This window comes from Rhipicephalus sanguineus, chromosome 10 (genome assembly GCF_013339695.2).
Source record: "Rhipicephalus sanguineus isolate Rsan-2018 chromosome 10, BIME_Rsan_1.4, whole genome shotgun sequence".
NCBI lineage: Eukaryota > Metazoa > Arthropoda > Arachnida > Ixodida > Ixodidae > Rhipicephalus > Rhipicephalus sanguineus.
In genome coordinates this window covers 103287843-103576200 of record NC_051185.1, presented here as the reverse complement: position 1 = coordinate 103576200, position 288358 = coordinate 103287843, and positions in this window count along the sequence as shown.

Genomic DNA, 288358 nt, shown 5'->3' with positions numbered 1-288358 from the left:
AAGAATGGCTGCTAATGGGAATGAGAGACAGAAGAAGTCGGCTTTTAGCTACCGCTGCGAATTTTTTATTGTTCAACAACGCACAGGAAAAATCTCCCACCGGCACCACCTTGGAGGTCAAAGCGTAAGACTGGTTACGGACTACGACTACGACTACGAGGGACGAACGGGTGCCGCCTTAAGGAGCTTCGCCCCTAAAAAAATTGCTGGAGTGGCGACTATTGCGCAAGAGTGAAGCCGTGCCCACCAAAACGTGGCGGCTGCGCCCGCCATCTTAGTAGGGGCACGATAAATCATCGACATTTGGCGAAGGAAAGCGAGCGTTTCCCTCACTCGCCAGGCGAGTTTGATTGGGCATCATTTACGGGTCAGATACTGCTGAAAGCGTGTCTTTCAGATTTCGTAAATAAGCCTCAAAGTCATGGCAAATTTTAATGGAGATCAATCGCCGATACTCCTCTCGACGGGTTACTTTTGTCGGCAACAACGACCTTTTATTTTATAGCTAACGCGGTATTTAGAGGAACAGATCAAAGCCATTAATTCTCTAAGTAGGCATCACGAGAAAAGAGCATGTTTTCGAGCTCTTTGGTGGCCAAAAGCTGGCTTCACTTTTGCTGGCCAGGCGTTGCGAGAGCTTCCACTCCAGAATTTTTTTAAACCTCCTTGGTCGAACTCTTTAGAGAAGTACGGTACTCTGCTATGGTAGACTGTAGATGGATGAAGATGTATATTAATATCTACTCTACTGAACATAGTCACACGGCTGCGGACTACTGCTGGAGCCGAAACGTAAATGTCATCTCTTACATCTCATAAAACGCACCCGCAGTAATGGCTCTAACCTAACTTGCGCGTTTTGCTCAGGCATATCGTTAAAGTCGGACCTACAAAAGCGCCGCGTCAGCATGAATGAGTCATTCTCTGCCTAAAAGTACTCTTTAATTTAAATTGTATTACAAGTGCATCTTCACGGGGAAACAGCGTACTATCATGGGTAAATTTTTGCACTAACGCACTTTTGAACGTTATATTGGTGTGCATATTTCCGACATTTTTAAGCATGCTTAAAGGACCTGTAAACTACTCTGAGCTGAAGTTGAAGGAGTAGTTTGTTTCCCGTCTTAACGACCCTTCCGGAGGGCCATGTCTCCTCCTCGCCGCTCTTAACGCGAAAGTGTTTTTGGTCGGGGTCTACTAAGACTTTGCTGACCTATTACGTCACGGAAATACTTCAGTAAAATGCAGACGACAAAGAAAAGCAGAAGAAAAAGTTTTGATGGTTTGGATGAACTCCTGTGGCAGTCGAACCCACTACGTCTCGGTCCGCGAGAATGATGACGGGCGCTTTAACCCCTAGCTTCTGACCCTATTGCTGAGACTTGACAAACGTGCCTTCTGTCTCACACCTTCTCCCTTTCACAATGACCTTGGGTGGCGTGGGGTGGTTTCGCCGCTTGGGGTCCGAGTGCAGTTCATCACGACACTAACGAGCGCCGACAATGAGCGCTTCGTCAGTTTCAGGTTGCGGTGCAGCTAGAGACATGCCAGGGTACGGCGACTCGATGCCAGCGTTCCTTCGCACGATGAAATACTGGCATCAAGGCACCCTACACACGATCGTGAAGCAGAACGCCCGCCCACGTTTGCCGCGCAAGCTGCGAATTCTGCCTCTCACGTTCCCGAAGCGCTGTGTGGTATATGCATGAGCAAAAGCCTAGGTTACCCTGTTACTTGGAAGCGCACACCTTGGCGTTTCTCCCCTCAAATGACGACGCTTTGAGGGAGTGCACATCGACTACCAGTGTTTATTATGTGTTTGATGCCGCCATTTGTGCGCGTGATTCTCGATATGCTGTATCCACGAACATGGTAACAACTTCAGCTACCAGAAGGGTGAAATAATGATCATGGGCGTTAGTGTTTTGGACGGAGATGTGCCACTAGGCGTAAACGTGGGTGCATCCTCGTGAAACGCTGCTATAGCTGCAAAACACCAACGAACATTGTGTAAACTCTCATATATTGATCAACAATAAACATTCTGTAAAGACGTTTATTGACTTCCCTGAGGACGCTTTTCACGTTCGTGTTATACCGACACGTATGACAGAGCAATCAGCTGTGTTTCTTTCCTCGAAAATCAATTGGGCAATGTTAGCATCTAGTGCTGAGCCCAAAAGGAACAAGCGCTATTCGGCGGCACGCTGTTAACTCGAAGACGCACGAAAAGAAGTGAAATTATTTGTTCGCGCACGACTGTCATGCGAGAGAAGGCACAACTGGTGTGTGACTGACTGGAAAAGGGCAGGAGACAATTCTCAACTGATATCCCTCACAAATGAAGTAATAGAGTTTACAGCCTCATGACGTCACGGGAACAGAATACTGGCGTCACGAATTCTGCCAAAAAGGCGGGAAACGCCAGGAGAGAATTATGTGCTCATTCTTTGTATTTTCAGAGTCTGTTTCGGGGCCCAATGAATAATTCCATGGCTATTTATAAAGCATGTTATAGGTTGTTCAGTGTTCTTTACCATGACTTGCATTTTTCCTCCCAATTCACTGCCGTTGTTGACTAAGTAGGCCTATATACACTGGACAACTTGTATGTATCTTATTTCTTTTTGTTTTGGCCATCCAGATATAACGATTGCCAGTTAGAACGACGGAATTTTTCTTAGAATACACTGTAAACGTGAGAGCGCTCCACTATCCCTAAAAGCAGTGTGCGGACAAATGGCCGTAACTATGGTGACAGTCGCGAAGGGGTCTTGTTCGAATCAGATTTCGCATGTGAAAGCCTCTCTGACATTTAACAAACCCACAGCAATCACTGTAGCAAAGCTGGCGACTTCCTCCAATCGACTTCGTTAACGTCTGATAGAGAAAAAAGTGTTACGATACTATATTGGTGTTTTCCGCCATTAAGAAAACGCTTACATTCCTTTTATCAGAAGGGCGTGTAAGGATATGAATAACGCAATATAAAGGGTCACGTTCTTCCGTAACGCCATTTAATACATTTCATTTTCCTTTAGATTTATGCGGTGACCATTGAAGCAATGGGTCCCTTCGTGGACAACAACAGACTGCATATAGTTGGCCACAACCAAGCAGGTTCAAAAACAAATTAGAAGTTTTTATCCTCTTCGTTCTTCGTTTAAAGCTTAAGATATATCTAAGCTGCGCCCACAGCCATCACTGTCCCTCAGGGAGAAATAAATTCCACATAATCCCAATCCAATTACATTACGAGATTCTTGAACACGAAAGTGTTTTATGACGGGGTGAGCCAAGACCTTCATGGCGTATCTCCGTCACCTAGTGGCGACACAAAATACTGTCCCCAGAAAAGCTTTATATGAATATTTTGTTGCAGATATTTCGTGATTTCCGAAATAAATGAGCTCTCTAGTACTAAACTCAGAGCCGACGCGGAGGGTTGTACACACCAGCAAAATTTTGACTTTGCGCAAAACGTAATGCAAAACACGCGTATAGATGTTTGCGGGAAGGGACATTCGTTGCGCAGTAGTAGACGGCGACGATATCAAGCAACAAGTAAAATTTGCTGAGTGTCCTAATCCGTCACCTAGGAGTCTAGTAGTTGTACTTGCATGTCGGCGTTCGTCTATCCCAGTCTATTCCTTTGGTTAAGTTTCAGTGGGGTTGGTTGATCAAACAGCAGAACGTGCAACAGAGAGGCGGGCCGACGTTTCGATAGTAGGACCTATCTTTGTCAAACGCCTTTGTCAAAGGTAGGTCCTTCTATCAAAATGTTGGCCAGCCTGTCTGAGGCAATTTCTCCTCTTTGTTCAACCGATCCCAACCCATGCTTCCATTTGTCGGCTCACATGTTGACTTTGGGTTCACTTTTTGTTTCTTCGCACTGCCTGGGCGAATTTTTGAGGCCACGCAGAAAAAGCGCGTGGCTGAGATATGCTTCGCCATGCGCCGCAACGCTGCTCGCAATATTTCAATGAACGCAATAAAATAATTTTCAACATTTTATTGTCCCTTATCTTAAGTGAATGTATTCTACAGTATCATATGTATCCAATTTAGCTCTCGAAAGAGAACCACCGATTTTTGTTTGCTGAAAAGCATTTTTACAAATATTCGCACACCCGTAAGTGTTAGACCGATTATGCTCTTGCCACTAAGGATGAAGCCGTGAGTGGGCCAATTTCGTGGACTGTGAAATGCCGGGTGGACCTGGGTGGGGCTGGAACTGTGTTGCAAGCACTACCCTCCTACCAATATTATGTATTCATTATTTAATTTATTTTGATATACCACAACCCTTATTATGGACTGTAGAATATCTGTATTCAACTAGGGAACTGCCGTTGTCATAGGAGCGATGGAGCGCAGTTAGTCATGAGTGGGTACAATATCTAGATTGAGGAAAACACTGAAATGATTTAGCTTAACTCGTACCTGACGATGGAACCGCTGTAGGCGGGACTCTGTCACGCTCTCGCAGTTGAATGGACGCATATTCTATTTAGCAAGACAAGTCAATTACTTTCAGCACCCTACGAGATGAGAGACATATGCAGCTGCGCCTATACACCATTGTCAAAGAAAAGGTAGTCGTATAAAACGATTCCGAGAACTATAAAGTCATACGATGAGATACAGTGAACGCTTGTAGACTGTAATTACAATGTACTCTGAGCTTAGAAACAAGGTTTGAAGATGTATAGTACTATACTTTGTTTAGAAAAAGTTTATTTTATCGTAGGACGCTACGAACACTTGGAAACAGTGTTTCTAGAGAAGAACAATAAAATACACGCAATGACAAAGCACAATATACATGAAACGTTGTAACAGAAATGTCCAAGTCCACAAGATGTCCCTAACACATGCTGCTAAGGACTAACATACACACATTTATCACATCATACAAAATGTACATGACGATGTATATACACGAAATACATGACTTGGTGAACTCTACTCGTCACTTTATACACAATGTGCATAACTCTGTGAACTCCACTGAACATGGCCTCGTGCCGAGAGGCACTGCTGTTGAACCAAAGAATGCATGCTATCCACTACCTCAGGTCAAACTCGACCCCAGTTATCGCTCAAATATTCCTCGTGAGTTTTACTCAAACTCTTCCTTTATGTCCAACCAATCGAAATGCTGGCATATCAATGTAAAGTCACGCTCCGTTGAAATCACTTCTCTTTAATTTAATGTTTATTAGAAATGCGTCTTAAGAAAACAACAACGTCTTATCATGGGCTATATTTTGCTTTAACGTACGTTTGAACCATATATTTACGTGCAGACTTCCGACTTCGTCAAACTGCGCCCCTTAAGAATTCCGATTTAAGAGACGAGAGAGTGCTTTCGTTCACGCCTGAACTAAAGTTTCGTTCTATTTGATTTCTTTCTCGCCTTCACTACCCTTCCTACATTTGGTTTCTTCTCCTCGCCACTTATTTCCTAAAAAAACACGTTGACATTGTCAGCACTGAGCATTGAGCCTATCAGAATATCGTGATTTCCGGCTGCGCGCTGTGGTCTCTGCTTGTGCATTCGAAAGAGCACAAAACGAAGTGAAACCATTTGATCACTATCCACTGTCATGCCATGAGAGACGAGGCAGAACGGGAAGGTGACAAAATGACAAAGCAGGCAGGAGACAATTCCCAACTGATATCCCTCGTACATGGACCAATAGAAAACGCTGCTGGATATCTATTTTGTTCCATTTGTACTTATTGAACCTCACGTGCGCAGTCCAGACGCTTTTCCAGGAAAGCATCACAACTCCTCGTCTGCTGGCATCTAGGGTCTGAAACCGTGAGACCGCTCCTCATCGCCGCCATCATTGCCTCGGCGGTGCAACCCTTCACCGCGGAGTTGACGGAAGAAGAGCATTGCGTTGTTCCGTGTGTTTCGTGCTTGTGAGAGTGGTGTGCGCTTACGTCGACAGGAGGGGACGGACTGCGTGCCTGCGTGTTTAGGGGAGACGCTCACAAGATTTCATTTTTTTCCTTTTTATGTCCTTAAAGACCACCCAAAGCGTATTATATAAGGGGTGGGTTAATATAGAATCACGTGCGTTGTCACAATGATCAATGTGAAGTTACATTTGAAATGCTATGCATGAAGCTTGATGGGCAGGTGATTGTGGCGACATCGTGAGACAGGCCGTTCTAGTCTTTAGCTGCTCTGAGAAAGAAGAAGCAGAAAATGTTTTAGTACGGGAACGTGGGCGAAAAACTTGCATATTTCGTGCATATTTCATGACAGATTTCCAGAGAGCGGACGTGTGTCATAACGCTTAGTTGTTTCGTGCTCTTTCTTTGTTTTCTCTCCAAGAATATGTCTTCCATTTCTAACCAAATCGGATTTTTTTTTCTTTCTTCAGTCGTTCACATGGTGACGAAACCCGGGATACAGGGACAGAAACATGGAAGCCGACAGCGGAATTGAACTTTCCGACCACTTGGACTCAGTGAGTTGGTCACTCACCGGTGCATCACTGGATCGACGCTTAGAAAAGCTGCTAGCAAAAAGACGTGTACGGCGCTGCCACAACTCTTGCATCATCGACGAGGCCGAGCCAGCGCTGCGAGACGGGACATCCGGCCAGGTGTCCACTTAAATACTGCGCCTGAAAACCAGCAATAAGGAGCTCCGCAATATCAACGACAAGCTGGAGCCGCTGATGCTCGAGAAAAAAGTTCGCGGCAGAGTAGAACGAGGCTGTAAGTTGCGGTAACGCAGCCACAGCCATGATCGGTCGCCTTCAAGCAAGGCTCAGCGCCCTGAATGTCAACAACGGAGCACCCGAAGCCGCACCACCATTGAGTAATGATAAAGAGAAGCTGTATTCGAAGTCGACGGCGTGAAGGTACCCAAGCTACGGTCGGAGACTTTTGACGGTGAGTTGGCCAACTGGATGCCTTTTGGGAACAGTTTCAGCAATCCGTTCATAAACCCACGCCTTCCAACTATTCAGAAATTTCAATACCTCCGCTCGTTGTTGCATTGGTCAGCCTTAGTGGCGAGAAAGGGCCTTAACGCACAGAAGCTTGCTTCGAAGACGCCCTTGAAATATTACAACGACTTTCAGTTACAAAAGCGAAATTGAACAAACTCATCTCTCTAAGCTTCGAGCCTTAGCCGCCGTTTTATCATCGAGTTATCTCCGTGGACTTCGGAAGGTTTATGACCACGTTCAGGGGCATATACGTGGGCTCCGCAGTCTGGGAGTGAATGCGTCTGCGTACTCGACTATGATGAGCAACACCATAATAATATCGCTGCCGCCCGATCTTGTTGTCCACTACAACCGACAAGCTTGCCCTTCTAAAGGACCTTCACAGAGTGCTAGCGATGAAGTAGACGGCGCAGCCGACATGCCCAGACGGGCAGACAGCGCAAGGCTGATGACCAGCTGACAAATGTGCTTTAGTTCCTTCGCACTGAGGTAGATAGCAGGGAGAGGAGTGTTAATGCCGACCCGGCGGCGAAAAGGGCACTGCCAGTGCACGAAAAGCAAGACAGAAGTCCGAGGAGGCTCACCGCTCCGGCTCTCCACACTAAAACAGCAACAAAGGTGATGACTAAGTGTTGTTTCTGTGGCTCGTCAGAGCACAGCACGGAACTCTGTCCTGATCCTCTTCACATCAAAGAAAGAAGGAACATATTAATGACTGACATGAGATACTTACGCTGCACTGTACGAGGTCATCGCGTTCAAGACGGTCGAAAAAGAGTGAGCTGCACTATCTGCTGAGGGCGGCGTATGTTTTTTAATGTGCAGCGCCAGATCGGCAAGAGCTCAGACACAACAACCTTCACCTATCGCTACGACCAATGTTTACGCCTCTGCCCAGATTCCAAGGATTCCGAGGTTATCTTGCAGACCTTTCGAGCATGGGCCACTGGCGAAAACAAAGGCGGTTATATAAGGGGAGGGATAGACAGGGGCATCCAGAGAACGTTCATCAGATGTCTTAAAACGTTCCAGCTCTGTGAGTCGGGATTCACCACTTTGAATATCTCAACATTCCGCGAGCACCAGAGCACTGAACAGATATGTCGCGCTGTACAAGTTCGAGCGTGCGCAGTACAGTGTGCAAGAATTCGTCGTCGAAGCAGTCGAGGTACCCTTTATCTACAAAGCTTTTCTGCATACACAAACGGAGAATTATTTCATGAAAGCAATCGAGGCAGAAAGAGGACCCATCGCTGATAAGATGCTGCTTGCCAGCATGTCAGTCATTCCAGGTGTAAGCCTTCAGATTGGATAAGGCCAGATGTTGATAATTATGAAGAATGATCCTGTGCACTGCAAAGACTCCACAGGTCTATTCTCATTCAACACTGCATTTAGGTGGACCTTCCAAGGCCCGGTAAGCCCAACCAGTTCATTATTTGTTGCAGTGAAAACATGCGTTTTAAGGCTAGAGACACGCACGCCTGACCACTTAGACTCTCTCCTGCGAAACTTCTCGAAACTTCATGCTTTAGGCATAAAAGTAGAGCGCAACTCAAGCCTGCATGGCCAAGCTGTACAAGAAAAATGTGAACGTGCAACTGCATTTTCTGCTGGCCGCTATCAGGTAGCACTGCCGTGGAAAGAATCTGCTGGTGGCGCTCGCAATAATATAGATTTAGCTAAGAAGCGGCTCCAGAGCTTGACAGCACTGCTCATACGCGACGGAGTACTGCTAAATAAATACGACTCCGTTATACTAGAGTACCTGAGGGAAGGACATGCCCAGCGAGTGCAACCTCTCCAGTCAGAGGACACTTCACACGTTTACTACATACAGATCAAGCATTAATACGCGAGGAATCCACTACCACGAATCTAAGAGTTGTTTTTACTGCCCATCGCATTTACCAGGGCAGCTTTCGCTCAACCACCAGCTAGAGAAGGGTCCACAACTTATTTCACATTTGGTTCGAATCTTGCTTTGCTTTTCTCTTCTAGTTGGGGCGCTAACCTCTGACACAGACAAGGCATTTTTTGCATATTATTGTGCATCCAAGAAACATGGACGCACTCAGGTTTCTCTGGTGCGAAGAACCACCGAATTGTCCTCATTCATTTCCCATGGTGGAAGAGTGGCGAATGACAAGAGTTCCTTCGGAACATCTGCAAGCCCATCGCGCCTTCAGAGGCTCAAGTTACGAACTCTGCTCCTGACGTTCCTGAAGCGCTGTGTAATATGAGCACGGGCGTAGGTTACCCCGTTACTCGGGATTGCTCACGTTAGCGCTTCTCACCTCAAATGACGACGCTTTGAATTAGTTCCCAGGCGTCGTTTATAGAATACCGTGTGCAGTCTGCGACTAGAGAGAGAGAGAGAGAGGTTTATTTGTAGAAAGGCAGAGAGGTCGGCCTGAGCGATATTATGCTCTAGCCTGCTACTCTACACCGGGGGTGGGGAAAGGGGAGAAAAAAGAATGATGGATGACGATGGTAAGTAAGAGAGGTGAATATGTACAGTCCCGTCTAGGTGGTGCAGTGCTATAGCCGCGCATCCAGTCCAGTGGCTTGTAGGAAAGCTGCAACCGCTCTTATGACCACAGTTGTGCTGTTGGCGTCAGGCCATGGGCCCAACACAACCTCATCAGTTAATGGCCTATTGTGCACTCCTTCAGTCGAGGAAATCAGTTTTTGTCGTTCGCGTGCGTATGCTGGGCAGGTACAAAATATGTGCTCAAGTGTTTCTGGCACTTGACAGTGATCACAGTTGGGACCGGTGTCACTGCGGCCGATGGTATGTGCATAACGTCTTGTGAAGGCCACACCAAGACGAATTCGGTGAATCATACTTGTGTTGTGTCGTTTTAATTTAGGAGGCATACAGAACCTCATTTCGGGGTCCCATTTGTGTAATCGCCGGTGTCGTCGCTCCGGTTTCGTCCAGTGCTCAAGTGTGAGGTCACGCATTACGTACCAAAGCAGGGCGTTCGTGTCTGGTCGTGAAAACGCAGTGCGCACTTCAGGGCCACTGGTCAAGGCTCCTTTAGCTTCTGCGTCTGCGTCTTCGTTTCCCATTATGCCGCAGTGGGCAGGAATCCATTGGAAGGTGACGAGGTGGCCATTTGTTGAAGCAACGTGAAGAAGCTCCATAATTTCTATGGCTAAAATATAGTATGGACCTTGTCTCATGACGCAATTAATGGTTTGCAAAGCGGGTTTCGCATCGCAGAATATTGTCCATGTACGAGGTTGCTCTCCAGAAATGAATCTTATTGCCTCCCGGATAGCAACAAGCTCTGCGGCAGTTGATGTGGTCTTGTGGTCTATTTTGTACCGTCGAGCTATAACCATTTGTGGGATGACAAAGGCTGCAGCAGAGGTACATAGCGTGGTCGATCCATCGGTGTACACGTGCATGGTGCCGCCGTACGCTGTATAAATGTGATGTAGGGTCAGTTGTTTGAGGCCAATTGGTGAAACTAGGGACTTCTTCGTAATCCCAGGAATCACAAGGCTATTAGGCGGTTTAGGCAGGACCCACGGCGGTGTTCCAGGAAATCTCGGGGGAGAAAACCTTGATGGTAGAACGTTTTCGTGCCGTGATATTGCTCTTGAAAAGCTGCAGTTTGGGTGGGTGGCACGGAGTGCTGATAGCGGGTGCTGCCTGTGTCGGGTCAAGAGGTGAAGATGCACTCGAAGTGGCTCGCAGCGCATGTATACACTGATGGGACAAGCCCGAGCTTCCGCGATGGTTCCATTCGTTGACGTGCAGCGGGGTAGGCCCAAGCATGTTCGCAATCCTTGAGCTTGAATACTCTCTAGCGTGTTCACACAGCTCGGTCTCATGTTTGAGAGCACCGGCATGCTATACCGTGTATATCCTACAAACAGCGCATTGTACTCGTCCGCAATTGCGTGCTCGACTTCAACGTGCAGTGACGTTAACAGCTAAATATCTACGGCGCCGGGGTCTCACTCTTTCCATTGACAAATGCGCAGTGCTTGCATTCACGCGCAAAGATATGTCAAGATACCCTATAACTATTAATGGAACGGCGATACCTACTGTAACGCACCACAATTTCCTTGGGGTAATCATAGACAGGGATCTATCGTGGTCGAGACACGTCGCAGCACTGAAATCAAAATTGAAAAGTTTTGTTCTCGTTCTTCGGACTGTGGCAGGAGCAAGATGGGGCCCATCAGAATCGTCACTTCTTCAGTCTGCGACTATGTTTATATCGGGGAGAGTGGTAACTTTGAGAGACGTCTGAAGAACCACGTGAATGACGTCAGAAAGAAGAATGTGGTGTCTAACGCACTTGCGGAACACGTGGCTACATGTAATCGCGACATTGACTGGGCCAAGGCAACCGTAATAGCAAAGGAAAGAAACTGCTGTTCACATCAGTATCTGGAATCGCTTCTTATCCAGACTACGAAAAAAAACGCTGAACAGAAATGATGGAAATCTGCCTTCAGCGTACGCCAGATGTCTCGGCAGCGTTCTAATATGGACATAAGCCCGCTTCGCTGGGCCACTTTACTGTGAACAAGACTACCTTACGATAGCCGAAACGGCTTTTTTATTGTTTATAAAACCTTTCATTTGGTCGGCGTTATTTCATTTCGTTTGTTCATATTACTCTAGATGCTCTAAATCTTCAAACAAACAAGCTTTGTAGTGGATACAAACATGAAAATGAAGCGATCAATTGCTTCCCACAACGACCAGCCTTTGGTCCTCGGCACGCCGGGGGTAAAGATGGTCAGTAAACAGCTCTTGGAATGCAACATCAGTGCTCCTCGTCCGCCATTATCGTGCAAAAAACTGTATGGCCTTAATAACCCAAACCCTTCACTTTAAAGAATGACGGGACATCCCGAATAAGAAAACGTATAGGGCTGATTTGGCACCTCCTCGGACGATTAAGGGGGGCATCCCCTCCCCCACCTCCATGTCCTCCTCATAGGCACGCCTATGTCTACGAGCCAACACCGTGTATTTAAAGATCACTCAACGAATGCATTGCGGCATGGAAATACAAAGGTAGCGTTGCAGGCTGTTCAACTCTTCATCTAGAGATTTAAACTGTTTACCAAGAGGCTGTAATTGGTGAACATATTTAAACCGTCCTCCTCAGAGAAAGAAATTCCCGAGGCGACACTAATCGTTGACTTAAATGACAAACGCCGTGCGTCGGCGTTTGTGCGCCCAGGTGTATTCCTTGGGTGAACTTAGTGCTTTGCTCTCTGCCGAAAGGGATCTCAAAGGCCACGTTGAAATAACTGCGTGGTTGAGATATCCTTTGCAAGGTCCCGCAACAATCCCACAGCTGACACTATTTAATCGCAGTAATTTAATTTTCATGAATTATCCCGACAGTCCATTGTCCTTTCTTTAAAGTTTTTATTTAAAGTTTTTTAAGTAAAACTTTTCTGCGTGGTCAGAAAAACGATGCCGATCGGTAGTCGACACTTCTAAGAAAACACAAGCCAAACATTAGAGCGCAGCACGCGGCCTGGAATTTACAACTAATTTTCAGTCAGCTAGAATTAGTTCCCTCTTCTTTCTACAACTAATGCCACATACCCAAATGACCCTCCCCCCTCCCATATACCCAAATTCACGGTCATTGGTTTATCTGATCATAGTGTGCTGTATAGTTACCGAAGACACCGCGGGAGTCCGCCACGTGCCCGGGCGCGAAGCTGCGATCAGACTAAGTAAGCCGCACGTTCGAAGAAAAAAAAAGTGCTCAAGTTCATGACGCGCGCTTGACGCACCTTTTTTCCACCGTGCCATCCCTCCCTGCTAAGCTTCGAGTGCACTTATCGGGACGAGAGAAGAGAAAAATCAATTACAGCGTCGATGAATCTCTGTAACTCCACTCGTAATTGAACGACTCTAAAAATTTTCGCACCGGTCGAATCGTGAGGGAATTAACTCCTCTAATGAAAGATACGATGGCTATATAGAAAAGCGCTGCAGGGCCCCTTTAAATAAATATATGCTCCGGTGTAATATGTACCCAATATAATGCTTAGCAAGAACCAGAAATATATATTTCAGTTCTTGGAAGACGATTTACGATTATTCGCAAAACCGGCAGCAAATGCTCGACCGGATGTGCTTCGAAGACAAACAAAGGTGTCACTATGTGCTTGTGCCCCTAATAACGAAGGCGAGCGTGGGCCAATTTCGCGGTGGTGCGGAGCGAGGTACAAGCACTCGATCCTGTACTTTTATATTATTTCTTTTACTTATTTATTTTCATATGCCACAGCCCTAATTGGGGGCTGTGGCAGCTGCAAATATGTACTCACCTATGGAACTACTTTCTTTCATGGGAGCGATCGAGCGCTATTTGTCATCAGTAATGAAATTGTGTGGTTTGAGGAAAAGAGTTAAATTATTTAGCTTACGTTGCACCTCACCATGGAAAAGCTTTAGGGGGGTGTCTTTAACCCTAATATGCCCAAATTCAGGAAAAATGAATAACAATTTTTTTTTTCAGAAAAAGTGTACTTCTACTCTCAAAAGATACCACAAGTTCTTTATTTACTGCCAGGGAAACGCAACACTGTTTTCCAAGCCTTCCTATGCATATAAGACAGCAGGGGCGTAGCCAAGGGGGGGGGTGTGGTTGGGGGGGTTCAAACCCCCCCCCGAAATTTTTCAATTTTGCTTGCGTAAATAGGCACGCACACATACAAACGCACGCACGAACATACATAATATATGGTTGAACCCCCCCCCCCGAAAAAAATTTCTGGCTACGCCCCTGTAAGACAGTGGGCATTAGGGGTGCTATGTGCGGATGCGGTAAGCCTTGAAACATTTCAAGTGCACACCGACATTGCACTTCTTCCTCTCCATGACGTATTCCATACAAAGCCCGCGTTTTCCCGGAGAAAGCGGCCGGCATTTCACGTGCACTTCTTCCCATCCATGATGTTTTTCACGCAAAGCACGCGTTTGCCTGGAGAAAGCGATCAGCACGTGGCAGCATGAAAAGCAAGCAACGTCTAGGTTTGCGCACGTTGAGAACGAGGCCTGCTGGATGTGCTGTAGGTGGCGCTAGTCATCAGCTAAAAAATAGCGATGTTAGAGGGCATCAAAGAAGCGTCCTATATGTAGGACACTGGGCATATATGGGTTAAAGCTACTGCAGTTGAATGGAAGCACAATCTATTCAGCACGACAAGTCAATCATTTAGACTACCTCACCGTAGCAGAGATGTATGCAACTGTACCTATAAAGAATTATCAAGGAGACGCTTGTCTTGCAAGCAATTTTAACGACTATCGGTACTCTACCATGATCGAATGTAGACTAGTGAACATATAACGCACTTTACTGTGAGTGAATAATCATTGTGGACGATTTATAGTGCTATATGTACTCTACTATGGGAGAGCAGTGAGCAGTCCCGAAAATAAAAGTGAGTGTATTCCGCGAAATTCGTGCACTGTACTGTTTAGAAAACGTTTATTTACACTATGTACAGAACAAACACATGAAAACCGTTCGTGTGTTCATGGGTACATTAACGTTTGCGCAGTGATGTGTTATGGCAAACATGACTATGTGATAGTAAACAGAAAGTTATTTCGAAAAGCTTGACCAAGGTGTCACAAAATGCACAAATTACACAAATAGTCGTTATGCTTGCGCATATACATATATATCACGCACATGAATCTTGTGGTAGAAGTGACATCTAAATGAGTTACCTATGATGCTTTTACATACAGGACTCAAGGGTAACCACACAAATGCTCCAACAATGACCCGAGTGTGGGACTCAGCACCACGTTGGGTAACATAGAAGCTGCACCCTTTGGTTTTCTGTTTTTACAAAGGGGCATAACCAGTGGCGCAGGAATTCGCATTCTCCCAAGAAGAAGAGCTCCTCTGAGTCGATAGCAAGCACCTCACGCCTCCTGCGCCCCCACTATTGGCCACGATGCACGCCGGCGGCAATTGCCAGCCATGGCTTCGCAGCCGTTTCTCCACAGGCTGAAAAGCCCTGCCACTGTCAAAAGTGCCGCGAAGCGTCTTCGTATGAATATTCCGCCCGACACGAAATCTCAGATGCCCTATCCCCGAAATCCGGCATGGACAGCGCGCCAAAAGAGACGCGCGACCAGGCACTCGACAGTAACGTGGCGGTTGTTTTCCACCAGGGAACAGTACGGACACGCAGAGACGTGCACTATTTGCCAGCGCTCGAGATGATAACGTGTGGGGAGCAATCCCCAGCCCACCCTCCAAGCAATTTCGCAAAGGTGTCCCGGGAATGTTGTCGCAGCTATGAGTTTCCACTCTGTATGTCGCACTGTGCGTCGGCGGTGCTGATGCACCAAGGGTCGCAGAAGTGCGGCCATTCTGTCGACCACCTTATCTGCGCTAACGTCGGCCTCTGCACACGCAGCTCTAAGACGCCTTTGAAATGCCAGATTCGCTCCATATATCAACGGCAATTCCTACAAATGCGGCCCTCGGTTTGTGCAGCTCGCCGGCATGAGGTCACGCAGTGATGGTGCGCGATAGTAACGCGCCAGAGCCTGTGCGGGGGTACCGTCGTTGCTAATAATCCGCATTAAAGCATGAAGCGATATGATTGATGCGGTGATGGAGACGTTGGGCAAAGCGAAGCCGCCACGGTCTCGCCTTCCATTCAGCTAAGGTTGCCCTAACGACAGGCGCGACAGGCGTTCAGTGCCGCCTCAGCAGAAGAGTGAGTTGATATATCTCTGTATTTTTCTGGAAACGGCGGGAGGAGGCTTGATGGTGTCGCAAACACACTAAAATTTCTCTAGAGAAACTGACTGGGTGAAGTAAAGGCGTTCCAAGGACGGGAACTCAGAGTGTGCAGCAGCTTTTATGATCACTTCATAAGCTTTGTACAAGTGATATCCAGATATTGTCGTCTATATCGAGCATGTTAGTGGCGACTTCTATTATTGTAATTGTAGGAGACCACTGCAATGGTGACGTGATGTTTATACGATAGCTTGGGTTGCCAATAAATAAATTCTTGCTTTTTGAAAAGTTGTGGGAATCCAGGCGTCCGTACCAGTTTTTCGACGCCATTTTTCCTTCAAGAATTATGCATCTTTCTCCTCCCTACTGGACGGGTGGAAGCTGGTGATAAATCGCCGCCACTTCGCTGCCACCCCGCCCATCAAAGGTTTAACACGGTGTACCATTGGCCTAATTTTGGCAGGATTCGGGCCTTGCTCTCTCTCGCCTGAGAAGGGGGGCCGCGAAACGGGGTTCGAAGAGACCACTTCGGGACATCCGAGGGTGCGTATGCGTTTTGGCCTCTCCGGCTGGCGGCGATCCTTTGTTCTTTGTTCTTCGTCGCCGGCCGGTGGTTACGTCGTCTCGTCGGGGCCCCGGCCTCGACGGGCGCGCGCTACCTTCCGCGGTCTCGAAGTCCCGTGGCAGCGCCTCGCAATCGTGCACCGTATGTTTCTCTCTGGAGTGCGAGATCGCGGCAGCCCTGGCTAAGGGTAGGTTAGCCCTCGAAACATGGTCGTTTTATTGTTGATATTATAAGCGTGCCATCCTCGGCCACTAACTGATTTATTTTGTGATATGGATTGGCCAATTGGTGCCCTGTATAATTATGTTACGTACGATTCGCTGTATCGAATTATGGATCTCTTTGTACTGAAATACCGGTACTAAAGCACTAATTTGGAGAGTGTCGCTTAGGGTCTCCTTCGCTCCGTGCGCTGGCTCGCAGTCCCTTCGCAGTTACTCGCACCCCGGCAAGGACCGAGTAACGTTCAAACAACAAAACAGCAAACGGCAAAGAAAGCAAGTAAGCCCATGCTCCAAAGCCACACCACCGCAAAGTTTAACTTTACACCTGATATTGTACAGAATTGATGAACCGCATTGAATGCATGTTGCAGTGACTGCTCGTTAGACATAGAGGATAATAGAGAGTTTGAGAATTGAGGCCCCAAGGAGCTTGGGGACCCAAGAAGCTTGCGAGCCGCCAGGGCGCATGCGCAGAACCCAAGCCACTCTTGGGGTTTGCGCTGGCGTTGACTCGAGACGCGAAAATTGAAAACTAGCGTGGGGCCCCAAGGCGTCTTGGGTCACCAGCGAGAAGACACAGACGCTCCGCGGGCCACGGCGCAGTATGGCCCGCGTCCATGGCCTCCGAGATTAGCCGGCGGCGCGCCGCCGGCTAATCTCGGAGGCCACGCCGCGTCTCGCATGATTTTAAATTCCGTCACGCGTGGCGCTCCGTGCGCTTGACCCAACGCAGCCTGAGTTGGCCCAATTCTCAAACTGCTGATCATCCAAACGCAAGAGCAGGCTGCCCAACGCAGCTTGCGGGCCCAGCGTCTTGGGTCCCCAATTCTCAAACTCTCTAATATCATCCGCGTACGCAGTGGCATTAACCTGAATGTTATCTGGTAGTGGCAAACAGCGGATCTCGCGTTCGCTTTCTATTGTTCATAAATCAGACTCAGTGGCTAAGATAAATGTAACTGAAGGAGCTGCGTACGACGACAGTTTGCTGCTGGAGCCACAAAGTGCCCGACATCTTTTATGTATCATAAAACGCGCCCGCAATATTTGTTCTAACAAACCTTGCGAGTTTTACTTAAGTGTTTCGTTAACGCCTGACCAACAAAACTGCCGGGAGAGCGTTATGACGCGAAGCTCCGTGGAAAAGCATTCATTTATTTATTTTTACAAGGAATACGTCTTTAGGTGGCAACAACGCATTATGATGTGTCAATTTCTACTCCAATCTAGTTTGGAATATTTTATTTCCCTGCAGATTTCCGGCTTTTGTAAGCAGGATGAAAACGTTTGTCGCTTATTATAAGGCCTATAATACAGTGTTCAGTGTCCTTTAGCATGACTAGCAGTGATCGACCTGGTTCGCCTACAGTTTGTGAATAAGTAGGCCTACATGCACCGGGCAGCATGTGGGTATGCAATTTAATACTGCGAAAGCCTTGTATGCCTCGTAAAACGCAGAAATTGACCGTCGGCGTCTCGCTTCCTAAGGCGTCGGGGATGAGTGCTACCAAAAATCATCATCACGTGATGACATCACCATATGACGTCAATATAACGCCACAGATAGCAAGATATATGACGTCATGTAACCTAACGTGATGTCGTTGTAGCGTCCTCCTTTGGGCGGCGAAAGAAAGAGGGAGCGCGCGACCTCAAGAGAAGAAAATAAAGGCGGCGCTTCACAGTGGCACGTGCAGCCACGGCTCGTGTTCCCAGCTGGCGTCAGTTCCGGTTCAGCCGTCTCGTTCCTTCGCTCCTGTGGCATAAGGCTACACCGCCATCACATGACATCGTAGCCAGGGCAAAGGTGGCCTTGTCACGGAGGCAGTGCAAAAGCCAGGTGAGCTGTCTCAGATCCTGGAGGCAGTGCGAAACCACGCTAGTTGCACAAAGCTTTCGGATGGTGACGGGGTAGGATCAATGCATCTAGGGAGCCTACGTGAGCGGCCGGTCATGCCGCCTTGCTAATACATCGACCGAGAAGAAAAAGATGACCTTCCCCTTCGAGTCGTCTTAGGTGAATGCACACGGGACCTTGTGAGTCTCCTTTTTTTTTACTTGTGCGGGTAACGGTACTCTGTTATAACGATTGAATTTTGTGTTTGTGACACTATCGTGATAGGTAATTACATTTCATACGGGAGAGGGCTACGCTGTCCCTAAAGCAGTGTGAGGATAAGTCGGCTGTAACTGTGATGACAGTGCCGCAGCCGTCTTGCTGTGTCCAATTACGCATGCCGAAGCCTCGTTCACATTTTACACACCCGCAGCAACCACTGCAGCAAAGCTCGCGTGTTCTTCTCATAAACTTCATCAAGGGGTTAGTGAACAAAAATAGGGAAAAAAGACGAAAACATCGAACTTACACTACAAAAACGCGACTCTTTCGATTACCAGAGTTTGTTTCACCCATTTTCGAACAGCTGACTCTGTTTCTGGAGGATTCTCAGCGCGTGATGGCTGCACGCCAGCCCACGCGGGGCGGCGTATCGGCCGGTGGTAACATAATAGACAGTTATAGTTTAGCGGGTTTAACGGAATAGCGGGCTTACCGGAATAGCGGGATTGAAGTGCGCATGCGCAGTACCGTAAACGACCGGTAGCGTTTACCGTACGCACGCTATTTTCAGATTTAGCGTTAGCGTGTTTGCGTGGTTAGCGTAGTGTACGTAAAACATGGCGGCGGTTTTCGACGCCCGCTTCGAACTGAATTTAGCGTTTATGTGGACGGATCTACTTCTTTCGTAGAAAACGACTGTGCAAAATAGCTTCGCTTGCCTTCAGGTAGCTTCGACGACACGGTATTACGGATAACTTAGTGCAGTTTTTGAGATCGCTTCCCATTTCGAACGTCCCTAGGCCTATCTAAAAGATCGGTGTAAACAAGTCTGCAAAATGGAAATTTTCGCTTTTGGTGCTTAGTTCATATTTATTTACTTTTATTTTCACTAAAAAAGGAGTATTATTGTTGCGTGCGAGGATTCTCGGTCTTGTTCTTTTCACTTTTTTTAACGCATTCACCCTTCGCTAGGTAGCGCCACCGTACCGGCTTGGGCACGTAAATGCTATCCCGCTAAACTAAAACACGCTTTCCGCAACCAACGTTTGCGGCACGGTAACGCTATTCCCTTAACCCCCGCTATCACGCTAACGCTAAACTATGACTGTCTAATTTGTCCCCGTGGCGGATGCAGGGCGCACGTTTAATGTCCCCAGAAACGGGCGTACCAACCTAGCCACTACTTACCTTCTTCCTCCTCTCCTTTACATCCCACTCTCCCCCTTTACAAAGTCGCTGAGGCGAACTTCACCCATTCAAAATAAAAGAAAACATAAAGTTTTTTCCATGAGTTATCTCATCTTGCTAGAAACACTCATTCATATGGCACCCGTCCGTTACATAGAACATTGGCAGGTGGTCACTGCGCCGGCAAATTATTATATTCAGATAATATCATACACGCACCAACCCGTTTAAATTCATTTCATCAATTACACATTGAATTGCAGATAACTTCTGCACGAACACTGCGCGAACATTTTATCAATCCATTCTCGCATAGTAAATAAGAGTAAAATATTGCTTCCTTCATTCTTTCTTAATGATGTGGCTGTTTTTTGTATGAAATTGTGTAAATTGTCTGGATATATTTGTATAATGAATATGTGTTCTGTATGGTTTTATTTTCTTTTGTGAATGTGTGCTATCGCTGCCTGCACTGTAGAGGTGGCTGCGGGCCTCTGTCAAGTTGCTTGTTTTCAAGTAACTTTTACCCGCAGTCTCCTCCATCGATGATGGAAATAAAGAAGTTATTATTATTATTATTATTATTATTATTATTATTATTATTATTATTATTATTATTATTATTATTATTATTATTATTATTATTATTATTATTTCTCGCTGGGCGATCAACTGTCACTAATCTTGCCAGTTACATGATGCAAGTCTCCACGCCTATTTCGCAGAGAGGACAGGTTGACCCTATTTACTCTGACCTAAGCAAAGCTTTTAACGTTGTCAGCCATTCGCTGCTTGTGGATAAACTTGCACACTTTGATGTTGATTCTTCAATTGTGAATCTCCTCCATAGCTATCTTCTTGATAGATCATGTTATGTTGCTGTTAATGGCCAAACGTCCTCTTTGTATAAAGCTACTAGTGGGGTTACTCAAGGGTCGGCACTGGGCCCACTCCTCTTTTTTAATTTATGTTAATGATGTTTCTTCATTCATTCGGAATTCTTCTTTCCTTTTGTATGCCGTTGACTTAAAGATATTTAAGGCAATTCATTCAGTTATCGATTGTCGCCTGCTGCAATCTGATTTGTGTCCTTTTTCTGAATGGTGCAGGAGCAATAACCTCTCCCTAAATATTTCAAAAACCAAGGTAATGAGTTTCACTCGAAAAGCATCTAGTGTGCCATTTTTATATTCTGTCAATTCTGTGTCGTTGTGTAAGGTATGTGAGATCAATTATCTAGGTGTTCTTTTTGATAGCACCTTACACGTTGCTGCTCACGCTAAGCGTGTTGCTTTGCGGGGTCTTCGCACCCTAGGCTGTGTTTGCAGAATGTCTAGAGAATTCCGTTCTCCTATGCCCTTGCGAAAATTGTACACCGCGCTATGTCTTCCTCAACTTGAGTATGCATCTGTGATCTGGAATGGCATTCCTAATTCCAGCAGCAACGCCATTTAGCGAGTCCCGAAAAAAATCCTAAGCATTTACAACCATCGTTTCGCTAGAAATGACTCTCGATCTCGTTCTACCGCTGCTGGATTATTATCATTGCCATCACTTTACTGCCGACGAAATCGCGCTGATCTGTTACTTCTTCACAAGCTTGTGCATGGTATCATATCCTGTAACTGTCTTACTTTCAGAATTCCAAGTAAGCTGACCAGAGAGAATAGACCTCTTCATGTAACCGCCTGCCTCTGTGAACATTCGACCATTGGCAGGATACAACGTCTTCACAATGCTTACTTCTTGGAGCTCGATGTTTTTCACAGCTCCCAGTCGTTGTTCTGCTCCGAGCTTTGCACTGTACTTACATAGCCTCGTACACTGTTGTCTTTTTTTTCCTGCGCATAGTTGTATATGTGCAATTTTATAACGTTTTTTATCCCTGATGTTTTATTATGAACGTTGGCCTTTGTTTTTTTTTTTTTCGTGCGCCAGTACAAAGACCTTACGGTTGTTCCTGGCCACGTTAAATAAACGTTTGATTGATTATTAATATTATTATTATTATTATTATTATTATTATTATTATTATTATTATTATTATTATTATTATTATTACTAAGGGCTTTAAACCTACCGGGTCCATTGTTCGCTGGTGGTGCCGATCGCACTGGGTCTAGGCACCGCACTGGGAGCAGAGCTGGTTGACAGACGCAGGCAACGGCTGGCAGAGTTGGCACACCCGTTTCAAGGAACATTAAACGACTCTAATCGTCACCACCTCTAGTTCACGGCGTGGCCGCTAGACGCGGTAGCTTGTGAGAAACAGATTAAATTTATTATTTTCCGCCACTTTCTGTCTGAAATGAAGGTTCCGTATACCCATTCCGGCACCCCGTCTTTCAATTTAGCTGAAAATCTCGGCGGCGAAACTTTCGCACAATAACTTTCAAGCGTGATCAACCAAGACCACCAGAAAGCTATACATTCGTGTCTTACAACCACGACGACAATCATAATATTTGATTTATAACAAGCGTGTTTTTGGAAAGGAATATTGTACTATGACTGGTAACGTACTGCTGCAACCTAATCTTGAAATTTTTATTCACCTCTAGCTTGATGCGGTTTCCACAGAGTGAATGGGTCCTTTGCAGGAAAACGCCGCCAGACTGCGTAGTAAGCTACACGCGTCACGATGTAAACTCTTAGAAAGAAAGTTGGTAAAGAGAGAGTACATGCATGCATTTACCAGTTTTAAGCGTATTTTACACCTTCGTGGCGTCGCTTTACTAGTCAACAGCTAGTAAAGCTGGTAAGTTTTGCCGTAACTAACCAGGGAGCCTGTCTTGGTGTGTTTAACGAGGTAACTACTAGATACCTATGTTACCAGATGCTTTGTAGATTACGTGGTATGTCATGCCGTAATTTGGACAGTGTTATGCAAAATTTAGAGAAAACTTTAACGTTCTAGATGATGTTCGGATAACAGTGTCGTCCTACACTGTAAAAAATAGTAAATTTACAGATAAAAAAACATAAAATTTCTGTACCGCGAAAGACACTTTCTGTGGATGTGCCATGAAAGAAATCTGTTAAAAAGAGAAACTGAAATTTCCTGTTATTCGTGACCTTCAGCAAAACAAACGACTCAAAATTGAACCTCCACAGTTTTAAATACTTCAAAGGTTACAAAGGTCCATGAAATAACATTTCATGTTTTTCTGGTTATTGCCACAATGCTATTTTGATTTATTATTATTCAGAGCCTTTTCTGCGGTTCCACGTTCATGCCTCGCGGGCCCCTACATTTACAAGATAGCTACCGCTCACGTCGAAGCGCGGCTATGCGTGGCTGTAGTGTAAAGCGCGGCTACGGCACCGTCCTGCTCCTGCTTTTCGTGCGTCTGTCATTGAAAGGTGAGTGGTTTGCTTCTAACTAGAGTTCCTTACAACAAGAACTCGTTGATATGCCTGCCCGCTTTCGAAATTCGCTCTCGCGTAGTTTCTAATTCTGCTTTGCGTCGGCAGCGCGCGAGACCACAACGTTGTGCGAGAGCGGGAATTCCTTCCATGCTTTGGTAGAAATACTGAAGAGGCCTTGTAAGTGGGTGCTTGAGGGAACGCCTGCTGTTGTACCCCATTTATTAGATGCGAAGTATCTTAAGGCGGAGCTCAATCCGGTGGTGGTGGTGGTGGTGGTGTGCGGCGTGACCAGCCTTACTGCACATGCGCATACCCTCTTCACTACCCCTCTCAACATCCCCTCTCCACTCACCCTCTCCCCTTCCCCTCTCCCCCCTCTCCACTCTTCCTCTGAAACGCGGGCTAGATATACCCGCGTCTCCTCCGCTTCTCTCTCCACTCCTACGCTGGCCCCCTCTCGCCCGCCTGTCGACCGCGTTCCCCGCTCGCCCTGTGAAAATTACCGGCCAGGCTAGATGGAAGATACAACGCGCGTAGCGTCCCTCTCCGCGTTCCACGACGCCAGCTCTGTAGCATGCCCAACGAACGCCAACGGAACGCGATCGTGCAAGTGCTCCGGCTTCGCATCGCCTCATGGTCCCCTTTAGCGGGAGATGGTGTAATTTTTTGTTTGCTGTTAGCGGCAGCGTGCGTCAAGGTATGCGAGTTTGTACTTGGACGGTTGCAGAGCGCATACCAGAGCGTTCGCAGCGCACTTCATGTGCGTTCTCTGCGGGTAGCCATTAACGAGGTTTCGCTGTACAGAATAATGAGAGGTATTTGTTCACCTTACCCGCTTTGTTTCTTTATTACATCAAACCTGTGTATTCTGTGTTTCTGCACCTATTTTTTTCTTGATGCTTCGACCGCCTTCCTTTAAAAACTAATGAAGTGCGTATAACTCAACTCAGCTAACCGAGCGACGTTACAGAGCATATAATACTCTCTTTTTTTATGAAAGTGCAAACGTTTCCTTTTTTTGTGTGTGTTTATCTACGTGTAATAGGTAGCTTTCTCCTGCATAGTGAACATGGCCCTGAGCAATGATGCTGTGGCTTGGTGTATGGCGTTTAGTGTTTTGTAGTGGTCATTGCATGATAAGTTCTGCTTGCTTGTATAACGCTGTGTATCTTGAACATTGCTGGCGGGAATGTGCGAACGCATAGCTTCTTGGCGTAGTATCATTGGATGACCTTCCTTACGAAGCTTTAATTTCCTGGCGGAAGATAGATAATCTAGGTAAACCTAGCATACGGAATGGACGTGTGGGGCACATCCACTCGGTAAACTGATACCTCGATTGACTAGCCAATGGGGCACGGGCTTGACGTGTACACGGGCTACCTTGCGACATCGCATTCCGCCTGCGTTGCGGTGGAGCACGTCTTCTCCTCGGTAGGAGAAACTCGGCGCGTTTCGGATTGGCGTGTTCCCTGCTGAAGCTCATGTTAGATACGCGGTTGTTATCCGTGGGCTACGCACAACGGCGTGAAGCCGTGAACACCTCTGGAACGTGGCCTCAAGTGCGCTCGTAGTACAGGCGGTGAATCGTGGCACATGTCACATGTGATCTCTCAGTGAGCACCAACGCCGACGCCGCTGTTCTAGCCGTGCGTGAAGGCTTATTGTGGACATCGATCGTGACTACCTTTAAAGAATCCCGGTTTTCGGAGAGGCGGACTTTGTTTTTAGTGGCGTATTGAAGGGCGAATGAATCTTTCGTTGGCTCTCGCCCGTTTTGTTCACCAGTGCTTGGCGGCAGTAGTTATTAGACTTCCATCGTCGAACAAAAGTACCGACACAAAGTTTGAATGACGCAACCAAGTGTGTTCGAGATGTGTGTACGAGATGTGTTTGCCGCTGAATGCAAATTTTTTAGCTCTTTGAGGCGCACGTTCTGTCGCGCGTGACGTTTAGGGCGTTTGAAAAAAAAAAAACATGCGCTCGTTTTGGTCGACAGCTTTAGAAGGACATCCGTTCTATACCTCCGCCTTATCGACATGTAGGCCACAAAAAGAGCAGCTTGGCAGATAACAGCGGCTCCCGAACTGCTCAGACGAGTGGCATATCACGGAATGGTCTGTGTGTTTTGCGAGCCATGCTACCGCGACAGATGGGCTTTGTTTATTTGACGGTGTTGTTTCTTGCCAAATGACGCCATGCGAAACAAACTGTAATTATGCTAATATTACCACTGAAAAAATAACATCTACTTCTTTAAGCGCATCACTCCTTTAATGAAGCGAATTGCTAATTAGAAATGTTCTCCGATTTGTAGACATTCACAATATTCTATAGATTTTGAACATATATATTGTGTTGCTCTTTTGCGGAGAAGCAAATTTCATGCTATGTATAGTTTACAACACGTAATAGGCAGGAATTGGCGTACCAGGGTGGGGGTTCAACCCCCCCTCAATTAATTGTTAGATTTAGCATGTGTAAATATGCACGCACGAACACACACATAAAGAGCGGTTGAACCCCTCCCCGAAAAGAATTTCTGGCTGCGGCCCTGCAGGCAGTGCAACTCGTCTTCTGGCCCAATGGCTTAGCCCAACTCGAAGGAGTTTTTCAGTAAAAATATAAACCAATTGACCCTCTGCTTTTCATAAAACGAAGGCCAGTTTGCTCCATCTCAGGTTGCAAGTTTTCCCAGATTGATACAGATCATTGGACAAATTTCCCCACCACGTACCCTCCATAAATGGATTCCTGGTAACGAAAAATGTGTGACAGCAATCGCAACTTGGTGGCTCGCTAGCCCAAATAATGAAATAGTCGATGCGAAGCAACCGTCATTGCGAACGTCATTGCGCATGCATTGTTAATTCCTTGCGTAAACACTTTCTGCAATGGAGGTTCACTGAATCGCGCCCACGTGCTGTGGTGTTATTCATCTGCATGCTTAGCCTCACGTCCGTGCAAATGCGCATGCCTTTAATGGCTTTTTGAAAGCATTAGGTATAGCATTTAATGTTAAAGATTCATTCTCTCTGAATTGGCAAAAATGTTTGTTACAGTCAGGCATTAGCCTCCTTTCCTGTCTCTTTAGAGCTTTACAGAAGTGCTTACTGTTATAACAGACTTTTCTATTTCTTTCGGTAATTGCAGTTTTTTATTAAATGCGAAGCATTTCTTAGCGAACCTCAGCCACTTTGGCCGTTTCTATCTGCGTATCTATCTATCTATCTATCTATCTAGCCGCCTACGTCTGAGCGCTCTCCTGGTCGTCTCCATAACTTGTAATATACCAAAATTGGCATAGCAGGAGATCAGGGTATGACGAACACGATCCGCTGGTCATGACATGAATAACGTAAAATACCTGTCGCGTACGTCAATAAACCCTCTCTCAGTCAGGTGTGGCACATACCCGCATACCAGAGTTCATGTTATGCGGGTATGTGCCACAGGTGATACAGTCTCAACCAACACAGTAACCGCGAACACAAACACTGACACGCAAGGAAAGTGATAATATTAATTGTTCGGGTTTTATGTCCCAAAACCACGATATGATTATGACAGACGCCGTAGCGAAGGGCCCCGGAAAGTTTGACCACCTGGTGTTCTTTAGCGTGTACCGAGATCGCACAGTACACGGGCATCTAGCATTTTGCCTCCATCGAATTTCGACCGCCGCGGCCGGGATCGAACCGGCGACCTTCGGGTCAGCAGCTGAGCACTGTAACCACTACACCACCGCGGCGGACGCAAGGAAAGTGAGGAAGCTGAAGGCAAAACACCCTTGGAAGACGCTCAGCTACCATCCACTCGTGAACATGGTCCGCAACGTGGACCACGTGGATTACGCAAAAACCGGGGCCAATAATTCCTACAATAAATATGCCGAGAGTTTCAGGCCTCTCATCATTACCGGTGACTCAACATTGATTTATAAAGACCCAACAACGCTCGGTCCTTATGCTGTATGAAAGACGGCTTGGAAGTGCACAGGGCGTCAATAGACCTCGCTGCCACGTCCAGAACAGGACACATCACAGATAATTTCATCGTAAGAGGCATCTAAGATTTAAACCAGCTGTACTGTACCTCGCACTTCACTGAACTAAGACCCCTCGTAACCGCGATCACGAACGGATCCGATTAACAAATCCGGTCCAGCTGTAGGTGCTCACTGAACACGGTGACGGTGACCTTGTTCAAGAACTGCCAAGAACCCCTTCCACACATGCACACGGGTTCGTAAAACGTGCGTGCGTTCTCCGTCATAACAGACAAGTGCAAGCATAACAACTGTAACAAGTGCAACTGTGACTGTACCGTATGTGCAGTGCACCGCCACGATGGTCTAGTGGTTATGGCACTCGACTGCTGACCCGAAGTTCGCTGGATCGAATCCCGGCCACGGCGGCTGCATTTTCCATGGAGGCCAAAATGTTTGAGGCCCCTGTACTTAGATTTAGGTGTACGTTAAAGAACCCTAGGTGGTCGAAACTTCCGGAGCCCTCCATTACAGCGTCTCTCATAATCATATCGTGGTTTTGGGACGTTAAACCCCAGATATTATTAATAATATTAACGTATATGCAGTGCACCTGTGCGTGCCACTCGGCTGTGTATATATATATAGGGAAGCTTTCATGAATAAGCTTAGTTGTGAGTAACGCCTGTCCTATGCATCTGTGTTGCTTCTTTGTCCTGCTCAGTTTCGCGCTATCCAGTATTGAAGAATATAAGCACTACATATCAGCTTACCGCGTCTGGTGTCGGTAACACCCATGTTGCTGTTGGCATCGTTACACAAATGTAAACAAGTGGTTATATAATACATTTGCGACTCTTCAACATATCGGCGTGCGTATACCACTTCCACATTTCTCTAGCGTCATTCCGTAACGTTTCGCTCAATGTGAAATAGTACGCCACAGTCACTATCCCGCACATGCTTCGCATAACATCGATTCCCACGGTACGTGGGATCTGCCGAACTTTTTTATTTCAGCGATGTATGTCTGCAGTCTCTCTGGCACCACCAAGACGACTGTGCCACGTTTCATGATGTATGCCGCACTGCACAAAAACATGAATCTATTCTGCATGAAGTGCCCATTGGAACAGCACAGAAAAGTGTTCCGAGAGTTCCTTCTCTGAGCTAGTGCTACGAGATACCAATGACGAAATTAGGACTGTGGAGAAGGCGAAGAGTCCAAAAGGATTTATATGGTTTTGTGTCATGGAAGCCCTAAGGTGTCATAGTGCCCTAAGGTGGTGCTGCATCTCGAGCTACCAGAAGGTAAGAGAATAATTTGACAGTGGCCTGCTCCCCAAATTGTTCGCTGCTTTAATTTACCTTCTATTATTGAGAGAATTTATTTATTTACTTTTATTTTATATCACATCTACAATCTCTGTAGTTCAATAAAAATATTGTCTAACTTTTTAATTGTCTTCGTATGCTTGTTTGAACTCCAGGGTACAGGAGTTTTAATGACTACTTATCGCATAATTAACTTCATAACTTTTATTATTGCAGGCAAGTACAAGTGAGCACAACGTCGGAGACGTGCCGTGCTCCCCTTTCATCATTGCCAAAGGTATTGTTATGGATATTTGCAATATATTGCTGAATATTTCTAAACAGGAAATATTTTGTTCCAGGAGAGAACTTTCTGACTGCCGGGGTATTTACCCTCTGTATTGATACCCATGCTGTGGTCGAATCCACCACACGGTGCCAGGCATTCAAGTTGACGCTCTTTACACACTTCGCCTTTACTATTGAATACCGCAAGGAGGTGAGCCTAACCCTGGTGTTCACACAAAGGTAAAACTTAATATGATTTTTCTGACTTTTTCAACAAGATTCATGCACCTAACTTAGAAAAAGCCACATTAGATAGTACAAAAGTAGAGAAGTACTGGGGAATTTCCAATATCTGATACTACACTCCCATTTGGCTAACTCAATGAGGGTTCTGATGGAGGGTATGACTAAATGGAAATGTTCAGCTTAAGTGTAAAACTGTCTACGGGAATCCTGAGTGGTCATGAAAGATTTTAAGTAATAACGTTAGTATATGGAATGGTTGACGTCTGAAGTAATTTTAAACACTGTTTAATGAGGATTTCGAAGGGGCACCAAGTAACACGACAATTTTCGTTATATTAAATAAGAGCTAGCACTTTTTTATGCAGTTCTGCTGCCGGAGAAAGGTGTGTGTCCGGGCTAGTTGGTATACCATAATTGTGAGCACAACGCAGAAAGAGAGACACAATAAACAAAGGGCCGACGAGGATTGGTGCAATCAAGCGAGAATTCCCTGTAAGCAAAATGGGCACAGATTGCATCAGAAACACGTCTACAAGTTTATTTGGCATCTATAGCTACACACGACTTTTTCATACCTCTTATTGTTTGCAATGGAGAACATGTGCACGCATGCGCTTCAGGATGAGTATGTTCTTTTCCTGATTGTCTGGGGCAATACCATAAAATCTGGGGTGAAAACTGTGCCCGTGGTGTCCCATCGTCCACTTTGTCCGGGTCTATCGCGCTACAATGGTTTCAGTGCAATGTTTAGCAGATCTAAATTGTGAAACCCATAGTGCCTACCATGCAATCATGCGCGTGCACTTAAAATATCGGATAGTTCGGCGGTGTTCTTTGGTCCCAGGAAGCACATGCATTGTTTAATAACACTTTTGTTTTGTATAGCATGGTAGCTTTGTTTCGACTTTGGGCTATGCGCGCACAATGCCACAAAGCTCATACATGGTGGAAGCTTTTGAAGGTGAGGACCTTCAGCGGCACTCCGCAAGTTTACATAAAACTCGCTTCTTACATTCCCACGGGCAAACCATCAGTTGCCGACCAATTTTTTGGCGACAAAATGATCATCACGTGGGCGTGGTGATGTTGCTCGCGGAGGTACGTAATAAGGGATGGGTTCAGAAAACGTTTCGGCTTAATACACGGGGTCTTGGGCCGCGGTCTCATTGTGAACGATGAACCTAATGACAGAAATTGTGGCTTTTACTCTTGTGCACAATAGGTACTGGATTTGCGCATTCATGAAGAAAAAGAAAATGCATTGATATAATAGTCATTTGTTCATTTTTTTTTTATACTCTCGATAATTGGGCATTCGGTTAATTCAGACGTTTTTTCCGGACCCGTGAAATGCGAATTATTGAGCTTTTATTGTATCTGGGTGAGTGTTTAAAAGCACGTGAACCTTGCTCTGTGAGGAGCATTCTTTCCTTTAAAGTCCTTAAACTGCAATAAATGACATTGTATGAGCCATAATTCAATTTTATAGAAATGAATCTCCATCTGGATCATGAGGTTTTTTTAACTGATTCCACACACACCTTAAGTGGCAATGCGAGGGTTTCTTGAGCGCTCTACCAACATAATCAATGTTGTGCTCAGTGTGGTCCATTATGTTCAGCATAGTCATACAGCCTGGTGCACCTAAAAATATCATTATTCGTTTTTAGGGCAGCCGCAGCACTCAACCCTGACAGAGGGAGCAAGGTCGAGAAGTCAAGGAAGCAGCGCCACCTCACACCACAAATGACCAACTTAATCAAAGCTCTGCGAGTCTATGAATGCTAAGTGTTACAACGAAAAATTTGCAGTGTCATTATGAATATACCGTATTTACTCGAATCTAAGGCGACGTTTTTTTTTCAAAAAAACGATGTGCGAAAGTGTGTGTGTGGGGGGGGGGGGGGGGCTTAGATTCGAGTACAATGATTAAGTTTTTGTTTTCTGGCCTTGCGAATTTCGCGGGTCGGCTTATAATCAGGTACGGCCTAGATTCGAGTAAATACGGTATATGTACACAATTTCCAAACCAGTTTGAATCTACGGTTACAACATGTACGCAGGTTTCATTATTTTGAAGCTGTTTACATGCAGCATTTCCTGTGCTTGAATAAAGATTCGTTTCTTTTATTATGAAAGGAGAATCTACTGAAACGTGCCTGTTTTTATTGCGTTATTTACTAGAGTGCTGGAGGCAACACCTCGCTGGTGTAGCTCCAAGAAGTTCACAATGTCCGCTCGGTGCTCGGCTGCTTACCCGAAAGTCGCGGGTGCGACCCCGGCCGCGGCGGTCGCATTTCGACGGAGGCGAAATGGTAGAGGCCCATGTACTGTGCGATGTCAGTGCACGTTAGAAACACCAGATTGTCGAAATTTCCGAAGCTCTCCAATACGATGTGCCTCATAATCATATCGTGCTTTTGGCTTGTAAAACCCCAGGTATTATTTTAAAAAAATTGGAATATATTTGGATTATGCAACCGCAATATATTAGTATTTTTGCCATTGCATTTGTCTAAACAAAATATTTTTGCGTATCGCTTGTACAAGTGACATAACTAATTTTTAGTACTGAGGAATGCTTTTCTAAGAAAGTATATATAAGTTCCTCTTTATGCATAAAAAATTTGTTCCAGAATTAAAATGCAGTAATGAAATAGCGTGAGGGCAGTAACAGAAAACACAACCTTTGTGACTCGATATCCGAACTTGTACTTATTGATAACGTTTCTGTAAACGATAACAGACACTATAGCGAAATAACAGATAAATGAGAACAGAAAACAGTTTTTTTCAGTGTCTGAAAACTGAAACGCGTTTTTAAACATAAAATTTCTGTACTGTAAAAGTGAAAGTAACAGTGAAATAACAGAAAGAAGACAAACAGAAAACCAAGTTTTTTCTGTAACACAAAACTGAACATTGTGTTTCTGCAGTAAAAGTGTGTAAAGTAAAACGGAAAAAATCTGTTAAAACACAGAAAACTTCAAAATAGAAAACATAGCTTTATAGAAATTTCGTGGCATGAGAGCTGCCAGACAATTTCTGTTTTTTTTTCACAAAATATTTTTTACAGTGTACGGAATGGCGTACATATATGCAAACAGTAGAATACAAAATGCTGGGTAAAAAATCTTCGATTATTTCTTTAAATGTTATGGCTGCTAACCATTACAGTGCGTGGAGTTCCAAAGTGGGTTCATAAAGAGCCGTAAAACTGCTTTTAGAGTAGAGATGGCGCGTGCGTACAAAGCTTGATATTTTGAGTGTGATTGTGCGTGTGTGCAGACGCTAACGGTCCGTTCATGCCTCAACGTGCGTTGCTGTGATGCTTCCTTACCATGAAAATTAATTTCATAAAGAAATCAGCGGTCATTTGGCGTAAGATGCCATTTCGTTTTTTTTAATTCACGTAATATATGCTTTTGCAGTACAATCAACATTTTGAAATACGAACGCACATATAAACAGAGTAGGCGTAAACCTCTGGCTAACTGTAGTCCACTAGAGTTTGTACGGTTACTAAATTGGTCGTGCGGCTACCAGTAATTTAATGAGCACTTTGTCTGTTAGTGCTCATTAATATTGTGTATAACAAAGAAAAACGAGCATTAAAATTTCCACTTCTTACCAGTAATATAGTAACGGAACAACCATTGGAGTTAGCACTGTTCACTTACTAACCAGGCAGCGAATTTAACAAACATTCATTATACTACCTTCCGTAAATAAGACATTAGCGCTTGCTGTGACAAGTAGGTGATTGGTATTTAGTTAGTTAATGTCATCCTTTAATTTCTAAGAGTGTAGTTCTTCGATAAGAAAAATTCGAACGTGCGCACCACCACGCGCATGGCTGCTGAATATTACAGTTTGAGTTGGCGATACGTACACATCCTTCATTTATTTAGCGTATTTCATTAGCGACAGGCTCACAAGCTACATAGAATACACACGACGCTCCACAGAAAGGCAAGGCGCGTCTTCTCCGACCCCACCCGAGTCTAGAGAGGAAACACACGGCGCAACACCGGCAAATAAAAACAGACCCCTCCCCAAATCCTGGCCAGCTTCACGTGAGCTATCCAACAAACATGCCCGGACAACAAATGCAAACTAGGCAAAACAGATACGGCTTCGTGTAAACATACGCTGTGGGGATGTCCCAACGTATCAACAAGTTCTCCTGAGGCCCTCCGAGAGCATTCGCGGATAGCGCTTCTCAGCTAAAGAAGATCGAAGACCGAAAACTGTTTATCCAGCTGGCTAGGGAGGCTATGGGGAGACAAAGTCTCCTGGCTGTCTGTACCTGCGCTGTCTGGCCCGGACCGCATACCAGCGGGACCTTGTAATAAATTTTATTTGCTCACGCTAATTATTTATTTATTTATTTATTTATTTATTTATTTATTTATTTATTTATTTATTTATTTATTTGTTTGTTTGTTTGTTTGTTTGTTTGTTTTACTTTCACATGCGCAGCCCTTACTATGAGCTGTAGCATGCGAATATATCTACGTAACGATGGAACCGCTTTTGTCGTTGGAGCGATTGCGCGCAATTAGTCACGAGGAACTATACCGTGTGGCTTGTGAAAAGAGTTAAATGATTGAGCTTACGTTGTATATTACCATGGAAGAGCTCTATGCGGGTGTCTGTAAAGCTATCGCAGTTGAATGTACAATGATATTGAGCACCCTTCCATAGGACAGATGTATGCAGCCCTACGTAGATATAAATATCAGATAAACGAGTGTCCCAGAAACATGTTTAGAACTAAATGTTAATGATTTTAAGAACTATGTATACTGTACCACGGGAGACTGTGCAAAGCAAAAGATATTCCCGTGGTCAAACGTGGCTAAACCAAATTTGTCGAGCGGTAGCTCGCTTTTTCTTGCTTATGAAAAAGGACGGGACCATCGCTTTGCAGAGATTTAAGTTTATTGCATGCATTGCTGTTTAGGCAAAGATGTTTACAGGTGTACGCAATTCGACTACACGCCGCGAGCAGGAAACCAATTGCTTGAACCACAACAGAACACAACACACACACGCTGCAAGGCACCGTTGGCGCTCTGGGCGTGAGCGCCTAGGTAACACGGATCCAGTCACGGAATCTGGCGTTGGCGGCACAGAAGGCGCTATCTGAGCGGCTGTTCACTTTTTGCGAACGCGCAGCAGTAGTGTCGCACTGAAGCTCTTTCGCCAGCATCGACCTTGGCTGAGCATGAAGGTCAGGTTCACGGAAGAAGGCGTTTTGTTGGTTCGTACCCGGGGAAGAGAACTGTCGGTTTCAATACGATTCCAGTTTTGAGTAAGATATTTTTAGAAAAAAGTTTGTTCTATCATAGAACGCTACGAACACTTGGAAACAGTGTCTATACAACAACGACATTAACATACACAAATGACTAAGCACAATAAACATTAACCGTTTTAACAGAAATGTCCATGTCCACAGGGTGTTCCTAACACATGCTAGTAAGGACTAACATACACACACTTATCACAATATACACAATGTAGATGGCGCGGTATATACACAATATAAATGTCTTAGTGAGCGTGCCAGCAAATATGCACAGCACATGTTATGGTACATGCGATTCACATAAATGTACAGTGTTAGCATGAAATGTCTGTATGCAAGAACCCACACGCCTACGGGGACATGCACACAGAAATATTCAATAGAAACATATGATATGCAATAATAAATATCTGTCTAATAACGTTAAAGCTTGGAGCGCAACAGTACTACTCGAGCAAAAGTGGGCATGTCTTGTTCTACCTCTCATCAAAAAGATCCGTGACAATCTGTCTAACAAACCTTGCGAGTTTTGCTCAAGTACTTCATTACCGTCTGCTCAGCGAAAAAAATGTCGGACAGCACTGTGACGTGTTTTTTCGTGAAAAACTTTTTCTTATTTTATTTTTACTCAATGGCGTCCTGAGAGCGCAACAGCGTACTGTCATGGGTTAATTTTCGCTCTAACGTCATTTCGCACATTTCATTTTCGTTACTTATACATTCCATGCGCAGGTATTGAGTTGGCCTGCTTTATCAGGACGTCAACAGAGGCCATTGCATGCCTTACGTGTTCCCAGTGTGTGTGCCCTTTGGGTGCTATTCTGAACACTGTCAAGTTCCGCCATCTTGCCAAATTACGTAATTACGGCACTTTGAGCCAATCGGAGAGGCCGTAGTAGCCCTTCGGGCCAATCAGGCTTGACCAATGGTGAAATTCAGCAACTTGGTGGACTCTGATCATGTCCAGGATATGGGCGTTTGAGAATGAACATGCGTGTGAGAATGATTATGGCTGGAAACAGTAGTTTCCCTTCGCAGTGAGCATATATGTTTCTTATAATTAATCGTTCTATCACCGACGCTTGGTGGCTGAGTTGAACTGTACGGGAGTTGTACGGGATACGTAACTGCTATAATTATCACTTCCCTTTCTCACCCTCTTGCTATACAATACTACGCATGCCTATACTATGCTAGGCGCTGATTGACACATAGATGGTTTCAGGGGCGCACATTCGCCTAGTTTTCTTTCTACGACACCGGCCTTGCTCCGAGCTTGAACAGTTCCGTTGTGAAAAGAAGCACGGTAGGAGCCGAATCGAAGCCAGGCATTCTCGGTGGTATCCAAATGTTTCACAACAGGGACAGGCCAGTGCTTCAAACTGCTTGTGAAAGAGGCTCTGTAGAGGTGGCATTTTATCAGTGAAGCTGTATACGGTTATAGTCGGTTACAACCTAAAAATAAACGTAAGCTTTAGAGAAATTTGCATATATGCCCCATCAAATTACAGTGTGTCATTTCCCTGACGTCAAGAAGCTTTGCGCAATTCAGGTTGGTGATCCCTCAACAGGGTCATTGTGTCCTTAGCTTTCGGTAGAAAAATTTCGGCAGATCCCACTTATTTTGGGACTCGATGTCATGCGAAGCAGTAGTCGATTAGCGGCTTACGCCGATTTGTTTATTGCTTTGAGTCAAGCGGTGCGAGTTGGACCGACTTCTTTGTGCATTTTGAATATTTATGAGTATATCGTGGGCAGGCCAGTAGGGAGGAATTATTCCGGGGCGGTGAGGGGGCGGGGGGAGCACATGCTGAAGGCCTTCACTATTTGAGGAAAGCACATATTTTGAGGAAAGTACCTATTTCTTTAAGAAAACAAGAACTTTATTTTGGCGGGGAGGCGGTTTCTTCTTAGCCTAACCCCGCCCCCTACCCCTCGCCTTCCTCCTTTCCGACTACGGGATTGATCATGCGCTTACCAGGCGCGTCGACTACGCTGACGCATAAAGAATATCCTCTGGTCCGACGTGGGATCAGTACTCACCACGGATGTCAGTTTTATCGAAATCAACTGCATGCTACGGTGCGGTAGTGTGCGCACCATAAAAGCTGATTTTGCCGTATTCCTCCAGATTCAGCAATGCTTAATCATAGTTTGGCGAGTCATAGGAGTTAATACGTAATCTTCATTACCTCGTTACAAACGCCGATAGCGAACACTGCAGCGACAGTTGACGTTGGTGTGATATGGTGCCCTTATATGGTATTTCTGGTAAGCTGTTTCAAGCACTTGCGTAGCTGTGTGGACAAATACTATACTGCCACGCAGAATACCTGGGTCCGATTTGGGCTTTAACCGTGATTCTCAATCTTTGCTCCCCTCTGATCTTTTTCTCCCCGAAAATGCTGCCGAAAGCAGTCCCGCATTTGCTGCGACGCAAGCTTTACAACGCGATCGCGTAAAGATTTTGGAAGTCTGTTATCGCCATTGCTGGGTTGCTACAAACTGTGAATCACCTGTGGCTCATACCCACATACTAGGGGCCGTGGTATACGGGTGTGTGCCACACGTGACTGGAGCACAGGGTTTGACGTCCGCGATAAGTATCTCACTCTATTCACGTAAAGACCTGTTCGTCGTGTTCGACATACGTTAATTCCCTCCCATGCAAATCTTGGTCCACCAAGACCATGAGCGCCCAGGCGTAGGCGGCTAGCTGGATAGATAGATAGATAGATAGATAGATAGATAGATAGATAGATAGATAGATAGATAGATAGATAGATAGATAGATAGATAGATAGAAGCAAAAGAGAGAGTTGGGCTACTTGGTTTGCGTTCATATTAAAACAGCGCAAAAGACGTAGACAAAAGCTACGTTCCAGGAAAGGTCGCAATTATACGATTTCATTCCGTAAAAACATGCTCTTGTGCGTCACCTGGGACACTGTAAATGGGGATGAAGCGTCGTTTTCGAAAAAACTGGGAAGGCCTAATCTATAAACATTCTGCAGATCCCACGTACCGTGGGAATCGGTGTTATGCGAAGCATGCGCGGGATGGTGACGGTGGCGTAATTTTTCACATTCAGCCAAACGTTACGGAATGACGCTAGATAAATGTTGCAGTGGTATACGCACTCTCATTTGTTGAAGAGTTACATGCATTATGTAACCAGTTGTTTACAGGTGCGCAACGCTGCCAACAGCAACATGGGTTTGCCAACACCAGCCGCGGTAAGCTGATATGTAGTGCTTATATTCTTCAATACTGGATAGCGCGAATCAAGGAACACAGATGGGCAGGACAGGCGTTACTCGCAACTAAGCTTCATTCAGGAAAGTTTCCCTAGATATATACACAGCCGAGCGGTACGCGCAGGCGCACTGCACGTACGTTACAGTCACAGTTGCAGTTGTTACAGTTGTTATGCTTATACGTGTCCTTATGACGGAGAACGTACGCACGCACGAACCCGTGTGCATGTGTGCAAGGGGTTCTTGACAGTTCTTGAACAATGTCATCGTCACCGTGATCAGTAAGCCCCAGTAGCTAGACTGGACTTGTTATTCGGATCTGTTCATGATCGCGGCTACGAGGGGTCTAATTGCAGTGAAGTTCGAGGTATATAGTACAGCTGGTGGAAATCCTTGCTGCCTATTACGATAAAATTATCTTGATGCCTCCTGTCCTGGACGTGGCAGCGAGGTCTTTCGATGCCCTGTCCACATACAAGCCGTCTTTCACCCACTATAATTAGGACCAGGCGTTGTCGGGTCTTGATAAATCAATGTTGTAGTCACCAGTAATGATGAGAGGCCTGGTTCTCTCGGCTGAATTGTTGTAAGAAGCATTGACGGAGGTTGTTGCGTAATCCATGTGGTACACGTTGCGGACCACGTGGACGAGTGCATGGTATAGTTGAGTGTATTCCAGGGGTGGTCTGTCTTCAGCTTCCTCACTTTCCCTGCGCCCGCCGCGGTGGTGCAGCGGTTACTGTGCTCGGCTGCTGACCCGAAGGTCGCGGTTTCGATCCCCGCCGCGGCGTTCGAATTTCAATGGAGGCAAAGTGCTAGATGCCCGTGTACTGTGTACACGGGCATCTAGCACTTTGTAACGTGTACACGGCTAGATGCCGTGTACACGTTAAAGAACACCAGATCGCCAAAATCTCCGGAGCCCTTCGCTACAGCGTCTCTTAGTCATATTGTGGCTCTGGGACATAAAACCCCAGCAATTATTATTATCACATTCCTTGCGTGTCAATTGTGTGTGTGTTCGCGGTCACTGTATAGGTTGAGACTCTGTATCACCTGTGGCACATGGTACATAGTGGAGATGAAGGAGCAGGCAGAAGGGCAAAAACGAACGTTGACATATTTGTATTGTTGTGTTGAGTAAGGGGACACGAGACATGTGCCGAACGGGGGAATGTGGCGATGGTGTGCGGGGCATGGAAAATTCTCCGATGATGTGCACGCCTGCCACGTCCGCGCACGCGATTGGCCAAGGAAGAGCTCGTGGCCGTGGTGAAAGCCGTGGTAAAAAACCAGAGGAAGAGAAGCGGAAAAATATCAAGAACTAAGTTTCTTAATTGTAAGGTGTAAGAGGTTGCTTTTGGATGTGAATTTATTGATGAACATATTCCGGCATCTTCACTCCAGAAATAATGTATATCTGTCACCAAAAATTCCTCATAAATTAAGCGAAGCTGACTGTGGGCTATCGCAAATATTTTGGCAATATGGCTGGCGTCATTGTTCATCATTATTCACACCACTATCGATAGTATTGTCACGTGGTTTTGAGGGTGAAGAATGCTGCAGCAAGCCTGGGAAATAAGGAGCTCTTTATTTGGGTCAACTTGTGCCCAGAAGATCAAAACTCAATATACAAGCGTTACAGGCTGCGCACTGATAACGGCGAGAACAGTCGTCGGCCATCGAGTAATCTGATCGTCGGGGGATCGCGTCGCCTCTTATACATTAGCCATCGAACCTTCCAGCGTTGTCGCTGGTGCTCCCGTAAGCAATAGAATAAGCGTGGCTATTTGATCGCGTCCGGCGCGTAATCTTAACAGAAGGATCTCTGTTCGCTGATCTCTGTTGTTAACAGAATGATCTCTGAGCAGTAATCAGCATTGTTTCCTTCGTGTTCGTTCTTGTGAAACACCACTATTTGAATTGATGACTGATCTGCACGAAGCCTTTCATGACAGATTATAAATTGATTAATTGATTGATATTTCTTGTTTTTCTAAAAGCATCATTTTTAAGAGTGAAGGTGCTGTCAGTCGAGGCTTTGATGTCCGGGTTCGGCGTAGAAGTGATGACGTGGTCTGTCGCCTTGCATTCTGGCGAGAGTCAGGCTCGCTAGGAAAGGGAGGGCTGCGCCGCGCAGCGAGAGGCGGGGGCATGCTGCGATAGGCGAGGGCGTGCTGTGAGATGCGATGGCAACGGTGGAGGATGTCGAGGGGTGAACCTTCGAGAAACGCGCCAAGATGGGGTGACGGTGAGGCGCAATGTAGTGTAAAATTGCTTGTCGGTGTCAGTACTCAGGAATTTGCGCTTTCAGAATGGATAGCGTTTCTTGTTCTCCCGATGAAGAAGCCACCAGAGTTGAGCGTCACCGACAGCTGACGCGAGAAAGGGCATGTCGTCGCCTAGCCAACCGCGATGTTCGTGCAAGGGAGGCCGAAGCTAACCGCCGGCGCAGGGAAGACTTGAAAAACAGATAAGTACAATACAGCCTCATGAATGACGGGCACTGGCTTCGCTGTTTCGACAGTGTTCGCGAAGTGGAGCTGGCTGGATTTTTTTTATTGCGATAGCAATTATATGGACAGTCTCGGCTGAATTTTGCCGTCGCCGTTGCCCGTCATGTACCGTATATGTATAAGTATGTATATATATATAAAAGCCCCAAAGAAAAATAATTCAGAAAAAAAATCACAGCATATCCACGGAGTGAATGATGATGAGTGGGCGAAGCTGCGGAGGTTCATCGGTAAACCGTGAATCTTCCGTGAATTCTGCCCAGTACATCATCACCGACGTGAGATCGGGCGCGTTTATACTTAAGGTTCGATGAGAGTTATGACGACTTGCTGCTCACTTTAATTTTACATGTACGCTGTGAATTTTCCCTGTTTATTCACGCACAGGAGAAATCGCACGCACGCACTACCTTGGAGGTCAAAATCCAGTGCCTATATATACGGGGTGGTCAGTGAACGGTTGTGCAGCGCGAGCGGTCGGTTTTTTCAATCAAGACGCTGCCGCGACGCTGGCTCGCGACGCTGCCTGCGTCGGCGCCGCTGCGCCGCGAGGCAAGATAGGGAGGGGGGGAGGCGTAGGAGAGGAGAAAGAGGGGGAAGCGTAGGAGAGGAGAGGGCGATACATATCACGTAGTGTCGCAGCGCATTGTCTTTAGGGAGCCTTCATGTGTGCACGCCCCCTCCGTTTTTAAGACTGGTTATGGGAGAGGGGAAGTGGAGAGGGGAAGGGGAGAGGGTGAGTGAAGAGGGGTAGAGGACATGGGGAATAGTGAGGGGGAGTGGAGGTGTGTGGAGAGGGTATGCGCATGCGCAGTAAGGGTGGTCACGCCGCACACCACCACCACCGGACAGATACTGCCGCTTACTGCCGGCTGCCGGGGAGATACGCCGGACAACGGAGACGTGACAAGGTTAGACTAAGAGGAGCTACGCCCCTAAAATATTAGCATATCCACGCAGTGAATGATGATGAGTGGGCGAAGCTGCGGAGGTTCATCGGTAAACCGTGAATCTTCCGTGAATTCTGCCCAGTACATCATCACCGACGTGAGATCGGGCGCGTTTATACTAAAGGTTCGATGAGAGTTATGACGACTTGCAGCTCACTTTAATTTTACATGTACGCTGTGAATTTTCATTGCTTAGAAAACCATTGCTTTAGAAAACTTCTGGCGTCTTTCGTTTTGCTTTTAGAAAACATCTGGCGTCTTTCGTTGGTTTATTTCATCAATCAACGGCGTTTTGAACAAAATTTTTATTGTTTAATCACGCACAGGAGAAATCTGACCAGGCATTACCTTGGAGGTAAACAATGGCTGCTAATGGGAATGAGAGACAGAAGAAGTAGGCTTTTAGCTAATACTTACACTTCTACTAACGTTTCCTACTGGAACATGCCAATGGCTGCTAATGGGGAATGAGAGACAGAAGAATTCGGCTTTTAGTTAACGCGCACGCTGCGAATTTTTTATTGTTCAACAACGCACAGGAAAAATCTCCCACCGGCACCACCTTGGAGGTCAAGATCTGGTACTAGCGTTACGACTGGTTACGCACTACGACTACTACGACTACGAGGGACGAACGGGTGCCGCCTTAAGGAGCTTCGCCCCTAAAATGCTTCCGAAGCGCGGAATCGAACCAGGGACCTCTTGCTCCGCAGCGAGTGGCGGTATCCACTACGCCACAAAACGCAGATCCTCCACGTAGCTAACGGCGAGCATTATATACACACAATTTACCGCTGGACGGACTCAGAGACGCTAGGCGCTTATAAGCGTTTCTTCATTACCAGCGAGATGGCGTTAGGAGCGCGACGGGTGGATTTAAAAGTCGTCGGCGAGCTCGCTCGCTTATTCTTATATTTGCGCAGGGAGAACCTTGCCCTTCCGCTGTCTGCTCGCGCGGTTTTCTCGTGCTGAGGGGAAGAGGGATGTTTCACGCTTTCACCGTGATGTCCGCGCTCATGGTACGGAGCGTACGAAAGTCACTCGAGCTCAAGGGACGCCGCTAAATGAACAAACAGAAGATGAGCGCGAACTATCAAGTGTCACAGCTCGACACTTGAAGCACTCTAGTTTCCTTCGCTGCTTTAGCCGCCTTTGCAACAGGAGCGCTGTTCAAACTGAGAGTATCCATTGGCAAGCCTCACTTCGTATAGCATTAGTTTCTTGCTATCGCATTCATTGCTTCACCCGTGCGGCGAAGCTGTGACTTTTTTTTACTCAGAGTAGGAAGACGCAGAGGCCCATTTTGCGATGGCGTTCGTCAAATAAACGCGCGCGTCCCTCCGACCACGCGTCAACCGCGCCTGAAATCGCGCCGTGCGGTCCCACCTTAGAACAAAGCTGTAAGCGCGCGAGTGTATGCGACTGAGCGAGCAGGATTATCATCATTTTTCCTATCATTGTCACCAGTTAGCAACATCATCCTTCCGATATTAATCATCACCATTTAGCATCATCATCACTATTTCTAGCATTATTATTGTTTTATTAACTGATCTACTCGTACTCCCCCCCGCTCTGGTCACGCGACCTGCGGGACGCCTATTACTGCTACTACTACGCCGCCGACGACGACGGTACATGGTAGAATTAGTTTAGCTGTAGAAATACGTGGCAACAATACAACGAGAATGACACATACATCAACAAGCCACATCAAAACATACAAATAAAGTAAACGCAGTCATTAAGATGACATGCCACCGTGGCAGGAGCTGAGGCCCATCTCCTGAAAGCCGTCGAAATAGCGAAGCTGATGCCCCTCTTCGTGAGGCTATTGACTTTCTATGTTTTTAAAGCTTTTTCTAAGCATTTCTTTATTCTGAAAGTTCTATAAAAGCATTTATATGTTCTATAAGTCTTTTCCAAGTATTTGTATATTTTAACATTATTGAAACGAAGCACGCGATTCCAGCATTAGTTGCTAGTACCATACATGGGCGCGTGTTCGCAGACAGAGATACCGACATAGCTGCTTGAGGAAACGTAATACTTCAAGTAGAGATGACGAACTGCTTATAAATAACCAGCCACAATGGTCAAACTGGTTATGGCGATTGACTGCTGACTAACAACCACAATGGTCAAACTGGTTATGGCGATTGACTGCTGACTAACAACCACAATGAAGCGCATGGTACTGCTGGTGGAGCCAAACTGTACATGGCATCTCCTACCTCTGAAAAAGCACAGCCACAGTAATCGTTCTAACAAACCTTGCGAGTTTTACGCAAGTATATCGCTAAGTTCTGATCTACAAAAATGCTGAGGCGACATTGTTAAGTCATCATCCGCGAAAAAGTTCTCTTTAATCTAATGTGTGTTTGAAATGCGTCTTAAAAGGGCAACAACGTAGTAATATGGGTTATATTTTGCGTTAAGGGCCTTTTGAAGACGATATTCCAGTGCAGACTTCCGCCTTTCTTAAGCATGCTCAAGGACTCACGGTAGGCGAAAACTAAAAATAAAATCGAAAAATATTTTTTGTTGTTTGCTCGAAATGACAGGACATTTCATAACAATACAGCTTACCCCACACATTTTCTCGCATTTCGATTGAGTGAACACTACCAGGTTCGCGAGACCAATTGGCGAGCAACGGCACCCCTTTTTTCAGGCCGTGCACAACCTAAGCTTTCGGCCTTAAGTGAACGTCTTATAAGCGAAATCTCCTCACGAAAAAAAAGAATGTCGAGGCGACTCTAATCCTTGTCCAAGGTGTCTGGTTCTGGCACTCTCACGTCGGAATTCGTGTGCCTTGGTGCATTAGAGTGGCCAGTTGGGTTTTCTTGGTGCATAATGTTGAAAACATTACAGCGCAAAACACACACACACACACACACACACACACACACACACACACACACACACACACACACACACACAGAGAGAGAGACAGACAGACGCAGACACAGAAACGCACATGCACGCACACGACACGAAGACTTTTCAGAAGTCATAGCTGCTTCACACTGAAAGACTGCTCAACGTTGGGTATACCCAGCCCCTGCTCATTTCGATCGCAGAGAGTCTTCTCGAGAAAATGCGCAGTCAACCTTAAACGTGTGAAGCCAGCGCACCGTTCAGGCAGAAGGTAGCTGTGGCAACTTATTCTGGTTGACGTCCTTGCCGTTTTTTTCTAATTTTATTACCTCCTTCACTCTCTCTCTCTTTCTATGTGTGTGCACAATCTTTCACGGAACCAGGAAATGGTGGTCCACCGGTATAACGCGAGTCATACTCAGTGCACTGCACAGGCTGTCTAATCTCTGCAGAATGGCTGACCCGGAGGCAAGGATGTAGCAGGTTTGCGGCATAAAGCACCGGCGGCCATTTGTTGGCTGTGCAGATGGAGTGATGTAACTGAAAGATGCGTGAACTGAAACCAAACTTAAGATGCGTGAACGATGGTTTGAGGGAGCATGCCAACAACGTGAAAAATGCTCGCAAGGCAAAAGATTTTGATGGTTTTCTGGGTGGCCATTGTATATAAACTGCCAAGATTGGTCATCCCACCTAAAGCACTCTTGTGCTTACGAGCAAAAACCCGCATTACTCGAGAAATCGTAAAAGGAGAACCTATTTTCTATCTCAGGGAGGGATGTGTAAGCCTGCCATCCATACACCTATCAGATAACGACACAGCGTGCTTACGCATGTGTAGTTGATGATGTCCGTTTCGGACAGCAAGTATGAATGTCTGCATAATTTTTTACAATAAAAGTTGTTGCAAGTTCAGCCCACGTCCTTGTCGTTTTCGTTGCGTCCGTGTGTTTTTTGCGCTGCAATTTCTCAGAACCCTGGTGTATTCCTTCGTTTAACATTGTGTTTCACGCGCTGCCAAAACGGATCTCAGAGGCCACGTACAAAAAAGCGGCCGGTAGAGATCTCATGTGCCAAGTGCTGCAATAATTCCAGCTGCTCACAATGTTTCAATGAGCTCAATAAATTAATTCCCATTAACTCTCAGGAGAGTTATTCGGCCCTCATAATAAGTTAAGTTTTGCCACCATGTCAAATGTATCTAATATAACTCTTAACTCAAACCAGAACCGTAATTTCTTTTTAGAAGACATGTTCGGTATATTCATAAAACAGAAAGAAAGTGCTCGACCGGATATGCTTGGCAGGGGAACAAGAGTAGCACTCTGTGTTGGTGCCACTGTGAAGGCCACAGGAAGCCGATTGCGCAGAGAGTGCATTGTCTGGCGGAGCTTCAACCGGGTGACAGCACAGTGCTGCTAATAATATTGTTCATTTGTTTGTTTGTTTACATAATTATTTGCATACGCCGCAGCCCGATTTGTGGACTGCAGTATATAAATATATGTACTTAACTATGGAACTGCTTTTGTCAAGGGAGCGATTGAGATCACTGTCTAGAATGTGTGATTTGCTAGAAAAAGTGAAATGCGCTAGCTTAATTTGTGCCTTACTATGGAAGATGTCTTTGCGGGTGTCTGTAAAGTTGTCGCAGTTGAATGCCGCTTTACCTATACACAATTATCAAAGAGGCACTTGACGTACATACGATTCAGAGAAATATGAGTACTCTACCATAGGACGCTGTAAATAATGGACGATTGAAAGTACGGTGTGCTGTAACAGCAGTAGCACTGAACACGGTATACTACTGCTGGAGCCAAAGACGTGCCATCTCTTACATCGCATCAAACGCACCCGTAGCAATCACTACAACAAACCATGCTAGTTCCACTGAAGTATTTTACGTCTGATCAACAAAAATGCCAGGACAGCATTATTAAGTAAATCTTCGTTAAAAAATCCCTTTATTTAATTTTGCCTAGAAGTGCGTCTTGAGAGGCATAGCCGTGCGCACATGGGGGTGGAGAGCAGGAGGCCGGCCGCCCCGCCCATGCCACCTAAGAGGGGGGTGCAAAATGTGCCCAATATATTGAGCCCCCAAGTTATCTAAGAGGGGGGAGGCGCAAAATCTGCCTCGTAGATTGACTTAGTAGGGGTGGCGGGCGTTGCGATGAACTTTCACCGCCCCTTATGGGGAACCCCGCCCACCCCTATATTTAAAGGGCAACAACTTAATATCATTGGTCAAGTTTTGCTGTAAAGCACTTTTGAACATTTTATTTCCGCGCCCATTTCAAACTTTTTAAAGCATGCTTATATACTCTGATGTTTTTTCATGAAGCCTATAATGTAGCGTTCATTGTTCTTTGCAATGACTTGCATCGTTCCACCCGGATCACTTGTCGTTGTTGGCTAAGTAGGCCTACCTGAAATAAAAAAAAACGTGTGGATTTTGCTCTATATTTCTGTTTTGCCAGCCCAGACACAACGATAAATTAATATAACCGTTTAGAAAAACTTCATTTACACTATGCGCAAAAACAAAACTTGATAACGCCATGGTATCCAGGGATGCACACACATCGGTACAGCTATGTGCCACGTCTAGCATCACTATCTTGTAGCGAACACATCATTACTCTAACATACATGACTATGATATGACATGGAGTACAAAAGAACTCAGTGGGATACCATGAAACAATAGATACGATGATACAACAGATGCAATGAAACACAGTGGGTTACAGACGAAAGTGATCAACACGGATCGTGAGGGTTGGCAGACAAGAGCATTAACAACGACTCCATGGGCGCAGTCTAGCACCACGTCGGCCGAAAAGTAAGTTGGACCCTTTCGTGTTCGACGTCGACAAAGGGGCACGACCAATGCTGCAGAAACTCGCAGTCGCCTAGGAAGAAAAGCTCCTAGGAGAGGAACATTCTGCCCAATATCGGCCACAAAGCACGTCGGCGGCAATTTCCAGCCGAGGCCTCGCATCTGTTTCGCCAAAAGCAGGGCAGGCCCGCATCTATTAAAAGCGCTGAGAAGGGCACGTACCGAAATCGGCCGTCCGCCACGAATGGTCGCACACCCTGTCCACGGAAACCTGCATGAACCGCGCGCATTCAAGCGTCGCATGACGGTTAGTTTCACCCGCAGTGCAGTTGCGGCACATGGAGACGCGCACCACTTGCCAACGCTGCAACCGATGCCGAGCGGAAAATAGGCCCCTGCCCAACCGCCAGAGTCATGGAGATGGCCTGGCAACGCAGCTACAGTTATTCGTTTCATGGGTGGTTCATTATAGATTGACGGTGCTGGGAACCAAGGGCAGCAGAATGGCCGCCATTATGTCCACCACATTAGCTTCGGTGGCCTCAATCTCTGGGCACGTAGCCTGTAGACGTCGGTGAAATGTCAGAAGAGCTCGATCCAAAAACGGTAGTTGAGTTGACTGGGGATTGCGGTTCGTAAGGCTAGCCGGCATGAAGACACGTAGTAATGCCCCAAGGTGGTAACGCGCCAGGTTCTGTTCGGGCGTACCGTCGCTACTTTGTATTCTCTATAAAGTGCGCAGACACAAGATAGAATCGGTGAAAGAAACATCGGGGAACGCAAAGCCGCCTCGGTCTCGCGGTCGAGCTAACGTCGGAGGAGATAATAATTATGTGCCACCAGACCAGAACAACGAATTGATGCGACTTTGCACTTTCCTTGAGACGTGAGACACTTTCCTTGAGATGCTTGAGAAGCGGGGTTTTACAGTATGGCAAAGGTACCAAAATTTTCCTAGATAAACTGATTGAGAAAAAGTACCGGCGTTTCAAGAGGCGAAATCACATTGTTTGGCAACTGTGACATCATTTTCGAGTGTTTGTAGAACGAATGACCAGGTGTTGTCATGTACACCGAATGCATTGAACGTGACGCCGAGGATCGTAGTGGTAGGAGACCATTATGAAGGCGACGTCATACTGACACGACCGCTGGGATTGCCAATAAAGAAAACTTGGCTGTGAAAAAAGTTTAACCTTGCACATGAGGTTATGCCGAAATGACGAAAAGTGTAAAGGGCATCCTCGAGCGACTCTTCATTATGGACATATAGGGTAATATCATGAGCATATGCAGTGACATTTACTCCGTATCACCAGGTAGGGGTAAACGTCGAATCGGTGGGTCACGTTCTAAGGCCCTTAAGAAGGGTTCTAATGTAAGGACAAAGAGAATTGACGGATAGAACACGCCTGACGGACACCTCGCGTGACTTGAAAGGGATGAATCTCACTGGAATCTAGGTAAAGGGTACTTTCTGAATTGGTATACATAATGTGAATAAGGCGAATGAATTTGTCCGGGAAACCGAACGCATGTAAAAGATTTAGCAAGTAGTCATGCTCAACGAAATCAAAAGCATTTTCCTGATCTAAAGAAACCAGTAGCCCTTGGGCACATTGGCCAGTGGTGTACTGGACGATGTCGGGCGTTAACCATGCATGGGTGTGAATTTCTCGCCCTGGAATGGAACAAAACTGGTGGGGAGCGAATATTGATGTAAGAGACGGAGTGATTGGGCACACCGGGATGTTGGCTAAGAGTTTGTAATCTACATTAAGAAGGGTAATAGAGCGCCAATTTTCCGGTCGCGTGTACAATGGGTCTTTCTTGGGAACTAGTGTATCACGGCCTCTGTAGAAACAGTTCGGGAGGTAAGATCACTGGAAACATTTACGAATGACGCGTGACATAAATGGGCCAGCGATAGGTCAGAACTGTACGTAAACCTAAACAGGAAGTCCGTCAGGCCCGGGGGCCAAACTCTTTTTCATTGCGTCTAACGCGTCCTTTTTTTCGTCATCCAAAGGCGGCGATATGTGAACGTCGTATGCATTGCTGGAGACGTGTGGTAAATCTTTCAACAGGGGATACGCAGAAGCAGGTCCCGGATAACTGACACTAGAAAAAGATTAAGCAATTGACTTAAAGTATTGAGTGAACGCCTGAAAGTCGCGTAATCCAGCAGCAGGTGGCGCGTTAAGGTTTGGTGAATGGGAAGGCGAGCCTGGCGGCCGTAGTAGAGCTCGGCGTGCATATCTGAGCACCTCAGGGTGCACACATGGCCCACGCCTACAGCGCCAGTCCGAAGCCGAGAGCAAAGAAGCGCGCATGGTACGTTGATATTGTTCAACGAGGTGATCCACAGGTTGATAGCCTAGTGGAGATTGAGGGACCTACGGACTGTTCACAACGGATGTTGCCGTGTCACAAAACGTGCCCAAGCATAATCCCTCACCGAATGAAACGGATGTGCTTTTGAGCAAGGGCCTTTGTTTTGGTGACCATATGGTTGAAGCTCTGGCGCGTCCGACAGTGTGTAAGTCCCTTCCTGACATGAAGAGCAGCGCGATTCAGGAAAGGTAAAACGCTGCTGATCCTCAAGTTGACAGCCGCGCGGAGGGTGAAGGACCTGTCGGACTGCTCGCAAGGGACGCGGCCGTGTCACAAAATCTTCCCAAGCATTATCCCCCTTATAACGACTCGTATATGCTTTTGAGAAAGAAGGGCTTTTGTTTTAGTCAGCATATGGTTGCAGCTTTGATGCGTCCGATGGCTTTAGAATCCTCGTCTGAGATGAAGCGCTGCGCGATTCGGGAAGGGTTAAACGCGGCTGACCACAAGTCGATAGCCGCGACGAATGCGCTGGCGACGAACTTTTCAAGTCACTAGGAACCCCCCTAGCCAGGCTCAAGCGAAAACGGGAGTCCTGCCTCGTGTTGCCTCCTTCAGAAAGGTTATGTGCTGTCAGCATGACAAACTGGAATGACTGTTTGCCGTCTACTCTGTTTTCCTTGCTTTCAGAGCCTTACGAGGTCACAGGGCCAGACATTGTCCTTACATTCGGCTCTAAGTACGCATCGTTCTGCTTCCGAATTATGAACCTTGTTTTTGAGGGCAATCAAGGTTACGCACCTCCCTATCTATTAGGCACTGCTGTTTTTTCCTTCAGCTGGAAGGAGTGTTTGAGCTATCTCAGGGATGTTCCGGGGCAATTGCGTGCCGCCGGCGAAACTCTGATGGGCAAAATTTGCCATGTCGCAAAAGCTGAGCTGTGCTGTTTGGACCACGATGTTGGGCAAGATAGCGGACACGCTGCTGCTCTCAGCCGTGCCTATCCACTTTAGCACCAAAGTAACTTTACATACCTTTTTTGCGTTTTGTCTTCATAAAATGCATTTAGCCTATTTTATAAATCACATCCTCTAGTTTTTGTACCGCCCGTAGTACCTGCGTGCCTTAGTGGATATGGCTTTCTCTGGAAATAATACAAAAACGTTAGGCTATTGATTTTGTTCATGTTTAGTGGGTTTGTGTTGCTTATGGCTTTTGTTATTTGATCCGTGACTTTCCCGAGTGAGCGCGCAAGTGTAATTTTCGAGGAAGTTTTGATTAAAGAATGTAGCCTGGCATTTGTGAATATCAGTTGGGTGGTCTCTGTTTGTTGTGGCTTCAGTTTGGCTGGTTCATTTCCGGTACTTGCAAGTCGTTTCTCAGTCCCAAAGTTTAGGCTCAGCCTACGTGAGAATAAAAAAAAATCGCAGCATTTCCACGGAGTGAATGATGATGAGTGGGCGAAGCTGCGGAGGTTCATCGGTAAACCGTGAATCTTCCGTGAATTCTGCCCAGTACATCATCACCGACGTGAGATAGGGCGCGTTTATACTAAAGGTTCGATGAGTTATGACGACTTGCAGCTCACTTTAATTTTACATGTACGCTGTGAATTTTCATTGTTTAGAAAACCATTGCTTTAGAAAACATCTGGCGTCTTTCGTTAAGCAGCTGGCGTCTTTTCCTCTTGCTTTAGAAACATCTGGCGTTCTTCCGTTTTGCTTTTACAAAACATCTGGCGTCTTTCGTTGGTTTATTTCATCAATCAACAGCGTTTTGAACAAAATTGTTATTGATTAATCACGCACAGGAGAAATCTCACCAGGCACTACCTTGGAGGTAAAGAATGCCTGCTAGTGGGAATGAGAGACAGAAGAAGTCGGCTTTTAGCTACCGCTGCGAATTTTTTATTGTTCAACAACGCACAGGAAAAATCTCCCACCGGCACCACCTTGGAGGTCAAAGCGTAAGACTGGTTACGGACTACGACTACGACTACGAGGGACGAACGGGTGCCGCCTTAAGGAGCTTCGCCCCTAAAACAAGGGAGCAGGTCTGCGGCCTCTCCGGGGTGCTTTGGTGCTGCATACCCTTCGTGACCTCCTGGAGCGGCGGACGGGCTGTTGTGATCGGATTTCACGGCTTGGCGCCGCTGGATCGTGGGAATGATTTGACGGCCTCTGCCCTGCTTTCTACATCGTCAACATTCCCCGAAGAGCACCTGATACGGCGACAACACGGCAGTGATGTCCTGAACCCTTTTAAGCTGTCAGTTCCCCACGTCAATTGCCTTCGACACACCCGGCCGAGTTTGACGGTTTTATGGCCTGGAATTGAGCTGTTTGCGATCATGGCTGCTCTGAAAAGGCAGTCACTTGTGCACTACTTTGTTCAGCATTCTGCGAGAATCACCGGACAATTAGCCAAGCACTTGAGGTTCCTAATCGGGAACATCTGCCACACTCCGTGGTGCCTTTATTTTATGGCTTGGTGACCTGTCCAGGAGCTGCAGAGCCGCGCCGCTATCGAGGCAAGGAAAGACTGCAGCTGACAACACGGCCAGTTTTCAGGAATTAGCGCCGCCGCGATCCCTTCACTGTGTGTATGGTGCCCTATTGTGTCTTCTGTTCACCTCCCGGGCGTCGTCCGACGAGCCGGGCGCGCCGCTTCTCTCTTGCCTGGGGTGGGAAGGAGGCGGTGCTTGACCTTTTCCCTGTGGGGGCGGAGATGAAGACAACTTTTTGATTGGACTGTCCTGAACTCAATGGTTTTCTCCAACAGGGAACCTTGGGAAGACCAAGGCTTTATAGCGCGAGCGTCGAGACACTCCGCCAACACGCAACCAAATAGTCATGTAAGTAAACCTTCTTGCAATCAGCTCCAGCTCCTGAGCTCTACTTCTCCCTAAGGCCCTGATGCTCCCGGTCATATGGGCAACGCCCGACCATATCAACGGTTCGTTTTCATGTTTCGATGGTAGCATGTTGCACTGGTGGTCGCTTGCTGCAGTGTCAACATCGTCTTCGTGTGAGGTATACCTTGTCTTTGCGAGGCAGCTATGTGAGGCGCTGCGGCTTTTCATAAACGTTCCATGACAGCAAGAGGAAACGTTGTTGCAGTGCGCCTCGTGGAATAACCTTAGGATAACGCAGCTTGCATAGTGTGACGTAGTAGCGTACGCTTCCGGGCGCCCCCTCGAGTGCACAGCAAATACTACTGTCGCGGTTAAACAAAAGGCTGCGAAAAAAGGTCACGAAACGATTTCATGACTTCCTTATCTCACACAAGGCAATGATAAATTTCGCATGTTGCCATTCATCTACTATGCAATTCTTTTTCACAATTTACCTGCGCGCACGCAGTAGTTTTCAACCGAGCAACCATGACACTTTGTCGCGAACATGTGGGTGCTCCCGTCGCGACGCGACAGCGCGACGGAGCCCGTTTGTCGCTGTCGCTCGTCGCCGTCGCTCAAAATTCGCGTGCATGCGGTTGGGCCTTCATGACAGCTTTGCGGCACATGTTTTCACAGTCATCGAGCTAGATGTGTTCCCGATCGCCTGCGCCTGTAACTCCATGCATGAGTAAGACTTGTTGCTGGTCGAGTTCTTTAGAATCGACGGGGCACATTTTAGCTCAAACTATGGAAGAATGGCACGAGTAAAAAGTGGGAGAAAGCAGACCTTTGTCACCCCGACCTTTCTGCTTTCTCCTGCTTTTTACTCATGCCTTTCTTTTATAGTTTGCGCTAAAACGCACCCCTTCAACACCACGAATGCTCATTTCACTAGTACGCGTGTGTTTCCTGTAGTACATGCAGCCGTAGGAATCTACGAACCTCACTTGCAAACGTTAAAATTTTCGTAAATTTGTCAGCGCTCACATTGTCAAACGTTGTCATAACTATCAATGTTCCGCTTGAAGGGCAAGACTTCAAATTTTTCAGAACCCTGCATATTTGTAGATGTTTCAACGTGCTATTTCAGCAATAATTTAACTGAAGTCATCGCATAATTCGTGTGTACTTCCACGTTTTACGATCGCATTCTATATATTTTCAACCGATAGTTTTCGGTATATCATATTACGCACACAACCTCCAAACCAGCAAACCGTATCTTGGTCATAGCCAGTACAGTTTTCTTTTTAAAAATCACCCTGTATATGCATGTCCATGACTGACTCCCTTGGAGCAAGGGAGTCATATGTTTGATGCAGGAGCGCCAACCAGAGCATTGTGATTATATTTAGGAAAAAAAAAGATGATCATCGGCTGCCACAAGGAGATTCAGGTAGACATGACTCCCTTTTTTGAAGAGTGTACTCGACCCTTCGTCGTTTCGTGCTCATTAAAAATTTCGATGCTGCAACTACGCTTCTACCTTGTCGCAGTTGCCTAAAATATAGCAGCATGCGACGACAAAAGAACTGGTGATCACAAGCAACCTCTAATGCGCTTGTGAGAGTTTGATTTAGACTGATCTATGAAGAGATCCTTCGGAGGAATCATTTCAAACCTCTTCGCTAATTTCCGAGTACAATAAGACCAGTGATTTCCATCACACAGCTGGATTCGTTGGCTTTCGCGCTGATACTGTTATTATTCTCATCTTTACTCTAACCTTCAATTTCATTGTGTTTCTTTAGTGCAACGTTTTGTTTCGCTTTTAATGCCACAGGGTTGTGCCAGCTCGGACCCGGGAACGTATTAAGAATTCGTGGCACAGCAGCGCACGAAAGAGAGAAAAAAGAGACAGCGAGGAGGGAGCCAGCGGCGCTAAGCGGCTCCCGCCGGGAGCACTTGCGCGTTATTGGTTTTTCTTTTGACGTCACGTGACGGGGCTCGCGCGTGCGTTTTCGAACGCACGCTCGCCCTGCGCCACGCCGCAGATCTGCGCGCCGAGAGCACGTGAGAGTGGGTTTCGATGGGGTGATAGTTTCGGTGACCAGTGTGGTTCCGACTGTCAACGTGAAGTGCCTCCGCGTCCACATCTGTACGGACGGCGACGCGCTCGAGTGGATCGCCAGTAACATGTGAGAGAATTAATACGGCATAGATCGCCGACAGGGAAAACCCGAAATCCAAACGCGCGTCCAAAGTCTTTGCCATGTTAGCTTCATGATTAGTGGAATCACGTAGATTTGGGCATGTTCGTGTTCCATTGCTGTTTCTAGCGCACACACGAGACAAAAACAGCTAACACCGACGAATAGAGGCGCTAACTTCCAACAGATTTATTTTCAAAGCGTCGTACTCATATGTATGGGGCTGGTCAAAAGCCTGCGCGACCACATTCATCACATTTCACGTCGGAAATGATGAACACTGCAAAGTGAAAGCCGGCTAAAAAGGAAACGATTAAGGGAAGATATTTACTGCTCTTTCCGCCATGTCGTTCATGGATTGTGATTAAGACAACTGATTTCTTTTCTTGTTAGACCAACTGATGCTGGGCTCCCGAACGTGTCCCCCATTTAGCGATATTCACATATTGCGTTACGCCACGTGTCATTTGTTTGGCCCTCCTTGCCACGACGTAGCATCGGCAATACTAGGGCATTGCACCCACAGTTCTTGCAGTGGAGGCTAAGATGGCCCGAATTCCGTTATTGCGCAGATTGTTGGCGTGTCCCCGCAAGCTGCCGTTCATACATTGACCAGTCTGGCCGGTGTTTACTTCCTCCCGCAGGTTAGCGGTAGCTCATGCACCACATTCGTGACGCACTCAACAAAGCTATGTCTGTTCTTTGTCGTACACCCAGCTTCCTTGGCTTTCCGGTAGCTGGCTTTGCACAGGCTGGATAGTCTGTTTGGCGCTGTGAACACGACCTTGACGTTAGCGGTGCTTCCAATCTTCTTAAGCCTTAGTGATACACCTTTTACATAAGATACCATAGCTTACTTTTCTCCCCCCCCCTCCTTTTGTGGCACTTTTTTCAGCGGGTTCAGGCGGCCACGTTTGAAGGTTTTAAGACCTTCGGCCACTGGGGGTACCCCCAGTGGCCGAAGCTGGGTACCCCCAGCCATTGGCTGGGGGTACCCAGCATTTTTCAAGTGCTCGGCCTGAGCGCGAAACTGCTGTGACACTTAGATAAAAGGAGCGGCGAAGCGCGTTGGTTAATGTTAGCTTCCCTATACCCGTCATTACGAGCTTAGAATGACGCGACTAAAATGGCAGAAATGGTTTATTGTCTCTACACTCATACGACCAACACACATGGTTACCCGCTAAACACATCCCTATGCCCCGATATCTGAGGCGGTTGATTCCCGGTGTTTCATGGATGATAAGGAGCGTACGAAAGCACTTTGTAAAAGCATCTATTAGCTGAGACACATCATTATAAAATCTGTTTGTATCCAGGAAAACAAGGCAATCGTCAATGTACCGGTACACATCCTTGGAATTTGAACTTATAAGCTGGCTTCCGTGTTTTCTGTTTAGGCGGGCAAGATACAGACCTCTAAGGATGGGCGCAGTGCATGAACCAATGCGAATTCCATAATTTTCAAGAAAAAGGAAACACGGTTGACCCCTCCGTCATAGGAATCGGAATAACACGAAAGTAAAGCGTGCCCTTACAGAAGTAACTGAATTCTTACTGTACATTGGTATAAGAGAGTTTGCACAATGTACATTGATGTCTGGCAGCTAATGGCGCCGTTTAACGTATATGCACCCACTTTGATGATTGGTGGTACGTCTCCATCCCGACGACTAACGTCCATGTTAAATGATTAAACAAACCCTTGTGGTAGCTGTAGTAGTTAACGGTGAAAGCGTAATCAGAGAACGAGGTGTGATAGCCAGAAGAGCGTCGCATACTGGACGCAGAACTTGGTCGCCATCCCGCGGCATGTTAAAATGTGATTGAACACCAAGGCTGGACTAGAGGGAAACGCAAAGCGCGTCGTGCCGCCCCGGTCGCCCGGCCGCGATTTTTCTCGGGGCGAGTGCGTGAGCATGGAACGCGCTGTTACAGCCAGGTGAGGCAGGCGTGTGTCGCAGGGCTGTTTTTGGTTTGGATTAGCGTGATGCTGAGCGAGGCCGACGCTTTTACGACGCTTGGGCAAAGGTCGCCACCTCGCGGTGTGTTAAGGCATTGACAAAAACTTTTATTGAAAACGCGCCGAATGGGACGGACGCGTAAACGCGGTGCAGGTGCTAGTCGTGGAGGCCACGGCAATGACGAATTACTTTACCTTACCACTCCCAGAGGTCAACACCACCCAGCCGACCGGGAGAGTGGTAGATAAAAAAGGCGCGTTCGTAAAACCTCCAGGGTCTGTGACCGTGGCGCAGTGCATAGCGTGCCCGGCATCTGCTGTTGCGGACGGAGCGCTCGTGGGTTCGATGCCCGTTGATGGTACCTTTTTTTTCTTTGCCATCTGCTTGTGTATATTTTTTCGACGTCATTTCCGTGACGGAAATACGTCACTGAAGTCTTGGTGGACGCCGGCATAAAACGCTTTCGTGTTAAAATATTTCAGTCACACTGAGAAAAAAAGACATGGCTGATCCCACCGTCATAGGGATCAGTATAACACGAAAGTGAAACGTATCTACACAGAAGTAGTGCTATTCTGTAATTATATATGAGAGCTTGTACAATGTTTATTGGAGTTTGGCAGCTATAGCACCGATTGGCGTGGATGCAGCCAGGTTGACGCCTAGTTCATAGAGGTTCTTAGCCTGAGCCGCAAGCGCGTGCGTCCCGCGGGCCTCTGCTTCGCTCCACCAAGGCACGACATTCGCCCGTCGAAATCGTGTCCTTTCTGCAACACGTATTGCAGCAGTTTTGTTAGTCGGTGCTCTCGCAGTCGATGTAGTCGGCGGTGGAGAAATCCGGTTGGTGCATGTGGAAGCCGCACTACTCCGATGAGCCGGCGCACGCTCACGCGAACCGAAGGGCAAAGAACCTAACTGTGTCTAGGGTGTCTCGGCGAGGACAGCGCGGCCAGTGTCCCTCGCTGGTATCGAGACGCCTTAACCATGGCCTCCGATATCGCACGCAATCTCGAAGTAAGCACTAGTGAGTGTCGATCATGACGCATTACTTTTTTTCACCTCTCACGGACGACGGCGCCCGCTCCACCCCGCCTATCTACACCGCCAACAGAGAGATCCGTGCGAGAGAGAACGTGTAAAAGATATAAGGCGCGTTCGTGAGGTGTCCAGTATGTGCCAAGCTAGCTTAGTTGGTTTAGCGTCGGTCGCCTACTGCCGCGGCAGCAGCGTCGTGGTTTCGATTCCCAGCGGCATATCATTTTCTTGGTTTCTGCCTTTCTCAACCGTTGGCGTCCGTTTTATGAACGTGAAGACCGGTAACGGAAGTAGTTGGTGGACCCCAGCATAAAACGCTTTCGTGTTAATATGGCGTTGAATTAGAAAGAAACTCACGAAACCCTTGCAACGATACGCCGACGGTATTTATCAAATTCAGTTCATCATGAACGTCCGTGCATTCTTGAACGCATGAAAGTAGCTTAATATGGGTTAAGGAATAATACACATCTTTGACGTCCATCACGAAAGCACGCAAGTTATTGCAAGACTCAGTTTGACGATAACTGATCACTTGCTAAGAATTCTTCGTCAAAAACAGATCATCTATGCTCAGTAACTTCAACTTGTCTTGAATGTAAAGGCCAACAGACTTTTACCGTGTACCTGATTCTCACACGATGATACGCAACGGCCATTGTGACTTATGGGTCTTCACTTAAAAGAACAGTTAGAAAACCAATGCTCTTTCACTTACGATATCACGAGCGAGTTTGCTGTGGTTTAGCTTTCGACATAATCTTTTGTTTCGCTCTTTACTTTCTTGAGTGAAACATAATTTTTTACTTAAGAATGCAGATCCAATAGCTGCACTGGCAACCGCAGGTGGCCAGAATTTCCGGAACGCGCCACTACGGCGTCTCTCATAATGATATCGTCATCATTTATTGACCCTTAAAGGCCCTTTTCAGGGTATTACATAAGGTGGGGGGGGGCATCAATAACAGTGTGGCATACTTTTCTTCTTCTTCTGGCACGACGCACTTGGGACATAAACTAGTAGTGGGTAGTCTGCTGTGGAAAAAGAAGAAGTAGTTGGAACAATGGCGGAGATACAATAATAAACCGCGCTGTGTTTTCGGAACCGCGTTTCAGTGTGCTATAACAGCATGGTCATTGCACAGGTGGACGCGGAGGCACTTCACGTTGACAGTCGGAACCACATTGCTCATCGAATCTATCACCCTCTTGAAACCCACTCACACGCGCCCTCGGTGCGCTGATCTCTGGCGTGGAGGGGGCGAGTGTGCGTTCGAAAATGCGCGCGGGCTCAGTCACGTGACCTAAAAAGAACCATTAGCGAGCAAGAGCTCCCGGCGGCCCCCATTGGCGCCCTCCTTGCTCTCTCTTTTTTCTCACTCGCGCGCGCTGCGGCGCCAGCACTTCATAATACGCGACCCGGGAGTGCAGCTCGCTACCTCGGATCAAGTCCTGCGGACGGCCAAGGCCAGTAGAGCCCTGGACGTAAGACCCCAGGCATAGAGGATCTAAGATCCCTCTTTGCTTTGAAGAAAGTTCCACTCGCTCTATTTCTTACTGTCACATGGTCTCTGTTGGAGCTTGCGTCTGATGTTCAACACTGTCCGTGACGAAAAACGTCCATGATTAGCAAGTCTTCTGTCTTATTTGTAAGGCAGTTGTTAACCTTTTAGGCGTCGTCATTAGGCTAAAGAGAGACTTTAAGATTTAATTTCTAATTCCTATTTTATAGTTCAGTGCTTCTTTCGCTGATGTCTTCTCATGACTTTCCAAAATGGTGTTGGTGTGAACCTTAGCCTCCTAGTTTACAAACAAAAGATAGGGAAACTTGTGTCACTCTTGTCAGTGAACCGAGTGACCTTACTTGAGAACCTTCGTAGAGTTGGCTCCATTCGCAGTTGGTCGTTGTCGCCACGACCAGCACTCCCGCCGGCAAGGCACTTCCATTGAGCGGCCACAACTAGGATGGCCGCTTCACAATTCAACCTAGTGCAGCTCGTAATACATTGAATAATTTTACTTATCTGCGGTCACAGCGGCCGCACTTCTGATGCGGCGAAGTGCAATGAACACACGTGTGCTTAGATATTGCATGCACGTTACAGAAGCCTATTTGGTCAAATCTAATCCGGAGTCGACTACGATGACGAGTCTCATAATCATGCCGTAGTTTAGATTCCTCTTGAACCACTGACCTCCTTTGAAAAGGCTGGACGGCGCATCCCCGCTCTGCGAGGGGGCCGCTTGTGAAGCCACCGAAAGGTCCCCTGTTTGTCCCGGAAGCTGGCGTCTTCTGTCCGTCTTAGTCTTGCAATTCAAATATTCTCGGTTGGCAGCTGTTGTTATGATCGGTTTTGTTTTTTTTCAACTCTGTGATTACGCAGCAATTTAGACGCCGACGAACGCTACCGAAACATGACAGACGCCATGCTGACACCGTCCGAATGTGCGAGACTGCTGTTCTGATAAAAAACAATTGCGAGGCCTGGGCGGAACACGCAGCACAGTCACAGCAAAAGCTGGAAGAGCGGCCTGTCTAGATCCCGTTGTAGACTCTCTTGGGGCAACTAATACAAGTACACATGCAAAGTACCCACTGCGCTATAAGTTATCGCATTTTTTCTGATGTAGCGAAGCACCCACTATGCCAATTTTCGCCATTCATCGGAGAATCGTGGCACCCGCTACACATCTGTAAGGCATTATGTGTACTTTGTGCTGTGGTTGATGACGATGAAGAATTGTAGTTGAGCCTTTTGTAATGGGTTGTACGAATTCAACGACCGACTCGTTGCGCCATTCGCATTGTGTGACGCCAGGTTGTTATTCTACTCTTCTGCCATGCATATGTTAACACGATTCCTTGCCCGCCATGACGCCTGTATGGAGTATTTTTGCGAAGGAGTTACAAGCACCGGCGTGGCATTGTGGTGAAATACTCGACTGCCACGCAGAGGGCGCGGGTTAAAGTCCCATCCGATCCTAGAAATTTGTTTCTCATTTCATTTTTAACACGAAAGTGTTTTATGCCGGGGTCCACCACGGCTCCACTGTTGTATTTCCGTCACGGATACGACGCCGTAAAATATATACTTACAGATGGCAAAGAAAAAAACTAGAAGAAAAAGTTCCGTTTCCGGGAGTCGAACCTACGACCCTTCGCTCCGAAGTGCGCGGCGTGAAACCACATGGCCACATACCGCACGTTCTTAAGCTTACTTAAGCTCTGAATACCGTTCGCGGTATTCAGAGCTCGGTGGCTTCAGCGTGTTCTTGTTATCACTACCGAGATGGCGCGATGAGCGTGCCGGGCGTCCTTTAAAGGTCGACGCCCAATGCGTCGCGATGCGAGCGCGCTTCTACAGGGGGTGTCTCTCGTGTGCACGCGCTTACATCATGATGGGGGCGGCTCGTAACGTCTTGTCCTTTCACCGCAAGTGTCCGTTGACGATTTAGAGAGAACGAAGGTCACTTCGCTCGCTACAGCGACCGCGTTTCCGAAAAGATTGCGCTGCTCACACGCAAAGAAGTAACAATTCTGACAGTTGTTAGTTCGGGCTCGTCCTGTATGTGTAGTTTCCGTGCGTCCTTTCTGCTTTAGAGCGCGCTGCAAGTTTCGAGCTGCATGCCGCTATTCGCGTGACATTACAATTTGTTGCTATAGCATTCATTCCTTCGCCCTTGTGGCGAAACAATGCACAATAAACGCTCAACTACCCCTGTGAAAACATGTTTCACTTTCGTGTTATACCGATTCCCATGAAAGGGGGATCAGCCATGTTTTTTCTTATCTCACGCGATAGCGTTTACGCACATTGGCGGCGGCGGACAACTATGGCCCCAAAACAGCTTTCGCTGTAACAAACTTCAGCGCCGACAAGGTCCTCTCCACACTGGCCTGCGTGAAAAGCGCGCGAAAGTCCACTTGCGTTAATATAAAGATCTCTTGTGTAGAGTGTTTTTGATTTTCGCACAATTTCAACATACCTTTGCTTTGGAATACCTGCCTGAGGTACGCGCTATTAATGCTGTACCCTGAGATATGCATAAGTGCTCACATTGCATGGCCTCAGTTGTTCCGGATTGCCAAGTGTTCTCGTGAAACGAAAAAGAATTTTAAAAATTTCGGTTTTACTCCCGAACGAAATAACAGATAAAGTTTCGGTTACGTTTTTGTACCGGTCAAAAATATCGTTTTTTTTTCTTTTTTGGTTTTCGTTCCATTCCGACACACTGCTCCAGGTGTTGAAAGTTTTAGCGTAAATAATGCGAAAGCCATACGTTTCTGTTTTCTCGTAAACTTCGCCTCAGAAAAAAAAGCGTTCGACGAGCTTCTCGAGTATTGTCAACGACACGTTTTGTGCCATCTTGCATCATCGCGCCATTTAGTGGTGGTACTTTTCGCGAACATTCACTTTATTCAAGGAAACGCTAATGGCACGGAGTTATGAAGTTGTTTCCTTCTGTAATTACATTAAACATTTTTTTTTCTCCGAATCGTGCAGCAAAGCCAACCTGAAAATGAAAGCGCGGTAAATGCATTTGAGGTCGAATCTTTCCTCTATCAGGACCGCAAGGCAGTGCAGTACATCTCATATTCGGATTTTTCTTACGATAGACGCATGACTTTTGTGAATGTTTTCTGCAGAGTGTTTTATTTGTGTTCAATCAGATCTGACTCCAAATTGTAAACTGGTGCCCTTTCTGTTGTTGCAGCCAATTTTCCTTGTGATTTCATTTTTCCTCTCCTTAGTGAATATTCACGGCCATCTTTGTTTTCACTTTTCATGTGCGGTTCACCCTCTCTGCTTTTCTTTATATTTTATGAAAACTCCTCGAAACTTTCAATGACGCAGTACTTGATTGTGAATTTCCCTCATAATTTTCTCCATTCAGCAGCTATGCTTTTTAAAATATATATTCGTAGCCACCTATTTATATTCGTCCACATGGTTGATATCCTTTCTTCCAGCCCGCGACTACGGAAAGAGATAGATCACCCGAATGTATAACTAGTAGTAACGAGTATTATAGATTTCGAACTTTACTTTATGACAACATGCCTACCACCCAGTTAAATCTGGCGTATTTATCGTGTGTACTGATAAATTATTTTGTGTACTGAGTAAATGTGGCAATCGCATATTGTATGTGAGTGTTAACCACACCTAATATTGGCACATTTCTTATGTGTCGGTACAATTCTTTTGTATGTTGGTGCGTGTGACCCTATATTTGTGCCTAATGATTTCATCGCATGACTTACGCTCCATATAACTCCAACAAATATCATATATGATCTGTACTGACGTACTGGCAGTTTGTTTTGTGCATCTAAATATACTAAATAAATAAGGGAAAAAAACAAGAACTTTCGAGAAAAAGCCGCAAAAAGCACATCCCTGCGAAAACAAAGAGCACGTATTGGGCTGATCTTGGTTTCTTACATATTAGATGCGAAGTATCTTATGGCGGAGTTCAATCCGGTGGTGGTGGTGGTGTGCGGCGTGACCACCCTTACTGCGCATGCGCATACCCTCTCCACTCACCCTCTCTACTTCCCCTCTCGCCTCCCATCTCCCCTTTTCCCTTCTCTACTTTCCCTCTACCCTCACCCTTTCCACTCTTCCTCTGAAACGCGGGCTAGACATGCCGAAATTGTCTCCTGCGCAACGCCGCGATGAGCATCAGCGCATGCGCGTACCCTCCCCCTCTCTCTCCTCTCCTACGCTGCCCCCCTCTCGCATGCCTGCCGACCGCGTTCCCCGCTCGCCCTGTGAGAATTAACGGCGCGGCTAGAGGGAAGACAAGACGCGCGTAGCGCTCTTCGCGTTCCACGACGCGAGGTCAGTAGCATGCCCAAAGAACGCCAACGGAACGCCATCGTGCAAGTGCTGCGGCTTCGCATCGCCTCATGGTCCCCTTTAGCGGGAAATGGTGTAATTTTATATAGCGTGCTGCTCTCGCGACGGCGCTTTTGTGATTCAAGATATTTTTTTATAGTGTCTCTTGCAATTATCCCAAAAGACACTCTCGCAGATCTTGGAAAACAGCAGCATGTGACGACAAAACAGCAAGTGATAACACCGAACGCTTGAGGATAATTTAGACGAAATGCGGTGGAGATTATGCCTGGAATTTTTCTCAACCACCTTGCTAACTACCAACCTCCACAAGACCTCCGATTTCCTGCGCACCACTGTATTCGCAAGCGCTTACGTTCGTATCAATAATAGTTTCCAAGTGCAAATTGACCCCATATATTTAATGTGACATCCAAGTTCTTTCTACTTATTACCGCAAACGTCACTGTACTTTTATTCTCAGAATATGGTGGCATATATTTGCTTTTGGCCTTCGCTCTTCCGCACCAAATGTTGCGAAAAACTTCGCAGCGTACCTAACGTATTCGCGTATGACGACTCCAAGGTGTAATGATTATGAAACGGCGCAACGAAAAAAAGTACAGGTGAATGATGAATGATGAACGGTTGAATGATCAAGAGCTTGGGCGAAGCTCCAGAAGCAATCATGGTTACACCGTGAAATGTTCAGTGGTTTCGCCCAGCAGTAATCAAAGCGATACGCCGCTTTGATTACTGCTGCGCTCGCTTGGCGGCAGCCTCTCGAGCTCGCACCTCGGGATCCTGCCGACGAGCACGAGACGAAGCGGCCTTCCGCACCCGGCGCTCCTCGTCGTCTATGGTCCGCCAAGCAGCACGGTCCGGCAAGCGCACTCCTCCACGTACGGCGACGATCAAGGAGAATGAGAGATAACGGGCGCAGTGGCCAATCTGAGAGCAGCGGCACCTATAACGCCATCTAGCGTGCATGCACCCAACCGCACACATCTCTATGGGACAGCGCCATCTAGTATGTCGTCACCCAACTGCAGTTTGCAGGATCCTCTATGGGACTGCGCCATCTATTGAATGATACGGGAGACGCGACGGCAGTGGAACACCGGATGGAGCGACGACCGACCTGTTGATGCTATAAGGAGCTTCGCCCCTAAAACAAAAACCACGCAACACTGACGACGAGGAAGACACGAAGGCAAGCTAGGAAAGCTCTTGTCTTCCTTGATTATCTTCGTGTCTTCCTCGTTGTGAATGTTGCCTCTTTTTTCGTTGCGCTGTTTCATAACCATGAAACTTTACCAACTCGCCCAACTGTCAATGCTACTGTCCAAAGTGTAAGCCATCCGGCGAGGCTTTATTACCGTCCTCTTTTGTAGATCAGGCGAACGCCACAAAGACTAAGTGAACGAACGCCTGCACCCACGCTTCTGAGGAGTGGGGCTTTATTATTTTAGTCGGAGGAACGACGAAAAGGCAGAGTGAACGAGAAGCTTGAGTGATGACGTCATAACTGCGTGAGAGAGAGAGAGATGCTCTTTATTATAAATACAGAGATTTTTGCCGGCATCAGTATACCGCTGGCATGCTACTCTGTGAAGGGATGGGGAACGGGATTGACAGACTAAAGAAGAGAGGGAAGGAAGAAATAATAGAAAGAAAGAATATAAAAAAATGAAATGTAAGTGAACATGATAGACATATTTACAACGAGGGTGTCAGGTAAGTTAAGGCTTTGCTATGTGAAAGAGCCAACTGTTAAAGCTTTCCGACTAGGCCAATTTTTGACAGGTAATTAAACAGTGACCGTACAACCCGTCGCTGCTTTGAAGGGCCGGGCACTGGGCCTAATAAGTTGTGCAATGTTAACTGATCGTGACAGATCATGTCCATTTGTCGCTCAAGCAATTGTCTCACATCGCGGTACGCTGAACATTCCAGTAATATGTGCTCCACTGTCTCTTTTGCCACAGTTATCACAGCAGGGACTAGTGGTGCGCCCTATGCGGTACAATTAACTCTTCGTGTATGCCACATTCAGTCGAAGACGATGGTACAGCGTCTCAAGTTGGTGAGGAAGTGTTCTTCACTCTCACTTCTGGGTCAATGCGTCGCAGACAGTTATCTTGATGGAGCGGCAGATTCCAGAGGCGGTCTTTTTCTTGACAGGCACAATTTTTGCGAACTTCGAGGCGTCGACTTTAGTAAAAAATAATCTTCTGAAATTTCTGTAGTGAAGTCCTTTTCGGGCTGCTTCATCCGCTTTTTGTTTCCTGAAATACCAGCATGGCCAGGTATCCAATGGAAGTTAATGTAATTACCTGCAATCTTAGCCTTGTGGTGAAGATAGGCGATATCAGATGCTACACTTTCGTGATTACCATGCTTACACCTGTTCGACATACTTTGTAGGGTTGCTTTAGGATCTGTAAATATCACCCATGTTTTTGGCAGCTGGTGTCGTAGTATAAACATAAGAGCCTCCTAATGCCATATAGATCAGCTGACGTAGATGATGTCGCTCTCTCAAGACGATACGAGAGGGATTTTCTTGTAGAGGGCACATAAACTCCGTACAACGATCTACGTTGGGTTGTAGAACCGTCTGTGAATATGTGCGTTTCGGCTGCGTATTCTTTAGACATATACTCCAACGCTATCTGATGTGTTGCGGCTTGGGGCATTTTCCTTTTTGCACAAATTCCGGTGATATATGGCACAATTTCTAGTGGTGGCGGTGTCCAGGGTGAGATGTTCTTTGGCATAATAGATGACGCCTGAGCAGGGATCGAAATACGTGCGCATATGCTTCCGACAGCCTGCCCGGAGCTAGATGTAGCATTGGCTGTAGAAATTTATTTTAAAAAGTGGGTCTTGTTTTGAATAACGTGCCGGCGTAGTGGGTACCTTGCATGATTTATGGCGCAGTGGGTACCTTGCATGATTTATACTAGAGCACGCACCGCAGTAGAGCGAGCGCTCTGTCGCACGTCCATATGTTAGGCAAACATTCCTTTCTGCACACCATGCGCGAGCTCTCAGCTCGTGCGAAAACTTTGTTCTCTCCTTTCTTCCATATACCTAGTGGCACCCTTTTCTCAGGCGAACATTCCTTTCTGCACACCATGCGCGAGCTCTCCTCTCGTGCCAGCACTTCGTTCTCTTCTTTCTTCCATACATTCTGGTGGCACGCGGGGCACTGGTCGCGCCAGGGGGACAGGCCTCGTTCACAAGCTGCTTCGCATCCAAAACTGAATATTAAACTTTGCTGGAGAGCCTTTTCTGCTGATACTCCAGGAATGCACACACTTGCTATCCAACCTTTTCTATAAGAATGTAGACAACTTGCTATTTAAGCTTCTAGATATAATGTAAAGCCGTACTACCACACACTTTTAAAAAAAGAGAGTACGCGTTACTGTTTTCACTGAGTCCCGACATGCCACATATATGGCTCTCGTTTAAGATATACATTAAGTCACTATTGCGTCTCCGACTATCTGACGAGAAAGTATAATGATTTCGAGACTTAGTGGCTCTGTCTCTTTAAAGATAGTCATATACGTCGCAAACCAGGACTGATAAAAAAGATTCAAATGACTATTTTGGTCTTTGAGCGTAGACTTTGACATTTGTTATTTATGTTGTACAAACCTGGACTTGTGAAACTGTCGCTTGAAGGCGGCATCAGAGAAGCTTATACCTGATACTAATTGTTGGACACAAGCTTATTCTTCAGTAGTGCTGTACACCATGGTTCAACAAAAATAAAGTTCACACTTGAAAAGACGCGAAAGACGCCGGGAAATCGTCTCCATGATAAAGAAAACTCATAACCTTAAACAGGACATGATCAAAACTGCACGGGTTGTTCAAGAAATGCCTTCTAAGTTAGGTGTAAGCTCAACCAAAGATAACGGATGCACCTGGAACCTTCCCGGTTAATATGAAAGGCTTCCTTGTTCTACGAATAAGTTGTAGTGGCACGAGTACCAAGTGACACCCTTTGCTATCTTCCACGCCACCTTGTAAAGAACCGATGCGAATTGTCCGAAATCCGTGACCCCCCTCTCCACTTTCCACCGAAGCGCCTTCGGCGCATTTGAAAGTGGAATAAACGCGGTTTCATTAATTCATTCTGATAAAAAATACAGCCCTTACAACTGTGTGGTCTGAGAAGCTGGGGAAGCGTCCCGACGTGGAGGCGTCGCGTGTACTTTTTGCTTTAGTTTCCTGATCGTCGTCGGTGGCATTGCCTGGAGGTCGACGCGCACGCTAGTGCTTCCGGGCGCGCCGACGTTCCTCGTATTCAACTCAACTGTTCGCAAACGCGAACAGTCGAGTTCATTCTGGAACCAACGTGGCCACCAGCGATAAAGCTCGAATGTTCGATGCTGCATCTGTAAATTCCGACACGCCTTACCGCTGGGCAGATTATTGACGGTCGACGCTCAGTTCGCCACTATTAGTATACAGTGCGAGTGAAGTTCGTGTTGCCCCTTTCTCCGGTGTGAACCGAGAAAGCCGGCTCTCTTATGTCGCTGATGAGAGGAGACTTAGACTGGGTAAAATGCAGTTCGTTTATTCCGATGCGCACCCAGCACGTTCCGAAATCCGTCTCTCCCGGACCCTCCCTTCAGGTCTCTTAAAAACACTGCTGCACGGGGTCTTCACAAGTTCATGCACGGCACTCTCGAGTGGAGGTCACGTTCCCACGGTTCGAGCACGGCGCTCGGATACCTCCAGGCATCGAGATCTCAACACCATAGCCGTCGGGTCATTTAGCTCGGCAGAGTCACAGACCGTGGCGAGCACTTGAAGCCGTAAATCTGAGCACCGAGCTCGTTGAGCAGACGCTCGCTGCCGTCGCTGTCCGAGTCCCCCGCAATGGCTTGCGCCCACCGCACGGTCGTACGAGGCGCTGACGGAGATGTTCCGGCCAACACCACCACGCGTTTCCGAAGGCACGATTCCAGGAAAACACCGCCGAAGCCAGCTGATATACGTGCCGACCCCCGGCATTCGCCCGCAGCTCGTTTTTGTTTATACGAGTCGCAAGCGCCGCATTGCTCCGCCCGATACCTCCGCTGCCACTGTGTTGCATAAACGTCTCGTCATGCAACACACCAATGTCCAACGGGTATATTTGTTGCTTCCTGTAGAGGCTGGGTAATACAGGTCAATCACGGAGGGAGTGCAAAGTAGAGATATACCACTCCGCTAAAAGCTCACAGTTCATGACCAGCATAATTCCTATGCATGCATTCATATGCTACCCGAGCGAGTGCGGGCTCGCCAGCCGAGACAACACGTCCGCGTTCGCGTTAAGTTTGCACTTTTTGTGCACGACCGTAACATTAAACTTCTGCAGTGCCAGCGCCCAGCGCATCAGCCGTGCATTCTGAGGGGACGTCAAAGTGCGGAACTTTAGAGGATTATGGTCAGTCACCACCGCGACACTTGCACCAAAAAGGCACGTCTCAAGACGTCGTAATGCCCATATAACCGCATAAACCTCTCGCTCAATCGTGGCCCAACGGGTTTCGACCGGCGTTAGCTTCTTGCTGAGGAAAGCCACCGGCATTTTCCTGCCTTTTTCATCGATTTGAGCAAGGCATGCTCCTAAAGCTACATCGGATGCATCTTTTGCCAGAATGTAGACCTTGCTTACGTCAGGCGCGTGAAGTGTCGGCGCACTTGCTAACTGTTCCTTAGTAGCTTCAAAGGCCTTTTGTGCAGCGTCGCTTCACGGTATTTGCTGTCGGAGCCGTCGCCCTGTCAAATCGGTTAGCGGCAACAGAAACGTACAGTACCCGAGCACATAGTCGTGGTAATTATTACACAACCCGAAAAAGCTCCGCAGTTCGCGTTTGTCCTGCGGCCGAGAAATGTTTTGAACCGCCAAAACGATTTCTTGGTCGGGTGCGTGTTTACCTGAACTTAAAATGTGGCCAAGGTACTTGACTTCCTGCTGTGCAAACTTGCATTTTTCAGCATTAGCGGTTAGTCCCACCTGAGCTATCGTCTGTAGCACCTGCCTCGTGATCGGAGCTATCGGTACCCTGTCGCGTGTTCTCACACGTGCTTTAATCTTGCACTGGTGACAGCTTTGGTAGCATCGCTTGACCTCACCTGACACACCGGGCAAAAAGAAAGCGGTCTTAATCCGCTGCTGTGTCTTCTTTTCGGCAAGGTGACCCGGCCAGCTCGAATCATGAGCTAACCGCAGTACATCTGCCTGTTTTGGCTGTGGGAGCACCAGTTGATTGCATGGCCTACCAGCCACGTTACCTTTATGGTACAGCCACCCAACAATTACAGTCATTCCGTGGGTTCGCGCCCGTGCTTGTTCCCACGCTTCCTTAAGGCTGGGATCAGCCACCTGGCTTAGCCTGAAACGTTCTCGTTCACCGACATCTGCATCACACTCCAGCGGATCTGTTTGCTGTGCCTCATCGTCAATGCACACCGCCTCAACTTCCGCGGTAACTAGTATCGGTTCACCATGCTCCTTAGCCTCCGGCTGTGCCTTCTCCACGACAGGGCGTTCATGAACAACCGCAGTTTCTTCCAATAACCAGGGTTGCCAATGGTGGCTACTTTTCGCCAAATTGGCGAATTTGAGAGACCCGTGGCGACCTAAAATTATGAATGGCGACTTGGCGAATTTTTGGCGATTTTCGGCGTAGGTCTCCACTGAGTTATGCATCCTAAGATTAGTGTCTTCCCAATGAATGAGCGGCAACATTCTCTGTATTTTTCTTGGTTTTAAACCCACGAGTAGAATGTGCACATTGCGTCATTCGGTTTGTCCGTCCTGTAACTCCTGTGCATCTCCTCAATTCGTCTAGATGCAGGAGGTACTGGGACGTCCCCCGGCGACATTTTAGCAAAATGTAAGACAGCGGACTGCCTTGCAAACCGCGAGGCGGCAGTGTCTATAAGTTTATGGCTTTATGTGTTTTAAGCTTCTCTAAAGTTTTGCTTCTGAAGGGGCTAGACGATAGGTTGGCCACGTGTTCCGACCATTTGTTCCGCCAAAGCTCCAAATGTTCTGAATCGCTTGGCGACTTATTCACTGTTTCAGTTCCCCCGATTCAGCTCGTAAAGACTGTTTTGGAATAGCGAAGAGAGGCTGATACGCGGCTATTTGTGCAATAAAGAATATTTATTGAGGCATTTTCCACTGTTCTCGGTGAGCGTGTGCAATGAAAACAATTGCTATATAACATTTTACATTGTCTACCTGATCATTAATAACGCGTCAGATTGACGCTTGTAGATATAGGCGACTATAAGAAAGTGTCGGTGGCGTCCGGTATCATATTAGTTCACAATGAAAAGATGTAAGACTGCTGTAAGAATTCTGTCGTGTTGCCTTCAATAAACCTTTTAATCCTTTTATTTAAATAATGGTACGTAAAGCTGTCTATAAAGAACGCTTTCATGGTTTTCGCCCAGGGTTTACCACACTTTTACCTTTGAAATGAGCGGACAGGGATGTCATGATATCATGAGCGTTTCATTCATTCACCCTCGCGCCACCACGCACATCTTGCGGCTAGTCGGAAAAGCAGCACTGTGCACTCCCATGGTGAAGCGGGCGATACGACTGGCATCGGGAAACGTCAATATAATTTCAGGGTCTTGGATGGTACTGTATTCTACGGGGCTATACGTGAGTGGAAATTTTTATTACTAGGTTTGCCACACATATCTAGAATGGCGACTTTTTGGCGAAATTTGTAAAAAAATGGCGACTTTTGGCGACTTTTTGCTCGTTGTTTGGCGACATTCACTCGAAAGTCAGTGGCAACCCTGCCAATAACTGCTCGTACGTGTCAGGGGTTATGAGCGCGTCTACCCCACTTGCAAGTTTATCATTGACCGCGCACAGTATTCGCTTATCGCTTTCCTCGCGACCAATATATCTGGGTTTTCCAATCAATCTGAGTGGAACATAGGCCAACTCAGCTACTGCCTGCTCACCAAATGCGCCCGTCAATTTTAGGCTGGTTCCGATTGGTTGATATCCCGGCACTACAGCCCTCCTGATGACGCTTATCTCGGCACCGGAACCTATGCTGCCTTGAAACTGTGACTGACCGCACGCAAGGTCAATTGTCTCGATAGAGTGAAATATAGGTGCTTTCACAGCGTTTTCCTGAGCAATCATCTCCACACCGACTGCACTGTCACTGTATGCATTTTCCTTCCGCACCAAATTTGCTTTACTGCCCGCACCGTCGGGCAGTCTCGCGCAAAATGATCCACGGAATTGCAAACAAAGCAACCCCTGCTCTTTTTGTCGGTTTTGTTTGCCGCTACTGAAGTCCTGCATGCATCAGGGAGTGATTTTGGCTTTCCCTCTGCCGTTATCTTGCCTGAGTTATCCAATCCTCTCTTACTTTCTTCAAAGCTTTCTGCCTAGTCAGCGACCTCTAGAGGAAGCATTATTTTGCTGGGGGTTTCATTTTGAATAACTAATGAACGGGATTCCGCATCCAGAGTGTCGCGAAGCCTGTCCGTTACTATGAGATTTCTGAACTGCTCGACGCTGACAACTTTGTAGCCATCAAGGTAATAAATCGGGTAATTTTCAAGCCTGACTGCAAATTGGGGCCATGTCTCATCTCGGCGCTTTTTCGATTGAGTAAAGAGGCGGCGATACTCAGCGGAAGAAAGTCGGAGACCTTTCAGTACGGTTTCTTTAAGTATATCATAATCCTTCCTTTCATCCGCACTGAGTCGAACGAGGAAGCCCCTGGCTCTCTCATTTAGTCGAGGCAAAAGAAGCCCCACTCTCCACTCCCGTGGCACATCATGGCAATCAAATGTGGCCTCAACGTCGTCGAACCACGATGGAACGAGTGATCCCTGAGTAGGCATGGGCACCAACACGTGCTTCAAAAGGCTCGTGTACCTCAACCTCCTGTCCTCACTCCGAGCTGCCTCTGCGTTCTCAGCATTTGCGGCGGCACTGGCACTGTTGTTTCTCAGCCGTTCCATTGCTAATTCCATTTCGGTAATGCGGAGCTGCATCTGTAACATCGCCATTTGGTCAGATCCTGACCCTCCCGAAGGTTCTCCTCTGACCCTAGTCATCTCGGTGTTCGAGCCCACATCCGTCAGCCCCCCACTCTGGTCGGGTTCTATTTCGCTAACCCCGCCACTACGCAAGTTATACCCACTGGTCATAACAAGCTGCGAGCCAATAGAGGAATGAGACACCCACCTGCGCACTTCGCGCTTCCAGCAGTAGCGGCTACGGCCTCTTGAGTTCACGCCCGATATGAGTCCGTTACCATGGAGTCAGTCCGTGTCTGCTCTTCCACCAGAATGGATGTTTTCCCCAGTCTTCTCAGCAGGACATCCTATCGGACTGCGCCAGTGAAGTTCGTGTTGCCCCTTTCTCCGGTGTGAACCGAGAAAGCCGGCTCTCTTATGTCGCTGATGAGAGGAGATTTAGACTGGGTAAAATGCAGTTCGTTTATTCCGATACGCACCCAGCGCGTTCCGAAATCCGTCTCTCCCGGACCCTCCCTTCAGGTCTCTTAAAAACATTGCTGCACGGGGTCTTCACAAGTTCATGCACGGCACTCTCGAGTGGAGGTCACGTTCCCACGGTTCGAGCACGGCGCTCGGATACCTCCAGCCATCGAGATCTCAACACCATAGCCGTCGGGTCATTTAGCTCGGCAGAGTCACAGTCCGTGGCGAGCACTTGAAGTCGTAAATCTGAGCTCCGAGCTCGCTGAGCACACGCTCGCTGCCGTCGCTGTCCGAGTCCCCCGCAATGGCTTGCGCCCACCGCACGGTCGTACGAGGCGCTGACGGAGATGTTCCGGCTAACACCACCACGCGTTTCCGAAGGCACGCTTCCAGGAAAACACCGCCGAAGCCAGCTGATATACGTGCCGACCCCCGGCATTCGCCCGCAGCTCGGTTTTGTTTATACGAGTCGCAAGAGCCGCATTGCTCCGCCCGATAGTGCGCATTGCTTTGTTGCAGTTTGACTTTCAGTTTCCTAACCACATGTTCGGCCAAATAAAGAGTTACGTACTTTTGCGTTCTGCTTGAGTCTTCTTCACTGTCACGACCACGTGACATCTGGTGGAGGTTGTGTACGTTCATATTGCGGATGCCCCCATCAAACCGTGAACCCAGCCCAAGTCGTGAAGGCGACTACGACGCCAACCCAGACCAGTGAGCTAGCCGCAGGCAGCGAGGCCTACCACCAGAACATGGGCCCCTACCCGATAAGACCCGGAAGACCGGGTCTATGACAACGACTGCGGCAAAGATGACAGCCACTGTGCCACCAGCCGTGACAGTCGTGCTACACTACCCAGGGAACCGCCAACCTTCCGAGGATCATACTTCGAAGGCACAGAGAGCTGGCTCGAAGGGTTCGATCGGATAGACGTTTTCAACGCCTGGAGCAGTGAAGACAAAATACAGCATGCCTACTTCGCCTTGGGAGACGCAGCTAGGACATGGTTAGAGAACCAAGAACGACCCTAACAACGTAGGACGTTTTTCGCACCAGGTTCATGGCAACAATCAGCAGCGTCGTCCGCAAGGAGAGAGCCGAGGCTCTGCTCCAAACCCATGTGCAGCCGCGAAGCGAAAACGTGGTCCTCTTCACAGAAGAAATGACCAGACTGTTCCGCCACGCAGATCCTGACATGCCCGACGAGTCAGAGATCCTGAAATGCCCGACGATCCTGACATGCCCGACGGTGCCAGGTGTCGCAGCGGCCGAAAATATTATAGTGTCTATGATCAACGGTTGCACCCAAGGATATATCGGCGGGGTCAAGTGCTCGACGCCAGTGTCACGGCCGCTCGATAAAAAAGGAGGTGCGGCCTGCCCCTCGCGCTGAAACACACGGGCGCAAGCGGGAACACTGTTATGACAGTTCGTGCCGCATTGGCGCTAGTAGACATACAACCCACGCACAATGAAAACAAGAAAAGAGACAAAAACATGGTTATCGCGTGCGCGAGACGTTGCATCCTGCCATATATGGCGATGCCGAGGAGCCGCCGCGTGTATGGTGTCTTTGAACGACAATAAAGTATGTCAAAATCAGAAACCACGAATTTCCGCGCGACGTTGAATGACGTTAAAGGCATGTATGATAATATAAGACATGGTTGTTACCAAAGAAATTATTGAATGCAGATGAGTGTTGATCTTATGATCCCAAATGATATATGTCAAGAGTCTGAGGCTGCTCAAGAAAACCTGTTGCACAAAGAAACTCTCTGGTTCTCTAAGCCACCTTGGTGCGGCCCGTCTTGTGGCGCCATATTGGCAGAAGTTCACCTAGGCCGCACCCAGGCACGAAACGGGCCCGACCTTTTTTTTCTCTTTTTTTTATCGAACGGTCGTGCCAGCGTCGTCTTCAAGTTCATCATACCATGGATCAACCAGGACAGTAACTGGTGACGTAAGCGAGAAATGGGCTCTCGACAGCAGACGGCTCGACATAGAAGGCGTAGACGGCGATCTCGGTGCGCGTTCCAGTGGTCCGTATTAATTTATGTCCTACTACACGTGATGCGAATGCTGTGTAACCCGGAACACAGCTGGCGTAATGGGAGAAAGGATCGAGGGAGACCGTGCGGGGAGGGGATGTGGCGTCACGCGCCTAATGTTCGCGGCCCTTTCGCGTACTTTTAGATATGACATAGCTTATTGTCAATTCCGTCATGCACAACGTTATCTTAATTCATTCCTTCCCTTTTATATTCGTTTTACATACGTGTCTATTTTATATACATCCGATTCATATACGCGTGCCCTGAGGTACTCCTTAGGTGACCCTTGAGTTTCGCGTGCTGTCGGTGCCTTGTAGAAAGAAGCGCATGCTTCAGATCTGACACGTCAGATGCTGCAACGATCACATCTCTTGGAAAACAGTTGAAAGTGCTCCAAATCTTTCATGAATGTTTTACACAACTCAGGCTTTCGGACAGAGTGGTGTGGAAGATAGGCGAAATTGTCACGTGGTACTCGTACCACTAAAACCTATTGGGAGGTTACGGAAGCCTTTAATATCAGTCGGGAGGTTACAGGTGCACCAGCCACCCCTCGATGAGTTTAAAATGAACTGAGGTGGCTTTGGTTCAATGACGCGTAGATTCCTAATGATGTAGGGCTTTATGTTATTAAGTTTTGTCCTAAATGTCCTTATGGCTTGGTTGATCAGGCTGAAGAATTTTGTGAATATGTCTTTTCACGAAAAATGTCGGTTGTCTGTTGCACGGAATAACAGAGCTGAGCTAGTAAAGACAAGGCGTGCAAACACGGACACATGAAAGAAGTCAATTCACCACAAACGCCGACCACAAACGTCGGCGTTTGTGGTGTCTTCACTTCTTTCTTGTGTCCTCGTTTGCACGCCCTGTGAATGTTAGTAGCGCATCGTCTAGTCTCCAGTATTCCCTTTGTGGTAGTCTATTCACGCCTTTTGAAGCCTGAATTTTGTTTATTGTGAACAGCGGTGTAGCCGTGCTACTATAGTATACATTTCCCTCTAAAAATGACTTTCAGGTATATGCTTCCCTGATTCTGCCCTCAAGAGCCAGTTTATTAACGCCAGGTTTATTTAACGTTAACAAAGAAATGTTAAATTCTACACTATAAAAAGGGTCTTTTTCCTCTTTTATGTACGTCCTGGCTTACGAAGTGTGTGGCTACTTTGATAGAAACACACGTAAACTCTCCTTTGGGTCCTACGACTATCCGACGAGACTATAACGATATCCAAATCGAGTTCATTATAGTCTCCTCGGAGAATTGTAGGAACCAGAAGAGACATGACGTGTCTCTTTAAAGAGAGTCTTATACGTGGCAAGTCAGAATTCTCCGAAAAGAGTAGCACGTACTCTTTTAGCTTTCTTCGAGAGTATCGTAATGCGGCCTTACATGATATATGCAAGCATTAGTAGCAAGTTGTCTGCGTTATATCGAGGAGTTTGAATTGCGAGTATGTGCATTCATTGGAGTGTACTCCGGCACATCACTCTAGGATCTGTGCTTAGATTACACTAAATGTAAGAGTTAACGGAACCGTGCCAGTTTCCAGACCTTCTCGCCTACCTCTAATGTTCCAGCTCTACGCGAAGCAGGTGTTGATGTGCCATATACAAGTTTCTATTTTCCCTCAGTAAAGGAAATCGTAATCCGTGCCATCAATCGTCTTTCTCTCAACAGAAAAGGCGTCGCACGAGCAAATCCCAATTCAAACATTCCTCGCGTCATTCTAATGATTCTGCACAGTCTCGCACGGAATGGGTATAGAATACATATATATTCCATATATTTCCACAAGAACCTTACGGAAACATACGGAATTGTTCGAATGACATAGGGAATGTTTCAGTATGGATATTTTTCTGGACTGCTTACCGCTCTCCAATAGCAGAGGGCGTAGTGCCCTAAATTATTCGCATCTCAAAATAAGATTCTATGAGTTACAGATTTCAGTGGGAGCGGCGGCGGCAGTGTTCGCGAAAAACCCCGTTGTCCGCAAGTCTGCAAAAATGAGGTCCTCGCAGCTGCGCCGGTCACATGCGCACCTTTGAATAATGCAGCATTTTCCAATAATTGATGTCATCTCGGTCATGGGCTTATCGGTGATCACCGGTTTTTGATATGGCAAGTCGCTCTTTTATCAAAATGATTTCATCACGTTGCCACACTTCGTTGTCGCCTTCCATTGTTGCAGCTCACTGCTTCACGCATAACCGTCTTTCTTGCCTGCAGCAGTGGAATTGCTGCCTGGCTAAGCACTTAGGTGAATGCACGGCATGGAGGAAGAAAAATTTACGTGAGAGCATTGCGCATTCCAATGTAAATCAATAAATAAATAAAGAGAGAAAGCGAAGAAGAAACAGAAGTAGAACGTCATGCACGCACAAGCGAACGTTCGCAAGCCCCCATGTTCCCTAGAGAGAAAAGTCTCTTAACTTTCGTGAAGGCGAAAGTGTTAAATTCTTCTTTTATGGTCGTGTTATGGAAAACACAGTAAAAATGATGACCGCGCCACCTGCGCGCTTACTTTGCCTTTTCATCTTCGCGGAGTCGCGTAAATAAAAAAATGTAAGGAGCCCTTGGCTTATCCACAAAATACAAGAGAGCTCCTGATATACAGCTTCTCTTTCCTTTTTTTTTCTTTCTTTATATCGCATTGCGCAATGCTCACTCCTGACTTTTTCTTTCCTTCATGTAGTAGCACACGTTCAGGGACAAGTGGGTGCATTCTTTCAAAAAAGGAAGAGCACCCTGTAATAGATTGGATTTCACTACTAATATTCTATCCTTGGGAGCCTCCTCATTAGGTCACTGTCACCGGGATGTCTGTTCCGCTGCACAAAAATTCTTAATTGAATCAGGGCGGTTTTAATTCGGAATTTTAAATTAGCATTATGCATTTTTTCTAACTACTCTATAATTCATTAGTCATAGAAATCATATGTGGTCACTTCTACCTAAAATTAATCGTTTCTTGGCCAATCCCCCAGAGTGGGTGTGAGCCATGCATCAAGGAAATCATCATCATCATTAACACCCCCAGGACACTCTGAAGGAAGGATACCTTGTTTTTTGTTAACGCAGGACTTACCACCAAGTTCTGAAGGTAGGCTTGACTCGAAGTTGGATCTTCACTTGACCAACTTGAGCTCAGCGCCACTGCTCGACTGGATATGACGCCGCGCTTCCGATGTGATGAGAAGGATTATCGCTTACACGCAGTGGCTGCTTCTGCCTAGAGATGAAGCTACCACTGATACTCTGAAGATGAGGTAGATCGTTGTCTGAAGGGAGGTTCATGATAACAGGGTTTAGAGTACTGTCCATTGCTTTTAGGGACGTCTGCGTGCACCTTTTTCACTGTAGAATACTCATTACTCCAAGCAGTTTGCTTTGAATGCGACAGTCCTACATACGACATCGTTTGGTTTAGGTTTAAAGAAATGTGTACCCGCAAAAGCGCGAATGATACACAAAACGATATAACCTCTGAACGTGCAGATTGTACAGTATGCGATGAGAGTAGGCATGGTCGTGTCTGAAGAAGCGTGCATAAGACAGTCCCCTGCCAGGCATAGGCCATGGAATGCTTCCGGCACTTGTCGCTGGCTGTTCAGAGAGCATAAAGAACGCAACAACGGCCATTCAAGTGACTAAGCCTACTGACGGCTATGGGGAAACGGGGAAAGGGAGCTCAAGGAAGCCGTGGAGCCAGCGCCCAGTGGAATGTGTGACATGTCAAAGGTGTATGCAATGCCACAGGAGGCTCCACAACCTTTAGCGTTCCACTCGTTTTAAGACAAGTTAGTATAAGTGATCCACGCATCCACGCAAAGATGATAGTGTTTCTTGGGATACTTGAACGCAGAAATGTCGGTCTGTGTTTCTGTCTCTGTCACACGATTCAGCCACCTGACCAAAGTTTATGCATTTGCTGAACGCCCAGCCATCTTCCACTTCTAGCTGCACTCATACTTGTGAACATCATCGATCAAAAAGCAACTATCACGCATATCTGAGGCGCAGCATCAATACGTAAGTATTAGGTAGTGTGTTCATTTACTAGCAAATACATAGATACGTAATTCTAAAGAACCAAGTCTCTCTTAGGGTGCGCTGAAAATGCGACGCTATGCTTGGGTTCTGCATAACCTTATGTTTCCCGGCGCCACTGCCAGATGGCGTCCATATCTCACGCAGCGCCTCCTCTTTTTTATCAATTCCAGCCAGATGCGGTTGATTCAACATAGAGGAGGCGCTGTCTGTGGCAAGGCATAAATGGCCGCTTCATGAAAAAATTGGCACGGGAACAGCATCATGGGTGGCCGCGGACATGGAGGAAGGAATACTAAGGAGAGGCCCTGAGGTCACATTCGTGAAGCCCCCACATCGCAAACACCCGCATCGCCTCCTAACGAAGGCGCAGCGAAACATTTCGCGATTTCCGTTGCGACGTTTGCGAGCGCATGCGCGCATCGCGAAACTTTGCAGCCTTTTTTGTTTGTTTTTCGCCGTGCAAGCGGTGTAGTCGATTCACGCATGCTGTTCTTTGTGTGCGTTCTTTAGGAAAGCTACGCAATGCCCAGCTGTTGCGTATACCCGGTGCAAATCGCGTGCACTGCGGACAGTACCGGGTGTCACTTTTCACGTGTACGTATACGTTCGCTTCATTGCTGATCACTAAGGCACGGTATTTGCGTGCGAAGCTCTCGGATGTGCGCTCTGTTGCTTGTTACTCATTCTGTCAACTCAGAACTCATGTGAACTTTTGTTTTTGGCGTCTGGCGCGCCGTACATAACATGCGCTGAAGGCATCGTACGTTTTAGAGGCTGTGTCATTCAACGAAAGGGCAATAAACGTTTTGTTGTTATTATCAGACTACGTGATGTATGTCTTGTGCGGTGTGCGCTCGCTGCGTGCTTCTGTTGTGTGCGCACTGGAATTACAAACTTTACGTGCACGATCGCCTATACAACACAGCAGGGTCCTCTTTTCGACGTGAAGTTACGTCAACTATAGGTTGGCGTTGCGCCGAATAGCCACTGCGCTCATTCCATATACACGAGCAAAGAACCGCTAATTGGGCAATAGATCGGGAAATCGGGCTACGAGAAAGGAAAAGAAAGATCTAACGCCCAGCAGAACGCGTAAGTCACTGCTAGGTGAGTTCGCATACGGTGATGTAGGGGCTGAATGTTTTTGATTACGGCACGTACCGGTACTTTCTGTTCTGCTGCACAAAAACGCTCCACGAAGAATTTCAGCACGCAGTGCTCGGGCCTGTCACGCACGAACAGCCTGCTAAACGTCTGCTTAAAACGTTTTACTACGTGCGAACCGCACAATACGCGCTAAGTTTACGCCGGGACTACAAATCTGAGCAGAAGCGAACCACCGCAGAGAGCACGCCGCGGGGCGTCTGCTGTTTTGTTTGCCCCATACCGGTTTGTTTGCCCCATAAATCTGACGTCACTTCCGCCACACTTTTCGCAATGCATTGGGATACGATAGGGCCTCTCCTTAGTTTTTCCTTCCTCCATGGCCGCGGATGAGACCAGGACTCATGTATTACGGCCGGCAGAAGACTATCGTATTTCGAAGACATTTGCAGCCGAACACGCAGATACGCAGCCAATTTTTTGTAAGCAATATGTTTCTAGATTGCCGGAATAGGTAGAGGAACAATCAGCTCATCATATGCTAGGGTGAACACTACTGTGCATATTTTTGCTCTCTTCTGAACACGGAAACACATGTCGAGATGAATCGGATGGACGGCTCACCATTCGCCTTTATAAAGCTACAGTGTCTAAAATAGTCCCCCTGTGTTTCTAAAGACATAGACGTGCATAGCCACGTATACAGTTGACCTGAACTACAGTAAACAGGCCAAACAATCGTAGACTCGCACAAAATTCCTGCAAAACCACACGCTGTGGTCATCGACGCTATGCAAATCAGTCTGCTGGGAGATGGCTTAGCCTCACTCCATTTTTCATGGCGCAGTTCAGCCGCACCCGATATTTACTGGCATTTAATCATACAGCGTTGCCCACCATCGCTCGGCGTCGAGGTCTGGACGTGACATGTCTCGACAGACGACGCCACGAGACGCATTACAGGCTGGCAAAAGCGGTGGAAGTGCCGCGTCGGAGAAGAGGACTGGCGATTGAAGATATTCTACTGAGCACAAGTGTAGCTGAAACGTGGCCTTAAGCAACTTTTCATGCATATCAGCACAGGCTATTGACGTTAATTGTATAGTGTCGTGACGTCCCATCATACATGCTAAGATGTGAATGCCATGGCATGCGATGTTATTATGTTTCGCATTGCATGTCTTGTCATTTAAGTTTCAATTTCAAGTTTATTTCGCATTTCCTTTTACAGCAAAAAAAAGAAAACGCAAGGGCAAGGAACAAAAAGCTGCAAAACAGCAGCTTGACGAGGTTCCTGCCCCCTTGGTTTGGCTACGTTTTATGATGCGCGAGTGACATGTGATATCACGACAGCGTATACATAATTAGGCGGGAGAGCGCTGCGCTGTCACTAGGAGCAGTAGGCGATTTAGAAAGTTTATTTAACGAACAAAAAATCGCAGTCAGTTCTACGCCGTACAGCGAAACTTTAAGCGCAGGAGTGTATGTGATCGAACGAGCAAGATTATCATCGTTTTCCCGATCATTATCAGCAGGTAGCTTCATCATCATCATTTCTCTCATTATCACTTTGTTTTACTTATTTATTCGCTCCCCGCTCTGGTCATGCGACCTGCGTGACGCCTATTACTGCTACTACTAGGCTGACGACGACACACGGTAGATTTAGACAGTATCGCCCTAGAAATACATGGCAACATTGCAACGATATTAGCACATACGTGAACAAACGACATCAAAACACTCAAATAAAGTAAAAACACACAGTGAGGTGACATACCTTGTGGCAGGAGCTGCGGCCCATCGCCAATCAATGGGTTAAAGAAAAAAAATCCAGCCAGTCCCCCCCCCCCCCCATCCCCTCGTGAAAGCCGTCGAAACAGTAAAGCTCATGCCATCTTTCGTCAGGCTATTGCCTTTCTATCTTTTCGAGACTTTTCTAAGAATTTCAATATTTTGCAAGTTTTTCTAAGCATTTCTATGTTTTGCAAGTCTTTTTTACGTGTTTCCCTATTGTAACAATATTCAAACGTGGCACACGATTTCAGCACTAGTTGCTCGTAGCACAGAAAAGACCTGTGTTCGCAGACAGAGAGATTGCGATATCACTGCTCGAGAAAACGTAATACTTCAAGTGCAGATGACGAATGTTTTTATTAATAACCCAACACGGTGGTCTACGGCTTATGCTGCTCGACTGCTGACCCGGAGGTCGCACGATCGAATCCTGGCCGCGGTGGGCGCATTTTCGATGAAGGCGACCATGCTTGAGGACGGTGCGTTTAGATTTAGGTGGGCGTTAAAGAACCCCAGGTGGTTGAAATTTCCGGAGCCCTCCACTACGACGTCATTCGTAATCATGTCATGGCTTGGGCACGGTAAACCCCTACAAATAATAACTTTTAAAGAATAATATGCGTAGTAGCTACCTAACCAGCGAGCATGTACTTATGGTTACAACGGAAGCCGTCTAGTATGATTCTCTTGCACAGATGAATGGCAGGCACACCGCAGTTGAGGGGGGTGCAGCTTGTATCTATTCTTAGCTTTGAGCCGCCTATAGTATGCGCCACAACTTCATAGTGTAATTATTTGGAAAGAAAAATTCGAGCGTGGGCGTCAACACGCGCATGCGTGCGGAAAATTGCAGTTTCACTTGGAGACACCACACAACTTTCCTGTATCTTTACCATATCCTTATGTAGGCTTAGTGGTCAAGTGCTTTTGCACAGGGTGTTTTGAATTTTGAAAGAGAATTTATCGATCACGAAGCGATCGCATTCAGGCATGCGAATACAAAGGTAGCATTGGAGGCTGCTAAATTGTTGACCATGGAGTGGTATTTTTTAGCATACATTTTCTCCCTATTAGATCGGATATGCTCGATCGAATATGCCTGCAACTTAAAGCAGCAAGCCTGCAAAACACGCAGCACAGTCTCAGCGAAAGCTCTAAGAGCAGCCTTTCTAGTAGTCATCGTAGATTCTCTTTCGGCACCTAATACAAGTAGACATGGAAGGTACCCACTGCGCCGTAAATTATCCTAATTTTCGCGAAGTAGGGAAGCACCCACTATGCCATTACTCACCATTCTGCGGACAAGCGAGGTACCCGCTACGCACCTGTAAGGTATTGGAACCCTTCCTATGCTGCGGCTGACGACGATGAAAAATCATCATCATCAGCCTGTCTACACCCACTGCAGGGCAAAGGCCTCTCCCATGTTCCGCCAATCAACCCGGTCCTGTGCTTTCTGCTGCCGTGTTATACCTACAAACTTCTTAATCTGATCTACCCACCTAATTTTCTGTCTACCCCTCACGCGTTTGCCATCTCTTGGAATCCAGTCAGTTACCCTTAATGACCACCGGTCATCCTGCCGACGTGCTACGTGCCCGGCCCATACCCATTTCTTCTTGATTTCAACTATGATATCCTTAACGCCCGTATGTTCCCTGACCCACTCTGCTCTTTTCCTGTCTCTTAAGGTTACACCTAGCATTTTCCTTTCCATCGCTCGCTGCGTCGTCCTCAATTTAAGTTGAACCCTCTTTGTAAATGTCCAGGTTTCTGCTCCGTAGGTAAGTACCGGTAAGATGCAGCTGTTATATACGTTCCTCTTGAGGGATAGTGGTAGAGTACCATTCCTGATTTGATAGTGCTTGCCGAATGAGCCCCATCCCATCCTTACTCTTCTAGTTATTTCACTCTCATGGTTCGGCTCCGCGGTTACTACCTGTCCTAAGTAGACGTACTCCTTTACAACTTCCAGTGTCTCGCCTCCTATCGCAAAGCGCTGTTCTCTGCCGAGATTGTTCCACATTACTTTATGTTTTATGCATAATAATTTTCAGACCTACTCTTCTACTTTCCGTATCCAGTTCAGTAATCATGAAAAATCATGGATGAGCCTTTTGGTAAGGGTGGGAAGCTTTAAATCACCCACCGTTACCCAGTTCGCATGTGTGACGCCTGGTTGCTCTATCCCGCTATATCACATCTGTTAGTGCTCTTTGTTGCCCGACATGACGCCTGTATAGGGTCTTTGACGACGGACTTTCAAGCACCGGCGTGGCCCTGTGGTAGAATATTCGAGTGCCACGCAGAGGGTCTGAGTTCAAATCCCGTTCGGTCTTGGATATTTCTTTCTCGTTCCGCGTGATAGCGGGTACGGACTCCGGCGGCTGCTGCAAAAATCGGCTGCTGTTGTGATCTCATCACAGCTGTCGCTGTAAAACAGGAGTGTCTGTTTGTGCTCATGCCACTAATAATGAAGGAATCGTGGGCCAATTTCTAAAACAGTGCAATGCCGGGAGGTCCTATTAATATTGATTGATTTTCATACTCTGCTGACCTAATTGTGTGCTGTAGCCTGTGAAAGTATGTACTCAACTCTGGCACTCCCTTCTTTCGTAAGAGTGATTGAGCGCAATCAGTCACGCGTGGCTATATTGTGTGATTTAAGGAAAATAGTCCAATGATTTACCTTACGTTGTACATTACCATGGAAGTGCTCTATGCGGGTGTGTGTCAGGCTATCACAGTACAATGGAAGCACGGTAATTCATTGATTTAAACCATCCTGCCGCATGAGAGGCACCTGTTTGTACACAGAATTGAGAAGGAGACCTAAGCCTTTCAAACAATTTCGAGGAGTACGGGTAATCTGTTATGGTCGATGATGCAAGTTATTATATACTGTTTGAAAAATTAATGTGTCACAGGCGATTATCAATCAACTCATTAAAAGGTTAAAGCCACCAATAGAGTCTACTAATACAAGTACTGCAGAACATACTGCTGCGGGAGCCAAAGCATGTATTGTTTCTCATACATCTCAACAAACGTAACCGCAGTACTCGCACTAACAAACGCGTGAGAGCTTTACTGAAGTATATCGCTAACGTCTGACCTACCAAAACGCTGATTCGACACGATTATGTCACTATTCGTGAAAAAGTTCTCTTTAATCTAATGTTTCTCAAAAATGCGTCTTGCGAGGGCAACAACGTATTATTATGCATTATTTTTGCCCTAATGGCCTTCCGAACATGTTATTGTCGTGCAGATTTCCAACTTTTTTAGCATGCTTAGGGACTCATGGCAGGCTTAAATTTTAAAAAAATCGAAAGTTTCTTCCTTGTTATAAATGACAAGGCCTACCTTAACAATATTGATTACCCGACACATTTTTGCGCATTTCGACTGAGTGAACACGACCAGGCTCGCGAGACGAATAAGCGAGCAGCCGCGGCCCCTTTTGTCAGGCCGTGAACAACCTGAGCTTTCTGCCTAAAGTGATTGTCTTATAAACAAAATCTCCTCACACAAAAAAAAAGAATATGGAGGCGACCCCAATCCTTGTCAAGGTGCCTGGTAGTGGCACTTGCACGTCGGCATTCGCGTGCCTTAGTGCATTTCGGTAGCGAGTTGGGTTTTTTGGCAAATAATTTTGCGAATACTGCAGCGCCACGCACGCACGCACGCACGCACGCACGCACGCACGCACGCACGCACGCACACACACACACACACACACACACATACACACACACACACGCACGCACGCACGCACACACACACACACACACACACACACACACAGAGTAAGAGATGCAGGCACAGAGACGCACACGCACGCACACGAAGACATTTCAGAAGTCCTAGTTTCAGGCTGAAAGACTACTCAACGCTGGGTGTCCCCAGCCCCTCGTCATTTCTGTCGCAGAGAACCTGCTCGAGAAAATCCGCCGTCATCCGTAAACGTGTGAAGCCAGCGCTTCGTTCAGGCAGAAGGTAGCTTTGGTAACTTATTCTAGTTGGCCTCCTTCCCTTTTTTCTCGTTTGATAATGTCTTTCTCTCTCTCTTTCTATGCGTGTGCACAAGCTTTCACGCAACCTGGAAATATTGGCCCACCGGTATGAGGCGATGAGGCGAGTCGTGTTCAGGGCACTGCACAGGCTGTCTAAGCTCTGCAAAATGGCTGACCCGGAGGCAAGGATGCAGCAGGTCTGCGGCATAAAACACAAGTGGCCATTTGTTGGATGCGCAGAAGGGGTGGTGTGCGAATTCACTTTAAAGCTCGGAAAAGTGCATACTGGCCAAACTGAAAATGCGTGAACCAGAGTTTGAGGGAACATGCCAACAACGTAAAAATTCACGCAGTGCAAAAGATTTTGAAGGTTTCCTGGCCAGCATTGTATATAACCTGCCAGGATTGACCAATCCACCTAACCACTCCTGTCCTTAAGAAGATGAAAAATTTCACCATCTCCCACTAAAGGGAACTATGTGGGGATGCGAATGAGCGCATGGGTCGACTTAAAGTTCCGTTCATCACGGGCACCTTGCCCGATGTGGAGCACACCATGAATTCACTGTAGTTGCTGTTGCTGTTACTTGTCCCGAGCTCTTGTTGGAGCACGCCACGCGGGTTCATCGCGCGTCTGCAGAATCTCGTTCCCCGACGCCATCACTTCATTCTTGAGAGAGTGTAGGGGGAAGAGGCCACAGCGTGTTACCCAGCCCCTTTCACAGGCCCGAACGCGCTAGCGCGTGCCAGCAGACATGGTTTCGTCTGCGTTACGCCAAGCTAGGACACCATACGGCAGCCCGGGCCCCTAAAGTGCTCTGCACGTATCATCACCAAGGCATTCGAAGATCAAGGCGAAGAAGACTTCTCCTTGGCGCGAGCGCACGCTCAATATGTTACAGATGGCTATGGTAGGTTTTAGAAAGCGGACGGTCGCCAATGGAACTACGGACAAAGACCAGCGCAACAGCTGTTTCGCGTCTAAAACGCACATTACTCGAGAAATTGTAGATGCAAACGCATTTCCGATCTCGTGGAGGTATGTGTAAGCGTGCCATCCATACAACTCTCAGACAGAGACGCTGCGTACTTTCGCATGTGTGGTTGATGATCTCTGTGTCAATTTTTGTGTGTAATTTTTTTACAATAAAGTCGTTGCTAGTTCACCCCTCATCCTTGTCGTTTTCGTTGCGTCCGTACTTTATTTGAGCAGCAATTTTTCAGAACCCTGGTGTTTGCGCGCTTGTGCAGCGACGCGCCATGACACACATCACTACCGTATAGTAAAGAGAACGTTAATTAGGAAAACATGACCAAGGTGGGACACTGTGCACAAATGACACAAAGTAAATAAAGTGTAGTTATGCCTGCGCATATACATATATATCGCGCACATAAACCTTGTGGAGGATGGGACCTCTACATGGCTTACATATGGGGTTTATACACAGAGGACAAAAATGGTAACGACACAACTACTCAAACAATGACGCGAGTGTAGTATCTAGCGCCACGTCGAGCCAAAGAGAAGCTGCACCCTTTCGTTTTCTATTCTTACAAAGGCGAACGACCAGAGGCGCACGAACTCGCGTTCCCCAAAGAAGAAGGGCTCATCGGAGAGGAAGGCAAGGATCTCACGCATCACGTCCCCAGTATTGGCTACAATGCACGCCGACGGAAATTTCTAGCCACGACTTCGCAGCGGTTCCTCCAAAGGCTGAAAAGCCTTGCCCCTATCAAAAGTGCCGCGAATATTCCGCCTGACACGAAATCTTGGATGCCCTATACCCGAAATCCGGCAAGGACAGCGTGCCAAAAGCGACGCACGACCACACACTCGACTGTGGCGTGGCGGTTTCTTTCCACCGCGGTACAGTTCGGACTGGTAGAGACGCGCACCACTTGCCATCGTTCGGGACGATCACGTGTGGGGGCAATCGCCATCATACCTTTCAAGCAAAGTCGCGAAGGTGTCCCGGTAATGTGGCTGCAGCTATATCTTTCCACTCTGTATGTCGCACTATAGGTCGGCGGTACTGATGCACCAAGGGTCGCAGAAGTGCGGCCATTGTGTCGACCGCCTTATCTGCACTAACGTTGGCCTCTGCAGACGCAGCTGTAAGGCGCCATTGAAATGCCAGATTGGCTTTATATATCAACGGCACTTCCGGCGATTGCGGGCCTCGGTTTGTGGAGTTCGCCCGTATTAGGACGCAGGCGCGTCCTAATACGGGCGTTGCTATGACGCTGGCGCGTCATAGCAACGCGCCAGCGTCTGTGCGGGCATACGGTTGTTTCTCAAGATTCGCAATAAAATGCGAAGCGATAAGATAGATCCGGTGATGGAGAAGTCGGGACAGGAGAAGCCTACATGGTCTCGCCTTCTTTTCAGCTTAGGTTGTCCTAACGACGGACGTGACGGGTGTTGAGTGCCGTTTTACCAGAAGAACGAGTTAATATGGCTCTGTTTTTTTCTATAAACTCGGAGACGATGTTTGAAGGTGTGCTAAGCATGCTAAAATTTCCCTAGAAAAACCGACTAGGTTAAGTAACGACGTTCCAAGAGCCGGAAGTCAAAGTGTGGTGCAGCTTTTATATCACTTCGTAAGCTCTGCACGAGTGATATCCAGATATTGTCATTTACATGGAACGCGTTATATGTGAATTCTAGTATTATAATAGTAGGAGAGCACTGATATGGTGACGTGATGTTTACACGAGTGTCTGGGTTGCCAATAAAAAAATAGTTGCTTTAGGAAAAGCTCAAAATTCCACCTGATATTGTACTGAATTTATGGAACGCATCTTATAGTGACTGGTCGTTGTGGATATAAAGGGTAATATTGTATATCGTCTGCGTACGCAGTGACTTTAACCTGAGTGATTCCTGCTAGTTGGAAACTGCGGATTTGGGAGACGCTTTGTATGGTTCTCAAATAAGGTTAAATTCGTGAAGTAAATTGAACTTGGCGTTTGGAAAAATTTTTTAACGATCAAGATCACTTCGTACTCGACTACGGGAGAGCAGCAAGCCGTCCCAGCGTTGTAAGAAAACGTTTCGAAATCGTACATAGTGGTCATTGCTGCTGGAGCCAAGAAAGCATGCCATCTCATACGTCTCATAAAACTCACCCGAAGTAACTGCTCTAATAATCCTTGCGAGTTTTACTTAAGCGTTTTGGTAACGTCTGACCAACGAAAGTACGGGGAGAGCGTTATCAAGCTAGTCTCCGTGAAAAATGTTCCCTTTAATTTACTTTTATCAGAAATTCGTCTTTAGATGGCAACAATATAATATTATGTGTCAGTTTTTACTCTAATGTAGTCTCGAACACTTTATTCCACAGCAGATATGCGACTTTTTTAAGCATGCTAAAATACGTTTATCGCTATTTAAAAAGCCTATAATAAATATAGTGTTCAGTGTTCTTTATAAGGACTTCCATTGCTCAACGAGTTTCACTGATAGTTTGTGAAAAAAATACACCATTTCCCGCTAAAGGGGTCCAAGAAGCGATGCGAAGCCGGAGCACTTGCACGATCGCATTCCGTTGGCGTTCTTTGGGCATGCTACCGACCTCGCGTCGTGGAACGCGAAGAGGAAGGCTACGCGCGTCTTGTCTTCCCTCTAGCATGGCCGTTAATTCTCACAGGGCGAGCGTCCGAGAGGGGGGCAGCGTAGGAGAGGAAAGAGAGGGGGAGGGGACGCGCATGCGCTGGTGCGCATCGCGGCGTTGCGCAGGAGAGAATTTCGGCATGTCTAGCCCGCGTTGCAGAGGAAGAGTGGAAATGAGAAGTGGGGAGCGGGGAGGGAAAGGAAAGAGGGGAAATGGGAGAGGGGCAGTGGAGAGGGTGAGTGGAGAGTGTATGCGCATGCGCAGTAAGGGTGGTCACGCCACCACCACCACCGGATTGAACTCCGCCATCAGATACTTCGCATCTAATAAGTAGGCCTGCATGAACAGGACAACATGCGGGTATGTTATTTATTTAGGCGGAAGCATTAGATACCTCACGCAAAGGGAAATTTGACCGTCGCCGTCTCGCGTACTGCGGCGTCGGCTACGGGTGATGCAAAAAATCATCATCACGTGATGACGTCATCGTGTCATCACAGATAGCAAAAATGTGTGACGTCATCATGACGGTGCAAATTCTGACGTGTCGTCATGTGACTTCACACCACATGATGCCATTGTAGCGCCCTCGTTTGGGTGGCGAACAAAAACGGGAGAGCGGGTGACCTCAAGAGAAGGAAATAGAGGCGGTGCTTGGCAGTGGCGCGTGAAGCCACGGCTCGTGTTCCCCGATGGCGTCGATCCTTCGCTTCTGTGGCATAAGCCTACACCGCCATCATATGACATCGTAGCCGTGTCAAAGGTGGGCCGATCACGGAGGCAGTGCATAACCAGGTGAGGTCCCTCCAATTCTCGAGGCAGTGCGAAACCACACTAGGCGCAGAAATATTTCGGAGGGTGCCGGGGCAGCATCAATGCATCTACTGAGCCTACATGACCGCCCGGTCATGCCGATTTGCTAATGCATCGACTGAGGAGAAAAAGAAGATGGTTTTCGCTTTCGAGTCGTCTTGGGTGAATGCACAAGCGACCCTGTGGGTTTTAGGAGCTTGCTCCTTGTGCTCGGGGCTTGTCCATCACCGTAGTAGCCGGGCTTAACATAGGTAGATGTAGATGTAGATCCTGTACTGCTTGCTCACACACTCAGGGTGATTGAGCAAGAATCGTGTAGCTTAGAAAACATATTTAAAGTATAACGATCTCAGCGTGCGCTCGCACGAAAGAGAAGTCTTTTTGCTGCTTTTCTTTGAGCGCTTTGATGATGATATTAGCGCAGGCAAAACCACATATAGCATAGCCAACTGCAGCATGCGGCACTCGCTCCACTCTTGCGCGTGCTATAGCTTGATAGGAGACCGCTAGAGGGCCACAACTGCGCGCTTCATCTCTTTTTCGACAGTCGTCAGTCAGTGCGCTCCGATACTAATAACACGAACGAAGAAGACAAGACGACGGAACAGAGGGCTCGCAAGGCAGCAGCACTGCGGGCTCGCCGCCAAGACCCTGCGGTGAATGCTCGCAAGGCCGAAGAGAGACGTCAGCGTGGTGCGTAATCCAAGACACAGGCCCGCGAAGCCAAAGCAGCGCGAAAGCGGCAGCAGGAGAACCTCGAAGAGGTACGGGCGCGGGATGCAGCGGCCAAGCGCCGAAAGCGGTCTCTACCTGAAGCGCGATTTCCTCGACCACGTGTTTGGCCACAGCTGAAAGGTCTGCGACCGCTTGTGGTTCGAAAACAACCTGACGACAATCACTACTATAACAAGGTAAAAATTTGAAACAGCGCTTTCTTAAACACAAGACGAAGCAAGAAGAGACACACACGGCGCTGAACTTGCAACTGGTTTAATGGAAAAACAACACGTACAGTTGAGCGTGATTTAAAGGTGATCGCACGAGCGTCGACCAAGAACTGCAACAGCGCCACGGTCCAGAACCCTCTTTAAAGGAGAGGAAGGTATCAGGCAAGCTTCACTCACTCTTTTTGCTGTTCCTTAAGGTGCGATCCCTCCCGTCTGAAGAAGGCACATTTTCAATTGTTTTCTTTTTTATGACAACGCGATATATTTTGTTCAACTTAGCAAGCCGTTCAAACAAAAAAGTGCCAAGCAGCAGCTTTACCAGATCTTTCCCAGCAACATTGTTATCGTCCGCGGAAATAAAAGCCAAAGAAGAATACACGTCGCAACGAATGGAAAGCTTAAAACAGAAAGAAAGGGTGTAGAGCTCCTCGTAGGGGCGAGTGTTGTAGCATGGAACAGCCAAGAATGCCTAATCTTGATTTTCACTGTTCCAAAACGTGCCGCTAGGCCCCTCGGAAGCTAGGCCGAGGGACGCTCGCGCGATAACCTTCATATCGCTCTCGACTGTACTTTTCAAGGCGAGCGCCCATGCTCATTGTCAAAGATGATTCAATGAAAAAACGACACGTACTTTTCAAGACGAGCACGCATGCTCATTTTCAAAGAAGATTCATTTCTCAAACCGTAACGCAAAGCCTCGTGTGAGCTCACTAGTCACCCCTGGTTAACAGGCCCATTTCCTTCGATGATAACGCCAGGTAGGTTGGCTAACGCAATCAATTCTTTTCCTTGATACGTGGAATGCCACAGCAGCTCTAGTGTTGCTGTCATTATGAACAAACAAGATTTTTGTGTCAACAAAACACGGCAAGCAAGCACTCTTTTGGGTGTCAGTGTCAGCAGTGTTTGCAGGGACAGCAGAGTTTGCTTTTACACTTTACTACACATTATTGTCAGCACTAAGATGAAATCAAAAACTTCCTGTGCGTTAAAATAGTCACTGCCACTGGTGAGCAATTGCAAACATCGACGTAAACAATTGTAAGCATACTACTATCCGTAATCAAGCCAGTTTCCTAATTTCTGTGCACGTGTCCAGGGTGTTCAATGCGGTGCTGTTTTACACAGGCATACTGGGTAATAAATATCACGTGATCTGTCAGAAGTAAACATCCTAGAAACCAGCCGAAAATGTGTAGCTATAACATGCGTCACCCATCGTTCAGTGAATATTCCATAACCGTTTAAAAAATCGAAATACAACAGATCCTCAATGAATGAAAATCGCTTAAACGGAATTGCGGCTTAATTGGAACTACCACCACTAATATGATTGGTTTCACACTTGAATTCTGCATCTCTCTTCATCTCTGTTCATCTCTCAGTAAATGGCAGTCCTGTTAAAAAGAACATACTTTCGGACCCTTGATGTGTTGTTGAATGAGAGTCTACTGTAGTTAAATATCAACACGTTATCACTGCGTTATACATGCACACAATACATGCGAAATGCAAAAAATTCATGTTAGAAAAGTAATAATTTCAAATATCATACCGTTTATTATGATACAAGGCCATTAAAAATATAAGCTTTTTTTGCGGCGTTCAGTCCCGACCACCATCGATCGCAATCACAAGTTTTTCTGTCGCACAATATTATGTAGCACGCATCGCTTAGTTCGTGGTTTGCAGACAACGTTTACGTCGCACGGCATTTTTCATGAAAGGCGTTCGTGCAGCGTGCGTTAGATAAGGACGGACGCAACGGGCAGTGTAAAAAAGCACATCATTTTGGGCTGGAACTGAATTCCGTTAACACGACGCAGTGGCGCTAATAGACACACGCTACATAATCACCCGCGCTGGATGGCCACAATTATCTTCTTAGAATGCACACGTCACAGCATAATCTCCACACCTGGTTTGTTTGGCATTGTGTAACGCTAACGGGTTATTTTGGTCGCTTTCTTTCTCTCACGCTTCGTCCGCACGTACTACATCACTCATACAGGCGCACAGCACAGCGCACATCACAAAATGTCACCAGGAGTCCCACGTTGCGAGCTCCAAGTAATACACACCCAAACAAACGTGCGGCAACGCTAATGCGATGGCTTTTAAGGGCTGTCAATCGTACACAGACGCGCGCATTCCGAGATCACCTTCGCCTCACCGCACAGGAATGAACGCGACGACAATTGGCGAGTGTAGTGCAATATGCGTGGTGTATCGGAACGATGCAGGGAACACACGGCGGGTTGCAACTCGACGCTGCCAAAACGACGCTCTGCGCTGCTGCCGCTTCGGTGCACTTTAAACGCTGCACAATCACAGACTCGTACTGCATCGAATGACGACCGGCGAGGATGATGTTGAGTACATGCGGATAAAAGTAATAAATAGGTTCCTCTGGAAGACACAGACACCACAGGATATTCGAATTGACGGCTCTCGGTCTCGGTGTGGCGGTACCTTGCCTCTCGTCGCAAACGGTGCCATGTTGCATTTTTCACCATTACTTTTGAACCATTACTTCATGATAAAGTTTGGCCGTTGTTGGACGCGCATAATACAAACGGACAGCGGTAAAGCTTACTTTTTATTTTTAGGGCCGCCGTCCCCTGAACGCGGTTTTCGGGCTGAATGGGCGTGGCGTCTTTCATGTTCCTTCCAGAGTATGTTAGCCTTCGAACGGCCCAACGAAAGGTCCCCCAAGCAATCATAGAAACGTGGTTCAGGATTTAAATTTCCGCGAAATGTGCAATTCCTCATATCGTCCTTACGCGCTGTTCAACAGGTCACTTTATTCCGCCAACATGACATATTTCTGTGAAGCGCCCGTAGCAAGCACCCGTAGCCACAATATCCACTTGAGTTCGAGATCGCGGCCTTTTGTGCGTCTTTGGAAGGAGTTGTGAGTCGCAGTGCGTCGTCGTCTGCGCTTTTGTTGAAACGTACTTGCAGCTCTACTTCACGTGAGCTAACTTTCTTTAGCTACGATGAAAATTGAATACGACTGTCAAGTCTAGCACGAGCCTCAAGGGCTGGCAACGCTCGCATGGATGATTAATGGCGGCGCCCTTGTGGTCAGAGATTCTAATGCATGTGCCCCACGGGGAGCATTTCCTTTAGAGTCTGTGCTACCTCTATGACTCCATTGGCTGGGTGATGGCGGGAGGAAGACAAGAACTGACGTCACGTACAAGTTATGTATACTTCAGACCTTGCTTCCGCTTCCGCGGGATTGCTTCTGCCAACGCGGAAATGCAGCTTCGCACAGCAAGCCCCTCGATTCAGCGTGCCAAGCTGCCAGCACGGCGCCCCAATTGCCGCACCGGCTGTGGAACGCGCGCGCGGGCATGTTCCCGCTGCCGACAAACAGGCTAAGTTGCCCCCAGTAGCGGACAGTGCGAATCTCAAAGTACGCTTCTCGCTGTAGTCCGTAGTGCTCAGCAAGAAAAAAGGACGAAAAATTTACTTTCAAGGGACCTAGTTTGGCACTTTGCTAAAAAAGAGAATGCTTTTCTTAAAAGTTTATTCATTTGTTATCGGTATCGCGTTTTAGAGATATATTTACGGTGTAGTTAGCGGAAAACCGCATGATTGAGTTGTGATACTATGGCGGTAGGAGATAAGGATTAAGTATACTGTTTCCTGTTAAGTGGCTTGAATGACACCATAGGCTCGCTGTCCACGACATATCCCTAGAAACCGGCACGGCATCTGCTCTCCCATACAGAAGTACATATGGTATTCTAAGTCGTTCACATTTAGATGCCAAGCAGCTTTAGCGCTGGGCTTTGTCCGTAGTTCCATTGACGACCGTCCGCTTTCTAAAACCTACCATAGCCATCTGTAACATATTGAGCGCGCGCTCGCGCCAAGGAGAAGTCTCCTTCGTCATGTTCTTCGACCGCCTATATCATGATACGTGCAGAGCACGCGCTCGCACTAAGGAGAAGTCTTCTTCGTCTCGTCCTTCGACTGCCTTAATGATGATACGTGCAGAGCACTTTAGGGGCCCGCGCTGCCGTATGCTGTCCTAGCTTGGCGTAACGCAGACAAAATCACGTGTGCCGGCAGGCGCTAGCGCGTTCGGGCCTGTGCAAGGGGCTGGGTAAGATGCTGTGGCCTCGCCCCCTTACACTCACTCAGCAATCATGTGATTGCGTCGGCGAACGAGATTCTGCAGACGCGCGATGAACCCGCGTGGCGTGCTCCAACAAGAGTTCGGGACGAGTAACAGCAACAGCAACTACAGTGAATTCATGGTGTGCCCCACATGCCAAGGACGCGGTAACATCGGGCAAGGTGCCCGTGATGAACTTTACTTTAACTCGACCCATGCACTCATTTGCATCCCCACATGATTCCCTTTAGTGGGAGATGGTGAAATTGTTTGTTCTAAACATTTATGGAACAGCCTACGGCTTACCATTGTAGGAGTACTTGCTCTAATCGTCCGGAAATTAGTTCTATGTGTTTTATAATTCGATATAAACGTTTTAAACAATTTGCACTTGTTTTCGGTGCGCAAGCTGGCTTTAAGGCACCGCTTCGCGATAATTCAAGGAAAGAGGCTTACAGGAATACATGGGGAAGTTTTTTTTTATTTTTTAGATGCGAAGCAGCTTTTGCTCGGGGCTCTGTCCGACGGTGGCGTCCGCACTCCACTGCGCATGCGCCTACTCTCTCTCCTTTACTCTCCTACGCTCCCCCCTCTGGCGCGCCTCATTCTATCCTGTGCAATGCCGCGGTGAGCGCCATCCTATGCCCGCCCCCCTTTCGCGCGCCTCATTCTCTTCTACGCAACGCCGCGATGAGCGCCAGCGCATGCGCGTCCCCTCAACCTATCTCTCGCCCTGCGAGAATTAACGGCCAGGCTAGAGGGAAGACATGACGAGCGCAGCGTTCCTCTTCGCGTTCCACAACGCTTTGAATGGATGGATGCAGCCTGCGGCACGGGACGTCGCCCCAGCTTAAGAACCTGGCGAGTCAGCTCCTAAAAAGATTACACCATCTCCCGCTCAAGCGAACCACCTCCCCGCTGCTTCGCATCCACACATGGTCCCCTTTAGCGGGAGATGGAGTATCTTTTTTTATTTTCACGTGGTTTGTATTTGGTGGTGCCGGTTATCTGGAGGAACGGGTTGTAGGCTTCTTTTCAGCATACTCAGCGTGCTTCTTGGGGTGCGGTGAGCAGCGGAGACATCAGACTATTGAGGAGCTGACTCACGAGGTTCTTAAGCTGGGGCAAAGTCCCGCGCAGTACGCGTAACCTTAGTTCCAGAGGCGACCGCCACAGGCGCAGCTCGCGCGAAAGCCTCTTTTCTTCGAACGCCTTGATGATGATATTAACGCATGCAAAACCACATACAGCATAGCTAACAGTAGCATGCGCACGCTCGCGCGAAAAAGAAGTCTTCTTCCACTTGTTCTTCCAGCGCCTTGATGATGACAATAACGAAGGCAAAACCATATATAGCATAGCCAAGTGTAGCATGCGCACGCTCGCTCGAAAGAGAAGTCTTCTTTCTCTTGTTCTTCGAGAGCCTTGATGAGGATAATAACGCAGGCAAAACCAGACATAGCATAGCCAAATGTAGCATGTGGCACTCGCTCCACTCCGGCAGTTGCGCTTCGATCACCATAACATGAACAAAGTAGACAAGGAGGCGGAGCGGAGGGCTCGCAAGACAGCAGCACGCGGACTCGCCGCCAAGACCCTGCGGTGAGAGCTCGCGAAGCCGCAGAGAGACGTCCGCGACGTGCGAACCCCGAGATACAATGCTGCGAAGCCGAAGCAGCGCGGAAGCGGCGGCAAGAAAATATCGAAGAGGTACGGGCGCGATATGCAGCGGCCAAGCGCCAAAAGCGGTCGCTACCTGAAGTTGGTGGCGCCGACGCGCGCTTCAAGCGCGATTTACTCGACCACACGCTCGGCCACAACTGCAAGGTCTGCGACCGCATGTGGTTAGACAACAACCTGACCACAATCGCTGCTATATGTGACGCCTTTACATGGTCAGTAGAGGACTTGTACGGCGTATTCACGGTTCACCCGATTATATCCGAGCCAGCTCCTCAATCATCGTTCACTTTGTGGATATGGCAGGGATTTTTTGTCTACATTCGACTGCGTTTATTACCCAATCCCCGCCTCCTTTCCCTCCCCCTCACCCTTGCTATACTATACTACACATTGCTAAGCTGTGCTTCCATTTCGCTTTGCACAGCTGCTCCGAGTTTTCAGCGGTTGCCGTTCACGGCTGGAACTCAACATTAAGCAGGTCCGCTGTTAAACACGCTCTGAAGAATGTCCCTCGAGCAAGCAAGCGTGTCCAAGACGCTTGGCGCGTTCCGACACCGCAGACGGAGTTTCGTCGAGTCCCCTATATCGCATTGACGATGATGATTGACCAGCCAATTTATGCTGGAAATTTTGAGGACTTACATGTCTGAGAGAGTAGGAGGGAAGGCGGGTGCTGTTCCTAGTCTTAGGAATTCTGCTACTGCATCGCATCTTGGCTTCTACTTCTCTGCTCGCCATTCAACAACCTATACTAGTGCCCTAATAGAACTAAAATCAATAACTTACATTTTATGTTGTAGAGCGACGTATGATGACAAATCCTGTATACGATAAACAGATATTAGCATCCGGTTCTACTCTGCAATGCGATGGAGAAATTCAGGTTGGAAAGAGGGCGCAGAGAGAGAGATAATGTGGGAGAGAAACGAGAAATACCCCCGCACCAGGGGCGTACCCAGGGGGTGTTGGGGGGGTTCAAACCCCCCTCCCGAAATTATTCAGTTTTGCTTGCGTACATATACACGCGTACATACAAACGCACGCACGAACATACATAAAGTATGGTTGACCCCCCCCCCCCCCCCGAAAAAAATTTCTGGCTACGCCCCTGCCCCGCACACAGAGAAAAAAAAGAAGATAAAAGCACTCGTCGGAAAAGTGTTCCAAATACAGTCGTTCAGAAATGTCCGTGGATCGCAAGAGGCGCAGCAGCACTTGCGCGGCCATCTTCTGCGACGTTAGGTCCATTCGATGACCCAGAATTCTTTCTTCCGGCAGAGGTCGGTCGTCCAGTTTTCGGAGCGCGGTGCGAAGGAATAATCTGTGTGAATTGAACTGCTCACACTCGCATAACATAATTCCACCTCTTTCGTATTGCAACAGTAGTTAAAGGCTGCGAAGACGCACAGAAACGTTGGATTTATCTACGTAAAGCTATTCAATTAGCCACCTGCAACAGTAATCTTGATTTATGCCTGCCTTTTCTGGTAATTTCCATAAAGTATGCGCAAAACACGCTTCAAGTTATTTTTTTTCCTTTGTTTAAATTATAGAGAGCTTGCAGTATCTTATGCGCGACAAGTTATTGTATGCACCTGTATTGATACGTGTCCCAGAACGGTATGCGTGCCCACGGCTTCATAAATATCATTTCAATGCATAAAAATTCTATGTAGAAGCGATACCCATGCGTTTGTGTCTGCACATGTACACGTTGTCGCTGACTCTTGCGAATATAAATAATTAGCCAGCAGCAGCGCACACTGCGATTCTCAGTGCGAGCGAGATCCGCATTTTGATGTAATCCGTAGCGCTGAAAAAAAAAATATTCTTTTTCAAGGAAAAATGATAACACACTTAGCTAAAGGATCCAGTGTTTTGCAGGAATGAATTTTTATCCGTCTCCGCGATCGTGTTTTACACAAAGTTCAACATCGTAGTTCCATGGAAGCCGTTTGATTTGGTTGAGAAACTATGTTGGTAGAACACAACAAGGACAACGTACGACTCTGCCGTACAAGTGACTCCAACCTAAAGTTAATCAGAGCATCTTGGGGCTGTGTGAGACAACTGTAGTCGGTTACGACCTAAAAATTAACCATCTCCCACTAAAGAGAACCATGTGGGTATGCGATGCAGCGAATGGTTCGACTTAAAGTTCCGTTCATCACGGGCACCATGCCTGATGTTAACGCGTCCTTGCAAGTGGAGCACACCATCAATTCACTGTAGTTGCTGTTGCTGTTACTCGTTCCGAACTCTTGTTGGAGCACGCCACGCGGGTTCATCGCGCGTCTGCAAAATCTTGTTCCCCGACGCCATCACGTGACTGCTGAAAAAGTGTAAGGGGGTGAGGCCAGAGCGTCTTACCCAGCCCCTTACACAGGCCCGAACGCCTTAGCACGTGCCAGCGCGTTCTGAGAAGGATACAAGCACGTTGGTTCAGCACGCGTCTGCAGAATCTCGTTCCCCGGCGCCATCACATGATTGCTGAGAGAGTGTAAGTGGAAGAGGCCACAGCGTCTTACCCAGCCCCTTACACATGCCCGAACGCGCTAGCGCGTGCCAGCACACATGGTTTTGTCTTCGTTACGCCAATCTAGGACAGCATACGGCAGCCCGGGCCCCTAAAGTGCTCTACACGTATCATTATCAAGGCGGTCGAAAAACAAGTGGAAGAAGACTTCTCCTTGGCGCGCTCAGATGGCTATGCTATAGTCGGTGACAGTCTAAGAATAAATACAAGCTCCGCCCACGAGGCCGTATTGCTCATAATTTGCGTGCGTCCGCGCTACAAACGAAGTAGTTCTTAAACAGTGGCAGTGATTTTCACGCATATAAACATTATTTGGCAATGCTGCACTGATGTTGAAATCAAGAAAGCAAAGTTAGATTAGAGCCAATGTTAAGGCACGGAGTTCCGCGTCAGCTTAACATTGTATCTGTTGTTTAAATCGCAACCCCCGCCGCTGTAATCTCGGAATCTACGTAGAGGTAACGTACATCACAAGGGCGCTGTTCCTGCGCAGCATCCGTTATGGTATTCAAGCAAAGAATGGCACATTTAACGTAAAATTTTAAATAATGGAATCGTTTTTTACGGTTTCACGAAACGAAACAAGGACATTAATCACATTTAATAAGGTCGTTCGTAATTTTTTCACAAAACTTTCACGGCCAGTTTTGTTTAGCCTGCTGTAACTATGGTAACTGTGACTCAAAGCGAAGTATGCCCAAGTGATCTGAGATTGCCTTCGCGAACTTCAATTCTTGTGTTGGCGTAAGTACCGCATTGCGTCTCGAGTCGCCGTGCCTGTCGTCGTGTTTGCGGTACACGCCAGGGCTTCATTTGACGTCTTGTTTGAACGAAATGAAAGCGCGCAGTGCCCATGCCGTTTAACTTTGGGGGTCATTGCATACGTTGGCCGTTATGTTCACGCCAATGCGATGTACGCGGCTAAAGTGGCGGTGACTGAAAGCTTTTCGTGGATTCTTTCTCGCTCCGACAATTTACACAGGCGTTGCCGCGACCACTTGAGCCCTTGAACATTCAACTGGGGCTCCTACCTTCTATGAATGTGCGTGTCTGTGTGGATATATATATATATATATATATATATATATATATATATATATATATATATATATATATATATATATATATATATCCGCGTGCTTTAAGTGGGAGACTCCGTGGAGATAGGTTTATTCATGGCCGCGTTGCTGCTATCCGGGCATAAATGTGCCCGGGCATAAATGTGAAGCGTATATTTTTAAACGTGACGATGGCGGGCAGCTGCCATTTATGAAGTGACGTCCCCTGAAAGCTTCTCCCTACAAGAGGCAGTGGAACGCGGTGCCGCTTTTAGAGGGGGTTTATTGCCTATGTGAAATGGTCTATCGGGACATGTTGGGTGGGGAGAAAGACATACTGGCACACAAATAAGTGGTAACATGCGGAGCCAATGGCCACGCCGTCATTTATTTGCTTATCATCCATATACGATCATCTGTATCATTCGTATACAAGCATCACTGCAGTGACAGGCAAGAACCTCCAGTCAGCACAGTCCTTGCAGATACGTGGGCATCATGCGGACGGCTCGTCTGTGCGGTCTTTGTCGCTCTATATTACCTGCTGTTACCATGTGCTATCATATAGGAATGTGCCCACAAACGCTACGCCCGTCAGACGCATTCGGCTGTCTACGGGCCACAGCCAATATAGAACGCATGCAGATCCGAAATTTACCTGCGTCTGCCGACGCGGCTCCTCTTTTCCGCTATGGATCCCAACAAGGTGACATCGGAACGCGACTCTCCTTCTGATGAAGTTCCTGCAGACGACTCGCCGTCATCGCCACTCCGGTATTTCAAAAAACACCAGAGTGGTAACATCATTGATAGGGCTGTAAGACAACTTATCTTGAACTGCTACATTAAGCTGCGGCGTTCGTGCATCGAGCTGCAAAAAGGACTTATGCAACGGGCACTCCAACCTAGCACGTCATAATGGGCTGGTGCAACTGAATTCCGCTAACACTAGCTAACACGACAAAGCCGTGCCAATAGGCACACGTAACCTAATCAAACACGCACCGGATCACCACAATTCCCTTTTAATGCACACACCACTGCATATTCAGCACACCTGGTTTGTTTGTTTTCGCACTGTGTTGCGCTAACGGGTTATGTTGGTCGCTTTCTTTCTCTCACGCTTCACCGCACACAGCACAGCGCATGTCACAAAAGACCACAAAAATTCCCACGCTGCGAGCTCTAACACACACACACACGCACACGCACACACACACGCACGTGCGCGCACGCACAAAGACACACACACGCACGCACGCACGCACATGTGGCAACACTAATGCCATGGCTTTTGCGGGCGGTAAATCATACACAGACGCGCACATTCCGACTTCAACTTCACCTCACTGCACATGAATGAACGCGACGACAATCGCCGAGTGTGTTGACCATCAGGCGATACGCTTGGTGGATCCGAGCGATGGTGGGAACACACGCCGTGTTGCTACTGACGCTGTCCAAACGACGGAACGCGATAAAGCGATGGCAAGCGCTCCGAGCTGCTGCTGCTTCTGTGCACTCCAAACGCGGCACAATCACAAGCTTCTATTTCATCGAATGACGACCGCCGAGGATTATGCTGAGTACGTGTGGGTAACAGTAGAAAAGAGCTTCTTCTGGAAGAAACAAACACCACAGAAAACTGAGGAAAACCGAATTTACGCCTCTCGGCCTCGGTGCAGCGGCACCTCGCCTCTCGTCGCGAACGGTGCCATGTTGTATATTTAATTGGTTCGTCTTAACCGTTACATCATAGTAGAGAGCGGCCGTAGTCGGACGCGCATAATGCAAATGGACCGCGGTACACTTTACTTTTTATTCTTAGCTTGTCACCGACTATAGGTGGGACAGTCGCCAATGGAACTACGGGCACAGCCCAGCGCAAAAGCTGCTTCGCATCTAAAACGAATACAAGGCCCGCCACCAGAACTGTGGCGCGCCTGCAGTTCATCTGTACAAGAGAGTCAAGCTAGGGGGTGTCCGTTCTAACCAAAAGTACTTTCTCGCTGCTAATGGGAATACAACGCATATTATGTACTAAAAGTTTCTCGTCCCTGCGTCACTATTACTACGCTTCGCAGAGCAAGGATGTAAGAATTGTATTGCGAAATCAATTATATGGACACTCGGCTCATGTTTGCCGTCGCAGTCAGGGCCAGCATGTGTATACGTATGTTTGTATATATATATATATATAAGCCACAAAGAAAAATATTTCAGAAAAGCTTTTTCCGACGTGAGGAACCGAACGGGCGACCTCTCGCTCCGCAGCGCGCAGATTTTGACGGCTAGGTCACGAGAAATACGTCTTTCAGCGTGCTACGGGCGAACTATTTACTTCAGCCCGCTTTCTTGCTCACCAGCGAGATGGCGCGAAGTGCGCGCGGGGCGCGCTTTACAGGTCGTCGCCCCACTCGTTGCGATGCGTGCGCGCTTCCTGCCACGCTGATGCTCTTCGCCCTACAGGGCGTGGCCGCCTGCGCGCGCGCTTATCTAGAGTAATGGGGGGGGGGGGGGGGCTGTTGTATGTCTTATGCTTTCCCCGCGATGTCTGCGCTGAAGTTACAGAGCGTACGAAGGTAACTTCGCTGGCTGCAGCAGCCGCGTTTGCGAAAGCAGTGCGCTGTTCAAACATAAATAAGTAACAACGGTGACAGTTGTTAGTTCGCGCTCGTCCTGTGTGTACCTGTGCGTTCTTTTCGTGCGTCCTGACTTATGTTAGAACAGCGCGCTTCAAGTGTCGAGCTGTGACGAATGACAGTTCACGCTCATCCTCTGTGTGTTCTTTTCGTGTGTCCTTTGGGCTTGAGCGACGCGCTGGCAATTTCGAGCTGCTTTCCGTTATTCGCCTTACATCCCAATTTGTTGCTATGGCATCATTGCTTCGCCGTTATGCAGAGACTGACATATTTTCAGAAATTTGCAAGTTCTAGTTCTCGACTGAAAACCAATGACTCGAATATGTGTCTGTATGGAAAAATCGCTTACATAAAATGCACGAAAACTGCTTGCCGTCACGGAAATAAGCAAATTCGCTTAGATAGCGCACCTAAGCCATTCCTCTCTGGGTGTTTGTACGCGTCGGCCCCTTAAGGACCGCTTCCACTTTTCCTGTAAATAACATCTGTAAATAAATGTTTTTCAGTCAATCAGTCAGTGGGAAAGCAGCGGCTGTGGACGGAGCTTACATTTACCGACTGTAGGCATGCTTTGTTTGAAGATGCTACTATCAAGGGTGTGCGGGTCTTTGATGTTTGGCGCACCCTTGCAGTAAGAGACACGTCAATGTGCCAAAAGAACATGGGCGTGTTTGCTCAATTGGTAGTAGTGTTCACGATGTATGTGACCTGAGGACGCCGGTGCCAGGCAGAAGCATGCCGACAACCACAGCGCGCAGCCTTCCCGGCCTTACATAGAATCTACCAAATCGTTTTTGGAGCTAGATGACGAGCTCGAAGCTTATGTTTCTGCTGCCTTTTTTTAAGGTGCTGGCACAGTCGGTGTTTCGTGTTGCGTGCTAAAAGACTGAAAATTCCAGCAGTACATTATGTAGTAACGATAAAGAGAACAAGTTACCCCCCCCCCCCCCCCGCAAGCATACTTACACTTTTTCCACTTTCGTGAGGTATGATGCTTGAGTTAGCATGCTCCGTGTTATATAGTTGCTTTGTAGTGTGGAGGAGGATGAAGATGAGAGAGAGAGAAGAACAGGAAAGTTAGCCAGTTCTCAGACCGGCCGACTACCCGGTGCTGGGAAAAGGGGTAAGGGAAATGAAAGATCATAGAAATGAGATGATACAAAAAAATAAAGAAGAGAAAAAAATCGGCAGATAACACGCCTTGTGGGAATCGGTTTCATGCGGAGCAGTCGGCGAGTAGTTCTATGCTGCATTTTTTGGCTTTGAACCAAGCTCACGAGATGGATCGACGTGTTTTTGTAAGTGTGGTAGTTTTGTGCAAAACGCGGGCTTACCAGGCGCGTCTAAAACACTGGCGTTTACAGAGTAACTTAAGGCCTGACGTAACGTCAGCACTCACGTTAGAGCACAGACGCCAGTATTATCGAAACGAAGTGCGCTTTACGGAACGATAATGTGAATATCGTACGTAATTTTTGTTCTCGTATTCTTCCGCCGTCGGGCAACACTTTAATATAGCTTGCTGAAATATAGAAATATTATTGTAATGGGAATTAGGCTGCTATAAAAGCGGATACATCACTGGAACCACATACGTTAACCTGACATGACGCCTGTATCGTAGGAGCGCGTATGTAGTGTTTATTTCTTTGATATAAAATTTCATAGCCAGCCGCACAACCACAGTTGACGTTGCACCAACCTGCATAGGGTGTCCTTTCAAAGCAGTTCCTGAACCTGGCGTGGCTCTGTGGTAAAATACCTGACTGTCACGTAGAATGGTTGGGTTTGATTCCTGCTGGGATACTAATTTTCATTATTTGCATTCATCGTGTCAACGCTGCCACTGCCGATTTCGCCTAACGCTCTGACTTTTAAATTACCAATGTGTGCACTCGCCCTCTTCTCAATCGCCTTTGGCGCATACCCGTATACAGCGGCCCGTGGTAACGGGTATGTGCTACACGTATCTGGAAGAAAGGCTTTGACGACGTACGCTACGGAATGTTCATATTATTTATGTCATGACCAGACAGTCACGTTCGCAAACCCTCTCACCCTCCCGTGCCGATTTTTGTGTACACCAAGGAGGCGATCACGAGAACACCCAGACGTGGGCGGATAGATAGATAGATAGATAGATAGATAGATAGATAGATAGATAGATAGATAGATAGATAGATAGATAGATAGATAGATAGATAGATAGATAGATAGATAGATAGATAGATAGATAGATAGATAGATAGATAGAAACGCTCAAAGTGCCTAATGTTCGCTAAGAAATGCTTCGCATTTAATAATACGATAAACGACACTGCTTAAGGTCTGTCTCGGAGACTAGTTGTCCACAAGAAGCGCATCAACGCTCTCAAAGCTTTCCGTGCCGAGGACGGTTTCGGCGAGTGTCCAAAGACGATGGTATACTTAATGGTATATTTAATTCTTATTCTGTTCTACCGCCTTAGTATTTCAAATAAATCATGCGGCTTCCCGTGAACGATGCCGTTGAAGTATGTCTAAAACACGACACTGAAGACGGATAAATAAGCACTTTGCAAAATACTGCGTCTTTTAGCAAACTGCCTTGGTAAGTTCTCCCGAAAGATTTTTAGGTTGCTCCTTGTGCTCGCGCCTTGTCCGTTTTCGGCATGTACACTAATTCTCATTGGTCTCTCCAGAAGTGCAGCTGCGCTCTCTCCGGTGATTTCAAGAATGCTCACTAGATGGCCCGCCGCTGCGGAGGGCGGTAGAGTCACAGTATATGCTACCTTTAGGTAGCAGAGTCCGGCTAGCAACCACAGCTATGCGGTGAAGTCGCACTCCATTTTTGCAGGCGACATGCCTACCGCGTCGCCGATAGACATGTCTGGCGTGTCGAAGGCCGGCGATAAACATTGGCTGTCGATGACTAGTGTTAATTGAGTGAGCTGCAGCGGCGGCGTCGAGAAATACAAAAATTGGCCCGAGCGTCAGCTTCTCCGCAATGCATGGTTGCTAGCGGCGTTTGGAAAACAGATGCGCAACTCTGCTACCTAAAGGTGGCATATACAGTAACTCTAGAGGGCGGCACACACTACGCTCACCGCATCACGGCCGGGCTAGACTGCACGCGCGCGCTCGCTTCTTACGGCCTGCGCATCGGGTGTAGTACATGCCTCTCGCCGCTGCTTTGAGGGGGGCGCTGCGACCCTGACCCTCCTCCGCCACTCCGTGCAGCGCGCGCAACGCCGGCACATGAGTTCGGGCGCGCTTCTTCACTCACCGCGCGTTGAAAAACAAGTTGCCTAATCGTTGAAGACGCACAAATGGTTTATTTTGACTTATATGCGCAACGTGCATCGAGCTTAAGCTTATCGAAGAACGTATAAATGCAAGAGCCGGGAGTACAGCTCTCCGCCATCAAACGTGTAGACATTCTGAGGTTTAGAAATAAATTTTTATTGCTCGTAAGCACTCGCAAATAGTTGAACCCTTTCAAGTGAAAACTTTTCTGGACTTCACAAATGTCTCGTTCACAACCTAAAATGCTTCCTAGTCGGCTTGTGTGCGTAGGTGGAAGGCTTGTCGTTTGCGTCAGTCAGTTGGTTTAAGTGATTGACGAGGAAAAATCTCGGGAATTTTTCAGCGATGAGATCTGCGGATCGTCGGGAGTGGCTGTCGGCAACGCCTTCAGGGCAGCTTAAGATGGGAGCGCGTTGCAAGTAGGGCTGTACTGCTGTTTCCAAAACTTCTAGATCTAGCACATTAATTCCTGCGTGGCAGGTGTTCAGAGGCCTTATCGAAAAAAGACCACTATCTTGACCAAAAAAGCTAGAAACTCAGGCCTCGGGTAGTGTAGTTCGTTCCTGTGTTGTGCTCGCAGTAGCTTGTACAGCTGATGCTGCCTGTTGTTGGTCGTCAGCAGCGCAGCGCAAGAGTCACATCCGAGGTCTGTAATAATAATAAGCTACGAGGAGTCTGAAAAGTGCGAGCGATTTGAGCGGTTGTGCGTTTGAGCGGTGCGAGAGCGGTTGTGCGTTGTTAGTAGTGCGATTTGAGCGAATATGCGTATGCGACTTTGTGTTATGAGTTTTCCTTTGTAACCAAGTTGTTGAGAATTAAATGTAAATTTCTTTTTCCCTTTTAACTGTGTGTCGTGCGTTGCGTTTTCTATTGTGTCTTATTTTACGGCCCAGCCATCCTGACGCTAACAAAAGGAACGCGAAAGAGCTCGGGGTCCCCGCAATTAATGTTTCCAAGTGGTGTTAACACCTTGACACTGCACACCACCACTCTCGGGGCGTGCCGTCCGAAGGGGTTATTTAGCAGCAAGAGGCCTCTGTTGTTTTTTTACTTTCTTTCTCCCTATACGCAGTTATTTTCAACCATTAGAGATACAACTCACGTACGTGTTTCAAAGAGCTGTCAAGCTGCAGACTGCAGCTTTTAGCCCTGAAAGCCGCTCGAAATATATTTGGAAAAATAAAGAAATAGAAAATAGCTAGCAAGGGGCAGGCGTGCTCGTCATTTATGTAAGCGACCTCTCTTAATTGCGGCCTCGTTGTCCAACGAGACCAAGGGCCAAAGGTATTTGATGCTCTCTGCTTGCAGAACAGGTGCAACGTTGTTTATATCTCTCTCTGATCGTTGCCAGTGATTCATGCCTCCTGCATTATGCCTCATGATGGTTAGCGCAAACGCAACACGGACGTAAAGAAGAAAAAACGACGACACAAGCGCTATCTAACACGTGAATGTTTATAGGAAAAATCACAAATATATATGTCTAAGAAAGAGAACTGCGTGAGCTGTCCTTCTATCGCTTTGATTGATGAGGAAGTGTCTTTCCTGGAAAGGGCGTAGTTTTGTTAGCATACACGTTTTTATCTGTCAATTATCTTTGGCGCATGTGCGGGTTTGTTGTTCTTTCTCTTTCTTTTACATATATATATTTGTGATTTTTCCAATAAACATTCAGTTGTTAGATAGCGCTTGTGTCGTCGTTTTTTCTTCTTTTCGTCCGTGTTGCGTTTGTGCTAACCATCATGAGCATTTTCCAACTCGCTCAATTCGCTGCTCTCCTGCATTATGCCTCGTTAGCCAATTCTTCCACAGTTTTACTGAGTTTAAGCTTGTATTCTCCACGGGCACATGCATACCTACATTATGCGGCGAGCCGTCTGATAACATTAGTTTTTTTTTTGTTGAAAGAGACGATCCTCCCTCTACCCCCGACTTCCTGAATAATCCCCCTCCCCCCTCTCCGTCGAGAACCCCCATTCTGCGGTTTCACATCGAGCAATGCTCTTGTGCCGAGTGCGCGGCGCAGGAGATGCACGGTCAGGATCGCAGCGCCCCTACCGCCGACGGGCGGCGAAACATACTGAGAAACTCTCCCATTGCTTTCGCGACGGGTGAGAAGGCCGTAAGGAAAGAAGCGCGCGTGCGGTCTAGCCCGGCCGTGACCGCATGCGCTAGTTAGATAGGTGACCACTACAGAGCCGCACCTCTCGTTTGGCTCGCTTCCTTTCTCGTCGCCGTGAGCCACTCAGCGAACCCTCTTCGCTGCCGCTCCGCAGCACGAACAGCCCAGCCAAGGCAGCAGCGCGGCGGGCTCGCAACGCAGCAGCAGCTTGGGCTCGCCGCCAAGACCCTGCGCTGAGAGCCCGGGAGGCCGAAGCGATGAGGGCTAATGTATATGTACCAACCTTGTCACGTCCGTATATGATGGTAGTGGAAGGTGTACGGAGGTTTCGCGGGTTACGCGATCATCTCCGAGCAAGCTCCTCTAACATGACTCACTGCGTGGATATGGCGGTGATTTTTTTTAACACGAAAGTGTTTTATGCCGGGGTCCACCAAGTACATCCGTTACGGATATGACGTTGATAAAATGGACGCGGACGAGTGAGAAAGAAAAAAAAACCAAGAAGATCCGCCACTGGGAATTGAACCCACGACCTTGCGGCCGCGACGGTAAGCGCCCAACGCTCAAACGAGTAAGCCACTTTAGCTTTTTTTTATTGAGTAAGCTACCTTAGCAGATGCCAGACACACCACGAACGCGCCTTATATCTTTCAACATTCTCTCTCGCAAGGTGCTCTCTCTTGACGGTGTAGGTAGGCGGGGCGGAGCGGGGTGGTGCCGCCGTCTGTGAGAGGTAAAAAGAAGTATTGCGTCACGATCGACACTTACTAGCGCTTACTCCGAGATTGCACGCGATATCGGAGGTAATGGTTAAAGCGTCTTGGTACCAGAGAGGTAGACTGGCCGCGCTGGCGTCGCCGAGGCACCCTTGACGCAGTTACGTTCCTTGCCTTTGGCTTCGTGGTAGCGTGCGTCGGCTCATCGGAGTAGTGCAGCTTCCACGTGCACCAACGGGATTTCTCCGCCGCCGACTGCTTAGAATGCGAGAGCACCGACTAACAAAACTGCTGCAATACGCGTTGCAGAAAGGACACGATTTCGACGGGCGAATGTCATACCTTGGTGGTGCTAGACAGAGGCCAGCGGGACGCGCGCGTTTGCGGCTCAAGCTACGGATCTCTGCCTCCCGCGTTGCTGAAGCGCAGTGTGGTAGTGTAAGCATGAGCACACGCTTTGGTTACCTATTGCTAGAAAGTGCACACCGTGCCACTTCTCGTCAAATTGACGACGTTTTGAAGAAGTGCATATCGGGTACCAGTGTTGATTATGAGCTTGGATGATGTCATATTTATGCGGGACACACGATTCGCTGTGTGCAAATATAGGTTGACAACTACAGCTACCATACGGTTTAATCATGATCATGGGCGTTAGTCGTCGCGATGGAGACATGCCACTAGGCGTCAACATGGGTGCATCCACGTCAAACGGTGCTATAGCTGCCAAACACGACTAGACATTGTACAAGCTCTCATATATCGCTACACAATAAGCACTACTTCTGTGAAGACACGTTTCACTTTCGTGATATAAAAATTCCTACGACGGAGGGATCAGCTATGTTTTTTTGTTTTTTTTTTTCTTGCAAAGCTGTTGATTGCACCAAGAGGAGGACTTCACTCGCATTGAGAATGACAATGTGGGTCTGACGTTGATGAATAATTGTACAATAAAGCCTATTATAGCAAAACTCAGCTGCAACGAGAATTTCGTTGTTATAACCGGGAATTTTTATAGACGGCCTGCATAAAAAAATAGCGTACCTTGCACTGGAACCGCATTACTAAAGCGACAGCGTCGCTGATAGTGACCTAGGTATTCTGCGCTGTTGCGGCTTTGTTAGGTATTGCCACTTTTCTTTTTCTTTCTCCCTCTATATCTTTTTTCTTCTCTCTGCTTTTGTGTATGCCTTTTTTGTCTCTCTGTATTTCTATTTCTTTCTCTCCCTTCCCTTGATTCTTTCTCTCTCTCTCATTCATTCTCTTTCGGCCTTTCGTTCTCTCAACTTCCCTCTTTCTCTTTTTATGCTATGATTTACTCTCTCTCATTCTCCTTTCCCTCCTCTTCATAATCACATGTGTCCTCCTCATTCGCACTTCCCTTTCCCACATCTTTGCTGTACTATACTATGCAATAGAATCCTATGCTGTGCTACCGTACCTGGATATCCGAGTGGTTAAGACGCTCGCAATTGGATCGTGGGAAGGCGGGCTTCGAATCTCTCCTCGCGAAGAACTTTTTTAAAAAAAGCCCATGGAATTTCTCTTTCTCTCATTCTTTCTCTCTATACTCGTCTTGCGCACCAGTGTTATTGCATCCCGCGCCGGAAAAAGCAGCGCACGCCTTATGGGAGCGATGCACAAGTTGAAGAGGTAGACGACGATGTAGGACAGGGCGAAGAGAACGAGTGCCGGCTCGTGATGATAGTTTTCTGTTCTGCGGAGAAGCGTGACGTCACACAAGCTGCGGCCTTGCGCACATGTTTTGAGAATGACTTCATCACTCGGCGAGGTTTTTCCAGTTTATGTATGACACCTTACGCCCGGCTTAAACAGCTTCGCTGGTAGGAGAGAGAGAGAGAAATAAGCGTTTATTGCCGAAACCGAGTCCTGAGTGATGCCCGGTATTACCCTAAAGTGGAAGGGCTCCGAAGTCCAGGAACGCTCCGGCTTCGGCTGCTCTCTTGGCCCTGGCGACGGGTTGCCGCTGGTCTTCCATGTCCTCGAGGGCGACTTTGTCCTTCCACATTTCGGTTAGGTGGTCGTCCTTGGTTTCTCTTGCTTTAATCACATTCGGTTCCGGTTGCATATTACGGCTTGCATGACACTGGCATTCAATGAGTCAGTGTGCCAGAGTGTCCGGCGCATTGGAGAGCGGGCATATGTAGCTATGCTTCGTTGGGTAGAGGCGGTGTACTAATGTTCCATCTGCGTATGTGTTGCTTCGAAAGCATCTGAAGATCACGTCTTCTTCTTTAGTCAGTTTTGGGTGTGGTGGAGGGTTCCAATCGGTATGTAGTGTAGTGCCGACGAAGAGGTGTTTAGTACAGCTAGTCTCCATCTCTACAGCCACGGATTCTTCAGCCACGTTTCTTCAGCTCTCTGGATTCTCGCTCGCAACTGCAGGCGAGTAACCGCAGATGTCCAAACGCAGATGTCATCTGCGTATGTTCACAGACAAGCAGTGCTTGGTAGCTGTGTATGGAGAGCAATCAGCGTAAGACTGAATAGCACAGGGCTCAGCGTAATTAGGCATGCCATCGTATAGACGTCAGACTCTGGAGTTTCCAAGATGTGTGGCGCCACCTGTCGGAGAAGTATTGAGTAGTGCATAGACCGACTCTCTTGCACAGTTTGCTATGGGACCAGGTGCAACTAGCGAGTGCGAAACAACGATTGAGCTTAATATCGCGTGTGTTTGCGCATTTAGCACTCAGAACGAGAGCTGTGAATTGCTCTCCGCTAGTCGGACGCGCCACCGAGCCGTCGTGAAGTGCTTGCTGGATCACTCGCCTGAACGACGGCGAAAACAGCAGCAGACGAGAGCCCTCCGCACGCTACGAAGAAGCTCCGCAAAAGACGCACTGTTGCGTTGTGAATTGCCACGGACGTAAAAGACTGAATAACAACGTTCAGTTTTACCGATTTCCATAGTTGTCGTACGAAGAAGAAAGGCGAGAGCGCTGGATACGGGCCGTTGCGAGCGTGTTGCGTAAGCGAAGTACCCGCGTTCTCCACAGCCGGTGGCATGAATGTGTGGCTCTGCTGTTGTTTTGCGTAGCCCTGATGCAAAACCGTGGTAACCTTGACTATGAAGCTTAGCAGAGGCTCTGACCGCGGTGCTTGTGAGCAGCTAGAGGCAGACTGGAGACGCGTGATACGCACACCGCGACGAGTTGGTCGTCACAACACAGCATCGCGGACGTATGTACGTTTTGAAGGCTCGGAGTTCTGGTTCTAACTAGCTAACACCACGTGCGTCATACAAGTAAATCGCAGAATGTTGGTCGTGACCCCCTTCAGGGCCCGTGTCCTCCGCGGTTGCCGTAGCTATCTCGGAGGCCACGGTTTTGCCTTTGGTTGTACTCCGCGAAAGTGGACACGCACGTATCCCTATTTGCAGTACATACAAACGGAAGACGACCATCAAGAGACCATTTGAGGATGCGTAATAAAACACTCCAATGCACAGGAAGCGAGAGATGAATTAAGGGAGGATGCAACTGAAAAGGCGAAAATCGCCGGAGCCATTCGCCCCTGATGAACCGAGTTTTGTACCACTGATCGTAACATGCATAGCTAAGCAAATTGATCGTGTATGTAGGTACTTTATCGCTGTGGCATACATATATACCCGATTTTAACGCATTTAGGCTCTAGAGAACGGATGTCGGAGGGCTTGCCTCGAACTCATTGTCGTGTGATGCTCGCTTGTACTTGCGAGTTGCAGCACGCGGGAATAACTAAAACTTATTTTGCATTGTACTCGCAGTTTGCTTTGATCAGCTTCCGTTGTTTCTGAAGCGTGGATTGGCGGAAGAAGCTTTCCAGGTCCTTGATTTTCAGGAAACCGCGCCTCGACACCAACGAAAGAGGAGGGTTATATTGCGGCCTATGCACATTCGCTTGCGGGCGGCTCTCCTTGCACTACCCAGTTAGTGCCAGGGCTACGATGAGGGCGCTGGTGGCGGTGTTTTTCGCAGCGCCGCCTGGGCAGAGTCTGACGTCTATGGGACTGATTCTGTAACTTTTGCTAAGGTGTTGGAAGCTCTCCGAAATAATTCATTGGTGTTTCTAACTAGTATCCATTACTCTAGCGTCACCACCTTGAAGAAGATGCTCTCTCGCGACATCCCTTAATATCCGCCGTAGCCTAGCTATGTAGGTGTTCATTATTATATTGCTACATGTAGGCTGCCGGAATTCATATTGTCGACGCGCGTGTGCGCCCGACGAAGAGGACGAAGGTCGCTAGCTGCTCGAGCTCGGAGCCGGACTGGTCAGCGCTGCAGCCGCTCTTGCAAATACATCTTGTGAATAGCGACTTGTAAAAGCGACTCGTCACTCACGTAACTCACGTAACATATTTGGTGGAGGTGGAACGTTCCCCGTCCTCACCACGCAGCTCCGCAGTGGCCGCGTCATCCAGCCTCTCGCCATGGCTTCCAATGACAACCCGTCCCCATCTCCATCTGCGGCTCCTACGACAACCTTTGTCGCGGTCCCCACCCCCCGCGATCCCGGGACATTCTCCGCGCAACCTGGCCTCGACGTCGACTACTGGCTTCGCCTGTATGAACGGGTCAGTCAAACTCACCGGTGGGACCCTACCATGATGCTCGCTAATGTTCTCTTCTACTTGGACGGAACCCCGCGCATCTGGTACGAGACACATGAGACCGAGCTCACCAGCTGGGAGACGTTCAAGGAGAAGCTACGTGACATCTTTGGGAACCCGACCGGTCGCCACGCAGCTGCACGACAAGAGCTCGCTACCCGTGTACAGTCGCCTACTGAGTCGTATGTCTCCTACATACAAGAAGTGCTTGCTCTTTGCCGGAAAGTGGACGAGGCAATGCCAGAAGCTGACAAAGTGGGTCACGTTTTGAAAGGCATCGCGGACGACGCTTTCCATTTGCTGGTCTACACCAACGTCTCGACTATCGACCGCATCATTCAAGAATGCCGCCGTTTCGAAACGGCCAAAAGCCGTCGTGTGCACCCTCAATTTTCTCGGTTGCCAAACACGGCTGCCACGTCCACCTGCTCCGATTCCGCCGCTACACCGCCCTTTGAGCAGAGTGTAACGCGTATCGTTCGACGGGAACTTGAAGCGGCAAGTCCAGCGCCGTTCCAGCCCTCTCCATTCGACCATGCCACTATACAACCAACCCCCGCGGTCTCCGTTATTCAGGCAGTCGTACGACAAGAATTCGCCAACCTCGGGTTCCCTGTCGCCTGCCCCGTCTCTCGCCCCTCGGCCCGACCAATGCCCATGAATGCATCTCGAAGTGACCCATTCGTTCCTCCACGATCTCGCAACCCAGCGGAATGGCGAACTCCCGACGACAGACCCATCTGCTTCCGGTGCCACCGCGTTGGTCATGTCTCCCGCTACTGGACGCCGCCATATAGGACCCAATTTTTCTCGCCTTCCCGCCCATATGAAGATCTTCGCCGGTATTCGCCCAGCCGTACAGACCCTACTTGTGACACACCTAACAGCCGCCCTCCTGCTCGTTCACCGTCCCCTCAACACCGTCGTTCCCCGTCGCCCCAACCACGCCGCCACCCCTCGCCGCCCAACTTTGCATCGTACCCGACGGAAAACTAGATCGTGCAGCTCCTGGAGGTAGTGCTGCATCATCTCCTTCTGAACCAAATCCTCCGTTGACGCTTCCTACGAACAAGAACCTCATCGATGTGCATGTGGAGTATGGACGGTATTTCTTTGACGGCTCTAGTCGATACTGGAGCTCACGTGTCCATAATCAGTGCTCGTCTTTGTCGCCGACTGAATAAAGTCCTCACGCCTGCTACTACAAAAGCTGTACGCGTCGCCGATGGCGGAACTGTTCCTGTCACTGGAATGTGTACAGCTCGTATAAGCATCGCCGACCGTTACGTTCCTGTCCTATTCACGGTGCTCCATAATTGTCCTCATGACCTCATCCTAGGGATGGACTTCCTATCGACCCATTCTGCCCTGATAGACTGTTCCGCTGGTACTCTTTGCTTGGACCTTCCTCTTCAGCCAGATATTCACCCCGACCTTCCACACAGCCTCTGCACCACGGATTTCATCCGCCTACCGCCTAAAGCCCTAACATTCGCCGAATTAACAACGACTTCATCCGTGTTGGATGGGCACTACGTCGTCACGCCGATTACTGATGTACTTCTGGCACGTGACATCACTGTGCCTCACTGCGTCATAACTATAGCCGCTAACCGGGTACATCTCCCCGTCATAAATTTCGGCTTCACGAAGCAACTCTTCCCTCAAGGCATCTTAATCGCGACGTTGCAGTCCTTAGCCGATGACCACGTCACCTCTTTTGCAGCAGACGTATGCTCCAATCTTCCTTGTCGCCCACCCGATGCCACAAGCCTCGACATGGCATTACGCCCCATGATTGCCCCAGACCTCCCCCCAGCGCAATCAGCCGCCCTCATCCGCCTTTTGGCTTCTTACCGCGAGATCTTCGACCTTAACAATCGACCACTCGGCCAAACTTATCTTGTGCAGCACCGTATCAACACAGGTGATGCTGTTCCCATTCACCGTCGACCGTATCGGGTGTCCGTATCGGAGCGCCAGATTATTCAAGAAGAAGTAAACAAGATGTTAGTTAAAGGTATTATTGAGCCCTCATCGAGCCCTTGGGCGTCACCCGTCGTCCTGGTTAAAAAGAAAGACAACACGTGGCGTTTCTGCATCGATTACCGGCATCTAAATCGAATTACGAAAAAGGACGTGTATCCTTTGCCCCGCATTGATGACGCTCTCGATTGTCTCCATGGCGCAGACGACTTTTCATCTATAGACCTTCGCTCCGGTTATTGGCAGATTGCCGTGGACGAGAAAGACCAAGAAAAGACCGCCTTCGTCACTCCCGATGGCCTGTACCAATTCAAGGTTATGCCCTTCGGTCTATGCAACGCCCCAGCCACGTTCGACCGCATGATGGACACTCTGCTACAAGGGTTCAAATGGTCAACATGCCTTTGTTACCTAGACGACGTCCTCGTATTTTCACCTACATTTGAGACCCACCTTGAGCGTCTGTCGGCTATTCTCGACGTCTTCCGCAATGCTGGCCTCCAGTTGAAGTCGTCGAAGTGCCACTTCGGCCGCCAACAGATTACAGTGTTGGGCCACCTCGTTGATGCTTCTGGTGTGCGGCCGGACCCTGAGAAAATTCGTGCCGTCACCAGTTTTCCAGTACCCCAATCCGCCAAAGATGTTCGGAGTTTTGTGGGACTCTGTTCCTCTTTCCGGCGGTTCGTGAAAGACTTTGCAGCAATCGCTCGACCACTTACTGATCTTCTAAAGAAAGACGTCCCATTTTCGTGGGGGTCCACTCAAGCTGCCGCCTTCTCTCACCTCATCACAATTTTGACGACGCCACCTATATTGGCCCACTTTGACCCATCCGCCCCGACTGAGGTCCGAACTGATGCCAGTGGTCACGGGATCGGAGCCGTCCTCGCCCAACGTCAGCAGGGACACGACCGCGTTATCGCCTACGCTAGTCGCCTCCTTACACCTGCGGAGCGCAACTATTCGATCACCGAACGAGAATGCCTTGCTCTTGTCTAGGCGGTCTCCAAGTTCCGTCCATATTTATATGGCACTCACTTCTCCGTAGTCACCGACCACCACGCGCTCTGCTGGCTTTCATCATTAAGGGATCCCACAGGTCGACTTGGTCGCTGGGCTCTGCGACTGCAAGAGTACACTTTTGCAGTGACGTACAAGTCTGGACGCCTGCATCAAGACGCCGACTGTCTATCTCGCTATCCGGTTGGCAAGTCGCGCACCGTCCCTGACACCGACGCTTGCGTGTCACTCACGTAACTCACGTAACAATATCAAGCTTGTCGTAATTATTACGCCGTCAACCTCAGTGTTCTCCAGAAACCATCGTTCTTCGTATCACATTGACATATCCATAACAGAAACATACTCGAAATTTCTTCGAACAAAAGTATTTCAGTCGTCTTGGAACAAACTGCTGCCGGTAAAAAGTGCCTAAGGGACAAATTGCTTTAGGGCGTGGTGTCGACAGATGACGGAGACTTTACGAGTGCGCTTGGACGACATACTTTTCATAGCGCGTACAGCGTATTCAGATTTCCAGAAAATACGCTCTTAGTGTTATTGTTTTTCGTGTGTTTGCTCTTGATATCCTCAGATTGCAACCAAGTAAGTAAATAAATGAATGAATAAATAAATAAATAAATAGTTAAAAAATATGCGGAGAAGTTATATCGGCGTTGGAGCCATCAGTTTGGCAAAATCATTGATCAGGAATTTCGGGGTGATCTTCAGTGCAATGCCGAAACATCCTCAAATACAAGAGCATTTCGTCAGCTTTCAAGATGGGTTTCGGATAAGGGATGTGTCTTCCTGGTGATACACACGCACGCACGCATGCGCGCAAACACGAGTGTCGTCGTCAGCACTGCGCACGTTAACACCCCATAAACACTAACAAAGATGTTCCAAATGTTGAGCAGTGGGCGTATTCCCGATGCTCCAGCCATTACTCCGTTTGTGGATGACTCATCAGCATGAAAAAAAAATGCCGGCAGAATGTTTCACACTCTTTAACACTTCAAGGACAAAGTCTCCTTTACACTTAGTCATGTATTTAATAATACAATCGCGGACAAGCCCTCTTTCAAAACACAACGAGCCGTGGTGTGAGAAACACACATTAAATTATCTTGGTTCTCTCAATCTATCGCATATTGTCAAGTTCTGTTGTTTCCTTTGTTTTATTTAGAGCGAGCTTGCTCAAATGGATGAACTGCAGGTTGTTGCTGTATGCATCTCTATTGATGCGAGTGCCGAAGTGGCATGTGCGCCTACGGGTTTATAAATTTTCTTTCACCGTATAAGAATTGCAGTTAGGTAGGTTAGCGAAGCGTTTGCGTGTGCATTCGTATTCGTGGTCGCTGACTTTTGCGAATACACTGAAACTTCACTTATGGCTTAGTAGGTTTAGTAGGTGCTTCCCAACTTCACATAAATTGTGATTTATGGCGTAGTGGGTACCTTTCTAGTGTACTTGCATTCTATACCCCCAAGAGAGCTTAACGGGCACTAGAAACGCCGCTCTTCCAGCTTTCGCTGTGACTGTGCTGCGCTTTCAGCGCAGGCCTGGCGTTTTTTTTTTCTTCATTGGTGTCTTGTGCATTTGCGGTATAATTTTAGCCTCAGCATTCTAGTCGCTGTGTAACATATATACTGTGATTCTGGTTCAGCCGTCCCGTTTCCTCCCTGCTGTGGCATAAGACTGCACGAGCAAAAGCGTTGCCACTAGCTCGCGCGATCATGAGCCACGGGATGCTCTTCTTTTAGATGTGAAGCATCTTTAGCGGAGTTCAATCCGGTGGTGGTAGTGGTGTGTGGTGTGACCACCCTTACTGCGCATGCGCAACCCCTCTCCACAAGCCTCCTCTCCCTACCCAATTCCCATTAACCCTTCCCTTTCCCCTCACCATATCCACTTCCCCTCTCCCCCTCCCCCTCTCCACTTCTCCTCTCCCCTTTGCTTCTCTCCCCTCACCTCTCCACTTCCCCTCTGAAACGCGGGCTCTACATGCCGAAACACTGCTTCGCATCGCCTCATGGTCCCCTTTAGCGGGAGATGGTGTGATTTTTCCCTGGCCGACTGGCCACTAGGGGTGTGGCGCTACAACCACAAAAGGACAAACTAGGGCTGTGTTCCAAATCTGGACAGCATCGTAGACAGTCTACGCTGACAGCTTAGAAGACAGCATCGAGGTCATGCTGTCCGACAAATCGAACGCGTCTAGAAGACGTCTACGCGACGCGATGCCACCTAGCGTCGAGAAGAGAAAGCTAAGAAAAAACAAACGTAAATGTTCTTTCTTTAGCCTCTTTCGTGTTCAAACCTATGAAAAAATTAACGGAGCTTACATTGAGCGCCTGGAAAAGCGCCTACTGGTGTACAGACGACCATACCGGCGAGATCCGAGCGACGCGAGCATTGCGCTGAGCCGCCATCTTGTTTGGACCGCAAAGTAGCCTGCATCGTTTTTGTCTTTCTCGAAGCTGTCTATTTTGCCGGCTACGTGAGAATTGGAATGGGACTTAAGATGGCCGCTGTCCATTTAGCTGTCTATTTAGCCGTCTACGGTGAGTATTGGAACACACCCTAGCATGGGCCGCCAGTGATACGACGCAAAATCAGTGCGGGCAACGATGGAGCATGGCCCGCGTCTGCCATAATATTAATTTCGGCGCGTGAGGCGCCCCGTGCGTTTCACCCAACTTCGCGTGCTTATGTATTTTGCCGTTAGTATCCTGCAGAACGAATGAGGCATGGCGTAATTTTCTAAGCAGCAAGCTGCGTAGAGAGGCGTCGCAGCTTCGAAACTCCATTCGAGCGCTTCGGAATTCCTTTCTTCTGAATTATTTTTTATTTTTGGCTTTAATTTATATATGCATACATACACATATCCGGGGGAATGACGGCGACGGCAATAATCAGCTGAGGGTGTCCATATAATTGCTATCGCATTAAAAAAAGTTCGTAAAACCATAGAGAAAAAAAAAAAGTTTAGAGAGGACACTCCGCGAAATCTGGCCTCAGGAAGTACGTCACGACTACGTAACGAACTAGTGCTCTCACCAAACGCCAGAGGACGCAAGCGCGAAAACAAGAAAGTTATCATCAATCCAACAGAATTGTTTTTATAAAATAATAATTATAAGCCCAAACTTGGCATGCTCTTTATACATAAAAAACAATTTATTCAACACACCTTACGTGGTTATTTTCTTCAGCCGTACTGTCATAAACACCGTCAAACAGGGACAAGTCCATACATGACAGCGGGAAGGTTTCGTCAACGTCGCTTGCGTCGGTGTTTTCGTGTGTGAGACAACAGGTGAGGCACGTTTTCAAGCGAAGCTTGTAGAATGACATGTTGTTGGCCTAGCCGGGTCATTTGTTCAGAAAAACGTTACAACTGCGCGAATAAGACACCATGTAAGAAACAGAAACACGCACACGCACGTTACGCTTCGTGTGTGTGCGTGCTTTTATATTTCTTACCTGGCGTCTTATTCGCGCAGTTTTAACCTTTTTCTGAAGCTTGTAAGGACGCCGAGGTTCGCTAAAAAACTGTTTGCGGCTCTAGGCGGCGGCTAGAAGTGAACATCGCGCAACGTATGCAGCATAGCAAAGGGGGCACGGCTAGGCGACGCGTGCTGCGTCTGCCACCGACGCGAACGTCTGTGCGCTGAGCTCAGTGCGAAACGTTGAGGAGCGTTCGCTGGGCCTCGCATGCTTCACGGCGCGTTTCCTGAAGCCTCGGACCAAGAATGAATCCTGGCTTTTCTGATATATTGTGTCGTGTGGTTTCTGTACGCTTTTTTTTTCTGTGCATTATTTCGATTAACTCCAGTCGTGACTCGCGACTTCATTGCTATGTATATGCCCCGTCTTCCTTCATCAGCTTTGTGCGCTGTGTTTTTGCCATAGATACTCACGGCCACTCACGGCCCAGTGTGTCATACTTCACCAGCTTGTCGACTTCTGCCAAATTTAGCGATGTGTATGTTGTCTGTGTTTTCTCTGTATTTGTTACAATATTTGTAACAGTTTATTTTTAAGCCGAGATGCATTTGTTGTCTACCGTGAATTTCTGTGCGATGCTGTTCTCAATGTTTTATTGTCTACCTTTGTTTGGAATAAAAACATTGCGGATACTTTGTCTCTTTGTATTATATATAGATTGACCGCTTGTTCCAAAAGAAAAAAAGCGCGATGAACAAAGCCGTAGTGAATTATTATTACTTGCATCCCTTTCTATTCTAACTTAATCGAAATAAAAATTACGTCATGGCCTCAATTCACACGAACCATTGAACTAGGCAAAATAGGGAATCGTTAAACTAAAACGACAAACAATAGCTTTGCCATTTGGGCGAAGAAAAGTGGTCTGAAATCATTAACTTTCGCCATCGCCAAACGTCGGTTACGCAGAGTAATCCAAAATTCGCGCCAGTGAAACCGAAACGGGAAGCGCAGGCCACTTGCTCTCACCAACCACCAGGTGCGCTAGGGTCGATTGGGCCGCTGGGGTCTATGGGAGTGTCCACTCTTAACTTTTTTTTCTTTCTCTATGGTAAAACTGAATAGTTCTTTTAACGGACGTGCGTTCAAGTGGTATTTTACACTGTAGAGGGTTTCACTGTTTACTAACACAGGCCCTGGACCGCTTCCGGTTTCCTGCGCTGGCGTAGGCTAGCAGAATTGGCGGGCAACAAAAGCCTTGGCGAGTAGCCCGTAGAGTTCCAACACTTTCCTCCCTGTGTCTAGCAAAATATTTGAATTAAATATTCTTCTAAGCTACACACAACACTAAAAGAGTAAGTCTTTAACTATAAGCTGCTTTCTTTTATGTGAAACTGGAAAAAGAATATTCCCTTACTCTGACAAATGTTAAAAAAACGCTTCAGTGTTGCGGAATAATAAATGAGGTGACCGGAAGTTTCTTAGGGTACACCACGTGCTCCTGCTATCGCAATCTTGAAACCATCTATATTACTCTGATACCCTCTCAAGACGCATTTCTATAAAAATTAAATAAAAGGGAACTACTTTCTCGTAGGATCACTTCATAATTCTGTTCCCAGATCTTCCTTCATCAGAGGTTAACGGAGTACTTGAGTAAAACTCGCAAGATTCGTTTGAGTGATTACTGCGGGTGCGTTAGATCAGATAAAGAAGATTACGTACATACATCGGCTCCAGCAGCACTGCACATCTTGTTGGCTCAGTTTTAATACCATGCAATCATATACAGCTTCCAATGGGGCAGTACCCATGATTCTCTCAATCCTTTGCAACACAGGTGTCCCCGAAATAATTATGTGTAGCACAGGCGTATATGTCACTCCTATGGCAGGGTGCTCCGAATCAACCACTTGTCGTGATAAACAGGTCGTGCTTCCATTCAACAGCGATAGCCTTGGAGACACCCGCATACATCTCTTCCCATATGGCAAGCTACAACATAAGCTAAATCTTTTAGCTCCTTTCTTGTACCACACATTCTAGACACTGGTGTCTAATTACGCTCGTTCTGTCCTATAGCAAAAGCAGTTCCATAGTCGAGCACATATTTTTCTATGCGAAAGCCCCAGTTATATTTGGGGCACATGCAGATAAATAAATAAATAAAATGTATTGAAAGTACCGGATCTATAGGGCTTGCTACTAGTCCCAGCACCCCCGCGGGTCCGGTTGGCATTGTGTTATCCACAAAACTGGCCAATCCTCGCCTTCGTGATTAGTGGCACGAATACAGAGTAACAATCTTGGTTGTCTTCCAAGCATATGCGGTCGAGCACTTAGTTGCGGGATTTAGGAATATTCATAAAAGGTCTTCTAAAAAGAGAAATCGATGGTTCTGGTTCAAGTTGATTGTTATATTTGATGCATATGATATGGTAGTATTATAGGGACACTAAAGAGAAAAAAATTAAGGTAGCTTCGCACTAGTGGCGCCAAGCCTGAAGGAAGTGCGGAGCTGGGCAGCCTTCTTTGTTTCTCTTCGGTTTTCTCTTTCTTTCCTCCTCTCCTTCTTTATTTTTCTCTTTTCCGCTTTTCTTCTGCCATTCTTGCCCTCTTTATTTCTGTTTATTCTATTTTTCTGCCTATTGTTCTCCCTTTCTTTCTCTCTTTTTCTATTTCTCGCTGGCTTCCACTTCTTTTCTATTTTTGATACGTGGTTTTGCCTGCGTTACGCCAAGCGACGACAGCATACGACAGCCCGGGCTCCTAGAGTGATCTGCACTTTATGTCATCATCAAGGCGCTCGAAGAACAAGAGGAAGAAGACTTCTTCTTGGCGCGAGCACGCGCTCAATTTGCTCGAGATGGCTATGCGATACGTGGTTTTGCCTGCGTTTTGCCAAGCGATAAGAGCATACGACACCATACGACAGCCCGGTCCCCTAAAGTGCTCCGCACCTAAAGCGATTTTTCTCCTTTTAGCAAATACTCTTTCACGCTACCGAAATGATCACACTTGCCGCAAGAAGACGCTTTGTAAGCGGGAAAACGAGCAAAAAGAAAGATGCAAGATGCGACGCCACCTTGAAGTTCTCGCACCAATCGCCATGACGTTGTGGATTTTGACGGTATCTGATAGGGCTACGTAGTTCCTAATAGGCAAAAATGTAGTACATTGTCCTCTGAGGCAGTCAGAGATTTAACATACCGAGTTTCAGAAACTTTCGTTGGGGCAATGCGGCCGAAATACGAGAAAACGCTTTGAAATTTGTGACGTCGCCATGACAAGTTTTGGCAAAATATGGCGCTCACCTGGACAAACATTCTAACCAACGAGCTCCCGCGCGAGGTGACACTGACTTCGAGACACCCTAATTCAGACCTTACACCTCCTTCATTCAGAAAGACACTTCGCGCCATATCTTGGCGTCAGATTAAACGTCAGGTTGGCGGCGTTCTCAAACTTAGGATTGTAAAAAGCTTGTATTACGCCGCGCTTTTCGCATGAGCTTAGGTTTTCCTTTTTTTTGCACGACCGATCTCTTACTGGCAGTCACGTGATCGCGTTCGCACAGGTATGTGTGCTGCGAATGGCATACCCGTCTTTAATAGGACGGCTAGTCTTTGTGCAAATCGTAGTCAAGCAACCGCGTTTGTGCGTTGTATTGTGACGTAACAGATCGAGCTAGCAACGTGTTCAGTTGCTCTTTGGACTCGCCATGTGTCAGGCGCCAGTCGTACGTTGAAAAGAAGAGCAGTGGCAGTATGAGGAACATCGGTGCGCCCACAAGCAAGAGTGTGCGCGTCGCCGTAGAGCCAGAAACACCGATGACGGTCGGGCAAGTGAAGCCAAACGAACGCGCCACGCCCCGCCTTCGGAGCGCTTGCCCAGCTTCGCTGGTCTTCCCTATTCAATTTTTTCTCTCAATTTTTTAAGCCTTCCTGAATACTTTTCTGGCTCTTTGCGAAGCATGTCAAGCCTACTACATTTCAATGCGATAGCCTTACAGAGCTCGTCTTGCAAAAATTGCGGTGTCGGCGTCGTTGGTGGTGAGCGAAAAATCTTCATCTGGCCCGTGACCTAAAAATCGAGAAAGAAGCAAATATTATAAATAAAAATCTTAGGTTCGAGTGAGGGGCAAGCAGGTGTTCTGCCACAGAACGAAGCTATTGTTTGAAACTCCTTCAGAAAAAACTCCTATATGAATGTCATGTAGTAGAAGCAGTCTCGCTAACGCATGTAATATTGCGTGGCAGAAGCGTAGAATTGCGCCCGTCGTCATGTGAATTGCGCAACGAGTGGGTGTTTTAAACGCACACCCATTAGACAGCGCACATACATATTTCATCATCATCAGCTACAAAAAATCATCAACAAAGTGAGTAGTTGCGTATGTTCGCGTGTTGCCTTATGAACGCATAGTGAGTGCATCGCTGATTCGCAGAAGGAAGAATTGCGGCGTAGTGGGCACTTAACAACTCTACCTCCGGTAAGAATTCTAGAATAGGATGAAACGGCCAATGTTACGCGCACACCACAGTAGGGTTGAGGCATGCACCGAGAACCAAAGCTAGGCTAGGCATTGAGAGGGTGACGCGCACGGGGCCCGATTGCGCTATCGCGTTCTACCAGCGCCTCCTCTACCTTTCTGTGTCTGGGCGAAGAAGAGGAGCGCAATGGGAACCGGCCGTCGGCGTTAGTGCGGCTTTGAGCCGCTAGGCACCGCCACCGTAGTAGACCCGGACTCGCGTCGTCGCTCGTGGAAACGAATGTCACGGCTGCATTCGAAGCTGCTGTATGGTTCAGTTTTCGGCCGTATTCGCGCTGTTTAGAGTACAATGAAAACTTATAAACGGGAATCATCATGCACTTGTTGTAGGCAACCAGCCCATTTCTAAGGCTGCATGTGCCGCGCGCTTCATGCAACACTGCCAGATGTGTGTGAACAGACGGTGTTGTTCGAGTCTAAAGTCGTAGTGCCGACTTTAATGCGAAATGCGGCCCGTTTAAGTTTCTTGAGCTCGTATTTTACTTGTCGACGGATTGTTGTAGCTTCAGTATCTGGCTCCTCAGCTATCTTTCTTTGCTCCTCCATTTGGTCTTTTCGGTAATGAGCAAAGTAGAGGCCGAATGGCTGTCAGCCTGGACGCTTTTGTCGCATGAGGCAGCCTGCTCAGCCTTGTGCGCGCATTCATTGTGACACTGTACATGAATGTCAGTTTTTCGCCGGTAGCAAATATCGTGTCCATGGGCTCCAATTCTTCGGCTTCGGGACCTAATGTCAGCGCTACACTACACATGACAGCAATCGCCAGGCTGAGTTGGCAGTGGTACATGTATTCGTGCACTATTCGCTCGCAGCACAATCACGTCTCGTGATACTTGCCATGATTGGTTCAGTTGTTACCCTGGGCTGCAAACGTGAAGGGTAGTCGGCAAAGACTTACGCTACTGCATCCTTCTTAAAGGACCCCTGACACCGAATTTGGAAACGCGAGACGCTTGTGTTGTTTCATAGTCCTGCATGCGGGGGCACTTCTGACCGATTATGAGTGACGAGCGTTTTCTTTAAGATATTTTCATTTGGTCTTAAAGTAAGCCTGAGTGCTCATCTGAACTTTGAACTCCTATCAACATAACCACTAGTATGACGTAGACGTACGCCCCTTGTGACGTTGCAGAGGTAAAGCAAGTATTGTCGACGTCACAGACAGAAATACGCGCGGTGCACGGTGGTTATAATGAACTAGAACCAACTTCCTAGTGGCGCGAATGGGAGGGTTCAGGCGTTCCTCTTGGCGAAGAAAAATCCAGGTGGCGCCAGTGAAACTTTTTCTAGTCGCACCACCCTTTCTGCTGTAGGCGCTTGCGCGAGTTTCTTGTGTGCATTTCTCCACGTTCCGCGTCGTTGTAGCGGTGCCGTGCATTAATAGACAGTTTCAGTTGAGCGCCCACTACATATATGTGGACGCAGCCTGCCATTGGGAATGGCTGGCAGGCTGCGTCCGCAGAGCTGCTGCGGATGCCCAAATAAAACTGTGTAACGCGTTTAACAGAGAACGTGTATGCCGTTCGCTTCGACTAACTTCCAATGAATATCGTACTCGGCTGTTTCAGGAGGTTGAAATAACTTACACACGTAATTGTACCCGCGATTGAGAACAATTTCATTATAATTTTAAGCAACTTGCACGCGGCGAGTGCGTGAGATCGAACAGTGGACCATCCGCTGGGGATGATAATTTTCGTCCTTATTATTTGCAGGTCAACACATTAAAAGAAAGAAAAAAATAAAGCGCTTTCGGGTGAGGGCGTACAACTGCGGTGTCTAAGCGGCGTCTGTAGTGAACTGGAATCGTTATAATTTATTATCATACTCTTATGTTTTTCTTTATATTTCACTACAGCTGCTTCGACTAAGGCGCGGCTACCATATTTCAGACGCCAGTGATACACCAGCTCACGGCGTCTCACCGTTCTTCAATGGCGGCGCCAAACAGTGCTGTCAGCACTAGACGCTTGTAAAAAAAAAATAATAATAACTGCCGGGTGGCAACAAAAAGAGCAACGCATAGTGAGTCCACTATAGGCGAACGCATCGGAGCGCTAGAAAAAAGTGCAGCCGCGACCCTTGCGGCGAGGAGACGCGTTCGCTTTGAGCCGCTGCATTGCCAGGCTCCTCCGTTCAAAACATTCGCAACCTCAGCGTCTGCCACTTGCGAACCGTCGTCGGACTCGTTAGACGATGAGTAGGGCCACGAATATGCGTCTGACAGCGATGACATCGTCTACCACGTGCTCGACGAGCAGACGAACTTCTCCAAATGGCAGCTCAACAAGCGCGTGGTTTACGTCACCCAATACTGAGCGTACGTCATCACGCGTGGCTCGAGGCGGTGACCGCTGCGCCGCGGCGTTAGTTTCTTATCCTCTTTCGGCGCGCATTTTGAACCTACACTAAAAATGACCATAACTAACGCTGCTAGGATTAATTAGACATCACGTAGGAGCATTTGCGGTGTCATTCCGTGATTACAAGACATATACCTACTTATTGCAACATAAATGTCACAAACGAAAAATCGGCTGTCAAGGGCCCTTTTAAGGGCCCCTAAACCACCCAGAGGTCGAAATTTAGTTGTGGCGTTGCAGTTGTACACCAGTCTACAGCGAACACTGGTGGAGTTGCACGCGTTTTTAAAGACGATAGTCTTTCTTGGGGAACTTAAACGCAGAAATTTTGGTCTGTCTGTCTTTCTGTTTGTCGGCACGTCCCTCGATTCAGCCACTCGGCCAAAGTTTAACCACTTGCCCAAGGGCCAGCCGTCTTGAACTGGTACGGCTGTTCATACTTGTGAACGTTGTCGATCAAAAAGTAAATATCATGCATATCTGAGGTGCAACATCACTAGGTAAGTATTAGGTGGCGTGTTCCTTTAATAGAAAATGCATACACACGTAATTTTAAGGACCCTAGTTTCTTAAGCTGCGCTGAAAATGCATAAGAATGGAAGCTTGAGCGAGTTGGTATGCGTTCGTCTTTGTTGAAACAGCGCTCACTAGACGACGACGAAGTAAAAGAAGGCACAGGACAGGCGCTGCCTGTCCTGTGCCTTCTTTTACTTCGTCGTCGTCTAGTGAGCGCTGTTTCAACAAAGCTGAAAATGCGACTGCGCTGAAATTTGCCTTCCTCCGTGCCCTTCGCACGAGCTCATTGTTGTGTTTCGGTTTCGGTTCTGTATTGCACTGTACGAATGCCATGGGTTGGTGTTGAAAAACTTTAGTTTGAGAAGGCCAAGAAGGTGAAAAAAATATTTAAAAAATGAAAAAGCAGCGTTGTGGGCGGCCTTCAGGCTGCCGGTTGTGGGCGCCGCTCTGGCGTTCCTGTTTTACCCAGGCGACGTGTAAATAAAAGAGTGTGTGGAGAGTACTCGTTGAGTGCGGACGTTTCTCTGCTTCAGAGCTTCGCGCCAAACCGCGTTTTCGGGCTGGCTGGCGTCCCCGCCGGTCGCGTTGGTCACCGCCGGTCTTCGCCTGCTGCTGCGCCGGGACTACCAGCATGCAACACAGCACTCATGTTTCCCGACGTATTGCCAGATGGCGTCCATATCTCACACAGCGCCTCTTCTATCGTCTTTACACGACATTTGCAGCGAAGCACGCAGATACGCGGCCAATTTTTCGTTTCGCTCTTTCCTTCGCTAGGCTGCGTTCCTCGGCTCGTCTGTCCACCTATCCGAATGCCCTTCCTCAGCGTCAGAGGTGGAAACGCAAAAAGCGCGCGCATCTACTAGCAGAAAGCAGGCTCTTTTAGGCCCACTGACAGCGTCTCTTGCTCACGACGTCACCTAATCATACAGGTGACGTCATGACAGCTGTTGTCGATATAGGAAAGGCACGAAGAGGAGCACGCGAGCGTCTGTTGGTGGTTTAGGGGCCCTTTAAGCCGCCACTTCCTACATTCTATGAAATCATCGAGTCGTAAATGACGGCGACATATTTTAGTGCAGTTTGAAGATGTATTAGGAGACTAATTATCCCGTCTAATTACTACAAGCCACCGGTGCCGAGCACGAGCGGCCGCTCGAATTTCATGCAGCGACAGCCGAACAGTGTATTAAGCCGAAAGCCTTAGATGCCTCATCAAACGCGAAAATTGACCGTCGACGGTGTCAACACAAGTGATGCAAGAAATCATCCTTACGTTATGACGTCATCATATGACCTCACAGATAATAAAGTTTTGTGACGTCATCGTGACCTCACATAACGGGACGTCGTCTTATATCTTCGCGGATATGTCATATTCGCCACATATCTTCGCCGATCACGGAGGCAGTGCATACCCAGCTCAGGTACAGAAAACATGCAGCGCTTCCGATCTTTGAGGCTGTAAGAAAATCACGTTAGATGCAGAAATATATCGGAGAGAGGATAGATTGACTGAGAACAAAAAGAGGATGGTTTTCGCCTTTCAGTCGCCTTTGGCGAATTCATAACAGATGCAGTGAACTTTTTTAAAGGCGAATGCATTTCTTAGACGGGCTATGTAAGGCATCCGGCATTGTCCGCGCGCCTATCTGCTCTCACTCCCTCTCCCATAGCAACAGCTGCGGGCGCGCGCGCTTATCCTCGCCCCTAGCAACCGGAGCAGGTGGTGCGGGAGGAGTAGCGGAGAGTGAGTGGAGGGGAGGAGCGTGCTCTGGCGTGTGAGGGCGCTCGCATCGCGGGAGCTCGGCCAGCGCAAATTTTTTTCTAGCTGGCATTGGCTCGGTGGAGCTCCAGCGTGTGTGGAGAGGGTAGGTGCAGTGCTTCACCGCTCCTTCTCTCTCCGTTCGCTCTCTCTCCTCCCTGCGCCACCTCCTCAATGCAGTGCGTTTGAAACGCGTTTGTAGCGTTTGTGCTGCCGTGGCACAGCCTCAAAACAGCGCGTTCTAAACGCGTTTGTGCTGCATTGAAAGCGGTGGCAACATCCCTGAGGTGATTACGAACGCACGTAGGAGGCGTTCGTTGAAAGAGACGCCGAAAAGGGAGACACTTGAGCGCGTCGATGTGTCCAGCTTTACGCCATTAAAATTACTACGCCGTGTACTCTCGGCGCAAGAAATGCATTCGCATTTCCTCACGATTCCCTTCGGGGAGGTGGGGGCATTCTTTTTCTTTATCAATAAAGGGAAATAAAAAAAACACAATTGCGATTTCTTTCCGTTCCATTTGCAGAGTCGAACACAATTGTCTGACACACTAATGTATGCGATTGACGTGGTTGCAATATCCAGAAAAATAAAAATAAAACACGAATGCTATCAAACTCGAATGCAAGTATTGAACTGGTAGCACGGCCTGAGAGACTGCCTGCGGAATACGTACAGTTGGAAGCGACGGAATCGCGAAAATGTGTCATCTTGATTTCTTGCTATTTCGCATTTATATTTAAGTATAGTTGTAGCTTGGATTATTGATTAAAAGACGGAGTCATCTATGATACAATCAAAGACCATCTAGCATCTTTTTATTGCCACCGCTGTCAGAGCGTGATGAAAACAGCGCGCCAGTATATTAGCATTTCTTTCCATCCCCCTGTAGCCGTGAAAGTCTTTGAGAAGCACAAATGCAATTAAACTCGTATGCAAACAAGAATTCGTGAGCTTTGTAATACGCGCGGCCATTCAGCGTCAGCTTCCCGTAGTCTACTCGCACGGCGCCGCCACGCGGCAGCGGAGGCGGAGCGAGCGCTCGACGGCCCGAGGAGAGCGTTCGCCCAGGCACTGAAAAAATGGAGGAGGCGCTCGTTCTACCCTAGAAGGCGAAGCTCAAGCGTCCTCCAAGTCATTCAGCGTGAGAGGCGGTCACATCTTTCCTATAAACCATAAACTACCTAAGACCAGAAAAAATTACGGGACGCAATGCTTGAGATACAAAATTCCTAGGCTTTTAAATTCACACAAAGAACTGTTAGATATAATAAAGAAATCACCCTCTTTAACAGTGTATAAAAGACAAATCTGCAAATATCGTATGTCTCTGCAATCTGCAAATAACGCATATACAAATGTTTTATGTCTTGTGCTTTCCCCGCGATATCCGCGCTGAAGTTACAGAACGTACGAAGGTCACTCCCTCGCTGCAGCGGCTGCGTTTTCGCTGTTCAAACAGAAATAAGTAACAACTGTGACAGTTGTTAGCTTGCGCTCATCCTGTTTGTACCTGTGGGTTCGTTTCGTGCGTCCTGCTCTATATTTCAGCAGTGCGTTTCAAGTGTCTAGCTGTGACGCATGTTAGTTCGCGCTCGTACTGTCTGTGTTCTGTGACGCGCTGGCAATTTCGAGCTGCTTTCCGTTCTTCGCGTTACATTGCAATTTATTGCTATCGCATTCATTGCTTCGCCATTGCGGCGAAACTGTGACTTTTTTTTAATTATGTTGCTTCGCCGCGCACTGATTGTACAAAGGTCATGGCCTCCGTCAGGTGCATGCTCGCGCCTTTAGCCCTGACCCCTTTTGGTTTTCTGTAAGAAAACTATAAAATGTGTGCGACTATATTTTACCATACCTCTACCGAAGCTGAGTGCTTATGTCACTCTGCCGTCTGTTTGCGCCTGCGAGCAAACACAGGGCATTTACCGATCCCTAAGCGAGCGCATTAAGGCATACAAATACAAAGGCAGCATTGGAGGATTTTAAACTGTTCATTTAGAGATTTTACAGGGATGCGCTGAGCCTGTACTTGGTCAAAATTTTTAGAGTGGAGAGTTTACGAACTGAAAAAAAAAACGCCAGGCCTGCGCAGAAAGCGCAGCACAGTCACAGCGAAAGCTGGAAGATCGGCATTTATAGAGCCCGTTGTAAACCCTCTTGGGGCTACTAATACAAGAACACTAGCAAGGTACCCACTACGCCATAAATCACAATATTTGTGAAGTTGGGAAACACCTACAACGCCATTATTCGTCATTGTGCGCAGAAGCGAGGTTCCAGCTACACATATGTAAGGCATTATGAGCACTTTGTTTACGTGACGACTGACGACGATGAAGAATTGTGGCTCAGCCCTTTGTAATGGGTTGGAAGCTTTAAACGGGTCACCAGTTACGCAATTCGCTTTGTGTGACGCCCGGTCGCTATTTCACTCTCCCACATGCGTTGACGTGAGAAAGAGACAGAGAGAGGGGGGGGGAAGAACTTTATTGAGACCCTGAGGAAATGGATGACGGGCTTATGGGCTTCCTTGGCAACCAATGCAAGTGCACTTGCGAGGAACCCACTACACTATAACTCATCATAATTTCTGTTAAGTAGGGAAGCAGTCATTATGCCATTTTTCGTCATTGAACGGAGAGCCGTGGTACCCGCTAAAAACATGTAAGGCATTATGCGCACTTTGTTGGTGTTGTGCCTGATGACGATGAAGAATTATCGCAGAACCCCTTGTAAGGGGTTGGAAGCATCCAACAGCCCACTCGTTGTGCAATTCGCATTGTGTGACGCCTGGTTACAGAATTCGCGTTGTGTGGTGCGTGGTTGTTATTTCACTCTTCTACCACACTAAATTACATATGTTAATGTGGTTCCTCCGGGACAGAAAGCCTGAATAGTGTCTTTTTGCAAGGCAGTTCCAAGCACCGGCATGGCTCAGATTTTTTTTCTCTTTAATGCATGGTAATAATGCCATCAAATGTCGCCATCTATTACAACATAATTCATCGCTTTAGAATTACACTCACATGCACATATGCACAAAACACACATAATTTCACATAGTCCAAGGAATCTTCAAAAGTCCGGTAAACAGACACAAACGTCCAGAAGGCCAAGCCACGCCGGAACCGGGTCAAAAGTCTCAGCAACACTACGCACGTTAGCTGCTTCTTCCCGAAAGACAGACCGTGTCGAGCGAGGTGGCTCAGCATGTCTTACGAGAACAGAAATCTGGGCGAGTTTGTAAGAATTCATCGTAGAGCATGTAGCGCGAAAATTACGGGGACACAAGAGAGCAACATAAACACGAGACGAGCGCTAACTTCAAACTGAATTGTATTCTCAGAATCCACGCCTATTTACAAACCAGCAAAGATCAAAACAGCACATCGTCACCCAAGAACGTACATCGTAATCCACAATGAATAGTATGGCAACATCTTGATCTGCTCTTACACCAACAATGATACAAGCAAAAAAATATATAACGCAGCCAAGATACGCTAAAAATTGAACGCGAGCGATTCAGGTACACGTGCTCAAACTAGAGACTTTTATCGCGCGGAAAGCGTAGGTGCCAGGTTAGCTGTAAGGAACGCTAACTCACAAGGGTGTAGGCTCAAGGAAGGCTGGCTGACACAATCGAGATCGTTCTTTTGAATTAAAAACGCTTCCACGATCTCTCTGGACACCTTATTACGGTTTCGGTACACCACTGTTGTGTCAGTTAAAAGCGGTTGGCAGCCGCACTGCCGACAATGCATCGCGAGATGCGAGTATGGTGAACCTTTGAGAGAGCTGAAATGCTCTCTGAGCCTAATGTTCAAACACCTGCCCGTCTGGCCAATGTATTTACGTCCGCATGAAAAAGGAATGCAATAAACAACATTGCAGGTGCAAGAAACAAAACGCATACCGTGCTTAATGGTACAACTAGCCTTTTTGGGGTCCTCCTTACTGCACATGCGCCTCTGCAATCTTGGACAAATGGCACCCACCTTGTTTCTTGCGGTGAAAACAATGTCAACATCATGACGCGACGCCACCTTTTTCACGCGATGAGATAGCCCATGGATGTATGGTATGACCGCGAAATGTTTTTTGCCTAACGTACGTGCCTTTGGTGCGCGCACTGCTCCTGCTTTTACGACCTTTAAACATTTGAAGCTGGCAGCAGTAATAGCAGCTTCTGGGTACCCAGCTTTCCGAAGCTTGCTAACCTGCCCATTCACACTCTGTGCTATCATATGTTCACAGGATTTCTTCAATGCTGAGTGTATGCAGGAAAAAGCGATACCTTGCTTGATAAGCTTTGAATGGGAGGAATTAAAGCTTAGAAGGGCTTTCGCAGAACGAGGCATGTATTGCCAGCATACATGCGAGCCCCCCAACGTTATGCGCAAGTCTAGGAACTGAATTACATTGTCTTTCGGTGTCTCAACCGAGAAACACAAACCTTGGCCATGCTCGTTGAACACCTTAAGCACCTCACCTACCTTTAGGGCGAAATTTGGCGCATGAACGAAAATGAGGTAGTCATCCACGTACCTAATGATTTTATGGGTCACGCCACAAAGCTGGCTGTTAATGGCTCTATCCACCTTAGCCAAAAATATCTGACTCAGGACCGGCGCCACACGAGACCCTATACACACGCCGGACCGTTGTGCGTACACACCGCCTTCCCAGGAAATCATCGTGGAACGGAGATAAAATGTTAACAACTCTAAGAAACCCTCAGCAGAGATACCACATCTGGTCATAAAGGCGACCTCGTCATTTTCTGCACAAATACAATCTCTTACACTCTGCATGAGGGCGTCCTGGGGCATTGAATAATGCATGTTGTCGACATCGACGCTAAAGGCACCGCAACCGACCGGATTGTCTTTGCACAAGAAATCTACAACAGAAGCGGAACACGGAACGAAAAACGGATCATTCACATGCAACGAATCTAAATGTGTCTGAAGATACCCCGACACCATGAACAACCAAGTGTTCCTCTCTGAGACTATTGATCGGAACGGAACCTCCGGCTTGTGCGATTTGGCTGTAAAAAACACCTCCATCAACAGGCCTTTGCTTTGTTTAACACCAGTCGCTAATTTGTCGAGTGAAAGTTTTTTGAGCAGTTCCACAGCACGAGCTCTCACCTTGGTTGGCTCGTCACGCACCTTGTGGAAGTTTTTGTCCACGGCCGCAGCTCCTTTTTCGAAGAAGGTACCCTTTTCCATGACGACGAAGAAACCCTCTTTGTCTGAAACGACGGCAGTGAGGCCAGACGAATCCAGGAAATCCTGAACACTGGTGCCTTAGTGGATTTCCTGGATTCGTCTGGCCTCACTGCCGTCGTTTCAGACAAAGAGGGTTTCTTCGTCGTCATGGAAAAGGGTACCTTCTTCGAAAAAGGAGCTGCGGCCGTGGACAAAAACTTCCACAAGGTGCGTGACGAGCCAACCAAGGTGAGAGCTCGTGCTGTGGAACTGCTCAAAAAACTTTCACTCGACAAATTAGCGACTGGTGTTAAACAAAGCAAAGGCCTGTTGATGGAGGTGTTTTTTACAGCCAAATCGCACAAGCCGGAGGTTCCGTTCCGATCAATAGTCTCAGAGAGGAACACTTGGTTGTTCATGGTGTCGGGGTATCTTCAGACACATTTAGATTCGTTGCATGTGAATGATCCGTTTTTCGTTCCGTGTTCCGCTTCTGTTGTAGATTTCTTGTGCAAAGACAATCCGGTCGGTTGCGGTGCCTTTAGCGTCGATGTCGACAACATGTATTATTCAATGCCCCAGGACGCCCTCATGCAGAGTGTAAGAGATTGTATTTGTGCAGAAAATGACGAGGTCGCCTTTATGACCAGATGTGGTATCTCTGCTGAGGGTTTCTTAGAGTTGTTAACATTTTATCTCCGTTCCACGATGAGTTCCTGGGAAGGCGGTGTGTACGCACAACGGTCCGGCGTGTGTATAGGGTCTCGTGTGGCGCCGGTCCTGAGTCAGATATTTTTGGCTAAGGTGGATAGAGCCATTAACAGCCAGCTTTGTGGCGTGACCCATAAAATCATTAGGTACGTGGATGACTACCTCATTTTCGTTCATGCGCCAAATTTCGCCCTAAAGGTAGGTGAGGTGCTTAAGGTGTTCAACGAGCATGGCCAAGGTTTGTGTTTCTCGGTTGAGACACCGAAAGACAATGTAATTCAGTTCCTAGACTTGCGCATAACGTTGGGGGGCTCGCATGTATGCTGGCAATACATGCCTCGTTCTGCGAAAGCCCTTCTAAGCTTTAATTCCTCCCATTCAAAGCTTATCAAGCAAGGTATCGCTTTTTCCTGCATACACTCAGCATTGAAGAAATCCTGTGAACATATGATAGCACAGAGTGTGAATGGGCAGGTTAGCAAGCTTCGGAAAGCTGGGTACCCAGAAGCTGCTATTACTGCTGCCAGCTTCAAATGTTTAAAGGTCGTAAAAGCAGGAGCAGTGCGCGCACCAAAGGCACGTACGTTAGGCAAAAAACATTTCGCGGTCATACCATACATCCATGGGCTATCTCATCGCGTGAAAAAGGTGGCGTCGCGTCATGATGTTGACATTGTTTTCACCGCAAGAAACAAGGTGGGTGCCATTTGTCCAAGATTGCAGAGGCGCATGTGCAGTAAGGAGGACCCCAAAAAGGCTAGTTGTACCATTAAGCACGGTATGCGTTTTGTTTCTTGCACCTGCAATGTTGTTTATTGCATTCCTTTTTCATGCGGACGTAAATACATTGGCCAGACGGGCAGGTGTTTGAACATTAGGCTCAGAGAGCATTTCAGCTCTCTCAAAGGTTCACCATACTCGCATCTCGCGATGCATTGTCGGCAGTGCGGCTGCCAACCGCTTTTAACTGACACAACAGTGGTGTACCGAAACCGTAATAAGGTGTCCAGAGAGATCGTGGAAGCGTTTTTAATTCAAAAGAACGATCTCGATTGTGTCAGCCAGCCTTCCTTGAGCCTACACCCTTGTGAGTTAGCGTTCCTTACAGCTAACCTGGCACCTACGCTTTCCGCGCGATAAAAGTCTCTAGTTTGAGCACGTGTACCTGAATCGCTCGCGTTCAATTTTTAGCGTATCTTGGCTGCGTTATATATTTTTTTGCTTGTATCATTGTTGGTGTAAGAGCAGATCAAGATGTTGCCATACTATTCATTGTGGATTACGATGTACGTTCTTGGGTGACGATGTGCTGTTTTGATCTTTGCTGGTTTGTAAATAGGCGTGGATTCTGAGAATACAATTCAGTTTGAAGTTAGCGCTCGTCTCGTGTTTATGTTGCTCTCTTGTGTCCCCGTAATTTTCGCGCTACATGCTCTACGATCAGCATGTCTGTCAATCATGCGGCTTCTCCATAGGGAATATAGACCTAGCAGCATGATTAAACCATATGGTGCATTATTGTTGATGCTCTTCTTGAACGGCAGGAACCTCACACCATGCGATGTAATTGGAAATTCTTTTCTGAGGGTTCTCTTAAGAATGTCCCAGAAATGAAATGCATCACGGCAATGAATAAAACAATGCTCGATTGTTTGAGGCTCGTTGCATAGCCTGCAATTTACAGACCAGGGCACGTATATCCCTTTTTCATGAAGCCATGTCTTTACAGGTAAAGTAGATGTGTGCAGCTTAAAGAAAAACGTTTTCACAGCTGGCGATATACACATTTTACGTACACGGCAGCATACATCATGACCAGAATGAGATAAATATTGCTGTCGGTAAACAGGTTCAGGGAAAAGGGTGTTTACAAGTGTGGCGGTTAGCGTCTTTTGTCCACGTTGTACAAGTACTCTAACGTGAATCTGGCTTTCAAAAAGTGGACAGTGTCGACAATCTCTTTCAAGAAACCCCATAATTGCGATTGTTCCGCCACTCTTGTTGTGACAAAAAGAAAAGGGAGATGGTGAGAAAGACGGTTCCGTATAACAGCCAGAAGAAACGGGTGACAGACATCCTTAAGGTAAAAAAATCGCAGCACCAGTTGTCGCACAAACAAATGCACAAGACTAAGCCCACCCTTCTCGAGCGGAAGAAAAAGGTTGTCCCTTCTCATGGCTTCCCATGATGAACTCCAGATAAAGCAGGCAAATATTCTGTGAAATGCCTGAATATGTACTCGAGAGCAGTGCAATACCTGTAAAATGTAGATAATCTTTGAAGCAAAAAATACGTTGCATGCTTTAGCTTTTGCGAAAACGGAAAGGTCGCGTCCTTGCCAAGTGGACACCTTGCGACGGATAGTGGTTAACGCGGACGTCCAATGAGGACCACTATTACGGTAGTTATCAAGAGGCACACCTAGATAACGGATCGGAGTGTCATCCCAATGAATATTTGCAAATACCGAGGGTGTTAGAGCCCACATGCCCAGCCAGAATCCTCTGCTTTTATCGAAATTTATACTAGCTCCGGAAATTTCACAAAAACGCATAGTAGTGTTTACTGCTTCCTGGACACTCGGTTTATCCACGCAAAAGAAGGCAATGTCATCTGCGTAAGCTAGAATTTTAATCTCCTCAGCTTCATATGTATATCCTTTAATGTCAGAATTAAACAGCACACTTAAACAAAGTGGTTCCAAATATATTGCAAAAAGCAAAGGCGAGAGCGGACACCCCTGACGTACTGACGAATTTACCTCTATGATACCTGAAAGCGTGCGATTCACAATTAATCTTGTGGTGCACCTTTTATAACAAAGTGATATGCCATTGTACAATACATCTCCTAACTGGAGATGTCTTAGCAGTCGGAACAAAAAATCGTGCCGTACCTTATCAAAAGCCTTAGCAAGGTCAATCTGAAGAAGAGCTACCTGATTCATGCTACCATCAATACACTCAAGGACTGACCGTGCTATATGAATATTCGTTTGTATAGAGCGGCCTCGAATGCCACATGTTTGGTGGGCACCTACACATTTAGTAATCACTGTTTGTAACCTGTTCGTGAGTATTTTCGCAAATATCTTATAATCAACGTTACATAAAGATATCGGCCTATATTCAGTTACTCTCTGTAATACTTCACTGTCGGTACTTTTCGGGATCAAAGTTGTATGTCCTCGATAGAAAGAAGGAGGAAGTTCGCCACGTTCGTAGGCTTCTTTAAAAAGTGGCTCAAGAAAATGAATGAGAAGTTCTTCAAATTTGAGGTAAAATTCCGCGCTATGGCCATCTGGACCTGGAGTTTTGTTTTTCTGTAATGTTCCGATTGCAAACTTAATTTCCTCCTTAGTTATAGGCCCCTCAACGGTGAGCCGATCATCCTCCTGTAAATGTGGCATTAGAGTAATGAAACGGTCAGCTTTTTCTTCGTAGTCATCCAGAAACTCAGACGAAGTGAACAGGTTCTTGTAATGATCTTCAAATGCGGCTCTTATTTGCTGTGTCTCTGTGCATATGGTACCGCATGATTCAATTTTCAATATCTGTTTGGAAAGCGCGTATCGCTTTTCATCCCCAAGAGCTCTTTTGGTGGGTTCATCTTCAGTGAAACGAATAACACGTGAACGAATCATTGCCCCTCTGTATGATTCCGTATCATGTTTCTGTATTTGTGCTCGAACTATATTTATTTCATCCCCGTACAATCCCGGCTCCTGGCTTTCAAAAGCATGTAGCTTATTAAGTAAATCGTAAAGATAATGTTTTTCAGCCTTTTTTCTTTGGGCTAGCTCGCATGAGATACCAATCGCTTCGTACTTAACTTTTTCTTTGAACATTTCCCATTGAGCAGAAATTGGCAGCTGCCGATATTGTGTTACCTCATGGAGTAATTGTTTGACTGTTTTTACAAAACATTCTTCCTGCAAGAGTTGTACGTTTAGCTTCCATAATTCCCAGTTTGGAGGAACCTTACGAAATTTTCGAGGACCCCATGAAACAGCTACTAAACAATGGTCTGTGAAAAATATAGGCTTTACAGCATAGTTGTGAACGTGAGATCAGAGGCTTATAGAGACATACACACGGTCAAGCCGAGCATGAGATTTATTATTTATAATACCCTCAGGGCCAAATGGCATTGAAGAGGGGAGTGGATACAATACATGAAAAGTACAGAATTAAACAGTGCCGTGATTCAGGTAACACAACATTTCTCCAAGTTATACAAAGAATAGTAGTTATTTCAAAGAAACTATAATAAAACAAAATAAAATAAATAAACAGGAGCAGTGAGTACAGGTAACAGATTCTCCTGGTTATACAATGTCATCTAATGCTTCGTGGAAAAGTTTGCAGTCAGTGATGGTTGCGTCACTTGAGGGAAGGTGGTTCCAATCCTGAGATGTACGGGGAATAAACGACTGAAAGAAAGACTTAGTGTGGCATGATGTGATTTCTACCTTATTACGATCATCAACGCGGTTTGAAATGTACACAGGCCGGAGTAGGAGGTCATTACTAGGTGTTGGATGGTGGAAAATTTTATGAAATCGCGAAAGACGGGCGACTTTGCGTCGGTGAACCAATGGAATATGTGATCAGTTATTTTTCATTGAGGTTATACTGGCAGTGCGGTTGTAGAGAGGATGAATCTAGCAGAGTTATTTTGAACTATTTCAAGAGAGGTGATAAGGTTTGCATGACTGGGATCGCATATGGCAGATGCATACTCATGTTTGGAGGGTACGAGAGACTTATAAAGTATTAGTTTTAAGGAAGAGGGTGCTTTGGAAAAGTTACGTCGTAAGTAGCCGCAAACTCAGTTTCGCTGTTTTCTTAAGCGGTCAAAAGAATGTTTTGTACTATACATTCAAGGCACGCCCACATAATAATATATCTGTTTTCACAATCGCCTTGGCAATTTGTAAGTGTGTAAATAGTACTAGAAATTAAGCAGACAGTTAGAAGAATAAAGCGGAAATCTTATTTCGAGAACGCGTTACAAAAGACATACTGCAGTGACCAGACAGCAAAAAAAAATTCGGCAGATCCCACGTACCATGGGAGTCGATGTTAAGCGAAGCATGCGGCGGGTAGGTGACTGTGGCGTAACTTTTTTTACTGAGCGACACGTTACAAAATGACGCTAAAGATTTGTATAAATTTTATACGCTCACATATGTGTTTAAGAGCCACACATGTGTTATATTACTCCTTCTTACGTTATCATCCTGAATGCCTCGGCTGCTGTACAGATCCCTGTAGAACTCTTCCGCTACCTCAACTATTCTATCCATATTGTTTGTGACCTTGCCTTCCTTGTCCCTTACTGCATACATCTGATTTTTGCCTATGCACAGTTTTGTCTTCATAGCTTTGAGGCTTCTTCCGTTCTTTAGAGCATGCTCAATTCTCTCCATATTATACCTTCTTATGTCGGCTACTTTACGCCTATTGATTAACTTCGAAAGCTCCGCCAGCTCTATTTTGTCTGTTGCATTTGAGGCTTTCAAAGCTTGACGTTTCTTAATGAGGTTTTTCGTCTCTTGGGATAGCTTACCAGTGTCCTGTCTAACGACTGTACCCCCGACTTCCACTGCACTCTCCTTGATGATACTAGTCAGATTATCATTAATTGCGTCAACGCTAAGGTCGGTTTCCTCGGTTAAAGCCGCGTACCTATTCTGAAGTGAAGCTCTGAATTCCTGAACTTTCCCTCTCAGAGCTAGTTCATTAATCGGCTTCTTGCGTATCAGTTTCTGCCGTTCCTTCCTCACGTCAAGTTGAATTCTAGATCTGACCATTCTATGGTCACTGCATCGAATCTTGTTAACTACTTCCACATCCTGTACAATGCCCGGGTGGCCGCACATTATGAAGTCTATTTCATTTTTAGTTTCGCCATTAGGACTCCTCCACGTCCACTTACGAGTAGCCCGTTTTCTGTAGAAGGTATTCAAGATGCGTAAATTATTGCGTTCTGCAAACTCTACTAGTAACTCCCCTCTGGCGTTTCTAGAGCCGATGCCATATTCCCCAACTGCATGATCTCCAGCCTGCTGCTTGCCTACCTTTGCATTAAAGTCGCCCATCAGTACAGTATACTGTGTCTTTACCTTACTCATTGCTGATTCTGCGTCATCGTAGAAGCGTTCAGCCATTTGATCATCATGGCTGGATGTAGGCGCGTAGGCCTGTACCACCTTCATCTTGTACCTCTTATTAAACCTAATTACGATACATATCACCCTCTCATTAATGCTATAGTATTCCTCTATATTGCCAGCTATATCTTTATGAATAAGGAACCCCACTCCTAGTTCTCTTCTGTCAGCTAAGCCACGATAGCATAGGACGTGTCCGTTCTTCAGCACTGTATAAGCCTCCTGTGGCCTCCTAACCTCACTGAGCCCTATTACATCCCATTTAACACCCTCTAATTCATCGAATAGTACAGCTAGACTCGCCTCACTAGATAAAGTTCTAGCGTTATACGTAGCCAAATTCAGATTCGAATGGCGGCCTGTCCGTACCCAGAGATTCTTAGCACCCTCTGCTGCATCGCAGGTCTGACCGCCGCCTTGGTCAGTTGCTTCGCAGCCGCTGGGGACTGAGGGCCGAGGGTTAATTGGTGTATTCATGTGGGAGGTAGTGGCCAAGTACCACACCAGGGTGGCCAATCCTGATCTGGTGAGGGAGTGCATTGCTGGCTGTGGTCGCCAGTGAGGCTGCACCCCAGGCCTTTTTACACAATTCCATCATCACGCGGATTTTTTTTTTAATCCGGTTGGGAATTGTCCGGCACCGGGATTCGAACCACGCAGAGGAATCTGACATCCCACCAGTATTGACAGGAGCAGTAAAGAAAGCCCTAAAGGGAATGCAAAGAGGCAAAGCAGCTGGTGAGGATCAGGTAACATCAGACCTGTTGAAAGACGGTGGAGAGATTATGTTAGAGAAACTGGCCACCCTGTATACGAAGTGCCTCTCGACGGGGAGGATACCAGAATCTTGGAAGAATGCCAACATCATCTTGATCCATAAAAAAGGGAACGTCAAGGACCTGAAAAATTACAGGCCCATAAGCTTACTGTCCGTTGTCTACAAGCTATTTACAAAAGTATTTGCTAACAGAATTAATACGACATTAGAGTTCAATCAACCAAGGGACCAGGCAGGATTTCGTACAGGATTCTCAACAATAGACCATATTCATACTATCAATCAGGTGATAGAGAAATGCGCGGAATACAACCAACCCCTATACATAGCCTTCATAGATTACGAAAAGGCATTTGATTCGGTGGAGACATCAGCAGTCACGCAGGCACTGCGGAATCAAGGCATCGACGAAGCCTATATAAACATAATGGAAGAAATCTACAGCGGATCCACAGCCACTATAGTCCTCCATAAAGAAAGCGACAGAATCCCAATAAAGAAGGGCGTACGGCAGGGAGACACGATCTCTCCAATGTTATTCACCGCGTGTTTACTGGAGGTTTTCAGGGCCCTACATTGGGAAGAGTTAGGGATGAGAGTTAATGGAGAGTATCTCAGTAACCTACGATTCGCTGACGACATTGCATTGATGAGTAACGCGGGAGACGAATTGCAGCTCATGATTACTGAACTGGATACGGAAAGTAGAAGAGTAGGTCTGAAAATTAATATGCATAAAACTAAAGTAATGTGGAATAATCTTGGCAGAGAACAGCGCTTTGCGATAGGTGGCGAGACACTGGAAGTTGTAAAGGAGTACGTCTACTTAGGACAGGTAGTAACCGCGGAGCCGAACCATGAGAGTGAAATAACTAGAAGAATAAGGATGGGTTGGGGCTCATTCGGCAAGCATTATCAAATCATGAATGGTAATCTACCACTATCCCTCAAGAGGAAGGTATATAACAGCTGCATCTTACCGGTACTTACCTACGGAGCAGAAACCTGGAGACTTACAAAGAGGGTTCAACTTAAATTGAGGACGACGCAGCGAGCGATGGAAAGGAAAATGATAGGTGTAACCTTAAGAGACAGGAAGAGAGCAGAGTGAGTCAGCGAAGAAACGGGGGTTAAGGACATCATAGTTGAAATCAAGAAGAAGAAATGGATATGGGCCGAGCACGTAGCACGTCGGCAGGATAACCGGTGGTCATTAAGGGTAACTGACTGTATTCCAAGAGATGGCAAACGCGTGAGGGGGAGACAGAAAATTAGGTGGGTAGATGAGATTAAGAAGTTTGCAGGTATTACGTGGCAGCAGAAAGCACAGGACCGGGTTGATTGGCGGAACATGGGAGAGGCCTTTGCCCTGCAGTGGGCGTAGACAGGCTGATGATGATGATGATGATGATGTGTTATATAACCAGTTGCTTACGGTTGGGTAACGCTGCCAATCGCAACCTGGGTATTACCAACACCAGAAAGCCGTAAGCTAATATGTAGTGTTTATACGTGTCCCGAGAACGCACGCACGTTTCACGAACACGTGTACATGTGTGCAAGAAGTTCTTGACAGTTCTTGAACAAGGGCATCATCACCGTGATGACTGAGCACCAGCAGCTGGTCAAGACTTGTAATAGGATCTGGTCGTGATCGTGGTGACGAGGGGTCCATGTGTAGTGAAGTATGTGGTATAGTAGAGCTGTTGGAATTCCTGAATGCCTCGGTCATTTCGTCGACTAATTGTCTGTCGACAGAGCCTGCGACATGTCGGAACCTGAAGCCACCCTTCGCGTTGGTGAGGTATAGGCCGTTGAGGCTGGTATGCCTGGATAGTGCTACGTAGACCAACATCAGTGGATGGTGTGTGTCGTATTTGTAGATTACCTGGGCGTATGTGGCCTACGTAGCCTAGTCTACAAAGCGGCTGTCAATCAATTTGGCATCATCCTCGGTCAGCATGAGGTCATCGCCCAGTCTCGTAAGAAATGAAGAGGACACTGCGTCGTTTTGGTGGACAAAGTGCACTTTACGGGGCGGTGATGTGGATATCATATGTAACTTTCGTTAATGTATTCCTCCAGGGTCGAGCAATGCTTCAATATAGCTTGCTGAATCATAGGAATACAAACGTAATGTTTATTAGACTGCCATAAAAGCGGAGCGAACACTGGAACTACAGACGTTAATCTGATATGACGCCTGTATCGTAGGAGTACACATCGTAGGAGTATCATGTAGTGTTTATTGCTTTCTTGTAAAATTAGATGGCCAGCACTACAACCACAATTGACGTTGCACCGATATTACGCCTGCGTAGGCTATTTTTCCAAACCATTTTATAGACCTGGCGTGGCTCAGTGGTAGAATACCTGATTGCCACGCAGAATGCTTGGGTTCGATTCCTGCTGGGATCCTAATTTTCATTCTTTCCATTCGTTGAGTCAACGCTGCCGATGTTGGTTTTCCTTAACGCTCTAGCATTGAAGTTACCGATGTCTGTTCTTGCCGCCCCTGCGTAGATATAAACTGTCAATCACCTGTGGCGCATACCCGTACACCGCGGCCCGTAGTAAACGAGTATGTGCCACACGTGTCTAGTGGAAAGGGTTTGGCGACGTACGCGACAGGATTTTAGCGTTTTTGATGTCATGACCCGGCAATCATATTCGTCAAATCCTCCTACCCTCCCATGCAAATTTTGGTCTACACCAAGTTAAGGAGGCGATCATGAGAGCACCCAGACGTAGGCGGCTAGATAGATAGATAGATAGATAGATAGATAGATACGTAGATAGAAACGCTCAATGTGCCAGAGGTTTGCTAAGAAATGCTTCGCATTTAAAAAGTGCAGAGACCTAGGTAAGGTATGTGATGCTAAATGACAGCTAAGAAAGCACTTGTACTAACAATCATATTATGAGTTCATAAATTCTTTGAATAAATGTAGATGAAAGTGAAAAATACTGTACGCCAAGATATTTTCTGTTAGGTAAATGCTTGCCCGATTAGATCTAGCATCAGTACCAGTGGTACTAAAGTTGTTAGAATGTTATTTGCATATAAGGTAATTCACTGCATGCAAGTCAAACTTACATCCACGAGATCCTTCAAATCGCTGCTATGTAAAATTCACGCGACGCAAAGCAACCCCATTCTTGCGCGCATCACATTTCGTTACGGAGCAAGACGCAAGAGAATCTTCAATAACGACACTGTAACAACATCAGAATTTGCGCAATAGACGCCGCACGCAGTGGAGTGCGCGGCGCAGGACAGTTGCTAAGAGCAAGTGTCGCGGCATTGGCGCAACTAAAAAGAAGAGAAATCGAGAAAAAATAAGGTACGAGGACTGGGCGTAGACGTCCTCGTGGGTGTCTTCCTCACCTGCTACCCTAACTGGATGACTCTGGCGGAAAAATTAAATAACGTCACTCCCCCTAGACAATGGCTTAGTGGCACCAGTACCAGCTTGAGAAGCGGAGCTTGGCCAGCGATTATTGTTTCGCACGGTTGTGTTGCGATAGAAAAATCTTGCATCTTAAGATACACGATACATTATCGAATGTATCGGAAATACAGATACAGATACTTGTTTTTCGAGACGTATCGCGATACAGATAGAAGATACCCATAGAGTATCTAAGATAGTATCTAAGATACATGTACCTTCGATACTGCCCAGCACTGAAATTTCTGTATGGCTAACTTTGACGACATGGTATGCGATGCTGTCTCCCTGGGCTTGCGTCTAGCGGTGCGCGCTGACAATGTAGTGACCCGGAAACGGAACGCTGAAGTGTCCCTGATTCGGGTCGTGCGAGGCGAACGTCTGACAAAGCGACCCCTGCATCAAGTCAGGAGCGTCTCTCGACGCACCTCTCCTCCACTGGGGAAGCAGGAGTGCGCGGGCTGACAGTCCGGACACTGCGTCGAGCTCTATGAGGTACCTTTGCGACGTTAACGGAGGCAGGGAGAATGATCTCAACAACAACAAAGAACAACAACTTAGTAAGGTTGAAGCTTGTGCCAGCTGGTTATACGTGATTAAGACTATAGCCCAAATTATCAGCTGAGGAAGTGGGGCGATCCCGCAGTGACTGTGTCACTGTAGCATCGGTCTCTCTCAGCAAAATGGAGATTGGTTATCTGTACGACAAACGCGTTAGCGTTCTGCAACAACGGCGGAGAGATTAGCGCGTTTTTTGTGTTTTTTTCTATGTGTGTAGGTTTAGTCCCGTTGTGATAAAATTTAATTTAGAAGTCAGCGCCTGGTTCGTGCCTACTAGTTTTTGCACATGTTTTATTGGTCTTGAACAACAGCAACCCAACGAAGAGCGCCGAGATTGCCGTCAGTACAATCGAACTTGTTACGTCTTATCGAGGATTGGGAAAGCGGGAAGGGCCTGCAAGCAAAATGATTTATGACGTGGAAAGGAAGAATGAATGCGCAAAGAGACATGTTATACTCTGTAACACTTGAAGGCAAAGGGCTACTGCTCACTTGGCAATACATTAAGTTCCCCGCCACGGTGGTCTAGAGGTTATGGTGCTCGACTGCTGACCCGAAGGTCGCGGGATCGTAACCCGGCCGCGGCGGCCGCATTTTCGATGGAGGCGAAAATGCCTGAGGCCCGTGTAGTTAGATTTAGGTGCACGTTAAAGAACCCCAGGTGGTCGAAATTTCCGGAGCCCTCAGCTACGGCGTCTCTCATAATCATATCGTGGTTTTGGGACGTTAAGCTCCAACAATTATTCATGCATTAAATTTTAAAGTCAGGGACGAGAGTTCTTGCGAGACATAACCAGCCGCATTATGAGAGTCACACATTAGATGGCCTCGACGTTATCAGTCAATTCCACTGCGCGATCGACCTTCTCAGTCCCCTCCCCGAAAACTTCCTGCACCTAACGTGCGTTTGCACCGCCTCCAGGATCAGCGGCATGGCAAGCATTTTGCCCCTCACCTGATTCCTCACTGCCTCCGTGATCAGCCCACATTTGACCAAGCGAAGATCTCAGGTGATGACGTAATGATATGTTGTAATAGAGAGGTCGTGATGACGTTGTACATTATTGCAATGTTTGAAGTCAGGACACCGTCCCATGGGGACTTCATCACGTCGTCATATTTTTAGCATCGCTCGCACTGACGCCGCCGACGCCGGCGGTCACTATTCGCGTTTGTTGAGGCATCTTAAGCTTGAAAAAGCATGTCCCGCTACGTGGAAGCATAAAGCGATTTCGCGCAACGTAATGGCGATGCGGTCGGTGTTAAAATAGATAGATAGATAGATAGATAGATAGATAGATAGATAGATAGATAGATAGATAGATAGATAGATAGATAGATAGATAGATAGATAGATAGATAGATAGATAGATAGATAGATAGATAGGAGAAAGAGGGGGAAGCGTAGGAGAGGAGAGGGCGATACATATCACGTACTGTCACAGCGCATTGTCTTTAGGGAGCCTTCATGTGTGCACGCCCACTCCGTTTTTAAGACTGGTTACACACTACTACGGGACGAACGGGTGCCGCTATAAGGAGCTTCGCCCCTAATAAATTTTATTTCATTGTATAAGCATTCCAGTTAGGTAAGAATGCGACGCGTATGCGTCTGCAGTCGTGTACGCTGTCGGCGATTCTTGAGAATATATTTATTACCTTCTGCCGCGGACGTTATGACTCTCAATGAAAGTGAAGTCTACCGCTTGCTGTAATTCGTAGTTCTGTACATAAAAACAAGAAAAAATATTGACTGCCAGGGAGACCTAATAAGACAGTTTGCTAATAGAGGCAATGCTTTGGCAGAAAGGTTCCTCATCCAGCATCGGTGTCGCGTTTTACAGAAATGTCAACGGCATATTTAGCGGGATGCCGCTTGATCTGGTTGAGAAACTATGACGGTAGAACAGGATACACACAAAATATAACGTTTGCTGTTGTCGCTCCAATGAGCAGTCGCGCACGTCCCATGACCACGATCAGAAAATCTTGGATAGACGCTTTGTTAAGGACAGCTGAAAACAGCTCTCACATAGCAGGGTACACAGTTAATTCATTCACGTATTGTCCTAAACACAGGCCTAGTTGCTGAGTGCTCAGCACCGTTTAGTAAGTGCTGAGCACTGTAAGAATACGCACAGCTGGATAGAGAGAATTTATAGCGGTAGAACAGGACGAAGATAAAGTAAAAGCTTTACTATTGTGGTTCCAATCGGTAGCGAGGTTGCCAGTGGCGTAAATACCCGAAAATTATGAGGGAGGTTACACATCTTGCAGTGGTGGCAGGCATTTTATTTCTATAAATATGCTATTTTTAATGCCTAAAAAATCATGCTTTCAAATAAAATATAAACAAGAACGAGCATGAGCGTTGGCGCCGGGTCTCGGAAAGCAGCACTGAGCAGCCAATAGTGTAGGTGCACGTTGCATGGCGAAGTTAGTTTCTAAGCATAGCTCGTAGGTAGGCTCTACCATATTTATATCTAATTTGTCATTTGGGTTAAAGTATGCCATAAAAATACTAGCACTTGTTCTTCATAACGCGCAAACGTACAGCTTTTTAAATGCGAAGCATTTCCTAGCGAACCATTGACACTTTGACTGTTTCTGTCTATCTATCACGTAACACTCACATTACAATATTATTCTAAACCACTCAGTTTAATTACTTTTCTCGATCAATGCAAGGGAAAGGTCACTGCTTTCCCATGTTAGAGCATTTAGTACTCTCAGTCGTCCACGTTTTTTTTTTCTAAAGCACGCTAAGGCACAGGCACGAGTGGCCCGCAACACACGTGGACCATGCTTATTGTAGCGCCACCACTTGGGACAGCTTATCGCTGTCTCGCAGTATTGTACAAACTACTTGGAATCGTAGCTCTTGTAGTGAATCTGTCTAACACCCGTTCCTGGGCCAGCCGTTTTAATCTGACTCCTCGTCTTTCTCTACCTCCCGCATGCTCCCCGCGCGCCCGAAGCCCAGCGTCGTTCTCGGCCATCACACTCGGCCATGACTGCGAGCGCGCGGAGCTGCCGACACTGTTTCGGGCGGACGGTGTTGGCTGCATCGTGGCGGTCGGCCTCGACCACGCTGCAACATAGTTTGGTGGTCTGCCAGAAACGTCTCTGGTGGGCGACACCGGGTGCATCGCGGTGGTCGAAGTTCTCGGCCACGCTGGCCTCTGGCACGGAAAGCTGCCGATGGCAACTCTGGCGGGCGCCCCTTGCTGTGCCATCGATGTCGTTCGTCTCGCTGACGACTGTCTTGCTGCACGTAGGAGCGATGCAGAGGAGACCCTGGACGACGTACAAAAAGGAGTTGGTTGACCGGATCACGATTGGTCACAATGCGTTGGTGCGGTGGTATGTCACGTGTCGGCGAAGCGAGAGCGATACTCCGTGCCGGCGCGTCACACGACTTGTGCTTTGGCCGATGCGTTGTCAACGGGCCAGTGCACCGCGAGTTTTGGAAGGCAGCAGGTCTTGAGTAAATGCCGCGTGTATCCGGGCCGGGGAGGTCATGCGAACAGGGGTAAGAATCCCTGTCATTGGACGGATACTCGGGCTGCATGGGCAGGTGTCGGCTATTAGTGACTTCAGCCTTGCTCGTTGCCATGGCTTCGTTGACTTCACTCGGCACCCTTATGAAATCCGAAGCGATGTCGTCGGGAGGAGGCGCAGGTGGTATGGGAAGGTCGTTTGTGTGACTAACGCTTTCTTCTATCTGGGGAATGGGCACCACCTTGTGTCGTCCATGCTTGCACTGACAACCGAGGATGTTGCATCAACGGCTCACGAAGCCTCTCGTTCCTGACATCCGTAGGTAAGTCAGCGTCCCGGTATGGCGCATCAGAGGCGAGCGGAGCCATCGCCTCTGTGTGGTGTACCAATGCTGAACTTGGTGGTGGCATTTGCGATTTCAACGGATGAAAAGTGTTGTCGGCCGCTGAAAGTGGTGTAGCGTTCATCCAGTTATTGAAGTCCGTTGGCTGGTCTGTTACCTGGAACAACGGTGGGAGAGGAACAGCCCGCTTCATGTATTCAAGCGAAGACGTCCTCAAGGGCAGCGTCACAGACTTCTGCAGATGCAAGGAGGTCTCGGCCTCTGGTAGCAACGGTGTCTTGTCCGACACGTAGGCAGAGTACGAGACACGAAGTGGTGAGCACGACCTCGGTCCGCTGCTTACACTGGGGAAAGCTGCGAAGCTGTCTGTCGGTGAGCAGCAGTGCGCAGTTTCAGCCTCGAGGAGATGGCCGTCCTCGGTAACAGACGTGTTAGATTCATTGGTGACGTCATAGGGAATCGGGCCGAAAGCAGCAATCAGAGCTGCGCACCATTCCGGCCATGACTGTCGCTTGATGCCGTCGTAATTGTGCCATGCCTTGGCTGCGCCTCGGAGACGGTCTATGGCAACGAGCAGTTTATGATCGTCCGACCAGGCGTAACGAGAGCCGAGCGCATTGACCATCTCTACCCAAACATCGGCATCGTCCTGCAAACCGGAGAATTCCTGAAGTTCCGAAAGAACCGGATGCGGTAAGGTGGCAGGCCGGGAGCAGGAGCTCAACAACGCCAAGCGGTCGAGTTGTTGTGTCATTTGCGTGATGGTACGCATGAGCTCCGTGACAATGTCGGGTGAGGCGCCCGAATAGCCAGGATTCACGTCCGTGGAGCATGTGGCGATAGCAGCACTCACGGCGGGGAGATCCACGGCCAAGGAAGCCTGGACGGCCTCCCTTGGAGGCTCAGATGTTGCGCGAGTCCTGGGCGAGAGGATGTCGCAACGGGAAGCGTTAACGGCGTTCCCGGGTAACAGCACGTCGTGCGCCGTCGTGTCGACGCTGGGATAGGGCTGCCCTTGGGTCACCGAGGAGGCCTGAACGCCGTCCTCGAATGGTGGCATAGGTGCTTCTGTCAGTATCAGGGTCCTGGTGTCCATGATCTATCGAGGAAGCGTGGACGGCGTTCCTTCGATGGAGACACCCGCAACGCCGCCGAGCACTTACAGGTGGCTTCAGCCTTAAGGTTCAGTTGTCGTAGACTGCGCCATTGTAGTGAATCAGACAGACACAACACCCGTTCCTGGGCCAGCTGTTCTAATCTGACTCCTCGTCTTTCTCTACCTCCCGCATGCTCCCCGCGCGCCCGAAGCCCAGCGTCGTTCTCGGTCATCACACTCTATATTTCTACACAGCCAGGCTGTATAAAATTAGGCCATTGGTAACACTGACAAATCACAGACTCAACGAAAAACAACAGTCATCAAAAACAACCTCTATGTTTAAATTGAATAATATTAATAATAATAATAATAATAATAATAATAATAATAATTCTTGCTTTACGTGACTTAGCGTCTTAAACATCAGACAGCGGAGCTGAGGAGTGCAGCGGTGGAGAGCAAAGCAGAGCAAAGCTTCGACGTCATCACTAACGTCACATCGCCTGAGCTCCGCCAGCTGCACAATGCCTTCTCCCACTCCGGACTCCGGCCTACCACTTGCGCCGCTGCTCCTCATCTGCGCTGCTCAGCTCTCCCTTCTCTCCGCTTGTCCACCTGCATATCTCCCACCTTCTTTCTTTCTGTCTTTCTTTCTTTCTTTCTTTCTTTCTTTCTTTCTTTATTCTTCTTTCTTTCTTTCTTTCTTTCTTTCGCATTGCCAATTGCCCATTCCTGTTTCCTTCTGAGAATTCGACCGCCATCCACGTGTTCAGTACGCAAAACTTCGGTTGCTACCTGCAGCAACGACGGTCATTCGTTCACATCCAGGCAACGGTGTAATGTGGCAGCGTGAAATGAAAGGTTGGCTCGATAACCTAGATAAAATTGACGTGTCAGAAAAGGCTGTTCGCGGAGAAGCCCGTAATAGAGACATCATCAATTATGGGAAAACGGTACATAAACAAAAAAACGCCAGGCCGGCGCTGAAACCGCAGCACAGTCACAGCGAAAGCTGGAAGAGCGGCGTTTCTAGAGTCCGTTGTAAGCTCTCTTGGGGCTACAATACAAGTAGACTAGAAAGGTGCCCACTACGCCATAAATAACAATTTTGGTGAAGTTGGGAAGCACCTACTAAGCCATTATTCGTCATTCTGCGGAGAAGCGAGACACCAGCTACACGTCTGTAAGGCATTATGTGCACTTTGTTGACGCGACGACTGATGACGATGAAGAATTATGGCTCAGCCCTTTGTAATGGGTTAGAAGCTTTAAACGGCCCACCAGTTATGTAATTTGCATTGCGTGACGCCCGCTCGCTATTTCCCTCTCCCGTCATGCTGTATAACATACGTTGACGTGGGAGAGAGACGGGAGGGGGGGGGGGTCCGAAGAACTTTACTGAGACCCCGAGGAAATGGATCATGCGCTCATGGGCTTCCTTGGCAACCAATCCAAGTGCACTTGCGAGGAACCCACTACGCTATAAAGCATTGTAATTTTACTGAGACCCCGAGGAAATGAATCTGCGCTTATAGGCTTTCTTGGCAACCAATACAAGTGCACTTGCGAAGAACCCACTACGCTCTAAATCATTCTAATTTTTTAGAAGTAGGGCAGTAGGCACTGTGCCATTTTTCGTCATTTTACGGTGATCCGTGGTACCTGCTAAACGCATGTAAGGCATTATGCGCACTTTGTTGATGCTGTGCCTGATGACGACAAAGAATTATGGCAGAGATCTTTGTAATGGGTTGGAAGCATTTCACAACCTACTCGTTGAACATTTCGCATTGTGTGACGCCTGGCTACAGAATTCGCGTTGTGCGACGCTTGGTGCTTATTTAACTCTTCTACCACGCTATATTGCATATGTTATTGTGGTTCCTTCCCGACATGAAGCCTGTATAGGACCTTTTTGCAAAGCAGTTTCAAGCACCGGCATGTCTCAGAGGTTGAATACTGGGCTCCCACGCAGAGGGCCCAGGTTCGAACCTCGTTCCATCCTGGATTTTTTTTCTTATTTCGTTTTTTTTTATTTCGATCGATACTGGTTACGGACACCGGCGGCGGCGGCGGCGGCGGACAACTACGGCGCCAAAAACGGCCGGTGAAATGATCTCATAACAGCTTTCGCTGTGAAAAAACCTTTGAAGCGCTTTTCACTAATGGTGCCAAGCCTGAGGGAACAGCACAGATGGGCGGCCTTCCTAGTTCTTGTGTACTTTTCCCTGTCTTGCCAGTGCGCCGCTCTTTCATACCGACGCTGACGTCATAGCTTTAGCTCCGCCTACGCAGCTGTGCGGAGTGGGTTGAGAAGTAGAAGGCGGCCAGACGAAGTGTACGCGCATCCATGCACACACACGAGCGGTACCCTTAAGAAGAATATGGAGTCAATCATAAGGTTATCCAGGGGCGGGAATTTTTCGCGTGTTCTTGCGCAGTGTCCTGTAGTGAAGACAAAGTTCTGGAAATGCATTGATTATCTATCGATTTGCTTTGTACTACGTGGTTTTATGCTTACCTCAGCAATGGTAACTACCACAAATGAATTGGTTAATGATCGATTATTGATTACCTATGGATTGGCTAATAATTAGCCTACAATATGCTTTAGCACGCATGTCGAGGCATTTGTAAGCAATTTCGAGAAATTTATTACCTATTGATCGATTATAAATTGGCTATCCATTTCAATCTTTGATTCTCTCTGTCTTTATATCTCTTTCAGTTTTCCCCCTTTCTTTCTCTTTATGTCTCACTTCGCTTTCCCGCCCCTTGGTATAGTATACGATAAAAAGCTATGTTATGCTTCGCCAGCGTGCTGGGACAGCCCAGTGGTTACGATGCTCGCCGTCGGATCGAGGTTGTGCGGGTTCGGATACCGCCTCGGGAACAATTTTTTTTGCCAAGAATGTCTCTCTTTCTTTTGCTTTCTTTCTTTTTTATTTCTTTCTTTTTCTCTCTTTCTCTCTCTGCGTGTTCTCCTTCCCATTAGGGTTATTGCATCCCACGCCGGACAAATCGGCGCATGTGTTTTGGGAGCGAAGCAAAAGATCAAGTAGAGGACGCACATAGCACGTGCAGCTTCATGATGACGACAATCTTCTGTTGCTTGATTACTACCAGCGACTGGAAAAACAGCTCTGCTGTTTAAATGCGCATGTGACCGGCACACCTACGAGAGAAAGAGAGAAAAAAAAACATTTCTTTGTACAATTACAATTATGAGTGGTCTTCCTCGTAGGCTGGTGTTGGAGCCCTTCGTTCATGGCTCGCGCCACTCCATGTCCCCGCTGGACGAACCAACGCTGCTCCTGTGGCACCCTCCAGAGCCTCATTTGTATTTGCTTGCCCGCGGCAGTTTTTTTTCGCGTAAGACGCCGCTTAATATGGTACATATGTGCCGAAGGCAAGGCTGTGGGCCTCTGTCCGATATCCTCACCACTACGCCGCTGGTGCATGCCACGTCACGTCAGACTGAATAAAACGCCTTCAAGAATGTCCCTAGTGCAAGCAAGCGTATCCAAGACGCTAGACACGTTTTATTCCGATAGCAATTATATATGGACAGTCTCGGCTGGATTTTGCCGTCGCCGTCGCCGCCGTCATGCACCGTATATATAAAGTATATATATATATATATATATATATATATATATATATATAAGCCCCAAAGAAAAATAATTCAGAAAAATGCTTCCGAAGCGTGGAATCGAACCAGGGACCTCTCGCTCCGCAGCGAGTGGCGCTAGCCACTACGCCACGAAAAGCAGATCCTCCACGTAGGTAACGGCGAGCGTTATATACACACCCTTTACCGCTGGACGGACTCAGAGACGGCTGCGCTTATAAGCGTTTCTTCATTACCAGCGAGATGGCGTTAGGAGCGCGACAGGCGCATTTAAAAGTTGTCGGCGAGCTCGCTCGCTTCTTCAGGGAGAACCTTGCCCTTCCGCTGTCTGCTCGCGCGGTTTTCTTGTGCTGAGGGGAAGAGGGATGTTTCACGCTCTCACCGTGATGTCCGCGCTCATGTTACGGAGCGTACGAAAGCCACTCGAGCTAAAGGGACGCCGCTAAACGAACAAACAGAAGATGAGCGCAAACTATCAAGTGTCACAGCTCGACACTTGAAGGACGCTAGTTTCCTTCGCTGCTTCGGCCGCCTTTGCAACAGGAGCGCTGTTCAAACTGACAATATCCATTGGCGAGCGTCACTTCATATAGCATTAGCAGGGTTGGGCAGAGATACTCAGAAAAGTATTCCGGAATACAGATATCGAAATACATGAATTGGAAGCCTAAAATACAGATACTGAGATACATTTGCCTTTAACGTAACGGGATATTTCGGAGATACTTTCGCAATAAGAAGAAAAAAGTATTCCGGAATACAGTTACAGCGATACAGATACTGGAATACTTCTTTTATTTCAAGGATGCTCATACTACGCAAATACACCTATTAGTGCAGCATAATATTGTAATTAAAGTTACAGCGCATCGAAACGTTCAGTTCATTTATTTATTTATTACAGTACCCTCAGCGCCATTAAGACATTGCAGGGGAGGGGGGGGGCGGACAAAGTACATACTTAGTAATAATGACATAATTACAAGTATCAATTCCAATAAAAATACACTATTTCACAGCAACAGTAACAAGGATTGGACACCGAAATCGACATACTTGGCGAACAAACTAACTATGCTAGAAATAGCACACTTTAAGCAAATCACTCGAATCACTAATGAACACCAGTGAATTGAGAAAAAGCACACAGCACGCATTTATTTTGATGATCTGCTTTGCTGAGAAGGTTGCTGTGTAGGCTTCGCAAATGGGCTGTCTTCTAACAGCGTCGCTTCAGCCTCAGCACAAGACTCAAGAGAGAAAGTCTGTCTACCGCTGAAGGCGAGCACGAATTCGTGTTATAGTGAATAAATATCGCCTTCATAGCCGGATTGCCCAGTAGCGTGGCGATATCTCTTCTCGGGTCATCTAGATACCGAAACACTTCCGCCCTCACTTGGGTTGTTCTGACTGTTCAGAATCCGAAGTCGGTCCCCATCTTCGGAATCCTCAGCCGTCTGACCCTGTCGGCTTCAATGAAGCTTTCACCACAACCGACGCTACCAGCACCCATTTCAAAAAGCCGCAACAGGCGAAGTCGGCTCCGGCGTTGGGGGAGCCTGCTACCACAAAAGACCGTTTCACGCAGGTAATCAATTAGGAACGCACCCAGACATTGGAGAGGTGGCTGAAAGCGCGTCAAAGATAGCGATCTTCTATTCACTTCCGCCGCGACTACGGGAACTGCTTTTGGAAGTGCCGCCGCTTTGGAAACTGAAGGCACGCGAAGCATTGCAAAGCCTGTTCCAAGGCGGCATCTGCGCGGGGGGTCGCGAAGTAATGGCTTGTCACCCGAAAAAAATTAGGCGTGCTGCACTGACCTTGAGAGACAGCGACTTTCGTCGGCAGAAGCCGACAACACTGCCCCCGCGATTCTGCCGTCTGCGGCGTCGCGCGCTCTACCACATAGACCATTCTGTGCTTGAGGGGAAACCATCGCCGCCCTATCTGTCGGCGACCGGCGGCGCGCCTTTGCTTGTCTTGGCACAAAAAAGAAAAAAAAAAACGTCATTCCCCCATTGGAAACACGCCTCAACTCATTTCCGACACAAAAAAACAATGTAACGAGATACCCGTGTCCTGCATAGTATCGCGATACAGGCGATACATCGCAAATGTATTTCACTACTGAGATACAAATACATTTTTCAAATGTATCTCTATACAGAAATACAGATACTCAAAAGTATCTCTGAAATACTATCGCGATACTCTTGTATCGCGATACTGCCCAGCCTTGAGCATTACTTTCTTGCTATCGCATTCATTGCTTCGGCCTTGCGGCGAAACTGTGACTTTCTTCTAAACGCCGACAGAGTGTCGTGGAGCTACAGTAAAACCTCGGTGATACGAATCTCGCGGGGTCACCAAAAATATTCGTGTAATCGGAAATTCGTATCACCAGAAAATATGGAAATTTAGTTTGCGACAAACTAATGTTGGCATACGTTTTGATTTAGTGTCTCTCATGCCTGGAAAGATGTCATCAACAGCGCTGAATGATTGCCAGTAAACTTTTTAGACGTCAATGAATGAGCATACTTGTATTCGTAAATACACGGTGCGTGCGCGCGTGTGTAAATAATGAATCAGATGTGCTGTGACGCGTGACCGCTAGTAGCCTCTTCCTAATCGTACTACGCTTTTTTGCATGACACTACAGTAGAGATGGCGTGAAAGCCATCTGTAATCTAAACGCGAAGGCGCATAACGGCCTCCAAGATTCGGGCGCACAATCTAGGAGGCATCACTCCACCGTTGATGGTCACGCAGCGCACATGCCCGCGATCGCGCGGGACTGCCGCGTCTTCCGCGACAGCACCTGTTCCTACCTGCGCGCTGGCGTACGTTCGTATCAAACGTCGCGGGGTGAACGTCGGTTCGCAACAACCGCACTCCAATATATTCCACGCTATTGGGCCTTGGCCGGGACCACAGAAAAATTCGTATCACCCCGAAATTCGTTCGAGCCGTGATCGTATCACCGAGGCTTTACTGTACCACCTTTCTATTCGCATTGACTGTCACGATTGACAAAGGTCAATTTCTGGCGCTGTTTTATTACTTCGGTCGCTTAATAAATAATTAATTTATTTATTTTGATATCCGAGATCTTATATTACAGGAAAAACAAAAGCAGATCGTTTCATAGTCGTCGGATTAATCCTGCTGCAACATTTCCGGTCTTCAACTTCTCATCCCATATTTCAACAACTGAAACACTTGCCCTAAGATATGGAAGTACGAAAATGCACCAGATATTGTGATTAATGTCTGGCTTTTTAGGAAATTCCCAGGAACGAGTTGAACCGCGTAGGCTTTTTTTTTTAGTAAATCCAGCGTGCTATAATCAATTCGCAACCTGGCGTTGCATGCGTCTGTATTGATGCGTCTTCCACATTTGTGTTCGTGCCTATGACGTAATATGAATCCTTTCAATATATCAACATTCTATTAAAGTAAGGTAGTGACACGCCTACGTCTGCACTTCATCACGTGTCGCTGACTCTTATTAAATATATTTAATTAACCACCTGCAGCGGACATGGTTATTGTAAACGCGAGTGCGGTCCGCCTCTTGTGGCAATCCGTAGCTCGGTGCAGGAAAAAAGGGAGAAAAGTTTTTTTTTCCTCGGGAACCTGGTCAGACACTTTGCTAAAAGATGCAATGCTTTGCCGGAAAGTTTATTTATTCATCATCGGCATTGCGTTTTAAACAAATATCAACGGCGTAGTACAGCGGGAAGCCGCATGATTGAGTTGAGAAACTGTGGCGGTAAAACATGATAAGGATAAAGTACAGCGCTTCTGAATGAGTGGCTCCATTCGCGGCAGTGGACGGCGTCTATTCAAACCTTCCATGGGTCTATTATTAGGTTCAGCTGGACGCAGCTGTCCGATAGTATAGTGCATAGTACTGTAAATCATTCGCGCTTTCTTCTAAGCACAGGCTTAGTTGTCGTGCACTGGCAGTGTAAGGAGAGTTTCAAGAAGCCCTTGAATAGTAGCGGATGTAGTACTGCAAAAGTTTAACCTCTTCTGTGCCAATACATTTCTACTCAACCCATGAAAACTTCGCAGATATCAGGAAAGAAGACGAGGCTTCAGCTGGATTCAGTGGCATGGTATGTAGCAACCAATCAAATGACTACTACGGCATGAAGACAGCGACTTATCATGTATGTGATTATGTAGTACATATGACATGCATGCCGTGAGCTATCATTCGTGTTCGTGGTGTACTCATGTAATGTCATACCTTGTTTTGGAATAACAGACAGAGTCAACGAAATGATGAGAGCAGCAAAAGGTGACCGGATAGATAGATAGATAGATAGATAGATAGATAGATAGATAGATAGATAGATAGATAGATAGATAGATAGATAGATAGATAGATAGATAGATAGATAGATAGATAGATAGATAGATAGATAGATAGATAGATAGATAGATACGCTCATAGTGCCTTTGTTTCGTAATGAAATCTTTCGCGTTCAACAGATCCCCGAAACATTTATTGAACATGGAATTCAAACTCGATCTATCTATACACAATTTTACAACTCTCTCGATCTAACGAAGAACTTTTCATTCCTTGGCAGGTACCCATCGCGTACAGTATTGTCACCAATCGAAATTAAGTCAGCTAAGTTTGCATTAAACCTGATTTAAGGATATTTTTTCTGACATAAAAGAGTTTGAGAGGCGTGAGTTTTTTTTTTACAATTTTGGCACAAAGCGGTCTTGGAGCGTGCGCTGTAACGCTATAAATTTAAAACACCCAAGTGCACTGATCACCAGCCTAGCGTTATTGCAGGGCACTGGCTTTGGAGTTTCTGTAAAAGCTCCCACAGGAAGACCACTGGGGCTGATTTCACTATCTCTTGGTTTTTGCTCCCAGGAGGATGTGCTCGTCTCCTCGCAAGTTACTTGTTCGGCCTCCTCGTGCGATGTCTGCATTAGTTCTCCAAACCTTTGCATAGCGGCAGTCTATCATAGCATCACGTTTCCGTCTATCTGGCATGCGTCGCCCGGACATGGAATGCACCATATCCGGGCCACCCATTCGACCCTTGACCATCACAGACGTGAGTGTGCGGCGAGCACGATGTCACGAAACATTTTGAGGGTCATTACTGTACAATTTCTGATATCCACGAGCCAACTGATACCTCTCTCGATTTTACGAACGGTTCGAGCATGGTCATCGCTTTCCTAAATTGTGTTTGAACTGTTGTCAGAAGAGGTTGTCGATCTGTGGTATAAGCTCCCGTTAACATGGGAGCCAACTACGCTTGTCTGAAATACTCAATGTCATGATGCACGCTGATGTAGCTTCCTGCTCGCTTGTAATCCCTCCCACTGTAGCTTCCAGCATTGTCGTCGGGACGAAAGAAGAAAGCGCTGGGAATATGAGAAAATCCCATGTAACTCCGCTTGTACTGGACGGATTCGAAACATTTTTACGGAAAAAGATGTGTGATTCAAAAGGCTCCTAGCTTGTGGTCATCTGATGATTACTTGGAAAAGTATTGCAGCGGCCCTCTATTATTCGCTAATTATGTTCTCACTAATTTGCTTTCGGCACTCGCGAGCGTTAAAATGGACGCCCCGTAATAGTTGAGCTTGAAACAATAACAATTATGCTGAAAGCTCATGTGTTCACCTTGCAATACTTCTTCGCGTCTTCCCCTTTTGTAACGTCCCCCCGTCAACAGTGCGTTGGGGCAATTTATAAACCACAGATAAATAATCTCTTTAATAAATAAGAAGTGTGCGCTAGGACGTTACATCAGGTTTGAGCCAGCAGCTTGTCAACGTCGTGTATCAGGAATATTGGGGTGATGATAACTGCAATGCGCCTACATCTTCAAATGCCAAGAGCATTTCTATAGCTTGTAAGGTGGGTTTCGGCTATACGATGTGTCTCGGTGACGACACAACACAAATAGAGGGAGAAAGGCCCGAGATTAACAGGTTAACCAGATATTGCATCCTGTTGTCTGCCTTGCCTTGCTGTGGGGAAATCGGGGCTGGAAAGAGGGTGCAGAGATTAAGAGAGAAAAAGAAATAAGGAGATACAAACGAGAAGAACCACACTGTGGTGGTTCTTGGGCCCTCAGATGCAGGAAAACCAAGGCACGAACAAGAAACACATTTATCGACTTGACACATACACACACAGTTACACACGCTTGGTCTGACTCAACAATACAAATATCCTTTAGGTCCTGAATCTCAGAGTTTATAACCCACACGCAAGAGGATCGGCGCGTCCTGACGACTAGGCCCGTCGAACGTCACTCACATACCGCAGTCAGGTAGCGATGATGCCAGCACGAAGCGGACAGGTGCGTGGTGAAGTCGTGCGAAGGTGCACGAGCAGACGACGACCCGCTCGTCGCGGTACTCACAGGCCCACGCTGACGACGGCGAACTCGGACGTGGCACCACGGCCACGATCTCGGCTCCAGAACGGAGTCAGCCTGACGTGGCACCGAGGCCACGATCTCGGCTCCGGAAAAGGCTCAGCTCTGGTTGCGCCGGAACCGCTTGGACATGGCGCCGAAGCCACGATCTCGGCTCCGGAACGGGGTCGCTCGGGTTGTGCCGGAACCGCCTGGACGTGGCACCGAGGCCACGATCTCGGCTCCTGGCCCACACGCTTGCTCGTTCCCGGGACACACCAAGCTCGTCCCGGCTGGCCTGGTCGCACCAGCTCGGTCCCTTTTTCTCTCGGCCCAACGACCGGCGCTCTGGCTGCCTGGCCGCGTTCTTTCAGCCCGGTGACGTTCTGCCGCTCTCGAGCTTCGCGAGCGTCTCGCTCGCGCACACCGTCGTCGTCGTCTCTGGTTCGGCATACCCTCTTGTGGGTTATAGTCTCTTACCACACATATAGTCACTTACTACACTTCCCCCCACTTTCAGTACGTTGTGCCGCGGATAACGTTAGTACGACGCGACACAACGGAACACAGCAAAAGAAATCACCGGGCATATGCAAAGAATAAGAATGTCAAGATTGCAAGCCTTCTATTACTACACAAACATTGTTGATCACTTGCCCGGCGCACTCTGACACGGAAGATAAAATGCGCTAATCGCACGTTTGATACGGCCGGCGGTGGCATATACGGTTTTATACACCTGCATACCACGTACACGTCACAACGAGGCGCGCTCACACTGCCGGCTCTGGTGAATAAACACGCGCCGACACACAGCACACACAACGCACGATTCACACCGTGAAAGTCTAGTTGTCTTGCTGTCTTCACCTGGTCCTCTTTGCGCAGCGACGACACCACACCATGCTCGCGGTAGTCGTCATCACCGGTAGTCGTTGTCAGTAAGTATTGTTGTCACGTCGCTTGTACGTCTTAGTCTTGCGACGTTGAAAGTGCCTCTGGGAACGTGGTGGTTGTAGCGGCGCCTGAGGCGATGATGGCGACTGATCCATCTGTGCACTGAGGCTGTCCGTTCCATCACTGCGGAGCGTAAGATACCCCGGATGAGATTGATTGAGGCGGCCGGTATTGCGTTCCTCGAAGTAGGAGTGTTGCCTGGGTCGACGACGTTGTGGTACCCTGGGCGTCGTGTCCAGAGGCAACAATGCCTCATCTTGTGGGGTACGTATACCGCGGTAACGTGTCGAATCCGGTCGCGAATTCGGCCACGGCGAGGTCGATAGCTGCGACGATCCAGATGAAGGTGCCGTTGCTTGCCATCTCTTCGCGCAGGCCGCATGGTTATCGCTGTTAGCTGCAGATAGACTGCTGTCACTGGGTTCGGGCCTAGGTGCACGTAGTCGGTTCGCGACGCGACTTACGGTGACCTGGTCTTGCCGCCTACGACGACGATTTGTAGGGGTTTCAGGCGTCTTTTCCTCGATGTCTGCGCTGCTACTGCGATTGGGAGTCCGGGTTGCCATCACTCTCGTGGTGTCCAATGGCAAGGCTCCCTTGATGTTTCCAAGGACAACATCATAAAGTGAGTCTCGCAGGCAGTGAGCACGAACTTCTCCCTTAAAAATTGGTGTATCCAGGAAGACCACAGCTTCTGGTAGGTTACGCACTGTGCGGTCAAGGAACAGTACCGGCCGATACGCACCGGTCAACCTTTCCTTTGGCACTAATGTCTGCCGCACTACGACCGTATCGCAGCCAGTATCGCGCAGTACGGTAACTGGGCGTTGATCCATAAACCCTTTCACAATGGGCACGTTCTCAATGTCCTCAAGTACAACACTTCGGCTGACTGCAGTGTTGACAACAGGAACCTTTTCACCATCTCTCAGAATGACGTATTCCGCATTCCCTGCTGCTTTTTCCTCGTTTCTTTCACCTGATACCATGCACGATGCTTCACATCTGTCCCCTCTGCCGGCGGAATACTTGTCACTATTGTGACCATGCACTGGGGAACATGCTTTCGTGCGCGACCAGCATTCAGCCGCTCTGTGCCCTTTCTTATCGCACAGAAAGCAACGGTCGTCCGCCCGAAGCGTCTTCCTTGCGAGCTCCGTCCTTAGAAATGTGGGCGGACCCGTTTCTCCACATGCGCGTTCCTTGCCCAGATTCACCAGTGACTGAGCATCCATAAAATTGTCCGAAGTCTGCGCTATCTCCTGCAACGTTCGGCAGTTCCTCTCCTTCAGAAACACTCTCAGAGCCGGAAGACAACTCTCCATGAATTGCTCGGCGATAATCAGGTCTCTAAGGCCATTAAAGGTCTTGTCGGATTTTGATAGCTCCAACCAATGGTCAAAATAACCAGCAAGCCGAGAAGCATACTGCAGGCCGGACTCATTGTCTTCGGGTTTCGCTTTGCGAAATTTTTCCCGATAGCCCTCTGCAGTGTACCGAAACCGCTGCAGTAGCGCCGTTTTTAGCTGGTCATAGTTTAACGCAGCTGTAGGATCTAGCCGGCCTATCACAGTTAGCGCTTCTCCAGTCATGCACAGACTCAGTGAAAGCGCCCATTTCTCACGGGGCCACCCTTGGCACGTCGCGACCCGCTCGAACCGCTGTAGGTACGCGTCGAGATCGTCCCGTGTTTCGTCAAAGGGCGGTATCAGTTTATGAGGGCTATATACTTCCGGTGCACGTGTAGTGCTCGTGGTGACGCTCGAGGTAGCTCCCCCTGGTTCATTAACCTCGGCTGACTGTCGTCCCGCGCCTTCCTGAAGTTTAAGCTTCAGCTCCAAAATCTTGAGCTCTTGTTCCTGCAGTAGGCGTTGCCGCTCAGCGCTTTCTTTAGCTTCCTCTCGTTCACGTGCGCGTTCATCGCGAGCTAGTGCGCACTCTTTCTCTACCCATTCTCTAAGCTCAGCCTTCTCGAGCCCTAGTTCTCGGCCAAGTGCAATAAACTTTTCCCTGTCCATGGCCTAGCCCCGCATCTGAGTAATGGCTGTAATATTAATGTGCCATCCTGGCAGGCTCGCCAAATGTGGTGGTTCTTGGGCCCTCAGATGCAGGAAAACCAAGGCACGAACAAGAAACACATTTATCGACTTGACACATACACACACAGTTACACACGCTTGGTCTGACTCAACAATACAAATATCCTTTAGGTCCTAAATCTCAGAGTTTATAACCCACACGCAAGAGGATCGGCGCGTCCTGACGACTAGGCCCGTCGAACGTCACTCACATACCGCAGTCAGGTAGCGATGATACCAGCACGAAGCGGACAGGTGCGTGGTGAAGTCGTGCGAAGGTGCACGAGCAGACGACGACCCGCTCGTGGCGGTACTCACAGGCCCACGCTGACGACGGCGAACTCGGACGTGGCACCACGGCCACGATCTCGGCTCCAGAACGGAGTCAGCCTGACGTGGCACCGAGGCCACGATCTCGGCTCCGGAAAAGGCTCAGCTCTGGTTGCGCCGGAACCGCTTGGACATGGCGCCGAAGCCACGATCTCGGCTCCGGAACGGGGTCGCTCGGGTTGTGCCGGAACCGCCTGGACGTGGCACCGAGGCCACGATCTCGGCTCCTGGCCCACACGCTTGCTCGTTCCCGGGACACACCAAGCTCGTCCCGGCTGGCCTGGTCGCACCAGCTCGGTCCCTTTTTCTCTCGGCCCAACGACCGGCGCTCTGGCTGCCTGGCCGCGTTCTTTCAGCCCGGTGACGTTCTGCCGCTCTCGAGCTTCGCGAGCGTCTCGCTCGCGCACACCGTCGTCGTCGTCTCTGGTTCGGCATACTCTCTTGTGGGTTGTAGTCTCTTAACACACATATAGTCTCTTACTACACACACACATACCCAGTTGAAAAAAAATTCGGCACATTCCACGTACCGTGGGAGTCGATGTTATGCGAAGCACGCGGCGGGAAGGTGATTGTGGCGTAGCTTTTTTTTACTGAGCGACACGTTACAAAATGACGCTGAAGATATGTATAAAATTTATGCGCACACATATATGTTGAACAGCCGCATATGTGTTATATAACCAGTTGCTTACGGTTGGGTAAAGCTGCCAATCGCAACGTGGTTATTACTAACACCAGAAGCGGTAAGCTGATATGTAGTGCTAATGCGTGTCCCGAGAACGCACGCACGTTTCACGAACCCTGTGCATGTGTGGAAGAAGTCCTTGACAGTTCTTGAACAAGGGCATCATCACCGTGATCACTGAGCACCAGCAGCTGTTCATGACTTGTTATAGGATCCGGTTGTGATCGTGGTGACGAGGGGCCTATGTGTAGTGATGTATGTGGTGTAGTAGAGCTGTTGGAATTCGTGGATGCCTTAGTCATTTCGTCGACAAATTGTCTGTCGACAGAGCCGGCGACATGTCGGAACCTGAAGCCACCCTTCGCGTTGGTGAGGTATAGGTCGTCGAGGCTGGTAGGCCTGGATACCCTACTGAAAAAATCCATATGCCATCTTACGGAAAATATACGGATTCCATATATTTTCCATATAAAACATATGGATTTTGTGCGGACGTATACGGATGCATACGGAAATTGTACGGAAGATATGGAAAGTAACATATGGTACATAAGGAATTCCGTACGGGTGTATGGATAGTCTTACGGAACACACGAAATCCGCATCTGTTATACGGACAGACCCATGCGGCGATACGGAATATATGGAAACTATGATACGGAACGTGCGGAAACCGCATGGGCATACGGAAAGAACAAACGGAATCCATATCTGCTATGGAAATGCCCATGTGGCAATGAGGACTATATGGAAAGCATGGTCTTCTGCATAAGGAGCATAGGCGTGCGCAGGGTTCCCCTTCAAGGGGGCGAAGGTTCGTCGCGGCGCCCCCTTCCAATTATGTCAGCGCCCTCTCGGGGGGGGGGGCGCTGACATTGCGCCCCCCCCCCCCCGAGTCGCAGCGCCTCCTTCCCTATTATGTCACTGTGTGGAACTGACTTTGCGGCCCCCCTCTTAGGTGAATAGGGGGGGCGCCCCCCCTGCCCCCCCTTGTGCGCACGCCTATGATAAGGAGGATGCATGGGCGCACTGGTGGAATTGAGCGGAACCCATTCGTGTGATACCCATGTGCGGAAAACATTTGTACGGCAGAAGTGAAAATATTTTTAGCGCATAAGCTTCTCTATGAAATATGCAGAATATTTATTTATTTATTTCTGAATACTAAAATATTAAAAGATCATATTATGGTGATTAAAAAATAAAGATATGCAGGCTTCAATAAACAAACAAGGCACAGTAATTATTGCAGGAATAAGAATGATATATATGCAAAAGTATAAAAACACAAATAGACTTACCAGCACAAAAATATAACCCAACTTGAGTATTCCCTCATGTTCATAGTCGTCTGTACGGTATGATGTTCATACTCACGTCTACTTGTTGGTCCTATCAACCAAGGTCAATGAAGTCTCTTCTTGATTTCAGGTCAGGGCACTCTGAATTAATCAAACAAGGTATTGCAACTTCCGCTATAAGGTCTGCCCTCAACAAGTGTTGTCCCCATCGTATACCTGACAGCGTTCTTAATCGGGTACAAAGGCTGCGCGAGGCCAGCTATCCTAAGTCAGTCATTTCTATGACATGCGATAAACTGCTTCGTGAAATCAAGGGGCAGCCCTCACGAAAGAGCGATAAAGAAGATTTTAGCCGTTTTGTCTGTATCCCATATGCCCATTCTTTTTCACACAGGTTAAAGAAAGTTGCATCTAAATTCAGAATAAATGTCGGGTTTTCGAGCAAGTCGAAGCTGAAAGGAGTTTGCCAGGCAGTAAGTAGGCGCCTGGACAACAAAGAAAATAGAAGCAATCTGCAATGCTCTATGAAACACGGTATGAAGTTCGTTCCGTGCATTCAAAACGTGGTGTACTCAATTCCCTTTACATGCGATCGTCAGTACATAGGACAGACCGGGCGTTGTTTAAATATTAGGCTTAGGGAACACCACAGTTCTTTGAAAGGCTTTGCGCATTCACATTTGTCCATGCACTGTCATGATTGTGGGTGCCGCCCCCTTTTTGACAAAACAAACGTGCTCTTCAAGCACCCCGAAAAACTGTCAAGGGAAATTATAGAGGCGTTTTTTATACGCAAGAACGGGTGTCAGTGTGTCAGCCAGCCATCTATTGCCTTACTAGATAACGAAGCTAACATGTTAGATTGTGGATAATTATATTTGATACCCCGTGTATGTTTTGGTTATGCCTTTTTACCTTGTAGACGTCCCCTTTGCTTTGATTAGATGCGTAGTGCGCATTTCTGAGTCAATTGATTTTAGATTGCCAAGGCTTGGTTTGTCACGTGTTGGTCTCTTTTTCATGTATATACGTTTTCGTGTTTTTCAATAAAAATTCAGTTGAAAGTCAGCGCTGTGTTGTGTCCACTTCTAGTTCCTTCGTGCATACGTGTTTCGCGCTGTTAGCCGCAATGAATCTACACCAACTCGCCCAGTTTTCCATTCTACTTACACGCCTCAACACTCACCCATACTCAGACTCACGGCTACTCACACCAATGAGTATTCACGTGGTGTCTACTCACACCTCTCGACGACTCTTATTCACACCTACTCACACCAATGCCTATTCACTCATGTCTAATCCTACCCGTCAACACTCACTCATTCCTTCTCTTATTGATGAATATTAACTCATGTTCATAATCATGCCTACCCCCACCCCTCAACACTGACTCATACTCACACTCATGCCTACTCACACCGATAAATATTCACTCATGTTCATACACACATCCCACATCCCTCATCCCTGGCTCATACTCACACTCACGAGTACTCATTCATGTTTATACTCACACCGACTAACACTCATTGTACTCACTCACATCCATACTGCACACCGACTCACACTCATGAGTAACCACTCATGCTCATACTCAGGTTTGCCTAAGCCCCTTGCTACTCACTCGTAATCACACTCACGCCTTTCAAATGAGCAGGGGCATAGCCACGTTAGGGCACACCGGGCCCGTGCCCCCCCCCCCCGAAATTTTTTTTGCCATAGCATACAGAGCAGAAAATGACAATCGACCACATCTGCCTGCTCGTCCCCACTACAGATCAAGGAGGTGCCCCCCCCCGAAAAAAATTGCTGCCTACGCCCCTGCTCATGAGCATAGTTCGTCAAAAAATGTGGAGCTCACTTAGGCTCACTCACCAAGAATATTTTGCCTTTAGTGCTCACTCGGACTCAGACTCATCAAAATTTTTCTAAATCAGACTCACTCGGACTCAGACTCACTGAAAGTTTGCTCAACCGGACTCACTCGGTCTCAGATTCACAAAAATATTACTCAGCCTGACTCACTCAGACTCAGACTCATGGCTCGATCTGAGTCTGAGTCGACTCATTAGTGAGTTTGCCGACCTATCCTTATGAGTGAGTATGCCGAGCTGATTTTCACATCTTCTCTAGGTAAAAGACCTGTATACGCATTGATGGTTGCAAATGATTCAGTTCAAAAAAAGTGAGTTTTGTATTCATAAAAATATTTGTCTATGTTCATGGATTGGTTACCCAGAAGCTGTACAAGGTGGGCTGAAAATAATATGCCTTAAAGTAAGTCAGTGAAGTTCTTTAGTTGCGGTTAAGCACAGCGCGAAATTACTAGTTTAACCCATTGTAGTAGCACATGAACACTGGCAACAGACACATTCTCTTTGCCATAAAATGACTCCACAAAAACTGTTTTTCTTTTGTCATAACTGTGTGTTATTGAACTTCCTGTATTCCCAGTATTAAACCAACAATGACTTCAATCAAAGAAGACCCAGTGGCCTGTAGGCCTTGCTGTTTGGAAAGATTCACATTGAACAAGCACTTTCTCTGAAGCAGTATTAGGCTGTCCTTCATTTATATATATATGTACGTCATAAGAGCATAGTCACCTTAATATCGCTTGCACACACTTAAGTTCTGCCTAAAAGACCACATTAAATATATATCAGAGATCACGATTTAAGGTATACACGTCTAAATCGTTCATAAACTAGCGGTGCTACCTGTGTGTCCTCTTTATATGATGCAATTTTAACTTCTCTGAGACACTGGTCTTAATTAAATACATTTTCTTACATATTGTGATATGCGTACGCACAGTGTTGTACATATGAATACTTCATGAAACAAATGTGCGCAGTTTTTGTTAAAAAGGTTCACTCTCAACCATTTATTTGCTCAAAAGGGTTTAAGAGCACACATGTGTTTACATAGTTCAGCCATAAAGGAAAGTATTGATGTACTCAAATCTGTAGAAGAGAAAGCTCACTGCTCTCATTAAGAGTGACAATGTTGCACATCTGATCCTACTACTGCAATACCTTTGTCATCAGCTGGTTATACAGCTGAATAAGTGCCTGATCGTTTTTTTACATGTTGTCGTATGTGCTAATAAGTAAGAATGCTGTTCAAATCTCAAGTGATCAATAACACATACGCATCGTCACACTGATGCTCACTGTCGAAGATCCCAAACCGCATGTCGAGCTACTTGGTTATCAGTTTTCATGCAAGTTATCAACTAGCCAACTGTAAAATACAGATATATGAAGCAAATTTGCCTCTCTGCTCTACTTTCCTATAGACCCTGGGTGTTGATGCACATGATTAATACCTATTTATACTACAAGGGTACATAAAATGAAAGAGAAAATAAAATGATAACCGTGGCCTTTTGCTCTAATGTATATTCCCTGAAAGCATCATGCCTCATTCATGCTTTATCGCAGGCAAGAAAATTATATCGTGCAAACAACTTTATCAGGGCGCACTCCTGGGTCGATTGACTGGTCGTATGAAGCATGAATGATATTCACAGAAGTTCCAAAACATGCATCACACATCATTGCTATCTGAGTTTAACGACTTAAATGCGAAGCATTTGTTAAACACTTCTACGACTTTGAACGGATCTATCTACCTATCTTAGCCGCCTACGACTCATAGCTCGTGTGGTTGTTTCGTTAATGGGATGTACGCCAAAATTCGTGTGGCATGAAGCGACTGCGTGCAGAACATGAATGATGGGTCTTAACTTGCAAATCATGCTATGCATTTCATTAACCACATGATTTACACGTCACTCCCTTGGTTCTCTTGCGACTGTTTCGTTAACTTGATATTTACCAAAATAGGTATGGCGTCACAAGAGTGTATTACGCACATAAACGACAGTTTCTACCGTGCAAATCATGACACGCTTGCAATGTATGGCGTTATTTTGACAACATGGCCTCGGGGGCGCTAGTGACCGTTTCGCCTGCTTCATATACACCAAAATTGGTATTGTGCAGTGTGACTGTACGTCCAACATAAATGACAGCTGGCAACATGAAAATAATGACATGCATGTCATGTACACACTCCACGCTCATGGTGCGCTCTCGGCCGGCTCGCTACCTTGACATACACCTAAATTGATATAGCGTGACGTGATTGTGCGACGAACATAAATGACATATAGTAACATGAAAATAACGACATGTATGACATTTACGGCATGGAGCCTGGTGCACTCGCGTCCGGTTCTCTAACTTGATATCATACCAAGATTGGTATAGCGTGACGTGACTGTATGACGTACATAAATGACAGCTGGTAACATGGAAACAATGAATGACATGCGTGTAATGTACGGCATGGGTTGCATGCCACGCTCATGGTGCGCTGGCGGGCATTTCGCAAGCTTGACATGCCGATTTTACTTTACTTTTTTTTTGCATTTCATTGCACTTTACAAGCGATGCAATGTGCAGAAGGTCATCTACAGGTGCATCAGCGACGATAAGGGCTCGCAAAGAGAGAGAACATCAGTATTACTTACCATTTTTGTTCCTGACTGTGCCGAGCACGCAGGGTGCCCATCATCTGCTTGGTAATGCACAGCGGCACGCTCGCTTGAGTCGACAGGCCGTCGCGGTTATCGCACTCGCAGCGCAGCATGTTGCACTATCGTCAAACCACGCATATCACATCCAGCGGCGAGAACACAGTGAGGCTGAAGGCACAAAACGCGCACACACGACCGACACAGCTGATCACTTGAGAAGTGGTGTTGACAAGGCCTAGCCGGCCTTGCCTAGCTACGACGATCGCGCCGTCGCGGGAACGACTCCCTCCTCGCGTTTCTTTCTTTTTTTCTATGTTTTTTTTTCTGCGCGCGCGCATGCGGCGCGAAGCTTTGTCCCATTTCACTTCAGTAGCGGCTCGTCTGGCTTGCTTTTGACCTGGCGGGGGCGGGCCGCAGTAGGCTGCAGCCGCCAAGGCCAAAGGGCTTCCTCGCTTCCTCTCCAGCCGTTCGGAGGGTCGCGTATATCTCTTTCTCTGGGCTATCTGTGCAAGGGATTTTTAGTGCGCTGAAGTATGCCGCCTCTTTCTTTTACTTCTTTGCCCCGCACAGCTGCATACATGCCCGCCAGCACTGAAGGCATTATGGAAAGCTTCGGAAAAAAAAGAGAAAACATGCCAGAGGAAATGAGATGGGAGTTTTTTGTTCTTGAACTCCATTCGACGAATGGCGTCAGATAGTGAATTTACCACCTTTCTTCCACATAATTTCTTAACGAAGTAAAATTGAGGACACAGAACTTTATTACACCCACCTCATTACACCCTAAGGGAGTACTGTCCAGATGAAGGTAGTATTAAGGAAGATTGTAGCCCTTAAAACGCCCAATTCGGCTAGTTTGCGTTTGCAGTGTAATGTTGTTACGTTGTGTATAGATATGCGCATTTTTTACTTCATTTGCGGGGACCGTGAGTGCGCTGACAGGTGCCACATAAACGACGTGTGGTGCTCAGGGAACTGGTGACGTCACCCTTGCGATACATGACCCACCCGAATCCCGTCTTGCCAGTTATAGAAATTCGATTCGTAATTTATAAGACGAAGAACCTCAGGTTGTTGTTTAGGTGTATATGCAAGAGTGTCATTGCTCCGTCATATGTTGGACAGGCAAAATTTCTGCTTTTCACCTCTTTACATATCGACTCTCACGGCAGCGATAATTAAGGGATCCCTGCTTCAGAATGGGAGGAAGCGGAAAAATTGAAGCATTGTATGACGGATGTTGTTTTGGCAATACCGATATATTTTATACGCATGCAATGTAGTTCAGCACCTGTAAACTGTGCAGACTAGCCCTATTCGAGGCGGAAACTGCAGTGTCGGCAATGTATCGCCTATTACATTGCAAAAAAAGAAAAAAAAACATCTTTTGAAACGACATGGATGCTAGGAAGCAGCGCTGCAAGTTTGTGCTAAAACCAGCCACGAACCATCGCGCAAAGAACAAAGAACAGAAGAGAAAGACTTCAATGAAATATTCGAAATTCTTACGAGGGGAGCCTAAGTCGAGGGCCCAATGACACCAACACACACGTTGGAGAATTGCGAGACGTGACTGTCCACCACTGACCTGGTTGACCAGCAAGGCTGAAGGTACTCTAAAAGAACTTGTTGTTGGGCTAGTTGGCAGATCATTTCCAAAACTTAATTAGAGCTTAATTAAATCAGTTAAAAACTTAACCAGTTAAATAAATCAGGTAATTGAATCAGTTAAAAACTTAAAACTTAATTAAATCAGTTGGAAGTGACCGCTGTTCGTGGTTGATGCCTGGGTGTGTGGGTGTGTGAATGTGTCGTGTGGTTGCGCTCTAATTAAGTTTTGGAAAAGGCTGAAGGACTCGAAGCACACAGGACCGTTCGTCGTCGACAAACCTGGGCGCCCTGAAGACATTCCAGCTCCATCCACAGACACAGACCACGATGTTGTGCGGATAATAAGGCAAGCGCTCTCTTATGCACTCGCCTAAGACAAATCGAAGGGGAAAGCCATCATCTTCTTTTTCTTTTCATTGGATTGCATTGATCCCCCTACCAGACTTCTGCACCTAACGTGGTTTTGCACTGACTCCCTCATCGGAGGCATTGCAGGTTTTCTGCGCCTCACGTGGTTTTTTAGGGCCTCCGAAATTGGCAAACATTTGAGCGAATCACGATGTCATGTGTTGACGTCTTAGGGTGACGTGGAGCAAGTTATAGATAGATAGATAGATAGATAGATAGATAGATAGATAGATAGATAGATAGATAGATAGATAGATAGATAGATAGATAGATAGATAGATAGATAGATAGATAGATAGATAGATAAAAAACGAGGCGAACAGTTCAACTTGCTTCGCAGTGGTTAAGGCTCACCTAGCTGCGTTGCGTCCAAACCGGCAGGTGATGGTCCAGTGGCACGGAGGACTTGACTCTAACCTTCCTAGGCTTTTTAGTGCCATGGCCGTATAACTTTTTTTTTTGCACGCCTCAAATGTTTGGTCACTAACGTACACTGCAGGTAAGAAATAGAGAGTTTGAGAATTGGGGAGCCACCACACTGCGTCCTGAAGCTGTGTTGGGTAGGCTGCTCTTGCGTTGGGAGAATCAGTAGAGTTTGAGAATTGGGTCTAACGCAGGCTGCGTTGGTTTAAACGCACGGGGCGCCACACGTGTCAAAATATGAATTATGCGAGACGTGTGCCATACTGCGTCGAGGCTGGCGCTGCGTCTGCGTCGTCACGCTAGCGACCCAAGACGCATGGGGACCCGCGCAGTTTTCCATTTTTGGGTCTTGAGTCAACGCGAGCGCAAGAGCCCAAGAATGGCTTTGGCTTCTGCGCATGCGCCCTGCGGCACTCAAATTTCTTGGGTCCCTAAGCTCCTTGGGGCTCCAATTCTCAATGTCTCTAATAATATGCTTCATAGTCCACAACGCAGAACATCGATAGCGTGCACGGCTTCATATCGGAGTGGATATGGACCATTGCGTATCTTTAGCATGACAGAATGAGACTTACCTCGAGGTATAGGTTCTACACGGTGCTATCGCAACTGGTGAAATGCATTTCGCGTTTCGGCACTTCAACAATGCTATTTTCTAAAAGGTACTAATTGCGTTTTCATTCTTTCCTGCTTATAAGGAGAGCCCACGAAATACGAATAGTAACATGAGGCTACGCTACCACCCGCGAAAGGATGCAGTGCCCTCAAATGGGCCTAGTGGAAGCGACGCTTTGCCTGTTGTCCGTTGCCGCAAACAGCGTTTCGCACTTTGGCGAGGGACAGGTCGGGCTCCAGCATGTGTCGAAATCTTGCAGGGATTTATTCAACTCGAATGTACGCCACTATCACCATTCAGACCTCACGGCCGACTGTTCTCACTGATGACGGGGCAGGAGCGCTGTTCTGATTACGGCCAGACTCTGTAGACGAAAGCCGGCGCGTTTCTTCGGCCGTGTAATTGCCGATGTGGCGATTCATATATCTCTTTCTTCATACTGGCTACCTCACAGTGAGGCTGTTTAAGGGCGCTGCTTTTCGATGCGCGCAACAGTCTAGGCACGTATCACTTTTCAGATATCACAGGCATTATTTATACACCGAAAAAAAAATGCGCGCAATTAGTATGTTGTTCAAAATAGCGCAGTTAGATATCATTAGAACATGCCTTCATATGCCTCACTGACATTTTGATAATTAGGTGAGTACTTGTCGAGTTAGAAAGATAATTATGACTAACTATTAGGCCCCATGAACGACAAATATAGCAATGGCTGCTACAGTGCGCTATAAATTGTTGTTTCTTTTGTTTTCATTATACCGAGCGTGTTGTATTGAATGAATGACACGTTGTATTATTATGTGTCCGTAGCGATGTGTGCGTCACTGTGGTATACGTGCCTGCGGGTTGAGAAATTTTCTTTCGTTGTACAAGCATTATAGTTTAGTAGGAATGCGACGCGGTTGTGCCTGCTGTCGTGTACGTTGTGGCTGATTCTTGCGAATGTATAGACGGTTTGAAGACTGCGATAGTAGCACCACGTGTTGTACCCCAAGAAACTTCCGCTTCTTCATTTCAACACCGAAGCTGAAAGCGTGTTTTTAAGTTAAGTCAGAGTAAGGAAAGACCCTTTTTCCGCCTTCAGATAAAAGCAAGGCGCATTAGTTGAGGACTAACTCCTATAATGTTGGGCATAGATTAGAAACATCTTTATTTGAAATATTTGGCTTTGCACAGGGTGAGAAGTGTTGAAAATATGCGGGCTACCCGCCAAGGCTTTTGTTCCCCGCCAATGCTACGTCAATGCACGAAATCGGAAGCCGTCCAGGGTCTGTGTTTGTAAACAGGAAATCAGCCATCTGCAGCGGACGTTAGAATTTCTAATATTTGTGAAGTCCAACGCTTGCTGTGTTCCGTAGTTCTGTGCATCAAAAAGGAAGAAATATTTACTGCCAGCGAAACCTAATAAGACACTTTGCTAAAAGAGGCAATCTTTTGGCAGAAAAGTTGTTCATCCATCATCGGTATCCTGTTTTAGAAAAATATCAACGGCGTAGTTAGCGGCAAGCCCCATGATGTAGTTGAGAAACTATCGAGATAGAATAGGATTAACACACACTGTAACGTTTACGATTGTGGCTCCAATGAGCAGTCGTCATTGTTAAGGACAGCTGTACCCAGCTCTCCCATAGCACAGTACAATATATTAATGCATAAAATCTGTTTGTATTTATTATTTCTGTGTGTGCATGTCCCCGTAGCCATGAAGGTTCTTGTATGTACACACTTCATGCTAAAACTGTCAATTATGCAAATTACATGTATCATAAAATCAGCCGTACATACTGCTGTACATACTTGCTGGCACATTCACCAAGTCATGTGTACTGTGTATATACATCGTCATGGACATTGTGTATATTGTATTAGGTGTGCGCATGCTAGTTCTTAGCAGCATGCATCTGGGACACCCTGTCGACTTCGACATTTCTGTTAAAACGTTTATGTGTATTATGTTTCAACATTTTTGTATGTTAATGTTCTTGTTGTACGGACACTGTTTCTAAATGTTCGTAGCGTCCTACTATGAAATAAACTTTTTCTAAACACAATAGTACTCTAATCCATTCACGTATTGTGCTATACAAAGGCTTAGTTGCGGAATGCTCAGAAGCGTTTAGCTGCTGAGCGCTGAAAATATACCGAAAATATATACTGGAAATTATACTGAGAATATATAGCTGCATAGAGTTCTCGCATAGTGAAAGATGTAATACTTTAATCATTCACATCTTGACTTCGAAATCTCTTCTACTCAACATATGCAAAACTCACGGATGACAGGAAGGAACACTGGGCTTCAGCTCGGCATATGGAGAGGAGGTGAAGTAGGTAGCATTCTAATGAAATGGTCAACATGCCATCCCAACAGCTTCCTTATCATGTGTGTGATGACGTAGGAAATGACATGCGTGTCACGATCTATCATTCATGTTAGTGGTACGCTCTTATCACCGCTCCGTGCCTTGTTTAGGTATAGACAGAGGCAACGAAATGATGAGAGCACGAAAACGTGGTATAGTCACCGTTATGCTATTCGCGTTGATGACGATAGCCGAGACCAGCCAGTTTCTACTGGAATTACTCGCTTAGCCGATCTCAGACTAAAGAAATGATGGGGTGGTGGTTCTCAGGGACAGGCGTATCCGAAGGGCGGAAGAGGGTCGGCGGTCGTCCAGCCCAATTCCCCTGAAATTTTTCAGTTTCAGTACCCAGGTACGGGGTGGAATATAAAGGGTTGGAAAGATGGCTCAGAGTGACGTCTCTGTCTAACTCTCGATGCTTGCGTATCGCTGTCGCGTCGCTGACTCGGAGACACGAATTTGCTCTTCCACGACGCTGACGTCACGTCATGTACACTTAAAACTTGATCTAAATCTATCCTATTTGACGAAGTTCTCGATCTAACGCAGATATTTTCATTCTCCGGCATGTGCCGGTGGAATGTTGTCGTCAACCCGAATCAACGAAGCTAACTTGGAACCAAAACTGATTTACGAAGTTTTTACTGCAATAAATGAGTAAAAGTGGGATGATTTCTTTTCGAATCGTTGTGCTACGATCTGAAAAGGGGTGATTTCTTTCGAACGCCGAAGGGTTTTTCTTCGAGCGTGTGCTCTGGCATTATCGCGTTAAATCGTCTATTCGCCAAAGTTACGGCCCTAGCTTTACTATGATGAGTCTGTACGCCGCTCCCATGCACGGAAGAACGGACTCAACAGTCGGCCGCGCTCTTACGTACCAGATGGCTTGCGGAGTGTGGTAGTTTGATTATTGGCCCGGTAAATGCTCCCCTGTCGATTGCTTTCGCGATTTCATAATTTATATGACACATGACAGTAATGGCCGCAAATCAATTTGCTTGATCGGCCTGCTCGTACAATCACTGACTTCGTTCTCCGCCTCTTGTCATATTGTCATAGTTTTACATACGCAACCATCTACGTATGCTGCATCTCCCGGACATGGGAGGTTGTGTGTCCAGGTCGCTGTCGCAGATTTTACAGCGAAAGCTGTTATGAGATCATTTCACGGGCCGTTTTTGGCGCCGTAGTTGTCCGCCGCCGCCGCCGCCGGAGTCCGTAACCAGTATCGCTCGAAATAAGAAAAAAAAACGAAATAAGAAAAAAATTCCAGGATGGAACGAGGTTCGAACCTGGGCCCTCTGCGTGGGAGCCCAGTATTCAACCTCTGAGCCATGCCGGTGCTTGAAACTGCTTTGCGAAAAGGTCCTATACAGGCTTCATGTCGGCAAGGAACCACATTGGCATATGCAATATAGCGTGGTAGAAGAGTAAAATAAGCACCAAGCGTCGCACAACGCGAATTCTGTAAACCGGCGTCACACAATGCGAATTGCGCAACGAGTTGGTTGTTGAATGCTTCCAACCCATTACAAAGGGATCTGCCATAATTCTTCGTCGTCATCAGGCACAGCATCAACAAAGTGCGCATAATGCCTTACATGCGTTTAGCAGGTACCACAGCTCTCCATAGAATGACGAAAAATGGCACACTGCCTGCTGCCCTACTTCTCAAAAATTACAATGATTTATAGCGTAGTGGGTTCCTCGCAAGTTCACGTGTATTGGTTGCCAAGGAAGCCCATAAGCGCATGATCCACTTCCTCGGGGTCTCAGTAAAATTACAATGATTTAGAGCGTAGTGGGTTCCTCGCAAGTGCACTTGTATTGGTTGCCAAGGAAGCCCATAAGCGCATGATCCATTTCCTCGGGGTCTCAGTAAAGTTCTTCGCCCCCCCCCCCCCCGTCTCTCTCCCACGTCAACGTATGTTATACAGCATGACGGGAGAGAGAAATGGCGACCGGGCGTCACTCAATGCAAATTTCATACCTGATGGGCCGTTTAAAGCTTCCAACCCATTACAAAGGGCTGAGCCATAATTCTTCATCGTCATCAGTCGTCGCGTCAACAAAGTGCACATAATGCCTTACAGACGTGTAGCTGGTGCCTCGTTTCTCCGCAGAATGACGAATAATGGCTTATTGTTGTGCTTCCCAACTTCACAAAAATTGTGATTTATGGTGTAGTGGGTACCTTTCTAGTGTACATGTATTGTAGCCCCAAGTGAGCTTACAACGGGCTCAAGAAACACCGCTCTTCCAGCTTTCGCTGTGACTGTGCTGCGGTTTCAGCGCAGGCCTGGCGTTTTTTCGCACGCGTGGGTTATTCGCAAATACTATGCCGCGGCGGCGTTTTTCGGGTGTCGCTACATTACACTTTTGAATTTCGGCGAACCGAAAGAACCCGTTTCTTGATTTAGCGAGATAAATGGAGCGTTGTATTGTTATATCGATTTTCGACTGTATGTATTTTTCAGCGTCAATTTCCTGACATTACAATATAGTTGCAGAGTTGGAGCGCCAATCGGCGAACGCCGGCAGTATGGTTAACTTTGACGACACGGTATGCGACGCAGTCTCCCAGTGCTTGCGTCTCGCGGTGTGCGTTGAAAACGTAGTGACCCGGAAACGGAACGCTGAAGTTTTTCCGATTCTGGTCGTACGAGGCGAACGTCTGACGAAGCGACACTGACATCAAGTCAGGTGAGTCACTCGACGCGCCTTATCTCCACTAGGAAAACAAGAGCACGCGGGCCGACAGTCCGAACGCAGGGTATAGCTCTATGTGGTGCATTTTCGAAGTTAAGGGAGCCAGAGAGAACCATAGCATGAACAACAAACAACAAAAATAAAAACAACAAAAAATAACTTAGCAAGGTTGAAGATTGGGCTAGCTGGTTAAACGTGATTAGGACTGCAGCGCAAATGATCAGCTGAGGAAATGGCGCGATCCTGCAGTGACTGTGTGACTGTGGCATCCGAGTCTCTTCCTCACCAAAATCGAGATTGCTTATGTCAACGAAGCACGCGCGAGAGTTCTGTCACAGCTTTGTGCTCTGGCAGTTTTTATCAGTGGCAGTCGTGGCAGCAGGAAGTCCACCGAGCAACGTTCTTTCTTTGCGCAGGTGTTGACTTCTGCAGATTTGGACGCTTATCTGGATCGGCTATTCGGGCTGTCGGGATATTCTCTAGACTCCGCGACCCGTTTACTTGGAATGTCTGGTCAAGCAACGTCACTACATGGTCGCTACAGCTACCTGGCTGCTGAGACAGCGCCGACTGCGAGGACATCTACCGGAGACACTACTTAAGCTCAAAACTGTTCTCGTGTAGCCGCATTTTGGGAGTGGCAGTCGCGGCAGCAGGAAGTCAAGTCCACTGAGCAACGTTCTTCCATTGCGCAGGTTGGTTGAGCATTGTTTGCCCCGCTGTATTTCCTTCTGTTTTTAATAATAATATCTGAGGTTTAACGTCCCAAAACCACGATATGATTATGAGAGACGCCGTAGTGGAGGGCTCCGGAAATTTCGACCACCTGGGCTTCTTTAACGTGCACCTAAATCTAAGTACACGGGCCTCAAACATTTTCGCCTCCATCGAAAATGCAGCCGCCACGGCCGGGATTCGATCCTGCGACCTTCGGGTCAGCAGTCGAGCGCCATAACCACTAGACCACCGTGGCGGGGCTCCTTCTATTTTTGTTGTCGCGATTGCTGCTGCCAGTAGTTCAAGTGCTGTAGTTATTGTTACGTTTACATGATGCCGTCGAATGCTGAACTTTCACGCGAAGTGCAACAGCTTCGAGCCGATATTGAACAGCTTCCTCGAAATGTATCTGCCATCGGCACGTTTCATGAAGAAAGGAAAAAAAAAAGCATGAACTCGCCACAACCTAAAACAAGTATCTGCAGGAATGTAATGATGCACCGGCTACTAAACTGGCTGACATGAAACAGCGTTGGCGAATTAGCCCATATATGGCCAAACTCAGAAAAATGCCAAAAGAAATATTTTTTTCACATAACCTGTATTCTACCCTCAAAAAAAGCACAAGTTCTTTATTTACTGCCAGGTAAACGCAACACTGTTTTTCAAGCCGTCCTACACATATAGGAGACTGGGCATTAGGGGTGCTATGTGCGGGCGTGGTAAGCCTTGAAACATTTCACGTGCACACCGACATTGCACTTATTCCTCTCTACGACGTCTTTCACACAAAGCACGCATTTGCCCGGAGAAAGTGGTCGGGACGTGGCAGCATGAAAAGCAAGCAATGTCTAGGTTTGCACACGTCGAGAATGAGGCCTGCTTGATGTGCTGCAAGTAGCGCTAGCTATCAGTTATAGAAATAGCGATGTTAAAGTGCATCAAAGTAGCGTTATATATGTACGACAATGTGCATATATGGGTTAACAACGTTGAGATAAAGGGTGCGCCGTGTAAAAAGGGTGAAGACTGCACCACCATTCTTCAGAAAATGGGCGATGTAATTGGCTGCTCCATGAACAAAGAGGATATGGACGCTGTACATTGCGTGCCTGCAAAAAAGGACACGAACATAATCACGAGATATTGTTCTCGGATCAAGAAAGATGAATTTTTGCTGAAAGCACGCACAGCCCGTCTAACAACCGAGTCACTTGGCTTTCCTCAGTCACAAGGCGCCAATGTGTACGTTAATGCCCACATCACACACGACAAGCAAGAGATTGTTTGCACAAGCGCTCTCTCTAAAGAGAGAAAAGCAATGGAAGTTTTTGTGGGTAGACAATGGTCGCATCAAGGCGCGGAAAACTGAAGGCAGCTGAGTTCACGTCATCGCCAACGAGCAGGAATTCTCAGTAATGATAGAATAATCATGTTGATTAACGAAGCGATTGTTACCTCAAGAGAAGATGGCAGGCAATGATTATGTGACGCTGGAAAAATTAGGCGAATTGATTTCCACGAAAAACAATTACATGTCCTTCATTCATTTTAATACGCGATCTGCAAGAAATAAGGACTACCAAATGACCGCTCTTATTTCAACCCTTAGCTCTGAACCTCATTTTCTTATGATGACGGAAACATGGCACAGGAACGAATCTGAAGTTTAAAATTACCCGGCTATGCAACCTTCTTTTTAAATCGCCCAACAAGAATGGGAGGTGGTGTTTTGATGATGGCTAAAAATTCATTAAAATGTCGGCTGGTTCAAGAGTTTTCCTACGTCACTAATGATTATGAAATATTGACTGTATCAAGTGATGGTTTTGTTTATGTTGTGTTATACCGCCGTCCTAGCGGTAACAACTCGAATTTGTTCGCATTCTTAGATACATACTTATGTTGGGTTGGAGATGTTGGTAGTGAGCTAGTTCTTGCAGTTGATTTCAATGACGACGTTGTGAAATCGTCAGAAAATCAGTTTGAACTATGTCACGTTATTGAATCAAATGGGTTCTCTAATGTTATCACCATCGCAACCAGCACTGACAAAAACAGTGCGACATTATTTGATGTGTTCATTACTAACATAGAAGCTAAGAAATGTTTGTCCGGCGTACTAAGCCCGGTACATCCCCCGGCACGGAAATCATAATTGTCTTTTTTCAAGCCAGATATTTCGTCAATTAGCGAATATACTTTGCCCCACACCATGTTTAATGGACATATGCTATTCCTACACATTCCAACGCTGTTGCGGCAGTATCGTGTAGCTACCGCACTATACAGCGCAGGGGTCTCAAGTACGCGGGTCCCGGACCTCTCGCTAGCGTCCCGCGGCCCGCACATGACTGTCTTTGTCCTATTTTTTTTAATATCTCTATAAGTACGTTTTTATATACACACGCATGACAGGTCTACAACATTTTTTTCGTGGGGCACACCATGCGGTCACCATGTGTTGATACATAACCGTGAAACAAAACTCCATTTTTCTGAATCGGCGTCCAGATTTAGTCTTTTGGCGATAGGTATCGATATGTTGTTGGAATCCTGCCGCCAGATACCCTTCTGAAATGACCCATATATGAGGTATGGCAAAGGTCTTCTTTGAAATGCAGCGTTCGCAGGCATCATATTGTAAAACCTATCCTGCGCCCCTTTCCCCGCTCCTACCTTCATCGCTGTCCTGACCCTTGCGGCAGCACGTTTTCGTGAATGCGGCCAGTCAGCTGAGGTGAGTTTGAATCCCCATGATATAGCAGAACAAGGCGAAAGCTCAGACGTCAACAGTGGGGGCACACAAAGCAGGCTGTGCATGTCCATCTCGCGTCACATGAGCACTGGCAGCCGTGACGGCAAAATAATGTGGCTTTATAGGGATTTTATGTAACGAGACTCCACGCAGACCTTTCGTTTTAGTGGGGAGATGCAACTTCCAAGAACGTTTCCTTGCTTTAGAGCTATGTGATCACTCTTGGGATGATAAGTTATAGGTATAAATTTATTATATTATCTTTATTACTGCGGTTAAAGAATAACCTTTGGAATATAAAATGATGACGAATGCAAATAAAGCACGGAATAGCGAGATGCTAACTTTATAAGGGCCTGGTTCATTTACTTTTAGCTCGCCTGTTTCAGAAAAATGAAGGAGCCCCATATGCAAGAAGTAAAAGAAGTTCGCTATTTGTCCCTCATAAAACTTATATCTGGGGTTTTGCGTCCCAAAACCACGATATGGTTATGAGGCTGCAGATATTTCGGTCATCTGGTGTTCTTCCCTCGTGCAACTTCTCCAAGTAGTTTGCACACACAAAAAAGGCGTTTTTTTTTAGATAAAATGCCGGACATATACCTGTGCTCAACGTATGTCGAACAAATTTAAAGTGGCACTAAAGGGAAGAAACGATTTTTTTATTAGCAGTAAATTAATATTTTACAATTCCAAAATCACCACGCTCGCCGCGACAAGACTCTTGGTAAGCGAGAAAATGCACAGAAAGAAAGCGCGGGTGGCGTCGCCACCTTGAAATTCGCGCAGCAAACACCATGACGTCATAGATTCTGGCGGCGTCTGCTGGGACCTAAGTAGTTTCTAATCCGTAGAAATGAAGCACATTAACCTCTGAGGGGGTCATAGTCATAATGTAGGAAGTATCAGGAAATTTCGTTGAGCCAATGGCTCAACGAAATTTTGAAATCCGTGATATCACGCGTGGAGATCAGATCACAAAATTTAAAAATGGAGGTTTGACCTGTATTTTCTCCTCTATTAATAAGCTTATGATGGTGAAACTAATGACATTGGAGTTCTCAGAGTACAATTCATCAATCTGATTCATTGATTCATTTTAGTGTCCCTTAAATAACTGAGCAAAGTCCAAGCCCGGCCCCACCCGAGCCCGCCACCTCAATCCCTGCCCTACCCTAAGCCCGGAGCTTCAGGAACGAGCCCGGCACGGGCCCGCCGTGAAAACTATTTACCCGGCCCGGCCTACGCGCCGGGCCGGTCGGGGCCCGGGTTTTCGGGCAGGCCCTGGTCCGTGCAATGCACTAATGTGAATAAAAAAGGTTTACAATAGACGAACATGAGTCATAACTGTGACAGAACAACATAAAACACCTACAAGAACAAACCCTTTATACTAGTCGGCGACTTCAGCGTAGAAATTATGGACCTTGGGGCCTAGCTTTGTTGTCTTCTATTTTATGTCACATTACGCCACTTTATGTCACTCAATTTACATTATAAGGGGGAACTCTCGGGTAACGTAAGGTTACTCACCCATACGATACCCAGAGCTTCGCCCACTCGCCATGATTCACTTCGTGGAGACGCGTGTTTTTGTTTTCTTTTGCGTAAGACGCCGCTTAAAATGTTACAAATGTTCCGGAGGCAAGACTGTGGGCCACTGTCCGATGTCCTCACCACTACGCCGCTGGCGCATGCCTCGTCAGACTGAAGAAAACGCCTTGGAGAATTTCCCTAGTGCAAGGAAACGTATCGAAGACGCTAGACGCGTTTTCACAACGTTTACAGAGTGCCGTTGAGATACCGTCTATCCATTCGCATTGACTGCCACTATTGAAACCGGTCAATTTCTGGCGCAATTTTACTGCTTAGGTCGCTTTATTAATTTATTTCTTAATTTATTGATTTCTTTCGATATCGGGGACTTATGTTACAGAAAAAACAAAGGCCAATGGTTTCGTAGTAGTCGGATTCCTCCTACTGCATCACTTCTCGTCTTCAAGATCTCAGCCCGTCTTTCAGCAACGGAAACACTTGCCCTATGATCATTAAAATCAATATCTTAAAATCTCTCTTGTAAAGATATCGAAGTAGCAAACTGCACCAGAAATCGTGAATAATATCTGCCTTTTTAGGAAATTCCCTGCAACAAGTTGAACCACGAAGGCTTTCTTTTTCCAGTATATCCAGCGTGGTGTATTGAATTCGCAACCTGGCGTTGCATGCGTCTGTATTGATGTGTGTTCGATATTTGTGTTCGTGGCTATGGGTTAATATGAATCCTTTCAATAATAAACATTCCGTTAAAATATTGTAGCGACGCGCTTACGTCTGCACTCTTGCACGCGTCGCTGGCTCTTATTAAATATATTTAATTAACCACATGCAGCGGACATTGTTCTTCTAAACGCGAGTGAGGTCCGCCTCTTGCTGTATTCCGTAGCTCGGTGCAAGAAAAGAGGAAAAAAAGTTCTCTTTCTCGGGAAGCAAATAAGGCACTTTAATAAAAGATGCAATGCTTTGCTGGAAAGTTTATTCATTCATCATCGGCATTGCGTTTTAGACAAATATCAGCGGCGTAGTATAGCGGGAAGCCGCATGATTGAGTTGAGAAACTGTGGCGGTAAAACAGGATAAGGATAGCATATAGCGCTTCTAACTGAGTGGTTCCATTTGCAGTGACGATTGCCCATGTTGCTTGAACGAACCTTCCATAGGCCTATTATTAAAGGGAAGCTGAAGCACTTTTAAAAAAAAATGACTTTGGAATATGTAATCATAGTTTGATCCTTGCTGAATACGAAAACCAATGTAAGAGTTCACAGAAGTGAACGCAAATGGCATTTCTTGGCAAAAAAACAGCTGCTGCAGCCGCAGGGCTTCTTGAACTGCTGAGCGAAGGCGGTGACGTCAACTTCGGTGTGCGCGTCATCGGCGCCATCAGCTCTGTAAAAGCATGGCCTTCGCGATCGGTTCCACCAACGCGCGCAGCCAGAAGTAGTCACGGAGGCCACGGCTCCGCCAAAACCACGGTGGTAGAATAAAACAGGTGGCCCATCGAGCGCCGCGAGCGCGTCGCCGTACTGCTCGAGTTGCTCGCGGCCGCCGCAAGGTACGCGACGAGTTTTGGGGCCGAAAGACGCGCACCGCAAGCTCTCGCTGTGCTGTAAAAACCGGTTTCTCTAGCTATTTTTGTGGCTTTAAACGGTTGTTTGTGCTTTTACTAGCTTGTAGTGGCTGTCTGCCAGCTTCGACCGCAAAAGTAAGAGCGCCAGGCTTTATGAAGCTTAAAATTTTTAATCAACGTGGGTAGTCCCGATATGACTGTCACAGGGTGCCGATTGCAAGAAACGTGCGCGTATTTTTTTTTTTTTCGAAAGCGTGAAAATTCCTACCGGCGAGTGTACAGAGTAAAAAAAAAAGCATTTGGTTTTCACGTTATCGTATGTATGTCGGAGGACTGTAGCTGGCGGTCTTTCCAGGGAATTGCATTTCTCCACAACTGCAGTCGCTTTTCGTCTTTCGGCGCGGAGAAAAGACACAGCTTTTCTTTGCACGGTTTGTAGCCAGATTTGCAATTTGGAGCAAAGCATTTTCGTCCCATTGTGGCCGCCGCATTAGCGGCACAGATCGAGCCACCGTGGTTTCAGCCGTGGTTCCAGCTTACAAAGTGAGCGGAAACACCGATGCGGTCACGCACGTTGGTTTGACAGAGCGCAAAAAACGCGACGCATCAGAGCGGATCTCAAGCCGTGGGATCACCTAATCACGACCACAGTGATCTGGCCGTTATCATGACTCGAAGACTGATTGCGACTTTGCGACGCTGGTTGCGTCACATAGGGACGCTCTTGCTCTTCGGACGCTTGCACCCACGGACGCCTCCGCATTTATCGAAGATGACCAAGCAGAACGGAAGAGACGCGGCTGCAACGCTGGTTGCGTTGCATGCTTTCATTAGTGGCGCGTCCGTTCTAAGCGACGGCAACTCTTCAGTGTTGCTCTAGGCCTCTCTGGTGTAATAAATACACCGCGGATCTCTCTCTGAAAAGTTAAAGATGTAAATTGCAGTTTAAATGCTCGCGACGCACACTGCCCACATGCTTTCAATTGCACCGGAGCGGAGATATCGGCCCAGAGTATACCTGCTGCCACCTTGCGGGAAAGCAGCGGCAACTCGAGCACCTCCGTGACACGCGCGGCGCATTGGCGAAGCGGCGCGTCGGGCCACCTGTTATTCTACCACCGTGGCCAAAACTACCGACGATGACGTAGTTCTGGTCACGCCCACACTTTCGGCGCGTTCGCGTGGGCGGAGCAAGACGAACTTTTCTTTCGCGTATTTTAAAGCTCCTGCTGCCACAACAGCGAAAACAATTACGCCATCGTCGACAATAATGTTGGTCCTTGTTAACAACAAAGTTTTACCGAATTGTAAAATCACTTCAGCATCCCTTTAAGGTCAACTGCACGCAGCTGTCGGATAGTGGAGTACATAGTACTGTAAATCATCCGCTCTTTCTTCTAAACACAGGCTCAGTTGCCGAGCACTGCCAGTGTAACGAGAGTTGCATGCAGCCCTCGCACAATGCCGGATGTGGTACTGTAAAAGTTCAATCTCTTCTGTGCCAAGACACTTCTACTGAACCCATCAAAACTTCGCAGATATCAGGAAAGAAGACGACGCTTCAGCTGGATTCAGTGGAGTGGTATGTAGCAAAGCAATCAAATGACCTAACACCTAACTGCACTAATCATGACCCTAGCCTTACTGGAGGGCACTGGCTTTGGAGTTTCTGTAACAGCTGCCACAGGAACACTACTGGGGCTGCTTTCAATATCTCGTGGTTTTTGCGCTTAAGTGGATGTGTTCGTCTCCTCGCATGTTACTTGTTCGGCCTCCTTGTTCGATGACTGCATTACTTCTCCACACATTTGCATATCGGTAGTCTATAATAGCTTCACATTTCCGACTACCTGGCATACGTCGTCGGGAAATGGGGTGCTCCATATCCGGGCCACCCTTCCGGACGTTGGCCGTCACAGGCGTGAGTTTGCGGCACGTACAATGCCACGGAAGCTTTCGTGGGTCATTACTGTACAATTCCTGATATCGGCGAACAAAATGACACCGTTCTCGATTTTCCAAGTGGTTCGAACATGGTCATCGCTTGCCTAAATTGAATTTGAACTGTTGTCAGAAGAGGCTGCCGATCTCTGGTATAGGCTCCCGTGTACATGTGGGCCAACTACGCTTGTCTAAAATACTCAATGTCATGATGCACGCTGACGCAGCTTCCTGCTCGCTTGTCATCCCTTCCACTGTAGCTTCCAAAATTCTCGTCGGGACGAAAGAAGAAAACGCTGGGAACATGAAAGAAGTCCCTGTAACTCCGCTTATACATGACGGATTGGAACGATTTTCCGGAAAAAGATGTGTGATTCAAAAGTCTCCTAGATTGTGGTCATCTGATGATTACTTGGCAAAGAATTGCAGCGGCCCTCTATTATTCGCTAATTATGTTCTCACTAATTTACTTTCGGCACTTTCGGGCGTTAAAATGGATGCCCAGTAATAGTTGAGCTTGCAACAATTATGCTGCAAGCTCATGTGTTCACCTTGCAATGCTTTTTCGCGCCTTTCCCTTTGTAACGGCGTCCCTTCAGCAGTGCGTTGGGGCAATTTATAAAGCATAAATAAGTGAGCAAACTATTGAATAAATAGGAAATGTGCGCTTCGATGTTACACTCGGTTTCGAGCCAACAGCTCCTCAACGTCGTGTATCAGGAATTGTGGGTTGATGATAACTGCAATGCCGGAACATCTTCAAGTCCCAAGAGCGTTTCTATAGCTTTCAAGATGGGTTTCGGACATGCGATGTGCCTCGGCGATGACACACACACGTACGCACGCGCACAACACGAATAGACAGAGAAAGGCCCGAGAAAATCGGGGTTGCAAAGATTGAGAGATTGAGTGATTGAGAGAGAAGAAGAGAGAGGAGATAGAAACGAGAAGAACCGCACATACACATTTGAAAAAAAAATAAAGAAAAAATATTGCAGCCATTTCACTCAGTGAAGGTGGATGACCAGCTGAGCTGACGGGCGAACTCCCGTCTCTGCTTTTTGTCGGCGTTATTCAAGAGCGCGCTGCTGCTCAGACGTTCTCACATAGAGAGTTTTAGTGTCGGAGCCTCGACGGTGCTTGCGTACGCGAGGCCTTGCGTTCTTTTGAACTCTTTTTGGGAGCGGCTGTGGAGCACAAGAAAGAGGCAGGTGCACAAAAGAACGCAAGAACGCGGGGACACAACGGCTAGAGCACTAAATGTCGCTAATGAGGGGTCGACCTATACTTCTCATGCACTACCATTGCCACGCCGCGCATTGACTCCACATCAGTGACAAAAGGCATACGAAAGGCTTACGACTCCCCTTGTTTCCTGCACAGCCTCGATCAGCCGACGATTGACCCATCGATGATGTCTATTGTTGACGTCATCATGCGACGTTATGATGACGTGATGAGGACTAACAAATTTTGATGATATGGGACGTAAAGCGTCATGATATGTGTTGAGCATGTGATGTCATTGCTCCCTCGAAAGCGATCACGTGGTTTTTCTGTCCGTGGACCGACTCGGACGGACGACGCAGGTGTCCCACTGACAGTTCTGCCGCAAGAAGCATTCAAAGGAAGGACGTTCAAAATGCAGTCATTCAGAAAGGCTTGGGAATCTCAATAAGCGCAGTATCGCTTGCATGACCTTCTGCGACACTAAGTGCTATCGATGGCCTATAGATCTATTTCATCCACAGATAGGTCGATCGTTACACTTGTAAAACGTCTTCAAGGGATAGTTTCTGGGCACTGTACTGCGGGACGCATTTGGAGAATGCCTGATTGCACTCATTTTACCCAACCTGAGGAAGTTGTGTACCATCGACGCTGCATCGAATACATGCTACCCTTCAGTGTACACTATTGTTGTGGGTTGCACTCACCAACGCCTATGCATTAGGCATTGGGATCGCCAACACCGGAGCGCGTGACCATGATGGCGATGCATAAGCAATTCATCACTCCGTAGCGTGTAGTCCATCTCGATATAACAGATATATGTGCTCTAAAATGAGCACCGGCGTCAATCGTACCATAGGATGTTCTTTGGGCGTCAGTGTAGTCGACGTGCCCGGTAAGCGCACGGTCAATCCTGTAGTCAGGGCGGGCGTGAAGGGGGGGGGGGCGCAGGGGAGCACCGTAGGAGAACCTTCCCTCCCCCCCCTCCCCAAAATGTTTCGTCCTCAAATAGGTGCTTTTTTTAGATCGTGAAGGCCTTCAGCAAGCACAGCAAGCAATAACCCCACCATGCCGAAAACATTGTTCGCCACGGGCCTGCCCACGATATATCCACAACTACTGAAAACGCTCTAAGAGGTCGATCGAACTCGCAACGCTTGAGTCAAAGCAATAGAAAAATTTCGTATAGGCCACTAATCGCCTATTGCTTCAAATAGCATCGTCTCCCAGAAGGAGAGGGACCTGCCTATTATTATTATTATTATTATTATTATTATTATTATTATTATTATTATTATTATTATTATTATTATTATTATTATTATTGTACACGGCAATATGTCTTCCGCAACTTGAGTATGCGTCCGTGATATGGAATGGCATTGCTCAATCCAGCGGTAACACCATTGAACGAGTCCAGAAAAAATTCCTCAGCATATATAACCATCGCTTTGCTAAAAATGACTCTGGATCTCGTTCAAATACTGCTGAATTATTATCACTGCCATCACTTCACTGCCGGCGAAATCGCTCTGATCTCTTATTTCTTTACAAGCTAGTCCACGGTATCATATCCTGCCCTGTACTTCTCAATTGTGTAAATTTTCGAATTCCGCGTAAGTTAACCAGAGAGAACAGACCGTTTCATGTACCCGCCTGCTTCTTCCAACACTCTACCATCCACAGAATACAAAGCTCTATAATGTTAATTTTCTTGATCTTGACGTTTTTCATAGCCCACAATCATTGTTTTTATCCGAGCTTTGCACTGTTTTGACATAGTGTGGCACAATGTACGAAGTTTTCCCTTCTCAGACTTTCCACATATTTGTATATATGCAATCTAATTTTTTATTCCCCATCAATATTTCTCGTGTTGGCTCATTTCACTCCTCCCCTTTTGTGTTCATTTCTCTTTGTCTACGTGTTCTTGCTCTTTTTATTTCTGAAAACTGTCTGTATTGTATTGTTTATTTTTATTGTTTTTTTTTGCGTGCGCCAGCACAAAGACCTTACGGTTGTTCCTGGGCACGTTAAATAAATGATTGATTGATTGATTGATTGATTGATTGATTATTATTATTATTAATATTATTATGCTTAGAGGGCACGCATATTCTATTAAAAGCGAGGGACAGGGGGTTGCTAGCGTTAGGGTTCCTAATGATACTTCAGTTCTCGGCTTCAACTTCTCATCATGATTTAAACGCTAAAACACTTGGCCTGAAATAATAAAAAACTTTAAAAAAGGTTTATTTTACAAGGATAACAAAGTAGCCAACTGCACCATAAATCGTGATTGACGTCTGCCTTTTAAAGAAATTCCCGCGAAGAGGCTTAACCACGTTTAGGTTGCAGTTTTGTTGTTTCTTTTGTTGTGTTTACATCAAGCGCGCTGCATGCACGCAATGCACGACCTGGTGTTGTTGTAGACGACTGCACTCACGTGCGTGCCACTGTGATGTGTATACTATTGGCTTAAGAATAATTCTTTCAATCTGTAAACAATATATTTATGCAGGATAGCGGCCGACGCACTGGCTTCTGCCCTGTGACTGCACGAATATATCTAATTTGTGGCCAGCAGCGGACACTGCGATTCTCAATGCTTGAGACGCCAGCCTGTTGGTGTAATTCATAGCATTGTGCAAGAAAAAAAGAAAGACAATTTTCATTTCGGAAGAAGCTATTAAGACACTTTGCTAAAGGACGCAATGTTCTGCAGAAAATGTTTCTCATGCGTCATCTCTATCGAGTTTCAGGCAAAATCCGGCGTCGTAGTTACCGGGAAGCCGCATGACTGAGTTGACAATATATGCTGGTCGAGCAGGATAAGGATGAAGTATGTCTTTCGAACTAATTAGCTCCAACGGCAGTGCACGCTCCAATCTGTCATTCTCCTACCGATTTTTGAGGTCAGCTGGATATGGCTCTTAGAAAATGGAGTACTTAGTATTCATTCACCTCTTGTTTTTAATGTGAAAGCCGTAGATGCCTCATCAAGCGCGAAAATGGACCGGCGCCCCGCGACGGCGGTGCCAACAGGAGTGGTGCCAAAGATCATCATTACGTATTGACGTCATCATGACGTCACAGATCGCCAAAATTTATGGCGGTAATATGACCAACACTTCTTGCGCAAAATTTTCTAAGACGACGGACGAAACAGACACGGACGGGCGCAAACTTCCAACTAAATTTATTATTAACATGTGCCCTAAATATATACAAAAAAGGTATTATGACATCATCACGATGTAACGGTCGTATCATGACGATGTCACGATGCACAAAACTGTAGGGTGGGAGCTTAAGTAAGCTACCCCTTCAATTACCACCCTTAAAGACCTGTGTAATACGAATTTCAGGATTATATTGGCTGCAATGTCCACGCTCATAGAAATGCCGAGAGTAGTTATATCTCGTGTAAGATAGGCTCCGGATCGGCGATGTGTCTGAGGGATGACACAAGCAAGCACGCAAACACACAACACGGTTGACGTCAGCACAGCGTTTAACACCGATGAACACGAGCATACGTGCCACAAATGTTGAGCGGTCAGCCCTGACCCGATGCTCTTACCACTACGCCGCTTACGAATACGTCATCAATCTGAGTAAAACGCCTTCAAGAATCTCCCACGTGCAAGCAAGCATGTTCCAGAAGCTCGGCGCGTTTTCAAAAAGCGACGACGGATTGTCGTCTAGTCGGCATTGCGCTGTTTGCGGTGACACTGACACTAACACGACCCAACTTTTTGTGTTTTTCTGCTTAGCCAATTTCACTATGATCATTTGCTCTAATATAATTAAAGTTAATGACTTACAATTTTTGTTCTCAAGAGAGATAGAGAGAAAGAAAAAGGAAGGTTGAAGGTTTGCTACCCTGCACTGCTGTGGGGAAATTTAGTTCGGAAAGAGGGTATAAGGAGAGCGAGAGTGAGCGAGAAAAAAGAAAAGACACACACGTAGAGGTAAGAAATAAAAGACAGAAAGCACTTACGGGAAGGGTGTTCTAAGTACAGTCGTTCAGAAAGGCCTCCAGGCTAGGTTTTGAGCCTCTCAGCACTCTCTTTCCCAGCACTTCCTAAGCAGTACTATGCACGGCTGTGAGGGGCCGCCCGTTTCAGCTTCTCTGGTTAACCATCTGTACAGATTGCTTGGGCGGTGATTAAACACGTACCGGTTCATGATGATGACAGTGTTCTAGCTACGGCACACGGCAAACCTAGAGCATGACATCTCTGCTGTAAAACCTTGAAGATATTGAATTACGCGGTATTTTGAGCGGCAGGTTTTTGCAGCATAGCTGCTATGCCCGCAGTTTGTCCGTGTCGCGATGTAGACAAGAAACACTTACCATTAAGCCGGCGCGCACTGGCTTTGTCACCTTCATCTTCTGCTTTGCTCCCCCAACCCGTGCGTCCGGCGGGCGCTCTCCCGCTGCGCCAATTTGTCCGGCGTGGGATGGAATAACTCGGATGCGCGAGAGAAAGAGCACAGAGAGACAGAAAGAGAGAGAAAGGAAGAAATAGAAAGAAAGAGAAATAGAGACGTAGAGAGAAAAAATTGGCCGCGTATCTGCGTGCTTCGCTGCAAATGTCGTCTAAAGACGATAGAAGAAGCGCTGCGTGAGATATGGACGCCATCTGGTAATACGTCGGGAAACATGAGTGCTGTGTTGCGGGCTCGTAGTCCCGGCGCAGCAGCAGGTGAAGACCGGCGGTGACCAACGCAACCGGCGGGGACGCCGGCCAGCCTGAACCCGCCGTTTGGCCCGATGCGCCGAAGGAGAAGAAACGTCCGCACTCAACGAGTACTCTCCACAAACTCTCTTATTTACACGTCGCCTGGGTAAAACAGGAATGCCATAGCGGCGCCCCCTGTCATTCGTACAATGCAATACTGAACCGAAACCGAAACACAACATGAGCTTGTGCAGAGGGCACGAAGGAAGACAAGTTTCAGCGCAGTCGCATTTTCAGCGCAGCTTAAGAAACTAGTGTCTTTAAAATTGCGTATCTATGTATTTTTTATTAAAGGAACACACCACCTAATACATACCTAATGATGTTGCGCCTCAGATATGCGTAATATTTACTTTTTGATCGACAACGTTCACAAGTAGGAACAGCCGTACCAGTTCAACATGGGTGGGCGGTAAGCAAGTGGTTCAACTTTGGCCGGGTGGCTGAATCGAGTGACGTGCCGACAAACAGAAAGACAGACCAAAATTTATGCGTTTAAGCCCCCAAGAAAGACTATCGTCTTTAAAAATGGGAGACGGAGAAAAAGATACAAAGACCGAGAAAGAAATCAACAGAGAGAGGGAGAGAGAGGGAAACAACGAGAGATAGAAAGGAATGTAACAACACTGAGAATCGTGAAGCGAATACGGTCGCTATTACTGTTTATTTTAGTCTCTCTTCTTCCTCTCCCTCTAAGAACTGTACTGTTGCGTCTCACAATAACCCCCCCCCCTTTCTTTTTATTCAGCCCTCCTGTGGTGATACCGAAGAACGTTGCTTCTAGCTGCAAATTCTAGCTCTCCGTAATTGAGATAGCGTATGGGCTTTAGCGCACCTTGCTGTAGTTTTCACGACCTTAAAAGGCCCTTAAAACGACCTTAAAAGTTTTCACGACCTTAAAAGGTCCTATAACTCTTCTGTCGCTACCCGGTAGACCCTGCCACACAAGAACATCTTTCAGTTGAATATTCGACCGGTGCAGCTTCATCGCCTTTCGGTACCTGCTTTGTTCCTGGTTGCTTTTGCGGCGTTCAAACAGTTCAATAAAGCGCTCCTTTGGGCTAGTTGATACAAGAGAGAGAGAAATGTTATAATGAAAAGCTAGAGATGTTTCCCTGGCTATTAGGCTGACGTGCTACCCCAGGTGCTTGGTGATAATTATGATATATACACTGATAACCACACACGTACATAGACTAGACTGTTTACAAAGTTTCAGTCAGGCTTGGGGCCTGCAAGAAAGTCAGCACCGCTTTCGTTTAACATAGGTTGCGGAGTTTTCCGCTGCATGGCCTCTACCCGGTTGCCATAAGCAGCAAAATGTGGCCAGCAACCACGACTCGTCATGTGTGTTCTGTTGCGCTGTGTGACAGCGGTTCTTGGGCAGCATTTCCATCCTCCTTACACGTATGGATACATGAAGGTCCTTGGAAGCGCAAAACACACAAAATACACAAGAAGAACTAGACAAGACGAGCGCTCACAGAGAGTGGCCAGGCTCTATCGTACACCAAAAGGCAACAGCAACAGGGAACGCATGCTTGCAACAACTAACAACTACCCCTCATGAACATCAACATGATACATGATGATACATGAACAAGAATTCAACGCCTTACCATTCCATTTGCCTGCGGCGTAACCTAATACCACGGCTATCTGCCCATTGCTGAAGCTTCTTGCTTATGAATGAGGGTCCGTCGTCTGATATCACAACATTCAGCCACGAGAATATCGCTCGGTCAAGCAAGGTCATGCATAACGTTGTTAGCGTCTTCTCGTAGAGAATGCGCCGCTACCTGGTGCACTGCTCTACTGCAACCAGAAAAGGCAGTCTCTTGCGAACTCCAGGACTCGTCTTTTTTTAAATCCGCGAAGCCCACGTCAGCAACTTCAAAGGGTTTGTCTGAGTAACTTGAATAGACGAGCTCGGCGGGTCGAGGCCGGTATTTGGCTTGGTTCACTTGACAGAAGTGGCACGACTTGGCGTAATCTTCTATGTCCTTTTCATGTTTTTCTATGGGAACCATTTACGAAGTTTGCTATACGTTCCCCATAATCCATCATCACCACCCGATTCCGGGCTATCGTGGTACAAGTGAAGCACTTGTGGAATCGGTGTCTCTGGCAGAACGAACTTGCCATCATTGAAGTGAAGACTTTCATAACCTTCCTGTAATCTCAAGTTTACGATTCCACGCAGGGCATAGACTACCAATTGAGGCAGGGCATCAGCGTCTGTGAGATGACTACCTGCACGACGGAAGACGTCAGCGTCGTACTGTTGAAGTTCATTGACGCATCGGGCCAATTTCCCTCTGGCCTCTGACATATTCAAAGTGTGCATTAGTGCTTGCTGATCCGTGTACAATGCAAACTTTCTTCTGTCGTTGTATGATCGGAAATAGCGTGCAGCCATTAAAAAGGAACGAGCCTACTTCTATGTTGAATATTAATCCTGAGTACGGTTGAAGGTTTAAGTGTGGTATCCTTAACCCTCAGATGCTGAGCTAGACGTGCACTTACGTCTCTTTGATACAAACAGCCCCTATCCGGTAATTGAAGCGTCGGAATTTATCTTAAAAGGTAAAGAGTCCGGTAACGTGAGAACAATGTCCAATGAAATGCGTTTTAGAAGTTCTTGATAAGCCCCTTCGTACATTTTGGTGCACATGAAAGGCACTTCTTTCTCTTTGAACTCCGTCAAGCAGTTTGTCATCGTCGGGAAAGCTTTAATAAAACCCCTCAAGTGACCTGGCAGCCCTAGAAAAAACTTGAAATGATTGAATATTGTGTGGCTTTGTAAGCTTCCTCATACTTTGCACGGACTCCTGTTTCGTACTGTGGGTAGTTCCTTCGAAAACTCTTCCAAGGAAAACGAATTTTTACTTAAGGAACTCACCCTTCTCTACATTTATCTTGAAGTCCGCGTCACTGAGAGCATGTAACACTTTTTCAAGTTGTTCAGGGTGCTCTTGTTCTGACCATGAGTACACGAGGATGTCGTCAATGTGAAGGTTGCACAAGATTCCGAAATGCGGCTTTAACCACATTTCGTCATCTTTTGAAACAGGGCTGGAGATGTTTCCAGCCAACTGGGAGTCGATTGCACTCATACACATACACATTAAATGTCCTATGTACGCGGCGAACTTTGTTTCTTCTTGCAGAGGCACTTTCCAGAAGTCTTTGCAAAAGTCGAGCCGAGAAGACATTTTGCAGCCTCCGGTTTCATTATTATTTCGTCAATATGTGGCACACAAAATGTAAAGTGGTCAGTTTGTTTGTTTTTCTGTCTGTAGTCGGTGCAGAGGCAAAATGTTCGGTCCTCTTCAGGTTCGAGAGTTATCGGCGAAGCAAAAGGAGATTAGGAAGGGCGTATACTGCCGGCATCAAACATTTTCTGTAACTCTTCCTTCACGCACACCTTCTTTTATCTCGACATGTTATAGACCTTCAGTTTCACTACGGTCGTATCTCGGAGCTCAAATGGAACTTGAGCCTTTGACGTTGCCTTTGCGTATTCGCCTATATAAGTACTTCAGTATATACGCGAATGACGTCTTTTTCTGCAGTGGGCTTGCAGAGGTTTTCGTCCACTGTTCCGAAGGTAGGCAGCTGGCGGTCATCTTGCGCGGTAGCTTGCCCATCTCAATACAGGTTCAAACGTAATTCTTCCATAACTGCATAACCGGGCGGGACGAAAAAGTTGATCTTTCACACCGTGAAGAGCCAATGCTTTTACAGTCGTGCTCGTGCCGTGACACGTAATAAAGATCTCTGCCCCTTCACAATGCAGTTGTTTCCTTCCATCATATCCATACACAATGACAGGATAATCTTTTCTTAAGTTAAGCTTAGGGATCACGTCCTTGTTAATCTACAGTGGTTGACGCTCCACTGTCAACAAGAGCTTTTAAGTCCTTCCCAATTTATTTATTTATTTATTTATTTATTTATTTTATTTAAATACTCTAAATGCCATTTGCGGCGTTACAGAGAGGAGTAGTTACAAGTTAGAGATGGTAGTCTTGAATGATGCATGATCAGGGTTGGGTTGCTGGCGATGGAGGCAGGAAGGTGGTTCCATTCGGATGAAGTCTTCGGCACGTAGGAGTGGAAGTACATGTTGGTATGGCAGAATGGCACATCAACTTTAAGTTATGGTCGATGCGAGATGAAGCGTAAGAAGGTGGCGTGAACAATGTGCGTTTTATTTAAGGATTCATGAAAAACATTTTGTGGAAGAGACATAGGCGGGCCTGCTTCCTCCGGTTAGAAAGGGTAGCAAGGTCTAGAGAACTTTTAATTGATGAGATACTAGAAGTACGGGAATAATTAGCGACAGTGAAACGAGCTGAGCGATTTGGATGGCTTCTAGTGCATTAACAAGTAAGCAAGAATGAGGATCCCAGATTGATGAGGCGTACTCGAGTTTAGATCTGACTAGTGTTTTGTAAAGAAGAAGTTTTAATGAAACAGGTGCTAATGAAAAGTTACGGCACAAGAAGCCGAGGGTGCGGTTAGCATTGTTAATCACATAACTGATATGACTATTCCATGTTAAATTGGTATCTATGTGAACACCTAGATATTTGTAAGTATTGACAGATGACAACTGAAAATTAGTAATTGAATAAACAGGGCTAGTGCAGTCAGTACGTCCTCGAGAGATCCTCATTATTTTACATTTGTTAATGTTCAGTTTCACTGACAAGAGCGAGCACCAAGATGTAATGTTGTCAAGATCAGATTGAAGTAGTGATGAATCATGAGGGTTAGTTATTATGCGGTAGATAACACAATCGTCGGCAAATAGGCTGATTGTTGACGTAATGCTGGATGGAAGGTCATTAATATAAATTAGAAAGAGTAAGGGTCCAAGGACACAACCTTGCGGCACACCAGATGTTACGGAACAATTGCGTGAGTTATGATCATTAGCTCTTACATGTTGGGTTCTGTTAGATAAGAAGCATTCAATCCATCGTAATATGTTTGAGTCAATGTTTAGCATGCTTAGTTTTAGTTGGAGTAAACGGTGAGAAACGCTGTCAAAGCTTTTTGAAAGTCAAGGAAAATGCAATCGATAATGGAGCCAGTGTCAGATGCTGAAAATAAGTCGTTGGTGAAGAGTAGTTGGGTTTCGCATGAGTAGTGTTTCCTAAAACCATGCTGACTGTTATGAAAGAAGTTATTTTCTTCGAGAAATATAATTAGGTTAGAAGAGATTATGTGTTCGAGAAGCTTACATGGAATACTAGTCAAAGTGATGGGCCTGCAATTAGAAGGATTACATGAGTCACCTGGTTTAGGCACAGGAACCACCTTCCCCGCCTTCCAGTCACTGGGCAATGAGGCATTTTGCAATGACTGTGAAAATAGCTGTGAAAGAAATGACTGAACAATAAATGGCAGTTTGTTTGAGAAATTGGGGAGCGATTCCATCTATGCCAGGTGCTGAGGCTTTCATTTTTAGTATGAGGTGAAAAAGTCCCTATTGATCAATGATGATTGGTTTCATTCTGGGATATCCAGGATCGGCTTGAATTGGCAAATGGTTAAGCTTAGGGATCACGTCCTTGTTAATGACAGTGATTGACGCTCCACTGTCAACAATAGCTTTCAAGGTCCTTCCCAATGATTTCTGCAGGCGCGCATACTAGCTTGGCGCTGTCAGTCAGAAATTTTTTTTTCTCGTATTTGGGACAAGAGGTCATCAGAACTTCCTTGTAAAGATTTCCTTTTCTGCTTCTGCCTGGTGTTGTTTTCAGTAGATGAGCCCGGTTTGCTGAATGTGTCTCGCCATCCAGGTGCTGCAATCATTTCAGCGAAGGTCACTTTCGTCATCGAAAACTGTCGCTCTTGAACAAACAACAACTTCATAATCTTCAGTTGTTCCACTGGCGTTTGTGGTGCTCCCAGATGAACATTGTCCTGCATGCATTTAGTAACTTCCATTGTCACGCTGCACACAACTGATGTGTCGGAGAGTGCAGCCAGCTCCATGCAGTAGCTTCCACTTCTCGAAAACGTAACCGGACCCGAGAGGTACTTCAAGGCTGTTGCATGGTCCCAACTTTGAAACTTGCTTTCAGAAAATGTCACTAGAAAGTTCTTCAATAAGCCCAGATATGTCCTGCCTCTTCTCGTTCTCGCATCTCATGCCAGGTCTTCGCAACGCTTCCCAGGCAGAACCGCATGGTCATTTCTGTATCACGATCGTGTTTCCAAAAATTCCGATCGCACGCGTACTCATAAAAGTGAAGGCTGGCGATCATTCATTGATCAGGATCCATCATAGACCTCTAGCTTCATTAATTGAATTGGTGCTTTCAGAGATTGGTCAAGGCCTCTCTGCAGCCTAATCTCCAATATATGTTGTCGTTGCTTGCTGTTTTTCATCCTGTAACACCATTACATCGTGAAAAATATCATTCCATCTTAAAGCGCTGTTTCTTTCAGTGAAGGCCACCTGCTCTTCTGCCAGTCTAGCTTCCTGTGGTGTATCTTCTCTATGCAGCCCAGCAGTATGCGCGATGGCCGCTTTAAGTTCGTATTCACTCATTTAAAAATATTCGATAATGGCCGATGTGTCGCTAAACAGTCAAAGGTCACGCGAACTGCTAAACTCTCCACCATAGACGCAACATATAACGCTCACCGTCTTTACATCATCCACAGGGCTTGCAGCCACGTCGACGCTCATGGTCGTCGGAAAATTGGAGCTGCTCAGACGCTTAGAACAAGATCCTGTAGTAGAGTGCGTCGAAATTGTAAGGGCACTAAGAATCATGAAGCGAATACGGCCGCTTGTTTGTTTGTTTGTTTGATGATGATGATGATGTCCTCGTCTTTATGGCGCTCACCCACAAAGGGGGATGGGCCAAGAACCGGGCGGCAGGATGCTTGAAGTAATCACTAATTATACTGAACAAATATTTAAATTTAGGTTTAAAAAATTGTAATTGTTTGCCATTGCTGTTTATTTCAGTCCCTCTTCTTCCTCTCCCTCTAAGATCTTGTTCTTGTTCACCTTAAACTGTGGCTCACACCCACTGTGGGGGATTGGCCAAGAATTTAGTGTTTTTTATATACTAAGGACTGTACTGTTGCGTCTTCTTTTCTGTCTACTTCAAGGCAGAAAGAGAAAGAAAAGGAAAAAGAGAGGGAAACAGATTGAAAGAAAGAGGAAGCGAGAAATAGAGAGGGAAAGAAAGAATTTGAAGAAATAGATAAAAAGGTAGAAAGAGCGAGAAAGAACAAGATTGAGAGCGAAAGGAAGAAATAGGGGAAAAAAACATGGCTGATCCCTCTGTCATAGAAATCGGTATAGCACGAAAGTGAAAGGTGCCTTCACAGATGTAGTTGAGCGTTTGTTGAGTATTGTTTCGCCTCTAGGGCGAAGGAATGAATGCTATAGCAACAAATTGTAATGTCACGCGAAGAACGGCAAGCCGCTCGCAGCGTGCTGCTCAAGCAAAAAGGACTCACGGGACAAACATACACAGGTTGAGCGCAAACTAACTGTCACAATTGTAACTTATTTTTGTGTGAGCAGTGCGCTCCTTTCGCAAAAGCGGACGCTGCAGTGAGCGAAGTTGCGCCCGCTTATCACGAGATAAGTGCGCGCAAAGGCGACCACGCCCTGTAGAGGCGCGCACTCAACGCGAAGCGCGGGGCGGTGGGCTTTAAACCGCACTCTTCTCGCCATCTCGCTAGTGATAACGAAAGCACGCTGATGTAGCAACAATCTCTGAGTACCGCCACCGGCAAATGGTGTATATAAATAGCTCGTCGTTAGCATAGCGAAGAACGTGTCCTAATCGTTTCACGCCGCGCGCTGCCGGAGCGAGGGGTCGTAAGTTTGACTCTCGGTGACGAACTTTTTATTGCGATAGCAATTATATGGACAGTCTCGGCTGGAAAATGTCCGTTCCCGTCGCCGTCGTTCACCGTATATGTATAAGTACGTATATATATAGAAAAGCCATAAAGAAAAAATAATTCAGAAATTCTTTCCGACGCGCGGAATCGAACGGGCGACCTTTCGCTTTGCAGCCCGCCGCGTTAGACGTTAGGCCACGACAGCACCGTCTTTCAGCCTGATAACGGCGAGCTATTTATATACACCATGTAATTCAGCATGCATAGATGGCGCGACGTGCGCGCGTGTGGCGCGCTTTAAAGATCGTCGCCCCGCTCCTGCGAACGCCGTTGCTCTTTGCTCTACAGGGCATGGTCGCTTTCGTGCGCTTATCTCGAGGAAAGAAGGGGCGGCCGGTGGGGTGCTTCGCTTCGCTCGCTGCAGCGGCCGCGTTTGCGAAAGGAGTGCGCTGTTCAAACGGAAATAAGTAACAACTGTGACAATAGACCGATCTCACCGCGAGTTGCACTACGCCACCGCGGCCGCAGTGCATGCCGGTACTTAGAGTACTCGGTACGTTCAGCTGCATATAGCTGGTGCATCGACGAGCTGCATTAACGAGTTTTAGCTGCCGTATTTGGATGAATCGCGATGGTTGGGTTCACGTGCTGCGTGCTAGGATGCTACAACAGCAACCTGAAGCAAAATCACTCGGTGTTTACGTGTTTTCAGGGGATGTCAAGCTCCGACAGGAATGTGTGCGACAGTCAACCAAGTCGGATAGCAGCAACTACCGCGCACTTTCAACGTATTGTTCAACGTGTTTGTGAATTCCGTGTGTATCTTGCATGGTAATTTAACAGCGAACTATTGCGTCATACAAGCTTTCTGCGCGACTGATAGTCCGATCAGCGACAGCAAAACTTCATACAACATGTGCTCGGTCCCCTCGGCGCGCCAGCGGAGACAGGTTGGATACAACGTGTTCCGGGCAAAACAGAGACCTCTTAAATATATAGCGATACCTAAACCGACTCTCATCAAAAGCGAGGACGTCTGTCAAGTGTCCAGTATGAACGAGACCTGTGAAACAAGCCAAACTTATAAGTGCAAGCTGTGTGCAGCTCGCGTCATGGAGTGCACGGCGAAAACTCGACCGTGCCAGCATCGCAGCCAACTTCGCCGCCGGTATTTCCCTATTCCTTTCAAAATGTGATATTATCGCGAACGCAGCGTAAAACAGCCACAGCGGTAGCAAAGCTTAGGTTCTTACATAAGCGTAGGCGGCTCTTATTAACGTACCGTACACTGCAGCTTCGAAGCGGTATAGGCCTAGCGACGATATCGGCGCGCCGAGCCATCGGCTGGGCTGCCGCCGCCGGCCTGAGCGGGCTACTGCTCATCCGCCGCCTTGTGTGTGGCACCAAAACCTCTTACTGACTCAGCCATCCCTTGTGCAGCAGGAGATATCTTGCCATTCACAACATTTCCGTGACGTTAAACTTTTCCAAACGGCGTGCGGCTGCAGTCGTCGCCCCGCAGACGCGCTTCTAACCTCCTTCACGGCGACCGTCTCATATTCATTCACGTTTTGACGCATCACTGTGATCGTAGTCCTGCGTTGACGACACAGAGTACATCGAAAGTACTGCTTGAACAAAAACGAAGTGCAAAAATCTTTCTTTTTTTTTCTCGTCCCATCATTTTTTTCCCGTCTTCGTAGTCGCGGAGAGATCTATGCAGTTTGGGCAAGTTATTTTCCTCACACTATAACTTGTATCGCTCGCGTGCTGACGTTCACTAAAGAAGATTTTTACTCTCATGGCAAAAGGAACGTGATTTCCCGGTATTTTTTTTTTCTAATGCTTATTCAGCGAAGTGACGCGAGCGCATAAACACGACGAGACGAGCTGGCAACACGTAAGCGTTGTCTACTGCTCTTTTTCTCTTAACGCTAGGATGTGCAGTGTAACCTGAAGTAAAACAACCTACATAGAGGTACGGACACTGTTTAACACAGCGTTCGATCGCCTTCTGTGCCGAGGATTCATGCCAAACTGCAATATACCTGCAGCACGCAGTAGGCAGCCGTACCAGCAGTGCTCAGAATACTCCAACTAAGATGGCGGCCTTGCCGCTGTCGGAAACTCGCGCATGCGCAGATAATTTGGTGAGATCGGTCTATTAGTTCGCGCTCGTCTTGTGTATACCTGTTCGTTCGTTTTGTGCATCCTGCTTTATGTTTGAGCAGTGCGCTTCAAGTGTCGAGCTGTGACGCATTAGTTCGCGCTCGTCCTGTGTGCGTTCTTTTCGTGCGTCCTTTGGGCTCGAGCGACGTACTGGCAATTTCGAGCTGCTTTCCGTTCTTCGCGTTACATTACAATTTATTGCTATCGCATTCATTGCTTCGCCGTTGCGGCGAATCTGTGACTTTTTCTTCTAGTTTTTTTAAATGCGAAGCATTTCTTAGCGAACCTCAGGCACTTTGTCCGTATCTATCTATCTATCTATCTATCTATCTATCTATCTATCTATCTATCTATCTATCTATCTATCTATCTATCTATCTATCTATCTATCTATCTATCTATCTATCTATCTATCTATCTATCTATCTATCTATCTATCTAGCCGCCTACGTCTGGGCGCTCTCCTGGTCGTCTCCATAACTTGTAATATGCCAAAATTGGCAAAGCCGGGGATTAGTGTATGACGAACACAATTCACTGGTCATGACATGAATAATGCAAAATACCTCTCGCGTACGTCATGAAATCCTTTCTCTCAGTCATGTGTGGCACATGCCCGCATAACGGTGTTCATGTTATGGGGGTACGTGCTACAGGTGATACAGAGTCTCAACCAACACAGTAACCACGATGACACACACGTTGACACGCAAGAAAAATGATAATAATAATTGTTGGGGTTTATGGTATGGTATGGAAAAACTTTATTTAGGTCCGTCGGGGCGTGAACTAGCACGTAGCGGGCCGCTCCCACGTCGGGACAGATAGGCCTAACCTGTCCGCCACGTCGTGGGCCCGTTGGCCTGCCCATAGCTGCGTCCTGAAATCCGTACTGCGTAGCGCAGCATCCCACTTTGACGATGTAACGTTTTGAACCCGAAACGCAGGGCACCGCCAGAGCATATGATCTAAGCTGGCAAAGTCTGAGCAAAGCGCGCACGTGTTTGACGTCTGAATTTCTGGGTAAATTTTGTGCAAGAGTGCGGGACTGGGATATGCCCCGACCTGCAGGAGTCTGAGCGTCAATGCCTGAGGCCTGTTCAGTTTACTGTGCGGTGGCGGATACTTTCGCCTCCTCAGATAAAAGTTCTTGCAAAGTTCATTGTACGTCGTTGGGGGATCTTTGTTGTCAACAACCTCATCGTCATGCCGTTCAGTAGCTACGCGGTCGACGACTCCTCGCGCAGCTCTATGGGCCTTCTCGTTGAGGTTGGACGGAGCGCCCTTGATCTGTCCCATGTGAGCTGGGAACCAGACGATTGTGTGTTGTTGTACCTCCTTATTTCGCAGGATCCGCAAGGCTGATTCTGAGATGGTGCCCCTACCGAATGCTCGAACTGCTGATCTCGAGTCACTGTATATTGTTGTTCTCCCGTCGTCTAGCAGGGCCAAGGCTATTGCGACCTGTTCGGCAACCTCAGCCGTTGTGGTCCGGACCGACGAGGAGTTTGTAATAATGCCATCTTGATCAACAGTGACTGCAACGAATGCTTTTCCGTTTGGGTACCGTGCAGCGTCAACGAAACAGCAACTCCGGGCATGTGCATGGGCACTCTCCAGGAGGGCTTTAGCCCTAGCCCGTCGTCTGCCTACATTGTATTCAGGGTGAACATTCCGAGGTATGGGTGCCACGGTAATACGCTCTCTTTGTTCTCGAGGAACGCTGCAGTAGCGGGTATCGATTTCTGTCGGGTGAACTCCAAGCTCTTTCAGGATGTTTCTCCCGGCACTGGTGGTAGAAAGTCTCGTGAACTGCGCCCTCTCTTGTGACTCAGCTATCTCTTCCAGCGTGTTGTGCACGCCGAGGTGAAGCAGCCTCTCCGAGCACGTATACATGGGAAGCCCGAGGGCTCTCTTCACCGCTTTTCTTATCAACGTGTTCAATTTGTCCCGCTCCGACCTCTGCCAGTTGTGCATTGCCGCTACGTAGGTGACGTGACACATCACGAAAGCATGCACCAACCTGATGAGGTTGTCCTCGCATAGTCCTTGCTGCCGGTTAGCAACCCTTCTTATCAACCTCAGGGCGTTGTCTGTTTTCCTTGTAAGGTTTATGTCCCAAAAATATATATGATTATGGGAGACGCCGTAGCGAAGGGCTCCGGAAATTTTGACCATCTGGTATTCTTTAACGTGTACCGAGATCGCACAGTACACGGGCATCTAGCCTTTTGCCTCCATCGAAATTCGACCGCCACGGCTGGGATCGAACCCGCGACCTTCAGGTCAGCAGCTGAGCACCCTAACCGCTACACCGTAGGAGCCGACGCAAGAAAAGTTAGGCAGCTGAAGACAGAGCACCCCTGGAAGACGCTGGGCTACCATCCACTTGTACACGTCTTTTTGTCCACGTCTTTTTGCGTAATCCACGTGGATTACGCAAAAACTGGGGTCAATGCTTCCTACAATAAGTCCGCCGAGAAGACCATGTCCTTCATTACTACCGGCATCGATTTATCAAAACCCAACAAGGCCTGGTTTTTAAACGGCATGAAAGAGGGCTTGGATGTGGACAGGGCTTCAGAAGACCTCGGTGTCACGTCCAGGACAGGAGGTATATCATAGATCATTTCTTCGTAAAAGCCATCCGCGGTTTCCACCAGCTCTACTATACCTCGCACTTCACTACACGTGGATTACGCAAAAACAGGGATCAATACTTCCTATAATAAATCTTCCGAGAGAACCAGACCTCTCATCATTACAACGCCTGGTCCTTATACTGCGTCAAAGACGGCTTGGATGTGGACAGCGCATCAAAAGACCTCGCTGCCACATCCAGGACAAGAGACATCGTAGATCATTTCGTCGTAAGAGGCATCCAGAATTTACACCAGTTGTACTATACCTCGCACTTCAGTGCACTTAGACCCGTCGTAGCTGCGATCACGAACGGATCCGATTAGCAAGTGAAGGTCCAGCTGCTGAGGCTCACTGATCACGGTGATGATGACCTTGTTCAAGAACTGTCAAGAACCCCTTTTACACATGTACAAGAGATTGTGAAAGGTGCGTGCGTTCTCCGTCATAACGGACAAGTATAAATAACAACTGTAACAACTGTAACTGTGACTGTAGCGTACGTGCAGTGCGCCTGTGCGCGCCACTCGGCTGTGAATATATCTAGGGAAATATTCCTGAATTAAGCTTAGTTGTGAGTAACGCCTGTCCTGTGCATCTGTGTTCCTTCTTTGTCTTGTTCAGATTCGCGCTATCCAGTATTGAAGAATACAAGCACTACATATCAGCTTACTGCGTCTGGTGTTGGTAACCCCATGTTTCTGTTGGCATCCTTACGCCACTGCATGTAAACAACTGGTTATAAAATACATATGCGACTCTTCAACATATGAGTGTGCGTATGCCACTTCCACATTTCTGTAGCGTCATTCCGTAATGTTTAGCTCAATGTGAAAAATTTACCACATTCACCATCCCGCGCATTCTTCGCATATTACAAAGACTTACGTTAAATAGCAGTATTTTAGCGCTGCACGGATAGCGACCGTTGATGTGGGAGAAAATGTTTTCTGCAGAAGAAGAAGTGCCATCGGAAGCCCGCGACAACGGGAATCAGCTTTGGGCCGTTCACAGAGCCCACGATGCGCCGATCGGTCTTAGCCTGCCCGTCGCAAAGTGGGAGGAGCTCAATACGCGCTGGTCGCGTCTCTCGGGGCCAACAATAAAATTTTACCAACAAGCGAAGGAAAAGCGGGACCTATGTGCAACGCCGAAGCACATAGGTTTATTAGCCGTCTCCAGCGGACATTTCGATTCCCAAGGATTCCCAGCCTCTTGCTGTCATAGCTCTGTGCGCAAAAAAGATGAAAAAATTGACTTCCAGGGGAGCCTAGCAAGGCACCTTGCTAAAAGACGCAATGTTTCGCTGGAAAGATCATTCATTCTTCGTCAGTATAGCGTTTCAGACAATTAGCAGCGGCGTAGCTAGCGGGAAGTCGCATGAATAGGTTGAGAAACTACGACGGTAGAATACGATGAGGATTAAGTATAGCCTACTGTATCAATTGGCTCCAATCACGGTGGGCTTGGGGTTCTGGTGCTTATTCACTAGCACTAATATCAGATGAGTCGTATGTTAGGGACAGCTGCACACCGAGTAAATACCCCTGCAAGTCCTTGATCTTTTGTTATGAACAGAGGCTTAGTCAGGCTAGTGAAAGAAACCCACGTGACTGGTATGGCAAATTGACCCGCCATCTATAGACTGGGATCAGAGTTAAAATCTGCGTTCCGTCTCTTTTCTCCAAACTCTCTTCAACCCCCTCTCTGGCGGGATCAACTCCCTCTCCTCCGGGAGGCGCGCTTTCCGCCGCCTTGCTGGCGCCGCCGACTTTGAAATCCGTTGGAAAGTTTCGTGTCTGGCGTTGGTAAGGCGTGCGTTAGCCGTCGTCGCTCGTCCGTTTGATGGTGCGCGCTCGCTGTGTGCTTGTGCGACGCGATGTTTTACCACTCGGGATGTTCGTGCATAGTGCTTTGTTGCTCGAATACTTCCAGAACAAGTCCCGGAATATATGTGCCGGCCCCCAAAAGAACAACAGGTGAGCGTGCCCTTTGAGTTGCGGCTTTCATTGTGTCAGTTTGAATTCACGTCCATACCGAGTAGCTGTACTCTGCAGTGGGGCTACAGTTATTGTTTTCAAAAATGACTGATTCGAAAAGGGCACGATGCTGCGTTTAAATCGTTATACGAACAAGCAGCGGTACATGAAGCCCATGCGACGTAACTATATAGTTACAGGCTTACAACTCTCACAGAACCGCGTGCTTGAATATGTGCTTTGCATTTATCTCCGGTTAATTACTCGCCATCGCCTATAACCGCGTTTCTAAGGCTGTAGGTAAATGTATAAAAACTTGTGCTGCTCTGGGACGAACAAACGAATTCACTTTTGCACGAGTCGACGGCGCTCTTTATCTGATTGGAACTTGTTCCTTTTCTTCAGGGCGGAAGCGTTTTTAAAGTACTCCGGAACGCCACACAGCTGATTGGTGCGCCCAGAGAAAAGCTGAAGAATTGCAGAATCGGAGCATTTCAAGATGAGATGCCATGAATCCTCCGATACCATCTGTTCATTTTCTTCGCGTTTATCATCACTAGTTTTATGAAAATCAACGTTTATGGAAATGTAGTCAATAAAGTGCGGCCAATATTAGTTGTGGTATATGTGGAGTTCGTTTTCACATCTTTAAAATGATCTTTACATGATTATTCTATTTTTAGGTATTCAACTGCTTTCATTGTTTTTCCATTGCAGTGAATGTTCAATTTTGTTAGTTATGATAATTTTGTGCAATATCGTGCGCATATATCAGAAGCTCTTCTGCACTTTTGTCAGTATAAAAATTGTTTTTTATTATGTGCCCTAATGTTATGCTGTTTTGTTATTCCACTGTTCTTTAAGTTCTTAACTTTGCCGATACCTTTTGTGTTGTTTAGTGGTCATGAACATGTCTATGTGAATCTCCTGTTCATCACTTCTGTTAATCTCCTGAACCTCTGTCGCACCACATTTGATGAAAATGTTGATTTTCGGAAACGAGGACAATAAAACAAGACCAAAGATAATTTGTGTTGTGAGTGCAATTCATTCTTTTGCATTCTGGCACATGCTGCACGACTGCAGTGTGTTCAGAATGCTTGATTGCAAATTGCGTACATTCAAACGCGCAACGAACGCGCGGCGCAGCACGCGCAAGCGGATGCAAAAAAGAAAAAAAAAACGCCGGCGCAGCACGCGCGAGCGGTCGGGCGAGCGGGTTCATGAAAAAAAGTGGGGGAGGAGGCTGCGCAGCACGCGCACGCAAACAAAACAAAAAGAATAAAAAACGGCGCTTGCGAGAGAGCTAGGAGAGGAGGTGCGAGGCGCGGCTGGTGTTGCCATGACGACGCATACCGTGTGCGCCGCCATTCTGCAGTTTGAGCTTCTGAATCCCAGCCGCCAGGATAGTAACTGAAGGGACGTTTGGCGCTGCCAGCGCTGACGTCATGAATTAAGACGTCCTATGGGAGGTATACGGAGTAACCTCCCCCTGGCTTAGTCAGGCTAGTGAAAGAAACCCACGTGACCGGTATGGCAAATTGAGGCGCCATCCATTGACTGGGATCAGAGTTAAAATCTGGGTTCCGTCTCTTTCCTCCCAACTCTCTTCAACCCCCTCTCTGGTGGGATCAACTCCCTTTCCTGCGGGAGGCGCGCTTTCCGCCGCCTTGCTGGCGCCGCCGACTTTGAAATCCGTTAGAAAGTTTCGTGTCTGGCGGTGCTCGCTCGCTGTGTGCTTGTGCGACGCGATGTTTTACGACTCGCGCTGTTCGTGCATAGTGCTTTGTTGCTCAAATACTTCCAGAACAAGTCCCGGAATATATGTGCCGGCCCCGAAAACGACAGGTGAGCGTGCCCTTTGAGTCGCGGCTTTCATTGTGTCAATTTGAATTCACGTCCATACCGAGTAGCTGTTTTCTGCAGTGGGGCTTCAGTTAATGTTTTCAAAAATGACTGATTTGAAAAGGGCACGATGCTGCGTTTAAATCGTTATACGAAAAAGCAGCGGACATGAAGCCTATGCGACGTAACTATAGTTACAGGTTTACTACTCTCACAGAACCGCGTGCTTGAGTGTGTGCTTTGCATTTGTCTCCGGTTAATTACTCGCCACCGCCTATAACCACGTTTGTGAGACATTAGGTAGATGTATGAAAACTTGTGCTGCTCTGAGACGAACAAACGAGTTCACTTTTGCACGAGTCAACGGCGCTCTTTATCTGATTGAAACTTGCCCTTTTCTTCAGGGTGTATTTCGGAACGCAACACAGCTGATCGGTGCGCCCAGAGAAAAGCTGAAGAATTGCAGAATCGGCGCACTTCAAGAAGAGATGCCATGAATCATCCGATATCAGCCGTTTATTTTCTCCGCGTTTATCATCACTAGTTATTTTAAAATCAACGTTTTTGGAAATGTAGTCAATAAAGTGCGGCCAATATTAGTTGTGTTATATGTGGAGTTCATTTTGACATCTTTAAAATGATCTTTACATTATTATTCTATTTTTAGGTATTTCAACTGCTTTCATTGTTTTTGCATTCAAGGAATGTTCAATTTTGTTATGATAATTTTGTGCAATATCGTGCGCATATATCAGAAGCTGTTCTGCACTTTTGTCAGTATAAAAATTGTGTGTTTGAATATGTGCCCTAGTGTTATGTTCTGTTTTTTATTCCACTGTTCTTTAAGTTCTTAACTTTGCCGAGAACTTTCGTGCTGTTTAGTGATCATAAACACGTGTATGTTAATCTCCTGTTTATAACTTCTGTTAATCTCTTGAGCCTATATCGCACCACATTTGATGAAAATGTTGACTTTCGGAAACGAGGACAATAAAACGAGACCAAAGATATTTTGTGTTGTGAGTGCAATTCATTCTTTTGCGTTCTGGCACATGCTGCACGACGGTAGTGTTTGCAGAGTGCCTGATTGCAAATTGCGCACATTCAAACGCGCAACGAACGCGCGGCGCAGTACGCGCAGCGGATGCAAAACGAAAAAAAGCGCCCGGCGCGCTGCGCAGCGCAGCACGCGGACGAGGGGGTCATAAAAGAAAGGGAGAGGGAGCCCGCACACGCAAACAAAACAAAAAGAAAAAAAAAACCCGGCGCGCTCGAGGGAGCTAGCAGAGGAGGCGCGGCTGATGTTAGTGTCGCCATGACGACGCATACCGTGTGCGCCGCCATCTGCCGTTCGAGTCTCTGAATCCCAGCCGCCATGATATTAACTGAAGGGACGTTTGGCGCTGCCAGCGCTGACGTCATGAATTAAGGCGTCCTGTGGGAGGTATACGGAGTAACCTCCCCCTGGCTTAGTTGTTGACCGCTAAGCTGCCTCTGTAGAGGCTGAGCAGTGTGAGCATAAGTAGTTTTATACAGTTCTTGTCTACAGTGCACATACTAGTCTAATTTTTCACCTCTTCGGTGTCAAAACAGATGTACCCAACCTGCGGAGATAACGCTGATGTCAGGAAAGAACACGAGATTTCAGCTCCACTTAAGAGAGGGTTATGTAGCAAGGTAGGGATATTGCCACCATGGCATCATAGCATCTCCTTATCATTTACCTGGTTACGTAGTACCTGACAGGGATATCGCGATTTATCTCTCATCTCCGGGCTACACACATGTCGTTTCATGACTTTGTTAGGTATAGACAGAGAACACGAAACGAGGAGAGCAGTAAAAGGCGCGCGGCTAGATCACATAGGACAGACATACAGACAGGCAGACAGACAGATAGACAGGTCGGTCGGTGTGTAGGTAGGTAGGTAGGTAGGTAGGTAGGTAGGTAGGTAGGTAGGTAGGTAGGTAGGTAGGTAGGTAGGTAGGTGAGATGTCAGTGCGCCTTCCATAAAGGAGGCATTCCATAATGCCTCGCAAAGCTTTTTGCCCTACAACCATTTTTAACATTGCCAGAAAAGACTGCCGGTCTGTAGTCGAGGCTCCCGTGACCGTGAGTGGCAAATATCGCTTCTCGTAAGGAGTCAAGGACACGACGTGCAGCGAGGACTTCTTTCTCCCTTGCTCTTTGTAGCTCCCAGCACGCTCGTCGGCATGTGAGCGCCGGCTGCATAAACTGTGCGACAAATCGATGCGACTCCGCTCGTTCTTAAAGGATTGTAGAAATGTTTGCAGCAATCGACTCGTGAGGCAATACACTCCCATGCTAAGGCCAATTGATGATTACTTGTAAAATTTGTTATAGGCCACTTTGAATAATGGACCAAAGTACGTCAAGCTGTGGTGTCGACAGATGACAGAGATATTGTTGGTGCGCATAGATGGCATACTTGTGATGGCACGTAGCGCGTGTTCTGACTTTATGGATTTCTCATAGAAATCCATAAACATAACACAACACAGCGGGCTTTTGCCAACTTCCTGCTGAATACGTCATCTCGTTCCACCCGTCATTACGAACGTTCCACGACCACGTACCAGCTACAGTTTTCAGATGCTGAAAAAAAACCTGGCAAACATACTAAAGAAACATGAGTTGACCGAAGAGCATTTGTGGTTTGTGACAAAGAAAAAGCTGTTTGAAATTATTCACTAATGTACTGTAGGTTATCAATCCATTTGTACCGATATATCGTATAGTGTATATTGCTTGCCTTACCGTGCATATATTTTCCAATATAAACTTGTTGTTCTGTCATTATTCCCTTTTAATATTGTACGTCCCTCCTAGACGTCATGTTTGCTGCCACATTGTTTGGGGAGAAAGGGCTAGACAAGCTGCTGTTTATGTAGCTCTTTCCAGTCTTCCTGGCCACTCTTTGTACATGCATTGTACTTGTGGTAAACGAACTGAAACTGAAATATTCCAAAGGCAAGGTTTCAGCTGTGGGCCTCTATCCGACGTCCTTACCACTACGCCGCTGGTGCATGCCTTGTCAATGTGAAAAAAAGATGGCTGATCCCTCGGTCATAGGAATCGGTGTAACACGAAAGTGAAACGTGTCGTCACAGAAGTAGTTGATTATTTATAGTGCATTGGTATATGAGAGCTCGTACAACGTCTACTGTGTTTTGGCAGATATAGCACCGCTTTATGTGGACGCAGTCACGTTGACGCCTAGTGGCAAATTTCCGTAATTACCACTAACGCCCATGATCATGATTTAACCTTCGCGGTAGCTGACGTTCTTTATATACGTGGACACCGGATATGGTGAATCCCGCGCCAAGATGGCATCAACAAGTACATAAGAAACACTGATACTCGATATGCACTCCTTCAAAGCATCGTGGAAGGCGAAGAGAAACGCTACGCGCGTCGTGTCTTCCCTCTAACCTGGCCGTTAATTTTCACAGGGCGAGCGTGGAACGCGGTGTGACAGCAAGACGAGCGTCGGAGAGCTATTTCTCGATATGGATGGATGCTATGAGCGAGACTTGGGCTTAAAGCCACCACCTCGCGGTGTGTTCAACCGTTGACGAAAATAGACTTTTATAGGAAACGCGCCGAATGGGGTAGTTGTAGCAACGGCGCATTTTTTTTTCGGGCCTGATGGCACATATGTCAACGCCCCGTTATAAAGGGAACGCTGATAGCATCCATCCATCCAATAGCACTGTGAAATAAAAATGTGAAAGAAAGCGTGAGAAAAAAGGCGCGTTCATGTAGCCTCCGTTATGTGTTTGGCGGTAGCTCTGAATGCTAAACGCCCGCCAGCCGTCGTGGCGGACCAAGAGGTCACGGGTTCGAAGCCTGTGAACGGCATTTTTTTCTTATAGTTTTTTTCCTTGCCATCTGATGAAGTTCTTTTTTCTCACGTATTTCCGTGACGCAAATGCGTCATGAAAGTCTTCGTGGACCCCGGTATAAATTACTTTCGTGTTTAAAAAATTGGCTACGCTTGCACTAAGTGGCACAAGGCTTAAAACACGCGAAACTGGACAAAATGTGAGATGTTTCTTTTGTTTTGTTTTTATATATGGAGCGTGCTGCATGTATTTAGTGCGTGACTTAGTGTTGTGCGCGTAGGTACAGATGCGTGTGCTATAGCGGTTTGCCTGGTCATGGTTTAATAAAGATTCCTTAAATCTATAAGCATTCTGTTTAATTACCGCAGTCGTAAGCTTGCGTCTTCACTCCTGTAGGTTGTCGCTGACTCTTCCGCATATATTTAATTACCCGCCTGCAGCGGACGTTGTGATGCTCAATGCGAGTGATGTCCACCTCTTTTTGCAATCCATAATTCTGTGCAAGAAAAACGAAGAAATATTTACTCGCAAGAGAACCTAGCAAGGCAGTTTCTTAAAAAGGCAATGCTTTGTCGGCAAGGTTATTCATCCGTCGTGGCCATCGCGTTTTACACAAATTTCAAAATCGTAGGTACATGCAAGTCGCATGATTGAGTTTAGAAACTATGATGGTAGAACAGGGTAAGTATCGAGTGTAAAGCTTGCAAATAAGTGGCTCCAAGCGAAAGTAAATAGGGATGAATATAGGTTTCAGGAGAGCTCCACGCAGCTGTTCCGTAGTTAAGTACGTAGTGCTGAAAATCGTCGTCTTGTTCTAAACACATGCTCAGTTGCTGGACGCTCGGAATTTAATGGCTACTGAGCGCTCTATGTGGAAGGACTGCTGTATACAGCTCTCAATTTTGCGAATTTCAGGGAAGAACACGTTGCTCCAGCTGGAGTCAGTGTTGACAGGCACGGCAACGCAACAAGCAACGCATAATTTGGCAATGGCCTTGCAGGATATGAATGGCTTCGTATCCTAAAGTACATTGGGCATGCCTCGGAAGTGTGAGGGGCCACTCAAAATTTGACCTTGGGATCACGTTAACCTGTTTTGTTTGTTGATAAGATCACCCGAACTTCGGTAAAATTTGTCTCGGTCCATGCCCCAATTTGGGTTAGGGCGTTCCCAGAATGCGTTTGCTCCCTTTCCGAAATCGAAATGGACTTCACCAACCCCGGAAATTTCGGTGGCTCAACCTGAAAATAATTTTCGCCAATTCAAGGATGGAGTTGATGAACGCCCATAACCACTCGAAGAATCTAACTGCCCGACCCCTCTACTTCCGTGGTCTAGCCCAAAATCTTGCCCTGCCCAATGCGAGAATTAAGCTTACCCGCGATGAAAACAGAGTGGAGACATTCGAAATATGGCTTTGCCCATCCTCAACACTCCGCGCAATTGGAAAATTGTCTTAATATTACCTTGCACAAAGTGACTCGAAATGGGTCGTAATGTTACAAGTATTGGCACCTAGTACTAATTAGAATGATGACGTAGTATTGCGACTTTCGCACCATACTAAGTTGCTTGGCGCGGCCAAACCATCTTTCAGTTTTATTGGGATGTACTCAGTTGAGTTGCTGCTACATCGATATCTTCGAGGACTCACCGTGCTGCAATGTCAGAGCAATTACACAGCAGCCTAAGTCGTCCCCATTTTTCATGCGATGAGTTACAGATTTGGGTGGCGGCATTGTTGCGCGCAAGAAAACCCGGCGCTTGCGGCTCTCCAAGCGGCCTTCGAAGGTGCGCCAGTCGCATCCGCATTTCTATGCGCTGTTTTGTATAAATTATAATAAAAACACCGGCCGGGAGCGTCCAGCAGGGACAGCAAGAGCTGTACAGGCGCAGGCAGCGTTTCAGCAAAAACAGGCTGGGCAGCTCCAGCTCGTGCCTCTAGCAGAGCTGGCGATGTGGCTGCAGCGCTGGACATTCCTCTTCGCTACAATCGTCCCCCGTCGAAAAAGGAGCCATCCTGGCGACTCACGGTGGCCACAGTACATGTGGATCGTAGTAGGGCTTCAGGCCCTGTACGTGGACGGTTTCACGACCACGAAAGCGTTGGTCTGTAGGCAGTGTAACCGGTTCGACGATGTTGTTTACAGGTGACGTCTGCGCAACGACACGGTAGGGTCCCTGATATTTCGAAGCAAGCTTGGAGGAGAGGCCAGTAGGGACAGCTGGAACCCAAAGCCACACAAGACGCCCGCATGTGCACACTGTTGGTCAGCGTGAAAGGCTGAACATATTTTAGCCCGAAGATTCGAGGTATCACCAGCAACCACTTGCGGCCGTCAGACATGTAGTTCCTGCGATAGAGGAGGCCATCAGGGATCTCAAAGTGAGTAGCTTGACGACGCAAGGCTCTAGGAGCCGAAGGAAAAGTCGACGGGTTGGAAAGGAATCGGAGCAGAGCGCTGATCCAGGCATCCTTGCGTTGCTCCGACGCCATGTCGCAGACAGCTGGGAACGAAAGTACTTCGTCTATGGCAGATAGGCAGGCAGTGCTGTCGGTTGACACAGGCGAGCGTGATAGGGCGTCGGCATCGGTGTGGCGGCGGCCCGACCTGTAGAAAACGCGCATGTCAAAATCCCGCAACCGCAAAGCCCAGCGAGCTAATCGGCCGGAGGGGTCCTTCAACGTGGATAACCAATAAAGCGCATGGTGGTCTGTGACTACGTCGAAGGGGCGGCCATACAGATAAGGTCGAAATTTACCAAGAGCCCAAATTATGGCCAAACATTCCTTCTCTGTAACAGAATAATTGGTCTCTGCTTTAGTGAGGGTGCGGCTTGCGTATGCGACGACGTACTCTTGGAATCCAGATTTACGCTGCGCGAGCACGGCGCCGGGTCCAACACCGCTGGCGTCGGTGTGGACCTCAGTCGGAGCAGTAGGGTCAAAATGACGCAGGATTGGCGGTGAGGTGAGCAGATGGCGCAACTCTTGAAAAGCATCGTCACAAGCGGGCGTCCAAGCGTAACTTTTCGAGTCGCTTCGTAGGAGCTGATTCAAGGGAGCGGTGATGGTCGCAAAATTCCGGATGAAGCGGCGAAAATAGGAACAGAGGCCAAGGAAGCTTCGAAGTTCTTTGAGAGACGCATGTTTAGGAAAGTCAGCAACTGCCCGAAGCTTGGCGGTGTCGGGAAGAATACCGTCTTTGGATACAACATGGCCAAGGATGGTGAGCTGCCTTGCGCCAAAGCGGCATTTCTTCAGGTTAAGCTGAAGGCCAGCGTCAGTTAGGCACTGAAGCACTTCCTCTAGCCTACGGAGGTGCGTAAGAAAATCTGATGAAAATAAAACCACGTCGTCTAGGTAGCAGAGGCATGTTTTCCACTTGAGACCTCGGAAAATGTTGTCCATCATGCGCTCGAATGTTGCGGGCGCGTTGTAAAGCTCGAACGGCATGAAACGGAATTCATAAAGGCCATCGGGTGTGATGAAGGCCGTTTTAGGTTGGTCGTCAGGCGCCACGGGGACTTGCCAATAGCCGCTCCGTAAGTCAATAGAAGAGAAGAACTCCGCGCCTTGAAGGCAGTCAAGGGCATCGTCAATTCTCGGTAAGGGAAAACTGTCTTTTCGAGTGATTTTGTTGAGACGGCGGTAATCAACGCAGAAGCGAATCGACCCATCCTTCTTCTTAACTAGGACAACTGGAGATGCCCATAGGCTATTCGAAGGCTGGATGACGCCACGCTTCAGCATGTCAGCTACTTGGTCGTCGATTACCTGGCGCTCTGTCGTAGACACACGATACTGTCTTTGTCGCAGTGGCGCGCTGGTACCCGTGCCGATGCGGTGACTCACAGCTGACGTACGACCTAGGGAAGCATGCTGGCAGTCAAAGAACGAACGGAATCTGTCGAGGAGACGTAGGAGCTGGGCGCGTTGATGAACAGTCTACGTGTCGGCAACGGAGCTGCTCAGGACATCAGGCGTAGGCGTCTGCTGCGAGGAGTCACAGGTCACCCCGACGACTTCGTGTTCGGCGGTGGAAGCAGTTTGCATGTCAGTGATGGTCGAAGGGTCGACACCGTGGACACGTCCGACTCACTCTCCACGAAGCAGTGTTAGAGGCCATGACAAAAGGTTGGAGACAAGCAGTGTGCTGACACCGTCACAAATTTCCAGAAGGGCAAAAGGCAGCGGTGAACATCTGCGGCGGACGATGATAGGAGATGGCGTAAAAAGTGCGCTTGACTTGGCGATACTGTTGCAGGACACCGTGGCAAGGGCAAAGGAGTGCGGCGGTATTGTAACGTCTTCCGCAACAAATAGCTTGTCCTCGGCTTCACGAGCGTCAAATAACGGAGCATCGCAATGCGCTTCAAATGCCACTTCAGCGCGAGAACAGTCGATAACGGCTTTATTAGCGGATAGAAAGTCCCAGCCCAAAATGACGTCATGGGAACAAGAATGTAGGACTAAAGATTCGACGACGTAGAGGAGATCGTTAATTACGACGCGAGCAGGGCCCGTATTCCCAAAAGGCGACAATCGCAAAAGTATCGCCTTTGGTGCGCGCTGATTGGTTATTGAGCAAACCGGAAAAGTTAGGGCGCCATCTGGTAATTCCGCCGACGTCAATTTTGCGTCATGGTGCTCGACGGTGCTCTCGACATATTTGCAATAAGCGAAGGCACCGTTAACCGTCGGTTCGTGGTGAAGTCTAGCATTTCAGTGACGTAGGCGGTAGCTTCTAGTATTCAATCCTCGGTGGATATACGCAGCATTTTTTACGCTGAAGCTTTCATCGAGCATTACCTTGGGGTGTTATCAGCACTCGTTCTTTGCCAGCGCGTGTTTTTTCGTGGTTTGAACGTCCCAGGAGCATGAACCGTGCGTTGCTCGCGTGGCTTATCGCGAGCCGGCAACATGTTGAGATCTTGAGACGATGTCGCTGCGGCGGCACGCTACAGCTGAACTCTCCGAGTACGCCGTGTTAAACTCTCAACGAAAATACGTTTCACGCAAAGTTGCATTCTTTAAATATTATACTGTGCATTAAATAATCGAACAAAGAAACGTTGAAAGCACTTTCAACACGTCTTACACTTCAAGTAGCCACAGCCAAGCCGGCCAAGTCTGGCCACTGCGTAGAAGCAGCAGCACACGCTCGAAAACGCCGTACTCGGGTTGCTCTGCGCTCGTACAGTGCGCTCACTCCCGTGTTGTGAGACATTCGAACTACCAGCGGCCAGTTGCAACAATGACGTCACAGGCAAGTCTTTTTTTTACTTATTGAACGCATCAAATTCTACGTCACCAAACGCGATACTATCGCCTTTTGCGATCGTTTGAGAATACGGGCCCAGAACATGCAGAAGCCGGCGTGACGCGGTCTGCGCTGGCGGTGCGAAGCGATATGTTGGACAGCGGCGTCGTAACTTTTTTAGGGGCGTAGCTCCTCTTAGTCTAACCTTGTCACGTCTCCGTTGTCCAGCGTATCTCCCGGCAGCCGGCAGTAAACGGCAGTATCTGTCCGGTGGTGGTGCTGGTGTGCGGCGTGACCACCCTTACTGCGCATGCGCATACCCTCTCCACACACCTCCTCTCCACTCCCCCTCACCATTCCCCGTGTCCTCTACCCCTCTCTCTCTCCACTCACCCTCTCCCCTCCTCCTCCACACTTCCCCTCTCCCCTCCCCTATACCCCTCTCCCCTTCCCCTCTCCCATAACCAGTCTTAAAAAACAGAGGGGGCGTGCACACATGAAGGCTCCCTAAAGACAATGCGCTACGACAGTACGTGACATGTACCGCCCTCTCCTCTCCTACGCTTCCCCCTCTTTCTCCTCTCCTACGGTCCCCCCCCCCCCTATCTTGCCTCGCGGCGCAGCGGCGCCGACGCAGGCAGCGTCGCGGCAGCATCTTGATTGAAAAAACCGACCGCGCTGCACAACCGTTCACTGACCACCCCGTATATATAGGCACTGGATTTTGACCTCCAAGGTAGTGCGTGTGTGCGATTTCTCCTGTGCTTGATTAAACAATGAAAATTCACAGCGTACATGTAAAACTAAAGTGAGCTGCAAGTCGTCATAACTCTCAACGAACCTTTAGTATAAACGCGCCCGATCTCACGTCGGTGATGATATACTGGGCAGAATTCACGGAAGATTCACGGTTTACCGATGAACCTCCGCAGCTTCGCCCACTCATCATTATTCACTCCGTGGATATGCTGTGATTTTTTTTTGAGCAAGCGGCAGAGTTTGGCACTGATAACGGAAACTCCTGCACCTGTATCGACAAGGGCGAGTGCAGCGACGCCATCCACATACACGTCAATAACGTTCGTCGGTGAAGGGAGAGGCCTTGATCTTTTCGCGGGTGACGCAGTTCCTGCCTCTGGAACTGCGGCAATTTTTCCGCTCCGGCGTTGAGGGACGACGGCGCATCGGCGATAGCGAGCGGCGTCGAGGTGATGGCGAGCGGCGGTTGGCAGGAGGATGGTGGTCGGTATATGAAGACATCTGGCCGGGGTTCCGAGACGCTGAGAACGATGGCCGCGATGACACATACGGGTCAGGTTCGAAGGTCTGGTGGTAGGAACGTACTCGACGACGGCAATATTCGGCGACGTGGCCAGGTAGCCCACACGCAAAGCATATTGGCCGGTTGTCGAAAGTGCGCCAGTGTCCGCTACCCTGGAGGTACATGGCCCGATCGAGGCGGGGTGTTGGTCGCAGGGGCATGGCAGATGGTAATGGTGCAAAGGACTGAGGCGGCGACCGTGCGGCAACTTCGGCGTAGCTTAGGGGAGCATTTACCTCGGCACAGGCAACAGGAGTTGGCACCGGTGGAGTGTCGCGGGCAGGAGGCAGAGCCGTGCAAACTTGCTCCTGTATCACCTGGCGTATGTTTGCTGGCAAAGGCGATGGTGGTTGTCCGGCTGTGGATAGCAGCGAAAGCTGACGAGCGACCTCAGCACGGACAAACTCCGTTATCTGGGAGAGCAGTGACTCGAGGTGAGGAGCACTAGCCACGCTCGAGATGGCTTCGTCAGATACGTGTTGGCGGCGCATGAGAAGACGCTGTCTTCGGAGCTCGTCGAAACTCTGGCAAAGCTCAATGAGTTCAGAGACAGTGCCAGGGTTCTTAGAGAGCAGCATTTGAAAGGCATCATTGGAAATGCCCTTCATGATGTGGCGCACCTCGTCCGCTTCCGCCATCGTCGAGTTGACCCGGCGACTGAGGTCGAGAATGTCCTCGATGTAGCTGGTGAACGTTTCACCTGCTTGCTGGGACCGGCTTCGTAGGCGTTGTTCTGCCCGAAGTTTGCGCACTCCAGGGCGTCCAAAAACTGCTGCGATGTTGGTTTTCAAGGTCGTCCAAGTGGGGATATCGGCCTCCTGGTTTTTATACCACAGCTTGGCGACATCCGTTAAATAAAACATTACGGTGCCGTGCTTCATAGGATCGTCCCATTTGTTGGTAGCGCTTGCTCGTTCGTAATATTCAAGCCAGTCCTCCACGTCTTTCTCATCGGTGCCGCTGAAGATCTCGGGTTCGCGCAGAAGTTGGGCACCGGGACATACCAGGGGCGGCGAAGCCGTGGGGGGTGTCGAGTTGGCGTTGTCAGGCATGACGGGCGGCAACTTTCGACTGCGTAATTCCAGGGCCGGGGAAAACCGCAGCAACCTCCACCAAAACATATAATAAAAACACTGGGCCGGGAGCGTCCGAGCAGGGACAGCAAGAGCTGTACAGGCGCAGGCAGCGTTTCAGCAAAAAACAGACTGGGCAGCTCCAGCTCGTGCCTCGAGCAGAGCTGGCGATGTGGCTGCAGCGCTGGACATTCCTCTTCGCTACAAAATGTATGTTTCCTGTATCGTAGGCTAGTCCACGTTCAACCGTTTGTGATGTGGTAGTCAGATTTTTTACATGAGACCTGTATACCTCTTTTTGGTCGGAAAATTTCGTGGCGTAAACAGAAAGCGCCAGGATATAGAGTCCCTAGACCACCAACAGAGGCTCCCGTGCTCCTCTGCTAGCAGATGCGCGCGCTCCTTCCGTTTTAACCTCGGACACTGAGGAAGGACATTCGGAGAGTTGGATAGACAGAACATGGGCGGGATCCCAACTGCAGCGGCCAGACATCTCCTTATACATTCGCCTAAGACAATCCTTAGACGAGTCATTCGCCTAAGACTTTATGCGTTCTCCTAGGACAATTTGAACGCGAAAGCCATCTTTTTTTGAACAGCCGAGTTGTTAAAGCTAGAAGTCTGGTTCTGAATAGTTCGCAGAAACTCGCGTTACCTAGCAGCCACTTGGCACAGCTTCGCCGAGCGCGCCGCCTAGCGACAAGTTGGAGGAAGTAAAGGAGGGGCAAAGTAGAAGAAATAAATAAAATGAAATAAAATATCTTGGCCAGGCAAGATTCAAACAAGGGTACCCACGGTGCGAATGGGGGTAATAATTATAATAATATCTGGGGTTTAACGTCCCAAAACCACGATATGATTATGAGAGACGCCGTAGTGGAGGGCTCCGGAATATTCGACCACCTGGGGTTCTTTAACGTGCACCTAAATCTAAGTACACGGGCCTCAAACAGTTTCGCCTCCACCAAAAATGCAGCTGCCGCGGCCGGGATTCGATCCCGCGACCGGGATTCGATCCCGCGAGTCGAGCGCCATAACCACTAGACCACCGTGGCGGGGCGCGAATGGGGGTGTCGCAACCACTCCGTTATTCGGGCGCGGCAGCGAAAGAAGAATTTATGGGAACGATATGATTGCGCTGCTACTGGAGAGAATGAGAAAAAAATATACAGAGAAAGATCTAAATAATCAGACTGAAATACTGAGGAAAAGTAAGAGAAAGACAGATAAAGAAAGCATAGCATAGCTATGTAGTGTATAGTAATCAAGGAGGTGGGAAAGGGAAGTAGGAGTGAGGGGTAGGGAGTGGATAGGGGAGAGGGTAAAGCATAGAAGAGCCGCGTATATTGCAGTATAGCAAGAGTGTGGGAAACGGAAGTGAGGGCAAGGAGTAGTGATGTGAGGGCGAGAAGGAGAGAAAGGAGGAGGGGAAGGCCCCCAGCTCCGCCACTCTCCGCACCACTATTGCGTAGCTGCCTCCATTTTAAAATTACCTAGCGCTTTAGGGGCCAGCTTGTCGTCCATCCGTAGATCTCATGCGGCGTGATCACGTTCGACAACTGCTCACTACGGCCCTGAAACAAGGCATATAGGCGCAAAACTGCGTTAAAATACACGAACGAGTTTTAAAATAATTAAATTAATAGAAAAAACGAAGGTGTAATCGCAATAATTAACTTGAAATCGCTAAAAACGCCACGCCAAGCCCGCGATTGCTCCTCCCTCAGGCGCTTCTCCGGCGCCTTCGTCGCTACATCTGAAGGGGGAGACAACGTCACGGAACTAGCTGTGGACGACACGTATCTGAACTGCCATAGCAATAGGGAAGTCGATAAAGCGCGGCAAAAAGTAGCGCGCATGTCGCACACATGAGTGGACACGGCGGCATCGCCATGACAATGACGCCTGACGTACCAATCTTCATGCAGGTTCTCTGCGCGTGCCTACGCTTCATACCTGGAGGCGCTGTGGAATGTTTGCAGGCTGGATGTAACGAGCTTCGCTACGATGCCGGCCTGCCGCAACCTTTCCGTGTGGGCGGTGATCCCTTCCAGTGTGCTAAGGGCATCTGCACTCGTCGGTTTAGACACATGGACGATCATTTCGGCCAACACCCGGGAGCACGATGACGTCACCACGCATGCTCACATGGCTTCACCAGCATGCTTTAAATGCGGGACCATTGCCTACCTGCTTCAGTGGACAAGGTGGCATCGCTGTGACAATGACGCCTCACGTACCGATCTTCATGCAGGTTCATGACCGAAAGAATGGCTTCCATAGCGATTTTCTTCGTCTTATAGTGCTGCGGTGTCCACAAGTCGTAGTTGACTGTGTATCCGACTCTTTTTCTCTTGTGGGCCTGTTAGTGAGTCTTTCTGGCGATATCGAGCAGGATCCAGGACCTATAACGGAATTATATGCAAGGAAATGCTCCAGAATCAAAAGGAAATTTTATCTAAGTTTACTGCGGTTCAAGAAAAGCAGGATTCATCTGAAACTACAATCCTGACCATGCAAAACCGGCTTCTTGTTATTGAGGCTAAGGTGCAAAGCTTAGATGAGAATCGCAGCAGGCTCACAACCCTTGAAACAATTTTGGCTGAATCTTGTGAGAAATCATCTAGTGTGTTTAATCATGTGGATGATTTGGATAGTTATTCAAGAAGGAGTAACCTTATCATAAGGGGAGTAGCAGAAGATGAGAACGAAAAAGTAGAGACCCTATTAAACAAAGTAAACAATGAAATCTTTGGCTCTACCCTAAAGGTGAGCGTAACGTCTATCGAGATGATACATAGGCTAAGTAAAGAAAAATCTGGTAAAACTCGCCCTGTCCTTTTTAGGTTAACAGACTATAGGGATAAAATTAAAGTCTTGCAGAACTGCTCAAGACTGACGGATACGGATTACAGCATCAGCGAGGATTTTTCTAAGAGTTTAGGGAATAACGAAAAAAACTTTGGGACTCGGCAAGCGACGAAAGGAAGGCAGGAAAGAAGGTAAAGCTCGTTTTTGACAAGTTGTGGGTAAACAACACTCTTTACTGCTGGGATGACGCGCGCGATGAAAGATGCAAGCTTGGAAATGATGCTCTAACACGTGATAGGTGACGGGGGCTGCGACAGAAGGATAATTTTAAAATAATCAACCTAAACGCTAGAAGTGTAATAAACAAAGCACACGCTCTTGCAGCCTTGGCCATTGATTATGAACCTGATATTATTGTAATCCCAGAAACATGGTTGTACAAAAATATATCCGATAGTGAAATCGTCCCTCCTGGCTACACATTGATTCGGAGGGATCGCGATAGAAGAGGGGGGGGGTAGCTCTCTTAGTTAAGCAAAGCATCATTCTTTGCTCATTCGAGGTAGCAGATAATGTTGCGGCCGTCTGGATAAAAACAAAACTAAATTGTCGCACAGTATACATAGGGGGAGCATACAGAACTCCACACTCCCCTGCAGATTATATTTTGGAACTAAGGAGATTCATGGAAAGACACTTTAGAGAAAAGACAATATCCTGTTATTAGCTGATTTTAATCTTCCGGCTATTGATTGGGATTCGTATGTGGCCGTAGACACACATGATGCATCTTAAGAGATTTTTCTTGATTTAATATTTTCTTACAATTTATGTCAGGTTGTTAATGAGTTCACTAGAGTATGTGCCACACGGTCCTCTGTACTAGAACTAATTTAATTATCCAATGCTTTGACTCCTTATGTGAATGATTGCTTTGTTGAAGAAGGTCTATTAGACCACAAAATGGTTACTCTGCCCACGAGCATGCCATCTTGCACCTTGCAGCAGAAATCGGGCATCACCTATCTGAACTTTGAAGCTGTCGATGACGTTAGTGTTTTGGAATTCCTTGCAGGGTCGTTTGACAGTTCCACATCTATTTATGAATCAAATGATAGCCCTGACTCTCTGTGGCAATATTTTCACAACATAACAATTCAATGCATTAGGCGATTTATCCCCAAGAGTTTTAAAAAGTCCAAAAGTAAGAACCCTTCGATCACCAGAGACATAATTCATGTGAAACGGAGGAATAAAAGGAAGAAAAAAAGCTTGTTCTCGTGAACCTAGTGCCCAGAGCAAGACTTCATAACTTAAAGCTTGATCTAAATCATCCCGTCAAGGAATCTAAAGAGAGATATTTCAATGTAACGTTAAAAAAATTTCATTACGAAGCACCTAGCAAATTCTGGAGATTACATGTAAACCCGCCAGAGAAACAGAATAAACCTGCGGATGTAGGAATTGCTTTTGAATGTACCGAAAATTTTAATTCTTTTTTTCTTCTTTTTTCACCGAAGATGATGGTGAACTTCCGCGCTTTTCTGACACTGCCGATCGCCCTTCGGTATCTGACCCGCTAATCGCCGAGGAAGGAGTGTTAAACCTTCTTCTACATATTAACATTAGAAAATCCCCTGGTCCCGGCACAATTCCAAACGAATTTTTATATAGATATGCTCAATGGGTCACAAAGTGTATCGCTAAAATCTAAATCTTCAATTAACCAGGGGTTATTTCCTTTAGCCTGGAAACAAGCTAAATTAATTCCAGTTCGTAAAAGTGGGAATACTTCGGAAGTGGCTAATTACAGGCCCATCTCTCTTACGAAAACATGCTCCAAACTGCTTGAGCATATAATGTGCAAACGTCTCTCGAATTATTTAGACACAATTTATTATCTTCGGTGTAACATGATTTTCGCAGGGGCTTATCTACATTAACGCAGCTTGTTGTTACAGTTCACGATGTTGCGCAGGCAATAAACAGCCGGCAACAGATTGATCTATGCTTCTTAGACTTTGCCAAAGCCTTTGATAAGGTCTCGCATCGCAAACTCTTACTAAAAGTAAATGAAATATTCAGAAATTAAAATATTACACAATGGTTCACATCATACCTCCATTCTCGTAAGCAATACGTAGAAATAAATAAATTAAATCCAGGTCCAGACCAGTTCAATCCGGCGTGCCTCAAGCCTGTGTTTTGGGGCCCCTTTTATTTTACAGCGAAAGCTGTTATGAGATCATGTCACCGGCCGTTTTTGGCGCCGTAGTTGTCCGCCGCCGCCGCCGCCGGTGTCCGTAACCAATATCGCTCGAAATAAGAAAAAAACGAAACAAGAAAAAAATTCAAGGATGGAACGAGATTCGAACCTGGGCCCTGTGCGTGCGAGCCCAGTATTCAACCTCAGAGCCATGCCGGTGCTTGAAACTGCTTTGCAAAAAGGTCCTATACAGGCTTCATGTCAGGAAGGATCCAAATTAGCATATGCAATATAGCGTGGTAGAAGAGTAAAATAAGCACCAAGCGTCGCACAACGCGAATTCTGTAACCAGGCGTCACACAATGCGAATTGCGCAACGAGTAGGTTGTTGAATGCGTCCAACTCATTACAAAGGGCTCTGCCATAATTCTTCATCGTCATCAGGCACAGCATCAAAAAGTGCGCATGATGTCTTACATGCGTTTAGCAGGTACCAACGCTCTCCGTAGAATGACGAAAAATGGCACAGTGCCTGCTACCCTACTTCTCAAATATTACACTGATTTATAACTAGTGGGTTCCTCGCAAGTGCACTTGTATTGGTTGCCAAAGAAGCCCATAAACGCATGATCCATTTCCTCGGGGTCTCAGTAAAGTTCTTCGCCCCCCCCCCCACGTCTCTCTCCCACGTCAACGTATGTTATACAGCATGACGGGAGAGAGAAATAGCGACCGGGTGTCACCCAATGCAAATTACATAACTGGTGGGCCGTTTAAAGATTCCAACCCATTACAAAGGGCTGAGCCATAATTCTTCATCGTCATCAGTCGTCGCGTCAACAAAGTGCACATAATGCCTTACAGACGTGTAGCTGGTGCCTCGCTTCTACGCAGAATAACGAATAATCGCTTAGTAGGTGCTTCCCAACTTCACAAAAATTGTGAGTTATGGCGTAGTGGGCACCTTTCTAGTGAGCTTAGAGAGCTTAACGGGCTCTAGAAACGCCGCTCTTCCAGCTTTCGCTGTGACATTGCTGCGGTTTCAGCGCAGGCCTGGCGTTTTTCCTTATTTGTTTAAGTGACCTGCCCTCAAATTTGTCCGTCCCACTAAGACTGTTTGCAGATGACTGTGTGATATATAACAAGTTTACATCCTTAAGAGACAAGTTAGACCTGAACAACAATTTACAAATCATTTTACTTTTGTGTAATGAATGGCAGATATCTTTAAACCTCGTATAATAAGTTTGCATGAGTAAAACAAGAAGAAAGGTACCTTGAAATATAATTACAATACTGGTCCGCATGAACAAAAAGGGGTAAGAGAATATAAATACCGTAGGGCTAATATTTACTTCAGACTTGAGGTGGAACAAGACGTCACCTGCAGAAAGGCAAATAAAACTCTGTCGCCTGAGGCGAAGATTACATGGCGCAACACCTCAGGTCAAAAGTCTGGCGTACAAAATGTTAGTACGACCAATTATCGAAAATGCAACGATAGTATGGGACCCTCACACCACTTCTAACCGATACAAACTTGACAGAGTTCAAAGGATGGCTTGTAGATTCATATTTAATAATTGTCGACGCGTACACTCTGCTTCCGAACTTTGTAACCGTGCGAACCTTCCCGCCTTCGATCTAAGAACTATGTCCGTTTAATATTTCTATTCCTGATTATCCGTAAACAGATTAAAATTAAGTTACTGGATTTCTTTGTAATTTCTCCAGAACCACGCTTTAGACACAGACACAGTTTGCACATAAAGCCCTCAGTCACGTGAAATGACACATGACACAAGTGTACATCCCTGTGTTTAATTTATTTTCAATAAGCTCAATGTAATAGTACATGCCTGTTTTCACTATATGTCTTCATTTTGTAAGGTGCTTCTTTGCCATTTTTCCTTTTGCTCGAATTGCGGCACAGCATTGTATGTTGTCTTGCAAAAAAACTGTATTTTGTTCCTACTCCTGTAAAAACCCCCTTTGGAGTTGACAGTATTAATAAACAGACAAACAAACCGAGTTTTTCGAATCTCTCTAACAAGATTCTATTTGTGCCGGGAAAACCCTACAGACTTGCCTCAAACATTGACGTCATCGACGGTTTGATAAATGGAGCCATGGAAGCTCTACGAACGCTGGGCGCCAGTGCTACACACCTCCTCAGATTTCACAGTAGTGGAGTTGCATTTAGCGCACGATTTAAAACCGCACCAATAGGGGATATTCAAAATGTACAGCGCCATCTGTCGACCATCCCATAAGCTCAATCCGCCATGTTTTGTTGGGCGCGAAATCGAAACCAGTTGCATATCGCAGCCTTTCAGTTGCTAGCTACTGTTTTCTTTATCTTCCTTCTGCGATTACTTCCGAATGCTTCGTGCGCTGTTCAGGCAACGAGGGAGTCCTGGCAATTCCGGGAGCAATATAACGCTATTTTTAATCGAATTTATCAGTTAGCTGAACAAAAGAACCAAATGTACCGACGCGAACTCGTTTCGTCAACAAGGTCGGCACTGTGCTTTGGATCGGAAATTATCGACGCCTGCAAAGCGCTCTTCAACATCAGTTCTTGTTTCTCCGTGAAATTTAGTTGCGCGCCTGCAATATAAGGTAGGCTTACAGAACAATATCGCGATATATGCACTGTAAAACCGACGGCCGACGTCGCACACGCGCGAGAGAGCATGATTGATCAACATCAGTTTGTCGGTGTTGAAGATAGACGAAAGCAAGGATTTACGTACGTAAACGTGTGTAAGCAGTGCCACAGACGCTGCTGCGCACGTTCGCGGAAAATCAGTGTCGCCACAAAAGACTAGATCGGCGCAACGAAGATCGCAGCAGGCATTTCTTTGCAAGCTTCGCAAGGCAGCGTGCGCCGAAGTGCATAGTCCGCATGCCGCGTCTGCCCTTCGCTTTACACCTGCTTATCCCTCCCCTTTTATTTTTCTTTTGTTTTTTTTAGTACAGCGTGCGCTGCGAACACTGAGCCAGGGGGATGAAACTTCGCGGTTTTTCTGTCCCGTGACCGCAACGATCCTAATGTTTGGGGGCTGTACTACCTAGAGTATAAATGAACGTTGTTGTTCCTTTTTATATTTATTACCAGGTTACTTAACTCCGGAGTTTTTAATACGCAAGTGAACCTAAAGGTTGCAGTTCGAGATTGCGAAAATACGAGCGCCACCCTGAGTGGAAAACGGGAACTGCGCTGTCCTGTCTCTCACGGCGAAAAAGGTGCGTTTCTTGTCGAGCGCCCATGTATGCTTCGGCCTACAGTGTCCCAAAGACCGCTTTTGCCACCGTAAAGTTTGTTTCAGCAAAACCCTTGCAAGCTTCAGCGAAACAGACGCATGAATGGATTCGCGCCGTCATCACAAATCGTGCTGTGCTGAGTGGTGTCGAAATTCATCACGCCACACGGGCATAAAATTCTTTCGGATCCCGGCGGACGAAAGGTACGATCTGCATGCTGCTCGTTTTGTTTTTGTACGCTTGCACGGCATATCAGGATGCGGTTGCAGCAGTAGCGCAAAATTTTCAAATTGTGTTTTTACTGTATGAATGGTACGTTTAGGTAATAAAATATTCAAACAAACTCTGCTGTTTATTCTTGTCTAATTTATGTGTGCACGTAAACAAAAACAAAGTCTTAGAGTAAGTGGTGCAAAAATAGGTGGATGGGCAAACCTTCAATCAGAACGCAACGATTGCCGTTTTGATCATGTGGCGGGTTGCGCAACAGGAAGAAGGTCACGCGCTCGCCATCTGAATACCTTCCACTCGCTCAATTTAGCTTGCTGGTGCATCCCCTATTGACTTTGGCGCTAAATCCCTCCCCCCGCCACTCGGATCCTCAGTCCTCATCAAGATGGCGTTCCCCAGAGCGTGTCTGCAATGCGCCGCCATGTTTTAGTACCGCCCCCAAACACCAGGTGTTAGTCCGGCGCTGCGAGCGAATATCGCGTTCCATGGATGGTATAGGAAGTTTCCCTCCCCTGACTGAGCCATGAGTTACGGACCCGTACAGTAGGTGGAGCTGTTTGTCCGATAGATCACCGCACGCATCTTTCCGCTGATCGCGGGCCCATATGTGTATGAGCGCACACGTAGAGCGTTCCAGAAAACCAGAACAACAATACTAAATCGGGCACCATAGATTACGACCACAAAATATTATAAACAACCAGTGCGCACGTAAACGAGCGTTACTCGGGCCGCTCTCTGTGTATACAGTTGAAACGTGGATGAGTATTTTTATTTGCCTTGCGGCGCACTGCTCATGCATATTTCCACGCCGTGTTTATTTCGAAAAAACTTGAACACACACTACTGCGGAGGGTGTAGAGATATCTGTGGCTACAAAATAAGCCTAGGAAAGCAGCACAGCGCTGCTCATGTCGCGCAGAGACAACGCGGTGTCGATTTCTGGCGTGTGCTTATGACGCGTGTACATAATCGCCGTGGGAAATACGACGGAGATGCATTGATGTGCAAGGTTATGTTAGGAGCTTGACAGTCACATCTCCACTGCAACGAACACTTATCTTGGACGCCTACCTCTGATCGGAAACGCACGCCTCTAGGGAACGGCAGTTCGGCTTTGCGAAGCAGTGCGCCTCTTGCATCTGCCGTCCGGATGAGTTTTTATGCGCACAGAACTCCGATATTGTGTTCTCGTCGATTTGTGGCAGCACAGTGAGATCCTCTGGCCATTCGGCTCTGGGTGTCCATAAAACGGCCGCATTTTTTTTCCTCGAAAGCTCCGCCAACGTCCGCTGCTCTGCCTCTCCGTGGCTTTTCCTTATGGAGCCGCTAGCAGACGATTCCGCGACGCCGCCCAACAAAAAATGGCGGAAGCGCCCAGTGTTGCCGGAGCACCAAGCATTATGAATATCCCCTATTGCTACACAAAAACATTTTTTTTTCTGGTCTCCCGCGGTGTATTGATCCTCTCCCCGCCCCCTCCGAAAACATTCAACACCTAATTTGGTTTTTGCACTGCCTCCTGGGTCGGAGTCATTGGAAGGTTTTGCACCTCACCTGGCTTTTGACCGCCTCCGTGATTGGCTCACCTCTGACCAAGCGACGATGTCATTCGATGACGCCTACACGGCGCCTCACTAAATGCGACATCATGATCCCGCCACAAGTTAAGATGCCCTCTGACGTTATTACGACCTATCTATCATGTCCCTGGTACACCTATGTCATTCCTTGACTTTCTTTGGTGTAGACAGAGAACACGAAACGAGAAGGGTACAAATAAGGTACGCGGCTAGATCAGATAACATAGATAGATAGATAGATAGATAGATAGATAGATAGATAGATAGATAGATAGATAGATAGATAGATAGATAGATAGATAGATAGATAGATAGATAGATAGATAGATAGATAGATAGATAGATAGAATATGAACGTCTATCGCAACGATCGCGATGCGCGGGGCGGGGGCGTTTTCATATTGGTTCATAACAGATTAAAAAAAAATTACAGCATATCCACGGGGTGAATGATGATGAGTGGGGGAAGCTCCGGAGAGCATCATCGGTAAACCGTGAATACGAGTAATTCGCCCCACTAAAGTTAGCACGTGAGAAATGTTAAATGACATCATTCATATTTTCATAAGATCAAATCTTTTCATCACATTTCATCATACAAGTATAGTTTTATAACATCTCGCATCGGCTGCTCAACAGTCACCTGTGAAGCGGCTGCGTTTGGCAATTTCTCCTGATGTAGGGCTTGGTTGGAGAAGTTCCAGAGGGATGGCCTCGGGACTACGGCCTCGCAGTCGGCGACTGTAGCGGCGGACAGGAGAATCCACTGCAGGAACGGGCTGCGGGATCGGACTGGCAGAACCGCTTCGTGAAGGGGTGGTGAGCATCAGGCGTTGCAGTCCGAAGAACCGAAGACCCGAGCGTCGTATTCCTCAGAGAAATTGTGGATGCTGCTCGGGATTCCCACTTCGTCGTCCTGAATTATCTAGCCGGCCTTGAACACGTCCTAAGAACCGAAGACCCGAGCGTCGTCTTGCTTGCTTGCTTGTGCCCGTTTGTTGGCTCTTACCCACTACGGGGGATCGGCCATGAAACCGGCGGTTAATTTAATAATATTTTTTTAAAGAATGAGGAATAAATCAATTGCCGCAGGAATAAACGAAATTTTAAGAATGACTAGTCGATATGGAATAGGGAGGAGAATAATATCACAATATGAGAAACAATTAACGAATGAATGAAAGGAATTCTGGAGTATCAAATTTTGTTAAGGAATAAGTTAACAGGGAATTCTTCGTGTCTCACCGAGAAATTCGCATAGGGCTGAGCAGGGTTCCTGTTGCTGAAGCCAAGAGAAGACGCCCCAAGGGAAAGAATATTTTGAGAATTCAGATTAATTCTTAAGTTTCTGAATAAAATTTCGAAATGCTTTTTTCTATGCCTAATGAATCGACGGCAGCTAAGCAAGAAATGATCAATGTTTTCAGATTCCTGACAAAAATAGCACATAGGAGATGGCACCAGACCAGACCTGCATAAATAAAAATTAAGCGGGGGTATCCGGCATCGCAATTTCGTAATAGCCACTTCCAGTCTTCGAGTGGGACACCATTTATTATTCCAGCCGAATGAAAGATGACCATATTCGGGAACTGGTAATTTCATACTTTTGGCATCTTGAATTAAAGAATACTTCCGAAATCTCGAATCTGTAATAAAAGCCCTATCAGGCACAATGGACAAAATAGGACCACCCAGAGACCACCGCGCGAGAGTGTCTGCCATCTCGTTTATTAGTATGCCACAATGACCTGGGAACCATACCAATCGCACGGTACTCAAATTTTTTGGGATTAAGGAAGTGAATGCATTTAGAACGGGAAACTCAGAAGCAGTAGAAGATAAAGATCTACATACTGCTAGCGAATCAGTAACTATAACAACTGATGACTCATTTACTGGTAGTTTTCGAAGGGCTAATGTTATTGCGAGGAGCTCAGCTTCGAATATGGGAGTATAATCTGGAAGGCGCAAGGAGTACGACCATGATAAAGCCGCTGAAAATATGCCCGCTCCCGCTTTCTCTTCGCACATGGATGCATCAGTGGCAATTATGTTATCTATGCCCAATCGAAGTAAATGATCCTCTAACAATCCTATTAAATATCTAGAAGGTAAAAGTTTGGCACTAGATGGGAAGATATCATCAAATTCAATTTTTGCTATGGCCGATGATTTATCGTTTGCTACGATGTCGCGTATGTTAACATTTAATGATTCTAGTTGGTCCTGTACGAACAAAAGTTGTGGTTTATATATTCGAGACCAAGGCTCATTAAAAGACGTTGACGATTCAGCTACGAATTAAACTGTACTCGGCTTTGTGAGGACGCAAAAATTTTTAAATATGTTTTGACGGTGAGAATGCGGAATCTGCAAACTAGAGTGGGGATTCGGGCTTCTAGGTATAGAATACTGTTTGCTGTAAAATTTGGTACCCCTAGACAACTTCGAAGGGCCTCTCGCTCTATGAGAACCAGGGGATGAAACTTGTATGCAGGCCCCCCTGAGTATAGTATGCAACCAAACTCTAAAATTGGTCGAACATACATCCGATAAATCATAAGTAGCTTGTCTCTGCGTAGCCCAGAAGGGTGGTGACCAAGCTTACGTAACATCCCAACAGCGCGTGTTGCCTTACATTTGACGTGCTCAATGTGTTTGCGCCAGCTGAGTTTTTCATCATAAAAAACTCCTAAATATTTGACACAGTCATTTTGGGGAATTACTTCTTGACGATACTGAAGGGAAATTCTAACTGGAGCATTCAATGGAAAAACAATCAAGGAACTTTTGCTAACGTTTAGAGTCATTCGAATATGTTCAAACCAGAATTCTAAACTTCCCAAGTATGATTGTAATACTGCATACAGTGAATGAATATTACCTGCCGAAGCGAAGAATGCAATGTCGTCTGCATATACATAAACTGTAACGTTATTGTTCAAAGGAATTGAGCTTAATATAATATTAAATAAAACAGGGGAAAGAACTGAACCTTGAGGGACCCCTCTAGATTGATCATATTTTGAGGATGATAAGCCACGTTGGGAACAATAAAATTTCCTACCGTTTAGGAACTCATACAACCAATTGATAATATAGCCCGGAAAATTCAAGTTTTTTAAGGCATTGGGCAAGATGACATGTTCGACACTGTCGTACGCCTTAGCCAAATCTAGAGTGACTAATGCTGCCAATTGCCGCTTGTGGCGAGCAATCTTAATACGTCCCTCTAAATCTACATGTACATGCCATATGGAGTATCCAGGTCTAAATCCTATCTGACATGGGCTCAATAACGAGTTATCTGCAATAAATTTAATGATTCTAATGTATAATACTCTTTCAATTAATTTAATGACATGCGAAGTTAATGCTATAGGTCTTATATTATCAATATGCATACCTGCTCCTTGTTTCTTAAGCAAGGGAATTATTTTTGCAAGTCTCCAGTCTGGAGGGATCCAACCATTTCCAAGTGAGTGATTTACAAGATTAAGAAGGTTCTGAGGAGACACATCAAATAATATTTTTAACATGCCTGATGTAATACCGTCAGGACCGGGGGTTGAATTCGGGAGTAAGTGAACAGCATGCGCCAGTTCTTCTATGGTTACGTCAATGAAATCATTCACATCTAAAGGTTTTTGGAGTTTTGTTTGTAATTGAGAGGCAAATCGCTGTTTTAGTCCCAATGCAATATCATCTAATAAATCAGCCAATTCTTTTGTGGTTGGAACAACTGATTCTACGTTAATAGGAGAAGGAATAGCCTTACGAGATCTAAGAAATCTAAAAAGAGCTTGTTTATTCTTGCTTTTAGATAGAAAAGTATAACGATTGTCGTCATGTTTAGCTTTAGCTTCGGAAACAATTCTCTTAAATTTAGCTTTGGCATATTTATAATTACTCCAATTAATAGGATTCTGGTTAATAGTTTTTTCCATGCAGCCTTTCTGCGTCTGTACTCTCGATCACAATCTGAATTCCACCATGCACTTATAGACTTTCCATTTGTGGAATGTTTCGTAAACTGTGATTTTTTCATAGTGATTTTTAAAACAGAACACAAACTCATGGCTGCAATTTCATTTTCAGTGTTAGTCAGAGAGGATAGCGTTGACTGTAAACTTTTTTTAAATTGTGAGTAATTTACAAAAGTGTGCGATTGACATTCCGTTGGCACCAAGGGGATATTATTGTCAATAACTACGGGACGGTGATCGCTGTTTGTTGCAGCATCAACCACAGCCCAAGAAGAGATAAAAAGGCTTGAGCTGGCGAATGATAAGTCTAAAACAGATCTCGTATTACATCGAATAAATGTAGCTACTTTAGTATTTAAACAAGTATAATTGTTTTTACTTATCCAGTTCCACAATAATTTACCGGGAGAGTCTGTGCGGTAACCCCAAGAGACGTGATGCGAGTTAAGCTCTGAGTGATGTCAAGAATACCTTCATCTTGTACGCCAATCGGAAAGTAGCTGTTAACAATAGAAAGTGGTGCACAGCCTGGTATAGCTAATTCCAATACCAAAACTTCGTGTTCACTCGATATGGACTGATAAGCAACTTTCGCTTTATGACAAAATTTTGCCGATATAAAACACGCTAATCCTCCACCTCTAGAGTTCCTGTCCAAACGAAAACATTTATAATTCTGTAAATGAAAATTATGATCCGATGACAGCCAAGTTTCTTGTAACAAAATTACGTGAGGGGACTGTTGGGAAATAAGGTATAATAAATCTGTGGTAGCAGACAGTATAGACCGGCAGTTCCACTGAAGAACCTTAAGAAGACCTATTTTGATGATAGGCAAGCAGCCGCAACTGCTTGATCCAAAATACTATCTTTTAAAAAATCATTCTTGTTCAAGGGTTCCTTCACACACTTTTTTGATTTAGAATTAGAAATCTGATTCTTGTTTGAGGGTGACCTATTGCGTTTAGGAAGTCTAGCATCCATATCCATATCCTGAATCTCTTGTGAGCTAGACTCAGACAGACATTCTTGGTCAGTGCTTTGGGTATTAGAAGGTTGTTTATCCTTATGTCTGGCAGCATCTGATTGAAACGCAGAGGAAGAATGAATTACACTGAAAGGATTCTGCATACTTTTGGCTAACTGTTCCGAAAACCCATTCAACTGCATGGATATTACTTGAGCCAGAGTGTCTGATAAATTCAATAGGAGTTTTTCTAGGGACTTTTCCACTGCTTTTTATACGATCGAAGTAATGGACTGTGCCACTGATGCATCCATAGCAAGAGGCTGAAGGGCTGTAACTACTGCATATCCTTGGCTCCTGCTCTGAACTTCAGCTAGAGCTTCTCTGCGCGAACATCGCCTTCTATCAATGACTTCGAGAACCTGCATTTCTTTAGCCCTAGCAGGACAATCGGGGTGGTCGGCCGGGCGATTAGTTTGGCAGAGGCAGCATGTCTGGATATCAGATTTGCAGTCGTCAACGCTATGTTCAGACCCACATATACGGCATCTGACATTAGAGCGACACCCGTTAGAGCTGTGTCCATATCGCCAGCATTTGCTACATTGCAGAGGTCGTGGAGCAAGGGGTTCAACCCTGTAGATTAGGGGCCATGCCTTTATCTCTGATGGACGCGATGTCCCTGCAAATGTAGCGATAACTGTCTCGGTGGGAATCCGCACATTATTGGATTGCCTGTTACAGCGGTACACTGACACTACCCCTGCATCTGCAAAAATATCCAAGATTTCCGCCGGCGTTAGACTAGCATCAACTCCACGGACTAGACCTTTGCAGCAAGCAAGGTGGGGAGGAATGAAGCAGCTCACCGGATGATTGGCAAAAGAGGTACACTTTAGAAGATCTTGGATACAGGCCTGGTCTGGTGAGCAGCAAAGAATACCGCCGCGACCAAACTGCCGGACCTCAGTAATCTGGAGAAAGTGAGGGGTCACCGTGCGGAGCTCGGTCTGGATGGCCTTGGGGTTCTTCATCCGAATAGCTCCACAATTCGTCGGCACCAAAGCAACAGGAACGCTGTTGATTCCGCTACGCAGAAAGAGCTCCAAGGGTACATCCTGAGAGGGAATAGATGCAGACCAGAGGGAAGCCCTCTGACCTGGGGATGAGACCGACATCAAGAAAAGCCTGAAGCTACAATGAAATGCGCGAAAAACTCAAAGCAGGCAATAACCACCCAAGAAATATTAAAATAACCGCCGGTTACAGAACCTATAAAGCCCCGTAAGCGACTTCACCAACGTTAGAACGAGCCTGGACAGCGGCCGGCAGCCAGAAAATTCTTCTTCTGCACTCGGTCCTCAGAGAAATCGTGGTTGCTGCTCGAGCTTCCCACTTTGTCAGTCCTCAGTTATCTAGCCGGCCTTGAGCCGTGTTTTCATCATATACTTAGGAGGTTAATATGGCTCCAGCCAAGTATAAGAGAGCCCGACGTTTCGGGACCAATTCGGCCCCTTCCTCAGGGGGTGACTGGTTTGGTCATGGAAGCTACTCCCCGACTTGTTCCACACCGCGGCTCCGGATTTCCCTTTCCCTCACGTTTCGGAGGCCGTGAGCGTGAGGGAAACCTAGGAACAATGCCCTCGGTTTACGTTCACGGCCTCCGAAACGTGAGGGAAAGGGAAATCCGGAGCCGCGGTAGGTAACAAGTCGGGGAGTAGCTTCCATGACCAAACCACTCACCCCCTGAGGAAGGGGCCGAATCGGTCCCGAAACGTCGGATTCTCTTAAACTTGGCTGGAGCCATATTAACCTCCTAAATATTCCACCCAGCCAGACAGATTTCTGTCGAAATGTTTACACTTAATTCATCATATACAAGTACCGCCATCTAGCGGACACTCCACGAACTAAACGAGAGGTGGCTACTACATACATCGCGGACGCACGACCCACGACTTAAGGAGCTTCGCTCCTAAACGCGTGTCGGTATCACTAAGCAGCCTTCAGTGCGAAGCCGCGTGGTGTAAAATAGAGCTGTCACAAGCGCAGCACGTTGCGCTGGGCTGTTTTTATCGGCCCCCTACCTCCAGCAATGCGCAATCGCTGGAAGCTTTGTCTGAAGCACTGGCTGCACTGGGAACACAATATATTTTACTAGGAGGGGACTTTAACCTTCCCGGTGTTGACTGGATAAATCATGCTCCCGTCTTGCGCTCACGGTCTGGCCTGTACTTGGCACTTGAGGAACTCATTAGCGAACATACGTTACATCATCTTGTTGCTTCTCCCACAAGGTACAGTGGTCTATGTGCTAACATACTAGATCTTGTTTTTTGCAATCATCCCGCCTTCATAAAGTCAGTTACAATGATGAAAGGGATTAGTGATCACGAGGTAGTTGTTGGTAGTTTGGTTTGTCAAAACATAAAGATAAAGAGAATGACGCCGCGTAGAATGTATTTTTATGAAAACTGTAACTATGATGCGATATCATCTAATCTTACTTCGTTTTTCACTGAGTTCCAAGAGTCTTCTTCGATCACGAATATCACTAGTCTTTAGGAACGTTTTAAAACCGACCTTCCTAGTTTTGTGAGTAGTCATGTACCTTCCAAGGTTATTTCCCGGAAACGGAGGGCTGACAAACTTTGGATTACCACAAGCCTAAGGAAGTTAATTAATAAAAAGAATCGAATTTTCAAGCCTTTCCGTTTAACAAGGACAGCTGGTGCTCAAGAAAAACTCGCTGAACAAAGTCGAGTGTTAAACAAACAGTTTATAGAATCGAAAGATTGCTTTTTCTTTCCTTGGAAAGAAAGTGATTACTAATCCGAAGGAGGTATGGAAATACGTGAAATCGAATAAGGTAGACTCTGCTGGCATTCCGGACATAATTCATGGCGAAACGAACTTATCGGAAGATGCGGAGAAGGCAGCCTGCTTAAACGAATATTTTCAGTCCTTGTTTTCTGAACCATTTCAAGGTGAAATGCCATACATGGCGCCCCAGGGATTGGAACCTATGGATGACATCAGACGCGGCATTGTCAGTCGCAGATATTATAGCTGATGCGCGGCGTGCTCGCCTCTCCACTGTGCGCCTGCTCGTCCCGGCTGTCACAGTTTTCATACTACGCGCCGGCGTGACCGGCATGCCTGGCACGACTTCCGGTTCGTTCGTAACAACGTCTACGTCACACGTAGACAGTACACTCGGTTGGGTTTCGGTTTCGGTGTTGCGCTTTTTTGCTTATGTAAAATTATTCTCCAATTTGCCAAGTATTTCTGCTATCGGGCCCGTAACAGGAGCGTCTCAGGAACATAAAAGCACCATTACTTTGACATGGCCAAAAAATGGCCGGAGTTGGCCTTTAAACCAATATTTTCAGTCCGTGTTTTCTGAAGCATTTCAAGGTGAAATACCATACACGGCGCTTGGAACCTATAGATGACATTGTTATCTCTGCTAGTGGCGTATGCGCTCTGCTCGAACGCCTGAATTCAAACTCAGCGCCAGGGCCTGATGCTATTTCTAATCACGTATTGAAGAGGTGTGCAAGAGCTTTGGCGGCATTTCTAGCTGTCTTATTTTCAAAATGGCTTGAAGATCAGGAACTGCCGTCTGAATGGAAACTAGCAAATGTACCAATAGCAAAGTCTGGAAACAAAAATAACGTCGCTAACTACCAGCCAATTTCATTGACCAGCGTATGTTGTAAAACACTTGAATACGTTATATATAGCGGTATTATAAAGCACTTGGAAACGAATAAATTTTTCTGTACTGTTCAGCATGGTTTTAGGTGCGGTCTGTGATGTGTTACACAACTGTCCGAATTTTCTCATGATGTTTTAAGTGCATACGATAAAGGTTATCAAGTCCCGACTCGGTATTTTTAAATTTTCAGAAAGCATTTGGCACCGTTCCACGTGCTCTCTCATTACATAAATTATCTTTTTTAGGTCTGCCTGCTTCTGTTCTTGTTTGGTTGAGGGATTATTTATCTTCTAGAAAACAGTCCGTCCGAGTAAATGGTTCTTCTTCTGCGTATGTCGATGTAACTTCCGGGGTGCCACAGGGTGTAGTGCTGGGTGCTTTACTCTTTCTGGTCTATATTAATGATTTGTCAGAGACGCTGACATCAAACGTGGGGCTGTACGCAGATGATTGTGTTATTTATAAATCAATTCACAGTATGGACGATATTTGCGTTTTACAACGTGATCATGACACTGTGGTGACGTGGTGTGAAAAATGGAAGATGCGTTTCAATGTAAATAAGTGTTGTTTCCTCAGTTTTACAAGGAAACGCAAGCCATATCACTCTTCCTACAGTTTGTCAGGAGCACCACTTGACTGTGTTGAACATTTTAAATACCTTGATGTATACTTGTCTGCCGATTTATCTTGGAAGAAACATATAGGTTACGTAGCTGGCAAAGCCAACGGCGTGTTAAATTTTATTAAACGCAACTTCAAGTCTGCCCCAAAAAGCTTGAAAGAAGCTTTGTATGTTACAAATGTCCGACCCTTCCTTGAATATGCCTGTCCAGTATGGGATCCTCATGCTCAAACTGCAATCTATAAATTTGAACGCATACAAAACCGCGTTGCACGCTTTGTCAGTGGCAATTACAAATTTAACTGCAGTATTACCTGCATCAAATGTAACTTGGGATGGAAACTTCTTGAGCAGCGCAGAAAATTCTTGCGATTAAAGTTTTTTTAAATGCGAAGCAAGTCTTTGACTAGCCTGTGTAACGCTGTCCCTCCGTCCGCACAAACGCGAGGCAACGCGCTTCCCTCGGCGCAGGTGTTGGAGCGGTGCCAAGTAGGTCACGCCGCAGCTGTGCGTTGACGTCACGCTTCCCTCGCAGGTGCGCGCGTACGTCACTCTCTCCCTCACCCGCCGGAGCGCCCGCAACTGCCGGCTCCAACGCCCGCTCGCCTCCCGTGTCTGCGTTTCAAACAAACGTTTACACCAGTAAACGCTACACCGAGTTTCGCTTCCAACGAATCTTCCAGCGCTCACCCCAGCACCCGCGTTAGCGCCGCTCAACCCGTGACGCCACCCGTGCGCAACGCTGCTGCTTCGCATCCCATCAGGTTTCCGATTCGGGGAGATGGTCCATTTTTCAATTCCATCTTTTGTGATGAAATTCGCCTTGACAAAAGTTTGTACTTGATGAGCCCATACTACGTGTCACATAAAATGATCATTCGAAAAAAATCCGTGAGATCAGCTGTCGTACCGGTTTCTTCGGTCATTCTTTTTTTCCTTTCACTATTCGTGAATGGAATGAGTTGGATGCGTGTGTTGTCGATCTTCCCGCTGATGCTTTTCGTTGCTGACTACAAGATGTGTGCTTTTCGTGAATGCGCACGCACTGCTGCGCGAATGTGTTTGACTTTTTTGAACTGTACAATGGTGTGATTTTCTTACCCCCCTACAATAATGCCCACTTGGGCGATGTAGGTTGTACTAATAAATAAATAAAATACTCCGCGCATTGAAAAATTGTCCTAATATTACCTTGCACAATACTGCGTAGTATTGTGACTCGAAATACCGCGTAATCATACAAGTCTTGCCACTTAGTACTACTTAGTATTATGACGTAGAATCGAGACTCTCGCACATTACTACATTGCCTGGCGTGACGAAACCTTCTTTCAGTTTTATTATAATCTACTCAGCTGAATTGCTGTTACCTGGATGCCAGGGAAAACTCACCGTGCTGCATTGTCAGAGCAATTATACAGTAGTCTAAATCGTCCCCAATTTCATGAGAAGCTTATGAGTTACAGATTTGGCTGGCGGAATTGTTGTACGCAAGAAAATTCGGCGCCGGTGGCACTCGAAGCTGCCTTCGAAGGTGCGCCGGTCACAACCGAATTTAAATGTGCTGTTTTCTATTAATGGATGTTTCCTGTATCGTGGGCTAGTTGGCGTTCAACCGTTTGTGGTATGGTAGCCTGAATTTTATAGCGTTAGCTACACTTGCCTACCCGGAGCCAATATCGCGTGGAGCGTCATGAGCCGTGCGTCGCATGCGCGAGGATCAGTGATGTCACACAGCTGGGTCACCGGAGCTGGCATCTCACGCGCTATCCGACACCGCCGCGCGCGGCTTGCCGCTGCTGGTCTGTGTGTTCGCGCGGAGTGGCGTCGTAGGCGCGGAAGACACGCTGGTGCCGGCGTGCGCGCGGACTCCTCCACCGCCGCTGGTCCGCGCCGAATTCGAGAGGAGTGACGTCGTAGACAAAGTGGCGCCCGCGCGCGCGCAGCTATTCGCCTTCGCTGTGGAGTCGCCGTCTGACATTGCCTGGGGCCGCTTGATAGCGCCTCTGACTGGCGTTTGCAGGTGGGTAACGCCATGGAGAAGGAGAGCGCAAATGCTTCTCGACGGCGCAGAAGAGCCGAGAAGCTTATCTCATCGGATCCCGAAGTAGTCGCCTGGCAATTAGCGGTTCAGCGTACGAAGAATGAACAGAAGAAGGCTAATAATCCTAGACAATCTGGAAAGCTAAGAATAATCAGCTTGAAGCTTTGCTAACGCTACGTATATCCTGGCATAGCTGAGCTAAGGCACTGAATTTTTTTTTACATCGAAGTTGTATACCTCTTTTTGATCGGAAAATTTCGTGGCGTAAACACAAAGCGCCAGGATATAGAGCCCCTAGACCACCAAAAGAGGCACCCGTGCTCCTCTGCTAGCAGATGCGCACGCTCCTTGCGTTTTCACCTCGGACGCTGAGGAAGGACATTCGGAGAGCTGGACCGACAGAACATGTGGGTGATCTCAAATGTAAAGGCCAGACGTCTCCAAATATGTGCAATGGTCATTTATTTTGCTATAAAGACGCTTTTCAGATAAGCGACGTATCTTCTCGGTGGCACACACACACACACACACACACACACACACACACACACACACACACACACACACACACACACACACACACACACACACACACACACACACACACACACACACACACACACACACACACACGCAATATCAGTGGCGTCAATGCGGTGCATATTAAAAGCGGAAAAACGTGAACAAAAGTAATTCCTCCATGCCGGGAATCCGACCTTCACGCACGAGTTTAGCAGCCCGACACTTCAGTGGCTACAGGCAACAACGGCGGCCATCAGTTCATATCAAGGCAACAATGAAAAGTTTCAATGTTGAATCACAAGTGTCATCGATAAAAGATAAGATTGGTATGTGAGAAAACGCTGATCACCTACAAGCCCACGATTGAGAGAGAATCACTTATTAGAAAACGAGGCACACGTTCGAGGGTGTCATTTGTGTTTGCCTGCCGGTGCCGGGTTTTTGTTTACGACGCCACTACTAAAATCTTAGTTATGAAAGGCTAGTTTAACATTTTACAAATTTTTCGAAGGCAAGATTTAAGCTGTGGGCCTCGATCCGACGTCCTCACCTGTTCATATGGCTCTGGTTCATGCCTCGTCAGACTTAGTGAAACGCCTTGATGAACGTCCCTAGTGCAAGCAAGCGTAGCGAAGACGCTCAGACGCGCTTTCACAACGTTGATGTAGAGTCGTGGATTTGCCTTTCTTTAAGTCGTATTGACATTAACGAGTGACACTCGGTAATGTTTGTGTAATTTCTTTGCTTAGAGTGCTTTGACATTTTTTTTTGTTCTTTGGAGGGGCACATATTCCAGATAGAGCGAGAGGCGGGGCTATCATTCCTGTTATTGATTTGATTGTCGGCTTCAACTTCTCGTGATGATTTCAAAAGCTGAACCACTTGCTGTAAGATAACAAAAATCAGTAACCAAATGTTTATGTTGCAAAGACTTCAAAGTAACCACCTGCACGGAATATCGTGATTGATGTCTGCCTTTTAAGCAAATTCCAGCCAAGAGGCTTAACCACGCATAGGTTGCAGTTTTGTAGTTTCTTTTGTTTTGTTTAGGTCGAGTGCGCTGCATGTATTGAATGCACTACTTGGTGGTACAGCATGCACCTATACTCATGCGCGTGCCACTGTAGTGTGCGTACCTATGGGTGATTAGGGACTCTTTCAAACTATAAACATTCTGTTTAAGTAGGATAGAGACCCGCTTGCTTCTGCGTTCCTGTACGCTGGAGAATGTACTTAATTAGCTACCTGCAGTGGACGTTGTTATTCTCAGTGCAAGTGATGCCCGCCTCTTGCTGTAATCCATCGCTCAGTGAAAGAAAAAAATGAATAAAAATTTACTTTTAGGGGAATCTGCTACGACACTTTGCTAAAAGATGCAGTGCTTTGTCGGAATGGTTATTCATACGTCATCGGTAACGCGTTTGAGACAAATATCGGCGGCTTAGTCAGCGGTAAGCCGCAATATCTTTTTGAGAAACTATGGCGGTAGAACATGATGATGTTTATGTTTAACGCTCGTTATGAGTGTTTAACTAGTAGGTGTTCTGCCGCCGTCCAGTAGATGGTTGAGAGTTCAAATTATATTTCAGGTCTTTTCAAATTTTATTCTATGTCTGTATGATTGATTCTGTTCCGTGATTTTCGCAAACGGTTCTAAGGTAAGAAAGTGTTGTATTCAACAGTATATCTATTCTTTGCTTGCGATAGAAAAACCCAAAGGGTACCTTACGCGTTCTCCTAAGACGATTCGAGACGAAAGCCATCTTTTGTAACAGCGGTGTTGTTAAAGGGACCCTAAAGAGAAACAATGAATTGTTTTAGATTGATAACGTGTGCTCGGAGAACTATTGAGTAGTTTATTTCACAACCATATATTTATTATTAGAGGAGAAAACCAAGTTCAAAGTTTCATTTTTAAACTTCGCGCCGAACTTTGTAATTCGTGACGTAAAAAATTTGAAAGAGCATTTAACATATTTTGGCGCCCCTGGCTCGACGAAATTTCCACAAACTCGTTATGTCAAGTCTCTGGCCCCCTGAGAGGACAATGTACTTCGGTTTAACCGATTAGGAAATACGTGGGCCTAAGCAGGCGCCGTCAAAAATATGTGACGTCATGCAAATGGTGCGGAAATTCCAAGGTGGCGTCGCCACCTGTATTTTCTTATTGCGCGTTTTCTCGCTTAATAAGCGTCTTATCGCAGCAAGCGTGGTGTTTTTGGTATCGTGGAATACTACTTTACTAATGCGAGAAAAATTGTTTTGCTCTTTAGTGTCCCTTTAAAGCTAGATGTCTGGTTCTGAATAGTTCGCGGAAACTCGCGTTGCCTAGCAGCCACTTGGCGTAGCTCCGCCTGGCTTCGCAGAGTGCGCCGCCTAGCAACGCGCTGGAGGAAGCAAAGGAGGGGCAAAGTAGAAGAAATAAATAAAGTGAAATAAAGTGAATCTTGCCTCTTGGCGAGGCAAGATTCAAACGCGGGTAACCACGGTGCGAAGGCGGGCGTCGTAACCACTCCGCTTTCCAGGAGCGGCAGCGGAACAAGAATTTATGGGAACCATATGATTGCGCTGCTACGGGCGAGAGATTGAGAAAAAAGAAGGCAGAGAGAAAGAAAAAGAGCGAAATAATCAGACTGAAACAACGATAAACACCGAGAAAGTAAGAGAAAGAGAGATAAAGAAAGCAGAGCATAGCCATGTATACTATTGGCCGCGAGATTGAGCAGAGTCGGCACCTAGCGGCGAGTGGACGAAACCTCGTGATGTGGATGGCTTCTTGCGTCGTCTGCTAGCCACACCGTGTTCGCATGTGTGTGCGCGTCATGCACGTCCTCAGCTTACAGCTTATTCCTTTGGACTAGCACAGTATCAAATGTTTGTACGTATGCCTACACGATATATATAAGCATTTCGCCTTGCGAGACTTGTATGCACTACAATAGGTGAGAACATGCACGTGTAAATATGGCGCTAGGTCTCACCATCGTACCGTCCGTTCGCCAAAATCATTTCAATGTGGGTACCACTTTGTCGTTCAAGCACATCACATTGTGCATTTGGCGTCGTCCTAAACGAAAAAAAGGTACTAAATGTCGAGGTGTGAATGGAGAATTTTGGCGACACCATCTCATGAAGTGTTAGCGATTTGGAAATAATTGTGGTACCGCATACCATGAACTAGCGTTTCCAGAGGGCGGTCAGCGGTAAAAAATCTTGAATCTACGCATTTCTATAGTAGTACGCGCATCATCATAATCATCAGCCTGTCTACGCCCACTGCAGCGCAAAGGTCTCTCCCATGTTCCGCCAATCAACCCGGTCCTGTAAGCCCATAGTACGCGCATAGGCGTGCGCAAATTGAGGGCAGGGGGGCGGCCCCCCTATAGTCACCTAAGAAGAGGGGGCATCATCATCTACGCATTTCTATAGTAGTACGCGCAAGGTCTGCCGCATACATTGACTTAATTGGGCGGGGAGGGTGGCGCCGCGATGAACATCACTCCCACTGAAGGGGCACCCTGCGTAAGCCTATGAGTACGCGTGTTCATGCAAACAAAAAGCAGAATGCACAAAGTCCTACTTCATCTAATTACGCAGAAATACACGCTCTCTATTGATGTGGCCGCTAAAGCAAGAAGTAAATACCTGACTCAGTCGCGCAACGCTATTTATATTGTGGTATAGGCAAAACACAATTTAAGCACGCGCAAATAAAGCAAGAAAAAACATCGAGCACAGCGCGAAACACGAATGTAACCGAGAGCTAGTACCCCATTGATTGTCACAATGTGCTTCTCTCACACGTAATAGGAACGTTAGTCCGGTTTCGTGCATTAATGTGGCAATGAAGGGCGTATACATCACCATTAGGCTGCAGTCAACGCGCTTTATTAGCCGACAATCGACTCAAAACGCCTACGGCGAGGCGACGCTGAGCACATTTGTATATGCGCCGCCGACCGCCTATCCACACAAACGCGGAGACGGTGCTGCCACCTATAGCCCGATCTCGCGGCGAATAGCATAGCAAGAAGGTGGGAAAGGGAAGTAAGAGTGAGGGGGAGGAAGTGGATAGGGGAGAGGGTAAAGCATACAAGAGGCGTGTATAATACATGTGCAGCAAGAGTGTGGGAAACGGAAGTGAGATAAAGGAGTGGTGATGTGAGGGCGAGGAGGAGGGCAAGGCCAGCCGCTCCGCTGTTTGCACAGTCTTCGCATTACTATTCCGTAGCTGCCCCAATTTTTAAAGTACCTAGCACTTTAGGGGCCCAGCTTGTCGTCCATCCGTAGATCTCATGCGGCGTGATCACGCTTAACATTAACTGGTCAATACAGGCCTAAAACAAGGCCATCAATGCCCATAACTGGGTTAAAATACACGAACGAGGTCCTAAATAATATATTAGCACAAATAACCAAGAGGTAATCGAAATAATTAACTTGAAATCGCTAAAAACGCTTAGGAAACATGCGGCTGGCACTTGACCCGTGAGATAGGGCATGTCAAGGTTTAAGTACTACCGATAGTATTCTTGAAAATTGTCTGGTTGCATGCTATCTGTCAGCTGTAACACTGGTTATTGAAGCATGCTATAGGCCACCCGAATTTCAAGAAATTTTTCTTGGAGGAGCTGCACAGTATCTTGGGCTCCGTACAATCCGCATATATTAACTCCCCTGTCATTTTAGCCGGTGATTTTAAGTTTCGAGGTAAACAGTGGTCTTCTTTGTCCTCACCTGGCGCACGACACACAGACGAATGCGCAGATTTAATTGACCATTTAGAATATTTTCAGTTATCTAAAATTATTGAAACACCTACGCGTGGCGATGCCATTCTTGTCCTGTTTCTCACAACACATCCCGAATGTGTAACCATAAAGGTGCCAGAGCATATCAGTGACAATCGCCTTATACGTACATTGCACCTTTGATGCGCATACTGTGAAGAAACTTAGCCAAAGAAAAGAGGTTATCATTATTCTAAAGCGGTTGTGCAAGGCTTCTACATTGAGTAGTTTTGAATTTTACTTGTCATTCTTAGAAACATATGAAACTTGTTCTTTGCGTGTTAACTGGATCCGTTTTCGTGAAAGGTATGGCTAAGGGAGAGATAATTTCCCCAAAGATGGGTATATAATACGGGAGGCAAGGCATGGTTCACCCGAAATATTAAGCGATATTTGAATATAAAGAAACGCTTGTTTCGAAAAGCAACGCGCACAAAACCCCTTGAAGCTAGATAGCAATACTCATCGATTTCTAAAAAAAATGTGCATTACAGATAGAGGCTGCAAAACATGTTTTTCAACCAGGATATTTCAGATTTCTTAGAAACATGTAAAACATTTAGAATGTAATTTCTCCTGCGCCTCCTAAAGAATTACTTTTGTTTGGCGCTGAGTCTAGTGCTGCGATCCATGTCACGGATGTTGCTCATCGGTTTAATTAATGTTTTGGCAGTGTACTTAATGAAGAAAAACCCCTCGAAAATGTCACAACAGATTTCCGATATTTCAACAGTTATGCAATGTATTACTGCAACCTGGGACGGTATTGTCAGGGGTATCGAGCCTTTAAAATTGTTTGCTAGTCCAGGTCCTGGCGATATTTGTACTAAGCTATAAAAATGACTAAATGCAATTCTGCTCTTGTAGTCTGACACTATTGCTCCAGCAGTCTCTTAGCAATGGCTAAATTCCAGAGGATTGGATATTGGCGCATGTGACACCAATACATAAATCCGGTGACAAAAAAAAAGTAACCAACCACAGACCCATATCTTTAACGTCTGTTCTCTGTAAACTACTTGTATGTGTCTTATCCTCTCAATACATGCACTTCATTACTAGCAATTCCATTCTCTTTCCCAGCCAGCATGGTTATAAGCGTGGCCGATCATTCGAATCTCAGCTTTTTGAATTAACTACAGACGTAAACTTCAACCTTCATGGGCTTATACAAACCGATGCCATTTTTATAGATTTCACGAAAGCATGTGACAGTGTGCCCCATAACCGCCTAATATATAAAATGAAGCTGAATAATATTGACGCAAAATTAGTAAACTGGATTAAAGAATGCTTAAGTAACCGACGACAAGCCGTCGTTATTAACAATGTCTGTTCGTCATTTCAACCTGTTAAGTCCGGTGTGCCCCAGGGTTCCGTTTTATGGCCCACTTTATTTCTCATTTATATAAATAATATTCATCAAGGTGTAAACTCGCTAATCCGGTTATATGCCGACGACTGCGTTTTGTACCGACCGATAAGATGTAAGGCTGACTGTGCCAAGCTACAACAAGACTTGCAGACGATTGAAAGATGTTGTTTTGAGCGGCAAATAAGCGTAAATATTACAAATAATAAGCGTATTGAATTTACCACATCTAGTGAAATTACGAAATGCACTTACATGCTTAAAGGTGAAGCCTTAGAAAGTACAGAATTCTTTAAATATCTAGGAATTCATCTTTCCCGGAATATTGTCCTGGAGAAATCATGCGGATTTTGTTGTTTCTGCAGCATATAAATATCTTGGCTTCTTTCGTCCTAAGCTACACCAGGCTTACAGTACTACTAAACTGCCTGCATACACTATCATACTTCGCTCGAAACTTTAGTACGCCTCATTTACAAGGAACCCGCACCAGACGTATCTTATTAACAAATTAGTGCCTTTGCAGAGGAAGGAAGCGCGTTTTATTACAGGTAACTATTCACCGCTATCAAGCATCGCGAAAATAAAGCGTGCCCTAGGTCTTATTCTATTGCAAACTAGAAGAAAAATATTGTCACGTGGTCGTCAGTCAGCATGTCCGAGGCAGCAGTCAGCACTTCCGAGATGAAACTATTCATTTGGCCGGACTTGTGGCCGGAAAACTGACAGTCAAACTACAGTAATACACTGATAGCGGCGAACAGAGCGTCGACCTTTTATACAGGCGCTATCGAACTTTCCAGCGATATCGCTGGTTGTTGCGCAATCTCCAGAATAACCTCGAGTGTTCGCGTCTTGCGCGCAATCTGAACAAAATGATCTACAATAATCGTGAAGCTTCTCGAACAATGAGGCGCGGTTTGCGCTGAGCGTTTTGCTTGCGCGCAATCTTAACAAAATGATCTACAATAATCGTGAAGCTTCTCGAACAATGAGGCGCGGTTTGCGCTGAGCGTTGCTGACAGCCTTTGTGGGCGAGAACCGAGTACAGCAAAAGTGATAATAAGAAACGCACGTGGCAATATGCTTCGTAACCTTTTTCCATCCGCTTTTTCACGAAGTATTTTCTCTCGGCCACACGCCTCACACGGAAAAAAAAAGATTTTTCCATATTTTTCCACGTATCAATCACAAATTTAAGGCTGAACAACCTTTTGCACGTACTAACTTATTACAGTTTTCATGCCTACAACTGACCATTACAGAATGGAATCATCTGAAAGTTGATAGATAGGAGCACCTCCCAGCGTGCTGTTCACGTCGAGAGCGCTGGGAGTGTAAAGCGTTTAAAATTAATCAATTAACAAATAGACGCCGCGGAGTTACATCGGTGTTCTAGCAAACAGTTTGCCAACGTCGTGTATCAGAAATTGTTAGATGATCTCGACTGCAATGCATATGTATGCTCAAATGTCGACAGCATTTCTTTAGCTTTGAAGATCGGTTTCGCATAGGCGATGTGCCTAGGGGGTGGGGGACAAAACACGGGTGATGTCAACGCAGCGTATATTAAGACAAGTTAGGGATGAACAAGGATGTTGCAAATGTTGAGCAGCGAATGCCTGAGCAGCGGACTCTGATGAGACGGATACCTCATCAGACTGCATAAGACGCCTTCAAGAATGTTCCACGTAGGCCCGTAGCCTCGGCGAGGGCCTACTACTTGCTGAAGGCCTTCACTATTCAATAAAGACACCCTTTTTTATTTTATTTTCACCACCACACCCCTTTCCATCAAAATTTCGGTGGAGGGGGGGAGGCGACCCCCCCCCCCCCCTCGGCTACGGACCGGGTACCACGTGCAAGGGAGCGTGTGCAAGAGGCTAAGCGCGTACTGAAAACGCCGACGGGGTGTCGTGGATTCGCCGTTGTGCGATTCGCGTCAACGATGATCATTCGCACCAGGTAATTTCTGCTCGTGTGCTTTGCTTAACCGATATTATGAACTGATACGTGAGAATAAAAACGAGAGATGCGTCCGTGCGCGGGGCTGCTGTTGCTTAGGATTTCTGCTTCCGCATCGCATCTCGGCTTCTACTGCCCTGCACACCGATCAACAAATGAAACAAGTTCCGTAATATATTTAAACTCAATAGCTGATATCTTGTGGTCCAAAGAGAGAAAGAATGCGGGAGATAAACGAGGAAAACCACACACAGAAGCAAAACAAAAAGTAAATAGCACTTTACGGAAGGCTATTCTAATTACAGTCATTCAGAAAGGCTGGTAGATCGAAACGAGAGCAGCAGCGCTTGCACGGCCTTCTTATGCGACGTTAAATCATGTGGACAGCGCATAAATTCTTGTTCTGGCAGACATTTGGAACACGTGCTCTGGCGGTGCCCCTCGTAAAAGGTTGTCAGTTGGCCTCGCCGTTCCAGTTCCGCGAGCTGCGCCTCTGACAACCAGCTAAGAGCAGTGCTTTTCAGAAGAGGTGAAATGGCAGAGAAGCCCGAGAGATATATAGACAGAAGGAGACAGAGTGAAACAGGAAGCGAGAAGGGGAGAGAGCTAGAGAGAGAGAGAGAGAGATTAGCTCCTCATAAAGAGGTGAGTGGTGAAAGGGGTTAATGTGCGCAAATAGATATGACCGAGTGCCGTGAAGGTATGTAGCACCCATATTGTGTCCGAGTAGCTGCTTGTTGAGAATAAATCTCATTTCGCCTTTCTTACGTGGCGTTTCCCCACACGATAGGGTCGGTGTGCAAAGACCATCAGAAATGCTTAGAAATGTGTTACAAAAGTTCCGGTTTCAAGACGTCCTTCTCATTATTCCACGTCTGCAACTCCTGCAAAGTACCTCTCTGACTTCACAGCTCCAGCACTTCTTGTCTCCCAGACTTTCGTTTCTTTCTATTAAGGTCTTGCATCCCTCATTAACGTAAAGAGTTACCGTCGGCGTCAACACGGTGCATGCAAATAATCATCATCATGCGACGACGTCACTATATGATGTTGCATGTCACCAAAATTTCTAAGGTAACGACAAGACATGGTCGCTTGGTGAAAGCCGGGCCGATCCCGAAGGCACTGCAAGTATACGTGAGCTGCTGCACAAAGCGTCCAATGCCTTTGATCACGGAGGCAGAACAAAATCATTTTTCGAGCATAAAGCTTTCGGAAGAAGCGAGGGGGGGGGGGGAAGCAACAGAATCGCAGGAGCCAAAAAGAGAAAAAAAAAGGTTTTCGCCTTCTAGTCTTCTTGGGCGAATGCATAAAAGACCATGCGAGTTTTTTTTTCTTGTTTCTCTGATGGAGCTGTTTATTGTCGTCCCTGCCAATACTATGTTGCTGCTTCTATTTCTAAAATGCTGGAAACACATATACACAGACACAACAACACACACACACACACACACACACACACACACACACACACACACACACACACATACATAATATATATATATATATATATATATATATATATATATATATATATATATATATATATATATATATATATATATATATATATATATATATATATATATATATATATATATATGTATATACCGGATTCTTCGAACGTCTATCACGCTGAACCCGACGTATTATATGCAAGGAAGGGGCGACGAAACCTTTGAAAGCAGAATCACTTAACGGTTTTAGCTGGCGGACCAGCCTTCGTCAGAGTAATACGAGAACATCTGATACATAGCTTTAAAACCGCTTTGCAAAAACAAGTCAGCGCCGTCTGCACTGTTTAGAACAGGAATGCGCATCACACATTATCACGTGTATCTAGAACAGAAAAGAATGCGAAGACAGACAGTGAGATATACAGATCGAATCTCAGCGATCATTGTAACGTGGTACCGTGATTACACGTAGTTACAAGACGTATATATGCTCAGGTGTAATGACAATGCATGACAGTATAAGTGCAATCTCAGTGCAGCGAGGGTGATAAATGAGCGTACAACTCAACCATTGCAATAAACAATTGAAAAAAAAATATTAAAACGAAACAGACCAACAAGGTGCGATACAAGCGATACAGGCGCTACACTGTGCAACAAGCGCATCTTCATTCTCAATCTAGCGCTAGACAAGTTAGTTTTCCTTTGCTTTTGTTGATTCCAGAAGAGAGAGTTTTAAATTTATGAATTAGGTATGATTCACGAAGCTCACGGTGCTATGATTTATCGATCTAAACCGATTCATTGCTTCTCTTTAGTGTCCCTTTAAGGCGATAGCATTAGAGCGCCCGCTCGAAAAAAAAAAAACCCGTCTCGGTCAAATTTCGAATGAAATCACTGCCTTTTTACCCAGTTATTTCGGTAAAACTACGTTAAATCAGATTTGGTGGCCAAATTAGTTCGTTAATTCGTGTTGATGATAGCACTGAACCCTATGGATACTTTCCGGGGGAAAATTTCTTCGTTAGATCGGGAACATCGTAAAATTGGGTTTCGTTAGATCTAGTTTTAACTGCATAAAATGTCGTCTCGCGCTCCCGGGGGACTTGCATACGCTGGCGTATCACGCTCCGTGCGCGGCAAGTTTATATCGGTCAAACCGGCCGATCTATCAATGACCGCCTAGAACATGTGCTTTTGACAAAGAACGAAATACGGTCATAATGGGCGTTGAGTTTATCGGTTAAATCCGAATTGTCAAACACTTTACCGCGAGTGTTTATCGAATTTTTTTGGATTTTTGGACAAGGAGCCCTAGTTATGACGTAGTACGTATGACACGCGTGTCATGATCTATCATTTATGATCCTGGTATACTCATGTCATGCCATGCCACGTTTTATTGTAGACACAGTCAACGAAATGATGAAAGCAGCAAACCGTGAGCGGCAAGATAGATAGATAGATAGATAGATAGATAGATAGATAGATAGATAGATATAGATAGATAGATAGATAGATAGATAGATTTAATCTAGGTGGGGACACCTGTATGCAGCTCTCCTATGGTAGGGTATATATAGTCGAATGAAGCCTAAAGAAAGAAAAAAAATTACATCATTTCCCGCTAAAGGGGACCATGAGGCGATGCGAAGCCGGAGCACTTGCACGATCGCGTTCCGTTGGCGTTTTTGGGCATGCTACCGACCTCGCGTCGTGGAACGCGAAGATGATCGCTACGCGCGTGTTGTCGTCCCTCTAGCCTGGCCGTTATTTCTCACAGGGGGGGGGGGGAGGTGATTCTTAAAAGGAAGAAGGAAATGAAAATGGAAATTGGGTGTGGAGTGCACGATAACTGTCTCTCAAGTGAGGACACGTCAACCGATACACTCACGGGGGATTGGGGATTAAAGGGACAGTGAGAGTGAAAAGAGTATGGTAAAAGAAGAAAAAGAAAGGTATGAGTGAAAAAAAAAAACAGTGAGGGGGTGGGGGGGCAGGAGAACGGGCGTCCGAGTCACCGTGGTGAGCGGCTAGAAAATTCGTTCGACTAGGCCGGCATCCTCGAGAAAAGCTAGTAGGGCCGCAAGGGCTGATCGGCGACGGTGTACGTGGCCGGTGGGATGGAGCAAGTCCTGTAGGGTCGCACACGGCAGTCCGACGAGGCGGTACTTCATGGCGAGCCGCTTCCGCGCAGTGTTGAGAGACGGACAGTCAAACAATAGGTGGCACAGGGTTTCGATCGCGCCGCAATCGGTGCAGTTCGGTGCAGCGGCGCCGCGATGACGATGCCTGCGTTCCGCGGGCCACACAGAACCGGTCCTCAGGGCAAGAAGAAGCGCGCGCTCGCGGCGAGTGAAACCAGTGGCTGGGATGGGAGGAGGGGGGTGTCCGGAGGCGACCCGTGCGTCAGGATGCTCGCGCACCAGCTCCCGGCGAAGGTTGTTGCGTGCCGAGTCGAACGAGCTGGCGTAATCCGTCAGCGAAGTCTCGGCGGAGTGTGCTCGTTTTGCGAGTTCGTCTGCAGCCTCGTTGCCCGCGATGCCGACGTGTGAAGGGAGCCACTGAAGGACCACATCACAGCCTCGTTCCTGGAGGGCCAGCAGGCTGAGAGCGGCACGCTGAGCAAGAAGGGGGCCTCGTTCCTCCCTCGCGAGCTGGCGGAGTGCAGGTTTCGAGTCGCAGAAGATTGCTGCGCTCGTGACGGCCGGCGAATTGCGCAGGAGGTCTGCAGCCAGCTGGAGCCCGACTAGCTCAGCTGTTGTTGAGGATGCACAGTATCGCAAGCGGCACTGTCGTTCCGAGCTGAGCTGAGGGGCTATGCAGGCGGCCGCGGCTGAGCGATCCTGCAGGACGGACCCATCGGTGAACACCTGCGTCCTCCCGGCCAGGTCCTCATACATCCGCACCGCGGCCTCCTGAGCAATGGCACTGATGGGGGTGTGGCGTTTGGATCGAATGCCCGGCAGGTGCAAGTTCACTCGAAGGGGCACTCGACGGTGAGGGGGTGGCCAGCGCGAAAGGCGTGCGGGGTCGTCAGCCACAACACCGTCGTACACGTCGATAAGTTGGCCGACACGTGAGTTTGGCACAGCACGTAACCGCGAGAGGAGGGGACCTGCATCAGGCGCTCGGTGGAGACGCTGCAAGTGGCACAATGCGCGCAGGTCTGCCGTGAGCGACGCAGGCCACGCACGAGCCTCCGCGAGGGTCTCGGCCACACGAGAGCCACGAGGCATTCCGTGACACATGCGGATGACTCGGCGTTGGTCCTGGTCGATCAGTCGCCACTGTGGCGCCTGGAGTTTGCAGATCGGCAGTGCGTAGTGGATGGCAGACAGAGCCATCGCCTCGTAGATGGTGCAGGCGAAGGCAGCGGGGCAGCCGTTGCCGCCTGCGAGTAGTTGGCGCACGGCCGATTCCACGCGACGCGTCGTCTGTCGTACACGTCGCACCACCGGGAACCATCGGAGGCGATTGTCTATCGTCAGGCCGAGGTAGCGGACGTTGCTACTCCAAACTATTGGTGCACCATCCAGCAGAAGGCACGGAAGACGTCGTCGGGCTTCAGCACGAGGGTGGACGACGAGGGCCTCGGTTTTCGGCGCCGAGATCGCGAGTCCGATGTTTCTCACGAAGGCGGCCACACATTGGAGGGCCTCCTGCATGCAAGCGCGCACCACCGAGCACTTTCGGGTCGGACCACGCACATACAATGCGACGTCATCAGCGTACACCACTGCGCGAACAGGGAACACAGCCGTTTCTGGTAGGCACTTGACGAGCGGCGCGAGCACCAGATTAAACAAAAACGGGCTGAGGACGCTGCCCTGTGGGACGCCACAGCTGACAGATCGCGGCGCACTTGTCGCCCCGCCCACGCGCACAGTAAACGTTCGGTCAGTGAGGAAGGCCTGAACGTAGTTCAAGAGTTTGCCCTCAACACCTAGCGCGCGCACAGCACTGATGATAGACGAGTGGGGGAGCGAGTCGAACGCCGACTTTATGTCAAGGAGGAGTAGGATGGCCATTTCTCCATCGTGAAGGGCCTGCTCGAGGGTGCTCACGACTGCAGCAATGCAGTCGATGGTCGCGCGATGTGGCCGGAATCCACACTGCTCTGGTGGGAAAGCGTTGCGCACCTCCGCGATCCACTGTAGCCGGTAAAGAGCCATCTCCTCCATAGTTTTGCCCGCCACAGAAGTGAGAGAGATGGGCCTGTATGACGTCACCGATCGCGGCGGTTTGCCTTGTTTGAGGACAGGAATCACAGTCGCGGAACGCCATTCTTCCGGGAGGACAGCACTGGAGAAAACTCTGTTGAATGCATCCAACAAGAGTGGGCGCTGGGAGGCATCCAGGTTTCTCAACAGCTGATGAGTGATTTTGTCCGCTCCAGGGGCGCTGCGCTTGCGCTTTCTGAGGAGAACCCGTTGCAGTTCGTAGAGGGAGAAGTCCTCCTTGCAGAGAGAGCCAATGTCAGCTGAGGTGATGGGATCCACGGGAGGGAGCGGGGGTGCGGCGTTTGTCGTGACACCGCCAGCGCTCCCCGCTCTAGGAGGGGAAGGAGGCGCGAAAGAGGCGGCAAGCAGTTCAGCAAGCTCCCTTTCAGTGATGCCCTGCGCAACGGCTATGGCGAGCACTGGGTAGCGCGACACTTTCGGGTTTATCAGGACGCGCATGATGTGCCAGCCGCGGCGACGTCCTCGTGGATCACTCAGAGAGGAACAGACGCCCGTCCAGCTGCGGTCGCGTAGCCGCTGGGCGTGCCGCCGGCACACAGCGTCGAGTCGGTTGTACTCTGTCCATGCGCCGGGGGCCGAGGAGCGCAGCGCCCGCCGCTGTGCTCGCTGGCGAACTGCGCGGAGGTTGAGCAGCTTGATGTCAGGGCAGGGTGTGCCGGCGGGAACAACACAGCGCGTTGTGGCACGCCCAGCACAGTCCGCGATGCGCGAAAAGAAATCATCACTGCTCTGCACGCTCGCGCACAGGTCACGGAAAAGTGGCCACCGTACAACACTGTATTCACGAACAGCACCACGGCTGGGGTGGCACGGGAGGAGTGTGATCGGGTAGTGATCAGAACCAGCAGTGTCAGCGTGGCGTTTCCACTCGTAGGAGCAGCGTTCTGACACCAGCGCCAGGTCAATCACTGTCGAGGCCGCACTGCGACGGATGAAGGTGGGTTCTCCGGAGTTTAGTACGAGGAGTCCCACCGAACTGATCGCGTCGCATAGGTCCCTACCGCGCGCATCCGTGGTACGGCAACCCCAGCTGACGTGGTGCGTGTTGAAGTCTCCACACAGTACGTGGTTACGCGCAAGCACGGCGACAAGGCGCGGCACAAACGCGCAGCTGGCCGCGACGACTGGGCGCACATAAACACTCGCGACAGAAGTGTCCACGCCGTCCACACGGACCGTGGCAGCAACGCACTCACTCGTCGCACAGCATAGATGTTCTATGGGGACAAGCGCATGAGCGAGTGTGTCACGAATGTACAAACCGGCGCGCGGCTTCCCGGGCGGGTGGGCGGTGTCACAGCACGGCGCATTATTGCACTCAGCGAGCGCACACTGCGTGGAACTGCTGTAGCCGATGTAGCCGGGCAGCGAAACATCCTCCACGCGAACATACGTCTCCTGCAAAGCAAGGACGTCGTAGTCGCGCAGGGGAAGGATCGCTGCGAGCTCTGCTTGTCGGCGACGCAGTGAACGGCAGTTCCACTGCAGTATGCGTGGCCTAGACTCGTGTCGATCACTCGCCATCATTTGTTAACGCAAGGTGGGTGGCCAGCGCTGCAGCACAGAGCGGGCGAACGGGGCAGCCGAGAGGGAGAAAATCCATAGCGGCTGTCAGCGCTGCCGAGAGCACAGCGATCACAGAGTTTCTCTTGTCTGTGGCGGTTTGTGAGCTCTTTGCAGACGGAAGACCAGCGGCCGCCGCGTACGAAAAGTTCTCGCAAACCAGGGGGTGGGCACGGGACATGGTGGTAGAGCCGGGTGTTGCTGGGTCTCCTGTATTCTGTCCACGCGCGATAGCGAGCGCCTCACGGCGCGAGATTGGGAGCGACGATTCGGCGCGCACTTCCAACAAGCGCCGCTCTTCCTGCCAACGAGGACAGCGGGGCTCGGTAGCAGTGTGAGCTGCGCCACAATAGAAGCACCTCGCCTTCTTCGCGGTGCACTCACCAAGGGAGTGCGGTCCGCCACAACGCACACATCGCCGCTCAGACGCGCACGTTACGTCCGTGTGCCCATAGCGTCCGCAGAGCTCACACTGGGTTGGTCGTGGACGGCGAGCACGCACGGGCCGGCGCTGTTTGAAAAGTTCCACATCAGGGGGAGCCTTGTTGCCGGCGAAGCGCACAATAACGTGGCGACCAGAGCGAGAGCACTGAAGGACAGAAAACCGTGACGCGATGTTGGCGCGGATGGAATCCTCGTCTAGCGCGGGGTCGACGTTATAGATGACGCCGCTGCAGGTGTTCGGCGACGCCTGCTTCGCGCGCACAGCAATGCCGCAGATGTCAGCCACAGCGAGCAGGGGGTCGAGTGGAGTTCCGGCGGTGACGTCGACCGCTACGACGTTGCGACCGAAATTTACGCGGACGCGACTGACGCCCTCCAGAGGAGCCAAACAGGAGGAGATGGCTTCCTGTGTGGCTGTTCGGAAAGTTTCTCTCCTCACAGCCGGTCTGTAGAGTACCGTATCCAGCTGGGTGCCGGGGCTTGTGTGCCGTGGGGGCCGGGGGCGTGGGTCGCTGGCAGCGGGCTTCTCAGCACGCTGAGACCGACGCCCGGTGTTGATGGGAACACTTGGTGCGCAAAGCTCTGTAGCGCTCGGTGCTCCAGTGGGGGAGAGGGCGGGGAAATCTTCAGCCGTCAGCTGTCCCAGCACGCGGCTGGCGCGAGGGAGTGGGGAGGAGGGCACGCCATTCAGGGGCTCCTTTCCCTCAAGAATGGGCAATGGCTCGCCTGACCTTGCTGTGCACGTGTGAGCGGGAGCTGGGTTCCCTGGAGTCAGATGTGCTTCCTCCGTGACGTCAGCAAAGGGGGAAAGGGGCCTGGTGGGCGCTCGTGTGGCTTCATTCAACGAAGCTGATGAGGCAGTGATTTCTTCGCTCCCCCCTGCGATGGGAGGGGGAGGGTTCTTGTTTGACAAGGGGCATTGTCCCTCCTGGTTCCCCTCTGGAATGCCAATGCGGTCGTTACCCTCCTGATCCACCGTGACTTGCTCGCTGGAATCTGCCTCGGCGTTAAAATGGCCGACTTGGGAGGGAGGACGAGCCAAGATGGCAGCAGCGTCTTTCTCGACTGTGGAGGGTACGGCGCCCGTGGAGTTGAAGGGGCCGGAGCTGGATGGCGGTTCGGGCGCCTGGTTTGTGGAGCCTGGCACAACAGTGGCGGGTCGTTTGTACCTGCGTGGCTGAGCAAGACTCTTGCGAACCTTGCGAGGACGGCGGCGAGGTGACAGCGATTTTTTGGCGTCATCTTGCCGGAGGAGGTTATTTGCCTCTCGAAGAAGAAGTTCAAACGCTCGAGAGCGCCTAGAGCTACAGCTCATGGTGATTTCCGACAGGGAGCTTGGCGGAAAGTTGTCGTCCATCACAAGGAGTGTCGAGGGACAGGGAGGGAATCGGCTGGTGGGGCGTAATAAAAAACATGATATAAAAGAAAAGGCCGATCGAAAAAAAAAAGGTTAGGCGGACCTACATCGCCCTACTTAATCCCCAATGAGGGCTGGACCCGGCAGAGCAGAATAGATAAGTAAATCAAACGATAGAGGAGGGGGTAAGGAGATCATAACTGTGGATCAAAAATTAAACAAAAAATAAAAGGAGAAAATGAAAAACTGAGGAGCTAGAAAAACGCGTGCGACCGCGACGGCCACAAGGGGAGAGCCGTGAACTCAGTCGGCAGGCGTGCGAGAGGGGGGCAGCGTAGGAGAGGAGAGAAGGAAGGGGACGCGCATGCGCTGGTGCTCATTCCGGCGTTGCGCGGGAGAGAATTTCGGCATGTCTAGGCCGCGTTTCAGAGGAAGAGTCGAGAGGGGGAATGGGAGAGGAGGAGGGTAGAGGGGGAGATGGGGATGTGGAGAGGGGTAGGGGAGAGGGTATGCGCATGCGCAGTAAGGGTGGTCACGCCGCACACCACCACCAAAACAACCACCACCGGATTGAACTCCGCTATAAGACACTGCGCATCTAAAAAAATTCGGCAGATCCCACGCATTGTGGGAATCGATGTAATGCGATGCAGCCAGCAAAGAGCTGCATACATCGCCTTGTTTTTCTTTGAGCCAAATGAAATCATTCATGCCATGGCATCTAGTCCACCATATATCACATGTTTGCCATGCACGCATGCATGCACAATCTAGTGTACACCATGCCCATGAAACGCATATTCTGGTATATAAATGCATGACCTGTCGCTTGTGTTCATCACGCACTCGTGTCATGCCATACCAATTTTGGTATATATCACGTTAACAAAACGGCCGGAAGCGCACCATGACAGTGGCATGTAAATCATACCGTACATGACATGCGTAACATGATTCGCATGTTAAGACCTCTCATTTATGTTCGTCATACAGTCACATCGCGCAATACCAATTTTGGTGTATATCAAAGGAGCGAAGTGGCCGCGAGTGCACCATGAGTAGAGCATGTAAATCATGCCATACATGACATGCATATTATAGTTTTTCATGTTACCACCTGTCACTAATGTTCATCATACAGCCACATCGCGCAATACCACATTTGGTGTATATCAAGCTATCGAAACGGCCGCGAATGCACCATGAGTGTGGCATGCAAGTCATGACATACATGGCATGCATGTCATAGTTTTCATGGTACCACCTGTTATTCATGTTCTTCATACAGTCACATCGCGCAATACCAATTTCGGTACATATCAATCTAGCGAAACGGTCGGGAATGCACCATGAGCGCGGCATGTAAATCATGACATACATAACCTGCATGTCATGATTTCCACGTTACCACCTCTAATTTAGGTTCGTCATGCAGTCGCGTCGCGCAATACCAATTTTGGTGTATACCAAGCTAGCGAAACGGCCGGGAATGCACCATGAGCGCGGCATGTAAAGCAGGACACACATAACCTGCATGTCATGATTTCCATGTTACCACCTCTCATTTACGTTCGTCATGCAGTCGCGTCGTGCAATACCAATTTTGGTGTATGTCAAGCAAGCGAAACGGCACGACTGCGTCATGAGCATGACATGTAAATCATATCGTGCATGTCATGCATGTCATGATTTTCATGTTACCACGTCTCATTTACCTTCGTCATACAGTCGCTTCGCGCAATACAAATTTTGGTTACATAAAGCTAGCGAAGCGGCCGCGAATGCATCATGAGCGTGGCAATTAAATCATGACATACATGACATGCATGTCATGGTTTTCATCTTACCAACTGTTATTCATGTTCTTCATACAGTCACATCGCGCAATACCAATTTTGGTGTATATCAATCTAGTGAAACGGCCGCTTGCGCATCATGAGCGTGGCATGTAAAACAGGTCGTACATGAGTTGCATGTCATGATTATCATGTTACCACGTCTCACTAACATTCGTCATACAGTCGTGTCGCGTAACACCGATTTTGGCGTATATCACGCAAGCGAAACGGCCGCGAGTGCGCCATGAGCGTGGCATGTAAATCATGTCATACATGACATGCAAATCATGATTTTCATGTTACCACGTGTCGGTTATGTTCGTCATATAGAAATGTCTCGTCATACCAGTTTTCGTATGTATCCCTTCATTTAAACGGCCGCGAGCGCCCCGAGACCATGTCATGTAAATCATGCTGCACATGACATGCGCTTCATGATTTGCTTGTTAGGACCTGTCATTATGTTCGTCATGAACTGTTGTCACGCCATACCAATTTTGGTATATATGAAATTAACGGAACGGCCGCAAGAGCCCAAAAGCCGTGGAATATAAATCATGCTGTTCATGACATACATGTCATGATTTTCATGATATGATCTGTCATTTATGTTCGTAATAAGGCCATGTTATGACATACCAATTTTGGTATACATCCGATTAACGAAACGGCCAGGAGAGCACAAAGTCGTAGGCGGCTAGATAGATAGATAGATAGATAGATAATAGATAGATAGATAGATAGATAGATAGATAGATAGATAGATAGATAGATAGATAGATAGATAGATAGATAGATAGATAGATAGATAGATAGATAGATAGATACGCTCAAAGTCGCAGAAGTTCGCTAAGAAATGCTTCGCATTTAAAATAGTCAGCTTCACCCAGAGACGTCGCTATCTTGTCCAATGAGAATTTCAGCAGTAACTCTGTGGGACAACCTTCGCTAATATGTTTCGCTCGCTAGTTTGTGTTCGAGAACTTGAGATTCCCGCAAGTTTTTTAGGGATTGCGTCATCAGTACAAACCCAATTGAACGTGAAATTTTTATCGAAAGGTCCAACATTTATTTTCCAGTGTTCCCAGCATTTACACTGATAGGGAGGAGGTAACTGAACTCGACTGCTGACTCGAAGGTCGCGGGATCGAATCCCGGCCGCGGCGAGAGCATGTCACATAGGTGTACGCTAAAAAGCCCGGGGAGGTCGACATTTTCGGAGCCCTCCACTACGGCGTCTCTCCTAATCAACCTTATCGTCATTGTGCGACGTGAAACCCTAATAATTGTCATTATTAGAACGTACCTGCGGTTGCAACGGAAATCTGCTGGCACGACTCTCTCACAGATACGATGGGCTGGTGCAGTCAATGCTGTCATGTCTCGTCGTCTTATGCGAATGCATATCGGAACGTGTGACTTTTTTACCGTCAATGTTGTTACGTTGTATATAGATATGCGCATCTCTGACGTCACTTCCAGGGAGCGTGGATACGCTGACGGGTGCCACAAAAACGACGTGTTGTGCACAGGTGGTTGGTGACGTCACCCTTGTGATAAAGCACCCGCCCGAAACCCGTCTTGCCAGTTACAGAAAGGCCATTCGTCATTTATAAGACGAAGAACCTCAGGTTGTTGCTGAGGAGTATATGCAAGAGCGTCATGGCTCCGACATATGTTGCGACAAAATTTCTCCTTTTGCTCTCTTTGGATATCCGACTCTCCCGACAGTAATAATTAGGGAATCACTGCTGCAGTATGGCAGGAATCGGAAAGACTGAATAAGTATATAGCGGATGTTTTTTTGACAATACGGTTATTTGTTTATAGGTACGCAATGTAATTTAGCACCTGTAGACTGTGCAGACTAGCTCTATATCGAGGCGGAAATTGCGGTGTCGGCACCGTATCGTTTAATACATTGCAAAAAAAGAAAAAAAAAACAGCTTTTGAAACCACGTGAATGCTAGGAAGCAGCGCTGCAACTTCCTAGGAAGCAGAGCTGCAACCAGCCACGTACCATCGCGCACAGCACAAAGAAGAGAACAGAAAAATTTTAACGAAATATGCGACATTCTTATGAGGGGAGCATTAGTCGAGGACCCAATGCCACCAACACACACGTTGGAGCAGTGCGAGACGCGACTGTTCAGCTCTGACCTGGCCGACCAGCAAGGCTGAAGGACTCGAAGCACACAGTACCGTTCGTCGTCGACAAACCTGGGCGCTCTGAATAGATTCCAGCTCCATCCACCGGAACAGACCACGATGTTCTGCCGATAAAAATTGGCCGCGTATCTGCGTGCTTCGCTGCAAATGTCGTGTAAAGACGATAGAAGAGGCGCTGTGTGAGATATGGACGCCATCTGGCAATACGTCGGGGAACATGAGTGCTGTGTTGCGTGCTGGTAGTCCCGGCGCAGCAGCAGGCGAAGACCTTTACAGAGAAACGTCCGCACTCAACGAGTACTCTCCACACACTCTTTTATTTACACGTCGCCTGGGTAAAACAGGAACGCCAGAGCGGCGCCCACAACCGGCAGCCTGAAGGCCGCCCACAACGCTGCTTTTTCATTTTTTAAATATATTTTTTCACCTTCTTGGCCTTCTCAAAACTAAAGTTTTTCAACACCAACCCATGGCATTCGTACAGTGCAATACAGAACCGAAACCGAAACACAACAATGAGCTCGTGCGAAGGGCACGGAGGAAGGCAAATTTCAGCGCAGTCGCATTTTCAGCTTTGTTGAAACAGCGCTCACTAGACGACGACGAAGTAGAAGAAGGCACAGGACAGGCAGCGCCTGTCCTGTGCCTTCTCTTACTTCGTCGTCGTCTAGTGAGCGTTGTTTCAACAAAGATGAACGCATACCAACGCGCTCAAGCTTCCATTCTTATGCATTTTCAGCGCAGCTTAAGAAACTAGGGTCCTTAAAATTACGTATGTATGCATTTTCTATTAAAAAAACACGCCACCTAATACTGACCTAGTGATGTTGCACCTCAGATATGCATGATATTTACTTTTTTATCGACAACGTTCACAAGTATGAACAGCCGTACCAGTTCAAGACGGATGGCCCTTGGGCAAGTGGTTCAACTTTGGCCGAGTGGCTGAATCGAGGGACGTGCCGACAAACAGAAAGACAGACAGACAGAAAGACAGACCAAAATTTCTGCGTTTAAGTTCCCCAAGAAAGACTATCGTCTTTAATAGGTCACGCGGTTTCTAATGCATTCGCCTAAGACAACTTGAAGGCAAAAGCCAGCATCTTCTTTTTCTTCTCGAAGATGGCATTTATCCCCCTACCCGCTTTCTGCACCTAACATGGTTTTGCACGCCCTCCATGATCGGAGGCATTGCAGGTTTTCTGCGCCTCACGTGGTTTTTCAGTGCCTCCGACATTGGAAAACATTTGACATTTGACGTCGAGCAAGTTATAGATAGATAGATAGATAGATAGATAGATAGATAGATAGATAGATAGATAGATAGATAGATAGATAGATAGATAGATAGATAGATAGATAGATAGATAGATAGATAGATAGAAAAACGAGGCCAGTAGTTAAACTTGCTTCACAGTGGTTAAAGCTTGTCTTGACGCTAAATTTCTTTGGCTTTTTAGTGCCATGGCCGTATAATTTTTTGTACGCGCCGCAAACGTATCTTCCCGAAAGTACACTGCAGTTATTGCAAGCTTGCCATATTAAAACAACAATAAAGAGCTTGAGAATTGGGGACCCACCACATTGGATCCCCAATCTGTGTTGGGCACGCTGCTCTTGCGTTCGGAGAATCAATAGAGTTTGAGGATTAGGTCTAACGCAGGCTGCGTTCGGTGAAACGCACGGAAAGCCCCACGTGGCAAAATTTAAATTATGCGAGACGCGGGCGATACTGCGTCGTAACCCACGCTTCGTCTGCGTCGTCTCGCTGGCGACACAAGACGCCTTGGAGACCCACGCTAGTGTTCCATTTTTGGATCTTGTGTCCACGCGAGCGCCAGAACCCAAGAATGGCTTTGGGTTCTGCGCATGCGCCCTGGCGGCTCGCAAATTTCTTGGGTCCCCACGCTCTTTGGGGTCCCAGTCCTCAAACACTCTAATAACATGCTTCATAGTCCACAACGCAGATCATCGATAGCGTGCCTGGCTTCATTTCGGTGTGCATATGGACCATTACGTATCTTTAACATGTCAGAATGAAAGTTACCTCGAGGTATGCATTTTACACGGAGTTATCGCTACTTGTAAAATGTATTTGGCGCTTCCACATTTTAAGAACGCTATTTTCAACAATATACTAATTGTGTGTTCATTTTTTTCCTGTTTATAAGGAGAAACCGCGAAATATGAAAAGACACGTGAGGCTACGCTCTCACCCGCAAAAAGATGCAGTGCCCTCAAATGGGCCTGCTGGAAGCAATGTATTCATTTTAAAAAGACAGCGCGTGCAAATACGGACACAAGAATGAAGTCAGGACACCAGGTTTCCTAAGACGGCGTTTGTGGTGTCGTGACTTCTTTGTTGTGTCCGCATTTGCACGCCCTGCCTTTTTAGAATGAATGCTTACCAACTAGTTCAGCTCTCTGTTATTGGAAGCATTGCTTTGCCTGTGATATGTTGCCGCAGACAGCGTTTCGCACTTCGCAAGGGTACAGGTCGGGCGCCAACATGCGTCGAAATTTTGCAGGGATTCATTCCGCTCGACTGTGCGCCAGTATCGTTATCCAGGTCTCTAGGCTGTTTTCACTGATAACGCGGCAGCAGCGCTGTTGTGATTATGACCAGACTCTGTAAGACGAAAACCAGCGCGTTTCTTCTGCCGGGTAATTGCAGATAGGGCGATCCATATATCTTTTTTCTTCATGCTGGCTACCACACAGTGAGCCTGTTCCAGGGCGCAAATTTTTGTGCGCGCAACAGTGTAGGCACGTATCAGTTTTGAGATTTCACAGGCTTTATTTATCAACCGGGAAAAGATGAGCGCGCAATTAGTACGTTGTTGCAAATAGCGCAGTTAGATTTCATTTGAATATGCCTTCATATGCCTCATTGTGAAGGAAGAAACAGCGCTACAAATGGACGAGGACTAAGGAAGAAAACACGACACGCTGTTGACACGACACGCTCCTACGCTGTTGAATCACCAACTAGCCCAAGTTTCGCTTCTAGTTTATATCCTCATTGACATTTTGATAATTAGGTGAATACTTGTCGCGTTACAAATACAATTATGACTAATAATTAAACCCCATGAACGAAAAATGTAACAGTGGGTGCTACAGTGCGCTATGAGTGAGAGAGAGAGAGAAAGGTAGAGGAAAGACAGGGAGGTTAACCAAGAACAACTCCGGTTGGCCACCCTGTACTGGGGAAGGGGAAAGGGGGTGCGAAAGAATGAAAGAGAGCAATACAAACTAGGTTTGCTTTGCGCAACGAAGTTTAATACGTGCTGCGTTATAGTTGGGACGCCCTCAAAATCTTAACCAGGCAGGGCATCGAGTTCTGCTGTTTCTTTTGTTTTCTTTATGCCGAGGGTGTTGTATTAGATGCGAAGCATCTTATAGCGGAGTTCAAACTGGTGGTTGTGGTTGTGGTGGTGGTGTGCGGCGTGACCACCCTTACTACACATGCGCATACCCTCTCCACACACCTCCTCTCCAATCCCCCTCACCAATCCTCCTGTCCACTTCCCTCTCTTTCCCCTCACCTCTCCCCCTCTCCCCTTTCCAAATCTACACTCTCCCTCTCCCCTACCCCTGTCGACTCTTCCTCTGAAGCGCGGGCTAGACATGTCGAAATTCTCTCCTGCGCAACGCCGCGATGAGCGCCAGCGCCAGCGCATGCGCGTCCCCTCCCCCTCTCTCTGCTCTCCTACGCTGCCTCCCTCTCGCACGTCTGTCGACCGCATTCCCCGCTCGCCCTGTGAGAATTAACGGCCAGGCTAGAGGGAAGGCAAGACGCGCATAGCGTTCCTCTTCGCGTTTCACGACGCGAGGTCGGTAGCATGCCCAACGAACGCCAACGGAACGCGACCATGCAAGCGCTCCGGCTTCGCATCACCTCATGGTCCCCTTTAGCAGGAAATGGTGTAATTTTTAATGAACGACACGTTGTAGTATTATGTATCCCTAGCAATGTGTCTGTCACTGTGGTATGCGTGTCTACGGGTTAATAAATTTTCTTTCATTTTATAAACATTCTGGTTAAGCAGGAATGCGACGTGGTTGCGTCTGCAGTCCTGTACGTTGTTGCTGATTCTTGCGAATATATTGAATCTGCCATCTGCAGCGAACGTTGCGATTCCAACGCTTGTCCAGCGTAGGTCCAACGCTTACTGTATTCCGTAGTTCGGTGTATCAAAAAGGGAAGACATATTTACTGCCAGAGAAACATTAAGACTGCTAAAAGAGGAAATGTTTAGACAACAAGGTTGTTCATCAATCATCAGTAGCATGTTTTAGAGAAATGTCAACGGAGTAGTTAGCGCGCAGCCGCATGATTTAGTTGAGAAACTGTCGAGGAAGAACAGGATAAACATACACTGTAACGTTTGCGACTGTGGCTCCAATGAGCAATGCCAGGCCCTGGGCTGCATTGATAAGAAATTTTGGATAGACGTAATGTTAAGGACAGCTGTACACCTCTCCCATAGCAGAGTACAATACTACTATAATTCATTCACGTCTTGTCCTAAACAGAGGCTTAGCTGCGTAATGCGCAGAAACGTTTAGCTGCTGAGCAGTGAAAATATACCGACAGCTGCATGGAATTCTCGCATAGTGGAAGATGTAATACTTTAACAATTCACTTCTTCAGTGCTCAATCTTCAGTTTTGCATATGTTGAGTAGAAACTCAACATATGCAAAACTCACGCGTGACAGGAAGGAACACGGGGCTTCAGCTGGGCACATGGGGAGGGGGTGAAGTAGGTAGCATTGTAATGAAATGGTCAACATGGCATCCCAACAGCTTCCTTATCATCTGTGTGATGACGAAGGAAATGACATGCATGTCATGATCTATCATTCAAGTTAGGTGCACACTGTTATCACCACGCGATGCCTTGTTTGGGCGTAGACAGAGCCAACGGAATGATGAGAGCACCAAAACGTGGGGTAGTGACCGTTACGCTATTCGCGTTGACGACAATAGCTGAGGCCAGCCAGTTTATTCTGGAATTACGCGCTTAGCCGATTTTCGGGACTGATCTCTCAGATTAAAAAAATGATGCGGTGGTGGTGTTTAGGCACTGGCGTAGCTGGGGGCCCAGGAGGGTTGGGGGGGGGGGGGCGGTCTAGCCTAATTCGCCCGCAATTTTTCAGTTTCAGTACCCAGCTAGGGAGTGGGATATAATGGGCTGGAATAAGGGCTTAGGGTGACATCTTTGTCTCAATCTCGACGCTTGCGTTTCGCTGTGGCTTCGCTGGCTCTTTGAGACGAATGAGCCCTTCGGCGACGCTGACGTTCCAAACGTGCAGCCTGCTCGGTTTATGTGAACCATACGCGAGACCTGCGTGACCCCAACGCCAGACATGAGACAAGGACAGGGCCCTTCAGCTGCTCCGCAGTTAGAAAATCACAGTTTCGCCGAAAATACGAAGCAATGAATGCGATAGCAAGAAATTGTAATGTTATACGAAGGAAAGCTAGCAGCTGACTCGTTTGGATCCGATCTCACTAACTACATTTTATGCGAACCTGATGCGCCATTGATGATGATGATGGTGATGATGAAGCTGATGATGAAGCAATTTATGCGAAGCGGGGCTGATGCGAAGCCTCAGCGATGAAATGCAAAGTGATACAAAGCTAGGCAAGCATGGACATGGATTAGCACTGATGGAACCTTCTGTCCATTTTACCAGTGTACTTAGTTGGGCCACTTGGTTCTGCATGTCGATGTAGTGAATGCGCCTGAAAGACGAGGACGAAGAAGAGGACGTCTCTTCTTCGTCCTCGTCTTTCAAGCGGATCCACTTCATCTCCATTTTACCAGCTGCAGGTCTCCAACCTCCGACTCGCTTGCCTCCTCCATTAGCCTCCGCTATACCATGCTATACTCTCCCTCCTCCTTTGCCTTCTCCTTACCCTCCCTTCCTTTTTACACCCCTTGCCATACTATACGCTGAGAGCTGTGATATGTACGAATTAGTGGATGTTTCTATATCCTTACGCCTTGTCTTCTTCGCTCAGTTTAAACTTTCCTGCTTAATCTATGAAGCAATTAGCGTTACCAGCATGTCATACTTATGCGCTCCATGTTTGCGTGTGACTGTCTTAAGCGATTTCTTCGCTCCGTTTGAATTTGCCGGCCGGACAATACCTCGCCTGTTTGAGCACGGCTTGGGAATAGGACCACTCCAGGGAGAGAAGCGGTCCACATGTCGTTTGTTGTCTCAACTCGAAGCGGTGAGATTACAGCGCGTAGAAAGTCATACAATCCGTTTGGCAATGTCTGCCGCTATAGCGGGCGCGGCAGTGCTCGGTACCACGCCCTTACTGTCAATTTTCACGCTTGCTGCTCAACGGATGCAGCCCCTCCCAACCCCCACCCATCCTCCATTTCTGGCGTGGATGCTACTTTGCCCGAGGAAAGAAAGGTTGGGCATTCCATCTCTGCTTGAGGAGCAATCGACGGCAGGCCTCGCACACGGATTGATGTCATCGCATGCGCTCTCCGTGTGACGGAAAATGCCGATTCGTTTCATCTCTCTACAGCCACGTTCGTCGCCCCCGCTCGCGGCCTTTTACCCGCTGGTAGAACATACGATGCGCGGGGCGATATTACCGATATTGACCTTATATGAAACATGACGGCAACGGCGAAAACCTCTAGCTACGTAATTGCTATCGCAAGGACTCACAGGAAGGACGTTCTTTACACGGCTTTAAGAAGGCCGGGCATTGCAAGACGCGCAGTGGCGCTTGCGTTGCCCATTATAGATGGAGTAGAATGATTTCTTCCGAGAGCTCGGTCGTCCAAATTAGTGAGCCCGTTGCATGGACACACGCCGATAACGCGGCAGACGGAGGCCCAACTGTGCCAGTGAACTCGATGAAGTGTGATTCCTTGTGCAGTATAACAGCGTGCGAAAGGTAGTCGAAGCTTTGGTGAATTTCTGCTCGACTTAGAACTGATCCCCTGGTAAAAGAAAGACATTGTTCTAATAATTTATTTCTTTTATCCCGTGGCGTCCTGATTGATCGAATAGTTTCTTCCGCCACTGCACAGAGGGCGCCAGGGTTTCTAGTTTAATGCTTTAAAATATAGCACTGCTCCCTAGAGGGAACTAGGGGTTCTGGGTTCTTACAGACAGGACCGGAGAGTCAGCGCGAAATCGATCAAGTGCGCATTTTTACAGCAGAGCACGAAAAAAAAACAAGCTATGGTGTTGGTAAAATCATGCTGTGCACACGTTCTGGGGATAGGAAAACGCATTCCCTTTCCATTTTCTCTTTCTCGGGAGGTTTATCCGTAGCTCTATCACACATGCATGAAGGTATTTTTTTGATTATATAAAATAATCTGGATACGAGTGAATATAAATACATCCAAATGATTGTGCAAATCGTAAAAATATAGTCTGCCTTATTTTTCTTATACAGTCCGTAGTGTTTTTATTTCCAAATCCTTTCAAGGAATTTTCACGCTTTCTTTGTTTTTGACTATTGATTCCACGATGTAACGACACATTGTGGTGTTGCGAGTATCAATAAGTAATAAATCACAATAAAGGTATGAAACTCGCCGTACGTTAGTCTGATATGAGGGCTCACCATTCGCAAGTGAATATAAATACCGTGCTGCACATAATGCGGAACAAATGACCACATGGAAATCACCGCAGCACACTAAGGCGTTCTCGGTGGATGACACAATCCTTCACTCTTTTTTCTCCATAAGCGAATTTAAGTGTCTCACTTCCTCTGATCCTCCTTGCCTCTTCTGCGCATGCTCATCCACCTCACGCTCCACTACATACCCATCAGTTCACGCCATCAAGTTGGATCATACGACTTCATATCCTGCGCCTACTATGACTTCGGTTTTATTAATGCACCTTCCCTTCCTCACTTCCACCCAATACACTAAAGCATTTCTTATAGCGCAGCAAGATAATTAAGTTGACTAGTTGGTATGCGTTCAGCTTCAAAACTTATTAAGCTGATCATAATTGCGGGGTTTTGCAGCGCGCGAACATAGGAAAAAGGACAGAGTGGACAGAAAGAGCGCTGTCAAAAAGACAGAAAGAGACAGCGCTCTTTCTGTCTACTCTGTCCTTTTTCCTATGTTCGCGCGCTGCAAAACCCTGCAATTATGAACACTAACCAACTAGCCCAGGCCTCTACACTTATTAAGCTGAATAAGAGACTGTCACACACATGTTTTGTAGATCTGTTCGTCTTGACTACTGACCGGTTAGTACTTTCACCCGCTTCGAACACCAGCGTTAATAAAATGTTCACGCCATGTACAGTTAAATCTCGATCTAAAGCAATCCCATTCTACGAAGTTCTCGATCTAACGAAGAAATTTCCATTCTCCGATAGGTGCCGGTTGAATGTTCTCATCAACCCGTATTAACGAAACGAACTTGGAATCACAACTGATTTTTGAAGTTTTTGCTGCAATTAATGAGTAAAAGAGGGATGATTTCTTTAGAATCGTGTTCCTTCGATTTAAAAAGGGGTGATTTCTTTTGAGCACAGACGGGTTATCCTTCGAGCTTGTGTTCTGACGCTATCGTGTTAAATAATCTATTCGCCACAGTTGCGGCCCTAGCTTTACTTTGACGAGTCTGCATGCCGGCTCCATGCACGGAAGAACGGACTCAACAGTGGGCAGCGCTCTTGCGTACCAGATGGCTTTGAGACTGCGGTGGTTTAATTATTGTCCCTGCATATGCCCCCACTATCGACTGCTTTCGCTATTTCATGTTTCATGTGACACATGACAGTGATCGCCAGCACGCGATTTTTGTTGCTCGGCCTGCTCGTACAACCACTGAATTCGTTCTATGCCTCTTTATATTTCGCCAGATTGTCATAGCTTTGCATACGCAACCGTCTACGTAGCCTGCATCGCCCGGACATTAGAGGCTGTGTCCAGGCCGCTTTAGCAGATTTTTACACGCGTGGGTTTTTCGCAAATACCATGCCGCGGTGGCTTTCGGGTGTCGCTACATTACAATAATAAATTTTGGCTAACCAAGAAATCCGCTTCTCGATTGTGCGAATTTTCCAATTTAGCGAGATAATTGGAGCATTAGATTGTTAGGCCGATTTATAACTGTACGTATTTTGCAGCGCCAATATCCTCACATTATATTATAGTTCCAGAGGTGGAGCGCCGCTCTGCGACCACCTGCACTATGGCTAACCTTGACGACTCGGTATGCTACGCTGTCTCCCAGGGCTTGCGTCTCGCGGTGCGCGCTGAAGACGTAGTGACCCGGAAACGGAACGCTGAAGTCTCCCTGATTCTGGTCGTACGAGGCAAACGTCTGACAAAGCGACACTGGCATCAAGCCAGGAGCGTCTCTCGACGCCCCTCCTCCACTGGGGAAGCAATAGTATGCGGGCCGACAGTCCGGACGCTGGGTCCAGCACTATGCGGCACCTTTGCGACATTAACGAAGACAGGGAGAACCATCTCAACAACAACAAATAACAACAACTTATTAAAGTTGACGCTTGTGCTAGCTGGTTAAACGTGGTTAAGACTACAGCCCAAATTATCAGCTGGGGAAGTGGGGCGATCCCGCAGTGACTGTGTCACTGTAGCATCTGTCTCTCTCCCCAAAATGCAGATTGGTTGCTCCACGAAGGACGCGTGACCGATCTCCAACCACGGCGGAGAGATTAGGGCGTTTTATGCTTTTTTCTATGTATGTAAGATTAGTCCCGTTGTAACAAAATTTAATTTGGAAGTCAGAGTTTCGTTCATGCCTACAAGTTATCGCACATGTTTTATTGGGATTGAACAACAACACAACGAAGAGTGCCGAGGTTGACGTCAGTACAGTCGAACTTGTCACGCCTGATCGAAAATTGGGAAAGGGGGAAGGGCCTCCAAGGGAAATGATTGATGACGTGGAAAGGAATAATGAATGCGCAAAGAAACGTTATACTCTGTAACACTTGAAGGCAAAGAAATACTGCTCACTTGGTAATACATTAGGTTCCCACAACGGTGGGCTAGTAGTTTTGGTGTTCGACTGCTGACCCGAAGGCCGCGGGATCGTAACCCGGCCGCGGCGGCCGCATTTTCGATGAAGGCGAAAGTGCCTTAGGCCCATGTAGTTAGATTTAGGTGCACGTTAAATTACCTCAGGTGGTCAAAATTTCCAGAACAGCGTCTCTCAGATTCATCTCGTGGTTTTGGGACGTTAAACCCAACAATTAATAATGCATTCAGTTATAAAATCGGGGACGACAGCTGTTGCGAGACATAACCAGCCGCACTGTGAGAGTCACACATTTTATGACCTCGACGTTATCAGTCATTTCCACTGTGCGGTCGACCTTCTCAGTCCCCTCCCCGAAAACTTTCTCCAGCTAACGTTGTCTTGCACCACCTCCAGGATCAGAGGCATTGCAAGCATTCTGCCCCTCACCTGATTTTTCACTGCCTCCATGATCAGCGCACCTTTGACCAAGCAACGATCTCAGGTGATGACGTAATGATGTGGTGTAACAGAGAGGTCGTGATGACGTCGTACATTTCCCCGATGTTTGAACTTATGAAAACGTCCCACGGGGACGTCATCACGCCGTGATACTTTTTTGCATAACTCGTATTGACACCGCCGACACCGACGGTAATTATTCGCGTTTGATCATCCATCTAAACCTTTGAAAAGCGCGTCCCGCTATGTGAAAGCATAAAGCGATTTCGCACAACGTAGATAGATAGATAGATAGATAGATAGATAGATAGATAGATAGATAGATAGATAGATAGATAGATAGATAGATAGATAGATAGATAGATAAGAGTTAACGAGGCTTTATTTCGCCACGCAACAGTGCTCAGGCAATTCTCACTAATAACTCTATCAACTGCTTTCTTTACGGGGCATGCCAACTTCGAGATGGTCGTTGTAATAGTTCAGTCATGTTTGCTTAGCGTAAATATCAAGTCTAGAACTACTTTTTATTGCGATAGCAATTATATGGACAGTCTCGGCTTATTTTTGCCGTCGGTGGCCGCCGTCACTCACCGTATATGTGTATATATATATATATATATATATCATCATCATCATCATCATCAGCCTGTTTACGCCCACTGCAGGGCAAAGGCCTCTCCCATGTTCCGCCAATCAACCCGGTCCTGTGCTTTCTGCTGCCACGTTATACCTACAAACTTCTTAATCTCATCTACCCACCTATTTTTTGTCTCCCCCTTACGCGTTTGCCATCTCTTGGAATCCAGTCAGTTACCCTTATTGACCACCGGCTATCCTGCCGACGTGCTACGTGCCCGGCCCATATCCATTTCTCCTTGATTTCAACTATGATGTCCTTAACCCCCGTTTTTTCCCTGACCCACTCTGCTCTCTTCCTGTCTCTTAAGGTTACACCTATCATTTTCCTTTCCATCGCTCGCTGCGTCGTCCTCAATTGAAGTTGAACCCTCTTTGTAAGTCTCCAGGTTTCTGCTCCGTAGGTAAGTACCGGTAAGATGCAGCTGTTATATACCTTCCTCTTGAGAGACAGTGGTAGATTACCATTCATGATTTGATAATGCTTGCCGAATGAGCCCCATCCCATCCTTATTCTTCTAGTTATTTCACTCTCATGGTTCCGCTCCGCGGTTACTAGGGGGTACATATATATATATATATATATATATATATATATATATATATATATATATATATATAAAAGCCAGAAAGAAAAATAATTCAGAAAAACTTTCCGACGCGCGGACTCGAACGTGCGACCTCTCGCTTGCCAGCGCGCGGCGTTAGATGTTAGGCCACGAACAGCAACGTCTTACAGCCTGCTAACGGCGAGCTATTTATATACACCACCTACTTCAGCATGCTTTCCTAGTGAACACATAGATGGCGCGACGTGCGCGCGTGGCGCGCTTTAAACATCGTCGCCCCGCTCCTGCGAACGCCGTTGCTGTTCGCCCTACAGGGCGTGGTCGCCTTCGTGCGCTTATCTCTAGGAAAGAAGGGGCGGCCTCTAGGGTGGATCGGGGGGCACGAAGGTTACTGCGCTCGCTGCAGCGGCCGCGTTTACGAAAGGAGTGCGCTGTTCAAACAGAAATAAGTAACAACTGTGACAATTAGTTCGCGTTCGTCTTGTGTGTGCCTGTTCGTTTCGTGCGTCCTGCTTTATGTTTGAGCAGTGCGCTTCAAGTGTCGAGCTGTGACGCATTAGTTTGCGCTCGTCCTGTATGCGTTCATTTCGTGCGTCCTTTGAGCTCGAGCGACGCGCTGGCAATTTCGAGCTGCTTTCCGTTCTTCGCGTTACATTCCAATTTATTGCTATCGCATTCATTGCTTCGCCGTTGCGGCGAAACTGACTTTTTGATATCCGGAGTTATGGGCGCTGGTATGTTACGTCGGCGTTCGAGGCAATGGTTTACCAAAGTCAGCAGCAGCACAAATCGCCACCTGCTCCAGGGACCATAACTGATGCCCACCTTTTCAGGAAAGTCCCAATATAGGCTTAACAAGGCACGACATCGCATTATATTGTTTCTTTCCTTTTCTTTATAGTGAGCGCGTTATATTGAACGAGCGATACGTTGTAGTATTTTGTGTCCGTAGGAATATGTGTGACACAGGGGTACCCCTACTGAAAATTCCTATATATACAGGACCCATACATATGATGTTATTGGATACAGGTCGTATAGGGGATACGGCTTTATAGGTGATACAGGTTTATAGGTGATACAGGTTTATAGGTGATATAGGTTGTATAGGTGATATAGGTCGTATAGGTGATACAGGTAGGTTGATTATATGGGTGTTACAGGTGATATGGGTAATATGGGCCGAATCAGCGATTTGGGTCACAAATGACGTGCAGCAAAGGAACATATTGATAAAGACATGCCAGTTTATGAAGCGTGTAATAAAAGCAAATATATACAGCAATTCAAGCTGTAATGATATCTCGCGGCAGTCTAATTATAAGAATGTAAGAATTCACTGTTGCACTTACATATATACTTGAAGAAAAACGATCAGACAAGAATATTTGGTAACTGATTACTTATTTAAGTCTTTAGGCATCTCCGCAATAAAACGGCACCATACACGCACATGCACAGTGATGCAGACGCTGTGATTTCTTCATTGTGTAAGCTGCAACGGACCTTCGGTGTTCTGTAAAGTGTTCAAGTCAAAATGGAAAACACAGATCTGTTAACATCTATATTTATTTTTACGAAAACTCCAATAGGGATGAATGCCATCATTTAGTTGGCGTAGCGCCTATTTCCGAATAATCAGGGCAAGGCCTGCCTGTAAGAAATACAAAAAAGAGAGAAAATCTTGTCATAAAAAATAAAATAGCTAGAAGAGGACGGTTTAATAATGTAAACCGCAATAGTTACGTAGTTGCATACTGATACAACATCCAACGCACAATACTTTTTTTCAGTTTTCATGACTTTCGAGTGGAACGTACGAAGGCGGTGAAAATGATAAACTTACCTTCAAAGATGTATCAACAGAGGCGCGTTGTTTGGAGATCCAGCAAATACAGAAAATGTTGATGGCACATCATGGTGACGGTATCTGTCTCTGCAGCTTTGCAGAAGGGAAGCTGCGATGGAGTCTTGCATGGAGGCTGAGGTGTCCATTTTTCCGCAGGAAAGTTGCGATGCTGGGTCTGGTGAACAACCGTTCCGCCGAAACAAACTTCCGTGTACGGCCACAATTGCAGCACATGAGCGAAGTATGTTCTTCACTCTTTCGCTGATAGCCTGTGCACATCGCGGTACTCGATGTCCACGAAATCAGAGCAAGAGAGATCGCAAGTGACGAACACGATCCGCACTCGTGACGCTGGTGAGCAATTCTGAAGAAGAAAGTGCGGCGCGGAGGGATACACAACAAGAACTAAAGTGACCGTCAGAAATTTACACTGGTGTAACTGCCAATAAATTCTGCGAAGCTTATTTGTGAACTATCAAGTTTTCATGGCGCGATATTAGCACCCTATAAAATACCAATTGATCTTTTCTCGCGTTATTTTCTTTATCGCCACAGTAGACGGGCCTCCTTGCACCTGTGCAGCGAAAGTTGGCTACGTGCGTTCTAAGAATTCTGCACCCCTCATGGTCTCGCCACGTGCAAAGACTACCGCTCGCGGCTTACCAGACAGGCGAGTTTTGGAACAATAGGGCACGCCTTTTCCCCCCACGGGGGAGAGCAGCTTAAAAATGCACGACCGTTGAAAGACGCGTTCATCGAATCCGCATTCTTTTCGCCTAAGCCGGCTACGACGACGTGTTTTATCCCCATTTTTATCGTACTTCTCATGAGTAAATAGTAATAAAATAATAATAATAAAGACACTGCCTGTCAAAGCATTGACTACACATTCCGATAAAAATTGGGTATTTTTGCTAATTTTGGAAGGCAGAATTTTAGCGCATCATTGAAGCAAATGCACGTGTCGCACTTGACCGCGACACGATCCGTCTACACAGTTCAGAAACACGTGCGCCGCACAGTCAGTGCCTGAAAGCATATGCTTGCATGCAGTTTTATGTAATACAATGCTGCTCCACTGAGTGCTGTAACTGTATCCTCAAGTTTGGTTTATGCCTAATTCAGGACCCTTATTAACGAACGTGTCTTACAGAAAAACGGAAAAATATGCGTAAGAGAAAACTGCAGCCAATAGTGGTGCTGGCCACATGACACACACACGCACGCACTGCACGCACGCGCTCACACACACACACACACACACACACACACACACACACACACACACACACACACACACACACACACACAAGTTTTGTGAATTATACCCCAGAAGCTAATGTAGGTGTCAACATCCCTCATTGAGAGCGCTCAATACTAGATCAATTAAATGTGTAGTGACCGTTGGTCAATTAAAACTTTCTTAATGTATGTCAATTAAAAATAAAATGAGTGAGAGTCAACTGAATATTTCAAACCTAATGTCAATTCAATGTTTATTGAGGACACTCATTAGACGCTGCCGTTTATTTGACCAGCTATTGAGTCAAAAAGGCCTCAGTTCGGGGTCAATTGACACGCAAAGTGCATTTTTGTAAGGGGTGCGCGTGCAAAGAGATATTGTAAGAGGTGTAGATGAAAGAGGATGATTATGTGCTGCACTGCCACTTGTCAAGATAAAAAAAAAGCCAGCTGGTTCGAGAGCTAGATTGAGATGAAAGGGAATTTGAAAGATAACATTGAGAATTAAGTGCTGTCCTGCCACTTATAAAGATAAAAAGGCGAACTATTGATCAGGAAGAGATTGTGAGAGGTTTGAATGAGAGCGGATGAAAGAAAACAACTCCTGTGTTGATTCTATATGCCGCCATATAGGTCCTGGGCGGCCCTATTTGTATCCTATAACCGCCATATGGGTCCTCTGGAGGTCCTATTTGAGTCCTATATAGCGCCATATGGGTCCTCTGTAGGTCCTACTTGCGTCCTATATACCGCCATATGGGTCCTGTTTAGGTCCCATTTGGATCCTGTTTGGATCCTATATACCCCCACACGGTCCTATACAATTCCTATATTTAGTCCTGTAAGTCCTGTATAAAACCATACGGATCCTGTATGAAACCATATAGGTTTTTTCAGTAGGGACGCGCGCCAAATGGTTAATAAATTTTCTTTCATTGTAAAAACATTCGAGTTAAGTAGGAATGCGACGCGTCTGCGTCTGCAGTTGTATACGTTGTCGGCGATTCTTGAGAATAAATACATTTAATTAGCCATCTGCAGCGGACATTATGAGTCTCAATGAAAGTGAAGTCTACCGCTTGCTGTAATGTGTAGCTCTGTGCATCAAAAAATGAAGAAATATTTACTGCGAGGGGAACCTAATAAGACACTTTGCTAAAAGAGGCAATGTTTTGACATAAAGGTCCTTCATCCAGCGTCGGTGTCGCGTTTTACAGAAATGTCAATGGCGTAGATAGCTGGATGCCGCATGATTTGGTTGAGAAACTATGACGGTACGACAGGATAAATACAAATTATGACGTTTACTGTTGTGGCTCCAATGAGCGGTAGTGCGCTTCTGAGCAGACAGACATACAGACAGACAGAGGAACTTTATTGTGTCCTGGGACGAGGCTTCTTAAAAAAAATCACAGCATATCCACGGGGTGAATGATGATGAGTGGGGCGAAGCTACGGAGGGAATCATCTGTAAACCGTGAAACTCTTCCGTGAAATGCGCCCAGTACATAATATAAAGAGTGTGAAACATCGTGTGTATATTAAACATCAAACTTTTATTTTACTGTTGGTTTACGTGGTCCCTTCATTATCACTTGTGATCGGTGAAATGCAAGGAAGAAGTCCGCTCCCGAGCGAAAGAGCGCCAAGAGCGACCGCATTCCCCGCTCGCCCTGTGCGAATTAAAGGCAAGGCTAGAGGGAAGACAGGACGCGCGTTCCACGACGCGAGGTCGGTAGCATGCCCAACGAAAGCCAACGGAACGCGATCGTGCAAGTGCTCCGGCTTAGCATCGCCTCATGGTTCCATTTAGCTTCCCAAAACCAAACATATTGCTCAAGGTGTGCCTTGCGTTTTTCGTAGAAATAATTTCTTTATCATGTACATTAAGACGAAAAGTTGAAAGCTCACTAGAGTGTATCGCCCGCAAAGTATGTCTTTTAGTGTGATTTAACTCTCGTACGGCAGGGTCCTCGCGCCGTTGCCGGTCCACCTCGCCCGTTGACGATCGGGCGAGGTGGCTAAATACAACTACTACTACTACACTTTAAGAAAAACATCTGGCGTTCTTTCGTTCTGCTTTTACAAAACATCTGGCGTCTTTCGTTGGTTTATTTCATCAATCAACGGCGTTTTGAACAAAATTTTTATTGTTTAATCACGCACAGGAGAAATCTCACCAGGCACTACCTTGGAGGTAAACAATGGCTGCTAATGGCAATGAGAGACAGAAGAAGTAGGCTTTTAGCGAACACTTACACTTCTACTTCTACTAACGTTTCCTACTGGAACATGCCAATGGCTGCTAATGGGGAATGAGAGACAGAAGAATTCGGCTTTTAGTTAACGCGCACGCTGCGAATTTTTTATTGTTCAACAACGCACAGGAGAAATCTCCCACCGGCACCACCTTGGAGGTCAAAGCGTAAGACTTGTTACTCACTACTACGATCACGACGACTACGAGGGACGAACGGGTGCCGCCTTAAGGAGCTTCGCCCCTAAAACCCGCGGAGGGCATCGCCCGCGAAGGGGTCGGGAGCCAAAGGTTCCCGATCGCTTCGCAGGCTCCCTGGACCGCCCGGAGTTGATTCGCAAGATCCGGACTTGCGATGCGTTTTAAGAATTCTGCGTTGTTGACGTGATGCTTTCTTGTGCAAACGCGCAAGCGGAGGCACCACCACATTAAATGAGAAAAAGTTGCTAGCTGATCGCAAGCTGAGCACTTTGGCGAAATGTCTGTATACACGGCCATAGTGGCCGGCGACGGGAACGATCTAGTCTGGAGGAGTCTGAGGGCGATCTCCTGCTTCCGAGTTAGCTCTCTGTGCGGATCTGGAAAGGATTTCCTGCCTAACCTATAGTGTGAAGTGACCTCGCGAAAGGTGGTCAACGGGTCTCCGTCGGCGCAATCGCCACCCCCCTCCCCCGCAGGCTGCGGGGGGCTCGTTTGCCCAGGGCGGAGAATAAGTCCTCGCGCCCGAGCGTGAGCCACTTCGTTGGGGTTGGCGATGCCGTCGACGGAGGCGCCCATGTGGGCGGGAGGCCACGTCAACTCATGAGGGAATATTGTAGATTTAGTTAAAATGCTGTGAGAAGCCAAGGAGATTTGATTGGCGTCAAACGACCTGACGGCCGTCATGGAATCGGAAAAGATGGGGCATGGATCTTTAGTTGTTAGTGCCAGAGAGATGGCGACCTGTTCGGCCACTCCGATGGACCTGGTCCTTACCCAGGCGGCACTCATAGTGCGGCCGCTCATGTCTACCACGGCGGCCACGAAGCTATTCGGTCCCGAGCGACATGCATCGACGAAAAGAGCGTTTTCTCTTCTGCTGTTTAACAGAGAGAGGAAAGCTTTAGCCCGCGCTCTCCTTCTACCTAGATTGTATACCGGATGCATATTTCGGCGAGGTGGGTAAACCATGATCGCCTACCTTACGGTGTCTGGAAGTGGAACTGCTCTTTCCTTAGTCAGGGGAGAGGTGATTCCTACTCTGGCTAGAATCGCTTTGCCCGCTCCAGTGCACGAAAGCCTGGAAATCTGAGCAGTGCGCTGCGCTTCTGCAGCATTATAAGAAATTTTGTATATACGTAGAACACCCATAGCAGGGTAACAGTACTTTAAACGGCCCCTCACTAGGTGACATAACGAATTTCAGTTACACATTCGAAGTTGTTGCGAGCCCAATAAAAAGAGCATTGTGCCACAATAATTTTTGTATTCGGTCCGTTAGACGCTGAGAAAAACAATTATTTGTAGCAGCGCGAAACCATGATGCAAGGAGGCCAGCAGCAATCCCTTGCCGCTCGCCCCGTGTAGCCTTCGCAAGCCAAATCCCTTCCCTGCCCTCTTCGGCCAGTGCCACCTAGAAAAGCATTCTAGAGGGCGCTGATTCGGCACGCGAGCAGGAGGATGACGTAACTCATACGCATGAACACGTCATGCGCACACAATTTCACGAGTGCATGACGTGCCCGAACCAGCCCGAGCCCCCGAGGCGCCAGCGGTGTTGTGGCGGCGTTCTTTGCGTTTCATCTCTGCAAGTTATGCCGAATGCGGCCTCGCCGATCACTTGGCTTTCAACCTATTACTAGCACGAAAGCTGTGATATTTGTACGGACGCGAGACTACCGGTGTGCCGCATGAAGATCTAGTTAGACGCGGGAGGATAAATGAGCATAATGAGCGCTGGAACGCGGTAGAAAATTAGTTTCTTTGTAAAGGGTGGCGTCTGCACGATGCGCAAAGCGCGAGAACACGAACGCGTGCGAAACGGACGTAGATTATTCTCGAATCTAGCTGCGATTTGCAGAAAAAATTAAAAAAGAAAACGCACACATTCCGTTTGTGTGTTTTCTTATTGCTGTCAAGTTTTATTCACCCATTCAACCAACAAATTACACAAACTACACGTCGTCTCAAATAATACTTGTTAAAAAGTAATGGAGGTACAGATACAAGATAACACCCCAATAATTGTATCCTATACGATACCTGCCAATTGTTTCTTAAGATACAGGGTACATTCGCAAATTTGTTGTTGTGGGTGCATAAAATGTAGCAGCAAACGCCACCGCATAAAAATGTCTGCTTAAAAATGCCCTAATTGTTACCAATTTTATTTCATTTGAACGACATGTCTGCCAACATCTCAAAATATTTGTCATTCTCGTTTTAAATACATTAGTTTCATTCCGAGACAACTTACTGCGGTTTGTATTAGCTGATTAACAGGACAGCTCTTTATATACTTTGCTGGCACCGTTTATTGCTTGCCATTTTTCTAATTGATGAGAGTCGCTGCTCAGCTTGCTGACCAGCTAGCGGATTGCCACCTCATCACATGAACTTCAATATGAAGCCTTCACACGATGGCGCAAATGTTGGTGTGGCGTTTTACCTTGTCCCTAATAGACTGTTTACGCCATACCGGCCAACCACATCGATGTACAGGAGCAACAACGATCAAAGTGACATTTTTTGTGACGCATCGTTTTGACTTATCAAATTCTACTTATCTGCTGGCACAAAGCGTTCGACATTGATGTACTCACTGACGTGCAATCTTTTCATTTTTTTTTCAAGGTGAGAACATATGCAACCCAGAAACGACTTCAAAGTATTGTATTTCCACGTGGTAGTGACTATGAAGAAGGCGGCAGTCAACTGGTAGAGACGAAACGTTTTACTGGTATAACATGTGCCCAGAAAACTAACTGACTCAAAGCACAAGCAAAACACACTGTACACTGATAACGGCGATCGCATTAGTCGGGCGTCGACTAATTTGATTACCAGCGGAACGCGTCGTCTTTTATATATCAGTGATCTGTCCTTCCAGAGTTATCACTTCTGCTCGCGTAAGCTCCCGAATAAACTTACTACTCGCAGCATGCATGTAATCGTAACAGAACAATCTGGAACAATCACGAAGCTTCCAGAAAGTTGCGGCACGTCTTGCGCCAAGTGGTGCTAACAGTTTTTTGCGGGTGAATACCAATCACAGCAAAATGAAGAAATGAGAGCGCGCGGTAGTATAGTGGCTCAAAGCGTCGCAGTTGGCGCTTTTACCATAGCTCCAATTACGTGGCGAGTAGTAATAGTAAAAAATATATTTAGGTACGCCTGAACAAAGGAAAACAAAATATAACGGCGGTTATGTATCATACATTCTCAGTGAACGAGTATAGAAACACCATACAGGTGTCACCCGTAATAGCTATGACAATTAGGCCTGAAGTATCGTCAACTTACCTGATTGCCTGAAATGTCTCGTTCGGAAGCTCATGAGAAAAACGGAGCATTTGGTATAACAATGTCTCTTGAATCTCCTTCCAAACATATTTAAGATGACTCCTAATAACCAACATTATTTTAATGCAAACTCAATTTCGCTATTTCACTAAGCGGTAAGCTGAATGTTCGGTACTGTATACTCAAGGCACGCCCGCAAAATTTTATAGCAGCTTTCGTAATCGCCTGTGCAGAACTGCAAATTTAAGTAAAATATAAATGTGTAAACAGTAGCAGAAATATCTCAGACAGTTAAAAGTAGGAAAGAAACAGCGAACGTATATTGGCAGCATGTTACAAAATACGTTACAGTGAACAAACGGCTAAACAGTACGGAGACTTGGTAATGAACGGTACGCGAAAGGACAGCTAATACCCATGTTACACAGGCAAAGCAAGCGCGGTTACGACCAACCACGGTTGACCGCGTTGAACCGCGGTTAGCGCCAACCACGGTTCGCCGATGTTACACAGCGCGAAAGCATCCTCGGTTAATGTGGCTAACGCCATCTGGCGTAGAACAAACTAACTGACGCACTAATCAACAGAGCGGCGTTCTGTTTACAAATATGCCACTTATTCCTTGCATAATGTTCTTCGAACGTATAATTGCCGCGTACACCTTTGCATTGCGTGACGTGCTCCGCAGATCACGCAAATGATTTTCCCACAACCTTATCAGGCTTTCCGTGGTCCGTGTCGTCCAGTTCGTTCGTTTTTTACGCGCGCTCGCCGGCATGCACTCATCGGTGGTGGGCGCCGCCATTTTCTCGGTTATCTGCCTAACCGAGGTTGCCAAGCTCGGTTTCTTAAAACCGCGGTTAGCGGCATAACCGCGGTTTCGTGTGTCGTGTAACATCAGCGAACTGCGGTTAACGTAACCGCGGTTAGCGTAACCGCGGTTTAGGCTGCTTGTGTAACAAGTGTATAAGAAAGCGCTTCTGCTAACAATCAAATCATGATTTCAAACAGACGCTTTGAATAAAAATAGCAGGAAGAAAAAAATACGGTACGCCAAGATATCTTCTGATAGATAAACGCTTGTATGTGATGTAGCACCGCTGCCCGTGGCGATATAGTTGTTAGAATCATACTTGCGTGCAAGTAAATGTCATCGCATGTAATTCAAACTTACATCCGCGGTATTCTCCAAATTCTTGACGTCTGAAAGCCACGAGACGCAATGCAATCCCATTCTTGTATGCTAAATATTTCGTAACGAAGCACCACGCAAGAAAAACTTCAATAGCGCCACTAGCGGCGTCAGAATTTTCGTGATGGACGCAGCACGAGTTGTAGTAAGCGGCACAGGACAGTGGCTAAAAGCAAGTGTCATGGCACCGACCCAACTTAAAAAAAAAATACATAAAACAGAAGGTACATTGGTTTGGCGCAGACATTCGCGCGCCTGTCTCAGTCAAGACTGCGTGAGCGCTGTCACGTGACTCTGCTCCACTAATAGAGACCCGCTGACCTCATCGCGTTTCCCTTACTGGAGAACTCAGGCGGAAACGTAAATGAATAACACTGTCTTCGGGTGGCTTAGTGGCAGCAGTACCAGCTGGAGATGCGCAGTTCAGCCAGCGATTATTGTTTCCTACGGCGGTCTTGCAATAGATGTACCTTGTATCGGAAATACAGATACTGATACACGTCTTGGGAGACGTATCGCGATACAAATACAAGATACCCAAAGAGTATCTAAGATAGCCACTTATATACATGTACCTTCGATACTGGCCAGCACTGCTTAGGATGCGTGGCGGGGACTCGGAGAAAACTGCTGCATGGAGTCTCAATTTACCGGCCAATATCTGAACGCGACTTTCATCATCATCATCAACAGCCTGTCGACGCCCACTGCAAAGCAAATGCCTCTCCCATGTTCCGCCAATCAACCCAGTCCTGTGCTTTCTGCTGCCACGTTATACCTACGAACTTCTTAATCTCATCTACCCACCTAATTTTCTGTCTCCCCATCACGCGTTTACCATCTCTTGGAATCCAGCCAGTTACCCTTAATGAGCACCGGTTATCCTGCCGACGTGCTACGTGCCCGCGACTTTTAACCGTAACTTAATGTGACCAGGACAACCGAAAGCTTTCCCCACGCAGAGCGCTCTGCTCGTGTCATTTCCTATTATCAGGCACGTACTGCTACTTAGTATTATAAACTGTTCGTACTTCAGCGTTACGCAACAAACGACTACAAAAATGACTGCAATTTATGCTTAAAACCCCCACAACTGTGAGTTTGAGCACTCTCATGACGTACTCATTTTTATTGTCTCCATACAGCTGTTACTTCAAGGCATGCAAGGTGCGCTAAGATTGTAATTTTAACAGCGGAGATAGTGCGGTGGGTAGCCGGATAACGCTCACGTTCTGTGGGATTGTCCAGGTGGCCGTGCAGCCATGGGCGAGAGCCTTAAACACGTACCTACCAATCTAAGACCTGCGAATCTGGAGGAGTGGCTGCTGGACTCCTCCCCAGACATCATGAAGGCACTACTCGTACATTTGAAACTTTTAGGCCGGTCTGATGGCTAAGCCTTGCCTTTTTTGATTAGTGGAGCCGGACTGGGGTTCGTTTATTTTTAATAAAATTGTTCTCTCTCTCTCGAACAAAAATTATCATCACCATGAACCGGCAAGCGCTCTCTTCGTTCTCGTCTTCATCTCCTGCTTCGCTCCCACGACACGTAAACAAATCTGCCTAGCATGGGATGCAATAACTTTGATGGGCGAGCAAACGTGACAGAGATAGGGAGAAAGAAAGATAAAAAAGAAATTGATGGAAAGAAAGGGAAGAAAGACAGAGAAAGA